General features: G+C 38.1%; 19 protein-coding genes across 22 annotated transcripts; 8 read left to right on the forward strand and 11 right to left on the reverse strand.

Annotated features, from left to right (window-relative positions):
• Positions 1-6,090: 6,090 nt before the first annotated feature.
• On the reverse strand, positions 6,091-31,290 carry LOC146331754 (sodium- and chloride-dependent GABA transporter 2-like). The gene is made up of 14 exons (XM_084735258.1): positions 30,476-31,290; positions 29,649-29,783; positions 27,494-27,634; positions 27,187-27,274; positions 23,435-23,567; positions 18,784-18,918; positions 18,535-18,638; positions 18,016-18,140; positions 17,471-17,583; positions 17,206-17,343; positions 15,050-15,152; positions 13,911-14,011; positions 11,340-11,510; positions 6,091-7,890 (listed from the first exon to the last, which is right to left on the reverse strand). The coding sequence occupies exons 1-14, from the start codon at positions 30,666-30,668 to the stop codon at positions 7,741-7,743; spliced, it is 1,830 nt and encodes a 609-aa protein (XP_084591384.1). The 5' UTR covers positions 30,669-31,290; the 3' UTR covers positions 6,091-7,740.
• Positions 31,291-40,676: 9,386 nt separating this feature from the next.
• Positions 40,677-53,603, reverse strand: frs3 (fibroblast growth factor receptor substrate 3). Its single transcript, XM_084735043.1, has 7 exons — positions 53,080-53,603; positions 49,018-49,143; positions 47,952-48,040; positions 47,585-47,771; positions 44,971-45,132; positions 43,262-43,383; positions 40,677-42,957 (listed from the first exon to the last, which is right to left on the reverse strand). The coding sequence occupies exons 3-7, from the start codon at positions 48,015-48,017 to the stop codon at positions 41,635-41,637; spliced, it is 1,860 nt and encodes a 619-aa protein (XP_084591169.1). The 5' UTR covers positions 48,018-48,040; positions 49,018-49,143; positions 53,080-53,603; the 3' UTR covers positions 40,677-41,634.
• Positions 53,604-56,413: 2,810 nt separating this feature from the next.
• On the forward strand, positions 56,414-60,163 carry tspo (translocator protein). Its single transcript, XM_084735054.1, has 4 exons — positions 56,414-56,733; positions 59,376-59,551; positions 59,644-59,782; positions 59,915-60,163. The coding sequence occupies exons 2-4, from the start codon at positions 59,379-59,381 to the stop codon at positions 60,086-60,088; spliced, it is 486 nt and encodes a 161-aa protein (XP_084591180.1). The 5' UTR covers positions 56,414-56,733; positions 59,376-59,378; the 3' UTR covers positions 60,089-60,163.
• Positions 60,164-61,929: 1,766 nt separating this feature from the next.
• uqcc2 (ubiquinol-cytochrome c reductase complex assembly factor 2) lies at positions 61,930-64,023 on the reverse strand. The gene is made up of 4 exons (XM_084735078.1): positions 63,819-64,023; positions 62,464-62,538; positions 62,214-62,280; positions 61,930-62,127 (listed from the first exon to the last, which is right to left on the reverse strand). Exons 1-4 carry the CDS (start codon positions 63,954-63,956, stop codon positions 62,015-62,017), a joined length of 393 nt encoding a protein of 130 aa, XP_084591204.1. The 5' UTR covers positions 63,957-64,023; the 3' UTR covers positions 61,930-62,014.
• tomm6 (translocase of outer mitochondrial membrane 6 homolog (yeast)) lies at positions 63,991-65,494 on the forward strand. Its single transcript, XM_084735090.1, has 3 exons — positions 63,991-64,189; positions 65,043-65,177; positions 65,340-65,494. Exons 1-2 carry the CDS (start codon positions 64,092-64,094, stop codon positions 65,137-65,139), a joined length of 195 nt encoding a protein of 64 aa, XP_084591216.1. The 5' UTR covers positions 63,991-64,091; the 3' UTR covers positions 65,140-65,177; positions 65,340-65,494.
• A 108-nt stretch (positions 65,495-65,602) lies between these two features.
• Positions 65,603-66,500, forward strand: c2h1orf74 (chromosome 2 C1orf74 homolog). The gene has a single exon (XM_084735066.1). The coding sequence runs from the start codon at positions 65,603-65,605 to the stop codon at positions 66,419-66,421; it is 819 nt and encodes a 272-aa protein (XP_084591192.1). The 3' UTR covers positions 66,422-66,500.
• Positions 66,501-67,581: 1,081 nt separating this feature from the next.
• sirt4 (sirtuin 4) lies at positions 67,582-71,132 on the reverse strand. The gene is made up of 4 exons (XM_084735100.1): positions 70,965-71,132; positions 69,561-70,045; positions 68,511-68,805; positions 67,582-68,412 (listed from the first exon to the last, which is right to left on the reverse strand). The coding sequence occupies exons 2-4, from the start codon at positions 70,043-70,045 to the stop codon at positions 68,260-68,262; spliced, it is 933 nt and encodes a 310-aa protein (XP_084591226.1). The 5' UTR covers positions 70,965-71,132; the 3' UTR covers positions 67,582-68,259.
• Positions 71,133-72,498: 1,366 nt separating this feature from the next.
• sxph (saxiphilin) lies at positions 72,499-81,767 on the reverse strand. Its single transcript, XM_084735114.1, has 17 exons — positions 81,308-81,767; positions 80,779-80,942; positions 79,520-79,619; positions 78,607-78,783; positions 78,332-78,494; positions 78,157-78,221; positions 76,694-76,851; positions 76,409-76,595; positions 76,173-76,321; positions 75,982-76,072; positions 75,831-75,878; positions 75,565-75,747; positions 75,295-75,442; positions 74,009-74,091; positions 73,719-73,903; positions 72,912-73,098; positions 72,499-72,822 (listed from the first exon to the last, which is right to left on the reverse strand). The coding sequence occupies exons 1-17, from the start codon at positions 81,360-81,362 to the stop codon at positions 72,779-72,781; spliced, it is 2,187 nt and encodes a 728-aa protein (XP_084591240.1). The 5' UTR covers positions 81,363-81,767; the 3' UTR covers positions 72,499-72,778.
• A 15-nt stretch (positions 81,768-81,782) lies between these two features.
• sfi1 (SFI1 centrin binding protein) lies at positions 81,783-94,991 on the reverse strand. The gene is made up of 31 exons (XM_084735127.1): positions 94,344-94,991; positions 94,072-94,143; positions 93,517-93,627; positions 93,342-93,436; positions 93,116-93,233; positions 92,919-93,021; positions 92,204-92,360; positions 91,933-92,094; positions 91,725-91,795; positions 91,535-91,627; positions 91,334-91,431; positions 91,132-91,198; positions 90,485-90,615; positions 90,097-90,178; positions 89,822-90,000; positions 89,293-89,368; positions 88,578-88,673; positions 88,408-88,484; positions 88,169-88,271; positions 87,989-88,085; positions 86,904-87,064; positions 86,747-86,821; positions 85,353-85,427; positions 85,060-85,236; positions 84,439-84,644; positions 84,274-84,345; positions 83,482-83,725; positions 83,309-83,384; positions 83,095-83,227; positions 82,899-82,998; positions 81,783-82,052 (listed from the first exon to the last, which is right to left on the reverse strand). Exons 1-31 carry the CDS (start codon positions 94,505-94,507, stop codon positions 81,885-81,887), a joined length of 3,639 nt encoding a protein of 1,212 aa, XP_084591253.1. The 5' UTR covers positions 94,508-94,991; the 3' UTR covers positions 81,783-81,884.
• Positions 94,992-95,711: 720 nt separating this feature from the next.
• Positions 95,712-112,870, forward strand: eif4enif1 (eukaryotic translation initiation factor 4E nuclear import factor 1). Of its 2 annotated transcripts, none has more exons than XM_084735138.1 (19): positions 95,712-96,057; positions 97,095-97,243; positions 97,332-97,405; positions 99,508-99,635; positions 99,868-100,142; positions 100,816-101,014; positions 101,118-101,281; positions 102,027-102,165; positions 102,557-102,733; positions 104,175-104,446; positions 105,301-105,372; positions 106,703-106,889; positions 107,331-107,410; positions 109,254-109,387; positions 109,582-109,663; positions 109,784-109,907; positions 110,006-110,320; positions 110,436-110,606; positions 111,521-112,870. In XM_084735138.1, exons 2-19 carry the CDS (start codon positions 97,148-97,150, stop codon positions 111,706-111,708), a joined length of 2,877 nt encoding a protein of 958 aa, XP_084591264.1. In that variant the 5' UTR covers positions 95,712-96,057; positions 97,095-97,147; the 3' UTR covers positions 111,709-112,870. The 2 variants fall into 2 exon arrangements, with proteins under 2 accessions (XP_084591264.1, XP_084591271.1); XM_084735145.1 differs by having other exon boundaries at positions 101,121-101,281.
• A 1,638-nt stretch (positions 112,871-114,508) lies between these two features.
• patz1 (POZ/BTB and AT hook containing zinc finger 1) lies at positions 114,509-131,118 on the forward strand. 2 transcript variants are annotated; one of them, XM_084735164.1, is made up of 6 exons: positions 114,509-115,989; positions 118,582-118,645; positions 118,753-118,924; positions 121,636-121,794; positions 125,992-126,204; positions 127,491-131,118. In XM_084735164.1, the coding sequence occupies exons 1-6, from the start codon at positions 114,755-114,757 to the stop codon at positions 127,967-127,969; spliced, it is 2,322 nt and encodes a 773-aa protein (XP_084591290.1). In that variant the 5' UTR covers positions 114,509-114,754; the 3' UTR covers positions 127,970-131,118. The 2 variants fall into 2 exon arrangements, with proteins under 2 accessions (XP_084591290.1, XP_084591283.1); XM_084735157.1 differs by lacking the exons at positions 121,636-121,794; positions 125,992-126,204 and having other exon boundaries at positions 114,521-115,989.
• Positions 131,119-134,893: 3,775 nt separating this feature from the next.
• On the reverse strand, positions 134,894-144,058 carry LOC146331765 (solute carrier family 2, facilitated glucose transporter member 11-like). The gene is made up of 12 exons (XM_084743203.1): positions 144,044-144,058; positions 142,054-142,152; positions 141,514-141,674; positions 139,691-139,815; positions 139,458-139,587; positions 138,998-139,146; positions 137,643-137,830; positions 137,445-137,555; positions 135,643-135,744; positions 135,479-135,554; positions 135,271-135,398; positions 134,894-135,167 (listed from the first exon to the last, which is right to left on the reverse strand). The coding sequence occupies exons 1-12, from the start codon at positions 144,056-144,058 to the stop codon at positions 134,973-134,975; spliced, it is 1,479 nt and encodes a 492-aa protein (XP_084599329.1). The 3' UTR covers positions 134,894-134,972.
• A 3,770-nt stretch (positions 144,059-147,828) lies between these two features.
• On the reverse strand, positions 147,829-159,410 carry LOC146331766 (solute carrier family 2, facilitated glucose transporter member 11-like). The gene is made up of 12 exons (XM_084745071.1): positions 159,299-159,410; positions 157,086-157,184; positions 156,251-156,411; positions 153,550-153,674; positions 153,208-153,337; positions 152,965-153,113; positions 152,604-152,791; positions 151,905-152,015; positions 150,449-150,550; positions 149,740-149,815; positions 149,014-149,141; positions 147,829-148,393 (listed from the first exon to the last, which is right to left on the reverse strand). Exons 1-12 carry the CDS (start codon positions 159,320-159,322, stop codon positions 148,175-148,177), a joined length of 1,512 nt encoding a protein of 503 aa, XP_084601197.1. The 5' UTR covers positions 159,323-159,410; the 3' UTR covers positions 147,829-148,174.
• A 5,337-nt stretch (positions 159,411-164,747) lies between these two features.
• tgfa (transforming growth factor, alpha) lies at positions 164,748-174,157 on the forward strand. 2 transcript variants are annotated; one of them, XM_084735165.1, is made up of 8 exons: positions 164,748-164,923; positions 166,263-166,292; positions 166,410-166,592; positions 166,833-167,000; positions 170,040-170,154; positions 171,379-171,528; positions 171,653-171,744; positions 173,453-174,157. In XM_084735165.1, the coding sequence occupies exons 1-8, from the start codon at positions 164,881-164,883 to the stop codon at positions 173,458-173,460; spliced, it is 789 nt and encodes a 262-aa protein (XP_084591291.1). In that variant the 5' UTR covers positions 164,748-164,880; the 3' UTR covers positions 173,461-174,157. The 2 variants fall into 2 exon arrangements, with proteins under 2 accessions (XP_084591291.1, XP_084591292.1); XM_084735166.1 differs by lacking the exon at positions 166,263-166,292.
• Positions 174,158-179,339: 5,182 nt separating this feature from the next.
• On the reverse strand, positions 179,340-182,051 carry hdhd3 (haloacid dehalogenase-like hydrolase domain containing 3). Its single transcript, XM_084735169.1, has 3 exons — positions 182,030-182,051; positions 181,101-181,435; positions 179,340-179,847 (listed from the first exon to the last, which is right to left on the reverse strand). The coding sequence occupies exons 1-3, from the start codon at positions 182,049-182,051 to the stop codon at positions 179,452-179,454; spliced, it is 753 nt and encodes a 250-aa protein (XP_084591295.1). The 3' UTR covers positions 179,340-179,451.
• A 1,386-nt stretch (positions 182,052-183,437) lies between these two features.
• trub2 (TruB pseudouridine (psi) synthase family member 2) lies at positions 183,438-187,546 on the forward strand. Its single transcript, XM_084743213.1, has 8 exons — positions 183,438-183,672; positions 183,853-183,990; positions 185,640-185,714; positions 185,808-185,869; positions 185,965-186,046; positions 186,771-186,843; positions 186,998-187,134; positions 187,224-187,546. Exons 1-8 carry the CDS (start codon positions 183,555-183,557, stop codon positions 187,544-187,546), a joined length of 1,008 nt encoding a protein of 335 aa, XP_084599339.1. The 5' UTR covers positions 183,438-183,554.
• A 2,421-nt stretch (positions 187,547-189,967) lies between these two features.
• On the reverse strand, positions 189,968-212,022 carry rab44 (RAB44, member RAS oncogene family). The gene is made up of 12 exons (XM_084735196.1): positions 210,149-212,022; positions 209,180-209,383; positions 207,380-208,672; positions 199,307-206,851; positions 198,321-198,394; positions 195,615-195,703; positions 195,357-195,494; positions 195,192-195,273; positions 191,555-191,669; positions 190,915-191,013; positions 190,735-190,811; positions 189,968-190,601 (listed from the first exon to the last, which is right to left on the reverse strand). Exons 1-12 carry the CDS (start codon positions 212,012-212,014, stop codon positions 190,514-190,516), a joined length of 11,670 nt encoding a protein of 3,889 aa, XP_084591322.1. The 5' UTR covers positions 212,015-212,022; the 3' UTR covers positions 189,968-190,513.
• A 969-nt stretch (positions 212,023-212,991) lies between these two features.
• Positions 212,992-222,801, reverse strand: srsf3a (serine and arginine rich splicing factor 3a). The gene is made up of 7 exons (XM_084735182.1): positions 222,669-222,801; positions 221,951-222,006; positions 216,484-216,694; positions 216,253-216,387; positions 214,024-214,062; positions 213,843-213,929; positions 212,992-213,729 (listed from the first exon to the last, which is right to left on the reverse strand). Exons 2-7 carry the CDS (start codon positions 221,955-221,957, stop codon positions 213,702-213,704), a joined length of 507 nt encoding a protein of 168 aa, XP_084591308.1. The 5' UTR covers positions 221,958-222,006; positions 222,669-222,801; the 3' UTR covers positions 212,992-213,701.
• A 21,915-nt stretch (positions 222,802-244,716) lies between these two features.
• fkbp5 (FKBP prolyl isomerase 5) lies at positions 244,717-259,819 on the forward strand. The gene is made up of 10 exons (XM_084735212.1): positions 244,717-244,875; positions 245,050-245,194; positions 246,770-246,912; positions 250,314-250,428; positions 250,524-250,680; positions 255,942-256,032; positions 256,229-256,312; positions 256,737-256,922; positions 257,029-257,268; positions 259,003-259,819. Exons 1-10 carry the CDS (start codon positions 244,771-244,773, stop codon positions 259,102-259,104), a joined length of 1,368 nt encoding a protein of 455 aa, XP_084591338.1. The 5' UTR covers positions 244,717-244,770; the 3' UTR covers positions 259,105-259,819.
• The last annotated feature ends 7,521 nt before the right edge of the window (positions 259,820-267,340 follow it).

Below are 267,340 nucleotides of genomic sequence, written 5' to 3' on the forward strand. Positions count from 1 at the left end.
GAGTCGCCTGTGTTTGTATTGTATTACGTATTCTGAACTCCCACCTATTAAAATTATAAAAGAAAAAACAAAACAAAAAACTAAAACTAATACTGGAACTAATATTATACTCCTAATAACATTTTTAAACAAAAACTGAATTGAAATGGCCAAACCCACTCTGGAAGCTAACTGAAATTAAACTGAATTGAAAACAAAAATGAGTAATTAAATAAAAATAAAAACTAATGAAAAATGTAAAACTGTAACTCTCTATTAGGCTCAAGCTAAATATTTAAATTCTCCTTTAGGATACTCTTTTTTTTTTTAAGGCAATAGTTCGATCTACAGCCGGAACGATTACTTGATTAATCAATTAGGTGTCAGCTAATAAGTTAATTGCCAGCTGTTCTGATGATTGTTTTTTTTTTTTTAAGAAAAGAAGGCCAAATTCTAAGATTTCATCATCTCCAACGTGAATATCTTCTGGTTGCTTTACTCCTGTGTGACAGTTGTTATGGCTTTCTCCACATCAAACATAATACATACACAAGGAGAGAAGTTTACTGCATTAAAGTTTATTGAAATAAGTGGATGAACTGAAAAGAAAAACAGATACTTACCACCACAAAGGTGCTGCTGCAGCTGGATCGAGAGAGAGAGGAAGAGAGAGAGAGAGAGAGAGAGAGAGAGAGAGAGAGAGAGAGCTGAACAAAAGGGCCAGCTTAAATAGACTCAGACCCATAGTCAGCATAAGTGTGTGTCAATCAGGTGATCAGCCTAGAAGGATCAACAACAAGATCAAAAGGAAACACCAGAATAAAACATTTACATCAAAATTTTAAGATTTAACACTAAATGTAACGCAGTTAACTGAATAACTTTGGGTTGTGGACAAAACAAGACATCTGGTGACATCAGCTTGGGCTTTAGGAAACAGCATCAACATATTTTCATCATTTTCTGACATTTTGTGGACCAAAGAACTAAGCAGTCAATCAAGAAAATTATCGACAGATTACTCAGTAATGAAAATAATCGTTAGTTACATCCCTATTTCAAGCTTCAAGGTCTTCCTCAGGCAAAATGACAAAGAGAAAAACAGGCGTTTCTTGTAGATGCAGTAGAGCTGCACAATTAATAATAAAAACAATCTCATATTCATACATCTATGTGACCTCATTTCTAAATGATAACGTTTCACTTATTGTGATGGGACAAACAAACCACCTCACAAAATTCCAGCTGCCAGACCACATAAACCTTAAAAAAACGCAAATGTTATACAGTGCATTGCCATTCTATATATTTTTTTTATGTTCATAGGCATTGAAGTTAATCACTTTGATGAAATTTTCTAAAGTAAAAGAGAATTTTAGGTTTAAGCCCAGCACTTTCATGTATGTTATGCCATCTGTTTAAAAGCCCCGTCTAGACATCAAGCATCTCAGATTCATTTTGTTTACTTAAGTGTCTAAGAGTGCAAATTTAGCTGAAAAAAATGAGAATTGCTTGAGAGAATCGTGATCTCAATTATTAGGAGGAAAATTCATGATTCACGTTTTAACCAGAATTATGCAGCCCTAAGGGGTAGTGCCACAATTTGCCTGAGGAAGATCTTGTAGATAGGAAGATGGCCTTTAAAAACAATTTCCTAAAGGAGAATTAAAATGTATATTTGGAGCCTAACAATGTGCAGACGTTTCTTCTTTGTACCATCAGTGATATTTTTTGTCTTGCACCTGAATGTTTTTGTCTAGATGTGTGCACATATGGTCCCTCTTCTGAAGTTTTTAGGAAAGGGGGCAATAATTTCTAAATGCTGATTATATGCTGTTTTTTATGTGTATTACCTGTTTGTATTGCTTTCCATTTGTCTCTCCTCTCAAAACTTGATCTTAAAGTCCAAATATCAAATTTCCTTTAAGTACAGTGCTTTTAACATTAAAGACTCATACACTGTTTATTTTCAGGGGGAGATTGCCATATGATTTTAAACTTTTTGCACGTCAAGATTGCTTTTGTATGCGATGTTCATGGATCATAATACAAAGTTATGACCCGAACTGAGAGACACACAAACGGTTATATGTAATAGAAGTGTTTCCCAGAATATACATCAACCCAAGTAGCTTAACATTTGTCAGAAAGACAGCAGGGGCTCTGCAAGATGAATGGCAAGCAGCCAGTATACCCAAGGCAAAACTAATTTAAACCAGTCCAAATTGTGAGGAATTTGTGTGAACTGTTGTAATTACAGTATGACTGAATGACAGGTGTAAAATTTGCTGTGTACAGCCATGAAAATCAATAATGAGTACATATTTTTCACATTCACTATACAATTTTCCACGTGAATTGCTGTCATTTTATTTATGCTTACATGTACATGTCCTCTCTGAACTGTACTTGTCTAAGACCAAGTATAACGTTGGCTGTAAGTATATGTGCTTACAGTATATTAGCTTTTTATTTAATGCAGTTGCCCTTGTGCAAAATTACTGCATGGCTGTCCACCTTTGTGAACCTCAAGGGTTATTTCCATGCAGCTCAGTATTTCAAGGCCACAGCAGGGGGCTCTTTGGTCCTTTGAACGCAATGACACTTCAAGCAGCTTAATATAGCTTGGTGGTTGCTAATGGGGGCTTTTCAACTTTCACACAAGAGCATTCACTCTCTCCAGCCAGATCACTTAGATATACTCAATCACCAGTGTCAGAAGAACGGTGCATCATTTACCTGTGTCAAAGTAGTAATACCACTCTATGAAAATTACTCTAATAGCTGGTATATAAAGGTCAAGTCATTGTTTTGCAAGTCACAAGTGAGTCTCAAGTCTTAGGTCCAAGTAGGGTTGCCACCTTCAGTACAGAAAAAATAAGAGGCACCTTGCCAGCAATCCCTGGCATGCAGGCACAAATCAGGCAGGGGGTCCAGGGTCCTCCACCATGAGATTTTGAGCATCAGACAATTTATTTCCTGCATTCTGGTAAATTTTTTTGCACCAGTTTCAAAGTCCTCTGCTACTCTAAACATGAATGTAAAGGAAATAAAGAATCAATAAAAGTAAAGCACAGTTGCATCAGTTATATTAAGGATTCAAACATAACTCCTCTCTGGGTCTCTGGCCTTGTGCTTGCTCCAGGTCAGACAGTCTTACCATAGGCGACAGAAAATACTTGACAGGCCTGACTGACAGGACCGATGCACTTCTGGTCTGTCTGCCATTTAGATCTGTATTCAGACAGCCTCTCTTTTTACAGGTGGACTTGAGCTAAAGGTATTTGCTGGCATTAAAACAAAAATTAAAAATTAAAAATGTGTGTCTGAGGCTTCATAACCAGGGCAGCAATGATGTTGAGCGAAAAGATAACCTGTCTGTTATTCTGATTTAATCCCACTGTGTTGAAAGAAACTGTTTTGGCTTAATTATTAAGGTCATTACAAGTATGTGAAAACGTGGTGTTATCTGTTGCATGAAAATAAGGGAGACATTGCATCCTGTGTCGGTTCAGTAAGGCGCATTCAGTGCATTTTACTTTTTAATAAGGGACAGTCCTTATTATACAGGACAGGTGGCAACCGTAGGTCCAAGTCATAAAGTTTCAAGTCTTAAACAAGTCATAATTAGGGCTACCCCGATAGGGACAGCCTTAGTCATAATCCACTCCTTACCAAATGGGGGGATTCATTGATGTAATCAACATCATTGATTACGGCAGAGAACAAGATTTGCCACAATCATTTAAAGTGTGGGAGTATTTTAGATAGAGGTGCAACAGTTTGGCTCTCTTAAGCTCCATAAACATGATTTATCACAGCAGGACAAACTGTTCCACACGAGTGCTGAAAGTTAAGGACTGAGCGACACGTCTTCCTCCTGCAGCAGCAGCATCGCCCTGTCTGTCTTCTGTCAGCACTCAAACACAATATCAACACATGGAACATGTTTCCGTTAGTAGTAGTCACTTAAGATACATTTTCTAGATGTTTCTTCTTCCTCTTCACCCTTGTGTTAAAGGTTATGTCTGCACCGCTGCTGTTAACTTTACACCATGAGCCATCTAACAGGGTTTTGTACTTTCTGTTCAATTTATCAGCCACATATGAGACAGAAATGGCTAAAACTTACATTTTAGAATGTCTGTAATGAATTTCAGTCAGCAGAAAAATGACGAAAAATAAGTGCTTCTTTGTCTATCTGAAAGTCAGTTTCAGTCGTCGTCTCATTAAAGTAATGTCCAGTCTAGGACAAAACACAATACAGATAATGCGAAGTGAATTTAAATATAGACTTTATTATACAGTATGAAACGAATTAAAAATCATCACAATATGAAACTGATTTAGAGCATGGATATAATTTGACAAAAAATGTTTGCATTGCAAGTCCACTGACCCTGTAAAAGTACACTTTCGTGATTTAACTGTGGTGGGAGCAGCATTAAATGTTACATTCTAAAATAAGTCAATAAAAGTTAAAAAAAAAAAAAAAAAAAAAAAAAACGCTGTCAAATGTAGACAAGAAGATAAGCAGAGCTATAAAAAGCAGACCTGAAGGAAATCATCTTACAGCCTATAAACTTAGTGACATTATTTGAACTTAAGTTTAGAAACCAGCAGTTATGGCAGTTTTGACATTTGTACTGCAGTGTGCAGTGTGGTTACAACATTTAAGGCTTAATTTCTTAATCTCTCATAGCACATCTTATGTCTGAGAATATTGTTATTTCAGTAGCTTTAGAAAATCACCTTTCACTCTCCTGTCACTAAATCTTTGACATTGTCAAAATTCAGTCAGTTTTCCAACAATCAGCTGTCATGGATCTTTACAACATGAATGAAACAACTACAGTGGGGTCCAAAAGTCAGAATTGACTACCTTAATTTGTGCATGTATGACATTCAAATATATCTGAATAACTTGTTTGGACAGCTGAAGACCTATCAAACATCTGTCAAATAATATATTGATGATAAATCCTGTGTGGAGAGCTGGAGCTGGCTCCAGAAAACTTTCTCCATTTTAAATTCCTATTTTTTTAATAACTATTTTTAAAAACATAAGTTCAATATTCCAATGAATATTCATATTGCTGCAAGTACTACACTTCTCATGAGCCATCAGCAGCCGTTGCTGTGGAGAAGAGGCCAGAAAGAGGCTTCAATCAGAACTGTAACAAGCTTCACATACTTTGTTGTGCGGAATGAGTCCTAAAACCTGAAAAAGAGTTGGCATATTGGCATCTCCAGTTCCCTTGTTTGGAAGATGATGGAGTTTTTTAAATGGATTTTTGGTTAAATGCCTGAAATAATGTCTGTGGTTAACATAAGCTTGTGAGATACTAAGATGTTGTTTTATGACATAAAATGTCAGTAAATTGCCCCCACTTGGACTTTTTAAGCTCTTAAGCTCTGAGTCTTAAAAGAGACTGTTGCTAACAAGTGTCTAAATGAGATTCCAGATGTTGTTGGGGGCATTAAACATAATCACTTAGTGGTGGTGTGGTTTGTTTGTAGCTTCATGTTAGCTTTTTACTTCTTTTCATAAAAGTCTTGTTCATTTATGAAGACTATCTTGCTGAACAAAATATCTAAGTGTCAAACCGAACTGAAAACAAATCTGATTTTCTAGTTTAACATCCAGAGGAAAAATCCGGAGGAAACCAAAGTAATGCTAACTTCCAGGTTGGCCTACAAAAAGATGTCATCCCTGCAGAGTGTTTTGTAGTAGTAGACTTGTCACTAGAATTTTTCATGAACACACACTTTTACTTTTGAGTTTATACACTTCACTTTATTGTGACTAGAGATGCACCGATTTCAATTTTCTTGGCCGATTCTGATTTTTTTAAGGGCCTGACCTGCTGATTCCAATTCTGGCTGATTCCGATTTTCAGTCTTTCTAAGAACTGTAATTGACAGCATTCACAAACATTTTTGCAACTTTTCTTGTAAAAATTAAATTGGATGTTCATAATAAGACACTGATATTCATTCACAAATATTCATTAAATACTAATAAAATTTTCTCCAAAGTCCTTTACAGCCAGGCCTTATTATAGTTTTATATTAAGATTATGAATAGGGGGAATGGGTTCTAAAGGCACACGATTTCATGTGATCTCCTGTGGAAGCAGATGTAAACCGGAGACAGACACGGTGCAACAGTTTGCTGCAGTAAAATTTTGCCGTGAGACAAACAGACGCAGAAGATAAACAAGTCTAGATGAGAAAATGTTGTAGGAGACACATCAACACAGGTTGTTTATTCTTCAGCCAGGACAGGAGGAAAGATTTTAACTGTCCCTCTGTGAACAGCAGTCTGCCTCTGGTTAACATTAGCCTGAAGAGCTACAAAGTTTATGGCTGTTCTGCAACATTGTCAGCTGTCTCTGTCTTGTTGTAGACTGTCTGTCTTCTCTTCATCCTGTTCTTGCAATCTGTCACTAACACGAAGTTCACACAAACATGTGTCTGAGTGTGTAGCTGTGATCAGCACTGTGGTGGGTGTGATATCACAGTCAGTTTGGCCGGTCGATCGGTGCATCCCTAATCGTGACCTTCAAACTGAAAAATTTCATGCCAGTATAAGTCTTAGAAGTGCTTCAGTTGGCAGTCACCTTATATTTTTTATGTATAAAATAGATAAGACTTTTACTTCTGGAACCCTGGATGCTTAAAATTAATCTCGCTGTGATACATTTCAACTTGGCAGTAAAAACCTGCTAAGCAGAGCTAGCATTCATCAGTGGGTAAAAATCTCAGTGCCATATCAGAACTTAGGTGGCCAAAAGCAGTGAAACTGCAGTTAAGGCTTGTGTTAATTTAGGCACTCAAACATTTCTCCATACCTTAAACTGTGAGTTATGTAAATAAACCACATCACTCAGTGGGACAGTGAGCATAGTGTGCTGGGAATCAATTTACACAGCAAAGCTAAATGTAGACTGTACTGGCAGAAACAGATTATTTGTTGGTAGCAGACTTTTGGTCCCCACAGTATTGTATCAAATGATAGGCGCATATATAAAAGATATGTAAATACAAGTAACACCATAAATATATAACCTAGATAGCTAATAGTGTAGATAATATTAGTACTTATATTTAAATCTGTCCTGCACTGGAACATATACTAGGCAAACCATTTCAAATATATTAAGCTTAATATATCAAAGAATAAAAAGGAAGCATTTACCCTTTACATAGGGGTGTAACTATACATCAATCTTTGATGCATCTACGTAAATTCCTTGTAAAGACACTCTGCATTGTCTAAATACATGAGCTGCCACTACCTTTTGACTCCTACTTAAATGTATTTATATATTTATTTGTTTGGTCATTTTTGGGGGGGTGAGAGTGCCTAATAATCTGTCGTGACAGTGGATCTTAATGGGCAGTGATAATCAAGATTGGCATCTCCTGATCCTCTATGGAAGTTGCATACTGAAATATGAAAACAACACATTGAAGGTTTGCTTTAACTGAAAAAAACCAAAACCCTAAAATCTTTCTATTGTCAATACTGTATGTGTACCATCAGTGCAGGTCTACAGCAGAGACTTTTTACAATGACACAAGGCTCACTGCTTATTGTGCAGGTTGCAGACCTGATATGGAAAACAAGTCGAGGTGGAAGTTGTCAGGATATATTGTTCATTATAATTTCTTAAAAATGCTATTTAACAACCTTAAAAACCTCAAAAAGTTTCAAATAAAAACATGTTTAAAACAGTATCAAAAATATGCACTTTCTTACACTTGCATCTCCATCTCAGCTCCACCACTCGCCTTGTATTCATTGGCAACAGGAGTAAGAGAGTTGTCTGGGTTTAAAGGGCATTGCTCAGGTTGCTTTGCTGTGCTGTGCATCTTGCTTTCAGGGCGACAAAGCTGTCTGAGGTTCTGCAGAAACAGGGTAGTGATATAACTGTTAACATTACAATGAATCTGCAACACACTGCACAAATGTTATGAATACATGCAGCAATCATTTAACATACAGAGGAACATGATGGGAGGAATATTGCAATCTTGTACTTCATTCCCTGACTTTGTTCAACCACCACCACGAAGGTCACATTTGTGGTTTTTGGTGAACTGTCTCCATCAGATGGACTGTTATGACATATATTAATATCCCCCTCAGGGTGAACTGTAATAACTTTGTTGATCCCCTGACTTTTCATTATCATCACATTTTGCAGAAAGATGCTGTCTGAAATAAGTGATTTTTGGCAGTCCTGGTCATGCCAGCATATTAAAGTTCAGCGTAATCTACCAGGACTTTGCACTTATTAGAGTGGTCAGGGCAGTGTGTTGCTGGATGATGTTGAATTTAAATTTTTTACCAAAAGTTGAGTTGGTATCAGGGGTCGCGTTAACCGAATATTTTCCGTCGTTGACCGTTTTTTTAAAACGGTGACGGAAAAAGCTGAAGGTCATCTGTCATTTTGACAGGTTGCAATTCACACTCCTGACCACTTGGTGGCGAGTGAGCATATTAATTAGCTATTAGGTTCGTTCGAGATGAACTGCGCCTCGCCTGGAGATTAGACGAGATCAGGCGGCCACAGCAGGAGGTGGAGACAAAAAGCTGCAGTCAAGTCGGACAGTTTTCAACAGACTTACGAGAGAGTAGAGGAAGAGACGCGAACATCCTGTTAGATCACCTGTAGGTTACCTGTAGTCTGCAGGTCATGATCATAGCTGAAGAAATAAAGTGTGTGCTTGATCATTGATTGAAGTTAAAATAGATCTCCTGAGGTTATTGTTGCCCACATGTGCAAGTCGGGATCAAGTCGGACACAAATCTCACGCATGCACTATGCGGCGATCACCGCTGATCAATTCTGCGCAGGCCTGGCTCATCTCGAATGCACCTAGTGTCACGGCAGCTGAGTGTCAGCAGCTGAAGTTTCTTCAAAAAGCCCAATAACGATGATGGTGTTGATAAAAGAGGTATGATGTGGATTCTCTGTTCAGCGTGTTCGGACTGAATATTAATTAAAAATGAATCAAAATTAAATGCTATTGAATATGTAATTATTATCATTTTAAAAATTATAGTGACAGGTAAAAATAGATTATGACGGGATTTTTATGACCCTGTCAGTCAAAATGACAGACAATGAACAAGTCTAGCGCAACCTCTGGTTGGTATGTCTGTTCCCCCAATGGTCGCACTGAAATAATGAGAAGGCTGAGGGTTTTGTTGCTTTAAATGCACTGAGAACAAAACTACAACATTCTCTGAGATAGTATTGTATAGTACGAATATCTAATTAGAAGAAAAGAAATTTTACACAATTATTTATTTTCACTGAAAAACATTTAAATGATTATGGTGTGGTTTGTGGAGATCTGTACCAAACAGGGATCTTTTCTTAAGTTTGTAGAATATAATGTGCAGGCCAGAACATCCCTGCATTTGATTTAAAATTAGATTTTGACAAACATTTTGCCATCAGGAAACATTGTGCCTCTTGTGGTTTGAAAATTTTGGTAGGCCATATTCCAACTATGTATAAAATTTCGATTAACTGGTCAGCCTAAGCCTAGTATTATTTCTAAATTGTTTTAATAGAGTTGAAGTGATTTGTACTTGTACATTAGTGCAATTGAAAAAATTGGCAACTATTGTGACAACTGATTAAAAGTTTAAGTAATTTTTATCCCATCCACTTACATTTTAAGATCTGCTGCTTTTCTTTGTCTTACATGCAGGGTGCAAAATTTACTTTTTCGCCTACCGGCCAAATGGTTTTTACATGTTCAATTTCTAATAGCCAAGCAATAGATTTGGATTATTTTAGCTGGTGAGTGTAACAAATCTACCACGTACCTGCATATTTTACCATCATTTGGCTGACACTAATTTTGAGCCCTGATTACAGGATAGAAAAGTGAATATCTCTGGGGTTTTCGACTGTTGGTCAAACAGAACAAAAGTGATCTAAATACTATTAGTGACTGAGAAAATAATATTCAGTTTAACTGATAATAAAAATAATTTCTAGTGACTGTTAGCAGACTTGGATAAAATGGTGGGAAACATATGAGCCTGTATGAAGCACTCAGCCGCATACAGGCACAAATGTAGAGCCTACATAGAGAAGCCTCGTCTCTCATCTCTAATTTTGTACATTTTTAGGCATCATTAGTGTCAAGTTAAGCATTTTTGTCAAGCATGGTGGCATGTGCAGCTGCTTGTACTTGACCAGCATGTCTGGCTAGAGGGCCTCTTTGATATACTGCTGTTCCTTTCTAAAGCTGAAAGTATGTTACTAGACTAGTACTTGTTGTACTACAGCACCTGTGATTCTGGCAGTATTTTACTATACACAGGCCACCACACAGTCTAATGTCTAAGTAATAATTATGATAAGCGAGAATGAGAGCTATAAAATGAAGCTTTGACGCACACTTATAAATTATTACTAAAATGATAATAAAATAAAACTATTAGACATGAAACATAAAGTTGAAAGTGCAAACCATCAAAATTCTCTCAGCACAACTGAGAAGTTGTGCTTAAAAGTACAATATGTAAGTTCTGCCAATAGAGGTCTCTCTCACATTAAAACAAAAGATTTAGTTTGATGACAACATGAAGTCATGTGGGATTATGGGAGTTATTATTTTCACTGGACGAGGTAATGTATTAGAGTTTTGTTGACGTTACATTTAGTCACGTTTGCCTGCCTCCTTCCTCCCTCTCTCGCGTATTTTTTGTTTTAAAGAGCAACTAGCAGCTTGTAGGAAACGCACCTTTACCTTGAATAAATTATGGATTTCTCAGGGTTCACTCATTGTTGGAAACTTGTGGAATATTAGAAGTACACAACTCAACAAAATATATGAAATATTTTATTGTTTTCATATATTTTAATACAGATAAGGCCTAAATTACAATAGCTTTATGTGCCAAAGGCTTGCATATGAATATAGTGATCTAATACTGTAATGATTAAATTAGGGCTGCAACTAACAATTATTTTCATCGATTAGTCTGTTGACTAATTTCTAAATTAATCGCTTGGTGTACATAAAATGTGTGAAAATAGAAAAAAATGCCCCCGATAAAGTCGCAGAGCTTAAACTGACATAATTAAATTGTGTTTTTTGTCCAAGGACCAGTCCAAAACCTAAACATATTCAGTTTATCATCACAAAAGACAAGAAAACACATTCACATTTGAGGAGCTGGAACAGGTCACTTCTTGGGAATTTTAGTTTAACTGATAAATCAATGATCAGTAAAGTTACCAATTAATTTTCTGTCAATTGAATAATTGTTTCAGCTCTAGATCACACAGTACTCACAGTAGTCTTTTTCTTGAGATAGTACATACCTGCCATACTGTCCCTTTCATCTGAGTCACTTTAAAGATGATCCACAGGGGAACCAGGAGAACACAAAACAGTCCAAGGGACCAGCCCAGAGCATAAGCCCAAGTGGGGTAGATGTAGGTTTTGTTGAATTTAAGAGGGTTGTACTTCACCACTGAAAAGATGAAAGTACCCTGCGAGGAAAAAAAAAGTAAGTATTTTCATACAGTATCAGTGAAAACTGTAACCTGTTTGACAACATTTTTACTAAAACCTCTAACTGGAATACTGACTTTTACCAGTGGTCCACTGATGTCTGCTCAGGTCTTAATGTAGTTTATGGAAGTGTTCTGAATAAATGTAACACACATATTCATTGGTCTGTTGTGGTGTCTGTTAATTCACATGGCTCACATGGTATGGCGAAAACTATTTGGACACCAATGTCAACATGCTTTTGTGTACTTTTGGTCTGGGCAGGTTTTTCTTCATGGTTCTGCTATTCTGTTTAATTCTAATTAAGCAGAATCTAAATTTCATCAAGTACACAATCATATTTTAGATAATAGTTGTTTTTTTGGCCAAAGTTTGGGAAATGCTTTTTCCTGTTTCAACATGACAGTTCCTTTAGGGCAAAGTTTGTCTTTGTCCACATAGAAATAGTTTTCTGATTTATGTATGAAAGTGCTTGACTGGCCTGATAAGACGTGGGTGGTGATAGTGTTACCTGGAGGGGCGTGATTGGGAGGAAAGGCCTCCCCGATCTGAATCCGAGTGGTGTTTTGTTATTAGACTTCTGTGCTAGTCACAGTTTGTCCATAACGAACACCATGTTCAAGCATAAGGGTGTCCATCAGTGCAAGTGGCACTGGGACGCCCTAGGTTGAAGGTCAATGATCGACTTTGTGGTCGTGTCATTTGACCTTTGGCCGTATGTCTTGGTCACTCAGGTGAAGAGAGGGGCTGAGCTGTCAACTGATCACCACCTGGCGGTGAGTTGGATCCTCAGGCAGAGGAGAAAGCTGGACAGTCTCGGCAGGCCCAAACGTATTGTGAGGGTCTGTTTGAAATGTCTGGTGGAACCCTCATTGAGTCCGAATGGACCATGTTCTCCACCTCTATTGTTGACATGGCCATTCGGAGTTGTGGCCGTAAGGTCTCCGGCACCTGCCACAGTGGCAATCCCCGAATCCAGTGGTGGACACTGGAGGTAAGGGATGCCATCAGGCTGAAGAAGGAGTCTTATCGAGCTTGGTTTGCTTGTGGGACTCCTGAGGCAGCTGACAGGTACCAGCAGGCCAAGTGTGCTGTGGCCTGGGCAGTTGCAGAAGCAAAAACTCGTGTATGGGAAAAGTTCAGGGAGGCCATGGAGGAGGTCTACCGGTCAGCCTTGAGGAGATTCTGGCAAACCGTCCGGCGCCTCAGAAGGGGGAAGCAGTGCCCTGCCAACACTGTTTACAGTGGTGGTGGGGAGCTGCTGACTTCGACTAGGGATATTGTCGGGCGGTGGAAGGAATACTTCGAGGATCTCCTCAATCCCACTGATGTGCCTTCTGTAGAGAAAACAGAGGCTGGGGACCCAGAGGTTGATTCATTCATCACCCAAGCTGAAGTCACTGAGGTAGTTCGGAAGCTCTACGGTAGGAAGGCTCTGGGGGTGGATGAGATCCGCCCTGAGTACCTCAAGTCTCTGGATGTTGTAGGGCTGTCTTGGTTGACACGCCTCTGCAATGTCACGTAGCAGTTGGGGACAGTGCCTCTGGACTGGCAGATCGGGGTGGTGGTCCCTCTATTTAAGAAGGGGAACCGGAGGGTGTGCTCCAACTATAAGGGGAGCTGAGGTAGCTCGGGTATCTATATCAGATGCCTCCATGACACCTCCCTGAGGAGGAGTTCTGGGCATGCCCCACTGGGAGGAGGCTGGCCTGGGAACGCCTTGGGATCCTCCCGGAAGACCTGGAGGAAGTGTCCGGGGAGAGGGAAGTCTGGACATCACTGCTTAGGCTGCTGCCCCCGCGACCCAGCCCCGGACAAGCGGAAGAAGATGGATGGATGGATGGAGACAGTGATTGATAAAGGTGTAAAGGATTCCATAACAATATAGGTTGGTACTGTTGAAGCCTCTGACACTCACAGTACAGAAGGCAATATTTTTTCTGTTAAATACCCTTGTTTTTTACCCTTAGTAACAAAGATAACAGTGTTCCTAGTCCTTCAAACAGAGACCTCTCAGATCTAACCCATTTGTCCAAATGCAATTTAAGAAACTTTATTGACTTCATATATTTAAAATTCTGTCAGCCCTTTAAAAAAACAGCACAAGATGATGACCTTTGAGGATAGAGGAAGACAAGTGGTAACCAACAAAAACGTCAGGTTGATGACCAGAATGAATTTAAATTTTCATTTATTCTGGCTTACAGGCTCTGCCATTTGGATTATGCACAAATATACATTATACATCATTAGCATGTATAATTAATTAGCATTATACATCAAAATACTTGTTTGTCTGCTTTGTTTTGTTTTGTTTTGTTTTTTCTTTTCTTTTTTTTTACTATTGATGGGAATTAAAGATATTCTGTTTCACTCACCATACAAACAGTGGGGGTGATGTAAAGCCAGCAATATTTCATCAGTGGCCACGGACGATAACCTATCATGTCTTCAATGTTGTCATAGAGACTATCTGCACCTGATAATCAAAAGGAAAATAAACAGCCAGTTTTAACTTCAAATCTGTAGAAAATGAAAGGCATTCTGAACAGTAACCCACAATACTATGGTACTATCCATACAAAGTTTTGTATTTTAGTCAGATTTGAGCATCATGATTAAAAAACAACTGAAAATTAAACATACAATTAGCAAAATATATGGTATATAGAGTCAGTCTTTGCATACAAGATGAAAACTGTGGAAGTAATAATTTCTTTTTTTTAATTATACTCACTCTGGGATATAATAACTAAATATTCAGACCAAAAAGTAAATGGGAAGGAGTGTGAGATTAGTGTTGCATGTTGGTGCAAGTGTTGGAGTTATAATTTCTTCACCATGTCACATATCTTTCTCACCCTAACCACAAACCCCTAGCTGAAGCAGTATTTAAATCCCTCTTGAGAAGGGGGCAGTGCGAAGGTGGTGCGTATAGAGTTCTCTTAGATCTTTTGTATTCATTCACAGTCAAAGAAAGAGTGCCTAAGAGACTACAGGGTGCCTACCCCCCCTCACTCCACCCCAAAAAGGATCAAATGTCTATCAGGCTTAAAAAGGAGAGATGGAGGGAACAAAGGAGGCCAAATATCAAGTCAATCAACTGATCTTGTACACAAACAGATGTCTACAGATGACTGATAACTGACACTTACCACGTCCAATTTCAAATTTGAAATTATTCTTTTTGGGACATCTGAACTTTGCCTGAGTTTTTTTTTCTCTTAGTACTCTTCATTTCAAAAACACAACAAACCACAGAATAAAGGCTTTTTAATCTTTTGTCATAAGGAGCACATGCCGTTTTTATTATTCTTGTTGTTGTTGTTGTTATTATTATTAGTAGTAGTACTATATTTTTTTCATCAAATGTTTTTTTTAACTATGACCAAACCTTTTAAAACCTTTTAAAACTTAAAATAATTTTGTAGAATGAAGACCATTTCAGCAGGCATAAAACAATGAAAGCTGTATCAAATATTTTGTTGATTAATATAGGACAACCATAATGACTCACCGTATATCCATCCAATTGCTATGGACTGACACACTGAGAGAAGGAGAAGATTGTTGCCACTGCAAACATAGTGGTCAAAGAGTTGAAGGAAATACAAGCCTCCCTGCAGGACGATATGGGTCAGTTGTTACTGCACATCAACACAAATACAACACACATTCTTGCTTGATTTCAGTGTGCTATAGGTGAGGACTGCACATTCTTCAAACCCAAATAGTCCCACTGGACCTAAAGCCCATTTGCCCGATGGCCTGTTGATCTGAAAACAAATGCCTATTGCGCCAAAAATGTACACTCTCCCTTAGGGCTGCAAGACATAGTAAAAAAGTCATATTGCAATATTCTGACTTAAACTGCAATTGTGATATGATTAGTAGGAATGATCATTTTTGCTTTACAGTTTTCATTTTACTGAGGAAAAAATTGTGATGATGCGATATTTGTTGGGGTCTGTACCAAACAAACATGTTTTCTTAAATCTTGAGAACAAGGTTTTTAGGCCAGGGCATCAGGGCCTCTCTGCAGCACTACAGTACTTCTTTATTTCTTTTTCAAAAACTTGCAATTCGGTTCTGATTCTGCGATTTGGCACTTGGCCTTTTTGTGATTTTGAGAGTTAGACCCCAAAACAAACACCCATTTCTCAGTAACAGACTAACCCTAACCCCTAACCTAATGGTGAGTGTTTATTTTCAGAGCAATGGCATTTTGTTTCCAGACAACAGGCCGTTGGGCAAATGGGATATCAGTGCAATGTAACATTTTTCTGACTGATGGGGTTTTGGAATAATGGGTTGTCAGAGCAATGGCATAGCATCCTACAGGTCCAGGACAGACTGTAAGAAGGCAAAAACAAGACTAGATCAAAACCTAGTCCATAGGGCTTGACCATGTACAGTATGAAAAGAAAGTAGGATTTCAATATGAAACAAGGGCTTTTGACTTTAAACGAATACAGGAAGTGGCAGCGTCCATTTTCAGCACAGAGGGTGGACTGTCTCAACCAGGCTGTAAAGATAAGTTCATGATTATGTTAGTACAGTGTCCCCAGGGTGAGGGTGTGCACACTAAAATTAACTTCATTGTGCCTCGTGCGTCAAGCATTAACCCTGTGGAAAAATTCAGGACTGGTTGTGCCCGTTCATATTAAAAGACTGGTGGCAAAACTTCACCAACTAATGGTGTAACTTCATCACTTACTCTGTATGTCAGCCCCTAGACTCACAAGTCAGTCCCTAAATGTTTTGCTCAATAGAGAGAAAATCTCCCAGCTTTCTTTGTAAAACAAATAAGCATTCAGATTCATCACAATTTCTGGTTCCCTATCCTTCCTGCAAAGGCAAGAATCACAAAAGGAGAACAGTAAGATTTTATCAGCCTTCAGAGTACAGTAATTGTTACTACTGATGGAGAGCTAATGTTATTTTGAGAGGGAGGCTGCTGAAGTTCAAATGTGACAGTACAGTAGAGTCTGACTGTTGTCTCTAACTAAAACTCAGCCTAGCCTAGATCAACAGTTGTCTATTGATGGGTTTTGTTACTTACAGACAAGATTAAGCCTAACAATACCTTGGTAATCCATTTTTAGGAGTGTCTGGCCACTGTGTTTGCTCATCGATTCACTTGGACAGGGGGAAGGCTAAGGGAACATAACAGCTGACGGATTAACCTTAATAATGCAAAGATATTGCAAACGCTCTGGTTCAGGTATGGTCACAGAATAATTCTTAGACATATCTATAAAACAAAGGTTTGTTTAACTTGACATGAATTCATACCAAACTTGTCAAAATTGTAACTCAGAATGACAAAAAGTTATCTATGGAATCCCTGGTTTTCTGTCTCTCAAAAGGGGGCACAGCCTGACGTTTTGGCGAAATACCCATATGGGCCATTTTGATGTATTGTTTCTGTTAAGGCGTGTAAGGGGCGTAGATTTGTTAGAGGTTCTCAATGCTATTGTTCAGGCAACTATTTTACATATAGAAATCTCCAGATGATTGGTAGGCGGTGAGATCTCAGGTGGTCCAAGAGCATAGTGGATTAATCAGTATTGGTCTGATTTGGACAGTACACGGGTTAGTTTTTATTTATTGTTCATTGTGAACAGATCACACCCATGAAAAGTTCTGTGAGAGACCAAGTAGAGTTCTCACCTCAGTGACAAGAAGGAGGCCGAGAAAGAAGCAAACGGAGCAGAGACAAAGCAGCAACAGTTCTCGACGATAAGCTCGTCGAAACACGGTGGGGAACATATCTGTCACTGACGTCATCAGGCACTCCAGACTCACAAACTGCCACAGACACAGACCAGTCAGTAAACTGAAATACTTTCATGTAGAACAAACAAAACTATTGTCTTCAATTAACAAAGTTTAATCAATAAAACTAAACAGAGAATTTAGTATGTTTTTAACTCACCTGTGTATCAGCACCCAACAAAATGACCATGATGAAGAAACATATTGCCCATAACTGAGGTAGAGGCATCATGGCCACTGCTCGTGGATACGCAATAAATGCCAAGCCAGGTCCTGTATTTGAAAGCGTAATCAATTTTTAAATGATACAATTTAGATTTTAATTTTAAGTGACAATATGCATCTTTTTCTGATCATGTGACAAAAATAGTAATACACTCAGTTGCCACTGCATTCCAGCTACAACAAATGACCCCTTTTTGGCTTTAAGTTCCCTAAATTCTCTGAAGTACAGATTCAGTCAATTGCTGCAGACAAGAACTATTGACCTATGAACCCTCTCCTCTTGACCTCTATCACCCCTCTGTACACGACCCACATCCCATCTTTCTAAATTCCTGTTGCAGATCCAAAATAAAATACTTTTATGCTGAACATATTGTGTGGTTTTAGTTTCCATTTAAAATCAGGCAGACATTGTAAAACCACAGTAATACACATTTGTTTCAGCCTTAGGTACAGTCACAGTTATTTGGACGGTCTTACCAGAGGCAGCCACTTCTGATATTGGCAGTCCTTGTTCGTACGACATGAAACCCAAAACTGAAAAGATTGCAAACCCTGCCACAAAGCTTGACCCGCCATTCACCAAACACAGAACAAATGTGTCCCTGAGGAAACAAACAAACAAAATGCATTCATGGTCATTTTATTTAATATTTTAAAAACTGATTGAATTGTGTAAAACCTATACAACAAGAAGGAAACAAAGATGCATGATGAGAGAGTCTGGTAAGCAAATTGTGATGAGCATTTTCTGTTTTACATTTTATGGAGTAAATGATTAATTGTAAAAATAATTGGCAGATAAATCCATAATGAAAATAATCATTAGTTGCCAATCAAGTCAATATGTTTAGCATATCAACCAATAATGAAAATTATTGTCAGTTACTAATCAAGTCATTAATATATTTGTGAAAACAAGAGAAAAACTATTAAGGCCAATCTACACATGATTTTGTGATGCATTTAAATGAAAAAAGACAAAGCTAGAGCACTTACTTGTAACAATCATTGTTATACTGATTGTAACTGCCCAGAGCTGTCAAACTCCCCTGACAAATCCCAAAAGAGAAAAGAACTTGTGCACCTGCATCCATCCAAACCTAAGCAGATGCCAAAACATAAATATTAGTGAAGTTTCACCACCTAAACTTCTGTAAGAGTGGAGACTTTGAGCCTCTTCTGGAAGACTATTGAGCTGGCAGCTTATCTTGGTGTTTATGTTGAATGTTTGACTTTATTACTTACTTGAGGGTCCACCAACCTTGTCGGGTCAGGATAGAGGTAGAAAGATAAGCCGTCCATCGCTCCTGGTAAAGTGAGTCCACGAGCCAACAGAACCACCAGCATCACATAGGGGAAAGTGGCTGTAAAGTAAACTACCTGTCGAGACAAAGGCAGGTTTATGCTGTTAATGTTATTTTAAGACACTGTTGATTATTGGAATATGACAAGAGGCTGCAGCTAACACTTTATAATAACCATCATTAATAAATGGATAATTAAACTTTAGTCACTAGTTATTTATTTTTCTTTTATTTATTTTTTATTACGTTCAAATAATGTTTATATGTGCTTTATAAACCATTTATTAACCATTTACAAAGTATTATATCAGTTGTGGGACTTTCAAAAGGCACAAAAACTACATGAGCAGATTTAGGAAAAGATCATGGTTTGGCTTAAATTAAGTATGCAAGTTAATTTACATAAGATATGTGAAAGAGTTACATAAAAGAATAACTACGTAAATATCAAGAGGGCTTGCTGAACACTAAATATTAACTAAGAGCCTGTTTGCACCTGGTATTAACATCTGTCTTGTGTGATCTGATCACAAGTGGACAGCTCTAATTACGTCACTTCACACCTGGTGCCACAATGTGGCTCAAATGACCACTTGTTATCGGATCTCACTTCCCCATTGTTTTTGCACATAAACACCTGCATCATTTCTGTGTGCAAAGACAAAATATGTAGTTTCTAACTGAATTGAATGAATTTACTGTTTATCAGACCACAAAGAAGACAATAATCAGGTTGGAAAATGCTTTACTGGGGTAAGTAAAATGCCACACCAGGCTATTAAATCTAGTAACAATTAAACTGAATTATAATCGATCAGTCGTCAGTAATGTTTCATGCAAAAAAAAAATACAGAGATTTTTTTTTTACTTATTTTCATATTTAAGTGAATATCTTTGGGTCTTGGACTTAATGTTGAACCCCTGCACATCAGCGTTCATAGTATAAATGGCACAAATATAGCACCAGTCTCACAGCAGATGCTGGTACAAAATGCAAGTGGGAGATAGATTTGCCTCACCTACCAATCAAAAAAAAGTTATCTATTGAGTGCCTGGTAATACTGTCATTCATATTCACTAGCCATTTGGCCATTGGACAAAAAAAGTTAATTTTGCACCCTGACTACAAAAGCTGTGGTCAAATGCATCCCGCCTTGGCAAGTGGTTTGAGTGATGAGATCACATTGCGTTTTGTTTACACTTGTATTTAGCACTGTCCACTTGTAATTCTGTCACCCATGGTGTTGACTGGCTTATATATACTGCAGTTTTCAAAGTTGGATACCAAACCATGATAATTCCTTGGTGTGGTTATCTATATAGTCAAAGATATAAAGTCAAAGATGACAACACAGCTAGTTGTAATGTCTGTAAAAGAGTGGAAACACCAACAGTATGCTGAAACATCTTTCTACATCAGCATGGAAAAATGAAGAAATGGCATATATTGGACACACTACACACCCACTGGTGTTAGGGTTGGGCAATTGGACGAATATATCATCTATCAACGATGGGCTGAATCCCAGATCGCTTTTTTTGGCCGATTTTTAGGGCAGTATTTGTCATTTTATTTTGCTACTGTAATAGTCTGCAGAGTGACAGCCTCTGCTCTGCACCGCGCTCTCATCCACCCACTCAGCCGACCACGACTGCGCTGAGCTGGGTGACAAGTGAGAGGAAAACAGCCTGCAGTCAGACTCTTTGCACTGTTTTCATGCAGTGAAATAAGGATTCATTTCGACCAAACCAGAGTTGGTGATTGTTGGAAGAGTGGACAGACTAACAAAGATGGTTTTGGTGAATTTTTACATGTTTTTCTGTCGAGTTTGAATTAAGTGTGTCTTCCGAGGAGTTAACGAGCCAATTAAGCTTGTCTGAGTTCAGTAAAAGAGAGAAACTTGAATTCACAAAGTGGGCGGTTGTTCACTGTGTGAATGGAAAATATAAAATAAGTGTGAGAACTTTTTTTTTTGTAATTTCTAGACACTTTGTGAATTTATTTTGTCTACTGGATGTAGTGAATGTATGCAGCATGGGTAACATTGTGAATTTGCTGCTCGCGCACATGTCCCAGCTGAGACTGGAGAGGACAAGAGGAGGTGGGAGGGGGACGAAGATTGCCAGTTGCCGATTGATGGGCTGACAACGATTGTTTGGAAAATTTTAATATATTGCCCAACTCTAACTGGTATGAATAAAATCAATTATCATCCCAGTCATACACATGCAAGCACACATTCCTGATAGATTACTTAAAATGAATGAAGTGTTTCTAAAGTGTTTCTTATAAGATAATAGTGATAACTTTCCATCCTGTCTGTATTACAAACTGTTGTGCAGTGTTTTGGCAACTGTCGAGCCTTTGAAAGCTGTCTCCGCTCTAAATGCCTGTTAACATAAGCTACTGTACAATATTCCAGTCCCTCCAGGATTTCACAGGCTTTTTGGGGATTGCTGCAGCTTCAAATGCCTGATTTCATGGCAGCTTTTCTGAAAGACTGTGAGGCATGTTGTAACGTTTTTAGGCATTTTTGCAATGAAATTTTTGGAGGAAGTTCACAGAACATGTCAATAATAAATGTCAATAACAATGACAAACCTGTGTTCTTTTCTGTACTTGTGATAAAATAATTTAAAATGCTGAGGTGGTTCATTGAGATGCACATGTACACAGGGACTGTAAAGCTCATACAAACACATGGGAAGCTACGATGATCTGTAAAATTTGTGAAAAAGTTGCAGTCAGAATTGCAAGGTAATCCACAATTCACATGGATTGGCTGAATTTATGTTAATTGTTACAATCACAGAAGCGCAGTTTCCTAGGGGGACTGGTATTCTCTCGTCCATCTCTGTGACTGTCATATCCCCTGACCACCTCCCATCTAAGTAATGGACCATTTTGCTTTAGAAAGACATTTTCTAAGCATCTAACATCACAGAAAACCACTCACTCATTATTTCTGTTACAGAACGGCGCTGCTCTGATGACATCATGGGCAGCTGTGTTTATATTTTCATTGTTCTGTGTCCCCTAACACACTTTTGACTCTGCTAAATGTTTTTTTTGTTTTCATCTGCTGATTTATAACAGCAGGACACAAAGGTCTCATGGGCAGCTGTGTTAATATTTTCCAATTGCTTCGTACCTCCTAACATGTCTGACTCTGCTAAATCGGTTTTGTTTTTGTCTGCAAAAATATTCTTGCATGAGGTCCATTTTTCCACAACGCCTCATCAGAAATGCTACCTTCCAGTAATGCATAGAATAGAGACAAATTCGAGGTAAAACTGGAATAAATGAGAAATACAATGAATACTGATTACTCTATATACAGCATAATGCAATTAAGCAATACTAGTATAGATATGTATAAAAATGCAGGGCAGATCCAATCCACCTTGATTTTGGATTAACATGGCAAGAGGAAAATGAACTTTGAAAAAGAGTTCATATTCAGTCTGACAGACACAGTCAGGGCTGCTGCAATAAGTGCAGTTTTAAAATACTGCACCCTATTGACACGCCAACAGCAGGGGATGGCAGGCAGCTCCAAAAAACACTGTGCTCATGTTCTGTTTTGTTTTCTGTTTTTCCATCTTGTTTTACACTTAAGTGTGTGTTACATGAATGAACAAATGCTTCAGCAACTTTCACAAGCACTAGGAGGGCCAGTAACACTCAAGCTTAAGGATGGATTGACACTGGTTGTCATGACCCGAATTTGAACTTGAAAAGCTGTTATGTCATGAATCTTCATGAAAGATTATGAATTGATGCAGAAAAGTCAATAATTGGAAATTTAAGAACCAACTGTCAACATTATGATTGCCTATAACAATTTTGTATAATTGTAGCCCTCTGAATCGGAATCAAATTGAATTGTGCTAAGAGATTCCTACCTCTTATGTTAAGTGGCTGATGTGGTTACTGCCACATATTGGATTGATGTTAAACAAATCTTGCAATATTGAGAGGCAGACAAGAGAAACTGTGGTTTACGAATGTTAAGCCTCATTTAAAGTCAATTCAATAATGAGGTTAATAGGTAACTGTTTTTTCATGTTGCTTCGTGTGGAAGTTTATAATGCAGCAGCATTAACTGTTGGAAGGAATCTTGCATCCCTAATAGACATGTCCTGAAGCTAAAGATATAGCTATGTGCGAAAAAGAAATGATTAAACTGCAGCCATTCATTTGCATTTTTGTGTAACTATGACTACTGCACAGCAGCTAGCTTGCTCAGGACAAGTTGCTCATTTGGCAGTGAATGGAGATCTGCTGAAAACATTACACTTATCATTACTACTGTATCATAAATGAAGTAATTTGCAAAAACAAACAAAATAGTGGCACTAATACTGCTTGCCGCAATGTTGAACCAATCCAAATAACCGCAGGGGGAAGTCTGTGAACAGCAACGTCGCAAATGCAATCCCAAAATGTTTTAGTAGATTTCCTTTTCAGATATTATAATGAAAGGAACACATACACACACACACACACACACACACACACACACACACACACACACACACACACACACACAAACAAAATCCATTGGTTTATTCCAAAGAAAGACTTCTACCTTCCCAGTGGATCTCACTCCCTTCCAAACACAGAAGTAGCACAGGATCCACGCCAGTAAGAGGCACAAGGCCAGCTCCCACCTCAGGCTACCAATCTCCTCAATTCCTTGAGATATACCCAGTACTCGCCTCCTGAGAAGAAACAAGCCATATTGTCATAACAGGGTCAGTAAAACCGTTGGGAGACAAAAACACTGGGAACTTTGTTCAAGACTATTAATAATTACCCTGAAATAATAAAGAAAGTTATTGAGACAGTGAAGAATGACTGATCAGTGTGGCTGATAACATGGTATTACAGCTTTTATCCATTGCTTACGTACTACAAGTGAATGCTACATCAAAACCTCGAATTTTTGTAACAAAGGCACCAATAGTACAAATACTTTTTCTGCTTTCTGCACTTTTTTTTTTTTTTGCAATTCTGCAATACACTTATTGCAAATCACTACACTGTTTCTGACATCAGACACTTGGTTGAAAAGTGAAATGTCTTGCTATCACTGGGGAAACACTTGTATTCAAAATGCAAAACACACCTGAAATTTGGAAGTAGAGGAAGTAGAGAGGAGAATGAGGACAACAACAAAGAACAGGACCAGGCAATGGATGGAGACATATCTCCAACAACATTAGATGATGAGGGAGGTTTGGCAGTCCAGTTTAATCTGAGGCTCTACACTGTGGCACCCAGAATACAGACCCTTAGACTGGAGAACAGGTGTGTATTCAATTTTCTACATCTTGACTCATCATTCTGCATCACAGTAAATTGTCGTCCTACAGTAAGTCTGTACTCCTCAGTGAACAACAACAAAAAAGTAGGTAGCTTATAGTGCTGTGAAGTACATGTAATACAGTTGGTGTAAAAAAAGGAACCTAACCAATGACATTATGTGTTTTCATTTTCTACAGAACTGACAGTTGACCTCCAGAGGGTGGAAGGTAACCTCTACCAATGAACAGGAACTGGACATTGTTGTCAGTATTTTTCCTTTCATGTCACTGTAATGTTACTACAACTATTTTTCTTTCTGTGTTTACAGTAACATATTGCATCGATTACCGTTTTGTAATTCTTTTTGTGTGTGTGTGTGTGTGTGTGTGTGTGTGTGTGTTGTTTGTGCAATGATAAACATATACATGAGTTGTGTTTTTTTCTGAAGCCTTTCTGTTTTTGTTTTCTTTGAAATATAAGTAGATTTACTGTATTAGAAAAATCTTTTGCAGATGAGAAAATTAAATATGTGTACAAAGTACTAAAAACAGCAGTGTTTTTATACAGGACATCAGTGTATTGTTGCTGCTTTGAGGAAATAATTAAAATGGTGCATGTTTACATCATTTTGTTGCACAAATCCCATTTTGAAAGGGATGTTTGGTTTTGATTGTGGTTTTATTTTGACATAGAAGTGAGATGTTTCTGTCCAAGTGCTGTGACTTATTTGGCTTGTCTGTAGAGTTTTGAGCCAAATTCTGCAACAAGGGTATGAGGAGTGGGTAAAAACTGTTAAAAGTGGAAATGAGTAACACTTGAACAGAGTAATGTATTCAAAACTAAGCGCCAATTACAATACTTAAAATCAGCCCTGCATACATATCAACCCTATATAACCAAATTAATAAATGATTAGTTTGATTTTGTATCGTTTCTGGATCTTAGCATATGACATGGAATAAATATGACTCATTTCTTTTTAGCTTGCCAACAAGTGTAGAGTATTAAATCCAAGTCATAATCAGTATCACTTAACTAAAGTCAACTGTGGTTTAGTGGCTAAATGGCTTAAGGAAAGGAAATCCTCCAGCTGAGCCACAAGTTGTCTCAGTGGTTTATTTTTCCAACACATCCTAAAATTAGATCAACTGTGCAGAAGAATGTGTTTTTAGGTCAAAATGTCTTAACTGTGTTCACAGTGCACTGAATTTTCTTCATGTTATCTGCTGAGACAGATTGACCATGATTCATCAATGTCGAAAAACTTTCACACCCTGTTTTTATGGCTTTGCTGCCAAATGTATTTGTTTGTAACGGCCAAGTAGAGTGTTGTGTAGAATTAAGATTCTGTCGACAGGCCATGGCAGATATATTCCAGAGAATACAGTGAGGTTTGGCACTGTGGAACTTTGTACAAAGACATTCTTAGAAAAACTAAAAATGGGAGCCAAAATGATTTCCTTGAAAACATGAACCATATTTTTTCACCAGTCTTGACTCAAAGGAAGTTGACTGGCTTTTTTAAAATGTCTACCACCTACCAGGGATGTTCCTGGCAACTAATTTCCCTGTCGAATAAATGCAAAATTTAATTCAGACTAGTCAACTAGTCTAACAGTAAACACTCAGAAAGCAGTTAATGTTGAGCACAGTGTATTAACTGATCGCGTTAAAACACTGTCTAAAAAAATATTATGTGTATTAAGAGCCATTTGAAGTGATAATCATGGTCTACATTCGCCAAATCATATTTTACGTTGGGGTTGTGTGGGCCATCAGGGCCTACATGCTGGATGAGAGGGGCTGCCGTCTGATGGGGCCACAGCCCTGATTAGTGGTTCGTGGCTGCGTAACACCTTAGCGGCAACAGTTAACTTGCATCGTACATGAATAAAATATCGATAAATAGTGTAACCGACAAGTACTTCTAGTGCCGACTAGCAAGGGTGGTGACGTATAATCATGTTATCGAGTAGTTGCACACATCCCTACTAGCTACTGACAGATAAATATACAAACTTCAACAATCACTCAATATTAAGTCATTATTTTATGTATGAAATCTACTAGCCACATTAATATTTTACCAGCATTTGGCTGGTGGCTGGTGCTAATTTCCCAAACATGTTCACAACATTGAAATAAAGATGGACGTCATGTCCTCACTTCCTCCCACTGTGCAACAATGAAGCCAAAATATCTTGAATATGGGTCCTGCCATCTTGCTCTGGTGACATCATTTGGAGCCAGAGTCTGCACAGTAGTGATCAGGGTTGGATTGTGCTTTTGAGGTCCCGCCCACGGCTCAATTGTAAGCGTGTAAACCCTATTTTTTAGTATCAAGAAATTAATTTAAACCAAACTTATCAGAAAAAAGGAACATGAGTGAAACTACGTTAGAGATTTTTTTTTTTTTTAACATATATAAGTCCATGTCTGCTAACATGGAGTGGGTGGGGTTTATGACCTATACTGCAGCCAGCCTCAAGGTGGCACTAAAGATGTTTTGGCCTAACTTTTGTTTTTGTTACTGGTTCACAATTATAATTTAGTGTGTTAGCATGTTAACATTTGCTATTTAGAAATGAACACAGTGTACAGCCAAAGCTAACAAGAATGTCATTAGCTTTGCAAGTATTTAGCCATTAGGCAAATGCAAAAAAGAATTTGACCTATTGATGCCGCTAGAAGAGGAAAAGTCTCGGGATCACCAAAACTTTCTTTGGAAGACATAATTGTCTGAACCAAATAGAAATCCATCCCATATTTGTGAAGATATTTCTTGCAAAACCACAAATTTGAACCTCATGGTGGTGCTTAGGGAAAAATTTTAAATACCGAAGTGTTAAAGATTTATTGTCAGCTGTTGAGCTATTGAGATATGTTGAGATATTTCAGTTTGGACAAAGTAGTGGACCCTGTGAGAGACTGATACTGCCATTCTTAAAGCCCTTGCTGTACAGAGGGTGCCAGTGTTCTTTTAGTGTCAAGCCTCTTACAAAATGAGCTGTAAAGTGAGTAAATTACACTTACTCCCAGAATTCTGTTGCAGGCGTTGTTGCATTTACAGCTGCTGTCCAATTGGATGATGCATTCTTTTTATCAAATTCAACACAAGACTCTGTGAATAAAACAAGGACATATTTTAATTGAACAAAACGTAGCTGAATATTTGAAAACAGAATGACATGATACTGTACAGTTCCATATACTTATCAAATACAAAATAATCCTCAATCATTTTATATTAATTTGCTGTGTGAAGGACTGGGCTTTGTGTTCCCAATGTTTGTCCATTTCCCAAGAAGTCTGAGTGAAATGGGCCTGTCTGCATTTGTACCTGTGTTCCAGCTGTTCCTGCAGCTGGCCCATGGAACCTCAGCGCTAAAGGACGAGAACAGATAGAAGAATGCCCATGCCTGGATGACGATGTATGACACAGCAGCATATGCAATCACAACCTGGGTTGCATAACCAATCCCTGAGGAGACAGACAAGGTGTGGTACATAGATTACATAGATAGATTACATAGATTAGTGATAGTTATTAGGAAAATAATACCAATACTGATAATAAGTATTCTCAAAGCTGCGACAAGACACTCTGGAGAAAGATAGTTGATTGTTGGGTTTGTTGGTTGGTCGTGTGACCACTCAATTCACTATTTCATTGGACCATACACATAAAATAAGGGCATGTTCAGTTTGAACTCAGTGTGCACCATTACGGCTTCTAGATTGTACAACCTGAGCGAGGGATGGTGTGTGTCAGAGGTGTTAACCAATCTGTGTATAAAACCACAGGCGTATCAAAAGGCAGTGCAATGCACTGGTGCACACAACAGGGTGTTCAACACAGTACCACTTCTCTTTAACGTTTTCTCACGGCTGAATGCAGCCCAGATGGAAGCAGGTGGGTTAGCTGAGAACAGGCATGGTTGCTCAGGCTGTGGCATGAATGGATAAACTTTTGACACCAGGTTTTTTTCCCACTCTGAGATGTTTAACTATTTGATCTTGTTGACACATGGCAAGGAAAACATTTCGGGAAAAAGAAATTGAGTAAGACCTGTGCCACAGAGACAAACACCGCCAGTCTGTCTCTAGCCTTCCAGATGGATTTGTTCTGGCTCCACACCAGTGACAGGTGTGGCCAGAGGCATTATGCTTTCTGGTTGTCCGTCCTTCTAATTCTTGTGAACATGGCATTTCACACTCACCTGGTGGGAACTCTTAAAATTTTGCACAAATGGGCCTGTATCCCTAATGTGAAAGCCTCCTTTGATAGAGTTGACCTTATGATTTTAACTGAATGCCTTAAGTAGGGGGTTGGCATATAAGATCATTCCTGTCTTTCTAATAGGAAACTCTGTGTGACCATTGTTGACTTCATATGCTCCACTTCCCATTTCTCCTGTGTAGTGTCTAAAGACTCAGTCCTAGGCCCTTTATTATTCTCCATTTATATGTTAGCTGTATGTCAAATCTTTTATCAACATCAGTTTCCACTTTTATATGGACGACTCCCAGATGTATTTCTCATTTGACTCTGCTGTAACTACTGCACCACTGAACACACTTGTAGAAAGTAGTTGTAGAGAGGAAGAGGCTGTAGTATAAGTGGTATTGGTTGCAAAAAGAGTCAAATTTCAAAGTATTTTTAGTATGTTGAATATGTTTTAAACATTCTTTCCACTGACTTAAATCACTGAACATTCCAATGTTTTAATGGCTTCTGTAGCTGAAAGTATGCAGAAGTAGTAGTTGGCTGAAAAATGTAATGAGGAAGAATAAGACGTCATAATAATAATGATAGTAAGAGAGGCAATTTCTCAAAAAAAAAAAACTGCTGTGTAAATGTTGGATGTCGAAAAGCTGACACAATACTGCATTGTTGACTTCAAAAGTTGAACAACCGGATTTGCTGAGGCATCCTGGTATTTTTGGCACACTGCATTTGACTGTGTATTGAAAAATATAAATATTATTCGTCCAAATTGTAAGCTTGCAAATCAATTGCATTGCTCTACTAAGGGCAGGGAGCCAAACCACATTGCTTTGATAATGGCTGGGTGCTAAACCACATTGCTGGTTAAACTTTGTATGAAGAAGCCGCTTATTTTAATGCTTTCAGCATTTTCACCTAAAAAGAATACAAGAATGAGTATAATAGTGTAAATTCTGGGTCAGCATCCACACTAATCAAACCTCTTAAAACTTAGGGTAGCATATTTATTATGTATTAATGGGATAGAGCTCAATTTTTGAAAAAAAAAAAAACCAACTTATTTATGTTTGTGTCACAAAATTATGCCTGTTAGTGTTTAAATGATAAGATATATATCTATAAATTAAATGAGATGTCATGTACATGCCCATCCAGCATTTGTATATATTTTGGAGAGGGTTAGCCTTGAAAGGGTGACACATTTCCTCATTTTCTGTCTACGTTACTCCTGCTAGTTACATGTTACAGTTCTGTTTAACACACTTACCTTCAAACAAGGGGCAGAAGTGCCTCCAGCAGGTGATGCACCCTTGAGATGTGAACTGTCCCATGGCCGTCTCCAGGAGGAACATCGGGATACCACAGGCGAGCAAAAACAAGACGTATGGAACCAAAAATGCACCTAAGAGAAATGTGATGAGAGTGACAAGCATGCAAAAATACCATTGTTCTCTCATGGAAAATCTGACGATGAGGCACAGTGCATATGACCTGGCCTGTTTGTTCCTGTTTTCTTGTTTTTCTGCACTGAGGATTCATTTACCCGTGAAAAAGGCTATCCGACACTTTACAAGAGTTTTGGCCATTGCACTTTTGGTTTTGTGTATTGCGTGGCAACATCTGGATACGGTATTAGTCCTACATGGGTTCTTATAGTATTCACAAGATACACAGATTTTACTTTAAACTTGTTGTATAAAATTCTACAGAACTAGTCCAAAAATCTAGTCACACACTGTGGACTTAAAAACACCAAAAACTGAAGTGACCACAGAGTTTAATGAGGCATACCTCAAATCTCAAACCAATGTAAATTACATAGTTTTTTTTAATAACTAACTTCCAAATTAGGCACTAACAATGGTCTCTTTGTCCCTTGAGTTTAATTTCATCACACATGGGAAAAAATCTTTAACAACAAAGAGAGGCTTTGTGCTTCACAAACAACTTCCTTATCATTAAAATCTTTTTGACCCAAGGTTATTTTTTTACACATTTGTTGACATTACATTTAGACTCAGTGCAGTTGCTTGACTCTGAAGACTCAGAAGTGGAAATGTAGAAGCGTAGGATTTTTATGGGAATCCTGCTTACCTCCCCCATTTTTGTAGCACAAATAAGGGAACCTCCAGAGGTTTCCCAGTCCAACCAGAGTTCCTGCCACAGCCAGCAAGAACTCCAACTTGTTCGCCCACTGGCCACGGTCCAAAAGCTGGGTCTTCTTTACTAGATTATTATCTTGACCAGATGTCTCGAGGCTGTTTCCTTTGAGAAATTCCCTTGGCATTGTCGGAAACAGTAGTAAATTACTTACAGATACAGAGAAATCTGACCTGAAATGTCGTTCCACCTCCTCCACATTTATAGGACAATGGCTGTCAAACCCTTTGCAGCTCTGGGTTATGCACAGAGACAAAACTACTCAGCTGATTGTTTGGCAGTGTTCATAAGCTTTATTTCTTTATTTGTTGAACTTAAGCTGCCAGGATTACCAGGAATGGAAACTTTTCACTGGCAAGTGTTTGTCAGAAAGCTGCACTTGTTAGTGCACATTTTTAAAGCAATGCATCTAACAGCCCAGTGTGTAAAACAAAAACATAGTGAGGTACTTACCCCTCCATCACAAAGCCCCCTCCCACAAGAGTTGCTTACAGCAAACTGATCAGTATTCCTCTCAGCTGGGTGTACCGCAGGATCTCTACACAAACAACATGTCATGAGCAGAGCCAGAGTGAGAAACAAAGTAGCTATGGTTTCCTTTGGCTTCTCTATGACCTAATTATGGTCGGATTGGTCTGCACACCATACCGGCTGAGTTGAAAAACTCTTTCTCTGCTCTGATAAAGAGCCAAGGTAGCCTATACCACTTCCCTGCTGTATTTTTCCACTGAGACAGGAGCTGCTTGAGTCATTGAGATTAGCTCAGTTGCTAACAACTAAACCCAATCAGCTGAGCCGCCTCTGTTATGTCAGTGGCTGTACACAGACATCTGCCAATTGGGACTTTGCAGCTTTGGTCATAAATCATTCAAAAAAACAAAAGCAATAGGAATTTTTTGTATGCAAGCAATCATCTGGTTTGAACAATTTAGCATTATAATTTGGATAGATTTGTCTGATTTGCAATACTTGACCAATTTAAGCTGCACTGCATTTTACTACTGTAATACAGTTACATGAAAGTACTGCTTCATCATGTATACCTGCAGGGCTTTCATTTATTATTTATCTCCATGACCTCTGACTATGCTGTCTGTATTACTTATTTACTACAAGTATTGGACCTTAATCCTAATGTTCATTCCTAGCTTACTTTTAGTTTTTACATTTCACTGACGCCACTCTTGTAGTTTTTATGATCATGATCAACTTTATTCTCCTGTGTCATTGAGATAGTGAGGCACTTAAATTTACTGCTGTGGCACAAATAAAATGAATCTTATCTTAGTGTTGTATATAGCCCCTGATGTGAAGTCTGGGCCACTACCATCAGCCTCAGCTTCACTTTATGTTCAGTAATTAGCAAATGGTAGCACGCTAACACGCTAAACTAAGGTCACTGTGATCCTGATAACATGCTGACATTAGCCTTTTTAATGTAAAACACCAATGAGACTAACTACAGCCTCGTGAAGCCAGCAACATGGCCAGAGACTGTCGTAGTCTCATTCATTCATCGCAGGTTTTTCTCAAGGGGTTGGCTTTTGACAGAATCAGAAATGAAAGGAACAGAAACAAAAATTGATCCCCAAGTTCAGAGTTCACCAGGCACTTAAAAGTGAAACCATGTCGAACTATTTGGGGATATGAGCAGGTGCTGGCAATTGCTATTTCAGTCCAAAAGTGAACTGCTGAATTTGAAGAACTTGTAGTTATCTTTGAACTCTTGGTGGTTTGAAATTCTTGCCAACTTAGTTTAAAAGCCCAGTGTGTAAGATTTAGGTGGATTAATTGGCAGAATATCGCAGAAATGGAATATAATTCATAAGTGTGTTTTCATAAGTGTATGATCACCTGATAATAAGAGTTGTTGTGTTTTTGTTACCTTAGAAAGAGCCATTTATTTCTACAGAGGATGCAGGTCCTGCCTCGTTACACAGCTACGAGTTTCACAGTCACAGTACGTTTGTCATACAAGCTTGGAAGGGGAGTGTGAGGCGAGTGTTATTCAGTTGGCTGGAATTTACAACCTCACTGCTAGATGTCACTAAATCCTGTTCACTGGTCCTTTAAACCTACAATAACTTTTTTGCCGCTTGGGGGAAACAGAAACAAGTTGTAAGCACAACACCGATTAAAGTTGCTTATTTATACATCCAGCAGTTACAGAGAAAACTGTCATTCAGTTGGAGTCACATTTCAGTCTAATAGTCTAATACAAGTCTAATACACTCTTTTTTTATTTCCACCAGGCACAGGCGTGGAGGGGATCACGCATACAAATGTACAAATGTCAACTTGGACTCAAGAAAAACTACTTCGGTTTTGGTGGTCAGAGGTTAGAGGTCAATGTGACCTCCCAAACATGTTTTTGGCCATAACTCAAGAATTCAAACACTAATTACATCACAATTTCACTCAAATGTCTAATAGAATACTAGCAGCGCTACTTACATATAACTAGCTCTTCTTTTCAGGTTGCCAGTCTTCCACTCTTCTAGTTAGCTTTGTTGGCCAATATCTGACAGCTGCCTCTGCTGCAGTCGAAAACAAAGCCATGAGCGTGATGAGAGTGAACCAAAACAGGAAAGTTTCAGGATGGATATCTAAACAACTTGTTATAAAGCTCTGAGCTGCTGGAGGAGAGGAGCTGCTGATTATACGAGCGATTTCCTTTACATAATAAAAACATGCATAACACAGCTACCTTAAAACAATTATTTGTTGAGGTTATTGTTTGTTCTATAGTCACATACTTGTAGCAATGCATGGCAGGGATTTTAACCCACAAATAACTCTTGCAAGATGGAGATCATCAATAGTTATATTTGACTCGTTGCAAGAATTTACATTTCAGCTAGATGTTTTTCTTTCTCAAATCTCTTTTCCTTTAAATGTGCAGCCTGGCCACAACTTCCTGTCACGTGTTCGCACCCATCTCCGCCTCTGTTTGTTACACAGTGCAGTGTTTGTAGTGAAAACTCCACCCGGAAACTGGAAATTTCAGATGATCATATTTCAGGTACATTTGGTGTTCGGACAGAAATCCTACACTCAAATGACAAACATGAGAGCGACTTTCATGACTCCATGTGCAGGCATCGTCTGCCTACCTGTGTTCAGTTACAACAAAATGAATTAGTGAGTGCTGTCGTTAAATTAAAACCTTTCAGACTTAACATTAGTGACGCCAAGTAGAGTAGAAACAATAAAAGCTCTGCTTTATTTGTGAGGCTCCTCTTTTGATACAATTATTCAGTAACCATAAAACAAGACAGACATACGAACACAAGACAAGACAGCGACTATTTAAGGCATATATTTACAGTTTGCTGTAAATCTCTAGAGCTAACAAGGACCATGCTCTCTGTACATCAAATTATTAAAATTGTTTACACACTGGCAGACACTAAGTACATGCTCAAAAGAAGTTAATATTCAGCTGCAAAAAACAATTGTTGAATAAAATCACAATTTAATTTCTGGTTTAAGCAAAAATGGGAAACATGATTATGTCCACTTAGATAATAAGTAACATATCCTGGGCAGGTTGTTGAGCTACAGACAGTTGTACATGTCCTTAACAAAAAGGCAAACTACTCTGAATGGTGTTCACAAAGTTAATGTAATTTCTCTTGTCTGTGTAGAGACATCTGTCACACGGTGCAGCTTTTCTCAGCTGCTGGGCTGGAGGATGAATGATTTGAGTATTGTATTACACACATTTTAAGAGGTCCGTTTCATGTCTGTCTTCAATGTTTTTCTTAGAAAATAATAAAAAGAGCAGAGCAAACAAAGCATTTTGCCTCCAAGAGTGATCAGGTTTGATCATCAACAGCCCAAACAGGTTCGGTGTTCACATGTTGACTTGACTCGTTTCTCTCTCTCTTAAAAAAAGATATTTTTTTTAATAGATCTTGTACTGTTCTGATTGTTGAGCAGCCTGTTCTGGTACATTTTTATAAAAATATTATAGAAATACCTTAAAAAATATCTTGTAAATGTTGTAATGTTAAAAATTTTACATGTTATGAACTGAAGAGGCACATGATCTTGCAGGGAAAATGCTCTGTTTGCTCAACGACATTTATTGATTTGTTGAGACGGTAAAGGATTTGTGACTTAAAAGAAAAAAAAAATAGACACTGTTTAGTGCGCAATTAGATATTTTCATAGCTTCATTTTAATATTAGAATTACATTTACTTTTACATTTTGGACAAATCCACACTCTATAATTGATAAAATTCAGGGTAAAATTCACCAAATGTCAGGCTCACTTTGTTTTGGGACATGGTGGGATGAAGAGGAGGTCAGATAACATACAACACATTTCTGTGTGGAATGATTTAAGAATGAAAATGACCCAAATGTTTCTTTTTGACAGTCCAAACAAATGAAGCAAATCAGCTTTTTATATTCACCTCTAATGGCAGCATGATAAGACCATCACTGCATACTCATTTATAAGCCATGAATGGACACAGAAACATACAACAAATATTTGAAGAAATTTTTCCAAACTGACAAAAAACATAAAGAAGTTTTTTTTTCCCCTCTTTCAGCAAAAATATTTAGCATGGTTAAACCTTCGGCTGTGCATTCATATCACAAGTAGAGAGTCTACAACAGCAGTGAGTCACTCAAGTCTCACTCGATGAGTCAGAGAGTACCTGCAGTTCCTCGTAGGTCCCGGATTTTGTCATGCTCAAGCATATTTGGCACTCAGTCGATTCATAAATTGATAGAATAGTCACAAAGTTAGGCCAATGCAACCTGTATGTAAACACACAAATCTGTCACAAAAATGTACAGCTCAGACCCGTACATGTACATCACCCTCTGGTGGTGATTACACCCTCGTACCAGACAAAAACAAACCAGATAATTAAATTAAAAACAAAACAAAACATAACACAATAATAATAAGAGATATTACAGTTTTCTGATACTTTCAGTATTTTGACAGATCTATCTCACAGGAGTTTGAGGTTTTACAATATGATGTTCTGTGTGAGATTTTTTTTTTTGAAGATGATGTACAGAATCACTTAAGAGATGATGATGAAAACCACTGATGATGAAGATGACGTGTAGCACTATGGTGCACACCTTGTTGCTGGCCTTTCTGTCTGTTCTTACTATGTATTCTTGTAATCTTTTAACTGGAAAGGTACACAAAAAAACAGAAATCTCTGAAAGGATTTTTATTTTCACATTCTTGAACACAGATGAGAAGAAATGGCAGCTGATGAGAAATCAGATGGAGTGCACCATAGCCACATGACATTTAAATGACAAACACATTGTAATCTTTACTCATAATTAACATTATATGCTACAGAACATACTAGTCATGATTCAACACCTTTTCAGTCACACTGAGTTTGGCTGTTTTCACTGCATCTCCTAAACCACTCAATACATTATTAAGATTATGTCTCACGTAATCTCAACAAATGGTAATTCATTCAAAAACTCCTACAATCTGAAAGAAACAGTTTAACATTACAGGAAATACGCCCTTATCACATTCTTGCCAAACATTAGATGGAGAGATTGATACCACTCTCAATCCAAATGAGAATGAATGAAAATAATTTATGTACCCAACTATTTACTGGCCGGAGGCAGTGAATTCCTGGAGTTTCTGCTGGTTGCCTGGCAACTGCTGTCACCAAACACTCCCATAAAATCACAAACATGTCATTTTTACCCAAGGATTTTGTATGACTTAAAACAGGGAGACAAAACATGTTAATTTGTGAGGTTTAGAGTTGTTGGTGTACTCATTTTGAGTCAGGCTACACTAACCATCTGCTAGCTGTAGTCTTATATTTAGCATTAGAGTTGTTACAATACCAGAATTTTAAACTTTGATATAATACTAGAATTAAAAAATTCTGCTCAATACTGATAGCTAATGTTATCATCTGATAAAAGCAACAAAACAAAACATCTGTGGTACACTTTATCTAAAAATGGTGCACCCCGTTGCGCCGTTTAATCCGCAAACTGTAGCAAGTTTCCTCAACACGGTGTGCAAGAGGCTTTGAGATGTTTTCTCTTGTTGGGTGGGCGTGCCACAGATGTTACGCAGGCAGCAGCAATGTGTATTTAAACATTGCCGTATTAAAAAGGCCTTGCAGTGCAATATGCTTAACGCAACACCAGGTCTGTTCAAATAAACATTTTGCCATGTTTTGTTGGGGATAAATACGCCCCTGATAGCTAACGTTTGCTTAGGGTTAGGGAAAGATCCTGGTTTGGCTTAAAACAATAACTCTTGCAAGGTCAAAGTCTAAGGTTCCCTTCTAGACATGAACCCTAAATTTGCTATATGTTGTAACTAGATGCCTAACCTTTGATGTAATTACCTAGCTTGTTAGCTATCATTTTGCTAACATGAGCTAACTTGACGTGTGACTTATGTGGCTTTTACAGGTCCCACAGCATCACTCTTTTAACCATCTTCAAACTGGCTTTTCTTTTTAATACAGACAAGCCTAATATGTAGCATATCTATGTACAGGAAACAGGAAAGGAGAAAATTATCAGAGGTTCCAAGAAGGGGCGGGACTTAGGATGGGCCAGTTAATACTTTCGTCAACCTTAACGTAGATACATGACAGTGGCATCAATCTTTGCCAAAATGCGCATTTCCCAAAATATTAAAACATTCCTTGAAACGGACATAATTTTAAAATACAGTATGGTGTAAAACAATCAGGAGTTGGCACTTTTTTCAAACACAACTTTCAAGTATGACATACAAGGAAGTGTGAAACCAGTTTGATTTAAGACCCTTTCAACGTCACCACCGTCAGACTTCAAACTTCAAACGGGCGGTGATTTAACTGTACAACAGGCCCCCTTCATAAACCGCAGTGAAGAATGTTGCTCCAGGTTGAATATGAAAGGCACAGTGAGAAATTTATTCAAAATGGACTTCAAGATACGTGTTCATGTTTGTACAGTAAACACAGAGCAAAGCCCTTTTGTTAAACAACCCACACAATAAATTCCATTTGGGGAACTAAATGACAGGAGTTGTTATCTCGACTTATAGCTCCCTGCCCTGCAGATAATATCAGCAGAGCAAATCAATGAGCAATGAGCAGCGCTTAATGATTTCACAGACACCTGTGTAAATTACGCCTTGAGCATAAATACAGAGCATTATGAAAATGAAATGCTTGAGATAGCATCAGCCAATCACAATGACTTATGAGGTGGGAACTTGCACTTCTTTTGAACTCAGGTGCAATTACATCACATGAGTGACATTTTTTTGTGCGGAACAATTTAAAACAATTATTTAACGTATCTATTTATTTCGATTATTAATCCGTAAACACAGGAGCATGGGTGGTGGTGAGGTTAATGCGTTATAACAAAGATAGTTAACATATTTCAACATGGATTTTTTTTTTTTATATGACCATAAAACCACATGTAACAATATTCTGAGAAACTGGATGAAACACTTTCTGGTTCCTGTATGAAACATCGCCACTGGTTTGAAAAGTTTTGTACAATAAAATTTAATTTAAGTACTGGCAATGGTCACCTACTGTATGGTACTGGTAATGTGAGTTCAAGCAAACACATTGTCTGACAATCAAGAAAACAGGCTTTTTTTTTTTTTTTTTTTTGAACTGTCAGAGCTAAAATCGAACTATGAAGACTGTAAAATAAACATTGTAGCTGAAATAAAAATAAGACTGCTGATTCACAAAAGAATAGGCGATTAAATACATAAAGCCCACAGCTCTATAGACTACTATTTAAATTTCACACTTCACACATTGGTCTGATTTAGATCGACAAAACAATAATTCACCTATTATTGCAAAAATGTAAACATCCTTCCAATGTATCATGACAATATCTTTGCAAATACAGTCAGAAACGTGAGCTAAAAGTTGGCATTTTTGTCATAGAAGAGAGAATTTTTTAAAATGCCATACCAACGTATGACAATCAAACAAAAAAACAAACTGTCAACTTTTGATTTGGGGTTATTTAAGGCTTCTGTGTTGGGAATGTTCATCACAAACTAGTGAGGGTGGCAGAAAAAAAAATGACACAGCATAGCATTGCAATGTTTTGTGAAGTAATATTGTATCGATGCGCAGATGATGGAGTATTTTTCTTTTATTATACAAAAAAAAATAGTGCAAATGAGCAGTAATACAATACAAATTATTTTTTGTGTCCTACAGTAATAAAATCAGTTGCTTTTTCAGTCCACTAGATCGAGCTGTTTAGTATGTCTGCTTGATAATTCCATTTTGCTGCATTAAAAATGATTGAAGTGAGATGAACCAACTAAAAACTTTATACTATATTAAATTTTCCTTTGGGGACATTAATTTTCAGTTGACAAAAGGTACTAAATCGCAAGTATTGATATAGCAAAACTCGAGAGAAAAAAAAATGCTCATCTCACTTTTCACATTAACAATATTAACAATTGGTTAGATGATTAATTAATTACTCACTCATCAAGTAAAACTGCCAAAGTTTCTTTTGCATCATTATAAACTGAATATGGACTGTTGAACAGTAAAAAACAAGCAGTTTGCAGACATCGCTTTAGGTTGTTTGATATTTCTGTCTATGTTGTTTTGTGGGCTGGTCTCTGGGATCGGTGCTCAGATCACCATTTTCCTATAACTTGATTTGTATCTCATGTTACACGGAAGCCAAAAAACCCTCCTCATCACAAGTTGAGAATTTGTGTTTGTCTCTTATATTTATCTCTTGAATGATCCGTTACAAAAAACGATCAACCTCAGCTAAATGCCATAACACATTTGCATTTGAAGGCCCATTCACGCGGTGTAAATCTCGTACATTTGGCCTTCCTACGTCTGAAGACGCCAACTTGATAATATGAGCGCTCAACAAAAAGATGACAGCATCAGTGGGCCTGTGCTTCTGTTTCTTCACCTTCTTCACCAGACAGCCAGTTTGTCAAGAAAACAAATGAAATATTGGCCAAATGAAACATTCTCTGAAATGGTACATTATATTTTCTACTGCTCAGAAATGATTTCAGAAGAACACAACAATGCTACTTCTATTAGCAATTAACAACATGGTAAAAGGTCTGACATCGCATAGATTCAAACACATATGTTTTCATTTTGACACGTACCTGTAGCTGACACAGGCTACTGTTAGTATGTACATGTAGCAGCATAAAACCACCCCAAACTGTGATTATCAGACTACAAGATTACCATTCTCATATCTCGCTCCGAAATGGCTGTCAATGTGGAATGAGGTGGAATGTACAGTTTTTGTCATTTTAATTCCTATTTATCCGTAAAAAGTTGGACTCTGCTTTTTTTTTTTTTTTAAGTTTGCCTCCTGACCGTTATCACCTGATGCCTTTCTGTCCTATATTGTTTTTTTTTTACAAATCCTATTGGCACGTTTGATTTTATTCATCGTACAGTTTGCAATTAAGATTTTGGCACTTAAAATATAAATACAGTCTTTCCTTTTTTTTCAAAATATAATTAAGCACAGTTATAACAGTAATACACCGGTTTCCAGTGATAATTTGAGGTGAAACTTTGGTCTCCATATTACCAACTGGATTACAAAAACGCTGGTCATCACATGGAAAACAAAAATTATTACAATTGTTTTTTTAAAAGAATGAATAAATAATGAAATAAATAAATAAATATCTAAGTAGCCTCACAAAAATCTTCACTGCATGACTTTTTGCGACATACTTGATTTACCCTTTATAACACAGACCATTCACACCTGATAACTAACAAATTATAGATTCAGCACATTTTATGTGAGGTTATAGCTTAATGCCACTATTTGAGGTTGTTGATGTCTAGATCAAAACATGTAAATAAATCCTATCTACAATGCTGACTGCAAGAATGAAATATTTGGCCCCCTGCTTTTGGTAAAAGGACACGGTCGTCGAACCTGTGGCTCCAGTGGAGTGGGAGTATATAGAGACAAAGAGCGCTTCAGTGGCCCCAGGGTCAAAAAGTGCAATGTGACAAGCGTAAACCACGTGGACCCCCTGCAGATCTGGAATGATATGCAGGAGGTGTGATCAAAGATGATATGCTACTTTTTCATTTTGCTGCATGTGGACAGGAGGGAGCCAAAAGCTCGTTTTAATCCATATGTGCTACTTTTACCATCATTCGGTTTCATATAATTCTCTAAATATCACCATCTCTTCCGTTCAGTTAATTTTTTTTTGGATTGGACAACACCATTCCTAAAATATGACAAAATACAATTCCATAGGATTGTGTGCAAAATGCTCTATAGGCATATAATAATAACAAATAATGGTCTCTTCTACCAGCCACAATATTAGACTTAAGATGCTTGTGATGAGGTATGAATATTGGCCAGCATCTTGGAGGAACCATTAACCTTCCTTCATGCCAACAACTGCTCCACTTTTTCTGTAACGAGAGTCACAGTTTTGACTCTTGACGTATTTAAAGGTATAGTTCAGATTATTTGAAGTGGGGTTGTATGAGGTACTTATCGATGGTCAGTGTATTAGCTCCAATAAATGAAGGTCTGCACACACAATCCAAACTATCCCTTTAAGAAGAAAAAAAAACATAATGGATGTAGAATAGGTGAATGAGAGGAACAATATTTGTGAGTGGAGATGGGTTCATGAATTAAAATTTGCTAATACAGTATGACAATCACTGCTTCCACTGAGGTCATAGCTAAGCATAAAACCATACATAGCTAAGCATAAAACCATACATATAAATGGTTTTATGCTTATATAAATATCCATATATCCTGCAAACAGTATTTGCAGTAAAAACTGCCAATTTCTCCAGTGAGCTTCACACCACGTCTAATAAATAACACAGAATAAAATGGCAAATTCTCCTCAGAGATTTCTCATTTCCTTTTATATGCACAGATAGGTTTCAGTAAGTTTCTAATTAGGTACCTGTACTGTATTAGTCAGCCCGACAGTTGAATGGATGGATGACAGTGAAGGGTCCAGTGTGCTAAGATGAGGATAAGCCTTCATCTGTCTTCATCGCTCCTCTTCAGTTCGAACACCATTTACAGAGGCAGGTCTGTGCTGTTGTGGCGAGTCTTTCTAGAAGTCCCATCATCCCTGGGCAGAGCTTTCTGCAGGTTAGACATGGCAGCGGTCTTCTTTAGGTCGATGACGGCGTAGCATTCGCTGCGCCGGGGTGCCTGCGGGCCACATTTTTTGGGTGGTAGGCGCTGGTGCTGTGGCTGGCTCTGGGCACCCCCGCCGCTGAGGGCTTGGCAGGGAGGTTCTCCCTCTAGGTCCACCTGGATGTAGTTCAGCTGCCGCGATGGAGGCATGTGACTGTGCTCACAGCCTCCGACCCCTGACCTCGATCGTCTGCGGAAATCAAAGCTAAATATTCGCCCCCCTCGGTCTGGCTGGCATGGCCGTGGGTGCGGGGGACAGGCGTGTCGGAGCCGAGGTGGCTGTACCTGCTCTGTGTTGACATAGTTCTGCAGGGCATCTCTGTGGATGCCCCGACCGTCCTGGTGGTACCCGTTGGGCGTCCCAGGGCCTTCTGAGAACTCGTACTCATCAAAATCTTCCTCCTCTTCCTCATATTCCTCCTCATCCTGCTCATCATCCTCCTCCTCCTGGTCGTCATCCCGCTGCAGGGCGCTGTACTCCCACACTGGCGGCAGGGAGGGCAAGTTCTCGTAGTTGAGCAGAGCTGTCCGACGGTGACCCCCGCCCAAGCCCCTCTCGCAGGGGTAGCCCTGTGGGGGTAGAGACGATGGGCCGTGGGGATGCGAGTGCAGGAGGGAGTGGGAGTGGCTGTCCCCGGTGCTGCTGCTGCTGCTGGATCCCACAGACTGCGACACGCTGCTGGGACTCAGCCGCTGCTTCCGGCCGCTCCTCAGACCGTTGATGTTCTCGTAGGTGAGCTCGCCGCTCTGGCAGCTGTCCGGGTGCTCGAGGCCCGGGTGGCGATGAGAGTGGTGATGGAAATGGTGATAGGAGTGAGAGTTGCAGAGGTGCATGGAGGGCTCGTCTCCCTCCGTCTCTGAGCCTGTAGCACCCTCTACTGGCTGAAGACTGAGAGGATTGTGCCCGTGCCTCTCTCTGTCCCTCTCCCGTTCCCTCTCCAGCAGATGGCGCTGTGCCGGAGTGGGGCCCAGCATGAATTTGACCTCCTGCGAGGACGGCTGTAGGAACACCTGAGGATCGTTATGCTCCTCCAGGGGACAGCACCGCAGGTTGGACTGCGGATTTCCTTGACCCCCAACAGGCATGGCTCCCCGTGTTGTTTCAGGGAAAGTGCTGGGCCGCACCTCTGGCAGAGAGTGCACACAGTGACGCATAGAGAGGTCCCCCTCCATACTAACAGTATTTACATAGGTGTGGGTCTGTGAGGGGAAATAAAAAGTGGGTCAAACTGTGAACTGTATAATAGTTAAATAAAGCTAAAGTAAAAATACAACTAACTAACACTTAATCTGAACTTCTTAAATCTTCCCATGACAAATACTCCCCATATTATAATAAAAAATAACTAATACCAAAACTAAGCCTGAAGTAAAACTAAACATTTCTAATACTAAAAACTAACTGAAATGAAACTAAACTGAAAACAAAAATTAAGAACAAATTTAATGCATAAATTAAAAAAACTATAATAACTCTGATATAAATAAGAAGGGTTAGTCTTACCTGGTCTTCCAAACCCATGAGGCTATGTCCATGATCATCAGCAAGAGAAGGTTGGGAGGAATCACCTCTGATTGGATAACCAGGGTATCCATTGGGAAAAGCCTGGACAGGGAACGCTGGAGCTGCAAACACATTTTATGTGGCAATAATAAGACACAGAAAAGCAAGGTGGCAGTTCTGATCAAGTGGCGCCCTGATTCAGCGAGCTAAACATACGCAAAGCAAACATCCAAACCCAGAGAAAATTAGGTTATGAATAATATCATAGCTTGAGAAGAGAATAAAAATCATGCAAACAACATTTCATACTATGCCACGCAATCCTGTACTTACAAAAACATTTAAAATACGAGTTTCTGTTTCTATGTTTATGTCTGTTAAATGGTAAACTGCACAGTGTACTGTAAACAAGAATACGATGCCAAATAAAAAAAGATGGATCCGCACTGGTGAACTCTGCATTAGCTTTACGTTGTCACGACACACTCCCCAGCTGTGTGTTTGGCTTTGTTTGTCAACCCACTATTTTGTCCACCAAATAACACTTGTTGCTGTGATCTTGTCTTCCAAAAAGTTTGTTTTTCTCTCTTGGTCCAAGGCTATTCCTGACTAAACATTCATGTGTGCTTCATTATACAAGGGAAAAGCATTGATTGTCTGGTGCCACCAATTTCAAGTAAATTTGAGATTTATAGATTGTACGTGTATAAGTTTTTCATGCTCAGAATCTTTTATGAAATGAACATAAGCACGCCGCCTGAAATGCTGTTAAAACTAAGTTCAAATATAAATCTGAGAACAATCGTGTACATGAGGCCCCAGCTCTACTGAAAAAGGTGCTGCCTGCTAATGAGCCAAGCATGCAAAGCCGAGCTCTAACACTGACACCAACTTGCTTTATTCTTATAGTGCATTTTAAAAATACAAAAGCCAGATGATATGAGGATGTTACATCAAGGTACAATATTGACTATTCAATTGAGAGCAATATATCATTTGTTGACTCTAACATCTGGAGGGGATTTCACTCTTTTATTGAGTTCTTATTTGACTAAAAAACACTTTTTCTAGGGTTATTTGTTTATCATGATCATATTTACTTGGTCCAGCCATGTTTCAGGGGTAATATTGGTAGAGGTATTACCACAGCATTATCTCAATAGAAATAAGCTATGAAAGCCACTTACCTATTCAAAATTACACGATAAAACCAAACATTCATGCTTTTATTTAAATAAATAATCACACTGGAGTCTGGTGTTTTGCTCAACCCACAATTAAACTTACTATTCATGTAAACAAATGATATATATAACCCACAATAGCTCAATATATGGGTTTTGTCACAATAAACTCTTAATAATGATATTATAGACATGATAGTAACTTTTCACCCAGCTCTAACTGGCTGTATGAAGTGAAATAATAGTGACAGTTAAGTTCATGCCTGCAGGCTGCATCTGTGCTTCTCTTGCTGTTATTTGGATACCTTTGTACCTGTGACTCACTATTTAACCTCTGCCTATTAATAGCTTACAAATTCTGCTAATTTTACTGCTGTATTCCTGCATCCAAGTTCTACAATTAGTCTTAAGTGTATAATTAGCCGGACTCCTTCTTTCCCTCTGTGTGTGTGTGTGTGTGTGTGTGTGTGTGTGTGTGTGTGTGTGTGTGTGTGTGTGTGTGTGTGTGTGTGTGATGTGACTCACTGTTGGGAGTCTGTGGTGTGCGAGACATGTCCATCTCTGGTGTGTGACCACTGCGACTCATGATCATTGACTCTTCCACCACATTGATGCTGTTACATTGCATCAGCTCCTGAAGCAGATTGAAGATCTCTTCTGCCCGGGAACACTTAAATGCAAAGATTCCTGATCAAACAAGCAAAATAACAACATTGTGAGGACACAATGACATGACAAAGTACTCCATGGCTGACAATTTGGCTTTAGATTTACAAAGTTAGATTTTGTACCCCACAAAAGATTCTTGTGACTATATATTTGCTATCTTTTATTGCTTCAGTAAATTGATTAAAACTGGCAAAAAAATATAATGGTTACCAGCACACAAGGGATGCCTCTTATCCAGTAACACTAAGTGTTACACTACGTGAACACAAGTAATGCAAATGTTTCTTTTTCTTTCCTAGTCAATAAAAACAAGTTGTTGAGGGTGTGCACAATGTACATACTGTATATGAGCACAGGGTGATGTCGCACCCCCAGGTGTGATTAATTTAGTATTGTGCTCCTTTTCTTTGAAATGAACCATCATTCCTCTTTCTCTCCCCCATGTTTAAAAAGGGTGAGTAGACTCTGTCAGAACTGCTTGTCGGACTGTTAAATAGCTTTGGAAACCTCCTCTGTAACTTTTTGTGAAGTGAAAAAAAATCAGACGTTCACACCCACTTCATAGTGACTGGCCAACTGTGCGTAGGTGAGAAAGGAGTAGTGATAGACCTATGCCTGCTCTCTCGAGGCTGACAAACAAACTGTGTCTGTAGACACACATCTGCAGTCAACCTTGTCAGTGTGGCTGCTCGGGAACAATGTTGGCGAGCCCCCTTGTGAGTTTTGGTGGTGAAAAGGTGTCCAGCCCTGTACTGTAAGTCTCACGCAACCTCCTAAAAATGATTGCCTAAATGTCCTCAGTCATGTTAACCATTTTCTCCATCCTAAAGGACAGCAACTCTAATCTCAGGCCATTACAGCTGGTGTGTAATACTATATGTATTTTGTTATAATGTATAGAATAATGCAGTGCAATGGTGCATCTGACATGCTGTACCCTGCTCTCCCTTAAATAACAGTCACGTTCTGAAATCTACAGCATGACCCAATGATTTTTTTTCTATTTCATTAATTAATAAAACATCGACATGTCACTGGCTGAGGTAACCATGCATATTAGATTGTACTGGGCATGGAATAATAAAATTTTACATGATTTTTCTTTGTTTTGTTATCAACCATTGAAAAACCCAAATCAGTTGAGCACCTTCTCCCTTCTCTCTCCTCTCCCAAGCTCTCTTCTTGTATTTTTCACTATATCTTTCAGCGATGTGAACAACCAAGTGCAACACTATGAATGTCTTCCAGGAGAGACTGTATGGAAATGTGCGCCGTATTTAAATTATATCGGGTCTCTCCCCCTTTACGTCAGCAGGCTTTTCACTCGCCTTCAAGCGTGGCCATTCAGAACAACACATCTGACAAACAAGCTCTAAACAAGCATGACTCGACTGTTACAGTTGTACATAAAAGACCTCTTTGTGCTCCTGTGTGTCAACGTTTCAGAACACAATGTAGAAGTGGTCAAAAAAGTCGAGAGAAGGTTAAAAATTCTGATATTGTAGTCTTTTTGTCGGGAGGCTATGAGGCATCCCAGACACTGTGCAGTGTGTCTTTCACTTTGCCAAACAGGGCTGAGGTAGGCCTGGGCGATAAAATGATAGTGATATCTATCGGCGATAGACCTGCCATCAATAGCAATAAGAAAGTAATTTGATAAAATGTTTGATAATCTCACTTAAATGCAACCTACCATGAAAGCACATAAGAATACAACCAAAAACTCAAAAGCTGCATATCATATCCCTTTATAATGGATCGAGCTACGAGTGACACACAAATAGTGACAGTGACATGTGACATGTCAGAAAACAGCGTGCAAAATGTCTGCAGATAAAACAAGGCAGCTCTGCTCGGAGGTGCAGCAGTTTTTAGGATTTTTTTTAAGTCGCAGAAGAACTATTGCCATTATCTGGCAGATATTGTGCAGTCTGAAGCAGCCTGAGAAAAAAACTAGATTTCTACTCTTTCTCTTGGCTTTCTTTTCACACTTTTGAAAATCTAGCTCATGATGGGAGACTCTGGCCAATCACGGGTCAGTAAAATAAATGACTGTTGAGTCTTTGGGGTAATGGTTTGGTCCGATGTTTGACAACCTGGGAGTGAGACTCAACGATCAACTCTGTTCCTCGAGAACGACTTACTGCGCCTTTAACAAGTGCTTTATTTTATTCAAGTGCCCTAGTGAGTTATGACAATGAGCCAGCATGTACATTAACAGCACCCTGAAACTGAAGCAGCTAAATGGAACTCAGCCATCATTAATCTTATTACTTTTACCTGGGTTTTTCCTACTGTGACAAACTGTCATCAGTGAAAAAAAGCCTAGTAAGTTATTTAACCATAAAAAGGTTAAATAATCAAAACAGAAATAGAAAACATGAATAGACGATAACACATATCAAAAATAATATTACTACCTTACAACTGTGTTACTGAAACGAAGCCATAAAGAGAAAATGTTGTTTACCCTGCCCTGTCTGACAGCGACGACCGCTCTCAAAAGAGAACAGGTTGGAGTCGTAGCCGTAGCGACGCAGGCAGAGATATGGCCACCGGATGGCATCCCTCTTCCGTGTGTGAAGAATGAGCTCAGTCTGGGTGAGCTCCATGATCCCAGAGCCCAGCTCGTTGCCCTCATCGTCCACATTGGTGACCTGGTGCAGGCAGAAGAAATATATGAGATGTAACATGAGGACTATTTTAGTACATAGTTAAAAACACGAGTACAGCTCAGCGTAACGGTACATGGAAACAAACAGGAATAACAAACAAGTGGTGATGTCATACAGGTGGTTAACTGACAAAAATGTGAAAGTTATTTTGGTATTACTGACCTTAAATTTGGTGAGATGGTTGTCTCGGATGGGGTCTCTGTACAGACAGCTCCAACAGCTCCCCATAGCTTCAGCAGGCCAGCTGAAACCTGTCAGAGGAATGAACATCGTCACCCACTGCCACTGAAAACATCAGCAAGTATGGCGGCAAATGACAGTTATTTTCATTATCAATTAATCTGCAAACTATTTTCAAGATTAATCGTTTAGTCCAGTGTCCCCAGCCTTTTTTCCTTCAAGCCCCCCCACTTGTATCCAAGGAAAGCTGAGCCCCTCCAGCCCACACACACACACACACCAAAAGAATAAGTGGTTCATTCCAAAGCTTTACTGTCCAAAATAAACATAAATTAAGTTGTTTTCATTCTTCAAACCTTTACCATTTTCCCTTTTAACAGTCCGACAGAGTGGCTTATACACACTCATCCTCACCAAAAGAATAATAATGATTCATGATTACAGAGCTTGAGAGGTCACAGAGATGAGGCCTACCAAGTAACCTACTATTTTTTATTGAGAACAAAGAAGTGTTTTTTTTTAAATAGTTTTGTACAAAGACTTTTGCATGAATTGTGATTATAATTAGTGTTAAAATCTAATTTTGATTACCTCAGAGCAGAAAAACTCTTCTCAACGTGTGATTTCTAGCACCACTCTACAGGGGGCCCGGACCCCAGGTTGAAAACCAATGGTTTAGTCAATAAAATGTCAAGAAATTGTGAAAAAAAAATGCTCGTAATTTCCCAGAGACAAAAGTGGTGTCTTCGAATTGCTTCTTTTGTCCAACCAACAGTCTAAAACCAGATCCTCCTCATTTACTATCATAAATAACAAAGACAAGCAGGTAAGCTCACATTTAACAAGCAGTAACCAGTACATGTTTGACGTTTTTGCTTGAAAAATGACTGAAATGACTCGTCAATTATCAAAATAGTTAGCAACTTCTGTTTGATCGGCTAATCGATCAATCGTCTAATTGTTGCAGCTCTAATATGCCAAGTATCAAACTCAGACAAAACAACACTGAACATCCACTTCAGGGACCAGACACACACAAACGTCTTACTCAGTCCAGGCCATCAGTGTAAAGGGATTCACGTCTCAATCCCAGGATCTTCGACTGGGCATCGGCGTCACAAGCCAGATGGTTTGTTGGGCTGACATCTTCAAGAGAAGCATGATGTTCTCCCCCCTGTAACGGTGAACAATATTCAGTTAGACACAAAACTTATCAATGCATAAACCTCACCTGCATACAAATATATTAAATATAAATTGAGCCAATTTTAGCGGAAATATATTTGACCCCGGGATGTAAGAAGTTGAACCTGTTGCATGTCATCCCTCCTCTTTCATCCTTAATTCTCCTGTCATCTTTCTGCTAACCCCTGTCAAAAGCCTTCAACTTAACTATGATTAAGAATATTTAAAATCATAATTATAAAACATTTGAAAATGTTTTTAGTGACAGTTTCATTGATAATTGATTGTTTTCGAGCTTATTCCTGTCAACATATATCCTATGTGTGACTAAAAGATGGAGTAAATATCTTCATCCTCTGTGCACCAATTCCATGTGCCAAATTATCAACAGCAGTCACATACATTTCTTTGTCAGTTTTATAATAGGGATGCATGATATTAGGATTTCTGCTGATACCTGATATGCCCGATATATGCACATATTTTTTTTTCCACCTAATTGCAGAGAACATGAAGTTCCTCCTGTAGTAGATTTAACATATTACTATGCCTGCTCTTATCGTGATGGTCCACTGGCAGAGGCAGATATGAAATACAAAATGTACAAAAAGCTTTTTTTCCAGCGGTGCCTGTTTCTCCTTGTTCTTCAAAAGTTTGTCTTCATGATCGGGATGATTACTCTTAAGATGCATTAAATTTGTGGCGTTAAAAGAATGCGAATTAGCTGAGCAGTAATTGCAAATAGAAGTTTTACTCTCTGTTTCAGACACAAAAAAACTTCACACCACATGCATCATGTGTGCACTGAAACATCATTTTATCAGCAGAAATTTTAATTTTGGGCCAATATAATATTTCATTATAAGGCCGTTATTGGCTGATACTGATGACCTACCAACATGACCATGCATCCTTATTTTATTCTAAAACTAATCACTTTATTCTTTCCTTCACAGAGAGCTGCAAACTTTGTTTTAGTCCTACAACAATCTCCATGTTGCTAAAAATAAAAATGATCCAAATGGTGTCCAGAGTTCAGAGGTGGGAAGTAATGTAGTACAAATACTTCATTACTGTATTTAAGTAGAGTTTTCAGGTATTTGTTCTTTGCATGAGTATTTATTTATCTGACCACTTGTTACTTTTACTCCCTACATTTTAACAATATCTGTATTTTCTACACCTTTTTCAAAATAGGCTTGTTACTTTAGTTTGAATGCGTTCAAGGGGAATTAAGGATTATTTTTATTTTGCATCATTGCACACTGACTTCCCAACATCAAGACTGATTTCAACTTAAGTCGATACGACTGTAACACATGGAAGACAGTTCCTTGTGTAACAGGACAAAACAGTCAAGAGAGGGAGGATTGACTGCAGAGAAAAGGTGAGGTAAAGACTCCAATAAATGTGACATGATGACATGACTTTAATAATTTTTTTCAAAAATGAAAACAGTGATGCAAAAATTGTTCATACCCACTAATCATATCAGAATTGCAATGTCTCAAAATTATCGCAATGATTTTTTTTTAACACATCGTGCAGTCCTATTTTAAAGTGAGCAGCGGTGTTGACAGATAACCTGAGGTGAGGTATCTCCACAAAGAAAAAAACTAATCTGTGCATCCCCAGTTGAAAAGCCTGTAAGTGGACCTTTGAGTTGAGATTATTTGTTCACACATCTCCTATGCAAAATCACAAACAAACCAGGCAAAAAACCCAGACTACAAATTATTAGTATACTAATTTTTAGAAAGTGCAGTGAGTTTCCTGTAAAGGTATTGCTGGAAATCACAACCTAAACATTAGTAGTTGTGCACAGCTGTGCATCTTAAAATCACAAGAGGAAGAAAACACTGAACAAATATACTTTGGATGAAAGGATAATTTGTTTCATGATAAACCATGACACACATCGGAACAATGAGTGTTATCGTTAAATTATTGTAATTACCATGTTTGATTAATGCACTTTGGAAAAACTCATGGTAAATACAGCATTAACCAAAGTTAGCAACGTTGGTTTGTTTTGCATCAATGAAGACACTGACATCACAAAGGACATGATGGCGAATCATGTTCTTGAGAAGTTTTTTAACTAAATTAAACTTGGCCAAATGTTTTCAGTGTGCATTTTCAGCACAGTTTGACAATACTGTGATGAATTTGGTCACAATATTCAGGATATTAATATTAAATTGTCATACTGTTTCATCTCCAGCTGGTATAAAAAAAGTCACTGAGCACTGTCTGGTTTTGCTGCAAGCTACATTTCAAGCTAAACAATTAAGACTGAACTGAAGTCTTGAATGGCCACTTGGATCATTTTTTTAATAGCTTATATACTAGCACTACTTTAACGGATTTTGTATTATTTTACACATATCATAGTATTGAAAAAGTATTTATTAAATTATGTAGATTTCCATTAGCCACTACCAAGGTAGCAACTACTCTTCCTGGGGTCCACACAAGTAAACATTACAGTATAATGTAAAACAATGCAAAAGGAGACTAAAATAACACAAAAAACTACAATAACCAATTAACAATAAAAATCAACACCAATAAGACCAACAATGATTACAATAATGGCATTACATTACATCTAAAAATAGTCAGTAAGCCATTTCATTCCTCTCAAAGTGATAATAATAGCACTAAAACATCATATAACTGTCGAGAAAGAGTTACAAAAAAAAAAAAACAACCCATGACCAGGAAAGTTCATCATTAGTCCAATACTACATAGCAAAGCATGTCCTATTTGAAAGTGTGGCTGTTGTTCTGTGCCTGTAAATATTTCTTTATATTTTTAGATACTGTATTGATTGTCAAAAACAATGTACTGTCATACTGTGATACAAGAAAAGATTTAAGGCAGTGGTTCATTTGAGACAGCTGTTTTGTTATCTATTGTTATTGTTCTGATTGCATAAAAAAGTAAAGTAATTTTATGCATATGGTGGTGTGTTCTTTAAATTATGACTGCTTTTCTACAATTAGATTACAAAATAGCAAAATATCACCATGCTTACAATCAAAATATATCCCAATCATTGAATTGTAACTCCTGTATCATGATACGTATCATATTGCCAGCTTCTAGCCAACACACAGCCCAAACATCTCCCATGCATAATTACAAATAACTTAATGACAATCACTATTACAGTAGTCAGTTTTCTGTAAAGTTAACAGGAAATCACAAACTAAATTTCAATACAGGCCCTCTGTGCATCTTAGACACCAAACAAATATCCAAAACAACCTTACACATCTATGATGGGAGCTCCAGACTAAATGTAGCACAAAACAGGACAAAAATATCTGCTGTTTTCTTGTGCTCACATCTGTAACAGTGCTCCTGCTGTGATTTCTGCTCCCTGTCACCCTCACACTGCCTCCACACACACAGATCTCACATCAACACCGCCGCATTATGTGTGCTCTAACCTGGGCCTCCACATCTGACTGCTGGAGATGCCAGGCTGGACTCACACTCACACACACACAACACACTCACACACACCACATCCACACAGCTATACCTCCAGTCAGGCTAAAAGAGCTCGGCTACACTTGTCACACAGCCAAAGATTGAATGGGCTTTCCCCCTCCATCTGTGCTATTTACAGAAGAAAATCCACACAGCCTCTCTTTTTTTTTTTTTTTTTTTTTTGCTCAATTAGCCAAAGCCGACGCAGCAGAGCCCCAAAAACAAGCCGACAGCGAGGCTTCATCTGCCCCATCAGTGTGCAGAGACCTCCGCTCAGTTCAGCCATGCTACCATCAAAACCAGCACACTGACACTAAATGCACAACCACACGGCTCAATGACCATTTGTTCTCATTGGTGTGAGGATACAATAGCAGTGAACGGGTGAGAAGTGGAGAACGACAGCGATGGTTTGCTACTCACATGTCTGGCACGGATTTTTTTTTTTTTTTTTTTTAATATTCGCTCTAATGCGAGACAAGCATTGAGGCTGCGATTAGTTATCGGCGGCGGCTGCTGCTGCTGCTGGTGGTAGCGGGATGTGGCACTTGCACGGCAGAGACGCGAGCAAAAGATGTAATGAGAAGCAGTAAAAAATGTTGTTATTTTTTTTCCTCCTATTACGCCCCCCTACTGCAGCACGGGCCTCTGCCTGTATATGACATTTCCCAAGCAGCTGGGGTGAGAGTTCACCGCCAGACAACGAGGCAGAGAGGAGCGACAAGAAGGTAAGAAACGCTGGAGGACCACAGAGGAAAGGTGTGCCTGCCTGACGGACACGGAGGAGGGGCGAAAAAACCCACCGAACTGGGAGGAAAGAGCACCTCTGCTGTGATCTGTGGATCTACTGCACGGATTTTACCGGATTTTTACTTTCGCTACTTTTTAGGAACATGTGAATGTGTGTATGACTTCTTTTAAATTTTTTTTTAGTATTAAATCCTTTTCCACTCAAAAATGTGCTTAGATTATTATTACTTCTCTTGGCTGTTTGACTTTAAAGGGACTGTTCACCCCCAAAATCAAATATGCATGGTTTTTTTTTTCTGCTTTTGGACATAGCCATGAAGATGTCTGCCTTCTCTTTAATATAATGGGACTATACTGCACTTGGCTTGTGGTGCTCAAAGTGACAAAAACATGCGTTTGAAAAATTCACCATCATTGTCTCTTTCCAGAAATCATTGTTCTGAGCAGTTTCATTTAGGCACTACTTTCTCTCTTCAGCGGAATGTGATGGAAGTACTTTTCAGCACAAATCCAATTTAAGAGTCAGTTAGTATCTCCTGAAAATCTGTTTTTTACTGACCTCCACTGTCAGGTGTGGTTATGGGTGCAACAAAGAAAGCCTCTGACACACCCAGTGGTTTTAAAATTGTTTTAATTGTTGGTGGAGTTTTGGATTACAGAGTTTCATAGTAGGTGCTGGCATTTCAAATACGCATAATACAGTGGTGATTGTAGCTGAAAAGTTCAACAATAGAATTAAGGGTCATGCACACCTACAGTTTCTTGTAGACGGGTGTGTAGAAGGAAAATCCATGGCCAAGAGGAGAGAGAAATGCACACTGTCCTTTACTTGCATTAAATAGGACAGTGTTCAGGAGTGCACACACTTTCTCAAAAGTTTAAACACGTTCTTATGGTTTCCATGTGTTCATGTGTGTTAACTTATTATTTCATGTATGTTTTATTAGGACCAATGTCACATATCACAGAATTTATACCCTAGCTTGCACTGCCAGTGGGCCTACACAAAACTCATTACATTTAAAACAGCTTAAAACACAATAATTTTGTGACTCTTTGAGTCATGTCCAATCGTTCTACACAATCGTGTGCAAGTTTGTGAATACATTTGGAAGTTATGTACCTTTTTGTGCCACTCCTATTATCACACACCCTTTTAACCAACTGACATGAACACAAACACAAACTTTAACACACACTTTTTGACCTCCATGCCAAATTTCTGCATCTTAGGGCAAATAACTGTGGCCACTAAAGGTTGTAGAAATTTTTGTGGACTGACAGACCAACAGAGGGAGCTAGAGCTGCTGGTCACAGCTAATCAATTGTGCCTGAACACATTTAAATCAATCACATTCATAATTCAGTAGCAAATTCCACATATTGACATATAGATGCACCAGACTCAGGCTGTCTGAAAGGCAGTGGTGGAAAAAAAATAATAAAATGAAAGGAGCACCAGCTGTGTGATGTGGGGCACCAGCATGGTAAAAGTTGTGATGTATTTATGTTGAAACAGATCTAATCCCTGGTTTATATATATATATATATATATATATATATATATATATATATATATATATATATATATATATATATATATACACACACACATATATATATATATAATGCAACTGTATATCATCTACATCTCTGTAAAAACAACACACAGGGAACTATTAACTTTATAACTATTTAGAAGCACGTGGAGGCCAAATAAGTTTTTTAGGGCATCCCATATGGCACTGCATTGCATTTTCTACTCTGGAAAGGCAACCTAGAGCAGAATTTCTTAATTTTTTTCTCAGCCAAGAAATATAAAAAATATACTGTGTCTCTTGGAGGGAGCCGGTTTCCTCCTTTAATTGGTAATGTGTTGGTGATGCGTGTTTGAATGGCAGGAGGAAGATTTAAAGGCCTACATATATTTATTTGAGTTATAGATTGTTAGATTAGAATATAATCTATGAATTATTTTAGATTTAAAAATATAATTTGTTAATAAAGCGCTTGAAATGGCTTTAAATTGGTAATTACATTATTTTCATATTAAATTACTATCTAATAGTAATAGTTCCAAATAGTTCGCTTTTTAGAAGGAGAAATAAAATATCAAATCAAATCAAATTTTATGTATTTAGCCCAATATCACAAATTACACTTTGCCTCAGGGGGCTTTCAAATCTGTACAGTGTGTGATGCCCCTGTACTGTAGATCCCCAAAAGAATAAGAAACCCCCCACCTAAAACACATAAGTCAGATATTGGCTTAGCCAGGTTGTATAGGATGCCATATCTACTTACAGACAGATGACATTTTAAAACATGAATCTCTTTGCATTTTCCTTAAACAGCACCGTCTGTGCTGTATGTGTTCTTTTACTATGTTTTGTTGTACTGTATATGTTGCTATGTGTTATCTATTGTATAATTTTATACACGTTGGATCTCAGTAAGATAACAGAAATATTTGCTGCAGCTAATGGGAATCCTACTAAACTAAACTAAACTAAATTAAACTAAACTAAACTAAACTAAACACTTCTCTGATTTTGCTTGTCTATAGCACAATTGCATTAGATTTAATGTGATGAAGAACTAAATGCATTTTGAACATAATGTTGACATACAGTGCTGAAAGTGCATCTTGCAAATGCCTGGAAAATGTGTGAATTTGACTTTTGGAAAGGTGTAGGAACTCCGGCTAAACTATGAAGTATTTTCTTGGCTAAATAACTGTACTGTAAAAAAAAATGTCAAGTTTTAGATGCCAGATGACGCACATTGGTATTTTTCCAACACTAACCCCACAGCAGAGAAATGCCAGCTTTGAGACAGAGTGCGGGGGTGAACTATCTTGACCGTGTTTCATCTTTGCTGCCGTCTATCCAGTCAACTATACAGCTGTGTGTGTTTTGTAAGCATCGAGGAAATATGTAATAACTGGCCGAGCAGGAAGTGCTGAATGGTTGGCGAGTGTCTTTGGTGGCCTTTGTACTTTAAGGAGCACAGCGGCGTTATACAACACATTTATGCTAGCTAGCTACCAAAAACCGTCAGTCCACTCCGACTTCGTCCTGGCGACCAATCGTTGCTAACCACGCTGCGACGTCAGTGTTTGTCTGTAGCGCAGGGAGTGTCTGTGGAGAGAGTGTGACTGAGCAGCCTGATAAGAAATAAAGACTGGCCTGCCCGGTCTGTTAACTTATATCACAATACAGCAGCACGCCTGAGTTTAGGTGAGGTGTGCAGCGTTAGTCCGACACAACCACAGACAGGCGGTACATATACTGTTACTGTGCGGAGGAGCTGACAGCAGACTGAGGGGTGAGTGACATGTTTGACCTTATGTTACCTCCTGTAGGATAGTCGCAGTAAAATTAGCTTTAGTGATAACTTCACATGGTCTGTGGAAACTTTGACCGAGCTGGTTTTAAGTGTTGAGTGAGTGCGTCAGACTGTCTTCCCGTATAAACCGAAATAATTAGCTTGAAATTAGCATGTTGCGACCGTTATTGTGTAACGTCAAACCGCACGTCATGTGACTGTAAAGTTTTGCTAAACGATCATAAAACGGGTCATAAAAGGTTCTTCAGTGTGCTTGAAAAAAAAAAGTAAAGTGAAAACAGTAAAAGTAAATCTACAGTCGAAGTACGGTTACTTTACTGAGAATTTTTACTTTAGTAATTTATAGTTGTTCGTTTAATAGAACTGCCTTCTCTTCTCTTTTGTATATCAGCATTGTTCTCAAATAAAGCAAAAGTAATGTGATAGAAAAAAAATGCAGAACGCAAGATTTCTTATCTGATTACTTGATTAATCGCCAGAATAATCGATAGATTATGCTTTAATTTTACTGGTCCGACCCACTTGAGATCAAATTGGGCTGTATGTGGCCCCTGAATCAAAGTGAGTTTCACACCCCTGCTGTACACTCATTGGCCACTTTAGTAGGTACACCTGTTCAACTGCTTGTTAACGCAAATATCTAATCAGCCAATCATATGGCAGCAACTCAATACATTGAGGCATGTAGACATTGTCAAGACGACCTGCTGAAGTTCAAACCAAGCATCAGAATGGGGAAGAAAGGTGACTGAAGTGACTTGAACGTGGCATGGTTGTTGGCGCCAGACGGGCTGGTCTGAGTATTTCAGAAACTGCTGATCTAGTGGTATTTTCATGCACAACCATCTCTAGGGTTTACAGAGAATGGTCAGAAAAAGAGAAAATATCCAGTGAGCGGCAGTTCTCTGGGCGAAAATGCCTCGTTGATGCTAGAGGAGAATGGCCAGACTGGTTCGAGATGATAAAAAGGCAACAGTAACTCATATAACTACTTATTACAACCAGAGTATGCAGAAGACGCTGCATGTCGAACCTTGAAGCAGATGGACTGCAGCAGCAGAGGACCACACCGGGTGCCACTCCTGTCAGCTAAGAACAGGAAACTGAGGCTACAATTCACACAGGCTCACCAAAATTAGATAATAGACGATTGGAGAAATGTTGCCTGGTTTGATGAGTCTCTGTTTCTGCTGCGACATTCAGATTGAAGGGTCAGACGTGAAAGCGTGGATCCATCCTGCCTTGTATCAACAGTACAGGCTGGTGGCAGTGGTGTAATGGTGTGCGGGAAATTTTCTTGGCACACTTTGGGCCCCCTAGTACCAACTGAGCATCGTTTAAATGCCCCAGCCTACCTGAGTATTGTTGCTGACCATGTCGATTCCTTTATGACCACAGCGTACCCAACCTCTGATGGCTACTTCCAGCAGGGAAACGCAACATGTCACAAAGCTCAAATCATCTCAAACTGGTTTCTTGAACATGGCGATGAGTTCACTGTACTCCAATGACCTCCACAGTCACCAGATCTCAATCCAATAGAGAGCACTGTTGGGATGTGGTGGAACGGGAGATTTATATCATGGATGTGTAGCCGACAAATCTGCAGCAACTGTGTGATGCTTTTATGTCAGTATGGACCAAAATCACAGAGGAATGTTTCCAGCATCTTGTTGAATCTATGCCAAAAAGAATTAAGGCAGTTCTGAAGGCAAAAGGGGATCCAACCTGGTACTAGCAAGGTTTACCTAATGAAGTAGTGTATATTAGTGCATGTGTATATATGGCAATATTTTTATTTATTTTTTTCTCATTATTATCGCTCTGTTTTATTACTAGCTATTCTGTTACTTATTTACTGTTATTTTTTAAAAATCCCAGTCAGTCTGCACTTTCACTTGAATTACCATTTATCATTAACTGACTAAAACTGGAGTAACATTAGACCTTAACTGTCCTAAAATAGCTCTCTCAAATAAAGCTGGACCACAACTTTGGTTCACTCTCACTGTTCTTGTCTTTTTTTATTTTGCAGCCTCAGCAGGCATCCTTTTTTAGTGAAAAAGCACTAAAACATAATGGTACTGTAACTGCTCAGCACTAGACCAAGTTTGTCGTGCTTGATAGCTGTCAATACTCAGTGCTATGTAGTGATAGACTGATTAATTGTCTGGCCGATTATTAAGTATTTTGAGATAATCATCATCGGCCGTCTTGTCAGTGTGGCTGTTGTGGAACAATGTTACCGCTCCCTCTTGTGAGTTCTGGGAAGGTGGTGAGAAAGGTTTGAGTCAGTCATGTCCCGAAATCTGCAGAATAACCCAGTGTAGTTTTCTGTTTCGTTAATTAACTAAAAATCCATTCAAAACAAAGTGTTACTGGCTAAGATAACCATGTGATATTAGATTGTAATGTGCATGAAATAATGGAAATATACATGACTTTTCTTTGTTGTGATATTGAGGGCTCTGCTCTCTAAATATCAGAACCAGCAATTAAAAACCTGTACCGGTCAACCACCACTGTGACACATTTTGATCATACCTGAAAAAGTATTGAGGATTGATAATCCAGCCTTAGCAGAGGTTAATCAGCTGTGCTGTCTCCTGCTCTTATCTCAGAACATGTGGCTGCCTATGATTGGAATGACCGCCCTGCCACACTTGGGAGGGTGGTATGGTGGTTATATCACACGCAAAGAAGTGAAGACCTGGTACCTAACCCTGCAGAAACCATCATGGCGCCCACCAAATGCAGCATTCCCCGTGGTCTGGACCTGTCTGTACACAGGCATGGGGTAAGAATCATCTTGATTCGATCTTACAGTATTTATTCTCTGCGATGCAACCTGCAGATCCACATTATCCTGTTTTAAATGCTGTTATGCAGGTACGGCTCGTACCTGGTGTGGAAAGAGCTGGGAGGTTTCACTGAGGATGCACTGGTTCCACTGGGACTTTATGGACTGCAGCTAGCTCTGAACTGGGCCTGGACACCTATCTTTTTTGGTGCACACAAACTGAAATGGGTAAGTTTGATACAGACATTAATCTAATATTCCTTTTAATTGAGACACCAAAGATTATAGGGGGTATAATAAATGTGACAGCTCAATATCCTTCATTTGTGTCCATTGACGCCTTTTCTCTGCTAATTTTAGGCTCTCATCGAGATTGTGTTTCTCACTGGAACTGTTGGAGCTACCATGGTGTCTTGGTATTCCATCAGCCGCACCGCCACACTGCTGATGGCGCCCTACCTGTCCTGGCTGTGCCTCGCCACCTCTCTCAGCTACTGCATATGGAGAGACAACCCTGAGAAAAAAGAGGAGTAGGAGACAGTTCTCTGTCCTTAAATCTACTTAGATTTTGAATCATTTGAATTTGAATGTCTAACTGATATCGCTGAGGGTTGACCTTGTAATAGCCGATAGTCAAAGACCAATCAACATCTTCAAATATGCTGACTAATGTACAATTTAAAAAAAAATGTGTTGGCATTGTTTATAGTCATCTGCAGCACTTGACATATGGCAGCATTTTGCATCTGAGCAGATCTGTTAGTCTGTCTGATCAGGTTTAAACAACCTGCCTCTGATTTATCTTCTCCCTAACCTGCTTACCAACTAGATCCCTTTGAAAAAGTGAAAAAGTGCATTCATTCAGAACCCTTAAAAATGCCAGTATAACATTGCAGTCCTTGTTATTGGTGTGTTCTTAAAATAAAATGTTAAACATTTATTTGCTTTTTTATAGATTATATTCCATGTGTGCATTTATGATGGACTGTTTTGTATTAGTTACTGCAAAAACTCAATTAAAATAAAGATTTCTATTCAGTGTATCACCACAGTGAAATGTATTCAGTCAGTCACAGCCATGCCACCAACTTTCAAAGCCACAGTACACCTTGTATAAAAATGATTCTAATAAGTAAAGTACAGGGAAGTATACAGATTATATATTTGTGATAAAGAGAACGCTGGTCTCGGATCAGCAAATACCCCGAGTTAAAGCTGGGGTAGGCAGTTTATTTTTGACTCCATTGGTAAAACTTGAATAATAACCTTTCAGCATATTATTCAAGTGGTCGGTGAGAAAACTACACTTCTGTTCCTCCTCTTAGAAAATCTAGCCTGTGATGGGAGACTTTTGCCAAACACAGGTCAGTAATATAATGGACTGTCGAGTCTCATTTCCAGGTAGTGAAATAGTGATGCTCTGGGTCTGAGCCACCAACCAGAAGCATTGTTATTTGACTACTGAAGAGTGAGACTTATCTTTCTGCAGAATTGCTTCCTGTACCTTTAAGGTATCAGGATTAATATTGCGGGGAGAGACAGTGGACTGGTGCATCTTTAAAATTCAGAAAATATAGATCATAGGCTTTTGCCTGCAGTATTAAAAGCTTTCAGAAAAGGCTGCAGTAGGTACAGTGTACTGTGGCACCAGTATGTAACGAAGAGTGCTTGAATGGAAACACTGCACAACCCACTAACTGTTTTCTAATAACAGAAAATTTGACGGTGAATCTGGATCCACATCAAAATAAACCATTTTAGACAGTTTTGGGTAAACAGCAATTTTTTTTTCCATTTTTGTAGTTCATTCGAAAATTAAAATATATAAAAAGCATTCAATTATGTATAGAAAAGAACTAAAACATTTAGTGCTTGGCCCATAGCTTAGGTTTCCACCAAAGTGAAGTGAAAACATACTTGAGACTCCCTAACTAACAAAGAAACAAATATGTTCAATGAAAATCTGTTTATTCAATGTATTTTAGTCTAATTCAGGGGTTCACAAACTATTTCATGTGAAGGACCTCCACAACAGATGCACATTAGACCACCGACCCCAAATTTGAGAGGATTTTGTACTGAAGAGTCTCCTCTGAGTATTTTTTTTCTAGCTTTGAAGATAAAATCTTTTTAGACTATGATCACAATAAATGTTGTTCCAATTTCCACAAAAATGTGATAAAAGTTGAAATATTTTATTCTTCCTTTCGCTTGGGACCCCCTACAACCCACTTTAGGACCCCAGTTGGTCCCCAGACCCCAGTTTGCAAACCACTAGTCTAATTTATGTTTGTGGAGTGAATTCCTCTCCAGTCACGCTTCTAATTCTTAATGGTGTCCATTACAATAGATCACAGGAATAACACAGCAGTCCATAAAGATACCAACAATAACCTTTATTTCTATACATGTAATGAGAAGAGAAAGGAAAAAAGAAACAATGAGAGAGAGATAGAAATGTTATTTTTCAGGAGCTTTTTCTTTCTCTGGAACATCTTCTGGTGATTTGGAGAACCTCTCCATTAACGTCTTCCACAAACCCTTTTTTTCTTCGTCCATCTGTTGCACGCTCCCTGTACAACGAAAGAGATTAACTGTAACAAAACCATGTTTCAGGAACAGTCATGAACTGAATTTGTGATCGATTGTGGGTTTGTACCTGACAAAAGTAGTCTACACTCTTCCACCGTAACTCCAGTAAAACTTGTGTCTCTTACACGAGGAAACTGTAAACAGACACAAAGACATATTTACATTAAAGACGATAAAGTGTTACACTCATTAAATAGCTGAATAAAACATTGTTTAGAGGTTTGGAGTGTATGTTATAATGAATGTTATCTTTTAATGCAACAGATATAGCAGATGCAGTCACAGAAACATGAGACGTGAACTTATACTGCACTTACTCGTTGTCTGTATACGTTGCCATTAATTCGGGCCAAACTTTCATACATCTGGTCACATTTCTCTGGATCTGAGATCTGAAATATTTTGATTGGACAAATATCAAAAGTTACCAACATATACTCTCATTGAGAAAAAAATTAAACACTGTTATGGCTGCACAGTTACTGAAGATACTATCAAAAATCAAAATATGGCCAAGTGCAATATACGAATTGGACAAGCTGCATTTTTTTTCTCTAGATGCAAAAAAAAAAAAAAAAAAAAAACAAATAAAAAAACATGTTGTTTGGTGCATACTCCAATTGTCATGTCATCATGATTTTAATTTTTTTCAGCAATAATGAAAATTTGGATGAAAAAAATTATCATTCCAACTAACTGTGAATCATATCACAATATATGTCAAAGTAAAAACAAGATTTTTTTTTTTTTTTACCATATTGTACAACTCTATCGGCTAGCATAACAAAACTGATAACATATACAAACGACTTAAGACCTAAACCTGAAATTTGATTAAAAAATAGAGAAGAAAAAAAATATAAAATGTGCAATTAAAACAGAAAACTAAAAATCGAGACACTACCATAAAAAAAATGCAGCACATTGGAATTTTTAACAAGAAAAATGTGCCACATTTGCCAAATATTAAAAAACATAACAATGAGCCGACCAGCACATTGGCAGCGCAATTTAATCAGCTCATTTTAGCTTGTTACCACCATATTTATACAGATAAGCTGGTCGATAAATACAAGAAATTTCGGTACAATAAAGTACATTTAAAGGTATATTGTTATATTTGAGTTATCAATTTGTTGAAAAAGAAAAAAAAAAGAATATCTGAAACTATCATCTTTAAAAAAAACTCAATTTTGGTATTAGTCATACAGTATAACAGTACAACATGCAGTACAACAACCCTGAAAATTAATTTAGTGAAAAAATGTTTAAAAACAAAAATGTTCCAATATGTAATTAGGTATAAAGTAGCAGTAAAAATAAACTGTTGGTGTGCAAGTACCTCAAAATTGTACTTAGAAATTCGCACTCTGCCTCTTTTGAAACATTGTTTACATGATGAAAAATTTGGTTCCAACTGTGTTTCTAGTGTTTATCGTGTGGTAAAGGACATTAGCATAGGTACTGACATTAGCATTAGCTCCTCTAAAGCTGCACTCATATTGTTTGTTTTATACTGTTCATAATAAAGGTGGTTAACAGGTATCAATCATCGGCCAGGGCACACAAGGTCGACGGCTGTTAGCCTTCTTACAGTTATCCACTTAGCCTAGCTTTAGCCCGGTGTGTTGTGTTAGCAGAGCACGGCTGTCTGTTGCTGTGTCGGTTGTACCTGTGTGTTTTCACCCTCGCGGAAGGCTAACGCTACTCTCTGCCGCAGAAACGTCCCCAGATCTCGGCCCTTCTTGTACTCGTCCTTCGGCCATTCCTCACACAGTTTCAGGAACCGACGGTACCTGGTGGCAGACATATTAGCAATCGAGTTGTGTAAGAACGTCTGAAGTTCGGGCTTTATCGGACACCGTACTAGTGTTACTGCTAAAGTCTTCCCCCTCTGATGCGTTCTCCTCGTTGCTGCTGTTGCACCACCGCACGTTAGCACACGATGACCGGATCAAACGCTAAAAAGGGTTCTTCCTCCGGTGTGATGGACTGGATCACTTCAGCCTGTCGGTTTGCAGCAGACAGAAACGACTTCAGAAGGTGAGATAATGTGTAGGAAATAATGTCAAAGTGTTTGAACTGTGTGGTCGTTAGCCCCGTTGCTAACGCTAGCTCACGCTGCGTCAGAGAAATTTGTCCTTGTCTCGTCAGTCTCTCACATTTCTGGACTAGCTTGCCAAAACTCTTTATCAAGGTTGAATACAATTAACCATGTTTACGCATGCGGGGAGTTCTCAAGAGTAAGGTCTAATTTGGATGATAATGTAAGTTTATTGGTCAAAAATATTTTGAAAGGCAGGACCATATTTTCTATGCCTGTAATTTTGTTAAACTTCTGTGGGAGAGAATATGAGTGACAGATATGAAAAAAAAGTATTACTTGTTTTTGAATACGATGTAGTCAAGTTCAGCGTTTCTGCCAAGCAAAGATGGTGGATTTTTGTGTGTAACAATGATATTACCTGATTGTTCAGCTATTTTAAGATGTAAGATGCAAAGTGAGCTGCTGCCCAGGGCTCCCACAACTCTAGGGGCCCCTGAAAGCTCCAGGATCACTGTATGTCAACTGGTAGTTGAGCTGATAACTTGTAATTCATTCAATGCATTATAATTCAATTTTTAGGGATATGAATTTTTTTTAGGTCCTGCTTTATTACTTGGGTCCCGGCTTGGGAAAAGTTTATAATTTTTATTTTTATACTTTTTATTGCACTACATTTACCAGGGTGTAATACATGGAGCAAGCCCCGAACTTACCTTTATACCTTTTAATGCTCTACATGTACCCTCATTGTATAAATATAACACCAGCCCAGTAGACTTTACACTTAATGTTCTTCCAGATCATGATCAAATTATTGTGAATCACCTCATATATTACTTTGTTTTTCAGGAATCTTCTGGTCAATCTGGGCCTGTTTGCAGCTGGTGTTTGGGTTGCAAGAAATCTCTCAGATTTTGACCTGATGTCTCCTCAGCCTGTGACATAACCTGCTCAAAATACGTCAGCCCCAAAACCAGGATGACGGTGAGGTCATATTTTTTACCAATACCAGAGGCTGGTGCATTTACACTGAATTTACACGATTATGGGAACAACTTTATTTATCATGAATACATTTTCAGATTTATGCCAAAATTTAAAAATGATTTCTTAAAGTAATTAACATGATCACTTTGTTCTTTGTAGGTATCTTGGACCAACAAAGAAGAAACAAGGGACATGAATTAATGATCATGAAACTTTTATGACTTGTTACTTTTTGAAAACAATTCATTTTGTTGACCATATATTCATTTTTGTGTAGAATATCTTATTTCTTGTCATTATACAGTATGCAGCCTGAGGATAAATGTTGTTGTTGTTGACCCATATAATAGCTTTAATTTAATTTTTAGGTCCTCGAAACGTGTCTGATCACTGAAGTAAATTGTTTTGCTACGTTTGTCCATATGACTGGTGTGATTTGTGGAGCTATGTCCACTCAGGAGCTCTTTGTTGCTGCAGCTCGTACATGTCTATCTGCTGGTAGAAAGTCTCTGTCTGTCCCTCAGAGTCTGGACCTGGCTGCTCAGGTCTCGGCTGTTGATTTGGGATTGAAACCGGCGTTGCTGTATGACAGCAACAGTGCCAGTGCTGATCAGGTGCAGCAGTATTTGAGCTCTCTGCAGTCTGCTGAGCTTGTGTCTGAATCACTTTTGACACTGGATTTAAATGGAAACACTCTGATTGTTAACCCCAGTACAGTCAGATCAAATGTAGATCAGCTGTTTCATGATGGCAGTGTGGCCGTGATCAATGTCTGCCACACGCTGGAGAAGCCCTCCATCACTGACCCGCTCAGAGAGGAGCTGAAGAGCATGACACGCGATTTATGGCTCCTCCTGAGAGAGTTTGAGCACCTGGAGGAGGCTGAGAAGAAACCTCATCATGTCGGAGAGAAGTCAGAGGACTGGAACCTGTGCACAGTGTTTGGTCTTTTACTGGGTTACCCCGTCACTTACTGGTTTGATCAAACTGAGAGCTTTGAAAACTGTCTGTCCATGACTCCCCTGATGGTAACAACAGCTTCAGCAACATGGTGGGCAGACTCCACACGTCACAGATGTGTTCTGTACTCCTTCAGCGTCCCAGCTGTCCTGCTCCAAGAGGTGCAGTCCAACCTGGAAAACTGGAGGCTTCGTTTACAAGAAAGATTTCAGCAGCAAAATGTCCTGAAGGATCTTACAGTTTGTCAGTCCACAGTCACTCTGCCCTCAATCTGTTTGTGATCTTACTGTTTGTCTTTACAACAAACTGTTATACTACATGTGGGTTTACTTTGTCACTCCATTAAAGTGTGTCAAAACAGCTGTTCGTTTTGCATTGTGTAGTGGTATTCAGAGCCTGGAAGACAGTGAACACATAAAACACACATAATCTACAATTTCACAAGTAACCCATGAAAGGGAAAAACAAAATTTCAAAAATTTAAATGTTATTTTTGTCAGATCACATGATTAATATCAAAGGAGAACAATGATCCCACAGCCATTTTCAAATTCTGCTATAAAAAATCTTGCCTTGTTTTTCCCCTGGCAGTTGTTGCTTGTGGCCCCTACCTGCTGTCAGCAGTGGGTATAGATTATATATAGGTTTTAAATAGTTTTTAAATTGTGACTCACTCCAATCATGAGAGGTCTTGAGCATACAGTCATGAAAATGCACAAAATTGTTTGACTAATCCAGTAGTATGTAAGTTTAGCTGTGGACAAAGTCCAGCTCCAGGGGTCACTCACACACTGTGACTACATTTCATGTAACATCACATGTTAATTTTGTCAGATCATGTGATTAATAAACTGAGAACAAACTGATGATTTGGCAACCATTTACACAATCTACAAATGAATTATTACTATTGTGGTTCAAGTACTGTATGAGGATGAACCTGATAAGAACACTTAAGTCTGAGAGGGAAATTATATTTTTTTATTTAAAATCAAAGAACAAAACTTTAATTTTCAAACATCCTATTTGAAATTTAGTCTGAATAAAACTCAATATTTGCTCAGTGAGTTTCAGATGTCCACCATGACAAGCTGATGTATAAAGTGCTGTAATTATTGATTTTAAAATTGTGTAAAACAGATAAAAACATTTTTTATCATGACATTTCAAATATCAACATTTGCATCAGTTGTTGGTATAATAAGATCCACTCACTGACAACAGTTTGTAGTGTCAAGGCTCTTGCTTGTACAGTTTAATAGTTAAAACAAATTGGGAAAAGGTCCATTCTTTTGACTGTTAGCATTTAAAATGTGAACTAACAATCTATAGCTTTATATTAAAACATGAGACTAATCCACCACAGGATGGCAAAGAGCACATACAGCTGATTACACTTTGTTTTGTATAATTTCTTGAGCTAGTTTCCAAACCTCACCTCTCTATTATGTCTTACCAACCACATGATTTTTACCTTAATAAAACAGCTTGTACTTACATAAATATCTTGGAGTCTTGTTTCACAAAAAAGAAGATAGCTTAACTGATTTATCAATACAGTAGTGTGCCTCATAACTGCTTTAATTTAAATAAAAGTACCATGAGTGTATAAAAGTGAACAAAGACTGCTCATCCCAGCTTCTCAGCTGTCATTTCAGTCTCCAACTTTTAGCTGAGGGCCTTCAGACGGTCCATTATCTATTGCATGTATTTTATGATAAAACTCCCAGAGGTAAGGCCAAATACGGAACAGGTTTAGTCTTTCTGTTTGTCCTGGCAAAGTAGATGTCTCTGGTTTGGTTGGACCAAGATACTGATCCCCTGACATCAATTTGTTGTGTGCAGAGAAGATGAACTTTCAAGACAGGCACACTTTTTTTTAACTATGGAGGACAATTATTTCAACACATTTTAACATTCAGCTCTTCTGCATAAAGTAAGTAAATGTAACTATCTTAGTTTTTGCCCCACTTTGATAACAGCAGCAAATTCTCCTGGCAGAGAGGTGTAAATGCTCCAGCTGAGGCAGTCGTCCTGAAGTTTGTCGTTTACCTGTTTCAATCTGAGGTAGTTTTTGATCAGTTAAACACAGAATATCCAAACTGCAGGTCCGTGACAGTCAGACAGGTTCAATGACTGACAGCACTTCACCACAGCGGCCGCTCACTTTCAGCTCAGCCAGGTGGTCTGCTCTCGTGGGCCCAATGTTCAGGATGGCGACCGGCATTTTCCGATCACCCGCTGCAAGTAAAAACCTATATCCTGAGTAAACCTGGGGAATAACAGAAAGGGACACGATTAAATACAAACATCCAGAAGAACTGTGCTGTAAACTCCAATGTTCACTTCATACAATTTTCTCATACCTACCTGTAACGACGAGCCCACCACTAGCACCGCATCAGACTCCGTCAGTCTATCGTGCACAAACTGTACTGTAGCTTTGTTCACCGTGTCCCCAAAAAATGTGACCTCAGGCTTCAGTATCCCTCCGCAGGCCTCACAGGAGGGAACTCTGAAGTGGAGGACCTGCTCGTCCTCGATGAAGACGTCACCGTCCGGAGCCACGCCGCCCACCTGAGCTCTCCAGTCCGGGTTTAGTGCTACAAATCGCTTCTGGAGCTCCTCCCTCGCTGTGATGGCACCACAGCCCAGACACATCACCCTGAGGACACAAACATCAACTCTAATATTTCATCTTTAAACATATAATAGAAGACAGGCATGTGGATGGCAACTTAAAGGGTCAGTTCACCCAAATGACATAACATACCCTAGTGGTGCTGATAGTTGCAGATAGTTTTGGTTTTATTTGTACAGGGTTTTGAAATACAATGAGGGTAAATAAATTGATTTTGTGTCTTGAATGGAATATTTGTATTCACATCATAATAACTTACTTAAGAAGACTTCAGTGTGAATGGATTTCTTCGTAATGAGTTAATATGAAACTGCTGAAACTATGGAAACTGTTGACAGTGAGGTCTGTGGATTATCCAGAGTAACATGACGCTCTCTCTTTGAAAGTCTCTTTGTGACCAGAGCTGCAATGATTAATCAATTAATCAGTGAGCTGGTCGAAAGAAAATTAATTGCCAATTTTTGATAATCGATCAATCATTTCAGTCATTTTTCAAGTAAAAAATGTCGAACATTTGCTGGTTCCAGCTTCTTACATGTAAGAATTAAGGTTATAAGGTTAATCCTAAAATTAGATATGGAGCTTAATCCCAGATAAAATGTACCTTGAAAGGCCTTAATTATCGTCTTCTGTGATCATAAAGCTATGTTAAATGTATATATATTTGTTTCTCATCTTAATATTTGTCTTGTCTGTGAAATAAATCTGAAGACGAGAATCTTGACAACTACCAGGACACTGACAGACTGATGTGTCAGTGTCAGATGATGTTTTGTCACCTGTGGGAACAGCCGTGCAGCTCAGTCAGACCCTTCTGTCCTGCCTTTGAATGGAGAGCGTCCACATTCTGTGTAACCAGCCAGTGCAGCTTTCCGCTCTCCTCCCACCGCCGCAGGGCCTCGTGTGCAGAGTTCGGCTGATGGGAGGAGAACTGTGGCCACCCCACAAAGTTTCTGGCCCAGTAGCGCTGACGGGACTTTGCACTGCGGACAAACTCTGCATGTTGCATAGGTCGTCTGTCAGTGCGTGCGTACAGCCCAACACCCTCTGAGCGGTAATCAGGGATCCCTGACTCTGTGGACAGTCCTGCGCCAGTGATGACAAACAGGCGTCTCGCTCTGGACACAAAGTCCTGCAGCAGCTCCAGGGAGTGGGTGTCTGTGGTGCTGCAGGCAGGGACAAAGCTTGACACATTAGCAGGGACGGAGGATGACCTCCTTACAGGTGGTATGTGAAGTGTGAGGATCCGCTGTGGCAGTCTCATCTACAAGAAGACAGATACACTACTGTCAGTGGTGGAATGTACCCAAGTACTTCTACTCAAGTACTGTACTTAAGCACAGATTAGAGGTACTTGAACTTGACTTGAGTATTTCCATTTTATGCATCTTTATACTTCTAATCCACTACATCCCAGAGGCAAATATTGTGATTTTACTTAAATAACAAAACTTAGGGGGATCAAATATAGGCCTAGTAAAATGCCTATAAAACAAAAAATTACAAAAGTAAACAAAAGCCATCAACACTATGTATTGTGACAAAAAACATCGGACAACATATCTGTTGGTACAGATCGATATAACTGTGAAAAGCCAATATTGGGCCGATAGTATGCCGACCGATATATCTGTCTGACCCTAAAAGGCATCAGACATAATAATAAAACACTGACAGGGGACATTTTTCTGCAGAATGAGAACTTTTACATTAGACAATTTAATTATATTTTGTTGAAAATACTTAAACACTTTACAAGTAAAGTTTTGAATGCAGGACGTTTACCTGTGGTGGAGTTTTCTCATAATGTAGTGCAGTATTTGTACTCTGACTTAAAGTAAACGATCTGAATACTTTCACACATTTCTTTTACCCCACCGGCAACAGTTCATTGCAATAATGAACGCTAACAGTCGTGCAGCTAAGAAGCCTCACTATGACATGCTATGACATTTACATACTGTGCAATTTTTCATTACATTATAATGTTCTTCTTGGCGTTCAAGCCAACAAAGCTTCAATATATGAAATTAAAACATTAAAACGGAGCAAGACAGACGTGAAATGGTCACTGGGCAAATTTCCATGAGTGCACGTTTTAACCGGTGACCGACAGCTGTGCTGGCTAACGTGTCGGTTACAGTGTTTTCTACCGGGCTAACAGCGTCAGTTAACTACTTTACCTTAGTGACGTTCAGCTGTAGTTACACTTCAACGCTACTGTAGTAACAGACTGTCAGCAGATACAAAGTCTTGGTTGAACAAGAAGACAAACCATAACAAGCTGATATAACACGGGAACCTCTGTCGGACTGTTGTGCTGACAAAAACAGGAAATACCAGGTTTTATGTAACACCAAACACAGTCGCGCTGTACTCTGGGAGTTGTAGTCAAAGACTTTAAAGCTCAAGCTCGCCATGCACAGTGTTCAGTTTCATTTGATCAAATTTCCGTTTTTTTCTAAAAGAAAGGGAAAAAAGGCCAAATTAAAATAACTATATATATTTACTGATACTGTGCAGCCATATACAATCCATATTTTTCTTGACAACAAATTGTAGCCCAGTGTTATCAATTTCTTTAAATTATTTGTTAAATTTAAAAATGACACACCATCATGCCCCAATTCACAATAGGCCTTATCAACAAGTCTTGGGAAGAGTTTGTTTGTTTACTGCCATTCACACATTACCTTATATTATCTTGATAGGAGTTATTAAAAACAATTGCACATTTAATACTTTATAAATGGGAAATAAATGCATTTTTAGCTGAGTTAACAGTTATTATCATTTTTTATACTTTCTCTTATCAGGAAAACAATGTAGAACATTTTAGCCTCTTTCATAAATGAGACAAAATAAGTGCAAGTTCTCATTTTTTCCTCTAATCCATAAAGTGTGCTAAATAATGTAAAATGTGCTAAATAATGTAAGTTGTGCTGAAAGTGTGCTAAATAATATTAAGTGTGCTAAATAATATTAAGTGTGCTTAAATAAATCTTGCAGTTTCTTCCATAGTCTTATTTATTTGGTGTCTCAAATAAAATCTTCTGTGACTCAGCTGTGTGTCATAACCCAGTCTCTGGGACTGACTGCTCTAGCAGACCATATACCTCTATCGTCCTCCTAATGAAGGTGAAATTTAGACGTTGGTCCAGATAATCTAAGTAATACAAACTGTGTTACATAATATGTACAATAAAAGAAGTTTTACTCAGCTGTATTAAGTTTTCTTCCTGTGATCAACAAAAAGTGTGGATATCTTTATTTAGCTATAATCATTCTGTAAACAGGTGTGTAAAATGTGTAGCCTCCAGGTTAAGGTAACATCATAGCTGCTTTAAGACTAATTAACAATAGTTATAACCATTGCTTTTAAAATAGCACCCCTAATGTGTCTTATGGTTCCCAGTCTCAGACTCTTTTTGAGATTTATTAACAAATACAGTAATATGTAATTGGTGCATGTAAAAACAATTGAGGCCAAACTTTGATCATTTACACATAGTTACATTTGTGTATTCTACACACACTGATTTTACACCCAACTATTTACAAGTGCAGTCATGTCTTTAGGTATTTACCTCAGTGCTAAATGTCATCTCAGCTTATTTGTGTGAGGCTTTAAGTTGGCACTTTGCAGTGGCAATGGAAGGAATTTCTTTAAAAATACAAAACAGATGTGTTTTGTATTTCTGAAAGACACACAGATCATACACAATATTTGAAGTTTTAATGGCATCTGAAAGTTGCTGAAGACTTATGAAACAAGACTTGATGAAAACATGAAAGCAACAGTAATGACTGAAGAAAAATGTGACAGGTGTTGTAAGATCAGTCACTTTAGTTTGTAGTAGACTTAAATCTCTGCTGTGAACAGGATGATAGCAGTGATGGTCTTCAGATTCAGATGAAACAAGTCTGTGGATGTAGAGTTGGACCACGATCACAGGTAGTATCTCAGGAAGAGGTAACATTTCCGTCTGTGTGTCCGTTAAAATATGCTGCAAACGTCCTGATTACAAAACTCCAAGATATCTGTTGTAAAGAAAACAACATTATCAACATATGTGATGGTTTAATTGTTAGTTTGACAATGAAGCAGGTGCATTTGAGTATAGTCATACCAGAGTGTGTGCAGTTGAAGACAGTTTCTGCGTGTCTGATAAACTCGTGTCCAAGGATGGAGCGGTAGTCCATGTGGCTCGTGTGGACGAAACACTGAGTTACATCTTTGAACAGCAGATCACTTTCTCCGTACTGCTGAGACTCAAAGAGCTTGAATTCTGTGTTTGGGCTGGCTGACAAAGTTTCCTATATGGTTAAAACCAAGAAAATGTTAAAGAGTAAAGACCTACTGAAACACTCCACATTTCCTTTCTGCAGGGACAAACATAATTTAACTGTCTGTCCTGAAGAACAAAACAAAAAACACACCAAAATGGTTGATGCTGGCAATATATAACTGACGTTTTAATGCACCAAATGACGCAATAACACAAACAAAGGTGGTAAAGTTATTGATTTCACCAGTGGAGTCTGGTTGAGTGTGAGAGACAGAGTGATATTTAACTTTTTTAGATGGTCCTTTTTTAAGCGTCTAAAATATGTTTTGCTGCAGACCATGTCCACAGCACTTCATCGCTTAGCTTCCCTGTTGGTTCTCCTGCTGCTCCTCCAAAATGGGGGCGTTTCGACCGGTAGGTAATACCCTGATTATGGATAAATACTTCAAACAACCCCACTTCAAATAATCTGAGCTATCCCTTTGAAGGTTTACTTCAAGCGGCAGAGGCGCTGCTGAGCCACTGAGTAAAATATCTTGAAACACATTATTCTTGATGAATTTAAGAGTCAGCAGAGTCCAATGTTTTTGGTACTAAAACACATTGAAACACTGTGTTCATTAGAATAATCTGTTGCCATAAACTGACCTGTGACTTCATGAGGAAGTCGTACACTCGTGCTGTGAGCACCGGCCGTGTCATGACAGTGTTTGGTGGGATGACTCCGAGGTTACAGCTCTCCCACTCTGACAGCGGGGCCCGACGACCATCACCACACAGCAGCTCAAAGTCTGATGACGTCCACCCGTCTGCCCAACCCGTGGAACTCAAACCTGAGGTTCAAAAGTACAACATGACATTCAGTATATTTTTACTTCAGTGTGTAGGAGAGTGTGTGTTCATGTCAAAACAATATAATAACTCATATAATATCTCACTGAGGATGTTGGAAAGAAGGTTGTGCTGCTCGAGGAAGGCCACATCACCGTAGCTTTTACCACTGGGGTCTCCAACCAGACACCTGCAAATCAGGAGTAAACAAGCATCAAGCCACATGGGTAGTTCTGATTATATTTCCCCAAATGTTGAGAAATTGGTCTTAAAATACAATGGAGGTGGAGCCAGAGCAAGCAGTAGAACTTCTTTCCACCAAAAATGAATCCCTATGACAGCGGTCACAGTGTATTTTGCAGATTATACATAATAATGGAGACACTGTATCTGGAAAGAGTGTTGCTGTTGTTTTTTCTTTAAGTAGCTTTACTCTTTATATTCACAATAAGTCAAATGACTTCTTGTGTGTCCCACAGAGAAGCACTTGAAAATGCAATCATCACTATTATGCGTGGCCCTGATCAGACAGAGGACAGTTTTTGCTGTGACACTTGTCTTTTTCCAGTTGTTTTCTTTTTGATGCGGACTCGCAGCCACAGCACTGAGAAAGAAACAGAGAGAAACAGAGAGAGAGAGAGAGAGAGAGAGAGAGAGAGAGAGAGAGAGAGAGCACTCACTGACTAAAGACTAAGTAATATTCTCAAGATGATGAAACTACTCATATAGAGAGATACAAGCAAAGTAATTACTGGAGATTAGTTATATAAACAAAAATGTGTCAGTATTGCGTTTACAGCTGCCCATAGGTGGCCAGAAAAATCTGTTAATTAACTGTCGTGACAGCATGTGGCTGGTTTTAGTTTTTTCCTCCCTGTGTGTGTGTGTGTGTGTGTGTGTGTGTGTGTGTCATCATGGCAAAATGTGGTCTTGGAGACATTAACTACACCAGAAGCTTTGAGCACTTTGTCAGGTGTTTACATGTCTGAGAACAAATTGTGTCAATGTAAAGCACCACAATGATGCGAGATGCAGTCACAAAACTTCACGAATGCAGTTGAGATCAAAATGAAGGCGAAGTTCGAAGATGTGAGTAGTGGGTGTACTCTAGATTGGGATGACAACATGTTGATGGACCACATGGCTGGTGTGATCCCATAACGTGATGACCTCTAGTTCATGTTTACATAAATTTTTCAAAATGCTGTAAACATCATTAAGTCAATTCCATTTACATTGATTGTTTTGTTGGGGCGACAAATCTGAAAGACAAATATCTTAAAAACAGAACAAATACAAGAAAAACTTCTTAAAGGCTGGATATCACATCAGATAACTGAGAAAATGTTATATAAACTACAATATGATTTTCATAAAAAGCTTTGCTTCATACCTTAAAGCCCCCATGTTGCCATAGTAACGCTCATTGTGGTTGTCAGCACAGCGTTTGGTGGCAGCCTCCCCGGTGCCTCCCATACACACTTTACACAGATTCCCCTGAGAGCCGGGAAGACAACCTTTCCAAAACACCTCGTTGTACACTGAATAAACACAGAGTGGATTACTGCAGATGTACAGCGCACAGAGAGAAGATATAACATGATATTCTGATAACAGGAGGACTGACGGTGTAAATATAAATGTGCAGGACTGAGATCAGCACCTTGGTTTGGGTCACAGGGGGAGCTGCTGTTGTGCTCCAGGCTCAGTGTGTATCTGTAGGGCAGCAGCCAGCCTGCGGGGCTGTACATGTGACCATGACAGGAGCGACGGCCTCCGAGGTTCCCGATGAAAATGTTCCTGCTGGAGCGCTTTGCCACCGCTAGACCCACCACTGAGGGCAGCACTGAGGACAGAGACAGTGGTGCGGGTTCAGCGTAAAGACAATAATAACATGATCAGCTACATGTTGATCATTCAGTGTCTTACCATCTGTCTCTAAGTGCGTCGACCCTTCAGCAGGAACACATTCTCTTCCTGAAAGTCCAGCAAAAACCCAGCAGGAACAGATGAACATTTTCTCAAAGAACTGGATTGTCACACAGACTTTTGAGGGAATGTAATTTAAATCGAGTCTTACCATAGTATTCTGTGACTACAGGGACGAGACCACATTTTCCTGCTATGAAAGCATGAGTTGCATCCAGCGAGACAGCGTCCACCTCGTCCCTCTGAAGCATCAGTGTCAGGGATGATTGGAGGCAAAACAGGTGAATTATAGCTGGTTTTCAAGTGTGCTAAAAGTTTAATATACACAATAACACAACTTACCTTAATTTTCTCGATGCAGTCGCGGGTTGAAACTGCTCTGACACACACCAGTGGGTCTGACTTTATACTGAGAGCCCACTGCTCACATTTCTTCTGCTCTGCATGGCTGATACAGCACCACCGCACCACACTGTCCTCAAGTGAACTGCCTGCACACAAACACATCCGGTGGGTCATAAAATCACAGCAGGTTTGCTTTTAATATAACAATCAATGACTACAGGCTTTATGAGCACCTTCATGTCCAAGACCTTTGAGGAGAGCCACATAATCCAGCCCCAGCACCTGACTGACATCCATGTCATCTGGTAGAACAGCCAATTTATCTGTCACATCTTTGAAAAGAAGGTCATACTCTCCAAAAGAAGATGAGTTGAAGAGGTGGAAGCGCTGCCGCTCTCGTCCTCGTTGGCCAAACAGCATCTAAATAACAATAAACAATAATCATGAATCTTTGGAAGTAGTGACAAAGTAATATTTGTGGGATGAAGTTGGGAAAAACAGCTGTATCAGATAAATACCTGCATTGTCACAAGGAACTTGCGAGCGACCTTGCGAAAGTTAAATCTGGTGACCATGCCACCTCCAGGACCTCGTCCCAGATTACAGTTTTTGTAGTTGCTGAGAGGAGCTTGTGTGCCATCTGTACACAATAACCTGAACTCGTCTCTGTCACTGTCTGAGACAACAAACAGAAGAAGAAAATTAAATTTCATTCAAATCATTATTTGTCCCAAGTAGGCAAGTTGTGCTGCATCAACTATAAAAACACAAAGAAAGACATAATAAACATAGAACATAGAAACATACAGCAGCTGACATAGACACAAGCACAGGATGGATTATAACTAGGCACAGCAAGTTTTTAAAGCTCCTCTGGAGCAGGCTGTAAGTGTCCACTGTAACCCCACAGGGCCTAAAAATAAAATGATGAACAGTGAATACTGTCAACATCACATAGCAACATAATCATCATCAATGTAATACACCGTTCATCATTATCAACAAAACATGACTCATGTCCATAATTCTGGACACTGGCATCAATATTACAAATATATATATATATACAATATTTGGATATATAGTCCACAGTATACAGTATAAATCATAATTTTTACTTTATCAAATTAGACGAACTACTCCACAATCTTTCTAAGTACCTCCTGGTATATGTATACTCCTATTTGGGAATTACTTGTGTAACTAATTGTAGTTTTGGGGGCATTTTTACCTTTCACAGTAGACAGACAGTAGAGAGTTAACAGGAAATAAAAGAGTGATATGAAGTAGAATTTGCTACAGGAATCCCTGGCTGGACTAAAACTGGGGACACTGCAGTGACATGGTCAGTATCTTCAACCTCTTGAAGATACGCCTCAGAAAACTTAATTGGAAGTCATTAAGGTAGGATAACACTTTATATGAAGGTCATGTCTTTAATGAATCAGAAACATATATATAAGACATTACAATGTAGTTATAAGGCTTTACAAAACACATAATAAATGTTTAGAATTATGAGAAACTTATAACAAGCTTTAAAAAGTATTATAAGTGTTGGACATAATAAATATGTTCAGCATTCATAATGATTTATACATAAATGCCAAAGTGACAAAAGTGTTTCTAAATTTCTGAAATGAAATAATGTCGTAAACAACAATAATATGCCATAGCATGCCCCTGTGAACTTTAAGTGAAGTTACAGCACTGTAGAAGGTTATAAGCAATTATATGATGTTTATAAGACATTATTCCAATTTCCAAACTTCAAACTTTATAGAATTTATAATCTGTTATTATATATAGTTCTCTATTTGTCCTTATAACTGGCTCCACTTTCATAAACCTTGTTATAGGTTGTCATGCATGATTATAAATATTTATAAAGAGTTTTATAAAGCCTAATCAATGCAATATAATGTCTTATCAATAGGCTTACAGTGCATTATAGACATGACCTTCATCGAGGATATTTTACCTTCAATGCTTTCAAGAGCTAAATGGTCCACAAATGCAACATCTCCTCCTCCACTCCTGAGACATCTGTGACCGAGAAAAGAGACAACAGAAAGACTTAATGTCTCTGCTGTTTTCACTGTCTACATGTTTGAAATACAAAAAATGATAAGTTCAGAGCTTGTTGACTTTTTGACCTGAGGGCTCCCTGGTTGTTGTAGAAGGGTTCACTGTGAGATGTTTCACAGTGGTAATTCCTCTGGCGTATGTAGGACTTCTGGCCCTGGCACAGAGCGCACAGAGGTGGTGCCATGGCAGCAGCTCCAGGAATGCAGCTGGCGCTGAAGAAGGTGCTGACGTCTGCTCGAGAGGAGAAAAACAAGTGAGGGCATCGAAAAAACAGATGACCAGAAATGACAAAATAGAAAACAGAAAGACTTGAACACTGCACAGCTGACTGTAATCTGATTACCCTGACTGAGCGGCTGCTCCTTTGACCAGCTCAGGTAGTTGCGGGACAGCAGGAAGCCGAGTGGAAGACTCCATCCAGCCGTCCATCGGACCCCACTGTGACAGCTCCTGACACCCTGCAGGGACCGTATGTCCAAACTGCTGTTCCTCACCACAGCCACAGACAGAATACAGCCTCCTGCACACACATGGACATACACAGACAGGCATACTGACTCAGACACTTATGATTAAAGTTAAAAGTAGGCCTAGTAAACCAAGAACTGAGGAGAATAATCCAAGGTCATGGTAGTCAAGTCAAAGTTTAATTAAAATATAACCTGTGGTGCTATTCTCCACTCTTAGATGGTTAAATTATATTAGAAATAGGCCTACCAGTAGCACCAGTTTAATTTCTGGCCTATTCAAAGAAGGCCATTTAATTTACAATATACATATCAGTTCACCTTGTATAAGATTTGTCCTTTAAATAACTTTTTTCAAATGAGGACTCTCATAATTGAGGTCAATATAGTGTATCATAAGCAAGTTAAGAGAATATTTCAATCCTGTATGCACAACTTGCTAACACTGTTTAAGAATGGCTGAAACTAATATTTATATGTGGCTTATAATGAAGGCAGTCAACTGGGATAACTTGGATCAAGTATTTTTGCATAACGTAAATGTGCATGTGGTGAGATTTCAAACTGTGCAAATGTAAACACATATGAGAGATTATAATTAATTAGTGACTATCCCAGTAACCACTACATATTCATATGTACAGCTGTTGGCTTAATTATTTGTAAGAAAAAAAATCTAAAAATGCATGAGAGGCATGGATCATGAGAGGAAAGGGGCCCACAGAGACTGCTGGTGTATAGGGTCCAGACTTTTGTGCTACACTCGTGCTGAACATTTAGTAAACATACCGTCAATGTATATCTCCTTGGCGATGACAACGAGGCCAAACTGCTTCACAGCAGAATAAACTTCTCCTGCATCTAATGTCACTAAATCAGCACGGTTACCCTGAAACAAAGATTAACAGAACAAATGTGTGATAGTGGTGCTCCACCAGGGTTCATGCACTTGAATACTATTTGTGCATGTTAATTTTAATTTGATTAAATGCACTGTAAATATATTTGTATTTTTTATTTTTTTTTTAATTTGCCATTAAAGTCCATTTGAATTTGAATATTTCATCATCTAAGTATTCAAAGATTTGGAGGTGATGCACCATTCATTAAAAAAAGATTTATATTTTACTGAAATACTGTCATACAACACATTTGCAGATATACAATTTACAGTACCTGTCAATGACTTTAACCCTTCCTGGTTTTGATATTTTTCACTGATTGCACACACCACATTGGCTGGGTACCAGTATATATGGTGGCTAATAAATTTGTAGTACAAGATGCCAAAGAGAGCACCGACAAGTTTTTTTATTTATTTATTTTACTTTAAAACATTTTGTTAAGTCCATAACTTTGTCATAATTCTTTAATAACAAACTGACCCAACAGCTTCATATTGAAAAAATTACATTGGCTGATATTTTCTATTTAAATTCTCAAATGTTGATATTGGCCTCTAAAATCCAGTATTGGTTGAACTCATTCATTGTTGTCCTGATCTTCCCTACAGAAAAAGTCATCTGTGAAACTTTATATTACAAGTTTGTGTTTAATATCTTGATAACACTGGAGAGCAGAAATCCACTTGAGTATTTAAAAACACTTCAATATGTTTTCTATAGTCTTTTTTTTTTTTTATTCTTTATTTTAGGACAGCAGTTTATATTACAAGGCATATCAGGACAGGGTCAGTATCATTTCCTCTGCCATCCACAGATTTTTACAAAATGTAAGAATTTGTACATTTTGAGTAAAAAACATTACAGGGTCATTCATGCAACACCTCCACACAATCTGGCCGTAAGAGCTTTACATATTTTTGACCCACTTGTTTTAGAATTTAACACATTATTCTTGAGGAAAAGGGAAAAAGTAACCTTTAATATTCATCTGTATATTTATCATAATGCTTTACTCTATGAATTTAATAAATTGCATAAAACATATGAACATAACTTTATATAACTGTTATTTGCTACAGTCATATTTTGTCCTTTTAACACCTTTTTCTAAACTCCTGACATGTGAGGTGAAGGATAGCTCACCCTGATCCTGTCGATGCAGTCAGTCGTGCTTGATGCTCGGATACATGACAGTTTGGCGAAAGCTGCCACAGTAGCTGGCGGCAGCACCGCCACCAGAGCTTTAGCCAATTCTGCACACTTCCTCTGCTCAGGGTCTGACACTGTGCACCACCGCATCTTCTTAGCTGACATGCATGGGACAGTACACACAAGTTCATCAGAAGATAATATAGATTTTGTACAGAATTTATTTGTCAACTTTTAGTGAGATGCAAGTATTTAACGAGTTTCTTTTCGCAGTCATGAATTATGAAAATCTAAAGCCAAAATTGCATTTGTTTAAACTGTGAAAGGATTCTGCAACTTTATTTAAATCAGTTTTAATAATGTACACAAAAACAACAGAACAGAGATCAACAATCTTGCCATCGACAACCAAAAACTGCTGTGTACAAAAAAAATACACTTTCAACAACACAATGAGACTTGAAATGAACATAAAATAACTTCACAATGCATGTGAATGAACTTGTTAAGTAACAAAACTCACCCCTGCTGCAGCCGACAAAGATGGAAAAAAGTAAAATGGCACAAAGTCGTCTCATTTTGCCCCGTTACGGCTGATATTTGTCTTATGTCGTCTGCAGAGCTCAACAGACAGCTGTCCTTTCTGTTAGTCTCAAATCCTGGATATTCCTGCATAGATTTTGAACAGTATTACAGGCACTGGTACTAACGGATAAATAGAAAACCTATTGCGCAAGGCAGCTCCTCTGAAACCAGTAAAGTCACTTTTTTTCACACATATGGAAAATATTTAGCACCATCTGTCACAAGGACGACCCCTAGCCAACGTTTTTGTAGATTTTAAGTGTTGATGTAGATGTGAAAGCTGATGTAAGGAACTTGGCCTTAATGCTTTGGGATATGCTCAGTCAATTTACATGATATTTAACAAGAATATATAGCAATTCTTGGACATTAAGATATCCAGGTTTCCTCACAGGCTGAGTGCACATAGCTCATAGCAAAATACAGTATTTATCAGCTGGTGAACAGTTTTCTTAATCAATTCTCGTGCCAGTAGAAGAAATGCGATCCAAGCAGATGAGCAACAGTTCAAACTATCAGCAGGTGTTGTCATTTCTGTAGAGTGTGAGCATTTTTCCAGTCATGTTGTAAACAGAGTGATCCCTGAGGACAGTCTGTAAACGCTGGATCCTCTCTGCATGCAGCAACATCGTTGGTTTCCGTGTTGCCAGCTCAGTGGACAGTCTGTCGATGCGCTCCTCCAACTGTCAACATCAACAAACAAACTGTGAAGCAGGTATTAACAGTGATTTCCAGGGTGAAAATCATCCTTATCATCCTCATCTCCTCCATCCTGCCAACACTACTGTGGGTGCAGGAAACAGAATTTGTAAGTGTTTCTGAAGTTTGAAGTGTGCAAAATTACACACGGTATATCCAACCAGCTCTGTCAGAAGAACACATACCTTCTTGTCTCTGGGTTGGGCCGGTCTTACGCAGTCTTATGCACTCTGCTCTTTAAAAATGGCATCTCAGCCGAATTGAGTCGTCACACATTTGTTTCAATTTTAAACTGTCTCGCAATGCATCGTTACATCCCTACTCATGTCCCATCTGACAACCTGTAGGAGGCAGGATTTACAACCTGTACTGCAGCCAGCCACCAGGTGGAGATAGAGATACTGTAGCTTTACTTTCGGAGAGCTGTCATGTTGTTGATATTTATATATCAGAGGGATGAGCTAATTTTAACTACTTTACATACTGTTGGTTTCATCTCCGGCAATGCATCTTATTATATAAGATCATCATATGTTTGTAGCCTTGCTGTCCTGTGAGAACCATGCATCTCTGAAAAGTCAACTTTTCATGGTGTCAGAAAAATATCACATTTTAAAGTTTGTGCAATTTCAAGCTAATCAAAAGGGATTTAAATAGTTTATGTAGCTTGAAAATACTCAAGTAAAGTACAAGTACTTCAAATTTGTATTTAAATACTGAACTTTTTTGTTAAAGTAAATGCGCTTAGTTCCATACCATCGCGTTTGCAACATTTCTTAGTGTTTTTTTTTGTTGTTTAACATAAAATAAGGACATAGTTATGTTATTACCTCCTTTAACTCTTGACAAACAGAATTTTTTTCCATTTCTTCGTCCTTTCCGCTGGTCTGCAGCCAGCTCTGTAACACCTCTTTGAGTTTCTGCCAAGCCCTGAGTGAACACAGAGTCAAACACAAGTTACTATGTAGACAGTGTGTTCAGCAACTCAACAGGAATGTAAACACTGCTCTAACACAGATTTCTTACCGGAGCTGCTTCCTGTCCTGTTGGTATGTCCTCATGTCCAGCTGGATGTCGAGCAGCTCTCTGGTCAGAGCTGAGGATGGATCCGTCGCTGGGTCCTCTACAGTTTCTCCGCTGCAGGCTCTCAGATGAATGTCTTAAAGAAACACAACAAAATCATGTTATTTTATGATGAATTAAAAGAATAATCTAGAGAAGAAAACCACAGATGTCATACCTGGATAAACTGATGAGTGTTTAAAAGGAGGAACAAGTGGAGCATCTGCATGACCTGAGCTGCTGGTCTTCCCCAACTTAAAAAAAGGGCAGAAGATATAAGATATAAGAAGTCTTTTTATTTAGCACTAAATGCATGCTGGTGTCTGTCTAAGACATGCAGGTGATTATTACTGTCTCTTTGGTTCCGCTGGTCATGAAAGCAGAGGGGGGTAAAAGAACATCTTGGGTGTCCTGAGCAGAGTTCACGGTGGACACGCACGGCTCAGAGGGTGACACAGCAGACATGATGCTGCTCTGATGTGAGGAGGTGACAGGGACTTTAGCAGGTTGGAGGCAGGACAACACAGTAGGACAACTGAGCTGTGAGGGCTCCAGAGCTGCTCTGGTGCCAGTGACAGCTGGCTGCCTTTGGGTGCTAAAAAACATGAGGAAAAACTTTTGTCAGAAAGTGAGAAAATCAGAAAGTGTCTTTTAATTATGTCTGACCTGTAAAGTTATTCATTTAAATGTGTAAAACAGTGCACCTTTTTAATTTTTTCCCCCCACTTTATTCTTTTCACAATTAGAAAAGAAACGTACAAAAGCACAGGACAGAAACAACTTTTGCATCATCTTATTCTCAGGTGATTATACACTAATGAAAACATACTTATACATACTGAGAAAGCAGGTGAAAAAACTAGTTTTTATGTCAGCATCATATTTTTTCAGTGTTTGTTGTTCTAATTCTCTTTTTGGCCACAACAGGCAGAAGTGCATCACTAACACAGGTTCAAAACGAGACTGAAAGGATTCATGCTCTCCCGCAGGTGAGTTTTAATTTAGAGTGTATTAAGTATAAGCAAGCTATGCAATGCAGTTATGTCTTTCTTTTGGCAAGATTTCTATTTGATTTTTTTTCTCACTTGTCTCTCAGGGTTTCTATGGACGTGTGTTAATTATGAAGGTAAAAAATGGTGTTACTTTATTTTCATTGGAGACTCAAACAGTTCCTCACGGCGCCGTGGCTGACGTCGAGATGTCTGGTTAAGCAGTCTGCAAAAAAAAAAAAAAGCGATAAAAAGCGAGGAGTAAGACTGAGTCCACATGTTGAACACAGACTCACAGCCTGTCAGGGCTCAGACTCACAGCTTGCGCAGCTCTTCATCTTCAGCCTCCTGCTCCACTGAGTCAGATGGACGAACACTATTCACTGCAGGTGGATTCAAACAAAAGGTCACGCTCTTTTTCTGCGGTTGTCCTTTGACCTCTTGCTCTCTTCGTGGTTTACACAGCGCACGCTGCTTCCACCGCATGGCACAGCGCTTCACCACTCTCTGAAGATGGCGTGATCTCTGCAGGACACAGGCAGACTTGTAAAGTCTTATCAAAAACGCTCTCACCAACTCCACTGGAAAAATCAGTAATTATACCTGACAGAACACGGGAGTTGCTGGTCTCCATATGCCTCCAGCTGTTAGTTTGATTGTGTTATTGTGTGACATCTGTGAATCTAAACCATCCTTTTAAAACATCATACTTACACAATAACTCAAACAAACTAACAGATCAAGGCAGTGGTAGTCCTACAACTCCTGCATTCTGCAAAGTAATATAACTTATTTTGCCAATGGAGTTTGGAGAGAGAAATATTTGGCTTATATTCTAGCCGTTTCCCATCAGAAAAGGCTGAAAAAACTTAAAATAATATGAATTTTCCTTTTTTGGTGAAGTGATACAAACTAAACACACACATGAACAGACGCCCACCTGCTCTTGGCTGTGTTGCGTTAGGCTTGTTGTGAGGTCGCTCATGTGAGCAGCATAGGTGAGGATAGACGTGACGCCCTCCCTCAGCAACTGGTCTCTGTAGACCTGTGCAGCTCGGGCCGCCTGCTCCTGCTTCCTGCGCTGCTCTGTGACCCACAGCCTCCACGCACACAGCACCTGCAGCGCATTCGCAAAACATCAAGGCACATTAAACCACGTGAGCAGCAGTTCTACAAATTCAGCACTCAGTTCAGTAAGTAACAGTAAGAGAAGAATGTGAAGGCAGGTGTTACCTTGGCCTGAAGAGTGAGGGACCAGTGCCAGAGCGCTCGCTCCGTCTGCTTTGCTTCTCTGCGTCTGTGCTGCAGCTGTCAGCAGGAAGGAAACCAGAGTCACGGCCAGATTAAAAAAAGCACCAAATCAAAACACATACATCATCAGTTTGACTGTCTGAGTTCCATAAATGTTATCTGATTTCTGATATCAAAGCAACAGTTCAAGCCAAAAAAAAACCCCACTGGATCCTATCAGTTCAATAATGCATCAGGGTTTTCTCAATGTTTATAAAGCTCCTCCAAAGCCAGATTGGTCATTAAACAGCTATTTTCAGCGGCTGAATAGAGCTCTTCATGACAATAAAGTGATCTTTATAAAATCAGTGGTGTTTATAGGGTAACTTGGGATTTTTCAACCTGGACTCTATTTATTCTAAATTTTTGTGTCTAAGTGACTAATGCAGATGACATTTTTTAACTGGTGCTGTATTTAGGGAGAGTGCTGCAGCTGGCAGAAGTTAAACTAAGCTCCACAGTGATCCTTAAGGGCTATTGCAAACCATCAAGTCTGCTAAAAGTGCTTGTTTTTGCCATTGACAGGCTCAGATTGTTATTCCAAGTATCTGACAGGATTATGGAGACCATTTTGTTAAAAGAGTAATATCCCTTTTTTAACCAGAAAATGGTGGTTTATTGCTCTTGCTAAACTAAACAGACTCCATTTTCAAAACTGTAATTTTTAATCAAAAAAACACACTTAATTTAAACTCGACAGAAACAAAATAAAGCTCACCACAAACACCTTGGTTCATCTTTCCACCGCTCCGAAAATCATCAACTCTGATTTGGTTGAAATAAACTGTTAATTCACCGTGTCAGACGTGAAAATATTTAAAGAGGAGCAAGAGGTAGAGGTCGGACATCAGAGAAGCAGCGCAGAGAAATGGCCTGTAAAACCAGAATATCTTCACATCTAACGTAGTGAATTAATGGTTTATTTTGAGTTGGTGACTACTGTAACAATGGAAAGACAACCCATAACATTTATGGCAAGTTTTATTTTGTTTCTGTCAAGTTTGGATGAAATGTGTTTTAAGATGATAAAATTCCTGTTTCTGTAAATAGTTATGTTAAAGAAAACCGATCTTACTCTTTAACAAAAGATTCATCTCTGTAGTGATTCTTTCCATAACGTTGTCAGACACTTTGACTACCAATCTGAGCATGTCTGTAAAGAATAAGCAACTTTTACTGGATGTACTTTCAAGGTTCAGATTACAGCTGCAGCGCTCTCCCTCAGTACTTCAAGAACTGTTATCCCCATTAGTTACTCAGTCACTAAAACATGGGGAAATATGGTCCAGACCATTTAAGCAGCTTGAGTATTTGTGTGCAAAAGAATATAAACAAACCTTTATTTTCCACTGTTCAAAGTATGTCTGGTACATCTTCAACCTGAGCAGGAGAAGTCCCTGACGTTTCATTACCTGAGAAATAATCACATTTTTAAAAAGTCATGTGACAGTTTTAAGTCAACAGTGTGGCTTTACATAACAGTTAAGCTATAACCTTATTTTTCTGAAACTGGTTGTGGTGCTCTTTCCATGCTCTCAGTGCTTTAGAGACGAGTTTGGACTCATGGTGCCGTCTGGCTTTTTCCATGCAGATCCTCTCTCTGCGAGCCTCCCTGGTCTGCTTCCTCCATCGTCTGAAAGACCGCAGCAGCTGCACTAAACACAGGAAACATCAAGTTTGGTACACATGCCTTAATCTTAATAGTAGAATTCTGGCACAATATTAACTTAACAGTTGTCAAATCTGTGGGAGTATATTATGCAAACAGTGATCCCATAGTTCCCATCTGTCTTGGACTTTAGAGAGGATATCTATTTTTTTTAGAAGAAAATCAGTATTTCCCATAATGAATGTTTAAAAAAAACAATTCTTAATTTCCAACTAAAAGAGTGACAGAAATGTACAGGAAGGATGCAGATCAGCTGAAACAGCGACTGTGGTTCAAACATAGCTAGAGATGATTTCCATGGAGGGAGCTGCATCTAACTAAATGCTTACCATCCCCAGAATCTTGAGATATATTTCTGAAGCAACAGACACTTGTCCTCATTGATTACTCTGCTGGATAGAAAGCTTGACATACACTTACTTTGTTTAGTTTATCCTTTAGATCCTCGTCTTATTAAGCTGCACAGTCCCTCCATTTTTTAGTTTATTATTTTTATTTTGTCATTTCAATGGCAGTTCCCTTTGAAAGAAATGTTAGTTAAATCCAATTAAAGTTCCAGTAAAAAACACAACTTCAGGTCTCAAACACAATTTGTAAAACACTGCAGGAAAGAAAATCATTGTTTTTTTGGTCTTTATCATCTGTGTTTGTTGTGTGATGGTTGCTCGTCATTACAGCCTGTTACTGTGTGAAATCTTAGAAAATCTAGCCAATAAGTGGCCAGCAATAAGAGAAACAGACAATAAAATTGCATTAAATAAAGACTTCTAACTATCAGGCTGCCGGGGTAAGACATTCACATTACCAGCAAAATATTTTGCAGAGAAGTGACACTCACATGTGTCTGTTAACAAGAAATAAATATTAAAACTTTACTACATGAGGTGACTGAGTGGAGTTCTGTTCTCACCTTGATTCATGGACCTCTGAGCCTTGATGGCTGCTTCCCTCTGCTGGTGGCACTTTGACACTGCACATGTTGTTACTTCTCTCCAGGCAAGAAACACCTGAACAGATTTAATACAAAGAAAGCTGACAGCAGGCGCTCCAACAGAGGTACAACTATGGTAGTTTGAGACTGCTTTCTAACCTTAAGCTGAAGGAGATGCTGAAAACGATTCTGTGCTCGTTGCTCCATCAGCCTGAGTTCTGTCAGCAGCACTGCGTTCTCCCTCCAAACAGACAGAACCCTCCTAAACAGAGACATTTTTGAGACTGAGAACATGAAGCTGACATTTATCATTCAAATGGAGTCTTTTAGTAATCACACACCAGTGTTGTTTTTTTTTACTTCAGATGTGAATATACATAAATACTTGCGTTGAATACCTGAGAAATTTCTGTTCTTGTTTTGTGTAAAGTTCCTCTGCATTGTTGTAGATCTGACACGTTTGTAGGTGGTGTTTCTGTGAATAAAGCAGGCGACGGTGTATCAGCTTTAACATCATCTTTATTTCTCCAACCTTAAGAGATCATGTGATCACAAAATGTTGACGTACCTTCCAGGCCACAAACGTGCATTTGAGAAGTTTAAATTCATGGTAACGCTCCATCTGCTTCAGTCGCCTTTTCTTCACTTGCTGGTTCTGTACAAACTGACCAAACACACAAGGGACACTAACACACACAGACCTGAAACTGTGCAACTAATTTCCATTGGTAAGGTTCAAGTTTATTGTCATACACTTAAATATACCATTCAAATGCAATAAAAAGGATGTGCCCTCGCTCTCTCAGCCCTGAAAACTATATATAAATTAAGAAATAATAAATAACAATCAAAAAGAAATCAGAAATTCCACAAAATATACTGTGGGTTATGTAAAGTGCCTACTGTTCATTATTCTGACCTCCTTGATGCATAACTCGAAATCTGCATGAACATGAACATAAAAAATTGATTTATAACACACAGGAGCAGTGCTGGAGTCCAATGATGAGCTCCTAAATGAGACGCATATGTAGGTCTTGTAATACTGATCAAATTAAGAAGAGGGGAATGGTGTCTCTGGGAAATGACATACTGACACTTAAGTGTCTGGGTCTCATTGAGACATTATGGAAGCCACCAGAGATGTTAACAGAACCACTTTCCAGTTTCCAGACCTAAACAGGTCAGTTTCTGTCTTTTATTTACCTTGAGCCTTAAGATATTATCATTACCAGATATGTGAACAGATGCTATGCAGACTGGACAGAGCAAATATTAGTCACCTTTTTCCATTTTTCTACAGCCCATCTCATGCAGCACAGGTCGCCCTGATGACAGGCCTGCTGTTCCAGATTTCTCCTGACATGGAAACAAATGTGTTAAAACTGTGAGTTAGCCAGCACACCAGCAAGTTCACTTCTCTGCTCAAACATTTCAGTAGCACTAAGTTTACTTCAAGGAAACTAAAAAAGAAGGAAGGGTAATTACATCACAAACCAACTGTCTATGCTCTGTTTGGTGTCAGACTTTGGTGCATATGGGAGATACATGGAGAAGCACAGTAAAACATATTTACATCCAATGACTTTTGATGAAAAAATCCATGCATCAATCCATCCATCCATTCTATCCGTACTAACAGATTTTTCCAAATATTCACTTTCATTTATTTGCTGTTGGTCTTCATATAGCATGATTGACATTGCATCTCCCATAAGCTTCAACAGGAACTAAACTGGCACCAAAGTCTGGAGCACTGAATGTTTGTTAATGATGTAATAACCCTTGTTTTTTTTTTCTAGTTTGCTTCACCTGTCTCTTATCTCTGTGCTGTTGTCCTTCCACTGTGTCATCATGTTGCGCAGCAGTCTGTGTCGGTACAAACGCTCTGAAGCCTCTTCTTTCTCCTCCTCATTGATCCGCTCCTCTGTCCGCTGCCTCCATCGACCCCACGCTCTCTGCAAATGGCACCGCTCCTCATGGAGAATGGCCTGATAACAGTGAGTTATCTTCAGAATCTGAGACACAGTCGCGCTCTTAATCAACAGCATGCAGTAGACTGTGTTTCCATTTACAGCTGAACATACCATCCGCTCAGAGAGCATCTGCTCCTTGTGCTTCTCCGATCGTCCCCACCAGGTGTAAAACACCCACGTGTACTGACGCTGCCTGAAAAAAAAGCGATCAAAGATGTCACAACAGTCACATAAACTCTGCTTCATTTGGAAATTTATTACAGCACAAGTGCATTTTTCTCACATGTTAAGTATTTTTGGAAAGGAGTGGGCCATTTAGTTAGGGATTCTGGGTCTGAAATCTGATTCCTGTTTTACCTTTTTGAATCTTAGAAATTTTCCTAAAGGTCTCAGTAATGGTGACACAGCTTTTGATGATTTTTTGGTGCGCAAGTTAAATAACTACTACAAAATAGTGGCTACGATACAAGTATTAAAGTAAATTGCAGTGCAAACTCACTGATTATAAACTTCTGCCTTGTGTTTCCTCTGTTCGCGGAGTCTTCTCTGCAGAGTAAACTCAACCCATGAGTTGAAACACCGCGGTAGCATGTGTTCAGCAAACCAAACGTCTGCACAATGCTCCATTTCCTGCAGAAAAAAATCATGTTTTTGAGTTTGCAAGTCAATTATACAGGGTCACACAGATATCCATCATGAAATGAATATTTGTCAATATGTAAATATTTTATGGATATTTCAGATTATGTTTAATGCATAACAATAAAAGTACAGAACAACTGACAAATAACCCAAACATGGAACACAAAAACTGCAGTAAGTGTGTGTAAAACAAGCGATTTTCATTAACTCTGAGCAGATTATTTCCTGTGAATATTGTATTAGAGATTAGTTGTACTGATATGTTTAGAAAGTTTTTACAATTCACGTCTTAAACAATAATTTAAACTTAATAAATAAAAGATTTCTTTTGTTTTCTTCACAGAAATGAATAATGCTGAGGTATACGCCTACTGTATGTCTTAATGTTTTCTTACACCCCTGAAAATCAAGTAGGCCTTGCAACCCCTGTGATGATTTGGTGACCCCTAGTGAGCATCAGGACTATCACGTTAGGAACTAATGATGTATTGAATCTAAAAATACCTGCATGTGTTGTTGTTCAGCAAGTTTCTTTCTCCAGAGGTGAAAACAGCTGCTCAACAGGGATGTGCTGTAAAGAGAAAAACTATTCCAGTACGATTTAAAGTATGCAACATGTTTGTAGCTTGGATGCTACAACATCTTTTCATTCTAGGTTGAACATGGCTACAAGTTTTTTGAGATTGGGAAATGTAAGTAAAAGCACCTGTGCTGAGTCAAAGCCTTTTCTCTGAGGGGTTGGAAACTCTTGTCTTCAGCTTCCTCCAGACGGTCCTGCCACAGCTTCCAATACTTACTTGTCATCTATGGAAAGTGCAAATATTAAACATTTAGAGGCTTTAAAGTCCCTACTTAAAGTATGTAACTGAGACTGTAGTATTTGGATGATGGACAGCTCGTCAGTTACAGTTTGACGATAATGTTGGACAGCCATGTTGTTGTTCAGTCGGTGTGTTTTGTTCCAGATGACGTTGAGAGAGAGTCCCTGCAGTCCAGCACGCTGCATCGAGAACACACAGTGATCAATATATTAAATGATCACACTCTCTACTTGTAAGCAGTGGCTTATTTATTAATTTATTTCTACTGGTTCTCACCAGTAGATGATGATGATGATATTGAATTGCAATCCAGGTTCTTTCAGCCTCTTCTCTGCACAACATCACATCTACTCAGGAGCTCAAGGAACAAACAGCTGCACTGATAATTATCATCTCTTACTATCCTACAGTGAACAACTTATACTAATACTGCAGTTGGTATGAAAATTGGAGGTACAGCATGTTTATTTTGTGTAAAGGATACAAGCTCTCCAGCGCTCCAGTGCTCTGCGCTGGGTGCTCTGTATGGCCAAATGCCCTGCAGCTTCCAAACGCTCCTCCTTGCTCTGTTTGCGCTGCAACTCACTGCTCCATTTACTCCAACACGCCATCACCAGATGGAGATGGTAGGCATGCTGAGCCACAGCTAAAACAAACAAAACAAAACATGCACTTGAATAATATACACAAGAGGTATAGAAAGAATGAGCTTGTGGTTTATATTAAGTGAAGAACAAAAGATAATTTCTAATGACCTTGTGACTTTTTCTTGGTTTGGAGACGAGATACATAAGTTTTCCAGCGATGTAGTGTTTTTCTTTTCAGTCTAAGGATAAAGTGAAGAGCAGCTTTGGATTCTTTCTTTCTCTGGTAACAAGCAGTTGTGTGCATTTCTCTCCACTGAACCCAAGCCTTTGACAAAAAAAAATATATATATACAAGTTCACACATCACCACACGAAATACAAAGGAAGGAAATCAGTGTGCATCCCACATAATGGTGATATATGATTTATAGGGTTGCAACTATCGATTATTTTCATTACTGATGAATCCGTTGTTTATTTTCACAATTAATCAATTAAAAATATTTTGTAAAAGTCATTGATAATGACCTGAAATTTGAGGCAAACTCTGATGCTTTTCCCAAGTGGGATAATAAAATGCCTGAACTGAACTAATTGTTGAACTAATCAGTGTTCAAAAATTGGGAAAAATCTTCCCATAGCCCAAAGTAATGTCTTCAAAATGCCTCTTTTTTTCTAACCAGCAGTCCAAAAATGAAACATTCTTTATTTACTATCATAAATGACAAGAAAAGCAGCAAATTCTTTCATTTAAGAAGAATGAGCAAATGCTTATCATTTCTGCTGGAAAACGATTAATTGATTGTCAACACAGCAGGAAACTATCAGTATCAGTTAATCGACCGTTGCAATGATTTATGGGTGTTTTGGATCGTGTCTTTACCCTTCTCTGTACAGTTAGCGCCCTCTGTTTCATGGCTTGATCCTCTAAAGTGTAAAAGTCTTGATGCTGCTGCAGCCTCATCTGCCACATGCTCCAAGCTGAACTGCACCGGTGCAAAAACACAACAGTGTTACGACCAATAGTCTGCTGAGCATTAGAATAAGTGTAAGTCTGATCTGTAAATACAATGTTCCTACTGCAGGGTTGTGAGTCTGTTCAGCTCGAGGGCAGATTCAAGCATTCTGTTCTTCATTCGTCTCATCTCTGTGAAAACCTCCCATCTGTCCCAAACCAGACGCATCCGCTGCCTGTCAGCTAGTTAAAGAAACAAAGTGACCAATGATAAAACAGCTGCCTCGTGAGATCTAACTAAATATATTAGGGATACTAGATACATTCTCACTATATGTGCCAAAATCGTACCAAACGATTGAGCATTTTGGATTTTGCTCTTCTTTTCCTTCTGCAATGAAACAAACATTCGCCAGCGATGGAACGCCAAGTTATACAGATAATACCTGGAACACAAAATGCATCATTAGCAGACACACAACCACTGTGACTGGCTGCCTAAGGTACAACATTATATCAGATGTACCTGTAGTGACACTCTGCTCGCATTGTAAGACTCCACTCCCTCCTAGACGTCCACCACTCGTCTCTCCATCCTTCAAAGGCTCGTCTTAAGACCACACTATTATAGTGGGACCTGTAACATGCGATATTCCCTTAGAATAGAGGACTCAGGCTCAGTGTGTGTTTACATGCACAGCACTTTCCTAGTTTTTTTGAGTATCCTGGTTATGCACATGTAAACAGCTTATCTTGGTTTTGAGGAACTAGAAATGCTACTATGAGTAACCAGAATACTGTGGCATGTTAACACCTCATCCAGGATTCTGAACCATTTCATAGTGGCCTGGATGGAGAGAAATGAAGACACATAATCATGAGTACTGGGATATGAATAATCAGGTTTTTCATGTACGATGTAAATGCCATATCCAAAATATAATCAAAAGCAGGGTACTAATACACATGGAAACACTCCCTGACAGTCGTGGCAAACATACTGTAGCTTTAAAGATACAATTATTTAGAATTGTCTTATTTCAACAATTCTAGTCTGCAATATGAGTGTAAATTCTGTTACTTGGCTTTATGTGGAAGAATTCGGCCGAAGGTATTCAGAATCCATATCTTCAGGAACTTCCTTGCCAAGTGCCTGCAGAGGTTGAAAAAGTTGATCTAAGTTATAAATGATAAGATAAAATAAAATAAGATCATTCTTATTAGCCCCACAACAGGTAAATCTGTGATGTTACAGAAGCAGAGGAGATAGCATAATAGATGGAATGAATCATGAATATGATATTGCAGAGTCGTTATAAGTTGTAAGCAGAAATACAGAAAATTCGTCAGTACCTTATTCTCAGCTCCTTCAGTCTTCCTCCTCTGTTCCAGCTATATCCAACTCTGTAAGGAACCTTTCTGATGTGAACTTTGCGGACTTGTTTTGTCTCATCACTAAATCTGACACTGCTTGGTCGGTGTTTCACCGGATCTGACTTTCTGCTGTTACTTTGCATTATATTAAAACACACCAGTATATTACAGCAGCACTGTAGAATCACAACACTGCGTTGGAAATTAAAGCAACAAAGACCAACACGTTACCACCGTTTTAGCCCTTTTTCTTCATCATCGACGTGAAGTTTGGGTAACTAAGTGCCGCGCGTTTGTTTTTCCTTGTCACGTGACCGCGGGTGTGACACCGGGGTCTGTTCCGGACGCAGTTGTCAATGACAACAGGCGCGCCGGTGCCCTGCGCCGTAATAACGGATTTGAATTGTGAACACTGATGTATCTCTGTGGCGTTCTCACACTGTTTAATAATCTTTTCAAGCTGAAACTGAGGCGACGCTTCTAAAATGTTATCCTGTTTACAAGAGATTCAGTTTTGACATAATTAATCTCGCTGCGCAGTGTAGAGTATGAGGAACGTACCCAGGGTCCTTTCAGGGTAACGACTACTTGCAATGTAACACCGGGCAGCCCGTGAGATCGGGGCCTAACGTTCACACAAAGAAGCGCCGCAAGATAGTTGTGGCTTTTTTTTTTTATTTTATTTTAGAAACTACAATTAGGTATGCAACAAAACTGTCCATATCAGAGTTACATTAAGCTACAAGAAATTAAAAATGAAAGAGAGGGGAAAAAAGTCAATTAACAGTAAAACAGATTCAAAACAATGCGTCATCATTTCATAAGAATCTAGAATCTAAGTAACTGCACAAGAATAAATAAATATGTATCTCTCTGCTGTCCCTCCCTATATATATGTATATATATAATGCATGTATATATAATGCAAACAAATGACAGATTGTTTCTTCTTCCAGTTCACAGAAACTGCAATTATTATTATTATTATTATTATTATTATTATTATTATTATTATGAATAGCAATTTTCTCTTTTAAATCTCTTTTATTTTATTACTTCGACAAAATTTAAACCGAAGCCCAAAAACTCCTCCTCGGAGGTGGCTATAACAGAGTGACAAATCGAGTAAACCCCACGACAATTTATAGCTGCCCCATGTATTGCCTGTTAAATGTTGTACGCTTAGTGTAAGTCAGCCCCCTACAGAGTATATTATATTTTTTCGTTGATTTAGATAGTTCTATATTATGGTTCTTTGTTATGGTTTTACTATTAAAATGCGACAAAACCGACACCCACGATACTATTTTAAATTCTCCACAGGCGCGATGGGCACATTGTAATCTTTCCTAGGACCTTCTTAAAGCGGTGATCAGAGGAAAATTGCTGCTACGACTTAAAAAACAGAGAAAGAGCTGACAATTATTTGAGATTACACAGACTCCGTGTGAATTAATTTGTTATTTGGACCTGTGTTATTGTGTTTAGTTACCCCAGTACACTGTGTATCTGCTGAAATCACTGCAACAACTGAACCGGCTTGAGATTTGGTACTTGCTGGGTGGGCATTATCCCCATTCCCCAGCTAGTTAGCTAGCTAGCTAAAGGTGCTAGGTTTGCTAGCTAGCTAACTAACGTGAACTGCCGCTGCTTGGCCGCTAGCAGCTAGTGTCCCACGCAACATTCAGACTGAGTAAGTTGACCGTTTGTGTGTGTGTTTTCTAACAATACAAGCTAGCCAATTGTTTGTAGAAATTTTACACTAGGATCAAGGTTTACAGTTGAATGTATATGATTGGGTGCTAACTTAGCTAATCCCCCACCAATAGTAGGGCTAATTGTTAGCGTGTATTTTTTGAAACTCTTTAAAGGAACGGTTTATTTGGTCAGAGACTGGTTAATTCACGTAACGTTCTGTTTATTTTCTTCGAAAGACCTTCGTTCACAGGCTAGACGCGAAAGGCAATGTGTCAATTAACGTTAACGCCAAGTTAATTACTCTAATTGGTAAGTCTCGTTTCGTGTCAGCGGTCTCTGGCATTTGTCAATTAACTAGCTAATTAGCTAGTAGCGTTAGCTAAGTTCTCCCCATGTAAGTTAGCTCGACGTTAGGCCGAATTTGTTTTTTTATTTGATTATTTTATAGGCTGTGCTTTTTGCTCATGTTTATGGCCAAGCCAGTTATCTTATGTTTTGTTTTTCCCTTTAAAGTTTAAAATATATTTTCTCTATCATCTTTTTTTTAAATTGATTTTATTGAATATAAAGGCAGACGAAGTACAAAAAGGCACACAAATGCAACATATCACAATAACTTAAAGATTAGAGGTGCAGACACAGCTGGAAGAAAATATTCTAGGTCAACAATGCTCTTCCTACAAAGGTCTAATTCATAGCACCAGCCTTAGTCAAAGATGTTCTAATATTTGTCTAAAAGTAACCTATAATAGGATGGTCTTAATTGCATAAGTTGACCTGCACATCCATCGTTCATTCTTAAATGGGAGAGAAAAGTTTAGAACTATAGAATTTACAAGTTCCAAATGTAACCGGCATTAAAATGACATGGTGTTGCTTCAACTTTTAAAAAATACTCTCATTAACAACACCAGTGATCAATTGGTCATCATCAACAGAAGCGGTTACTTGACAAGATCAAATTGTAAAAGTCAGTGGAGCAGCCATTGTCATGTTTGATTAACTTAGAAACTTAACCTTTGTTTTCAACAGGAGCAGAGTGATTGTTGGGCTAGAAGCTGTTTGTTCTGTGTCTGAAACCAGTCATGGAGAACGATGCTTGTGTAGAGCAGAAGAATGGCGATGCTGCTGTGGAACCAGTTAAACAACCAGTGGCCACAGCTCCTTTCAGATACACCAAGGTGACAAGAAATGACCAACAATGTGATAATTTAGAGGACATACAGAGATCTTCCTAACACAGATTAATAATTATCAATTATTATTCAGGAGGAGCTTCTGGAAATTAAAGAACTACCAGTCTCCAATGAAAGACCAGAGTGTCTCTCTGACAAGTATGACAGGTAAGATTTTATTTTCTCTGTTGTAAAGATCTCCACCATACATAATCCAAGCAATACTCAGATTTTATCCAAATACTATGTAGGTTAACTACGGACACAAGGGTAATTAGACAGCTTGGATATATTGCGTTGAGAAGGTTTTTTTGGCTTCTCTTTGACAGTAATTTATTAATTAGGTGTCTGGTCACTGGTATTTCTTTCCTTGAGTTTTCCCTGTCTTTCTCATGAGCTGATTAGAATGAAAAAGCTTAAGCATTTACTCTGAGGCTTTCAATGGCCATTCTTAAATGGAAGGTTGGAACACTATATTGATGATGACTTTTGTAATGAGAATTTATTAAAAATCTCAGATTCCATGATAGAATTTTCCTGGGGAAAAGACATGAAAAAGCAAGAATTGTGTTTGAGCTCACCATACAGACTAACAAAAAAAAAAACATGTCCTCACATGCCTCTGAAGTTGAGACCACATCTCAGTCAGCATAGAGATCAAAGTAGGTTTGTTTCAAGACCTTTTCTTTTATGTGCTGCTGGAATTGTGTGAACTGTATAGGGTCTAATGTTTGTATTTAAAAGGTACTTTGAATTAATCCGATTATGAAGAAGTGCCTAATAGGCTAATAAAATGTGTGCACTGCTTTTTGGTTTATTTCGCACCCATTGTCACATTTATACACACATTTATATTCCAGAGGAAATATTAACCACTTAAGCTACATTCAGATTGCTGGCAGAACTGGTCCAAATTTGTATTTTTTTTTGCAATGCAACCAATTCATGTGACTTCTATGTCACTTGCTCTCCTGAAGTGTCTTATAGAGAGGCACTGAAAGCTGCCCTTGATATCCTGAAATTTTGGATGAAATCTGCTTCTGTGAGGCTGTTCACATCACGATCTCACCACTCCTGGCTCTGACACCACATACACCTCCTTCACAGAAGAAGCAGCCATAAAAAGCCATAATTAAAAATTTGGCTGTTTCTCATCATCTGCTCATGAATTTGCTGGCATCCACTGCACATCAACTTAAAAAACTTATAAACACTAACTTCAGTGGCCTCCATTTTTACTTAATATGACAGCGTGCTGCATGTGACATTTGTATTGACCTTTTGTGCGTTTGGGTCAGTTCAGGACTGTGACCAGTTTGCACTGGAATCTGATATTGGCTACATGTATAAGATAATGTGAACAGCCAAACAAACAAAAACAGATCTGAGCAATTCATCAAATTGAGCACTATGGCGTGCAATGTGAACATGGCTATGGAGTGCTGAAAGCAGCTGGACAAAGATGGGCTCTAGTGTTGGATGGTTGGCCAGCTTTTTTAATTATAGCCTGTAAAGTGTAGAGGTTGGCTTGAGCCACAGACTAGTGGCTCTTCAGTAATGCAAAAAGTGGACACTTTCAGGGATCTCTTTACAAAACTTTGGGAGAAGCAATGGCTTTCTTGATTTAATGACTTGACAAAAATAAGTTTGTTTGTTTTTTAAATTCTGTATTGATTGCTTTCAGATTTGCAATATGACTGAATGACATCCAATTTCAGGACGTCTGTTGAAAAATCAAATATTTTGATGTTTGTTTGAACCTTTCACGATTATCCAAGACCAGCTGCTTAAATGCTATACAAACCTGTGCTTATGTGGGAGGCTTTTTTTTCCTCTCGTCGCACTTAGTGCATCGCGAATCTTTTGCGTGTTTTTTATTTGAGTGTTAATTCTGCAGAGCTATGCTGTTTTTCATTGCTGATATATAACCAGGGAGTGATTTTAAGACATTGGATAACTGAATACAATGAAAAATAGGTTGAAATCTAGGGCTGTAGTTGGTTTTTAAAATGTTGGCCATGCTTTGAGCATTAGGAAGACAAATCATCACACTATATTTAGCAAAAGCAGAGACATAAAGAAATTTCATTATTGTGAGTTGTACAATGTACATTGTAAGCTGAGTCCTGTATATATCTTTGAGTGTTTGTTATGTAAAACATTGTGCTCAGTTGATGTTTTTATCATTTTAGCCAATTGGTTGACTATTTGGTCTGTAAACTAGTTGAGTATGTCTTTTAATTGTGCATTCACATGGTGTTTTAATACAGTGATGGTGTCTGGGACCCTGAGAAGTGGCATGCCTCACTGTATCCCACTTCTGAGCGTAGCTCTCCGGTGGAAGGTTTTAAGAAGGACTATGTGGATGATAGAGTACCTTTGAAAAGAAGAATCCCAGGTAAATGTCATAAAAATTGATTTTAGTGTCCATAGGAGGATATTTGTCATTGAGGAATACAAATATTATCTAGAAGAGGTTTCTGTAATTAGATAAAATGAGACTACTTGTGAGAATTGAAAGATCACCTTTAAACTAGACTTACTTTTTTGTTTTTATTTTTTGTTTGTTCATCATGTGACTGTGGATGTTTTTATGCATTCAAAACATCTATTTTGTGCCTTGTATTCAGACCCTCGTGAGCGGTTAAAGGAGGATGATCTGGATGTCATACTGAGCCCACAGCGACGCAGCTTTGGAGGTGGATGTCAAGGCAACGCTGCACTTGCACCACATGCTCGTCGCCCAATCAGCCCCCTGGAAAATAAGGAGAATGAAAGTCTTCGTCTGGGAGCCGCACGCAGAATTGGCAGTGGCCGCATAATTTCTGCTCGAGCCTTTGAGAGAGAAGCTCGTGTGGAGAAAGAGAGGGAACGTGAGAGAGACTTTAAGGATAAAAGATTCAGGGTTGGTATTCATTGGTTTCAGTCTATCCATAATGTGTTTCCCTTAGTGTTGAATTGCCAAGGCATTCAATGTATTGAAGTTGGCATTTCTTTGCAGTGCTAATCAAAGTGACTGCTAAGAAATTTTTTGAAAATCAGATGCATTTTCCCCTCAGTTTCTCACAAAACTACATGTGAAGATGAGTTTATTTTACAGGATAAAATAAGCTGAAAAGAGAAATGTTCAGGTGAAATAAAGCCTTAAGTAATTTCACTGTTGTGAAAGTTTTGAAAGTTTGACTATTACTTGACTCAGTAAAGTGAGAGATTTGGAGGAAAGCAGTGTTTTCATTAAACGCTCTCAGTAAAGTGCCCTTGAAACCTATAACTACAGGTACCTAAATACTAGAGCTGCTTTGCATTGCCACAAATGGTATTAAATGTACATGGAGTTCAGTGGGTCCCCTAGGATGACAGCTTTGACCTCATGGTTCTATTGATACTGTTTGCAACATTTGCCAATGAAAACACAGAAATAACTAAGTGAACTGGTTTGCTAGGTGGAAATGGAAATTAAAGAATCCTGCTTGATCAGTGCAGTTTCACACTCATTGCTCTCCCATCCATTTACTGTAAAGTTTAGCAGCATGTAAAGAACAAAAGTGATTTTGCTTGTCTTCTTTCAACCTTTGCAGAGAGATTTTGGTGACAAACGTGTGTTTAGTGAAAGGAGGAGGAATGACTCTTATGCAGAGGAGGAACCAGAGTGGTTCTCTGGTGGTCCCACCAGCCAGTCTGAGACAATTGAACTCATCGGATTTGATGACAAAATCCTGGAAGATGATAAGCGCAAGTCGAAGCGGTCAAGGAAGCGGACAGAGTCTTTAAAAGAAGGCATGTCAAAGCCTTATTCTTCAGAATTACAGTATCATAATGCAGTTTAGAATTTTTTTGTTTGTTTTTTAAATCAGACTTTTGTTGTCACATTTATGTGCAGCAGTGGAGTGTAATGGTGGACAAGCCGGAGAGCAAGATGTGGTATTACAGTCTACTGCTGATCAGGAAGTTCCCCACCCTGATGTTCTGCCTGAGCAGTCGACTGGAGACTTTGACTTCAATGAATTCTTCAACCTGGAGAAAACCATGCCAGGACTGGCCTCTGTAAGTACTGGGGTGCACTGTGTGATGATGTTGGTGTTTAAAAGGCGTGAACATCACAGATGGGATGGTACTTATAACTCCTTTTGTCTTTTATGTAGTATTCTACTTCAAGCTTAACAGTAGAGGTTTTCAAGTGTATCTGTACCTCTCCCTCAAACTGGGCCTGCCTTTTTTGATATGTTTTCATAATGATAAAGCACATTAGAGGCTTCACTGAAACAAGAGTTTTGATCTAACAAATGGCATAGTCAACTCATGAAATTCAGGTTTAAAAAAAATTTTTTAAAGCCACATACTAGGTTTGCAGATCCTTGTGTGAGCTCAAGATCACCTCTGCTGCACTGGCTTGATCTCACTAAACCTGCTCTGTGGTGATGGGTAGGTCACTGAATGGTGTACTTTCTAAATCATTTTGTCAGTGGGCTACTGCATGGGGTTAAAAAAAAGTTATCAACAATCCAAATTTATGCCCATCATTATAGCTACATTAGACCTGCAACTAATTAGAGAATGAAGTCTGCAGAGACTAAATAAGAAAGTTGTGTACTGACTGATTTGTGGCATTAAATGAACACACTGACAAACAGCAGTACATTCACTGACACTGCCCTCAGTCTCGTAGCACATTTGGTGCTAAATCGATGGAAAACACCCTTAATGTAAGTGCCACTTTTGTCTTCATATTCTTTGGCCTGACAGTTTTTGTTTCTCTCCACTCTAACAGGCACCTGTTTGTGTCTTGCAGATGATAGAGGATGTCTTGGGTGAGGGTCCTGTATCGGCTAGCCGCTTCAGTCAGTGGTTCTCCAGTAACATGAGCCCCTCGGGCAGCCAGTCCAGCAGTCTGAGGTCCACTCCCCATGAGGAGCTGGAAAAACTAGCAGGTAAATTATCTGATTTCATGTAACTATGTAGCTTAAAACCAGCCATAGCACTCTTTTGGTGAAGCTGTGTTTTGGTTTGTATAAACACCTCAACATGAGAGGCCTGTTCTTTAAAAGTGTTAAATGTATCAGGTTAACTTCCATGTTCAAGATTTCAGGAGGCTGGTTATCTAGATAATTTAAGAAATCTGCTTCACAGAGCAATCCCCTGGAATTTTAGCTTGTTAAAAGAACATTCAAGCAAGAAGCCAAACTATTGCTATACTATATCACACTCCAATTCTGGCTAGCATTTTACATTCTTGCTTCCTAATGTCCAGGCACTGAAACACTGTTTTTGTTCATTTCTGTGATGGATGTCTAAATCTTGGACTGTTTTGCTCCTCTGAAGGACTTGAGCCGCATTGCACGTCCCCTGGCCACGGCCCTGCCCCATACTTCACACCTATTCAATCATCGGAGGGTAAGGAGAAGGTGGACATCTTGGAGCTGCTGCACAAGGCCAAAATAGACCTGAAGCCTCTTCTTTCCACCCTGTCAGTCAACAAGGCTCGGTTACGGGAAAGCAGTGAGTGCTGGTTCACTAAAACAGTTGCAGCTGCACCATGACACAATGGGAATATACTGTGTAGTAACTTGATGTATGGTTGGGCAATATGGATAAAATTTGAGTATGGTACATACATATACGCAGTGCATGTTTTGATTGTAGTGTGCTTCATGAAAACTTATATATGGAATAAGCAGATGGGGAATGTTTTTGGGCAACCCCGTGAAATACATATCTGATTAAATGAAGTACTTCAAACTTTAAATCGAATATTGCCATGCACATATCCTGCTCCCTGACTTGCAACATTGCCTTCAGCTTTCGGATACATTGACAGGATGGCTACCTCTAGAAATGGCCTAGCAAAGTCAGTTGACAAATCCTTTGGTACCCTGGAAGGTTCAGCAATATGTCAACAGAAGTGAGACAAAGATCATTATAATTACAAAACAGAAAAGAACATTCACCTTTAAGCTGTTCAAGAGATAAAAGTTTCAGTCTAAGAGTGTGTTCATGGCTTTGAAGGCCACTCCTGACAGTTTTGTTGTTCCAGACATTGTTGACATCCTTTTTGCTGTGTCCAGCATCCAGCTACCAGGTTACTAATGCGCTCTAAATGAGAGTGACATTTAAGTGTCTTTCTACTGTTTTTATAACTTTCATGATGCTCTGATTTATTTAACTCCATATGAGCCTTATCATTGCATTAGGTCCTCTGTCTCTGTCCTTGTTCCCAATCTTGCCTTAATCCTAAGGCTGTGATCAGACCGATATTAGCCCTATTTTAAAAAAAATGCAAACTTCTCATATTTGCTGTCACTCATTGTCACTGCCCTATATGCCTGCAACCTGGCACAGAAAGCTCCAGCAAAAGAAAAATGCAGGCTCATTTGTCCAAAGCGTTGAGCTTGGCTCAGCTTTTGTCAGTGTTACGCCATTTCATCTGGCCACGCCCTGCATTAACCAATCAAATACATGCAAGTGTTCATTTTTGGTATATAACTTTGTAACATGAATGCTGTATCTCTAATTGCTTGATTGAGACAACAGATGAAATGATTGTCCCCATAATTACTTGACTGAGTTTTTACAGCCTGTCAACGGTATCATGAATTTCTGTGGAGTGTTTGGATGTCTGAGGAATAGATCCATGCATTTGATGGCTTATGAAGTGGGACTTTCTGAGTTTGATTTCATAGCCTCTCCAGTGCCTGTAGTAACAAGCTGAAAACAGGTGCAGCCCCTCAAGTATCTGAACACCTGCTAAGGTTCAGGCATCTGAGCTTAGATATCCTGCCTGTGGGTCTCAAGTATGCAGAGTCATTGTCCTATTATAAATCTCCTCGAAACTGTTAAATCTTATGGAGTAATTTTGACAGTTTTTATGTGGCATTTCATTTTACTTGTGAAGCACCAACAGTGCTACATAAATGCTAATTATGTATAAATCTGTTCCTAGCTAACTGTGGAGCGGTGCGCTCGCTGGAGGAGGTAGAAGGAGAGATGAAGGGGATGAAGCTGGGCTCAGAACCACAGGTGCGGAAGGTGGCACCTCCACAGAGGGGAAATGGTACGCCGTTCATGGCTGAACATTTAGAGGAGGCTTTAACTGGTGGCTCCAGCACTCGGCCACACTCCCGTGACTCTGACATGTCGGCGTTTAATAAACTGGTCAGCAGCATGAAGGCAAGTGGAACTCTGCCAACTCTGCCCAAAACCAACACAAACAATGTAAGTATGTTTGAATATTTTTATTTATGTTGACCCAGACTTGCACTGGATAAGTAACAACATTGTGCATGTTGCAGTGAAACGGGTAACTGTTCATACAAATCTGCTCCTCTGTGATGCTGCATGCAAGCTTTTAAAACTCGGCATAGATAAGTCGCTTATTGAAAATTTCATGAACAGATTAGAAAGTGATGGGCATAAATTTGTTTAACTGTTTTGAAGGGTTGTTGTGCCCAGGGTACAAAATTAACACCAGCCATCAGCCAAATGCTGGTAAAATATGCAAGAGCCTGATAGATTTGCTCCACTCACCAGCCAAAAAAAACAAAAACAAAAAACAATGATATTGTATTGAGTGGCTGGTAGAATTTGAATTATTCACTAGCAATTTGGCTGGTGGACAAAAGTTACATTTGCAGCCTGGTTTGCAATATATTGGAGATGCATGTGTCCTTTTTATGCGAGTCAGTTTCTGAATTGATGATTTAATTTATTTCTATACTGAAACACAAACTGTTACATAGGTCATTGGATGATAAGATACCATTAGTCATCCAAAGCCTTAACTGACTTGCATGAGGGACATTTTGAGACTCACATGTACAGATCCATCTCAGTGGGTTTGCAGTGTTGCAGTTTGAGTTTTACCAAATTCTATATTTGATAAATGTCCAAATTTTATATCAGGTGATCACTGATACTTTGAGGCCCGATTGTGTACAATTTCTGTTTTGACACACTTGAAAATGTCTTCCACACACTCTACATTACTTACTGGGATGGATTTTTACACACAAATATTGGCAGGTACCATGCAACCAAAACAACTAATTCCTTTCCTGTGCACAATGCAGCAACCTTCAGATCCAGCTGTGGTGACTGTGTCTGAAGCTCCGGTGCCTCAGCAGCAGAAAAACATATTTCAGGTGTGTATGCTGACTATCCTCTCAGATTAATGTTTAGTATTAGGTAGAGGTCTTCACAGGACTTGCACAGGTGGTACAGCATATTTTATCCAGTCTGACTTTGGGTCCTGTTGTACTGCAGGTCTCTGGTTTGTGATCAAGTGGTGGCTCATAATTATTGCAGGACAAAAAAATATCTTTTGCAGCAAATGGAGGTTGCAAACTGAAGAGCAGGGGGAAAATTATGTCTTTTATTGCTCTTTTCAACAGCAGCTGCTCATTAATTTGTGGCACCTTAATTTAGTTGCCTCGGTTGGTGTTCTCTTTGTATTTTTGTGCTGACTGCGTTTGGGTCCTTGGGTCAATTTCCAGCCTGTTCTAACTGTCTTGTGGTCCCTTTTTAGATCAGGTCTTAAAAACATATTAATGAGGTTGAGTGGTGTTCTCAGCATGGTGGCAACATTACCAGATAGCATGAGGTTTTAGAATTCTATGGTTTATTTTGTTTGTTTTTTAAATTGGCACCAGCCAAATGCTCGTAGAAGTTTGCCAGCCATTCAAAAGCTTTCACTGAACGGCTGGTGAGTGAAGCAGATCTAAACTTCATTAGCCAATTGGCTGGACAGAAAAGTGAATTTTGCACCCTGTCAGGAGGTTTGAATTCTGACATAGGCTACTTAAATGTCAATTTAAGGCTTGTTGTGCTGTTGAAGGATTGCATCTCTCCTGCTGTATGACCATATGCAATGCTGAAGCAGAAATCGTTCTCTCAGCTCTTCTCCATAAACATTCAGTCTGATCCAGCATTGATCAGAAGAAAAGCCAAGGCAAACTTGTCTAATGGGCAAACTTGTCTAATGGGCAAATGGGGCAATCACCTATTTTTAGTGGGTTTACTGATGTTTCTGAAACCTGCATATATGCACTAATTTTGGTGTAAAAATGGTGTGAGTAAACTTGGCCAGTCCTCTGTCTGGTATGGACTAGAGATTTTTGCCAAAGATTTTATAGAAACTGTATATGTACTGGTTAAAACTTAACAGCTTAAATTGCTTTTTAGGGGCAGCTTAGGTGTTAAAACACCAAAACATAAAGATTAAATGTCTGAGAAGACTGCCAGATACAGCACACACACACACACACACACACACACACACATGCACACACATGCACACAAGGTTAGTGTTTCTTCCTAAGAGCTGTTGAGAAAGGTTGGTGGGTCCCAAATTGGCAAATTGCCAGAGTGAACTTAATGGAGTGAAAAAAATACTCCATCTCACATTTTATGAGCAGTAGTATTGCACCTAAATGTAACTGCCAGACCAATATCATTTGTCTTTTTGTATTGTAGGAGCTTTTGGGAGGTCCTGCTCGTAGTAGCTCCCCTACACTACTTGGCAACCTGTTGGGTAGCTCAGAGGGTCCAGCAGCCTCTGCCCCTCTACATGGCCTACTACACAAGGGCCCCTCGCCCCCCCTCTTTCCACAGAGAGCACCTTCACCCGACTACTTCAGCAGTCGTTTGCCACCTTCAGCAGGTAAGTTCATTTTAATTCCTTTAATGGAACATTAATGTTAATTACGCTTTGAATTGGAAAGAAAGCACGTATGCACTGAATCGTTAGGCTTTATCCAAATATTTCATGATCCTGTCATTAGAAATGAGCCCAGATTTTTTTTTTTTTTTTTGTCCTCAGTACTGCCTAAAAAATTGTTGATGAGACTGGATCTAAGAACATTTAATGATTATCAGCACACAGTGGAAAGCTTTAAATTTGAAGCAAGAGGAGGAAGTGTTTGTCATTGTTAAGCTACTGTCAAAAGTAAATTACAGCTCTGATCGCATGGGACTGAAACCATCTGTGAGCAACTAAAGAACATTGTACTGGGGCTGAAGCCTCATCATTCTACATCTCTTTTTGGTTAGATTCTTGTCAGACAAGCTAGGTCATTAATAGTTTTTCTGTCTCATTCTTCAGGTTTTCCTCAGTCCATGCTCCCTGAACAGTTTGCTGATGTACACAGGTCTATCAGCCCAGGGTCTGCTGCACAGCAACAGGTAACTTAAATGTTTGGATATGGCTCAGATATGAATAGATGATTACACTTTAAATGTGAATTTGTAAAGCATGTAACAAGTCTCACCTTTTCCACGTAGCACATATACAGTGCTTAACAAATTTATTAGACCACCTGTCATAAAAACAAGAAAACAAATATTTAAAATCTTTCAAAAACTTGTTTGAAACTAAAAATGGTATTTATTTGGCAAGTAACAAACTAAAACAACTAAATTATTTTTTGTCACACATAATAACCAAAAAACTTCCTTCTTTGGCATTCTTTGGCACAGCTTGCATTCTTGCTGGCATTGTTTTTATGTACTTTTTGACAGTCTCTTTTGTTATGGAGTTCCAAATAGTTTCTAGCTGTTCCCACAGACTTGCTTTAGATGAAACTTTTGGAAAGTCAATCTTTGAACCTACTAAATCCCAAATTTGTTCAATAGGATTCAAATCTGGACTTTGACTTGGCCTGTCCATCAGTTCCAGCCCTCCAGATTCCTTTTTTTTTTGGTCAAATAGTCTCTGCACAGCTTTGAAGTGTGCTTGGGGTCATTGTTTTGTTGGTATATGAACCCACAACCAATCAGATTCAGTCCAGAAGGGATTCCATGATGCACTAAGATGTGGTAGACATTCTTGTTCATGATGCTGTCGATTTTTACTAATTTGCCCATACCGTTTCCACAAACCTCATACCATAATGGAATCTCTACCGTGTTTCACTGTGGGTGCAATGCATCTGGCATCAAAACGTTCTCCAGCTTTTCTGTGGACATAGACACGACAATGCTGACCGAAGAGTTCAAACTTGGACTCGTCCGTCCAGAGTACCTTCTTCCAGTCATCAACATTCCAGTGTTTTTGCTCCCTGGCAAATCTGAGGCGTTTCTGGATGTTTGCAGGCCTCAATAATGGCTTCTTAGCAGCTAGTCTTCCTTTTAAGCCTTGTTTCATTAGTTGTCTGCTTATGGTCATTCTGGAGTGTCACACTCTGATCTAGAAACATTTATCTCTGCCTGAAGATCAGCAGTGGTCGTCCTTCTGTCTCTAGTACTAAAAACCTTGAGGTGTCTGACATCTGCTTCAGTTAGCTTTCGTTTCCTGCCTCTTCCTTGGCGCATTTTGAAAGTACCAGTCTCAGCAATTGACTCCAAACCATACTTGACCACACTGTGAGAACACTTTGTCTTTCCCTGTTTGTCTCAGAGACCATCCAGCATCATGAAGTGCTTTAATGCAGGCTTTTTCATTGTCAGTGAGCTCTCAAGATTTTACCATTTTGAACAGGAATGAGGAATTTCAAACTAAATTCACCTTTTTAGTTAATCAAGTATAACATTCAGCCACTAAAACTAATTTTTCTGTTCAGGAATGCAAGTAAATAACTATAATTAGACATCTTAATCAAGAAATAATAGTGCTTTACTATTTTTTTCTGTTTTCTGTAAAACAGTAAATTTGAAAATTCATGGATAACAATAATATATTTTAGCATTAAAAATATAATTTCAGTTGAAGAGGTTCTACATACTGGTGTATTAACTATTACAGAAACATAAATGATTTTGGTAAATACCAATGCTGTTAATTTAGGGCAGCTGTGACATAAACCTTACATTGGGTGGTGGCCTAATAAATTTGTTAAGCACTGTAAGTTTCATTGTTACTTTTCTTAAAGAGCATACTGTGTAGTAAAGATAAAAACATTACTATGAATCTTAAAACTAGAATTAAGATTATTCTAACATAGATTGGGTAATTTATGCAACTTGTGTTCCACTCATCACCTTAAGACATCAGTCTGAGGTCTCAGTTGTATGTGTTCTGTTTGTCCAGATGAGGGCGCTCTCCATGCCAGTGAATCAGGTGGACCTGGAAGCCCTGGCATTCCAACAGGACCTTGCTCTACATGCCCACCACTCATTCCAGCCCGGCTACAAACCACCACAGGACAAATCTTTTCGAAATAGGTTAGTTTTTCAAAATTTATTTTAATGCTAGTAAAAATGTAACTAGTAACAAAAATCTCTTGACAATTATGAAAAATATCTTGCTATGTATTTGTATACATCTGTGTAGTGAATGTATGCCCCAAAACAAGAAAACAATAACGGTTGTTTAGCATTTGATAGTAACATATGGCTGATGTGCTTGTGATCTACAGACTGCAGCGTACAAATCGCTCCCCTGGTCCAGGCCCTCAGCCTGCTGGAAGAAACTCTCCAGGCAATGCTGTCACCAGCATGGTGAGTATAAACTGAACTCACCCAGCTGTCATTATTCTGTAAACTTTGACTCTAAACTTTTTTGTTGGTATTTGGTATTGCAAATGTTTGTTTTTTTTGTATTCTTTTAACTTGCTACAGTTGTCACCGTCATTTACACCCACATCTGTGATCCGCAAAATGTACGCAACAAAAGATAAAAGCAGAGATGAGCCATCGAGTCGTTCAGAGACCAAGGATGAGGCAGCAGGACACTCTCAAGACGGTATAGGGCATTGATTTACTCATAACTTCCTGATTTGAATTTTTTTATCTAAGCACTACAGCACTGTGACTTTGGGATCTGGGGTTGTGTGATTACAGACAGCAGCTCCCCAAATCTGTACCTGGAGGTCATGGATGGAAATGTGGCCCAGTCTGGGGGAGTAAAGGGAGGCTCGCAGAACTTGCCAAGCAAGGACCAGGAGCGTCTAAGGCCTGGCTCTGCTGGTCACCATGCACCCTCTATGGCACCTCCAGGACCCTCCTCATCTTTCCCTCGTCCCATCTATCCTGTACCGCTGCTATCCCATGTACCTATGGTGCGTCCTCCTCCCCAGCTCCACCCTAATGTGGTTCAGCGAATGCTGGCACAGGGTATCCAGCCCCAGCAACTGGGACCTGCTCTGGTACAAGCAGGTTAGTGTTAGCTTTTTTCATAAGTGTTTTCATTTTTTGAAAAATGACTTTGTATTTGAAATTAATGATTTAAATGTAATGGCTTTTTTGCACAATTGTCTCTTTTATACACCAGGTATATTTCCACCACATGTTGACCTTGCACAACTTCAAGGCTTGCCTCCTGCCCTGCTTGGACAACCGCTGTACCCTCTAAGTGCAACAGGGCATCCACTTCTACCTCCCAGAGCCAATACTCAGATGCAGTTAGCAGTAATGCAGCAGCAACTTCAGCAACAGAGACCAAGTGAGTAGAAATAATGTTAAATATTATGACTCCATGCAGGCATGTGCTAGTGGCATTATTATATCCATTCACTGGCTTATGGATTATCTAAAAGTTTACAATTTGGAGTGGCAAAGTACATGAAACTCCATATGTGTAAGATATTTTCTATAGATATGTATAGAGAGGGTTATTTGTGAAAATACTACACTGTTCTCAAACAGCTTGTTCAAGGCAGGACTGTTGGTGCCTTTATTCTGCGTCACCATCTATATAAGTTATGGAGAAACTTATTAACAGCCGCAACGCAGCCAAAGCCGTGTGTATAAACGGGTGATTATAAGGCAATCCTTTCAATTTGTTAAAGAAGAAACAATACCATTTATCCAGTAACGAATAAAAAGCTCTACATTTTGAATTCATGAGGTTATCAGCTCTGAGATTAGAAACAAGCAGAGGAGCAGAATCACTTGTTGACTGGTGTCAAATGTATGTAGGATCAATAACAGCAGTTATAGCGGCTGCAAGGAACTTTAATATTGTGTACATTTAAGGAACCAGTGAATAAAAATAGTAGTGTTTCTACAGACAGAAATAATCAAATAAAGTCAAAATAAAATTATCTAAGTAAAAAATCTCCTCCTGCCTCTTTGTCTAACCTACTACTTACTGTAGCCTTGCCAAGAAAAATGTAAATGTAGCCTCTTCTGTCCGCATGGCGTAAAGTACTTTATCTGATTCAAGGAGAATCCAACCAAGGTATTACGAGTAACTACAGAAACAGCAGATCCTCTAACTGATGGTCTTGTTTGCTTATGTAGGTCATATAGAAGCCTCTGTTTTAAAGTGACTGTTTCATAACTATTTAAAGATTTTTTTTTATTATTATTTTCTCAACTATCTGATTTAAACTATATTTTTGTCTTTTCTTGCAGTACATCCAAGTGTCCCAGGCCCTCAGTCACAGAGCCAAGGCCCTCACCGGACCAATGGCTCCCAGCGACATGGGGGCAGCCCCCCTCTAGGCCTCGCCAAGTGGTTTGGATCAGACGTGCTAGAACAGCCGCTCCCCTCCATGCCGGCCAAGGTCATAAGTGTTGATGAGTTGGAGTTTCGGCCATAATAAAATGAACAGTGCTGGATAGCAAGATTTTTTTTTTTTCTTATTTGCCCATCTCCTCCTCATAACCATAAAAATGTGAACTTTAATTTGAAAGACAGTGCACAGACCTGGACAGTCGAACCATGCCATGCTTTGTCTTCAACCTTGAAGTCACTGCTTTTGAAGAGGCTTATCAGCAGAAATGGGAAGACAAGTGATGGCAATAAGTTTTGCCGGCGGAGTGAATTTATTTTTTTTTTTCTTTTTTATTTGTATTAGGCTCTGCACAGTAAATAATGTATAGGCCCAATTGTACAGACCTTGGGAAAGAATCTTATTCTCCCTGTGTATATAGCTATTTTTTCTTTTTCTTGGTATGGGGAAAGGTGAAACTATTCTGCAGTTCAACTGAAGGCTGTGAGAGACAAAGTCACCAAGAGCTGGTAGCATTCCTTTGTCTTGTCCAACTTTAATTTCTCCCCTGAAGTTCACAGAGAAAGGGCTACTGCTAGTGATGTTGGCTTCATTAGTAACTGAAGTGTATACTCTACCCTTCCCTTGTGGCTAGTGGCCCTTTTCTGTAGATGTGACTGGCTGGAGCATTTCAAGACGAGTCCTGGGGATGCAGCTAGCGCTGGTTGTGCCTTTTTTTTTGTTTTTGTTTTGTTTTTTCCTTCCTTTTAAACTGTATCCTCTCCAATCCAACCTGTCACTAGGGGGGCAGCACTGCTCACATTTTCAATTTTTGGAGGGTGGTTGGGATTCAGTTTATGTGCTATTAAGTTATAAAAAGCACAAACAGAATTAATAAATAAAATCTTGAGTAAAACACATTTTGTTTAATTGCTTTTAAATGGTTTTCTATGTCCTACATGCACTTAATATGTTACTGCCTTTGATTAGATACACCTGTATAGAAGTTGATTCAAATAAGTGCTACTGTGGTCATACTTTGTGGTGGTGGTGCACTGTGGACTGCATTATATTGACAGATTTTGCTAATGTTTTGCCCACTCATTTACATATTAGACATGCTTTTCAGTAAAAACTAGTCTAGTGCAACACCACAAATTATGACCTCAGTAATAAAAACTTGAATTGTATTTATGGCAGAACTGCAGTCATGGATTGCATTACATTGTACTGTCCAGGTGTATCTAATAAAGTGACCACTTAATCACAACTCTGTATGAACTTTGAGTGAGAGGGGTCCATTTTTTTGTGTGTGTGTTTGTTGTATTTGACAGGAGGGACACTGAAGAAATCGCAGCCACCAATTACGTAAACTGTATGTACTATGCACTTATCATTGTGCTGCTTGAGAAATTAAACTGAGATACCTGTGTCATCGTTGGAAGTCTACAGTGCAATGTGGAGAGGCAGACTAAGTGGTGCAGAAACTATTCTGGAGAAAAATTGCTGAGGCTTCATTCCCTGGTTGTCAAATACTTGTTCTGGGACTGAAACTCAATCAACTATCTTACCATCCTCTGATTGGCCACAGTGTCCAAGATTTTCTAAAGCCTAAAAGCCAAGAGGTAAAGTAGTGTTGTTTTAAAGTTTAGCCTTACTTGTTGATCATGACTTAGGTTTTGCCTGATGATCCAACAAATAAACTGCAAATTCTAGGGGGAATTTGCTTAGCCAAAATATATATGCCTTTCCCACCGTTGTACATATTATGGCACTGGCAGAGGTTGACAACTGACATGTCATTGCAGAAACGTTTGAGGTCTTAAAGAAACATCCACTATTTACAATTTTTAATATGCACATCTTTGTCACAATTCTTTAACAAACGCATTTAAGGGATTCTCCGTTTTTAAAATGATCAGTTTTTGATCTGTAGTTTGATCACTATTGATCAGGCTCTAGGACTAGAGTCTAGTCCAGTGCATTGGGCTGCAATAGATTTCATTTAGCTTGTAATGTGTAGTATTTGTTTAACTGTGGTGTTTGAACAGATTTTATTAAAAATTTATAATATTCTGCCCCATAATGTAAATGAGAGGATAAATTATGCCAACTGTATCTAAGGTTTAATAATATAAAGGCTGATTATTAAATGAAATTTATCACTCCGCATCTTGTTCAAAAAAAGCTAAACATCGTCATCCATTCTCTCCAAACGGCTTTTATACCGTTAAATTATTTCTGTAGATATTAAAATTAGATATTTTTAATAATACAGGGTTATACTGATTTGCGTCTTCTCTCGTTTGATTTCATTTGCATTTAATTTTCCTGGCACTTCTTCTTTATTATGTTTTAGTCGATCCGCAACTTACCTTGAGTGACTTGAACAGTATAATGCTATACATGTGTGTTGAATGGGCTTACAGACAGCGCTCATACAGAGGAAAAGGGGTTGTTCGTGTTTGTGGTTGGATGGTTGGGGGAGGGGTTTTACAAACAGACCAGGCAGGAAGAGACCTGCGTGTTCACATTTTGGCATACAGACATGAAGGACCCCTGCGGTGCTGGAGCTCTACTCCTCGAAGTGACTGCCATGACAATGAGAGAATCATTAAAAATCATATACACGTTCAATATCAGACCTAAGAGAAACATGTTTTACAAAACAAGAGCGACCCCCACCCCTCAAGAAACCAGGGTCAAAGTTCACAGGAAGCTGGGGGGCTGCCATTTTTCCCTACTGCTGCTACTGGATCGTGCCTAGAAGGGAACCACAGACCTCCGAAAGATCTCGCGAGAGGGAACATTTTAACCCAAAACAAGATCCTTCCATGACTCTAGCTAAGTGTTTGAACCTTAGACTTACCCAGATTGATTTGTGATAGCGCTGCCACAGGTCAGTTTTTGACAAAATGCACAGTGAAGAAATAAAGCGCACAGATCTCGCGAGATTTTCGCAAACTAAGGGTTATCTTCTGGACGCGACCCTGCTACTGCTAACGTTAAACGTTAGATGCTAAAACGACGGGGAGGGGCGGTTGGTTTTGGATTCTGTCGCTAGCTGGTATCAACGGCTCGATATCGTAACACAAAAATCCGTCATTTCTCCGACCGTTGACGCTAACAACCATTGTTATTGGATGAATTCGGCATGGAGAAGGTAGCGGAGCCGTCTTGGACTTCTTCGTACACCTACCAGGTGAGCAAGCACAGTGCGGAGATGCTACACAACCTCAACGTTCAGAGGAAAGATGGAGGCAGGTTCTGCGATGTGATCTTACGCGTCGGCGAGGAGAGCTTCCCCGCTCACAAAGCTGTGCTGGCGGCGTGCAGCGAGTATTTCGAGTCGGTGTTCAGCCGCCAGACGGAGGGCGACGGCGACGCCAAGGAGCTGGAGATGCACACCATCAGCCCCAAAGTTTTTAAAGACGTCCTGGACTTCGCCTACACGTCCAGGATTGTGGTGCGACTGGAGTGCTTCCCGGAGTTAATGACAGCTGCCAAGTTTCTGCTGATGCGGTCGGTAATTGAGATCTGTCAGGAGGTGATCAAGCAGTCCAACGTACAGATCCTTGTACCCACCTCCCGCGGAGGAGACGCCAGTCTGTTCCAGGCCACGGGGGCCACGGAGCTGGGCTTCTCGGTGGCACAGCAGCAGGAGCTGGTGAACGGAACGGGAATGCTGGTGAACGGTCAAAGCTTTGCTAACAATGCACAGATGCATGTGGATGGGGGTGAAGACACCACCGCCGTGTTACTGGAGGACGGCGGTGAGTCATCGGTGCCCATGTTGGAGCCTGTGGAAGGGCTGTCCGGGTCCCCATCAGCGGAGATGCCCGGCTTTCAACACGACACTGGCTCCCCGGGCTCGAAAAAGAGCAGGGGGAGACCAAAGAAAGAGCCTCTACACTTTAATCACAGTAGCACCCAGAAAGACAATGGGCTGTTTCCATGCGGGACTTGCGGTAAAGCATTCACAGAGGCTTCCCGCTTGAAGAACCACGAAGCGCAACACGGAGCCCACAGCGGCGGCGGTGTAAACAACGCCGGTGACAGCCTGTCAGCTGCGGGCGGCATGTCTGTAATGTCTCAGCCCGGTCTGATGGAGAATGGAGTGCAGCTACACGGAGGGCTATCAGTGGATAACGGGCGCAAACGGGAGAGGACCAGGCGGCATGTGGGCTGTGACATTTGCGGTAAAGTTTTCCGCGACGTTTACCACCTGAATCGACACAAGCTCTCCCACTCCGGGGAGAAGCCGTACGCTTGCCATGTGTGCGGGCTGCGGTTCAAACGCAAGGACAGGATGTCATACCATGTTCGGTCCCATGACGGCTCAGTCGGCAAACCTTATGTGTGCCAAAGCTGTGGTAAAGGGTTTTCAAGGTGAGTTGACCCACTGACAGTGTGTCCTGTGTTTTAGAGTTGTACGAAAACAATGCTATGACTGTGCCTCAATGTCTGGGACTGTCAAATCATCCATGGCACCCTGCTCAGTTTGCAGTATTTATCCCCACGATGATTCAACACAGATGTGTACACAAATAAACATATATAGTTTAAGCATATTAAGATGCACAGTTAATTTAGAGACTCACATTAAGCATTTTCACAAGTAAGAAAGGTACTTACAAGTGTAATAATAAGCACATAAGTACAGTCATTTAAAAATGTTCAAATGAAGTATGTAGTAAGACATTGCAATTTCAAATTTTTGGATATCATTCAATTCATATGTAGCATAGTATTTTAAACCACTTTGATAAGGTGAATGTGTACAAGAGGTGCAGTTATTAGGGCTGTGTATTAGCAAGAATGTGGTGATAAGATACATACCACAATACAGGGCTTGTAATTCAGTATATTGTGATTTATTGTGATACTGTAGGCAACGTGATATATTGCTTTTTTAAATCTAATTTTGGGAAAACTCATAGTTTAAAGAACAAATCATTTGCATAAAATTTGAGTTAAAGTTTAGCTTTTATGCAATCAGAACAGTAACACTAGATAAGAGTGCTGCTATCTGGCAATTTAAACACAATACAAAATGAACCACTGCAACAAACCAATGCATGTATCATGATACAGTTTCTGAGAATTGATACAATATCATAAACAAAATCACAATACTCCAGTGTATCAATGTTTTCCTACACCCCTAACAACTAATATTTATACATCATTTGAGCTGACAGCAGAGGTAACCAGGTACTTTTTTAGTAGTGTTTCATAAATAAACAATATGTAGTGCTGCTTCTTTTCTGTTTATTAAGGGGACCATTCCGCCTTTTCATGAGATACACTGATGTCTTATATAAGATATGACATCTGAAGGACAGTGACTGCAGGTATTAAGTGAGTATTCACAATCAGTCACATAATTGTGAACCCACAGTTTAGCAGCAAAGGAGGAACTGACAGAAGCAGTTCATATCAGCCCTGCTGTTCATGTTCAGAAAGCTTTTTTTCAGCTTTAGAGATATATAGACACAGACATAATGTAGTCAGCTACTTCATCACTAGCTGTCTGAAGTCTGGATCCAATTCATAAACACTGAAATTAGTTAAATTCTTTCTTGTGAGTTGGTACCAATTAACAGAGATAAGACAGATTTAAAATCTTTCCTGACACACTCTTACATGTTAGCATATACAAATCCTTCAGCTTCTGTCGTTAAAAATTGCAGAACTGTTACTGAGTGACTTGTCATCTGTCTAATTTGGCTTCAGACACACAAACCTGTTTACTAGGCTCAGTGTTCTCAGGCCCCGTTTTCAAACTCACTGTCACCACCTACTGCTGTGGAGGTTGAAATACATGCAGATAGTAAATGAATAGAAGTCACAAGTAGCTGAAAGGTAACTGATAAAAAAAAAATGTGATCAGGGAGAGGGTGGAAGTTTGTAACAGAGCCTTCACCAAATTTGTGGTGAAAGGATGCCGTGGTTGAGTCCCCTCAGGTTTGATATATCTGAGAAAAAGGTGACTACAGAGACAGTTTTACATAATTTGGAATGGTTACAGCACATGCCACATAACCACAACATCCACAGTTTGATTCTGGTCTTAGACAGACATTGCATGACATATTTGAGTGTAGATTCATTCTATTTTATTTTTTTCTATTTTTTTTATTACTTTTGACAAATTCAGAATATCAGTCAGACTCTGCTATTTTATAAGAGGATGTATTGCAACATTTAAACATTAAGATAATGTGGCCATAACTTCACACTTACAAAGAGTGATGAATGAATGATTTTATTTGATGATCATAAAACTGCACTGCAGCAGTTATGTATGATAAAACGCCATAAAGCCTGAAGACTTATTTTCATTTTTGTCCTCTAGAATAACACTTAATGCATCACAAGATAAAGCAAAACAACAACAAGACAGCAAGTGAAAACCATACAATTGACATGTAAATAATTAGCAGGTCAGCAGCTATGTCAGCACAATCTTGTTTTCCATGTTGTTAAAAGCTAAAAAAATGAATGATGATCTTTAAATGTTCTTTGTGAATCACTCAATTATTCGACTGTACTGCAGCACTGTGTGAAAAAGTGTTTTCATCCATTAGGCTATTGAATCAAAAAGCTTTTAAATCTGTCATGCTGCCTCTTGTAAAGCAGCTGTTATTGACTCTTAAAAGTGAAAAATAATGAAGTACTTTGGCACATAATAATTAATAACCATGTGCTCATAATAGACAGTTATTTCATGTTTATTTGCGCATGAAGGTCAAGACCCACCTGGATAGTACCTGCTTATGTCTTTGTTGCTAGTTTTCAGTAAGTGAAGACGAATAAAAGTGACTGTCCTTCACAACAAAGTTGAAGCAACAGCAAAGAGATTTTCTCATAGTTTTAAGGAGAGATATTAATGATAAGAAAAGTCATCTTTAGCAGCGTGAAAATGTGTTTGAGATTAGTCATAGATGGACATGACAAATATTCCTTTTTTCTTTTCAGACCAGACCACCTGAATGGACATATCAAACAGGTTCACACAACAGAGAGACCCCACAAGTGCCAGGTAATATTTAGGATCTATTTATTACACTTTATATCCCACTGCCCAGTTAATGATGATTTTGAACCTTATGTGAGAAAGGTGTTGACATGTTTCTTTCTGTATTGCAGATTTGTAATGCCTCTTTTGCTACAAGAGATCGCCTCCGGTCACACCTTGCATGCCATGAGGACAAAATCCCCTGCAAAGTCTGTGGCAAGTTTCTGCGAGCTGCCTACATGACGGACCATCTCAAGAAACACAGTGAAGGAACGCATAACTACTGTGGCATTTGCAACAAAGGTAATTGTTTAAATACCTCAGCATGCACCACACTGTTACAGACAAAATACATAGTTGGCACTGAAGTCCTGGCCATTCAGAGGATAAAGACTTACCGTAACCTGATTTTGGTATTTGGTTTGCTCTGCTGTGCATTCTTAGAGAAGTAAAGAACGTCATTGCAATGAATGGTTGTTTGTTGTTGTTGTTTTTTTGTTTTTTTTTTGACCTGATGTTAATGTCAGTCCAAACATGACATTGGTCACCTGCTACAGTTTTTGTTCTTCAGTCTCTAAAATGCGTGATAAAATGTCTTCAGTAAACACTCAAGTGTTCTCCATGTGTTTTTTTCCCTTCTTGGACACAGGAGGAATCACAAACACTCCTAGCATTTCTCAAAGCCTTATGCAATATGTGTGTTGTTGCTTTTCAGTGTCATTTGCTTCCCGTTTTGATGGTGCTATTCAGACACAGTTTTTGTAAACTCAGTGCCTTTGGGTGCTTTCACATCTAACCTGTTTGGTTGGTGAAAGTTGTTGATCAACCCCTGGTGTGGACCAAACAACTGGACCGAGACTGCTTGAAAAGGGTGGTTTCAGTCCGATTTCAAGGGTACTTTAGAGTGGTTCATTTGTGGCGTCAAATGAACCAACAACAGGATTTTTTAATAGCAGATATGTGATGTTGGCATGATTTCAAAAGTTAAGCTACTAATAAATCCATCTGCTGATTGTGAAATCTGTTCAGGAAACGATAGTACAATTGATTTGTGTAAAATCACTGGATCGGTTATCTGTATTAGGGTTAGATTATGTTGACCAAAATTGCATATGATGATGATGATAATGATGATAATGATGATGATGTCCATATTGAAACATTGCAATGGACAACGGTATCGTTGATATCGTTTTTATATATGTATGTATGTTGGATATTAATTATTATTATTAATATTAATTGGGCAGTATTTTATGATGTTTTACCTTGTAAAAAGGTACCATAATAATAATTCCTTGCTTAATTTTTATGCTCTCTGGCTGACACTCTTTAATTTACATATTCATCAGTTCTAAGCCACTAAATCACAATGTTACATTGGTAAAGGCTCATTGGTCGATGGATGATGCTATCATCCAGCCAACCCTAATCCATTATTCACTTCAGCCTATGAATTTTCCCTAAATAATAGGTCAAAAAAGTGTGAGGCAGCAATCCCACAGTAAGTTAAATAGCTAAATAAGCATGTCAGTAGCATTAAAGTGCTGTATGAATTTGTGTCAGTCAGTTGAATTTGGTTTCCAGGATCCTGATAATGTGCTGAAGATACAGGCTGACAACTGAGTTACATGTTGGTCTCTCTAACTTCATGTTTATGCCTCTTGGTTTGTTTATAAAAATCATTGTGAGCAGAAACTAAACGTGAACTTCAATGCAACAATGTATAATTTTTACCCTGTTCTGGAACAAATGAATTGAACTAACTAACTAATTGCCCTGTGAAAAAAACCTTAAAAGAGTGCCTCTTCCATGTGAGGATAAAAGCTATATTTTGGTTCAAATCATACCATCTTTACAATGCATGGTGTCTTTCAGGGACAAGTTGCATGGAGTTGTACAAAATATTTAGAATTCTTTTTTTCTTTCCAGGGCCTGTTTGGTCTGTAGCCAAGATGAAATTTTCATACTGAATGGGACAAATATGTCTAAAAGTTGGCCTTCACCTTGTACATTAAGTCTTTGTGCTACTAGCTGAAAACTTTTTTTAGGTATCCATTTATTTTGGTGCCCACAGAGCACAAACATAGAGTCCTGCTTTGGCCAAACCAGTTGAGCTCATAGATGTCACAGCCTCCTTTTTTTCATTAATTCAATCTTGATCTATGCAGGGAGGTGATATAAGTTTTGTATCACATTTGGAGTGTGCTTTATACACGAGACAATAGTAATGTCACATTTACAAATACATAATACAATAAGAGAAGAGAAACATGAAATGATGAAATGTAATGCAACAATGAAATGCAAAAACAAAGTTGCTAATGAATTAACAGATAACAAAGCATCAAACCAGCAATAAAAAAATTAAATTCAAGACAGTGGAGAAAATCTGAGTTAAACAAAATGCTTCAGACAATCTTAAAAATCTTGAATTCTTCCTTTTGAGGTGAGATAAGTCCCAACCATGAAAATGGCTTTTGTGTTCCTGCAGATACATCCGTTGATAATCAGAGATTGCAACAAGGGCAAAAGCACCGTGATTAGTTCTTAAAGAACATCACAATGTACATCACACTTGGTTTGTTCTGGACAGGAATTTAGATTTATTTATTTATTTATTTATTTATTGCCTCTTGTCTATAATACAGTGATACTCCTCACTGTTCAGAGATAATATTCAAAGAGAATATTAATTTGAAGGAGCAATATGTAAGACCCTAGAGTACAAAAAAGAGTACTGCAGTCTGAGTAGCAAGTTGTATATTAAATAATTAATTTAAACTAATTAATGTGAAACAGCCAAACAAAAATATTCTTCACTGGAGTGGACATTTCAAAGGAGAACATGGTGGCTGCAGCATTATTGTCAGAGAAGCCGATATTATAATTTAGCATGTTTCCTTAATCTCTGACATATATAGGCTGTCACTGTGTAACAGGACGCCCCTCCTCAGAGTCCAAGGCCTCGAGTGTGTCAAACAACTGCCTTGTTCTTTGTTCTTCTGGTCCAGGTTTCTCCACTGCGTCCTACCTTAAGGTGCATATAAAGACACACCATGGCTCTCCACTGCCCCCCACTGCCACAGTGCACACCTTCCCTGAGCCAAGGGGGGAACTGCAGATGCACAACGGCAACCCTTACCACATGGGACGCCAGTGCTCAGTGGAAGGCAAGCAGCCGCCCGCCCCATCCCAAACTTTCATGTTTCTGGCTTTTCATTTGTTCTTCTGCTTTTTGGAGAAACATGCTGCTGCATCTTTGTGTATGTTTGAAACACAAGCATTCATCAACCTCTGCTGCCAAGCTTTTTGCTCAAACATTTGCTGTTGTGCAATTTCACGTGCTGGTTGTCTCTCTTTTAGCTAAATTTTGTTATCTTTTATTCAAGGGGGGTTATGCATAGAGAACCTTTCTGTGGTAATTGGGTAGATTGAAAAGAGCTGGAAATACTGCACATCTCTTTGTTTTTTTAATTATTCTCTAACAATCACACTATTTTTAGTCAGTAGTGCCACATAAAGAGCTGGAGAAGTGTTGGAAATACCTGTGTTCTCAGAAGTTTCACTTATTCAAATCAAAGATCAGAATGGCAGAAATGGCTGGAGGAAACCTTTTTACGTTGTACCTTCGAGCAGTGTATCTTTTACTATGCAAGTCAATAGGCAGACGAGTCAGTTGCTGGCGTACATTCTACAAAATTACATTACAGTGGAAATCATTACCTTTTTAGTGGTGTGGTAAGTAGGAGCAGCTGATATGTGCACCTATGCTAATTAAACCCTAGATTGTTGTCCAGGCTTTGTTCAGACTGCAGGCAAATCAGATTTGTTCCTCAAGTCCAATCTATAAGACAGTCTGTTCACACTGTTACTTGCAAGTGATAAGATTGAATTTGTGTGTCCAGACATCACTAACCTATCTGTGTGGGTTGCTGTGGCAACAACGTCACAAAGGCATCAATAACTATGTACGCTGGTGACGTAGTTTTCCAATTTGCACTAGCAGCCTGAACTAAGTTTCTAAGTGAAGACATAGTACTTTATTATGCTGAACATTGGTAAAATAATATAGACAAATTTTAGTTTTCTATCAGCACATATGGTAAATAAACATGTAGAAGAATTTGGAGTGCTGACTCCCATTTGCCTTTTTTATGTCTGTCCAGCATGGCCATAGCATGGTATGGTTAACAGTGTCTGTTTTCTGCTTGGCTGATCCATCAGCAGTTGTTCAACAATGCAGTGTTGCATGATAGTCCTAATGTGTCCTCCATTTGCCCTGGATTCATTGAAGCTTTTGTAGTTGTGCCATTCTTCTGGGAGAAGCAGTAGCATAGTGACAGTGCAAAGTAAACTGTGAGCCACAACCATGATTGGCAAAAAATAACACGGAAGTCAGTGTTTACATCTGTTAGTTGTACTTGTAACTGACTTTCTTCAATTTTATGAATAATCAGAGGAAGTTGAAAAGTATACTATTTGGCTAATTGCCAAACTAAGGTTAGCCATCCAAATGATTGATTATAATGAGAGCTGCATTTGCTTCAAGAATTGATATAAGGTGAAAGCATTAGTTACTTATAAATCATTAATATTGATCATGCCCTGTCATTTTGTCTAGCATAATGGTAGGTGTTTTGCTGCAGATGCTCTTAAACACGTGTTATCCTCTGTAGGCATTTGCCATTGTCCTTTTGTGAACAAGAGTTATTTTGAGAAATTGTACAAGCCTTTTTTAATGAGTGATATTATCAGTGTCAACACCACAAATAGGAATTCATTAGCACCATATTGACCTTTATAATTTCTAGCCTAGCTGAGCAAAAGCTTCCTGCTTTGGCAAGTGGAGACTCGACAAGCTTATTGGAAGTTAGTAAGTTCACAGTCTCCTTTGAGGTGAATCCAAGATGTTAGAATCAATTTTGATTGTCATAGCGATTGCCAGCAAGTTTGTGACAAGAACAACATGTCACACTACGCAATGACTCACAGATATGCGTAGTCAAAATGTTCATGATTTGTGATGCTTTTACATGTGTCTTGCTCAGGTTATGCTCTTATGTAAGTTTGTCTGTTTTCTGCTTATTTCCAAGATGAAGAGGATGACAGGATGTGTAGTAATTGGTGTTGGAGTCATTCTGAGGTGTCACTAAATGATCAGACTTTTTGATATAGTATAAATGTGTTTCAACACTGTGGACAGCAGTTTTTATTTGTGCAAGACTGACAGTCACATGGCAGATAGATTTCATCTAAGCAGCTACCAAAGTGCTAAAAGTAAGAGGCTGGAGTTTTTCCTTATTTGAATCAAGGGTCTAATGATTTAGGCTGTTGTGCAGTGAGCAGATGGCATAGCCTCATGAGGCAAATTTGTGTAATTGAACTATATAAACGGAATTGACTTGACTGTGAATATTTGAATAAACAGTAATTAGCAACAGGTTAGCTGAGAACTCAAAGCATTTGGCTTCAGTAACTTAATTCTAAATGACAAATTTTATCAGATATGTTAGCAGAAAAAATAATTAAGTCTTGGAAATGGCCATGGTCAAAAGTGTGTACTGTCGCTATATTTACTGCAGTTTTCACTGTAGTCTTCATTTAGTGTCATGCCATTTGTGAGACCAACACATTGTGTGTGTGTGTGAACATTATACTTGGTTATACACAGTATGGGCTTTTCTCACAGGGATTTTCTGACATGTTACAACCAGGCACACAGGTGTAACTACTAACGTTAATGTTGGCTCTCTGTGCTTGTTGGTGTGTCAGTGAGCCAGCATGCACAATAGCAGGGTCTGGGCATTGTTCCACCTGTATTAAATGTGTTTATTTTAATTTTTTTTATTACACGTGTTTAAAGTCATACTATGCAGGATTTTCCTAAAAACAGTGTGTAGACTCATAAAAAAAAACCTTGAGTCGTCATTATGACAATCTAGAATTGTGTGGTGAGAAAATAAGAAATTTCAGGCATAGGGTAGGGTGTCTGCATCTGCAGAGACCCTGTCCTATGCCTGAAATTTCTTATTTTCTCATTATTTAGGTGTGTTTAAGAAAGGGTTTTCAGTTGCAGCTTCAGCTTTCCATTGTCCGACACCCATTAACCGGCAACTAACCAGTTGATTTTCAAGAAAAAATGTAAAATGATGTGAAATTAAAAAAGGGGCTTCTTGTCCCCATGTCGCACAAGTCAGCTCCTCCTCTGGTAGTCAGAGAGGCTCTGAGTTAGGAGCAAACTGGGCTTGTGAGAGCTGTCTAGGAGTCATAGTAGCTCTCGATGACATCACGTAATTCAAGTTTGCCCTTTACCACACCACTCAGCTGTGTATTAAACTCAAATCAGTTGGCACACCAACTGAGTGAGGGCTTCAGACCGGACAGCATCACACTTTCTCTCCCCAGTTAGTAGTGATGTGACAACAACCAGGTGCTTGATCTTAATGTGATATAGCATAGTGCTAGTACTACTACTAAACTGAAGAGTAGCATCATACAACTTACATTTGACTTTATTTCTTTTCTCAAACAGTTCAACTGTTAGCGGAGTGTGTGTATGCAAATTAACCTATAGACCATCATATGTAACGAGTCATAGGTATCCTTGGTGGTTTATTGGTTAACTGTTGACATTACTAGCTCGACACTTTTCTGGGCATCAGCCTTTGGTTAGTGGTGTGTAGCCCCTAGCAACACTGTGTAGGTTGTAAGGTTGAGAATCTATAAAAATGTAGTGACCTCTGTCCTCAGCTCGCTGTCTGTGAAAGCTGCAGAGAGAAATACACACATATATATACACACAGCTGAAGCAGACTGAGGACACAGCAACAGGATGACGGTTCACTTAAGCTGTATTCACACAAAATCCAGCATGGTGCAGAGCTGTTGGTGTGTTATTTGTGCTTTTGCTACTGTCTGTCTCTGTATCTAATTTGTTGAGCTGGGGAGGAGTGACCAGTTTTGAATGGTGCATTTACACATGGCAACTGGTAAATCTTGCATAGTATATTTTTTTAGTTAAACCTTTAAAAGTTAAAATGTCCACTGTGAGAAAGGTCTGTACTCAAATGGAGCACAATATATGTGATTTTTATTTGATAAAAGTAGCACGAATATCAGCTGTTTTAGTCAATAATTTTTATAATTTACATCATAGATTTGGTATTTCTATTAGAGAGAAAAAGGTAATTAATTCATCAATCAACAAAGATTCACTCAAACTAGTAAACCTGTCTAGCTTGCTTTGTTTACAGACAGCATTTCAAATTCTAGTGATGAAATGAAGGTAATTTTGTCCGTATGGTTTCCGCCGGCCTGTTATGTCTGCCCCCCTCCCCTTCCTTTCTCCCTGGCCGGGTGTTGTGTAGACCTGTGTGTCAGTCGCCAGCTGCTTCTCACCTCGTCTGAGGCAGAGGGTCGCTTTCATGGGCTTTCTGGACACCCAGTTCTTCCCCAGCCCGGCCCTCCAGCTTTGGGCCTGCAGCCTGAGCTGCTCATGGGGAAGGCAGGTGGGGCTCCATATTTCTGGGAGTGTCGCTCTGGCGGGTTGCCTGGCTTCCCCGTCCATGGGCCTGTGGCAGGTCAGTACAGTCCAGCAGGAGGTTGGGTGGGGGCATGGTGCTAGCACTGCCCACTGGTTGGATGAGCACAGCAGAACTGTCAGTGGAAACTGGGCAAATGGACTGAAATAAATTGTATAGTTTAATGCTGTAGTCACATTGAAGAAACTGTCAGTTTCTTTTTTACTATATTTAGTTATTGATTTGTAAAATTAATTACCACCCTTTGTGGTAACTTTATTTCAAGGGTTGTGCAAAGACTGTCATGGCAGTGTCATAATAATGTCATGAACATGAAGGAGTCTTTATGCATTTTCATGATTGTTGTAAGTAAGTGTCATTTGGTCAATTATGTAATTTTTCCTGAAAACTTGGCATTATTGAAGATGTCTTTGTCAACTTGATATTAACCAAGAGAACATAAGCTGTCAATGTCTTTGTAATGACAACTTGGCATCAATCAAACTTAAATAATCTGTTTAGCATTATTTTGTAAATTTATGTTATGCTGTCATATGTGGTTGGTTTTGATATTGTGACATTGGCTGTCATAAGACCATAATGCATGAGCAAAGTGGTACGTTTTGGTCTTGCCATGAAACTGTCATTAAGTTTTATTACATTGTCCAACAACAAAGGTGGTTTTCAAGTCAAGAGAATTATTCAGGACATTGTTTTTAAAGGCTGTCATAAAAATTAATCTTTAGTCCAAGTCCAAAATGTACCACTTTATTTAAGGTCAAGGAAAATATAATGGGTTCACTACACCATGTGTCAAAACCAACCACATATGACTGTTTAATGTTAAAACATAAGGTTAACGCTTTCTTTAAGTTTGATCATGTCAAGTTGTCACGACAAAGACAGTGACAGGTTATTTTGTCTTGGTTAATGTCAAGTTGTTATAACAGTGACATCTTAAACAATGTCAACTTAGCACTGACTTGGTCACTTGACTGACAACTGACCACATTACACTTCATGACAACAGTCATAAGCATTCCTAAAGACCCCTTCATGTTCATGACAGATATTAGGACATGGTTATGATAGTGTCATGACAGTCTTACGCATACCCTTCAAATAAAGTGTCATCTAATTTGTTCTACTTGCTGGTGCCTTCTCACTAAAGTTCCCTAGTGAAATTTGCAGGTGCCAACCAGCTACTGGATTGAAACTGTATTTGACAAAATATATCCTTTAGTCAATTTGTTCTAACTCATGTCCTCCTTTTCCCCCCATTTCCCTTTTCTCTCTCTGTCTCTGTTTGACTCTCCCCCTCCCCATCCATGCTGTGTTTACCACAGACGGGCAGGAAAACGCTGGGAAATGTCCTCATCTGGAATCAGAAGAATCAGATCCATCATTCGGGGAGTTGCCTAATGGTGATGAGCTTAAGTCCCCACACAAACCCGACGGGCCAGAGCTTGAGATGCCCTCTTTAGCCTGCAACGGAGCCTCTGCAGGGTCCTTGGGTTCTCCGGAGGGATCTAAAGCCAAGACGGACCCTGAGAAGAAGTTTACCTGCGGCATCTGCGGCCAGGCCTTCCGCACCAAGTCCTACCTCAACAAGCACCAGCACAGAGTTCACAAAGCCCAGAAGGCCCAGGGGATTTCGGGGTCGGGCTTAAGCGAGTTGGCCCCCTCCCTGACCTCTCCCTTCTCCCCTCAACAAAACATGTCTCTGCTGGAGTCGTTCGGCTTTCAGATAGTCCAGTCTGCGTTCGCCTCTTCACTGGTGGATGCCGAGGCAGGTCAGAGCGGAATGGACTTTGGAGGGAAGTGACATATTTAATAAGTTCTTGCAAAGCCTCTTGTTCTTAGGACAAAGCCGGGTCGCCCACAGAAGATGCTCTGTATTTGGGAATAACTTTGCCTCAAGACTACTTTTTCTGTTCATGACATTACTTAATGTGTATCTGATATTTTTGTCACAGACTGCCATACGATTCCTACTTTTTCTACTTTTTCAGAGTATGAAAAGTGCGTGTACGGTGTTAAAATTTTCTTTATAAAGAAACGACATGAAGGTTTTATGTCCTTTATCTTTGATGTGGATCCGTTGAAGTTATGTTCGGTATGCTTTCATTTGTTTTTGGCTTGTGTGTTATTGAGCTTTCTTAGCCGCACAAATGTTTCTTGACATGAGAGGAATTATTTACTGCAAGCTTAAAACAAGTAATTACTTATTGTCTTTTTGTGAATTCTGTATTTATGTTGTTTCTCTGCGTCTTTTTAAGAAGGATTTTGTTTTTCTTAAGGACAGGGATTTAAATTGGCCTCAATTTTGATAGCAGGTTTTCTTTGAATCTGTTAATTATTATTCCAAGAAGCATTCCTAACAGGCCTGAAGGCATATTTCGTGACACATTTATTATAAGCAATTTTCTTCTGAGTCATATAGAAAGTGTCATTTTACAGGCCAGTGAGCACTGCTGATAGCTGTCAAGGACCTTATTGAATCACCATTGACAGGATTACTTTTAAAACATTTATCAATAAAACTTAAAATTTGAATTGTTATGGCATGCATCTGGCACTGTAAATTTATAATTCAAGCAAAATCAAAAATAAATAATTAAGCTACCTCATAGAAGAAAATACCACCCTATTGCTTTGTGTGTTATAGCAGAGTTAAATTTTGTGCTAATGTCATTAGATTTTAAGTCATAACAAATTTACAAATAAGAGCCAACCATTCATCCTGTCAGACGTCAGAAAAAAATGTATTTAAAGCTCCAATAGCACCATAGCTCTCATTTTTAGTTTTGTTTCTTACCCATGTCTTTAAAAAAGCCTGCAGTTTGATTGGTAGAACTACCCAGAGTTGGTTCACTGATAGCTGGAGGGATGCGCTCTTAATGAAGCCGATCTGCTGGCAGCTCATTTGAATGTGAAAAGCCCTTTATCAGTTTTTGATTTGATGATTTCGAAAATGAAATATTCATATGAAAACCTGCAGAAGTAAGGAGAAGAAAGCCATTCTTATTACGATTTATACTGTGCACAGTAGTGCCTGAATAGTGTCCCGGGATGAAACATTTTTAACCTGTAAAATTTGTCTTGAAACACGCCTTGAGCTTGTTAGGAATGATTTTTGTATCCCCCCCTACAATAACAAGGTTTCCGAGTCTTGTTTGCTAGGTATTAAATTTGTTGTGTACATTAAACAGGGACCAAGGTCAGGTATATTTTCAGTATATATTTTGAAAAAATGTAGATTATATTTTATTAACTTATTCATGCCCTCTGTTTTGTGTACAGTTTTTTTTAATTGTCAAATGAAAATCTTGTGATTTGCTCATTTTGATAATGGTTCACTCTAAATTATGTTAAATGGAGAGATGTGTGGTTATATGTATGTTAGAAGAAGGAGTCACACCCTGATCCACCAGCCTCTGGACCGACCAAACGTAATGCAACTTTTACAGAATCATGTAATTAAGCTCACTTTAACTCCTGGTGTCTCCACCCTGTTCTTGTGTTGCTCGCCCACCTCCTGTCTTGATTGGCTTGTGCTGTTAGAAGATGACATGTCTTGTGTTTGTGCTAATGGTCACTAGGTTAAAGGTCCAGTGTGTAAGATTTATGAGGCTGTATCAGCAGAATATGGCGGAAACGGAATATAATATCATAAGATTCACAGATATGTTTTCATTAGTATGTAATCACCTTATGTAAGAATCATTTTTTCATCACCTTAAAATGAGGGGTTTATATCTGCCATGTTGCACCACCGCGTTTCTACAGTAGCCCAAAACGAACCAAACAAACACTGACTCTAGACATGGCCTTTCAGATTTTTCACAAGCTTTGAAGCCACCGTAGGTTCTCCTACACTTTTGGAGGGGCAGAGTGACATGAGGTGTTTCCAATCTGCAAGCTCACTGCTAGATGTCATTAAATCCTGCACACTGGTCTTTTTAAGGCACAAACTATCCATCTGGTAGGGCTTTTCTACCAACATGCATCCAGCCCCGTTCCAGTTCATGTATCTTATTTTGAAACAGTCTAAGAATTTCCATCAAAAATAAATTGGTCCAGAACCCGAAAAGTAGGTTCCTGGCTGGACCAAAAAATGGCAGGTTTACCTTGAGAACCAAAGTGGACATATCATATTCTACAAGTCATGTTGTTGATGATGATCATTGATTACAATTGTTCCACTCAAAAGAAGTGGAAACTTGGGCTGGCTCGCACACGGGTTGCTAGATAGCACTAAGGTTCCAAGAATATTGAACAGAACCAGTTAAAGCACCAGAGTTTATATGGTGGGAAAGAGCCTCACAGTGTCTTATAGTGAAAATGTGTTTAATCTTGAATCTGAGACATTCCTGTTCCTTAAATCAACATGTAACAGGAGCCTCACGTCCACGTTTCTGCTTTGCTTTTTTGGATTTGAAAACTCTATTATGGTCACTGTAGAAAGAATGGCATTAATTATAAGAAACTGTATGTAAAAAAAAATCTATTCCTGTGACTAAATTTTAATTTTGGTTTTGGATCACTGTCAGTGAGGAGTTAGAGAAAATTGGTGGCAAAACGCTGCTGGTATTTGTGAAGAATCTTGACTTCTTATCAGAGGAGAAATATGTAGACCTCTAGCATTAAAAGTGAGCACTGCAGTCCAAATAGTGAGTTGGAACTATCCCCAGACTGTGTATTAAATAAGTTGAAACCCTATTTAATATACGGTCTATGGTTGAAGCGAGTTGTTTCCCCCTCACCCTCACCTCCCCAGACTCAAAGCTCAGGCAGGTTGTGTGCAGGCTGCAGAGACACTAACCTACAGAGTGTAGAATGAGCACAACATTGTACTTTGACAAGCGGTGACCAGTACTACACTGTAAGTTTATCACCTGTTTATAAATGTTACTTGCCAGTCAATGTAAAGCAAAAGCACACTGCTGTGAAAATATACACTCTGGAGTCCGAGTTCAGTGACTCCCTGTCTCACTGCCTGTCACACTCCAATAATATATTGCTCAGTTTAACTGTAATAAACATCATCTCTCAAAAAGATAATCAATGATTTCTTACAACTCAAAACAGATACCAGCTCATTCAGTGAATATTCAAATAACTGGAATTGACATAAAATGGGCAAACAAATAGTTATTCCCTCTGGGAATGAAAATTTCAAAGGAGATTATGCTGGCCATAGCATTGTACTTTGAGAAGTCAGTATTTCAACTTGGCATTTGTCCTTAATCTCTGATGACAAGTCATGGTCATTTTATGATTTAGTATAGCAAATAGATTACATATTTCTCTTTTAAGGTTGTCATAAGTATTGATACTTTTAATTGTGTGTTCAAAATAATTTCAGTTAATTCAGTTAAAAGGCCATTCAATTGCTCATTCAAGACTGCCTGAAATTTGTCTCGCAGCAAAGCCAGACAGTGTTCGGTCTAATTTCTTTACTGGTTGTAAAAACAAGAAAGGAAAAAAATGATCTAATTTTGTGTGCCTAGGTTTTTCACTTTTTGCAGTCGTACTGAAAGAAATATCAAGTATGGTTTTTATTACAAGTATATAACAAAGTTCAAAATTCTAGTATCGTGACAACTCTACTCCTCATACAAAAGTTGATTTTCTTGTGTATCATGATGCAAATCAAACGCAGTCCAACAGTGAAGGGGCTTAGCAGTGTGTGTGTGTGCGTGTGTGTGTGTGAGGTGATGGCTCTGTATATGTGTGCCTGTTTCTGTGTTTGATCTGTGTTTCCTGCTTTCTGTTTTAATTATTTGTGAGTAATTTAGTCTGTTAAATTCAGTACATTCCTATATTATTTATGGTTATGTTGTGATTGTAACAAGTGTATATACCATTCATATACACACTCTATAAATATATATATAAATATATATGAACCAACCAGTATGATCAGTGTTTGTCAATGGTGGTCCTGTACATATATAGATTTTTTTTGTTCTTGTCTATCATGTGGAGGGATGTTTAAGTTATGGCCATTTGATTGATTGAAAGTGTAAACTGCATGTTCTGGCATGCGAGCTGACCTGGGGACTGAATGTCGATCACTGGTTGGTGGCAGTCGAAGTTTCACTGTTCGCCGTACTGTTGCTCTGCTCTGGTAGCGCTCACACTGCCAGCTGCACGACTCATGTCTTTGACCAAGTTTTTTGTCCTTTTTTGATCCACTCTGCACTAGTATTTACTCCTTTTGAAAGGTAATAAGGGTTGTTTTTGTTAATCGATAATTTGAAAACAAAGTGGAAGATGCTGTAAGGAAAATGATGTTCCTTTGTTTGAGTATTTTTCTTCACTGGGATGTATGGTTTTGTTTTTGCTCATGCTGGTACTCAAGTGTAAAAGATGATTTTCCAAGGGTTATTAAGGCTTAAATGTTTTACTTTCTGTTTTTGGTCTGTTGCAAAGTGCCTTCCAAATACTGATTGTGCACAGCAGTGGATTAAAAAAGGTCCTCTTTTCTAAAGGTTAAGAATTGTACAGAGTGACTTGCATTGACACTTTTGTATAAAAACACACAGAAAATGTACAATATGTTAACTTGGTATTTTATCATCGTACTCAACAAAATTGCTCTTAAAACATGTGAGCTACATGTTTTGTTATAACGTCTTTGGACATATTTCAATATAAGCATACTTTTCTATAGATATTTGTTTTTGTACTCTGTTGAGTCTCATCTCTCTTGTTGGTACAGAGATGAGCGTCAAATAAATTGCAATTGAAAAAGATCCTAACTTTTCTCTTGTAATTATTACTGGTAGATAATGAGACAGTCAGTACTTCCAGGTCCGGACTGGACATCGTCAGATAGAGATCTGAAGAAATGCCAAGTGCAGAACAAACACTCTAACAGTGCCCTAATTATCAAAGTGTCATTGGCTAACTTTTGTAAGAGGAGACACTTGACTGTTAAAAACTAAAAGAAATGTTACTGGCATGAACTGTAAACAAACAAACAAACAAAATAGTCCAGTCTGGCCTTGAATTCATCCTCTAAAGCTGATAATGTTTGTTTACTTAATGTAATAAGTTGATTGAAATCTGTGCAGTTCATTCATTGAGAAAAGCTCATGTTTGAGTTCTAAAGTAAAATAAATAAATGAAAATAAACAGAAAAGTTTAATTAACTTGAAAGGTTAAAGCTTGTATATTTATGTAAGGTTAATGATAAAAGATTAGTTCATTCCACTAAATTCCTGTTTGCTTTTTTTTTTTACAGTAAAATTCTTATTAGAGGACCAAGGAGCAGAGATTTTGCTGGTAATTCTTCTGTACTTCTTGAAAGCAAGAATTTGACTTGCAGTGGAGTAATCTTACCCCGAGGTGTTGCTTTTTTTGTGTAAGTAAAACATCTGAATACTTCTTTACCATTGCTTATGTGATTTGTGTATAATTATGAGCAGACTATAAGTTCAAAGCAAACTGAAATGAAAGTATCATAATACAAGAAAAATGAAAGAAGGCAAGAGGATTTATATAAAGACAAACAGGATTTCAACTGACATTTTAGATGTCAGGCCATAATGTTCTGGGTATGCAGAAAGTACTGAAGTTTCTGTTACATAGATCTTCTGCTCGTGATATATTCACTAGTTAATCTCACCAGTCAGGGTAGATAACTGTCTGCCCAGGAAGCCACAAAGGCCTCAGGCTCAGCAGCAGCACATCGACTGCACAAAGGTTCACATGTTTTTAGACTGCTGAAGGGAAGAGGTGCAGTGTGAAGATATGCTTTCTAAGGGTCTGTGTGATGTTACTTAATCAAGCACACACTTTTCTTCTTGTACTAAAATTCCAAATATTTATGTCTACATGTCCACAGTCAACCAGAATAATAAATCCATGTGGTTTTGATTAGGCTTCATGTTGGTTAATATGATGTTCAAAGTGCTCACATTATATTAGTTAAATACCAAGAAATATAGTAAATAACTTTACAACAAGAGACGGTATTCAGATTTTATTATAAATGTTTTATTTTCCATGTTAATATATTTACAAACTCCACTGTCAGCAGTCACTGAGTTCATGGTCTGGTCTTAACGTTTCTAATAATCTATTAGATCATTATACTAAATGGTAAAAAATACATTTACATTTGTTGAATGATATACAATTCGTTTACATATATATACAGCTCTGGAAAAAATTAAGAGACCACTGCAAAATGATCAGTTTCTCTGGTTTTTGTATTATAGGTATGTGTTTGAGTAAAATGAACAGTTTTGTTTTATTCTATAAACTGCTGATAAAATTTCTCTCAAATTTGAAATTAAAATATTGCCATTTAGTGCATTTATTAGTAGAAAATGACAACTGGTCAAAATAACAAAAAAGATGCCGTGTTTACGGACCTTGAATAATGCAAAGAAAACACATAGTTTTTAAACAACACAACACTAATATTTTAACTTAGGAAGAGTTTAGAAATCAATATTGGTGGGATAATCTCCATCTTTAATCACAGGAGTGGTTTTTATAATCTTCCTCATAAAATAAGATTTGATTCAGGTGATCACCTAATCAGTGTCTCATTAAGTAGAATGAGGAGGCTTGTGTTGGACACTGGAACGGACTGGCTGCCATATATGTAGAGATGCTGATTTAAGAAACTTGAGAAATTTGTGAGAGTGGTTTTTCCTGAGCTTTATATACACAAATAGTTGAAAAAAAAAAATGCTATAAAATTAAATTGATATACAACAAAATGTTTTTCTTCAAATTTAACTGAGAAATTAAAGAAAGTAAAGATTTGTGCAAAAATGTCAAACTGATAAATAAACCATAAAGATATACTAAAATTTAGTTGCGAGATCAATGTCAGTCGTCTCAACGTCAGCACTCCTGTTCTTGTAATTCAGTTTGTTGAAGTCCTCCATAATCTCCACCATCGTCTTTCCTTTGGTCTCTGGGACAAAATATAGCAGAAATCCCGCGCTGAGAACGGAGTACGCCACGAAAATCAGGAAGCAGAACTGGCCGAGTCCGTCCTGTACGGACACACGTGAAATCAGATTGTGTTAGACAAAATAACTGACATGATATGAAGATATAGATATGATGTATGTGGATTATGTAGGTAACATATCTCACCACAATGTAGCCGAACAACATCCCCACCAGGAACATGCCCAGCCAGTTGATCGTCCCACTGATCACATAAGCAGAAGGACGCCAGGCCTGTAGGAAGAGATCGGCAGGGAGAGCCATGGACACTCCAGCTGAAAGAAGAGAAAACAATTTTTAAAAAATGTCAGTGGAATATTTCACTTTTGAGATGAACAATCAACAGAAAACTCACAAGGTCCAAGTCCATAAATGCAGATGACACAGAAGATCAGGGCGATGTTCACGTACGGGATCCACGAATTCAGATCCTGAATAAACGACAAACATTTATGATTTGTCCTCTACAACACAGGATAGAGAAGGAAAGGTGCGCTGGTGTTGTTGGAGAGTATTTACCTTGATGGAGAGCATGACAGTGAGTATAGACATGGTGACACCCATCATCAGATAGCCGTAGCCCATCAGCTTCTTTCGGCCGGCACGATCTATCAAGAAAGACTGAGACACAACAGCGATTAACAGATGGGTCAGATAAACTACTTATTTACTTCTTCATCACACAGAACCCAACAACTTCAGCAATTTATCTGACCACTCAACAATCATCTGTTTTTACCCTTTTCTGTTCCTTTTTTTTAATGAATTAATTCATATATTTGCTAACTCGTTTACAAAAGTAGTATCCCAACATAGGCCAACAGGCAAAATGAAAGCCATCTTCACCTAGTTTCCATTATAGGTCACTGTTATTTAACTCAGTCCTTTCACCCATCTTTTTTGTCTTAATTTTGGGCTGATTCTGAATTTTATTGCCTCACTGATACTGTGTGATTTTAAATTGATCTTTTTATTGCTGTTTTTGTGTCAACCACAAGAAGGCTAGCAGTCACTTAGTGGAAGCTAATGTTGAAATATGTCCAAATAAAGAATAAAGAATAATAATGGATCTTTCCACATGCAACAATACATGAAGGACCAATGTGTAGGAGTTAGTGGTATCTAGCAGTGAGCTTGCAGACTGCAAACACTTTGTCTCACTCTACTGTTTGAAGCACGTAAGAGAACTCGTGCAAAACGAGGACATCTATATCTAGAGCCAGTGTCTGGTTTGGGCTACTGCACTTCCGTCATGGAAGAGGACACAGTAGTTCTTATATTCAGGTGATTATGCATTAATGAAAATATGCTGATTACTATTGTATTCCTTTTCTGCCATATTCTGCCAATAAATCCCCATAGATCTTACACACTTTGACTAAAAATAAGCCCATAAGGGGCACTACAACTCACAAGAATTTTTTATCCCAGTGACCATGGGCAAATAAAACATAATGGTGTCCATATTGTCATAAAATCTTTATGCGTTTATACCACATATTTATGAGGTTTGTATTTCTGTTTCACTGCTGCACAACCAGTGGCCTTTAAATGGTTAAAATGATTGATTTTGAAAGCATTCCTGATTTCCTCCAGGTGAGGTTGTAATAGCGATGCACTTCAGCCTCTTGTGGTCGATAAGTAAATAAATAAACAAACAGGCTGAAGTACAATACTATTGAAATTCACTGGGAGGAAAACATGAATGCTTTTAGTCTTATTTAGAGCATTGGATAGCGGTGCATTTCAGCCTCCTGTGGCCAAAATGAGTATTACAACAACAAACACAGCACCCCAAAATATGGTGTCTTAATATTAGCAGTTTTTTATGTTATTTATATCACATATATATATGTGATTTGCATTTCTGTTTCACTGCTGGGCAACCAATGACCCTTTGAGGACAAATGAAATGATTTATTGTGAATAGTCAAGAATACATTTATTAAAGCTGTTATTTATTTTAAAGAAGAAGAAATATACCACTTATGAAAGAAAACATGGGGCTTATTGAGCCTTTATGTGTGTAATTTTTCCCTCTGCCAGTCTTTTCTGTGCCTCTCATTACCTTAATTTTGTTAAAAGAAAGACCTTGTAGCACTGACTATCTTCCCAACTGTAGTACAGAATATTTTTTTTTTTCCATGATTACCCTGTTAAATCATAGGAAAGTTCTTAAACCAAACTCTGTGATTTAAATTTATGTGCATCTGTACTCAAAACTCAGACTCCTTCACCAGTCTTTTCAAGTTGTTTTGAACAGCATTGTTATTGTTAGTAATTTCATGATCAGTTTTTTGCTACTTTGAAGGAATACTTACACACAGTGCTACAGTGATGAGCTCTGTTGCTCCGATACCGATGGACAAGTAATGCATCTTGTCCTCTGGCACTCCTGACTCACGGAAGATATCAAAGGCGTAGAAATACAGCTGGAGGAGAGAATGGAATATAAATTGTCGAGTGAATGTACATACGGTATATTTGTGTTTTGAAGTTTAAAGGTGAGCTGAATGTACCGCGTTGATGCCGCAGAACTGAACTCCAGCACAGGGGATGGCCAGAGTCAGCAGCTGCCATCTGACACAGCGAGAGGTGAGGACGTCCTTCACTGTCTTGGCCTTCTCTCCCTGCGTGCTCTCCCTCTCCTTCTGCATGTCCTCCAGCTCCAGCTTCAGGTTGTCCTCCTGCCACAGCCACTGCAAAGCTGTCACACACACACACACACACACACACACACACACACACACACACACATTACAAAGAAATGATAAACCACTGAAACTGATCACATCATTACACATTCACTCAAGTATAGTACAAAATTGATGTACTTGTGCTTGAGTATTTCCATTTTATGCAATTTCATGCTTCTACTCCACTATCTCAGAAGTAAATACTCATGAAAAGTTGACTTTTTAGTGACACATGCTTCTCACAGGACAGACATGCTGCAAACATATGATGATCTTATAGACTATGATGCATTGCTGTAGATTAAACCACCCAACAGTATATAAAGTAATTACAGTGAGCCCAACCTTAATCATCTACAGCAGTAAAATGCAACCTACACATCAATGCAACAGTAATACTGATCCAAAAACACCATCTACTTCTACTGAAGTAAATAAATAAATAAATACTTATTCCACCACTGGAAGCAGCTAACCTTGGATTTTTGTATTTATTCGTGACCATTTATTTTACATATGCTTCCAGATTAATTTGTAATTGTTTTCATATGTATATTGAATTATACTCTATGTAACTCTCTGTGTTAGTATGAATGTATGAATGTACTCTCTGTACACTGTTGTCTTGTTTCAGATTGAACCGTAACCAGATAGGGATAAACACTAATATTTTTGAGCTATGGTCCCACAGCCACCAAGCCCTTACATTTGGTGGTTAAACTAGATTTTTGGTGGGCCAGATGTAAACCTATCGATACAAAATCAATACAAAAAAGGCTATTTTAACACAGTCTTCCTTAATTCTGACACTTCCACCTAGTGACTGTGACACTAGGTGCTGACAAAGGCTGCTAAATTAACATTGCGGGGAGCTAGCAGTACAGCGTGTGGATCTTTTGTCTCATTTTTGACTCTGACGCTTGACTATGAATTGTGCTTTTTTTCTGATGAAAAACAAGATGAGAAAAAGTTGAAAGTGGCAACACACACTGCAGTGCTTATTTCCATTCACTCCTAAATATTGTTGCTATTTTTTTTTTCCATATCTGCCTTTTGTGTTTCTGGTAAGGATTGCACCTGTTTGAGTAGGCTTAGTAAAATTGGAGATAATGATTTAAAACTATAAATTTAATGATCCAGTGTGATATGCAGATACAAGGTCTGCTGTGTCTCCTTACCCTTTCTGGATCCTTCAATGTCTCCTTTGTCGATGTAAAGGTATCGAGGAGCCTCAGGGAATAAAAGCAGCGTCACAAACTGCAGCAGGGCAGGAATACCACTGACAGCTAATAGATATGGCCACATTTCTTCTGTACCCATCATCTCCCTAAACACAGTGTAAAACAAAGACAATGAATCAGCAAAGAAGCAGGGAGAAGCGGAGACACTGTAGATCAGTAATTAAGATTGCTTAATACATCATCCAGGGACATCCACATTGTGCTCATTAGTGAGACAAGGTCTTGTACTTTAGTCAGGAACAAGCAAAAGTCTTTAATCACAACAGGAAAGAACTAACCTAAATGGACAAATGCCAAAGTTGATACTGTTTGTGCCCAGAGAAGAGCAACTTGGCCTTTTTAACGAGTTAATGACTAAGATGTTGTTTTTCTGTCCTGTTTGTCAGGCAGCTCTTACTTGATGCCAATTATTTGACCCATGACTTTTCCAAATCCGATGAAGATTGAGCCTGTTAGAGTCAGGAAGCCTCTGAGTTTCTTTGGAGAGCTCTCCCCGAGGTACATGAGGTGAACACTCAGGCCCAGACCTGTGGAGAAACACAAGATGAAGAGATGAACATACAAACAAACAAAACAGTCTGAAAGAAAAGGTGACATACAACACACACATTAGACATTGTCAGAACATACCAACATTATATCCATAGAGAAATCGTCCCAATAAGATCATCTCAAAAGATCTGGCCATGCGACTGAAGAGCATGACAAGAGCAGCAACCATCGCCACAGCGTTGTTGAACAGGAGAGCATTTTTCCTGCAAAGTCAAAAGAAATCAAATAGGATGCAAAGTTATAACATTACACATACTTAATCTATGAACACATGCTATTAAGTTTTGTAAATGACCTTTTATGTTGTACCCACTTTACACCGGCAACATCTACTTCTATCAGAATAATAGTTTGACTTTTTGGGAAATACACATCTCTAACCATGAATCAGATGGGAGGGTGGATCCCATCTCGCATGTATTTTTGTTAAAATTAAAGCTACCATCAGCAGCCAGTTAGCTTAGCTTAGCGCAAAGACTGGAAACATGGGGAAACAGCTATCTTGCCTCTCTCCAAAGTCAACAAAAATCGACTTGCACTTCTGAAGCACACTAATTTACATGTTATATCACATTTGTTTAATTTGTACAAAAACAAAATGTAGAAATGACAAGTTTAAGTTACATGCCGGACTGTTTCTCGGCCAGTTGTTGGTTGGTTTTAAATTTCCTTTATCTGAAAGTATTTTTCCAGTATGCTTCGAGAACATACCTGAACTTGTTCCAGCTAGAAAATTAAAGTCTTTTCTCAACATTTTCGATCCAGCCTCATGGCCTAACATAAAATAGACCTGCCGCTGTGATCCACTTTATTATACTGTGTGAAAAGTACATGTATTGTATGAAGGTCCACACAGTATAAATAACATAATAAAAAGAGCAGTATGAAACAGGTTTGGTTCCTGTGTGAGGCCAATAGTCAGTGTTTGTTTTAAGGAAGTACATATCTGAACCCAAACGTAGTTTTGTTGAATAAAACTAACCAAACTCACCTGAAATGTTTCTCAGCAAACTTTGAAAGTCTAACTGGATGTTGTAGAGGTTTCTGTATTATTGCTAAATTGACCGTGGAATGAGATCAGATGTACTTTTCATGCCTGTGACACTGTCACATGGACAGGTGGGTCTATGATATGCTTTTGGGAGATACTGAGTTGTCATATTCAGTAGAAATTTATTTTATGGTTACAAATAGTAGTTTTATTTTTGATGCAAAGTGGAACAGCATTTGTTGTCCTGGTTATTTTGGCTCCAAATCATAAAGAAACAGATGTCAGCAAGTAATTGTTGAGCATTTGCTATTAATCAACAACTCTATCTCAACCCACAGATGTATCCTTAGATAGTGTGACCATGATGTGTGTGTGTGTGTGTGTGTGTGTGTGTGTGTGTGTGTGTGTGTGTGTGTGTGTGTGTGTGTGTGTGTTCCCTGTACAAGCTGCTCAGACTAGCATCAGTGTTATTTCACATTTGGGTCAGAGTATAAATTGGCACAAATAAAAAATAGGCTACTTATGTCTGTGATTCGTCATTCTCATTGTAACACATCCAATTATATTGTGCTATAGAGACTATTTCTGGATCTTTCCTCAGTTTTATGCAACATGCCAGTAGATATGCATAATTTATGACAAAAGGACAAACAAAAGGACTTCACTATCTCTATTGGCAGAGGTAATAGGTGTCTGAGTTAACCACTGCTTTGTTTTCATCTGTCTTGTCTTTCCTCACAGTTCATTCAAACATTTATCAATGAGACATTCCTGGAGCGCTGGGACATCCAGCTGGAGGACTACCAGGTGACTCTGGTCTGGACAATTATTGTCTCCATCTTCTCATTGGGGGGATTTGCAGGGGCTCTTATCGCAGGACCCATGACCATTCGTCTGTTCATTTACTTACCGGCCATAAGTGACAGGAAGGCTGCCGCTGTGAACAGCTCCGGCCCAGGCTCCAAGACTCAACACAGCCACGATGAAGGACCAGATGAGCTGGTTGGTGGCGTCATCCACTGGAGCTCCATACCTCGACATCCAGGTGTCATTCACAAAACTCTGAATGTGCTGCAGAGAGGTCAGAGTGGTCAAAGGACAAGTTAAAGCTGTGGCACCCGGTGACAACTCAAAATATGCTGGATATGCTGCTAAGTGTTCTTTATTAGCAATAAAAAAAACATAATTCTAGTTCTGTCTTGCTGCAGCAAAACAGGAATCTGACACAATAACTTAAGACATAATATTGACTTTTTAATATTGTCTTGCGCAGACAATTTTCAAGCCTATTGTTCGAGTGGCAGCACATTAAATGTCTTTATCCACACTGACTGAATAATGAAGAAGGAAAACATATTGTATCAAGTGATGGCTGTTTAAATTCTTTTTTTTTTTGTAGCAAACTTTAACTTTTCATGCATACTTTGCATCTGACTAACAGAAATCTTACCACTGCTGGAGAAGCGATGACAGAAACTTGAATCCCATATTGAAACGATCCCCCAATTCCCAACACCAGCGTCAGCAGATAAAGCCTCCAGTACTGCAGCTGAAATGTAAAGTGGAAGTCAGGAACCAGACAGTTTATTTGCATAACTAAATTAGACACTTTGCTTTTGATCAGGGGCAGCTTGTCAACAATATCCAGACTTTTTTTTGGCAAGTGGCAGATGAGGGCTAAAAACAGTGTGACTCTTGCTTAATAAATTCAGTCTGACCAGAAGCAGGGATAGCATGTAAATAAATAAATAAATAAATAAATAAATAAAGAATGATCACAGGGGGAATATCAAAAGCAGAGATGGGGAAATACTCCCCAGCCCCCTCAGTAATTCACACCCAGGTGATATGTAACAAGGGGGGAAGTGTCATTGCGTTAATGTTTAATATATAATCACAGAATAGTTACCCAGTAGTTTTAAAATAACTAAAGCATGAATTTTCTCCTAATTCATCACAAACGTCCAGATAATTGCTCACTAGATAATAACAGAAGAGTCACCCAGCAGTTAAAAAGACCCATATTGTTACCCCCTTATTCCATCATGTTACCCAGTACTTATAAGTATTGGTAAAATGTTATTTTAAACAAATTACACCATAACTCCAGAGTAATTCCGCAGAACATTGTGGGCTGTAATCTCAAGCTTCTCTACTGACCACAGTTTTCACTGGGACTATATTTTTGAGTTGAACATAGTGAAAACAAGACTTTAATGATAGTAAAATGGTATCTCTAGATGCATGCTATAAATCCTCAGTGATCTACCTTTTAAATATATATATATATATTTGTTTATTTATTTTAATGGTTCTATTAGAGTTTCTTTTTTAATTCTCTTCTACAGTAGTCTCAAAATGCTCTATATTTACATATGTACTGTCTTAGCAGTTTGTCAGTCATCTTTGGAGGCACCGACCCACATAAACGTGCTATACAAATAAAGTTTGATACAGTTATTGATATCAACAATTTCTACAGAATTAATATGGATATAAATGTGACTTAGTTTAGCTTATGTATAGAAATCAAAACCTTTGAAATTCATTATAACCATTATGAAATTATAATAAAGTTATCATAAAGTATGACATGTCCAATGTGCTGCAATCCAAAAACACATAAGAAAACTGACAAAATTTCAGAATTTGATACACTTTAAATCTAGAAATGCACATAAAATACATAAAATATATTTCGTATTTCAGCTTTCTGTATTTAGCATGTCTAAATGTTGACAAATGATAAATATGTTATATTTATGTTTATAAGTTTGTATTTGCTTGTGCCCTCTCAACACCAAAGTCTTCCCTAAACTGTGTATTAGATACCTGGCTGTTTTTTGAGTCTGCAGTATTCATAGAAAAAAAACAAAATCAGAAAAACTAAGACCATAAACAGAGCTGTAATGTAATAATGTTCACCCACCTTACTTGATTTACCATCCATGTTTTTGCGCTGTTTCTCTGGAGGCTGGCTGCAGAAGGAGCAGAGGAGCCACATATATGAAGGATGCCCCCTTAAGTTACACATCAATAGACTTTAGTTGTCCATTCATGTTGTTAGAGCAAGATCGTCATGTCTTGACGCGTGCGACAGAGATGACCAGATACAGCACTAGATTAAACCTGGTCTGTCTGGTTAATTCCTGATGTTATTACATGCATGCCAGTATAGCCTGCTTACTGATTAGACACCACAGGGAGGGAGGTGTTAAAAAAACAAAACAAAACACAGACACCGGCTGAAGATCACAGGTTTTACACCCAAAACACCCATAAAAACTACAAGACCACAAGATTCAAGAGAAAAGAGAAAACAAAGACATGCAGTCGCTCCATATTTAATCTCACGTGGAGCTTGTACATTTAAATTAGTAAGCCTGTGTAAATACAGTGTATGCATTATGGTATATCACTGCATATTTAAGCTCTCTCACCTGGAGCTTGCACATTGTACCTAATTAGTAATCCTATAAAAGTAGTTTGTGCACATATTAAAAAGATACTCTACTGATTTTACTCACAGATATGTTACTCATTGAGGGAAATATACCACTCATCCTGTAAAATAAAAGTTGCATAATATCCATGTGGCTCTGGAGGAGCTTTGACAAACGTGGGGAAATATCCCTAATGATATAACAATGATGTTATCCAGGTTATCCAAGTTTAGGCGAAGAACCTTTAAACATATAACACAAAGCCTGCGTCACAGACCGGGGCTGTGGTGTTTGAAAGACGCGGGTGTTCACGGGATCCAACATCTTTAGAACTTGAGGGATTAGACCGTATAAAAGAAGAGGACGTAGATTCCACTCCTGAAAACTGAAGCCCATTTGATGCAGGTCAGTTGATGTTCTCATCTTGCACTGCAGGCAACATTTGAAATGAAACACCAAATAACCAGCAGTGTTTTGGGAAAAGGTCGCTTTTTATTTGTATCTCTGTAGTGCTATTATCACTGATGATTTATTTCTTTAATAGAATATTGTCCTCTTGGGGGGAAGAATGTTTTTCATTTCCTTTTTTTTTTTTTGCACTACACTAAACAGCAAACTTGAACACCAGCATACACCAAGGAGGTGAAGAAGGGAAGACACCGACTGGACAGTTCATCATAGTTTATAATGCAGCACAATGACAGATGTTTCATAGAGGAGAGAAGAATGTGTATAATGCAGATCTGTATGTCACTGTTAACAGAGACTCTGGTCTGCAGTGTTGACTGATAAATCACAGGTTCATGGTTCATGTTAACACTTCAGTCCATATGAGCACATTCCCTCTCCCTCACTCCGTCCATCCTCCAATCTCTGCTGCAAATCCCTCTTATTTTTACCCTGGTTTTAGGTGGTGCCCACCAAAGCATTCACTTCTCATGTCCATGCTTTTTATTTGTTTATTTTTTTAATTCCTTTTAGCTCTCTCAAAACAGGTACCATATGGCTGCAGAAGAAAAACTTTGGTTCTCACGTGAAGCTCCAAAACACAACTGCTCCAAGGTCAGAGTAGACACGTCCTGGCAGTTTAATGTGCCTCTTAAGGCTTTTAGTGCATGTTTGGCCATTTACAAAAATAAGTGTACTTCAAAACGTGAGCGCCCCGATGCTTGGGCCTTTTAAGCTGCATTCTTCTGAATGGCCAGCAGGGGGCGACTCCACTGGTTGCAAAAATTGCTTTGTTGTAACTTAAAAAGTTAGTGTCTGGGTTGCCTTAAAATTTTAAGTTGACTAAATTTTGTAATGACTCAAAGCAAACTTTTTTTTACCCAAATAAACTTGATAGTAATTCAGTCATACTGGAAAAGACAGGCCCAATGAACTGAAGATATTAAGTTGAACCAACGACTCTTCAGTGATGCTGATGAACATTACAAACAAATTTCATTTACATTTACATTTTCTCAGTTTAAAAAGTCAGTTCTTCATTATACACAAAGATCCTACGCTGCAGCTGCTCCTGTAGGAGCTATTTTGTCCCAGCACTGGCACAAAGACAATATGTGAAATTCCACCCAGTGAGTTTATCAGTGAATTCAAGACTAACCTTCATCATGGTGTTTTCATTATTGTGAATAAAAGCAACTATGACTTATCTTAAAGTGTTTTCTTCAAACTATACAAAAAAGGGTCTAAGCTTAAACTCTTAAACGATGCATCCTGGGAAGTCTGCTAATATGCTGATTATGTTTATTTAGAAATGTAATTTAGTGTGTTGATTGAACTCTATACAGTACATTCATTCAACTCATCATTTCAAGTCAAAAGACTTTTGTTTATAAACTATTGTTTATAAGTTCTGAAGTATTCTGAAAGTAAATAACTTGAACAAATTCAGCTGTCTTGATTTCAGCCGTCAACATTTGACACAATTGTGACAGTGACTTGCAAGAGTGTTTTTGTCACTATAAATGATGTTTATCTGTTATTCTTTAATTCTGATCTATCCCCTGCTAATGTTACAACTCACCTCACATAGTGGGTTTAGGTTGTAAAAACGGGGCTCTTTGTATTTGACATTAAATAAAATTATCTGTGATTGTGTAGTAGAAGTCCAAGCGAGTTATATGTATCAGACAAGTATGGATACTGTTTATCAGAGAATGAGAGATGTAGCATGAACAACCACTAAGTAACTGATGAAAAATTGTTATTACCATCCTCTGTATGCACATATTGCACATATTCCACTCATGTACAAACAGCAGATTTCAGTCATTACTAAAATTGTGAATGCTCAACATCATGATACCTTTTTTTAATGAATGAGGTGTGCACAGTCACAAATATAGTTCAAATTTAATAAAGTGCAAATTAACTCTTTATTTCTATATAAATTAGTTTTCTGTAATGTGGTTCACACAGCAAAGACTTCAGCACTGACCTTTGCCTTCATGAACGAGCAAGGACACAGTATGAGTGGTGGAAAGTAATGAAATACATTTACTCAAGTACTGACAGCTAGTGTTATAATAAAACATATGATCAATTCATAAAATATGATATTAAACTATCCAGCTGTGTATAACGTAGTTAAAATGTGCTCCACCTCAACCAGCTGTAATATTAAAATGCTGTATTAGTCTTAAAGCACCGGCATATTCCAATAATATGGTATATGTATATATAGTATTAAAACTCTCTGAAATGGACCATTCGAACCAACAAGTGCTTTACTTTACTTTACTTTAATACTTAATACTACCTAATACTAAGTATATATATTTTTTAATACAATTGTTTCTTGGGATACAAAGGTGAAAATTCTGCACACTGTTATGCTCCAACTAAATCATTCATCCTCAAATATTGAACAATTTTGAGGTATTCTTGCATCTTGTAGATCAAACGTTACCTTAAAAGATAATTAAATCATTAAATTATTTGATGCCTAACAATGTGCAGACTGTCTTATTTGTAACTCTACAGTGATATTTTTTGTCTCGGACCTGAATATTTTTGCCTGGATTTGTGCACACTTGGTCCATCTCCTGAACATTATTGTACTTTCCCTTAAGTGAACTCTTGAATGTAGGACTTTTACTTGTCACAGTGTATTTTTAAAGAGAGGTATTGCTACTTTTAGATATAAATATTTGATACTGAGAGATACAGTATACATACACAAGCAAGTATCACAGCGTCTGTAGTGAATGCTAATTTGCAAATTAGTGGTAGTCTTACCTCACTGATTAATATAGTAATGAATAATTCTGCTCTAACATGGATGACAACTGTATTCTTTGTCCCTGTTAAACTAGAAATAACTGTGATAAAAGCCATACTGTTTATGTGCTAAAACAGGGGTTCCAAACCTTTTTCTCCCACAATAGATGCACATTAGATCACTGACCTCCAGTTTTAGAGGTTTTGTCTTAAGGAATCCCCATTGGGTCGTTTTTTAAAATTTCTTTTCAGGTTTTGAGATAATAAAGTCTTCATAGTTGATCCAAAATCAAACTTAAGATCACTGTAAGTTACAATAAATCCAAACAGTCAACCCTATATCTTCCATTATTGTTCAAACTTCCAAAAAATGTGATAGAAGTTAAAATATTGCAATCCTCCTTTTGCTAAGGACCCCCTACAACCCACTCAAGGATCCCTGTTGGTCCCTGTGCCCCAGCTTGAAACCACTGCGCTAAACCATCTTTATAAATAAACATATTTTCAATGTTCTTTTCAGAAATGGTGACACAACTGCTCAGAATAACTATCCTAACTAACTATTATTTTTTAATTAATTCCAAACAACCTCAGTTTCTTCCTAAGTAGCAGATGATTTGTTTCCTGCCACGTCAAGCTGAATATACAACAGTTACGTTAGCAAAACATAAGTTTATACATGTGAAGATGTCAAAGATACTTCCTTTAAATTCTCTCCATAGAAAACACACTCCAGATAAAGGAGTTATAGTAGATCTAAGCTGTTTTCTGTGATATAAAAGTGAAGATTTTTCCTCCCGTTCCTGTCAGGCGGCGCAGGACTTCTTCCAGCTTGAGCAGGTCAGGTAAAAGTGAGAGGCTACAGCGGATGTGACACATGTATTTCAGGAGAAAAACGTCTGTCTACAAGGCCGTGGAGTGACACACTTCACCCAGCTGATACTGAGCTTGTGTGTTTGATTCACACATTTTGTCCTGGCCTTTGAAGTTCATCTTGTGGAATTCGCTGGTGATGGCGGACAGAGACTTGCCCTTGGTCTCAGGCAGAAACAGGCCGATGTACAGAGCAGACAACAGACAGACGGCTCCGAAGGGCACGAAGCAGTACTCGCTCAACTCGCTCTATAAAAGAAAGGCAGCAGAAAGCAGTCAGACTAATGTAAGATGTGATATAAATGACTAATGAAAATGTCTAGTGGTGTGCGTGTGTGTAGTCTGAACCAACTCCAATCCTGTCTGTGTGTTTCCAAAACTTCTGTATGTAAACATATACAGATGAAAAACATCAGAGCTGGTAAACTATTGGCTGATAAAGGTAAATTTATATTATTATTATTATTATTATTATTATTATTATTATTATTATTATTATTATTATTATTATCATTACATAGTTATATTTATTGTCTGGCTTTTACTATAGCCAATAAATATCTGAACTCTGGTGGATGGCAGCCAGAAATATATATATATAAGTATTTTATTCTGCAAAGTTGCCTGTTTGCTTGTAGTCATCTAATGAATTATTTTAAGTCTCATGTGAGGTAGTTGAAAGATGTTATTTTTCATTTAAAACTAAAAGAAATAATTACCATCCAAAAACCTCAATATATTATTTTATAGCAAACCACTCTATCAATATCTATGCTTGATTATTGTCACTGCAGGTTTGTTAAATGAATGAATGGATGTGTATATATAGACAGATGTTGACAGCTGGATGGATGTAATGGCAGACTGACCACCAGAAAAGGGAAGATCATTCCAATGATGAACAGGTTGAGCCACATCATGGAGCCAGCGATCATGTAGGCGGCCGGCCGAGCGGTCTGATTGAAGATCTCTGTGGGCAGAACGCCAGTCACTCCAGCTGAAATACAAAACACACTGATCAGAGTTGGCTTCATCATCAGATCTTTATAGACGTATAGTGACAGGTGTTCCTATTAAATAATACAGTTCAACAGCAGCATGAACTACGTCCTCAGTTGAATAAACACCTCCCTAAAACAGTTTTCACAGACCTGAACATTATAACCTTCATGAGTTTATTGCAGGACTGTTATATCGAACTGCATTAGTTTTAGCTGATAAACTGGCAACAGAAAATGTTTCGCCTGAAATGTGCTGTGAGGAGACGATTTGAGTTTTTATGCAAATGAACACAGCTGTTGAGATGTGCGGTGAGCAGTTGTGTTTATGGCTCATTTGGATGTGAAACGGCCCTCAACATCCAAATGAATGTTTCTGAGTTACATTTAGCATTTAAATAGTCGCAGTAAAGACTTCAGGGTGAGAAGATGACTGAAACTGCATTGAGGATTATGTTGGCAGAATGAACCGTGCATATTATTTATTAAGTATTTAACCGGTGCACCTTGATGAGGCTGTGTTTGTCATTTCAGTAATGTGTCTTGAAATGACATTTTGTCAGTCTGTTTGATGTGAGACCCTCATTAAGAACTGACCTGGCCCCATGCCAAAGCTGAGGATGTAGGTGAAGATGCAGGCCATGCTCAGGTACGGCATCCAGGAGATATAGTGCTGTTTGCATGTGGGGAAGAAAGTCAATAAAGATATCCAAAGTGAGCAACTCACAGCAAAGAAGAAAAGAAACCAGCTCCTATATTCTGACATATTTCACAGATTGCCCAAAGATTTGTGATAAATCATAGATTAGTGTAACTAATATATATATTATAAAACCCTCATCCTCCAAATCTTGCAGAGAAAATCCAGTGAAATTGCTCAAAGCATCATCCTTTTACTTCTATTCTCAATCTATTGTATTTTTCCCCCATTCAAACATTGTCTGTTGCCTAAATGTTGATTTATGATGCCTCCTAGTGGACTGACTAAAGCACTAAAATGTGGATTTCACTGGACTTCACTGTTCTCACACTCAACATATTCCTCCACACAACAGCTCTGTTTTCACGTTCATACATTGTGAGTTTGAAACACAAACACAAGTGACAGAACCTACTAGTGTGATTTTTTTTACACATTGAGTCAGTCTGTCAAAATCTCTTGCCTTTAATAACTAAGTTTTTGAAAACTTGCATAATAATCACATATATTAACTGATTTTCATCGTTAACTTGAAAATGGAAGATACATGCATGATTTGTCACTGGAAATGTTATTTATGTAGGTCATATAAGTGATTTATAATACCTCAAATGACAGAGCAATTGTGAAGACAACAGCCCAGATGGTCATGAGGATGAACCCTCCCATCAGCATAAACCTCCGGCCTTTACGCTCTATCAGCAGGTTCTAAAAACATCAAAATATGTACATCACACTCTGTTTTTGCTGAATATTGAACACTGAATTATATATATGACTTTTCAGTAAAGTCCATAGCAGTAACCACTGAACAAATACAAATGAGAAACTTTCTGCTGATGAACAGTTAATATTAAAGGTGGGGTTAGTGATTCAGGAGAAAGGTAGTTGACTGTACAGTCTCATTCCCAGGTCGTCAAATACTGATGCTGTGTCGATGTCTCAACAAAACCCAATATGTATGTGTGTGTATTTCCATTAAAACACTACTTGTCAAGTGGGAAACTTGATGCTCTACTTTGCCTGCTAGGAACACAAAAATAGTAACTATATTATTGTGTTTTGCCATATAGGACCTGATATAAATCAGAAAGTGTCTGGTTGTAAGATTGACAGATATCATGAATCTAATCATTACGTACAACACTTTTAAAGGAATAGTTTGACATGTTGGGAAATATGCTTGTTTGTTTTCTTGCAGAAAGTTAAATGAGAAGGTCAGCTCCAGTTTTTAGACCATATATCAATTAGTAGGTGGAACCTCTGGGTCTAAAAAGTGAAGACGATGCAGAAGAACCTGCATTCTTTCTAATGGGCCAGCAGGGGGCAACTCCACTGGTTGCAAAAAGATGTCAAATTGGACTCTTACGAGAAAGTGGCCCTACTTCTCAGTTGATTTATGACCTCATGAAACAGGTGCAATCTGGATTCCGATCAAACCACAGCACTGAAACTGCTCTCCTTAAAATTACTAATGACCTCCTTTTCTCCTCTGATGCCGGAAACCTCCACATCCTCCTCATCCTCCTCGACCTCAGCGCTGCCTTTGACACCATCGATCAATCCATCCTTCTCAGCTGACTTGAAACCGTCTTTAACATCACTGACACTGCCCTAAACTCTTCAACAGACTTCAATTTCCTCATCCCTTATTTGTTCTTTTTTTTTTTTTTTTACCATACAGACATGTGCTATCAATCTTCTCGTCTAAGTCTTGGCAAGAATGTGAATAAGTGTATTTCCCAAAAATGTCAAAATCTACCTTAAACATATTTTTTTCAAGCTACTTGTTTCTGTAATTAGCAGTTAACTCCAGATCTGTTCCTTTCTCATATAGCTTCTCAGGAATTTGTTATTGTAAAGTGTCTGTATGTCATTATGTAACAACATGTAACCTACCCAAGTGATCTCAACAGTGAAATGAAATGTAAAACTTATTGTTGCAAGTTCAGTGCATGGGGCTGTTTTCAGTCTGTCTTAAAGCTTTAAGAGGAATGCAAACAACAGCCTCTCTTTGCCTCTTGCCGGTTACATAACACGTGTTTTAATGACGGATACTTACACACATTATGCAGGCTGTGAATTCACATGTACCGGTGCCAATTGTGACATACTGGACTTTTTCTGGAGCTATTCCAGCCTCTTTGAATACATATGATGCATAGAAGTAAATCTGAAAGAAAAAGAATATGAGAAGATATTAGAGTGCTGCAGAGCATCATTACAAATGCTTCAACTGCCCCTAAGCTGATTAAGCCAGCATTTGGTACAAAGAGTAACTATGTTAATACCCTCTCCCCTCCCTAAAACTGCCAAACATGTGGTTTAAAGCCTTTAAACACAGGAGTATTTAGTCAGCGTTTTCTGATGAGAAGGCAACTTGTTGCAGCTCTGAAAGCCAGTTTAGATGTGTTATTAATGCTCATATATACACAGAGGGAAAATGACTTTCAGTACATACAATGCACATTTTTAACACTGAGCTCCGACTTTTCCCACATCACTCACTACACATTACAACAAGTTCTGCTGCTTTAACACCAGCATTAATTATTTATACGACCTCTAAGAACGTAAAGAAACCCCGACACGACACAATCCACCGATGGATCATCTCAAATTTCTAATCAACCTTCTGACAGAGCGGCAGATTATGTTACTGTAGCTCGGTATCGGTTAACACTGACCCGCACTGCTTGTATGACAATATCTTCAATATCTTTATTTCTTTGACACTGACGGTGACGCCGGCTCTTCTTACCGAGTCGTTGCCGCAGAGCTGCATGGCACTGCTGATGACCATGACAGTGATGAGCTGCCAGCGCACTGAGCGGTCAGTGAAGAGCTCCCAGGGTCGGCTCGGCCTCATGCCTTTGGTTTCGGCCTGTTCCTGCAGGATCTCATCGAGCTCGCCGCTGTGGACCTCACAACCTCGCAGACGTCTCAAAGCTGACCAAGAAAAATAGCACAACTTAAATGACTGAGAAATGGTTACGTTACTCTCTCTGGCTCATAATTACATATATATATATATTTATTTATTTTATATTAAGGATACACTAAAGTCAAATACAAGCATATTAATTACTTTCCACCACCGGATGACATATTACTGTACACACCGTCAATACAGGCCTCTTTGTCCCCCCTGTCGATGAGCAGGTATCTGGGGCTCTCTGGGAACCACGGGAGGGTGAGGAGCTGAATGAAGCCAGGAATGGCATTACTGGCAAGAAGATACTGCCAACACGACTCACTGCCCAAAATCTCTCTATAAATAAATAATCCAGAGTGTTACTGTGCATGTCTAATCTACAGTACATGTTTTTCTTACAGTAAAAGATTAGCCTAGACAGTGTCCATACCTGATTCCAACCACCTGTCCCAACACAACACCAAATGCTGTGAAAACAGCAGATGACAAAGAAATAGCTCCTCTTAAGTGCTTTGGCGCACTTTCTCCAAAATACATGGGCTGCACGTTCATGCTGATCCCTGCAAAACCCACAGTGAAGTTTCTGTTGTTTATTTTTCCTGCCTATTTTGTTTCCATTGCATTATTATCACCTAAATGTCTCAGTTTATTTCAATTTTCATGTCAGTCTGCTTCATGCATTATGAATACACAGTAGCTGAGGGGAAACTGTGACAGTATGACAGGTATTTAAAGGGCAAACATAAATATTTACTGACACAAAATGACTCACCGGCGTTTATTCCAACCAGGACACGTGAGATGATGATCATCTCAAAAGACTTGGCAGCCCTGCTTGTCACAGCTAAGAGTGCACCAGTCATGAGGAAAATGTTGTTCAATAACAAGCATTTCTTCCTTTGAAAGGGAAAAAGAGGACAAAATTAATAGGTTCCAAACAATGTGGGGTCAATGAGAGTTTAAATCTTAAGAAATACGGGCTCATGGACCTTCTGTTTGGCCGTCTGGAAGGAACACCATGTGGGTATATTTACTGTGTGAAAATCCCCAAACCAACAATGAACAGATCTGACCTACAAGCTTTTATCTGTGTAGTTTAAGCCTGACATATGTTACTCCTCTATGCCATACAGCTCCATTAAAAACATTACAACATGTTGCAGTGGATGACATTTCATTTATTTTGATGGACACAGGCACTGTCGTTTACTCTGAGTCAATTTCACATACAGTACAACGTCGTGCCGCTGTAAAAACTCACAAATGTAAGGGTTTCTGCAGGTTTCAAAATGTTAAATGTAAGACTTCTTAGGATCCTTTTTCAGGCCATTATAAATGCAATTAAAGACATATTTATGTCCATACTAGCAAAAAAGTATATGCTTTATTTAGCTACTGTGAGTAAAGTCCAGAATACGTCTACTTTTAACGTGGTACAGATCCTAATACTGTCAGGAGGTTGCATATTGGAGTTGCAGGAGTTAATGTTGTTAGTGCAGAGTGGGTCACATTGGGATCAGACTTTGGTGCACAGTTTGTATTAGTGTTTATTGGTTCAGTGTTGTTTTTGTTGTTGTTTTTTTGAAACATTTAAAAGCAAGATTGAAAAATGCAACTTCATGGAGACCACACATACATATTTTTGAGTTGTCCAGAAATCAAGCTATACTGGGATGTGGTTTGTAATGTTCTGAACGAGGCTCTTCGTTATGAAATACCATGGAGTGGTACAGTATTGTCTCCTGGTAATCTGGTGGAGAAAACAGTACTAAAGGAAGATAAGTACTTGGTTACAGTTTTACTGGCTGCTAGTAAGAAAGCTATTACTAGGAAACGGTATAGAGAAGACTCCCCTATACAACGACATGCAGTTAAAGAAATACCAGTGATGGAGAAACTCAAAACATTATCTCAACAATACAAGAAGGTCAATATCAGAAGAAATGGGAAAAATGGTCTCTTTTCAGATCCTGAAGAAATGTAAGCATAAGATGTATAAACTCCAACAGGGGTGTCATTTCATTTATTTTAAAGTTGTTGTTATATGTTTTGTTAGGTGAATGAGAAAATGCAATCAAAGTGTCAAAAAAGAAAAATGCAGATGAACATAAGACGAGATAAATGGGTATTTATCCGCAACTGATAGTCCCTAAGAAATGCAAATGTTACCTGTTTAAAAACTATGTATTCAGCTGTTTCAGGAAATTATTTAACCTTTAAAAAATAAATAAATATTGTTTTTGTGACCTGTTTTTAAAGATATGCACCTTCAGTAGGATTAAATGGCCTTGGGTCTGAGTGCAACAGAAAAGTGTAAAAAGTCAGAAAATATGGAAACAGGCTTTGGTTTCGGTATTTTCATGAGATTTGTTTACAGTAAGAAAAAATGGAGGAACCTCAGCCTAATGCTTTAAGGTTACTTACAGTAATATAACGTGCCGTCGCTGTTGGGTGGAAACCTTGTATGTCTGAAACTATCACTTTGCAGGAAATTAACAAACCCCTCTGTTTTAAAAATAATGAAAATATTCATCAAGAGACTCGCTAAAAACTTGGTATTTCACTTGGGGGTGGTGCCTTATGTCTTATCTCATCACTTCTTGGATAAGCTAGCAAAGCCAGAACCTAAAAAGTTGCTGATTAACTCAATGTTTGCCTAAACCCCAAGATTAAATATACATCATGATCAACTGGAGGTACAAACAGAGGTGTTTTTTTCCTTTTTTTGTGATCGCCAATTTACGTAGATATACCTAGCTAGACCAAATATAGAAATTACAGGAAAATGTGATTAGTATATTCTGTACGCCTTGTGACAGTCCTTGGCCTCAAGACTCATTTCCAGTTTGGTTGCTGGGATCTGGGGAGTGGCTCACGGGGAGTGATGGACTGAACAGAATCACCTGAACAGAATCACACATCTACACACTACAAACATTACTGATAAACTGACTAACATACATACTTCATTTAGTTTTGTTAAATAAATCATGTGTGGCCTCTATATTTTGTCCTTCCTTTGAAGTTGACGGTGATGGAGCTCGCTGAGGCGTGCACTACTACATCCTGCAAAAACCACATCCATTCAGATGAAATACCATGTTTTTTAGGAAGTCCTGTGTTGTTCAGGTTGGTTGCTCTTTTTAATACTGTTCACTGGTTAAATATCTGTACAACCCAGAGATGGATGTAAAGGGTGACCACGATTCATGAAAAAGAAATGAGAGATTTGCGGTACAAGACGCAAGTGTGATCGGTGCATATGTGTTTCTTTGAGAAGGAAAACTCTGTCACGGGCATTTGAATGTCTACACATTATCAAGAAAAGTAAATGAACAATCTCTTTGTTCAATCATACTGTATGTTTACAAATCGACAGGCTGATCATTCACTCTACATGTGGCAATGAAAATTGCAACTTGTTATCTACAGCACACGAGCAAACAGTGACATGATGCAGCAACTTATTTTACCTCCCGAAGCGTATGGTCATGGGTCCTGCAATAAGAGCTCCTGCAAATCCCCCCAACGAGAAGATGGAGACAATAATTGTCCAGACCAGAGTCACCTGGTAGTCCTCCAGCTGGATGTCCCAGCGCTCCAGGAATGTCTCATTGACAAATGTTTGAATGAACTGTGAGGGAAGACAAGACAGATGTAAACAAAGCAGTGGTTAACGCGGACGTCTATAACCTCTGCCAATAAAGATAGTGAAGTCCTTTTGTTTGTCTTTTTGTCATAAATGATGCATATCTACTGGCATGTTGCAGAATTGTTTGTTTCAAACAGATATCTGTGCTCTCTATTTTTCAGTTCAACTGCTTTGGCTTAATAAAACTCTGAGGAAAGATCCAGAAATAGTCTCAACAGCACAATATAATTGGATGTGTTACAATGAGAATGACGAATCACAGACATAAGTAGCCTATTTTTTGTTTGTGCCAATTTATACTCTGACCCAAATGTGAAATAACACTGATGCTAGTCTGAGCAGCTTGTACAGGGAACACACACACACACACACACACACACACACACACACACACACACACACAAAACACACTTACAGATAAGCGTCATACACATCATTATGCATTTAAGTATCATCAGCATTAATTTACCACAATACAAATGTTAATGTATCATAAGTTCACACTGTCAGACACAACTGTTCGAACACTCATCCTGCAGAGCCTTATCAGCTCTGTCAATGGCCTACTTATGAATATGAATAAATGAATAATTAATACTTAGTTACACCAGCAAATGTACACAGTAGACACACGCAGTTTGGCAGCAAAGACTTACGGCTGTGGGAGCGTTCATGATTGCAAGGTTGTATCCATATTGAAGAGTTCCTCCAATGGCTGCAGAAGCAACCATGAGCACCAACGTCAGAGAACTGCTCTGTTAATGCAAACAGATGGATGGATGAATGGATGGATGGATAGATATATATATATAATATTATCATTATTCATTAGACATTAAGTTAAACTGTTATACTCTAAACTATTCTGTGATTAGAAACCACTTATAATGGCCTAAAATATACTATACTTAGACACACTCATACCAAATTATACTCAAATTAGAAAAAGCGTAAGACTCGTACAGGGGATTTTGAGACACACACAATTAGCAGACAAGCGAAGACTTTTTAAAAAAGTTTAATTCTCTACAGTTATTATCTGCCTACAGTAGGGATACACGCTAATATTGGCACATTATCAGCATGGGCCAATAAAGACTTTAAAATGAAAAATCAGTATCAGCTTGAAATGAACATTTCTTCCAGGATGAAAGGCTGTTGAGATGATGCTTCAACTGACACTTTTGCAGTCTCTGTCAGCTTTTTCCTTTCTTGGTTATGCACTGGCCTCATGTTGGGGGGAGAAAAAAGCTAGCAAGATAATCTAGGCTAAATCAATAGTTAGCAAGATAATTAGTTTTTTTTTTTGTTTTTGCTTCGAAGCAAAACCTCCAACAACATCTTTTAACTGTCTTCAAAATTAGGTTTTCTTTTCAACACAGACCAGTCTAGTAAATAGCATCTATAAGAACAGGAAACAGGAAAAAAGAAAGGTAATCCAGGTCCTATTATTGTAGCACAGGGCAAAAAGGAGTGGGACTTATGTGCATGTGACACAATGTCTGCAGTGTGGACGGCTGAAATGTATAATAACGTTTCTGTTTGCAATGATTGCTGAGCCTCGGTCATGCAAGGAAAAGCCAAATTGCAATCCTTCAATTCTACAAATTTACTTGGTAGATCTGGTCTAAATGTTGCTTTTAAATTGGTAATATAGCACATACGTAATGTCACATTAGTTTAGAGTACAGTTATGTTGTAAAAGTCCCTCTAAGAGTATCTAACAGTGGGAAATAATGATGCATTATCATGTATCAGCTTCCATAGCCCAGTGTTACTGGGTGGTACATGGTCTGATGTTTTAACTGGTATGGGAACAGATCGTCAGGGAAGCATGTATTACAAACTCTACGGGACTCCTGAGAACATGCAGGCAGCAGCAGCGTTGCATAACTGAGTCATGTTGTGAGCGCTGTGTTTCTCCCTTCATGGGAGTGAAATATTAGTTTCACAGTTTGAGCATGATGTTTTTACATGGCCAGGTTGAGCAACATGCACCAATGTGTTATTATACAAATGTTTTATTAACAGCTTAGTTGTTTAACAGGGGAAAAGATGGTATCACATTGGTATCAGTAGATAGTCAATGTTGGAGTATTAGTTCCTAATTAAAGCATCATGAAGGTGTCTGATGTCTAATTAAGGTAAAACGATATTTGTTTACTGTAGAGCTGAAATGATTAGTTGATTAATCAAGTTGATCAATTTGTTTTTCAACTATTAAATGAATTACCAAGTACTTTGATGATCAATCGATTGTTTTGAGTCATTTTCTAGGATTTCAGCTTCTTAAATGTGAATATTTCATAGTTTCTTTACTCCTTTATGACAGTGAACTGAATGTAAATTGGTTTGGGGCATCTTTGGCTTTGGGAATCACTGATTGACATTTTTCATCATTTTATGGACCAAACAACAAATTGATGACTCCATAATGAAAATAATCATGAGTTGCAGCCCTAGTTCACAGAATCACAGAATCTCCTCTAAATGATCAGCTTGTTTCTTCACTGACTGTAAATCTATAATATATTTAAAGCAACATGCAGCTGGAGAGAATATAAGAATTAAACCTGCAATATATCAGAATATGACACCTGCAGAGAGTGCAGTCTAATATTTCTTCTCAAAGTTTAGGCTGCATATTCTGCTGTTTTCTACAGCTTCATATTTGTTTTATTGTACAACAAGAGCTCTTCTAACAGCACTGCACCTCTTAGGTTATTTTCCACACAGCCACCGAAATAATTCAGCTTCTCTACAAGACTTTTCTGCATACTGCTACAGGAATCTACAAATCAAACAAGGGAATTAAACCCCACAATATTTTTTTTACTGTATAACCTATAAGTATAATCTAATAATTTACCTTCTGTGCAGCAGCAGGCGACATTGTTAATCGAAGGTGGTGGTAAAAAGGTAAAAAGTGAGTTGATAAACTCCGACAGAGAACCGCACAGGTCAGATCACCTTATAACACCCCTCAAGTGCTCAAGCTCGAGCACGCGCCTGAAGCGTGTGCATGTGACGGCGTCTACAGGCCTCTTCTGATTGGCTGCAGTTGGGCAGCCACAAGTACCTAAATAGTGAGCTGATGAGTGACCAGAAGCCTTGTAATAAGACGACAATGATTGACTGGGTTGGGTTGCTCTGTTGCCCGTGTTTTCTTAGGTGTGAAGTTTTCCACCGCCGAGGAGCGACGTTCAGGTTTAAGGAAGTGACGCTGACACGTGGGGTCTCACTTAATAAATAAATAGATGCGCACAAGTGCAACACCTGCAAACTACACTTGAAGTTCATACATGTTTTACTCCTACATGAACAGCATAGATCTCCGTCATTAAAATAACAATCAGGTATGTAGTTTCTAATATGAAAGCATTAGATTCACTAAGACATGTTCAAAATAAAAATGCATGCATTCACGTTTTTTTGTTTTCTAATTTAGCCTAAGTAATAATAATAATAATAATAATAATAATAATAATAATAATAATAATAATTCATTTCAATGCAAGAAGTCATACTGCCAGTCCTTTAGTGGGGTCAATAGTGTTTGAGGGCTACTGTAAAACTGAAAAAAACAAGTCATAACCCATTATATCTGAAATAAGAGCAAACCTCAAAATAGTCACATTAATGCTGTAGTATCTAATAATGTTACGCACATTTTTGTATGTGGTTGAAACTCTTAAATGTTGGGCATTTTATGTATTCAAAGCAAAAGTCTGTTTCTGTTTTTGTAGATATAAGCAATAAGTGGTAACTAGATTTTAATTATTTGATTTGAGTTAAAAGTAATTTTACATTTAAGTGAAATATGTAATTTTATAACAGAAAGCCATGTCAACACAGACAGAAACAAGGCACTTACAGCAGGCTGATCTTGCAGACATCAATAAATTACGTATGTCAGCCAGTTGTTCATCCTCATTTTAAACAAATAACCTAGAGTTAAACTGATGTAAGTTTGTATGTCCAGTCATCTAAACTATAGATGAAAAAATATTTTACATCTGAAAAGTAACTTTCATACCTCAAAATCATTTTTTTGTTGAAAACATCTGTGGACGTGAACTGATTAACTGTAATCACTATAACTATAGGAGAAATTGAGCGTGTTACAATTATCACCTGTTACAATTGCCCCCTGTGTCCCCTACTTGGCCCTAAGGTTTCTGTGTCAGTTTGTAGTATTTTTGATTAAACACAACTTTATTTGCAATATGCACTGTGTGAGCATAATATAAAACTAAAATAATAAAGATCATATCCAGATTCAGACACAGGACCCTCTGCAGGAGATAATAATGCAAGACCCAACTTTATTACATGCGCTTAATATTCCTTCAACAACTACACAGTTAATCAAATGACCAAAACCCACTGACCTGCAGTGAAGCTGAAGATTTTGGGACAACTTGCATCCATTTTATGTTTAAGAGAGTAAACTCTATTGCTGGTATTATAATGTCTGAATTATTGTATATTTGTTGATTCTCTTTTTCTGAGACAGTAAGTTATTATCGTCACATCTCAAGGAAACATGATTGTTTATGTCCAGCAGATGGAGCTGTTTTTAAACGTTGCTCTCTGTTCCTCCGTGTCTGCTGTTCAGGTTCTCAATGTTCTCTCCCATTCTATCCCCAAACAAGTCACTGAACTGGATGAGAGAGGTTGTAGGTACTCTAATCAGAGGGTAGTTTAATATTAAAATGAAAGAAATTGATGTATACTTTATCTCCTTTTTAGTAAAGGAGATTTTCCTCATCTTTGAAGAATCGGTCAGCAGTTTCAGTTGCACGCTCACTTCAGATGACCTCTGGATGACTTCATCACATCCCCCCTGATACTTTTTAAAAAAAGCAAACACATTTACTTTTTGCTGCAGCACATAATTGTCAGCCGAGTGTTTAAAAAATAAGATAAGAATGAAGTAAAGAGGACGTTTTAGCTGAATTTATCTCACCAACAGGACACAGATAAAAGTGGGAAAAGAGACACATTTAGGAATGACTGGTGTTACTGAAAGCAAGAAACACAGTGTGCATAATTTCCTGTTTATGTGTGTCTGAAGCATTTCACTGGTGCGCTCTTCTGGAAAGTCTGGCATGAACCTGATAAAAGGCATCGTGGCACTGTTGACAAAAGGTCAGAAACACCAACAACAGCGCATGAATATCCACTCCACACTTCATGGGAATCTGGCCAGTATGTAGTTGTCGATAATATCTTGCTGCTCTAGACCAAACTGTTGGACAGATGAATGAACAGACGGAGCAACGGAGCTATTCTTAGGCCAATCTGCTGTAAAGGAAAAAAAATGAAACTTTTATTATTTTTAACCACAGCAGTAAAGAAAGACATCTAAACCAGTTAACCTTTTGTCAGGAGAATAAATCAAGTCATTTATAACGATAAAGGATTCTGCAGTGTGTACAACACACAATACATATATCAAATAACTGACAAAATACCAAAACACGAAGGAGATTTACATACTGTACATGTTCTTTTATTTCAAACATACCACAAGGAGTTTTTAATTGATAATGAAACAGACTCAATCAAATATGGATACCTCTATATGAACTGCATAATGAAATGAGACCATCAGTGAGAAGTTTGGCACTTTTCATGGATGTGGATGTCCAGTCAGTGTTGATGGTAAATGTAGTCAGTCGAAGCAATAAATTCAGTGTGTGCTGTACTGACCAAGAAGGCTGAGTTCTCCATTCATTCATTCATTCTTCATTGTATGCAAGCCTCTGATGCCCTGTTGTCCTGTATCAACACCCTACCCTATTGCTATTACTTTGTTGGCCAAAACATAGTGTTAAGTGACAAAATACTGATCAAGCTGCCCCCTGGCTACTCAAAGGTGGAAACTAAAAATCCAAGCTAGACATCACTGGATGCAGGAAGAACAACAGAACTCAGCATTCTGGGTCAATATGGCACACACTGAGGAATTTATTACTTAAACTGCCAAAATTACTACAACACTAATTGGACATCCACATAAAAAGTGCTGAATTTTCTCTTTAATGCCAGCCAGTGGGTCAGGATCCCCTTGAAATCAGGTGAAATGATTTTTCAGATTGGATGAGCCTGTTCACATTTCCTAGGTAAAGTTATGTTAGCCAGATAAAAAGAAGCAGGAGGAGACTTTTGTTTAATAATAATTTTACTTTTGATGTTATATTTTATAATTGACGATGGTGGAAACATTACAGCTTTGTCCACAGTGGCCTCCAGAATCAACACAATATGAAAATTCCTTTAGTAGCTTCATATAAATTGTACTTAAAATAATTTAGTCTGTTGCAGGATGAATATAAATAAAAAATAAATAAGTAAATTAATTAATTAATGGAGCAGGACCAGTGGTGGAATGTAACTAAGATGTACTCAAGTAGTGTTTTTATGTACATATTTGTGGTACTTGTACTTTGAGTGTTTCCATTTTGACCACTTCATACGTCTACACCACTACAATAAAGAGAGAAATACTGTATTATTTAGTCCACTACAATTGTCTGACAGCTTTAGTTACTCTTCAGATTGCAGTTCCTGTCATTCCTGTCCAGAGAAAACCATGTATCTCCAAATGTATTGAGTGAATGTATTGAATGTTTATGATAAACTGAAGGATGAAGTGTTTCCTTTATGGGCGGAGAAGAGTCCACTTCTTTTAAAGCAAAGTAAACTATTTAAAAACCCTCTTGGATTTGCTGAAAAATATCAGGAAGATGAAAATAGAGCTTTTTTTCCTGACACCATGAAAAGTTGACTTTTTAGAGATTTGTGGTTCAAACAGATGTTGAACTTATAGAATATGATACATTGCTGTACATTAACTACACGACAGTAAATAAAACAGTTAAAACTCACATCGACATATACATTAAAGGCCCAGTGTGTGTGATTTAGTGCATGCTAGTAGCATCTAGTGTTGAGCTTGCAGATTGCTAACACCTCTCATCAGGAGGGTGACCGGATCCCAACAAACCAAATGTAGGGCAAAGGGTGTGTTTGTGTGAGACAATGTTACAAATACTGAGAGGTAGTCTAAAATTTCAATATTATTTTTTGTCTGACTCTGCCCTAGCTCATAGGCTTAACATCTCTATGCTTCACCCTCTGGCCGATTCAGTATCACACAATAGACTGTGCAGGTTACAGGTTACCACAGTCTGCTGACCTGTATTACTGGGAGTGCTGCACAGTGTGGTATTTCAGATGCTGTTACCTTATCTGTCTGGCAGTTATCTCTTCCAGTTCCACGGCATTCTCATCCCATCGGCACATTTCTCTTTTGAGCTATATTTTTTGTGTGGTTCACACACACTGTGTTGCTTCAGGTCGTATTACCCCCAATCCAAACTAAAGTGGGACACCTGGTCATCCTAGCCAACACCACCTTTGAAATAATTCACACAAACACAACCAACTGCTGATGCTGATCACGTCTGTAGATTGTAACTAAAGTTTGTCCACTTTAAAGACCACACTTGAATATAAATAATTCACATAAACTGAGCTGACCTACCTTCTAATAATTTCTAATTCTTTTGGCTCGTGGTACATGTAAGAAGCACAAACTGCATCAAAACAGAGAGCTACTCCGCTCAGAAATGTCTACAACTGTAGAAACATGGCGGTGCAACATGGCGTGCTCCATGGAAGAGGACCCACTCCTCCTGTAGACAAAAATGGCTCAAAACGTACTTTAATACTTATGAATATTATACTCCATTTTTGCCATATTCTGCAAATAAATCCCAGTAAATCTTACACAGTGGGCCTTCAATGCAACTTTAATATTGACCAAAATTTGCATAAATATATATTATTTTTAATCATGATGTTTACTTTTACTTTTGAGACTTTATGTAATTTTTTTTTTAAACGCACTTTTACTTGTGGAGTATTTTCACAGTGTGACATTAAAGCATTTATTTAATTTCCCTGAAATTAAATAATGGAAATAATTTCAGACACCTAATACGTCCATGACAAACAGACTTAAAACAAAAGAAACGTTATATTGAGGTCATAACGAGACGATACCCTCCTCCTCCACCTCCTCTTCCTCCTCCTCCTCCTCCCTCTCTGTCTCTAATTGGTCAGCCTCTGACAGGATTACACGAGTTTCTTCAATTGAACACACTGAAGTTAAACGCTCGGACTTCCTGTCGCGGACTCTGGTGCTTCTGATTGAAAGAAAAAGCAGAAGAAAAAAAGAAAAGTAACCACAGTTAGTGTTCAAGGACTGTATGTGAAGTGACAGTAGATCAGATGTGTGTAAATGATCACGGGGTTATCAGTTTTGTGTGCTGCTGCTCCCTGCAGCCTCCTGCAGCACTAATGACTAATGTGGCTTTTCAACACGCCCGCGTTTCACTGAGGCTGTCCGTCAATTTACTTTAGTTTAGACCGAAAGTCGTCATGATGAGTCGGATTTTCTGGGATACAATTTTTCTCATAAGCGGTGAGTACATCATTTTGCAAGAAAATAAGCATTTATTTGTGTTGATGTCTCATTCTGACTTTTCATTTTGGGTTCAACATTGACATAAATGTAGTGATTAATAAATAAAATTAACAGAATGAATGAGAGATAGGATTCCTCAGTATTGACCCATATTGATTCTAGTATTTAATATTCATTCATTGGATTACTTTATGACTTGCAGTGAGAATGAGTACAATACGAAATTCCATTAATCCATTAATTTTGAGCCAGACTGATGTATTTGTTTGTTGATATTATTACCCCAATTTAAAATCTGTCTGTATCAGTGTATTTTTTACAGAACATAATGCAAATTCTTTTTATTTTTTAATTTTTATATTTTTTTTGTTTTTATACACAGCAGTTTAAGTATATTTGATTATATTTCTTAATAGAAGTTGTTCTATTACTTTACATACTTTCCTTTGACTCTTAACTGAGGATATTTTATTTATCCTCTCTGGTGTCACTGACATTTGACATTTCGCTGATATTTAAACTGAAGTCAAAATGTTATTTTGATGGATGTCTTTGTTACGTATTTATGATGAGGAATACAGTGGGGAAAAGTACTGTACTTTATATGTTTTCTATCCTCACACAGACCTGCTGTATTTATGGTGCTCTGGTCTCATCATTTTAGGTTAAATGTTCAGATAAATTTAGCGATTGATGATTAACAGAGAATAAATATGAGATATGTTTCCTCCATATTGATTCTGCCATTAAATATTAACTGGATTACTTTATGAGAATGTGAGAATCAATACAAAACTCCTGTCTAAATTTTAACTGTTTTATCTCTGACACTTTATTGAGCTCACTGCTCTTAATGGTATTTTGTATATCCTTGATGGTGTCACTTATTCTTACAATTTAAACAGAAGTGAGTGTGTTATTTTCAGTGATATCTGTGTTTTACATATTTGTGGTAAGAAAATTGATTAAAATGACCGTATTTCTGATATTTCTGTCAATTTGTTTACTAAAAACAACCTCTCTGTGTTTACAAGCTGTTTTTCTAGTCTCTGGTTGTGATTGCGTGTCTTCACATAGACATGCTGTATTTATAGTGCATTGGTCTCATCCTTTTAGTGCATGCTTGACCCTGTTACTATTGTTGGGTACTAGTTACTCAATGAAGCATCGATATCACATTGAAGACCAAGTCACGTGATCATAGCTGGTGTACAGGGGCAGATGGCTGGGACTAAGGTTCAGAACATATTTAAATAGTTGAATATGTGATGCCTGTTTTTCTATTTTGGGGGGAAAAATCACAATACAGTAATTTATATTTTTTATATTCCTATAGGTACTTTTAGTATGTCTGTGGTACTCAATGGTGAGTTTACAGTGAACTTTTTGGTATTTTTGTTATTAGGGAGTTGCTGTTATTTCTATATTTATTCCACATCAGGACTGTATTGTATGTAATAGAGATTCATTTTCCTCTCTGCAGGTTCCCTCTTTACGATTGGAGCTGGGCCGAGCAATTCAACAATCATTGAAGCGAGCATTTCCATTGATGCAAACTCCACTGCTGCTCCAAACACAACAACCAGCAGCTCTACAACAACCAGCAGCACAAGCACAACCACCACAACCATTGCAACGACTACAACTAACCTCCCTCCAGTTAAAAGTAAGTCTCAACACAGTCGTGTCATGTGAAAATGCACGTCATCTGAAGAGAAGAATAACTATATTTCATATGTCTACGCATTTAATATGCTCTCAAGACTGTGATCCTTGCTTCCACAGCAGGTGTTCTAAGATCTGATATTCTGATCTGATATTCCTGAAGTATTTGCTGTTATTTCTATATTTTTTCCACATGAAAACTGTATCGTATGTTAGCAGTGGTTTGTTTTCCTCTCTACAGGTTCCCTCTTTACATCAGGAACAGGGCCGAGCAATTCAACAATTATTGAAACCAACATTCCCATTGGTACAAACTCCACTGCCGCTCCAAACGCCTCAGCGAGCAGCTCTGCAGCAACGACCACAACTAGAGGAACTACTACAACGACTAACATCCCTCCAGTTAAAAGTAAGTTTAAAGCTGGTGAAGGCTGTTTATTTTTGGTGTTATTGGGCAAAAGTTTCATAAAGTTTCCATGACTTCAAATGCAATGTTTAAGTGTTTTCATTACGCTTTATGTCACCTCTACACTACTGTCTGGCCCAACAATGACAAAGAAGTCTTTTTGTAGGTATTCTCGGATATTGTAATTGTATTTCATAGTTTGTCCTTTTGTGGAAAATGATTTGAAGCTTTTAATGACTCATTCTGCACTTATGAGGCATAGTGTTACCAGATTTATTTCCAATTAAACTTTCTCGCTTATGACACAGTGGAGCATGGGAGGAGAATACATCCACTCACCAAAGCAGACTGGAGTGTTACTGGGAGCCTCAACGTACAAAGACACAACTTTATAACTATATTCACTGACAACTCTCTGTGATTTAATTAAAGTTACCTGTTAGCTGCCATTAGCAGGCATCAGAACTGGGCTCATATTCTTAAAAGCTTGACGCTATCTACTGAACCATAATCTTGTAATCCAGAATGCTGTCAACAGAGGACGATGCACAACAACCTTTAGAATATGACACGCCCACTTTGGCTTCCAAGTAAAACCTGCTATTTTTTTTTGTTAAAACTGGAAACCAACTTTTCGGGTTCCAAACCAGTTTCGTTTTTGTGTAAATGTGCATAACACTTCAAAACTAGGTGCTTGAACTGGAATGGGGCTGGTTTCATGTTGATGGTAAAGGCCTACCAGTGAACAGGCCTCTGAGACCAACGGGGAATGCAGTTCTGAGGTTTGAGCTAAGTGTTAACTGCCATTAACTCAGTTAGCCATGATTCAACCACAGAGTGATGGTCGCCAAGCCTGACAAGAAAACCACCTCCCTACTGTAGTCTTTTCCCTGTCGTCAAACTGGCCTCTGTTGGTCTCAGAGGCTGTGCTGGTCCCAGTCTGGCTGTGTTAACTGGGAGCTCTCAGTCCGAGGAGAGTCAGCTAATACGACCCGTCCTACCCCCGAGACTGTCTTAACTGTGTGGCTGGGGCGACGTAATGTACTGGCACTTTTGCCTGCTGTAAAAGACAATCAGTGTCTGCGACAAGTCCCACCCAAAGCCTGTTTTACGGGAAACGCATAACAAATGAACACTGCACTAGCTGTTTCATGAGAACTTTAAGCATAATGTATTTCAAGTGGTCTGAGAGAAAACTAGCCCATCCTCTTTGCTCTGTTTTCAGACTTTAGAAAATGTAACTCATGATGGGAGACTTTGGCCAATCACAGGTTGGTAAGATGGTTTATTGTTGAGTCACATTCCCAAAACGTCAATATTTCACAGACTGGGAATGAGACTCAACAATGAACCTTCTTAAAGCCACTAATCGCCTTAGTAATTTGATGACTTGGGAATGAGACTCAGCAATCAACCATCTTTCTCAAGAATCTGTTACTCTACCTTAAAGTACAGTCAGCCTATATCCAGATGAAGGTTCAGGCTCATTGCTGGGACATTTACAGTGAAAATTTATTGTATTCTCAGATAAAAGTGGCCAGTTGTCCTCATTGTGAGTCCTTGATCCACTCTCACTGCAGTGTTGCTTCCACAACACTGTAAAGCTTCCAGTCGAGCTGCAGTGCATCAACACATGCAGACAGTGTGGCGCTCATTGATAATTGATCCTCTTAGTGTGAGTGAGGGCAGCAACTTGGGTGAACTAAAGATTATGAGCAACATATATGAGCAGTGTAGTCATTCCTTTTCATAACAAGCTGCACCTACTGTATAGTATTGAATTATTATCTGAAAAACACCTTCCATGGCCTAAAGGCTGATTTCTGTCTCAATGTTTCTCTCGTTCAACTGCCAAAATCACATGGTAAGAGAGCAGGCTTGGTAGGCAGATGCCTCAGGGACAACAGAGGGCTTTCACAGAGTCTGAAAGAAGGAGACAATACATGTAGGCTGCAATCCAAAAGCCCATTTACCGTTGGAATGGAGTGTGTGACGAAGGCTGTAATGCAGCTATCTGTCTGGACGTTCATCCTCCTTCCCACCCTGAATTCCACACTGTGCATCTGTTTTGGCTGCTTGGGAAACACTGCTGTTTGTTTGACTTAGTTATGTAGGAATTTGTCTGACTGTACAGCTTATGCGTAAGAAATGTGCCATTTTGTCTGGACATTCATTTAATTTAATTAGATATTTTTGTCTGGAATGAAAACTGAGATGGTTCTTGCAGGGATGTGCTTCTTTCCTAGAGTCCTAGTGTGGGTTGATGGACAGACAGTTTTGTTTGCTAGCGTCTCACTGGGACTTTTCTTGACTCTAATTGTCCCTCCCAGGTACAGTGAGAGATGTAAGCCACTGCAAATCCACACGCAACCGGTAACAAAAGGCTTCGGTCTTCCGTTGGTGGCGTGGGTGTCAGCTTTAGGATTTAGTACATGCTGTTGTTTCAGGTCTCTGCAGGCTTAGGGTATTTTTAGATTTATGATATTCACCTGTGTCATGGTGTTTATTCTGACTAAATGCACTTATATTTGATATTGTAATTGAGGGTAGGGGATGTTTGTTTCAAGTAGACAGAGGTGTGGAATGAAACTTGCGTGATTTGGACTCACAAATTTGATGACTTCAGACTTGAACTGACAAAGTCAAAGAAGACACAACAACTTCCGACTTTATTCGACATTTAAAGTTGCACAAAGTCGAGGCTGATAGTTATGTTAGCTGAACGGCTAAGTAACTTTGTAAATCAGTGAGGCTGAAAACTCACTGTTACATTATGACTTAGGACTTGGGATTGACTTGGGCACAAAGACTTGAGACCTGCTTTTGGCTAGGAAACAGTACCTTGATCCCATCTCTGCAGGTAACCCACCTACTGTAAATATCAGTCGATGCGTCCTTGTACCCTGCTGGCCACCCAACTAACATAATTCGATTTGCACTGGTTTCAATGGGAAATATTAGTGATTTATGATCTGAGCCCAGGGAAAGCAAAAGCAGTATCCTGTCTCAGTGTCAACAATGTCTTGTCTTACAACCCCACAGAGTTTGTGGCGGCAGCTGTTCGGTCTCATTTTGACGACTGTCCAGATTCCCACCGCCATTTCTGCTTCCATGGCACGTGTCGCTTCCTGATATTGGAGGAGACACCTGCATGTGTGTAAGTTTAACCATCTTAAATATAAAATGCAAACATCATGTTCAGTTGACTGTTGTTCACTTGTTCACATGACAGCTGATAAAAAATGGACCAATAATTTTGGAATTGGTACAGTAAATTGTCTCAGTTGCCAGCCTACACACCCATCGAAGCACACCTGCTGAAGGTGTTTTAACACGTTAGTTCTGGTCTGAGCTGACATCTTAAAACGCCAAAGTCACACAATAACACAGACTAACTAAGTGAGGCAGTGGTAGACCAGCAACTGTGTTCTGTGAGGTAAAATTACTGATTTTGTCAAAGGAGTCTGGTAATTTTGAGGAGAGCGATATAATGTCTGTTTCTGATTAAATAAAAAGGGTCTTACTCCTTAACAAACAGGTCAGTCTCTGTGAAGAGCCTTTCTTCAATGTTGTCAGAGACTTAAAGAGCCTGTCAGTGGCAAAAACAAGCACTTTTAGTGGACTTACTTTGACGGGTGCTTTTGCCCCCTAAGGATTACGATGCAGCCAATTCTAAGACATGTTGTACCTATCAGTCATTTAGACCCTAATATATGCAAAAATAGAATTACCAACACTATGATTACCCTTTCACTCTATGAAACAACTCTGTTTACATTTTAAATTGCTTTGGTCATTCTGGTGTTTTAGTAATTTAAAGCACTTTGGCCTTCACTGTGGACTGGAATTAGCTGAACAGTGAGATCTAGAATATGCATCATTTTAGAGCAACATATTGCCATCCTTCAGAAGAGACATTAATGAAATATTAATACCTAAAGCTATTATGTGCTGTAACAAGTGCAAGAAGGCTAAAAAAATGGGAGGACTGTGGTCTCTGCAGTAGCCACAGATGAGAGAGAACAAATTAACATGGAAACCATCTTTTCACAATCAAGTCTTCAGTCTAATGAGATGAATCTAAGCAGTGACAGATTTATTTCATCAATTAATTTAATGCACATCTAGACACTAACAGTTACTTTGCAGTGTCTCTGACTGAAATTGTCTGTCTTGATTTTTTTCACTGCTAGAAGAACTGAACTTCTCAGATACATGACATCAACATGATTACACTGATGTTAGAAAGAATATAAAAATATGTTATATGAACAACCACTACACGTTTTGGGACTGAACTACTTATAAAATCCATTAACTGCTGTTTTTACCTTAAGTCTCATGCATGCATACCTGATGAGATTTTCCGTCCTTGTTGCAGGTGTCATCCGGGCTTTGTTGGGATGAGGTGTGAGCATGCAGACCTGCTGGCTGTAGTGGCGACTAATCACAGACAGCAGACTGTCGCCACAGTGCTGGTGTTGTGTGTGATCGGTTGTGTCCTCATCATGGTGTTGTGTACACTGTTGCAGTAAGTAATCTTCATTGCATATCTTATATTTCATGATGTTGTTTTCTCTTTTTTCATCTAAGGAATGAAGTGATGAACTTGACGTCAGAAGAATTTTTTACAACTAGTGTCTTTTCTGGTGCAGTTGCTGGTGGAGGCAGGACTGTCACAGGCGGAGACTCGCACATCACTACATCACAGAAAAGCATGGACCATCCTGCTATCCTTCTGAGAGTGGTACGTTACTTATTTCATGCATCAAAAACATTATTAAAGGTCACATTTCTATTTATTTATCAGCGGTTGAGGATGTAAATGACAGATAAATACATTTGAGAGCAGTGGGAGGAGTGTATAATGTACTGTAGATGTCCAGTAAACTCTACATGCTATACATTAGCTATATTAAAGGGAAACTTCACCAATTTTGGACGTGAAGATCAGCTCACTTGTGTTGATGTGATCTTGATTATCTATTTTGGCAGAAAGTCTGTTACAAACTGGGAATGTCCAGTTTGACAGACTTGGGCATTTATCAGACACAAAGGGTTGGATTGTGGGAAATGTAGGATCTAGTGCATCTTTGAGTGTGACTTATACTCTGGGCTACAAGTCTTGTCCTCTCCTGCTTTAATTTGGGCAACTTCTTTTGATCTGTCTCTCACAAAGTCATAAACCTATAGGAGGACAATGCTAATGCTGCCCTTCAAAGAGTATAGAACCCTTCTTTTGCAGGTCAATCATGCGATAGAGATGGGATCTCTTTGTCACTTTTCATATTTTTGAATGTCAGTGGTTGTAGATGAAAATAATATTTAACACATTAAATGATAAGACTTGGATTATTCTGTTTCTCTGGTATATCCTGTAAAAAACAAAGGCAAAATAAGCTAGTCCGTTTCTCAATACTTTCTGACCTCCCTGCTCTCAGTCTCAGCACAAGCTTTTTGTTCCTACTGAAGATATATTTTCATTTTCATTTTTCAAAAGTAGTTTCACTGTGCCAGCACTGGAGAAAGGTCTTAATGGGCTTAACCCATGATAAAAAAAACCTCTCTGCCTTATATTTATTTCTTTGAACCAGTTAGGCTTGTTTGTATTTCTTTGAATTAATCAGGCTTGATTGTATTTGTTTAAACCAATCACAATCGTCTTGGGTGGCACAAAGCCCAGAATGCAGTGATGGTGCTCCTGCAAAATAGGTTAGGATTAGGGTAATTTTTCATTTTCAGTGTATAGGTTGCTACCTCAGAGATGGTTGATGTTGTTTCACATAGCAACAGGACTTTAAACATGGTCACTCATAGCAGGAGGGGAGGATAATGCCAACTGAAATAGTTGGCCAGTGGCAGTCTTATTCCAACAGCCTGCTTCCTGTGAGTCTGATTATTGCAAACGTAACTCAGACAGGAAATGGTAAACAGTACATGTGTTGGGGACAATTTTTAGCTGTGGATTAATCCACATTGGGTGGACTAGTGAGTGTTTCCAGCAGCGTGTGTCCTTGGTAAAGAAGGAACATGTTACCCAGTCTAACAGTGACATTCTTAGTGGAATCAATTAATAATTTTGGCTTTTGGTGTTTTAATGGGATTTGTTGAACTCAATTAAAATATAAAATATTGTCAGCTTTCCATTTAAAAGTAGGGTTGTTCCGATACTGATACAGTATTGAAATGGCTCTGATAAAACTTAAAATGGTCTCTGCATCATCCTGTGTGTAGCAGTGCCCCATACACCAGTTTTTTTTTTAACTTGAGCCAGTCCATGCAACAATGATAGCAATTATATCACATCCACCCATGCCAGGTATTATCCAATATGAAAAGTTCAGGTATCACACTTGGTATCGGGAAGGAAAAATGGCACCGAAACATCTCCACTTGAAAGATTTTGTCATCCTTGCAGGGAAAAAAAATGCTTATGTTTATTATTTCCCTTTCAGTGGTTTGAGAAGACATCTCGCTGGAAGACGAGTTGTCTGCATCACAGTGTGTTTACTTTTTCTCATCTTGTCCGGCCCACAAAACCTCAGGATTGCATCCAAAGTGGTTTTCACATGTTCTGATCAAGCAGACCTGGCCAGAGGCACAGAAGCATTATCTTCAAGGTAGGCCTGCTGGATGTGGGAGGTTAAATGCTCCATGACATTTTTTTTTCCACTGACTGAGACGTTTGACCTGCCGCACCGCAGGAAAGTGTTTACTTCGCTCTTTGATTTTGTGGAAATACTCACAGAACTGTTTGAAGCTCTGAGGATGAAGCTGCTGCCAAATCTTCCATGAGAGGAGCTCCGTGTGTCCTGATTACTGTTTATGGCTGCCCTAGAGGACATGAGAAATGATCTACAAGGCCATTAATCATCCAGCGTGGATGTTGAATAGGAACAATGCTTATTTTGGGTTGCGGAACAACAACAATTCATTTACTCAAGTCAGAAGACCCCAATTCCTATTTTTGTCTTTTTAATAACTTTGCACACTTTTCATCAGAAGTCTACAAGCACAGAGGACATTTTTAAGAAATGATGGTGGGGGAAAACTGATGCTCTAAAGACGTTTTAGTGTCTGTTTTTAAAGAATGAACTCACTTCACCTGACAAGAGTAGGAATTGTTAAATGGACTGACTGCTAATGGATTAAAAACCCCTTCGGCTTCAACCTGTAATTATATACGAAGCTTGCAATTAAGGGGTCAGTTCGCCCCCAAACGCATAAATAAATATTTTTCCTCTGTAGTGCTACTCATCCATCTAGATTGTTTTAGTTTCAAAGTTTCTGAGATACTGGCCGTAGAAATACCTGCCCTCTCTTGAATATAATGGAAGTAGATGGCACTCTGCTCTTTCCAGAAATCACGACTTGGTTACTCAAGATTATCAACAGAACTTGTTGTGAGCAGTTTCATGTACGAACTATTTTCTTAAGGAGCAGATGCTGCCGCTGCACACTGAGGCTGTGATGACAGACAGGTAGTTCAGTGCCGCCAGAAACTCAGCATGGTGACATCTGAGTGGCAGAGGAAAAAAACTGAGCACCATCACGCCTCTACTGCTGTAGTCGAAAATGCTTCCCGTCTGCCACCTTCCATTTAAATTACTGCAGGTGATGAGTTACCAAGCAGCAGTGTCAAAACTATTATATTAATCATCAAGTCATTTTTTTAACAGAATAACAGCAAATACTTTGATTTCAGCTTTTCAAATGTGAAGATTTTCTGGTTTCTTTAGTCCTTCATGACAGTGAATTGAATATTATTCGATTGTGGACAAAACAAGGTATAAAAAGATGTCTCTTTGTGGCTTTGGGAAATAATGATCAACATTTTTCATAATTTTATGGCTTTTTTTTTTTTTTTTTTTTTTTTTTTTTGTTACAACAGATTAATTAATAATAAACATCATTTTTAGTTTCAGCCCTAGTAAATCTCACCTGGGCTTTAACCTCTTGTCCATAAGTAGATGCACACCTTCCTTCTGTGCAGTCATATAGTTGGCAGATGGTAGAAAGAAAATAGTTTCTACATGAAACTGCTCACAACAAGGTCTGTGGATTATCTTGAGGTCATGATTTCTGGAAAGTGATGTTGCTGTCGAGTTTTTCAAATGTACATTTTGGTGCTTTGAGCACCCCAAGCTGAGTGCTATTTAGTTCCATTATATTGGAGAGAGGGCAGGCATCTCCACGGCCGATAACTACAAAACTCTGCAACTCACATCAAAACTATCTGGATGGAGAAAGAACCCCACAGACCACAGGAAAAAAAAAAACATTTCTGATTTTGCGGTGAATTGTCCCTTTATATTTGTTCTAATATGGTTTTGAGAAAGAAATCATACAGGTGTTTTTTTTCAAATGATTTGACTCCAGTGTTGCTACTGAAGCTGAAATATTAGTCAGTTTTATATTTTATTCCTGAGCTGTACTTGAACTTATTTTCATGCGTCAGAGGTTTTTGATTTGCGAGCTATAACTGTAACCACACATGCACATTATTCCACGGTCCTGTTGTATTGTTGCACTTTTCTGCAAGCTTGCTCACTGTTCATAAAAACACTGCACTTACTGTACAATGTAGTCACTTGGAAAAAGTGTCCACATGACGAAAGATGCCAAATACACTCATTTCTAACTTTGCCTGAATGAGCACTGAAGGGAAGAGGTTTGTACACGTCCACCTAAGCATGCATGCACTTAAATCACAGCTTGTACTTTTAAAGACACTTTTCATTTCTCGACTGGTGTGTTATAGCATTGCCTCTGCTTTGAATTTAAACACTTTTAAACAGAGAAAAGCCTCTGAAGGTTAATTTAAAACAAAATATTTAAGATTTTCTTAATAATGATTGGTGAAGGAATACAAAATTATGATTAGAAACTGACTCCGGTATGAAATGTGTATGTGATTTGTGTGATAAAAGCATAAAAAAAACATGAATGTTATGGTATTTATATGCCAAAAGACTCTGAGGGGATGACTTGCTGTCTTTGTTTACAGTATGTGATGATATTTGCGTTCAGAACATATGTTACTGTTTATTGTTACAGCATTTTATGTGTAAATATCAAAACCACATGGAAATATTCAATGTGTATATTCGGTGTCAATACAGAATCACCTGAAAAGGGTGATTTTCTCATGCATTAACCATTTACTTTGTCTGATTTATGTTGTCATGATTGGAAAACATCTGTTATCTGCATTTGTTTTCCAATGAAATTAATTAAAAATGCAAGTGTGTGTGCATATATTTTTTATTCATGTGCGCATTAATTGCTACTCCGTCTCTGGAGTCTGTTACTCGATTCATCGCGTGACCTTCTTTTCACTTCTGAAGCTCTTTCCTTTTTTTCCCCCTCTCTCTTCAAATACCCCGATTTTCTGTGTCTCCGCTCTTCTATTTTTCTCTTCCACTGAATATTTCAAGACGCAGAAATGCCAACATGAAACCCTGAACCCCGGGCACAATTGAACAAAGAGCTGAACTCTTGAGTGCTTTTATAGCTGAAGGAAATGTTTCAGCCCTCTTCTATATTGCCATTAAGTTTTTTTATTTATTGTGTTTGTGAGTTAAGAGAATGTATAGCCATTCATGTTAAAGCATTCGTCCAGACTGTGCTGCATGCATCCTGTTTTATGTTTTTATTTCCATTGTATGTCATTGGGTTGACGTCTTCCCTCTTTAACGTGCTGCATCTCCTCTCCTCTTCCCTTTCGCTCCCTCTGCATGAGGAGCTTCGTTTTGTTTTGCAATCCCATTATGTCTGCAATTGGATTTCTGTGGAGCCCTTTAGAGCCGTCTGGCTGAGCTACTAAACCAGCTTTGAATTAAGCAGCTCTTGTGGGTGCTTCCCTAAAGATACACAAGACCCTTTAACATACAAAGGAGGGCGAGGGGAGACAAATGAGACTAAGAGAAAACAAGGCAAAAAGAAGGGAAAACAAGACTTAGTTAAAAACTGCGTGTTCATTCACATTTTTAGATGCAAAGTGGAAGGCTGTGTGTTGTCAGCATCAGGGAATTCTCTTGAACTCCATAAATCTGATTTGGACATGTGTCAATCCCTATTCCCCATAAGAGGCTGAAGCTCTGCTTTGAATTGCAATGCCATTCAGGCCTCTTTTTTTTTCTCCCTCTGCTTCCTGTTCTGGCCCTTTTGATCCTCAGCCCAACAATCCCAGTATCTGCCTCTGACCAGATGGTTTGAAATAAGAGTATTTACAAAGGTATTAGGGTTAAGCAACCCTGCCTTGTTCTCCTCACTGCTAAGCACAGAAACAAATCATTAGGAATGATGAAAGCTCAGAGCTTCTGTTTAAAGGGTCAGTTCACCTAAATCACATAAAAAGTAATGTAAATTTCCCCTGGTATGTGATCCTGATGAGTGCAGCTCACACCAACAAACATTTTATACAGCAATAATGCAATGATTTTTACATTTTAAACTAATGATGACTGAAGATTAAAGAGTGTTTACAGAGTTTGACATCCATTCTGTCATTCTTGACTTACCTCAATCCATCTGTCTTAAAGGGACAGTTCAGATTATTTGAAGTGGGGTTGTTTGAGGTACTTTGTGTATTCCCCACAGTAGATGGTGGTTGACGTGCAAGCAGAGAGGATGCACTGCATCAAATTCTATTTTAGCCACCTAAATAAAGGCTCAGTGTATTTTCACTGCTTCACTTTGCCATTGGTCAGGCTTTTCTGACAACATAGTGCTGGTATATAACCAAATATCGCCCAAAATCAACCAAACTTCATTTTACCTCAGAGAATACAAGAGTTGCTGGTCTAACGCTGCCTCAATCATTGACTTCGTATTAGTGAATTCTGGTGAGTCAAATGCCTGCATACATGTTGCGGCATCACCTCTGCCACAAAATAACTGAATCATCCACCAAAGCCTTTCTGCTGGAAAAAGCAGACAGATCTGCAACCACAGTCCCCTTTCAACTGCACCAACTGTCAATTATGGAGGGCTAGATAAACACAGATGGGTGACAAATTAAAAGAAGGTCTTGCTACATTTGGTAACCAGGTGGTTTAAAGGTGCATCATCCATGATTCAAGTCAGGAGAGCTGCATGTTGCATATCTTTCCCTAGCTTTCCCTCCTTCATTTCCTGTTACCTCTCTATCAACTCTATCATAAAGGTATAAAATGCCTCCAAAATACTCTGAGTCACATTAAAGGGTGACTCCTTCAGTGTTCTTTATCTGGTTTATCAAATGGAAACTCCCACTTAGGCGTTAGCAAAAAGCAGTGACGTAGGTTACAGCCCTGATGCCCTGTCCTCCCTCAGTCTGTGACGCCTGTACTGTATGTAGTAACATCCCGCAAGAATGACTCTCGTCCCATCCAAATTCCCATCAATCCACACTCCACACACATCATGCATGTCCAAAATAAAGAAAATATTATTCATATTAGAACTGCACATTTATGTATATAAAAACTGACCTATTGTTATAATCCTCCTCTCTCCTGTTGACTTTTTTCCTGTCCCATCCCAGCTCCGTGATGAATAATGAAATTGTCTACCATCCTGCAAAAATTTGTCAGCCTCTACAGGTCATGTGCAAAGAAAACCAGGAACATTTGATGCTTCAAACAAATGCACAAAATTTAGTTGTTTGAATTTGATTACATACTGTAAGGAACACAGTAAAAATCTAAAAAAAAAAAGCCTTAATTACAGGACAAACAAGTGCAAACAAATTTTTATGCAGTTTTTTGCAGAATATGGCAGAAATGGAGTACAATATTCTCAAGTATGTTTTCGTTTGTGTATAATCACCTGTCATTGTGTTTTCGTTACCTTAGAATGAGCTATTTATATCTACAGAAAGAGCAGGTCCCTTTCCATGGAGTCTGTCCTGTTGTACCTCCATGTTTCTATAGTAGTCCAGAATGGATAAACTAAAGACTGGGTCTAAATCAAGCCTTTTTGTGATTTTGTGAATTTTGGGGCCACCATAGCTTCTGCTGTACACTTGGTGAAACTGAAGTGAGCAGTATTCAGTTGGCTGCAATCTACAACCCCACCACTAGATATCACTAAATCCTACACACTGGTCCTTTAATTTGTCACCCATCTATATGTCCCCCAATTTTCCAGTGTTGTCATCATGATGTAATAAATTATATTTTTATTAATGATTTATAAAGCTTTCTATTAAATGTAGAATGTGTTAATTTCAGCTCAGACTCACAATTCATACATATTGCCCCCAATTTATTTACAGTAAAAACACATAATTACATAATGTTCATACAGTTTGTCTATAAATCTCAGGAGCATTGAATTTGTTAACTATGTAAAGAGCTCTAAAGTGGCTGAGCCCATTCAAGTCAACATGGCTAAATCACAGAAAGTAGTTCCTTAGCTGAGCCGAAGTGAGGCTGAGTAGCTTTGATCTTGAGCCGATGGCTGTCTGGAATTAGTCCACGTACTGCTGAAGTCGTGACGGCAGCTGCTCCAGCGAGCTGAGCCGATGCTCTCGAGGAACATCGGGTCGGTTCTGCTTGTTGTGTCTGTCTAATAAGAACCCATGGATTCCCACAGACCGAGAGGCGAGGTAATCGTTTACATAGTGGTCTCCAATGTGAGCAACACTAGCAGCTGGTACGCCACATTTCTGCAGGGCCTGCTCAAAGATGACTGGACTCGGCTTTGCTACACCTGCTTCCTCTGATGTTATCAAAAAGCTGAAGTGGGACAGCAGGCCGCAAACACGCAAAATCTCCTCTAGGCGGACATCAAAGTTTGATACCACACCCAGCTTTAGTCCTAGAGAAGAGCAACTCTCCAGGGCCTTTTGTGAGTCCGGGAATACCTAAAACAAAGAGACACCATACATTTACTTTGTAAAAAATAACTTCACATGTTTAATATTGAATAATCATCTGTAATGTGGAAGAGAAACACCAGGTGCATTTGTTTTTCTATTGTTCATGTGTCACCAGTTTCTGGATCAACACCCAAAATTAGTCACTCAGCATTTACTTTAAGCTTATACCTTTAAATATCATGTTGGGGCTTCTAAAAAAAATACAATACAATTATTCTGGTAAAATATTTACAAACCCCAATTCCAAAATAGTTGGAACACATAAATAACAACAGAATGCAATGATTTGCAAATCCTTTTTGACCTATAATCAATTGAATACATGAATACAATGAATTTGATACCTGCAACACATTCCAAAAAAGTTGGGACAGAGGCAACAAAAGACTAGGAAAACAGGTACACAGGTAAACAGGTAAATTGCTAACAGGTGATGGTATCATAATAAAGCAACAATAAATGTGTGTTCTGAGTTCATCACACCATAGAAACGTGTTATTAATCACCCAAATTAATAAAATATCTCTAAGTATATAAAATTAGGTTTCAAAATCATGAAAAAACAAACAGTTTTCTCTGCTCTGAAATGCAGGGGGCATGACTGCTCTGCTGTCTCAGAGTCAAACACCACTATGACCATCCTAACATCTGAATAAATGAGTTTATGAGAAAAAAAACTCTCTTTCCTTTACAGGGACTTTAAAGGGGCATCCTCGAAAGGCTCAGTTGTTCACAAGCAAGGATGAGGCAAGGCTCGCCACTTTGTGAAAACCTGTACACAAACAGTCCAACAGTTGAAGAAAAATGTTTCTCAACACAAAACTTTAACAATTTAGGGATTTCACCATCTACAACCCATGATACTATTAAATGATTCAGAGAATCCAGAGAAATCTTCCCAAATACTTACTGATTGTTGCTAAAAGAAAAAGTGATGTAACAAGGTGGTAAACATGCCCCTGTCCTTACTTTTTTAGAATGTGTTGTAGGTATCAAATTCAATATGAGTGTATATTTACCAAAAAAAAGAGTTTATAAGTTTGAATAATAAATATATTGTCTTTGTGCTCTATTCCACTGAATTCAGGTCAAAAAGGATCTGCAAATCATTGTATTATGTTTTTATTCACATTTTACACAATATCCCAACTTTTTTGGAATCAGGGTTGTAGCAAATAACTTTAGAAGCCAGTTTTATTCATTCTATGTGTAAACTATATGTGTCATCTGTCATTTACCTCCCAGTTCTCTGCACTGCAGAAGTTATGATAAAGGTTGTGAGCCACTGCATTAAGTAGGGCTGGATCCTCTACCCTGCACTGGGAGAAAGTGTCCCGTACCACCCCCATCCACCAGGACTGTCCATTCAGGCCCTGAGCGATGCCATAGTTTGGGTATCTGCATGAATGATTTCGATACGCCTGGATGAAAGCAGCTTCAACCTCCACAGGACTGAGGTTCAGGCCCATTCGTTCAGCCTCCTTGCAGTACTGCTCTCCCACAGATGTACGCACCTTCAGCAGGGTGTCTTTCACATCCCATAGCACCCAGCGCAGAGGAGCTCGCATTACACCTGCAGAGGTGACACCACAGACATAAGACAGATTAATGTATGAACAAGACCTGATACACGTGTTTTGTAAATGTTTCCTTGCCATGTTGTTTTGGATTGATTCTTTACATGAACCAGAAATGTGTCTAAAATTGTTGACTAGTCACTATATAGTGCATTATACTGCAACTGCCTTTTTGAAATGTCCAAATTTCTAGAGTGTACCAATTAATACATAGCAAAGTCAAATGTTTCCAGTGTAATTCAATGTAAAAAGTAGTGTAGAATTGTTTTTTTTAAAGCAGACATTTATGCACTGGTGTTACTTAAAACATTAATGATGGCACTGTTATATTCACCTGTCCCAGTAAGACATGACAGTGAGAAAGTGAGCCAGGATGAACAATACCAGGATCCTAGAACTGAAGCACCTAAATGGAATTGAGCCACCATTCATTTAATTGTTTTTTTTTCTGTCAAGAAGCCTGTGGTGTGACATTTGGTTTAGGGTAATTTTGTAAAACCAGTATGTGTGATTTTCCGAGCATGTAAGAGAAACTATGCAAAACTTGTGGGAGGCCCAATCTATCTGTTTGGTAGTGAAACATGACTCACTGTGTAGATGTAAACCGCTCATTCTAAGGAAACAAAACACAACTCTTATTTTCATAGAGATTATACAAAAACACCAACAGATCCCTATAAATCTTACACACTGGACCTTTAAATTGTGATATCTAATCAGATAGATTAAGTAAGTGAAAACACCTGTGTGGATGAACCATGGATTTTCTTCTTCTTTAACTGTAGCTCAGAGATATTCAGGTGTTCCAGTAAGCTGTGACAGTGAGCCAGCATTAACAATACCAGGACCCCGAAACTGAAGCAGTTAAATGGAATGCAGCCATTTAATTATTTACACCTGTGCGCTTCCTATCACCCCCCACAAAATAAAATGCTACTTTGGTTTACATGGCAATGTCTTGCTGTTAACGACATGTTATAGTAGCTAGATCAGGGTGACTGTAGCCACACTGAACCAGACAACCTTGTGCTATGCTAATGATACAGATTACCACTTGAAGGTTTATTTTTAAATCCCGCCTGACGCTCATTACATCACACACATTAGAAGTTCCTGGTAACTAACTACGTCACTCTACGGCCAACTACCGTTACTGTCGTCTTGGTTATGACTTCTAACCAATGTAAAGTTTAAATTAAATACCATTAGTTAAAGCTACCTGGCTACGTAAATGTCCTTGCCCTAGGTTAGCTACCATCATATTCGTCGTTTTTGTATTGTCAGCTACTTGTCAGCCCCTTTTCATGTTTGTAAGCTAGCTACCCCATCAAACACGCGTTACTACAAAGGTTATAACAAATTAAACATTACCGTTGTCAAAGCTTCAGAACTGTCAACGGTTGTAAACAAGTTCAGACTGGTCCTATCTACAAGGGAACCCTAGATTTATTGTAGAACCATCGCGAGATTTGTAATAAATATTTCTTCATTTAGCAACTTGAACACACTAATACTGTTTAATAGTGTGAAAATTGTGCGGTTAAGAGCTTCCTGGGTTTAGAGACAGAAATCACTTCGTTAGGGTTACGGAAAGAAAGATCATGGTTTGAGTTTAATACATCACTCTCGCGAGATCTTTCGCGGAGCTGTGGTTCCCTTGTTGACATGACCCACGACCCGGCTTCCGTCTTGTTCTTCTTCGCTGAGTGGTTTCAGGGCAGGTGTTGCCATCTTCTGGAATTTTAGGTCGTTCGACGTACATACCTCTGTACAATCTTTCTATTAACACTCCCGCAAATTGATCAACTATCTGCTGTCTCACATATTTCTAACCACACTTAATCCTGTTTTTTTTTTATTATTATTATGGTGTCTACTTTTATACAGTATACGACTTGTCATTGCCTGTAATACATCCAATCAGCAGGGGGCAGTATGTAGAGAAAGCAGTTACCAAAACCTCAATTGTCAGACATGTACGCATGCGCAAACGGACACATGCGTTAAAGTCAAGCGGAGCAAAAGCAGCCTGTTTCAGAAAACAAACCACTGTTATTACAGTAGATGTAAACTTATATAATTTTTCAAATATGAAATCGGGATGTTACTAACATAATGTCAACTGCAGCTATTCGTATGTTTCGGAGGTTTGAGGGTCTATTTTGTGTTTACAAACCCTCTGGTGTCCACTGGAAACTCGTACGGGACAGCATTGAGACTAATCTTCTGAAAGGTAAAGATAAAAAAAAATCCCTAAAAACTTATCCTGTGGTCCATCGAAGTCTATCACTGTTTACATATCTATGTCTGCTGACAGTGAGTCATGATATGTGCATATCAACAAGTCAGCCATCATTGTCTTTAACCTTGAACTCCAAATAAATCATAGTATCTTGTATGTGTCACTCTGAAGGTTTAAATGCTGCACCGTCCCAGCCACTTCCTCAGGAGGTCCGCTTTTTGGCACAACCAGCAGGCACTGAGACTGAAGCACCCAAGGGACTCATCCTGTCTGCAGTCTCTGTGCCAGCGCTGTCCAAGCACCCTCTGGGTATGTGTGTCCACCTCGCAGCATATAACTTCATCTTCATATTATTCATATATATCACTACTGCTTCACAAAAATGTTATCATGGTGCTCTTGAATAAAAGTTTTCATTCGTATCCTTAAAAACCTTGTGTATTGTGGTCTGCTCTGAGGACTTATTAACATAATGATAATTGTTTTTTGTAGTGCTCTTAAAATCATTGGCTATATTTATGTGTATAATTAATTCCATTTGTAACTTACACAAAGTATTCAACCCCAGTGGGTCTACAAGACACTAAAAATACAGTTCAGTAAATTTCTTAAATGAAGCTTGACAAATAAAGTCTGCTGCAAAAAAAATTCCCTTCCTAAACTAAAACTTGAGGTATTATTGTTCATCCAGCCTGAAGAGATCATTTTAGACATTTTAGTAAAAAGTACATCCGGTCAGCAGGTCATTATTGTGAAATAAATCCCGACAGGATGATGCAGGACACAGAATACATTTGGAACACATTTATGACACAAACTATTAATTTTAAAGTGATTTTATGGCTTTTTTTCACAATAGTGACCTGCCCACTGTGTTATCCTGATGGTTACATGGTTATGTAATAACCAATATTAGTTTTTAGAAGATTTTAGTGATTGAACAGTGATTTTATTGCTCCTCCAAAGTTTATGATCAGAACTGTGTCCATAGCAACGGTCTGTTCCTCATAACAACGGTCTGCTATACAGAAATAATAAAATTTCGAATGCTGCAGTAGACCAGCTATTGAGCAAAGCCATGTTATAATATGGTTTAGACTTCTGCTCCTCTTCTTGGCTCTGTTTTCAGGCATCAGAAAATCAAGCTTGTGACTTTGGCCAATCACAGGTCGATAAGATGCTTGATGGTGGAGTCTCATTCCCAGAATGTCAGATATTTGACGACTTGGGAACAACGAAATACCATAACTGTCCAGAATTGGTTACTGCACCTTTTAAGAAATCTATTTAGGGACTTGAAACCTTTTCTATTGGGTGGAACCCTCATATTTCTTTATTTTGTCATTTTTTAAAATTTATTTCATAAATGAATGCTGCTGGTCACCCCTTAAAATGTCTGTCTGTGGAAACAATTAACCAATGAAAAGTATTAAAAAGAGCTATTAACTTGAAAGATGCAGTGTTAAATTATTTTAAATACAAAGTTTTTTTGTTTTCTGAAAAGTAACCTTTTTAGGTTTCCATCTGACAGCGATGGCATGTTTCCCTTGTGGAAATAAAAATTAAACTTTTTCCAAACTCCATCCTTGTTACTCTAGAGTCTAGTGTGACACTAGAGAAAATAATGAATAATTTAGCAAAACGAGTAGTGTTGCTAAATTATTTGGATTGATAGACTATTTGACTTGTCATATCAGGTGGAACTATTATATAATTATTGTTGTAATATTATTAGTAGCATCCATCTTTGACAAGACAAAATGTCTTCTCTGAAAAAGTCTATTTATCTTAGATTTCACTACACATTTTCCTCCCTGGTTATATTAAAATAGACTATAAATGAAGTGACTGCAGAAGTGAGAGAATGACTGAATGATATTAAAATGATTTTGTTATGTCTGTGCACATTAAATACCGTACATGAGTGATTAAACTGTATATTTTTCTGTGTGTTTTAGTGACTGGACCTGAACGCCAGCATATTAGAGTTGGAGTGGGACATCGCCTGGATGCATCCTCCTCTGGTGTTCTTGGTATGATTGATTATTATGAGCTGATCACATGAGAAATCCATTTGTTTCAGACCATGTTATATTTAATTTTACACCTTTTTTTTTACACTTCAGTTCTTGCTGTTGGGAACGGAAACAGGGCCCTGAATGATCTCTACAGAACACGAGTCACAAGGGTAATTCATCATTTATGCTGGTTTGACATCAGATGTGCAGAGATTCGATGAAGAGACAGTATAACACAGGTTTGATGGTGTTTGATACGTTTCAGGATTACACACTGGAGGGTGAATTTGGGACTGCAACAGATGATTTCTCTCACACAGGCAGAGTTGTGGAAAGGTCCACCTATGGTAGGATACTTTTTTTTCCTGTATGTGTTCAGTTTCATCAGTTTACTCTCTTGATAACATAGTTTTAAGTCATTATATTTGAGAAGTAGTGTTACATCTAAAGATGATGCCTTTACATGAAATTAATGGTTACCACCGATATACGGTAATATTGTCTTAAAGCTATTCACTCTAATATTGTTACTTCTAATTTCATTGTTTGATTTCATATTCTGCAGTTGGTATCTGTATTTACTAGTATTTGTAACTAGGTGTGCCACAATAATTATGTTACTGACGTATTGTGTGATATATGGATGTGACTGCAATAATTTTTGCCAACTTTAGTATTGACCATTGTGTTTGGATGCACGTTCTTGACGCATTTTAACTAAGATAAACAGCAGGACTTTCTGTACAGTTATAAGTCCTGAGCCGAGTGACTAAGCTTTTTTTTTTTTTTCTTTCAATTTCATTGTCTGAATATTCTTAAGAATTAAAAGTTAATTGCACTTGGGTGTGCTTGCATTATTGTTATTATTTTATCACTGTCTGTGGCATAACATGGTCTTAAAGTGATAATAATATGGTTTATTGCCAATATTTACTGGGACAATATATCGTATCTGTGCCTTTGTACCAGACACGTCATGTATTCACTGGCCAAACAAAACTTAATCTCACTGCATCAGTCATTGTGCCTTTGACTGTATCTGACCCTAAAATATTGTTGTTTTTTCATCAGGTCACATCACACAGGATAAGCTGGACAGAGTCCTGGCGATGCTTCAGGGAGTCAATCAGAAGGCCTTGTTAATGTACGCTAACAGCATTTAATATCAGTTACTCTGACCCACTGTACATATAACACATCAGTCCACTAAGTGCTTTCAGCAACAGTAAAGTGCTAAGTGATTATCCTTAGTGCAACTTGATGATTGTTTATTTTTGTTTGTTTGTTTTTTAAAACAGGTATTCCAACGTAGACATGCGTTCACAGGAAGCATATGAGCTGGCTGCACAAGGTTTACTGGGTCCTGAAGGGAAATCACAGCCCATCTTGACAGGCTTGCGTTGCATTCACTTCCAGCCTCCCAACTTCACTTTAGGTAAATAAAGTTCAGCTGAAGGAAAGCTCATTTAAAATATTCACTTTCAGGACTCTTACAGCTCTTGTTTGGTATTTTTCTTCTTACAGAGGTGCAGTGTCTGAATGAAACTCAGAAATATTTGCGGAAGGTTGTGCATGAGATTGGACTGGAGCTACGCAGCACAGCGGTGTGTAAAGGAGTGAGACGGACCAGAGACGGACCCTTCACCCTGCAGGAAGCCCTGACACGTCACCACTGGACTGCTTCTGATGTCATGCAGGCCGTCAGACAATACCACTCCTCTAAAAAAAATAGAAAATATCCCCACACACAGATGAAGGACCCAGCATTACAACCAGCAGAAGAGAATACAACAACGGCCAGTCAACAAAAGGAAACCAGTGATGAAGCAGCAGAGCACAAGCAGTGAAATACAAGTCACTCTGGTAGGTGATCCAAAACATTGTCCAATAAACACAACTGCTCTACAGTGACCAGGGAAGCAAACATTTCAAATTGGACACAATTCATAAGACATTCAGGTTTTGTTTAATGTGCAAATGTCTCTCCATCTACAAAAACACTTGCTGCATCTAATTTGAATGTTCTTTCACCTTTATTAAATGTCATGCAGGTAATACTAACTTATTCTCCAAATCTTTATATGAAAGTGGTTTATTTTATTTTTAAATAAATTGAAAATATTTTTAAGAATTGCGTTGTTTGGTTGTACTACCAGTTGAAATTCTGAACATATTTCAGGGGCTATAAACTAGAGATGAAACGGTGCATTTGGACTAAATGGTCGGTGCCTCATGTAGAGGCTTTTGTATGACAAATGACTTTAAAGCAACACTCTTCAAGGTCTGTAGATGAGACGATGCACCTACACAGATGATCCCCCATGTGGCTAAAGGTTAAAGCTACTTTTTTTTCAGTTACTTATCTGATACTGTTTTGTGGTAATGTATAGACCAGGCCTATTCAACTGCCTTTTTTTTTTTAGATGGTCCAGATTTGAAAAAAGTCAAGTGCTAAGGTGCTGGATGTTTACATGTCCCATGTCTGACCGGTAAAGTTAGGCAACAATTCCCCTTTTAATTTTTTTTCCATCTTTATTTGTTTTTACGGTCAGAAAACCTCCAAAAAGCAAACAGAAACACCTAATGAATGGACTAATTACCCTACTAATAAAATGAGGATCTTTTAATAAAACAATGTAAACACCATAAACTTGGAATGTTAGCAGGTTATTAAAATAAAATTACAGCGATGTATTTGTTTTCATATCTATAAATGATCAAGGGGCTGGATTACAGACTCGTACGATACAGCCAGGTTTTCTGATGTCTGATGCTTAACAGAGTTACATTGTTTACGTGTTCCAGACTAAAACTGAATTATCTAAATAACCGAGGACAAGAGGAATAATTCTCCCAGTAAATTACAGCCAGTGAAGTCAGAGCCAAATCACTAATATCAGATTTGATGTCCCCTGATGATGTTGGAAGATGCTGTCTCAGTGTTTCTGTTTCCCACAAAAGCTCCTTTGGGATGTTATGAGGTTATTGCAGTGGTGCCATTGTTGTCATGCTCTTCATACCAGTGAATAACTTGTTGTTCCAGTGGGAACACTGTTTTCTTTGTCAGTCTGGAGACGCACAACTTCCACGAGGACACAAATGAACTTCAGCATCACGCAGTTGTCATTCTGGAGGTTTATTAAGTAGGAGACATGACATTAGAGCAGTTTGATTAAATGTATTCAGTGAAACAGGTTTTAGAGAAGTGCACAGAAAAATAATAATTAAAAAAACTATTTTACACGTACATTTAAAGCCTGTTAAGTATTTTACTACCTCTGTCTTTAATTATAGAGGCATGCAATTTATTTACGATGATCTGGCTGACTAGGCTGCTGTGTCACAACCGCAAGTAGGACAGAATAGAACAGAACAGAACAGATGGTAAATATACAAAATCATAATACACTTAATATAATTATTGAGTAACACTATGTGCATAACAGCTATTAAAAGATGCTCTTGTTCCCAGGAATATTGCACAAGTTACTTGTAAACACTGAAATGTGCTAGAACATAGGGCTGCAACCAAGGATTATTTTCACTATTGATTGTTTTTTCGATCAGTTGTTTTGTCTATAAAATGTGTGAAAAATGTCAATCATTGATTCACAAAGCCCAAGATGACATCCTCAAATGTCTTACTTTGTCCATGAACCAAAGATATTCAGTTTACTGTCTTAGAGGAGTAAAGAAACCAGAACAAATTCACATTTAAGAAGCTGGTATCAGACAATATAGACATTTTTTCTCTTTAAAAATTATCAAAATAGTTAGCAATTAATTGAATAATTGACAACTAACTGATTAATCACTGTGGCTCTTCTTTGAAAAAGTAATATTTATTATGTAAATATGCTCCAAATTTAGTAGAGCCTTGTTAATACGAGTTTGGTACCATGTTGTAACATCTGCGAGGTAAGTAAGCGTAAATGAAGCATAAAGTATAAACACTTTAGAGGAAATACTCATATGGAGGATTCTCTCTATGGAAACTGTTTTCTCTTTTTTAACTAAAGACCTGAGATTTATTTTTTTCTGAACTGAAAGTGCTAAAGTAATAAAACATTAGGCTACATTTACACATCACCTTTAACATGAAACAATAAATGCTAATTTCAGTGGCCTCCATAATTACTTATGTACAACAGTGTGCTGTGTGTTATTGTTCTTTTGCACATCTGGGGTCAGTTCAGGGCTGTTACCTGTTCACACCTGAATCTGGTTTTGGTCACATTTGTGAACAGCCAAACAAACAAACAAAAAAAAAAATCAAATCTGAGCAATAAATGTAAATAAAGCACTGGGTCTTAAAGTGTGAACGTAGCCTGAATTTCTCAGAGAGATTAGTTGACGTCTTCAAATGGACATATATCAGTCCAGGACAAGACTCTACAAATACTGACTTCATGTCATTGAAATTGCACAAGAGGAGGAAAGCATTCATATTCCAGAAGAAAAAAAATCAATAGTAAGATAAAACACAGTGCAAAATACTTAAAAATAAAAATCAAATAAAAAAAATACATTAAATATTCTTCTGTGGCTTCCTCTCACAGGGAAATATCTACACTCATTTGAAAATGCTCCATTTTAAACTTACTACAAGAGTATCTTACTCGTCATTTGTTCCCTATAATGTCATTAAAATCAATAAATTACTTGTAAAGCTTGCTATGAACAATAAACCAACTATTGTGAAAATGAATTTAACTTATATAAATCTCCATGAATAAATAAAATTTGCAATAAAATGGATTATAAGAACCAGTTATGTTGTGATGTGCAAACCAACAGTTTGACACACATGATGTTCAGCAACATCCTGATGATTTCTTCTGTTGGGGCTCTTTGCGTAACACCATGGTTTCCTCTCGTGTGTCAACTTTTTGACTCAACATCCTGGCAACAACACAACAACAACATTGTCATTCAACACCAAGAATATTAAATGGCACGATTGAAATACATCATGTGTTTGTGACAAATGGCACAAGATAAAAGGAAAGTCAGAGACAGAAGTGAAATGTGTTACCTGGCCACAGTTTCCAAAGACTGAATCACATTTTCACCTGTAGCAGCACTGCACTCCATGAATTCATAGTTGTACTCCTGTGGAAGTGAAACTGTGTGAGTGTTTGATTATCAGAACTCTTTTATTATACTCAGGCATCGCCAGATTGCGTGAGAGGGTGTACTGCTCACAGATCCGTACCTTTGCAAGACTTTCCCCCTCCTGAGTTTGAACCTGCCGTTCTGCACAATCACTTTTATTCCCAATAAGTAAAATGGTCACATTTTCTGCAGCCCCTTCCTGCAAAACATTGATTAGTACAATTATTATTTAGATCATCATTCAAACATCTTTCTATGAACCAATCTGATAAGAAAGTTCCATGTAAAATCTCTAAATCCTAGTTTTTATATTGAACTATATTAAACTAAAGTTTTAATATTAAACTTAAATACTTTTAGGCCACTGAGCCTTTTGTGTCTCAAGCAGCAGCAACAAATACTTAAGATTTGTTTGTTGTTTGACTTGTTGTTTGATCAAATATTTCCTAACTTAAACAACAACTTTGTTAAATCAACAGTGTTAGTTATTATGTTAATGAAGTTGTATGTCTGCTTTGTGATATGACATTAAATTGTGATCTGTTTGTGAAGTTTCATGTAAAAAAGTACTGTGTAGGTATTAAAAAATTATAACTGATGTACATTTCAACAGAAACAGAAATTATAATATGTATAAGCATGCTGTTGCAACTTTACAGCATATTTGTCCTTATTTGAAAATCTACAGTTTCAACATCTGTAAAAACGAAGCCAGAAGTGTGGTGATAAGTGCAACATACCTGAATACAGTTTGCCCAGTAACTGACAGCAGCAAAACTCTGAGAAGAAGTGATGTCATACATCAAGAGAAATGCCTGGGCCTTATGGAAGATCTGTCGTGTGATGCTGTGAAACCTTCGATGGAAAATACAGAATGAAATCAGAGATTTGACTTTACACGACATGACAATATAATTACTTCTCTGACAGCTGTTCAAAAGTGAACATCGCAAATCTGTGTTGCAAAATGGTGAGAAACGCTCGGCCCCGACTGAACATCCTCAAAGATATAATGTCTGCTTAGAATAGTCCAATGATACTGGTTAGTTGAGTTTGTCCCTCAAAGGTATTTTCAAGAGACACTTTCAATCTCTCAACACCGTGATTGCACAATCGTCTCTACGATGAAGTGGAGTGAATTATTACTTTCTAAATACACAAAGTCAATGTCAAATGTCTTCATATTTATTTATTATTATTTTAAACATACAAGCATAACAGAGTGCACTGAGTTTTCTCATGTCCCTCGTTCCTGCCCTCCACCTCCATACACCCAAGAAAACAAGCAAGCAAAAGAACAAATAAAGATGTAACAACAACAAACAGTACTTAAGTACTTTAAACTGTATTAAAAAGAACCAAAAGTGAATTAAAAGTAACAATAATTTACCAAAACAATTTTGTGATGTATATCCATAATGGCTCTAGGCCAGAAAAAGTCCAACTCCTTTACTGATCTCTGTGTCAAACATAAAGAAATAATGGGAACCAAAATTCTTGAAAAATATGTACCCAGTTTTTCAGATCAACTCTGAAACTACATCTGCTTCTAACAAAAAGGATGTGTGCACATCTCAGTGTTGACATTAAGGAGGCTCTCTCTCTGTGAACTTAATCGGGCCATTACTGAGCATCTGAGCTGCATACCCCTACAGCCTCTTTAACACGAATTTCAACCACACTGTTCTAAATATGTCAACATGCAACGTGTGGCGTATACACAGAGACATCTACACACTGTATGTTCCGTGTTGTGCTTGGAACAAATCTGGTCTTCTAATTCCAGTGTACAAAACAGTACCGAGTTGTGCCAAACCAGTTCTGAAACAGGTTTCAACGTGGCCTGGAGCAGATATTTGAACACGACGAGTGTTTTTGAGCAACATGTTCAGGGAAGCTGCTGCCTGTGGTATCTCATATTTACAATGTATTTGCCTACAATATCATGTACAAAGAGGATGTCAGTTATGTAACCATCGTCACACAAGCTCATCAGAAGTCTTGGCTGATTGCCGAGGTGTGAGTACTGCTGGAGGACACAGGATGTTGTCTTCAGATTGAGTGACAAGGAAGCCCTCCAGACAAAGAGACAAGCTGTTCTGGGACGCCACCACACACACAAAGTGCATTTCTGCACAGGAGCTCCAGCCCCACTTCCAGGAATAAAAACACACGGTGCATGTGACGCAACATTCAGGCCATCATAAACCACAAAATAACACCCTGCACCTTGATGATGACTGCTATAAATGATTACATACTGTTCCTACCCAAAGCAGACATCAGGGCGACCCACGTAAGGCTGCTGGACCACACAGTGGACCTCGTCATACAGTCGGGGAATGATCTGGTCAGTATTTAGATGCCCTTATCATCAGCTTGTGGCCTTCATTATCATTATCCAAATGCCAAAAAAAGTGGTTGTGTATCAACAACAACCAGCCTGCAGCAGCAGCACCAGTCCTCATGAAGTGCTTTAAGCTGCTTGTCATGAGGCGCACAAAGACAGCAAATTTATTTTTTTCTTCTTTTATGGCAGCTTCAAGATCAACTTAAAGTACTCCACCTCAACAGGGACAGATTGAGAGAGCTCAAAACATCTTAATAGTCATCATTATCATTAGTAAAATGTATGACATACAGACTGAACCTGATGCACTGATTTCTTATTAGTGCATTACAAAGTTTTACAAAGTTTCTCTTGCACTGCTGCATGACGCCCCTCGACCCTTATGCTCGGCATGTTAGCTGTAAAGAAGATAATTCTTAAGGAATGAAAGCCTACCAGCGCTCCTGGTTTCTCCAGATGGTTTTGGGGAATAAATGTATCTCAGGGACACATGTTGACATGCTTTGAAGCAACACACATGGTTTTCATGAAAAATCTGAGCACCCGATTGTTAGCTGATATCCCTATAGTGAGATATGCAGTTGTGCTATATCTTGTCATGTTTCATATTTTTCCTTTTTACCGATAAGTTGATATAGGCTGTTGTATTTATCTGTTTATCTGTTTATTCAGTGTGATTACTCATTTAAGTCAATGAAAATGAGATTCCTGTATTCTGCTACTACACTTTAAGTAAATGACCATCTGTTGCTGTTTTTGAATGCGGGGTGTGTGTGTTTGTTTGTTTGTTTGTTTGATGTTATTCTCTCTGTTTGAGTGATACAAATTAAACATAATGATAAAAAAAACCTTCCTCTTAGAAGTGGGTAGAATTTGTAATTCCTTTTACTGCTTTCTTGAACACATATACATAAATATTAGCAGAACTTTTACAATAATAATAAAATAAGATGAAAGGTGAGAGAAAATTTAATTATAGGGTTGTCACCTTAAGCTCTGATCACATCATATTACAACCCAAATTCCAAAACAGTAGAGAAATTGTGTAAAACATAAATCAATACCAGAATGCACTTATTTGCAAAAACTTTTTGACCTATATTCAGCTGAATACAGTACAAAGACACAATATTTAATTGTTCAAACTGATTAACTTGATTTTTTTTTTTTGGTAAATATACACTCATTCTGAATTTGATGCCTGCAACATAAGCATTTTTACCACTGTGATACATCAACTTTTCTTTTGACAACACTCAGTAAGTATTTGGAAACTGAGGACGCTAATTGTCGAAGTTTTGTAAGTGAAATTATTTCCCATTCTTCCTTGATCTCTGACTTCAGGTGCTCAACAGTTTGGGGTCCCTGTTGTCATATTTTGCGCTTCATAATGTACCACAAATTTTCAGTGGGAGACAGAGCTGGACTGCAGGCAGGTCAGTTTGGTACCTTTACTCTTTCACAAATGCCACTGAATGGCACCGACACAAGCAGGGACGTCTCTGAAAAAGATGTCATCTGAGTGGCAGCATGTGCTGCTCCAAAACCTGTATGTACCTTTCAGTATTAATGGGCCTTCACAGATGTGACAGTTAGCCATGATGCAACGGGCACTAACACACCCCCATACCATCACAGCTGCAGACTTTTGAATTTGAAATCTGAAATGTGGACTCGTCAGACCACAAGACACTTTCCTACTTTGTGTCAGTCCATCTGAGATGAGCTCGGGCCCAGAGGAGTCTATTTTATTTACGTTTTACACAACGCCCCGACTTTTTTGAAATTGGGGTTATACAATGCCCATTGTATCTTTGTTATCAAATTTCTTTGCGATTCTCTTTCATAAAATATACTAAAAGGAAATGATCTTATATCATATATCACATTATGTGCCTGAAGAGGAAAACAGTCATATTTATTCTCTGCAATACAAACTGCTTTCCTTTATAGTTCATATGTTTAATTACAACAGCAATAACTGGCACGTTTCATCAATGTATGGTGAAAGAAATCAGGAAACTTACCTTTCTTGACCTGCTGTGTCCCACAAATGAAGAACCACAGGTTTTCCATCCACCACTACAGTCCACTTGCAAGAATCAAGCCCTACAAAATGTATTTATGTTACATTATTCTGTATATTTTCACACATTTATGGGAATATAGTAGGATATAGATCAGGATCTTACCAACAGAGGCGGGTAAATCTAAAGAAAACTTCCCACTTTGAGCTCTTTTCATGAAGGAGGTTTTGCCCACACTGCTGTCTCCAATCATCATCACGTTGTAACTCTTTGATCTAAGAGGTGTTCCTCCAGAGCTACCTGCTGAAATAAACACAACACTTTATGATTACATAATATATTTCTGTTTCTCAGTATTTCACTCACGCTCATTATCACAATCAGCTACAATCTGCTGCGTGCAAGTATTAATGCTCTTTTTACCCAGAGAAAGCGTCCTTTGACTCTCTTGACCCAGGTGGATTTCAGCATAAGGTTGTTGAACTGGAGTCACTTGTTTAGGAGTCTTCTCACTGTCGACCAGACAACCAAACATAGTTAAAAAAACACTCGACATATACAGCGCTGATAGACCAACATTCAGAATTCTGCAAGTTTTTACTTCAGTAACCCATATTCTTTGCTTAATGCTTGCATTTCTTTAAGAGGTGAATCTGCTAAACTTTACAGAATATGATCATCACTTTGTATTTCAAGAAGAGATAAAAAAAAATAAAATTAACTACATTAAAGAAAAATCTGTTATTTGGTGTGTGCTATAGTTTAGGGGTTGATGATTATTGGCCTGTCCAGTTATCATTTTTATAATTATAAAAAAAATCTTATTTTTAAAATATGATTGCTGATTAAACCAAAATAAATTAATGAATGTGCTTCTTAGGCTCCAATGCAGCCACATCTCTCTGTCTGTAAGGAGTTTCAAAGATTAATCATATGACATTATTTGACAACTATTTTGAAAATTGATTAATCATTTCAGTCATTTTTCAAACAAAAATGTCAAACATGTCAAAATAGATTAAGCTAATCCTGAAAATAATCACAATTAATCAATAATGAAAAGAATCATAAGTAGCAGCCCTAATCTGTAGGCACCGGTTTGTAGTCTTGATCAGCCTCTTTCCTGCACTATTATCTGATTGATCACAAGTAATAGTCTTTCAACACTGACAGCTACTGTACTACAGACAGGCAAAGAGGAACACATTTGCAGACTGGAGCTGCTCCAGTGAGTGAAGTACAGCTATGTTTGAAAGGGACAGCAGCAAATGCAGAAAAGTTGGAATAAAAATTACAATCTTATGATCTATTTCTAAAATGACAAGCATGCCCAGTTTCTCAGTGGCACCACTGAAGATGCCCAACGTTATAGGCACAGAATTGAGAAGAACAGAAGCTGTCGGGCTGGAGAGCAAGCTGAACTCTGCTTTCTGCATCACAGTCTGGTGCTGAACTGGGACTACAGATGACAACTACCAATTTAACGTCTATTTATTTTTACTTGTTTTATATATTATTAATTTAAAAAAATTAATTAAGTTAATTTTAGAAATTACTGCTGGACTCCCTGCACTTTAAAAATGTTAAAAATAGCATTTAATTAAACATATGTGTAAAGGCATTTAAGCTTTTAAGTTTTCGTGTTAGAGTATGTGTTATTCTACTTAAATTCTAACACTTTTCATTTTAATTTTTACTGCAAACATATACTGGTTCCAGGTTGTCAGTCTCCTTTATTATTAATGATCAATATCATCATTTGCCCTGAGAAAAAAAACCTATATCGATGGACTCCTACTGTATATCTTAGAAGAATTTGTATCATTAATCTAAACTTTAGTAGAGGAGTGCAGGAATCTCATTTTTATCGACTAAAATGAATAATCACATTGAATAAATGTTATAACTCTTATTGTGATTCACTGTATGAATAGTTAGAAAAATACAGAAGACGGTCATGGTCAAGGTTGCTGTCACTGTCTCCAAAAAGAGAGAACTGTCTTCTATTATAGGAACTACTGCAAACAAGTAGACATGGCACATGTAGGAAACAGTAAAAAAATACTAGTATTCCTAAAACATACCTCCCCTGCCCCAGGAGAAACGTACTGTAATAATTTACACGCATATCAAGCACATCTCACTTAAAATACCTTCGATCAGACACACAATAACAACCATGCTACAGTTACCTCACTGCACCTTCCCCTTTTTTCTGCCCTTCACCAGATGCCTGTGAAAAAGTTAAGAACTGATAGAGAGATAAATGACTGTTTGTAACAACTGTTCTTGTATCTCGTCTTTTAAGATGTTTACTGAACACCAGAATAACTCTGCTGCAGCCACATCATCTATCATATTCATCTCTCTTGTCTGGCCAGCAGTGAACTCACCACAGACTGCTAATCAGCCCGATGGATGGATAACAAACCAACAATGTCACTGACGTCCTGGCGAGAAAAAAAAAAAACTGTTTATATGCTGTACATACTGTGTTTACTATACTATGCGCATGAAGATTAACGCAGACGTAAGGATTATATGAGTCAGAGGCTTAGCAGCTTGGTTGAGTCACACTGATGAGTGGCAAACCGTCTTTAGCAGTTCAATGGATAGTTTCATTTTGAACCGACATTAAAAGTCTTTGACCCAAATGTTAGATTTTTCAGATAAGCTAAATAAACTGATGCAGAATTGTTTGTGCAATATTAGAACAGGATTAAATGACAGTCTAACAAACCGTGCAATTTGTCTAAAAACTATGTGGAGGATATGTGAGTAGAAATCTGTCTGAGAGGCTGTCACATAACTCTTGATATAATCATTGTTTACCGATTTTGATTAGCAGTTACATATGAAATCAATCTCCAGCTCCTTCAGATTGCTGCAGCCAGAATTCTAACTGGTATTTATGCAGAGACCATATCACCCAACTCAGTAGGCACCAGAGAGGTTTAGAATTGATTTTAAGATTGTACTGATTACTTCTAGAGCACTAAAAGGTCTAGCCTTTATAGCTAATTTGCTGAACACAGCCTCGGATCCGCAGGCAAGGCTCTTTTGGTTGGCTAATTAGGTAGCTGGACAGCCTTGGGGGCCACAGTGTTAAACTTCAGTGTCAAAACTTACCTCACAGGCTTCGGAAGCTCTCCTGCATTTGAGGTGCTGATGCTGGATGATGGCTTCTTGTCACCTTCATCAACCTGCACAGACAAAAACATCTCAATCATGAGGTGGCACTAGAGATTCTACTTTGATTGCAGATTTAATCTTCATTCAATGACATTTTGATAAGCAGCATGCATATTGTTTCCTTTTTAGTTGAAATGATAAAAGGATCATCTTCATTTGTTTTATACTAAGCTCTTGAAAGTCAACAATTGCAGATCTACACTTTGTGTTTGACAGGTTTCCCAGGAATAATCCTCTGGAATACAGACAATGGGGTGTTTGCTTTGCATTATATGAGGATATTATCAGATTTTCAGGAATTTGTACTGTTTGTACTCCCACTGATATGTGATGTAACAACAGTGTAATACTGCAACCACAAAAATACATCAATTTAGAGAAAGGCAAAGTAATAGTGCTTTTGTATAAATGCCAGTGCATGTCAATAAGCTATTATTATATTATAAAATGAATGTACATTACAAGAAAAACATTTGTGCAAAGGTTAAGCATTGCATGACATGCTTCTTTTGCCATAGCTTCTTGACTGATTGTCATTTAGGCCACGTCACTGAATATCACCATCAAGTCAGATACTTGTTACTTGTTCTCCTTTTCACCGTGTGCAACATGTAGTGTAAGCCACATGTTCCGCCTTTTGGTTCCTTGTGTCATTTTGTTCTTCTTACAACAAACAGTTGATGTGCAAGAGGTGTTTTTTTATGCAAATAGGAAGTACAGCACATGGTATGAAATAACACTAAACATTGTCCAGTAATAAGCATCTACATCAGCCTAAAAGGCACCAAAATATAGTAAAGCTGCTCAATACTTAGAAAGTTCATTAAGGACTAGTCATAACTAATAAATTAACTGAAATTGTGTGCAAACAACTATCTGTTCATATGTGTATGTACAATGTGAAATAATCATAATTGGCTTACCTCTGATATTTTGTCCAGGCCCAAAGATTCTTCTTCAGTTGTCTTGACAGAACTTTCCTCCGTGACACACTCACTCACATGTTGTGTATCTGTGACTCTGTCCTCTCTTGTAGTTTGGTTTTCATTGTTTTGGTGGGCACGTGACTTACGATGAGATCCCATTTTTCTTCTTCTCCCACCAGCAGTTTCTGACATCACATCATGTTTGGGAGAAGTGGATAGTACTACAGGCACATAACTGGGAGTTAGTTGAGGCTCCATTTCTACTAGTTGGCCTTGAGAAGCAGGACTTTCTGCAAATGTCTGATGAGACGGAGGTTTGAAGAGAGTCTCGCCAGTGTGGCTGTACTCCACTGTTTCAGACACTTTTTCTTTTCCTTGCTCAGAGTCACCGTCTTTGTCCTCTATGTGAAGTTGTGGTTCTTCTTTTTCTTTGATGCTTGGGAAACTTTCAGTCTTTACATCTTCAACTTTTGTTGCTGCTTCTGTTGCCTCATTATCCACCTGCGGCTTTTGATGCAAGTCTTCCTCTTTTCTTCGTGATCCAAGACTCCTGCGGGAGGAGCCCATCTTTCTTCTTCTGTTGGGTGAATTTAAATTGGGACTTGCATTCTTCATCTCGACATTTTTACTGTGAGCTTCTTCATTCATGTTGGTCAGCTCTTGTATACCAGCCTGGGTATCTTTTTGCTCTTCTGCAGCTCCTCCTCTGGCTACAGATTTCACTATTTCCAAATCAGCCACAGCCACAACTGATGCCTCTGCTGATTTCAAAGCTTGGTCCTGTATTACGTTTGCACTCTCTGATCTATCCTCATCATTTTGCACATAGGTTATATCAACTTGTGATGGCTGTATGTTAATATCTACATTCTTCTCTCTATCCCCGATATCAGTTACCTGAACAAATGTAACATGATCAATAACATCTTCATTGTGGGAGGCAGATTGCCCAGGGAGGACAGCTGTCAAACCACCTATGACTGATGTCAAATGGCTCTGTATACTCTGCAGGTCAGATGATTTCACATTTTCATTCTGCAATACCTCTGCAGTTACAGTCACCGGTAACTCCTCCACTGCCTCCATTTTGTCAAAATCTTTCATGTCAGCTTCCATGTTTAAGTTGCTTTCTTTCATTTTATCTTCATTGTCCATTCCTTCCTCTGGTATCCTCTTGAGTCGAATCCGGCGAGTAGAGCCCATCTTTCTCCTCTTCTGTTTGGATTCTTCTGGTGAATTTTCACTGTCATCTAAATTAGTTTTTTCTTGCATCACTGCTGTAGATATTCCACTTTCCTCAAGCACATCCTCAGCTGGCTCTGCTCTGAAGTTTTCTTCGAGATGAATGTCAGATGGAGCAAAAGTATCAGTTTTGTTGTGTGCAGCAGAAAACAGTTCAGCATGTGTGATCTCCAGTGAAGCATCCATTCCTTGGGGGTCATGGTCTTTCTTTGCAGGATCTTCAGATTTTTCTCCAGCTTCATCCTGTCCAAAAACCTGTACATCCATTGAACACTCTGCTCCTGTATTATAGTCTTTGATCTTGATATCTCCTACAGTTTCTACTGCATCGTTTGTCTGTTGCATAATAATTTCTTGTCGCAGTGAGTCTTTGTCACAAGACAATGTGTCTGTATTTCGGACCTTATTAGCATCTTCTTGCTCAAGAAGCTCCGAAATGACGGACTTGGCGGTCGCTTTGTCATCATGAGATGAGATAGTCTGTATGTCTGAATCATCTTCTGGTGATTGTATCAAGTATGTTTTAACTGTGTCATGTCCTGTAAGATGACTGAAATTCTCAGGCTCTTTTGTGAGATTATTTTCTTCCTCATCAATGTCCTTATTGGATTTGATAAAGCCATCTTTTTCTGGGCTGGAAGTAATGTCTGTTGTCACACTTGTATTACCATCTTCCTCTGGCACCTTTTCTGCGTCTTCTTCCTCGTTTACAGTTGATCTTTTTTTTCTTGTCTTCTGAGTGGCTTTGAGTTCTAGGTCGATTTGCGTTTTTAATTCTTCCTGCTTCATTGTCTCTGTTGTTGCTGTTTCAAGGACTTCATCACCCCTTGTATTTACTACAAATTCTTCTTCAGGTTTGTGGTATGTGTCGGTAACAGAGTCCTTGACATGCTGTCGTCCTTTATTTCTTCGGCTAGACCCCAGTTTTCTTCTGTTCCCAGTAGGATTGAAGCCTGGGTGGATTTTCTCCTCTTTTCTCGCAGAAGTGTCCAGAGGTTGAGAGTCCAACGGAGCATTCATTTCTGATTGCAGGGTTTGTAAAGAGGATTCACTCTCCTCTATGTAGGTCAATTTGTCAATTTGATGGGTTTCTTCAGTTTGTGTTGGCTTAACTGCCTCTTCATTTAAAACATGAAGTGATCCTCTGACTTGAGATAAGTTTACATGCTCTTTTTGTTCCTCATTTGAAGACCACTCCTCTTTTGGTGATGTAAATGCTGCTTGCTCACTGCTGTACTCAATGTCAGTATGTTCCGGGCTGCTTTTTTCTGTGGTTATCTCTGGGGTCATAGAAGACCCTATATCCAAATTGTAATCCTGTAAATTTCCATCCCTACTTAACAATTCTGTGTCCTCATCTCTTTCATTGCTTTCTTTTGCTGTTACAGAAGGCACATTGGGAAGTTCTTGTTCTGCCGTCTCTGTGATATTTGATTGGTGAACTATCTGGTGATCCACTGTTAAACTTGAATGTAAACTTGTAAACTCAGAGATGTCATCGAGTGTGCCAACATGTACGTTTTCTTTGATGTGTTCACTAACTTCTTCAGTTTGAGTAGTGTCACATGTCCCAATCCCTGTTGTCTCTATTGTTAATGACATTTTTGTTATTTCAAGAAGTTCATTATCCCTGGTATTTCCAACAACTTCTTCTGTAGGTTTGTGGCATGATTCACCAGAGTCTTTGGCATGCTGTCTTCCTTTATTTCTTCGGCTAGACCCCAATTTTCTTCTGTTCCCAATGGGGTTGATGTTGGTGTTGTTTTGCAGAGGTTGGGGGTCCAAAGGAGCATTAATTTCTGACTGCAGGGTTTGTAAAGGAAATTCACCCTCTTCCATATCAGAGAAGAGTCCTTGCTTCTCTTGAGGAACTGTTTGTTCAGTGCTGGGGTTTATATCATCCTCTACTTGGCCTTCAATCTCATATATCTGACCTAGTATAGTGTCTTTATTTTCTATGCCACTAGTCTCTTGTTTGTTGGTATCATACACATCATAATCCTCATTTGTCTGTTCCAAAGCCTTGAAATGGTCCTCTTTTGTCGAATCATCATCCCATTTGGCATCAGGATTTGAATCTTCTTGCTTGGTAGCAAAATCGTCAGTACTTTTCACAATCAACTCAGACTGATGTGTGTCACTGACTTCAGTTTGTTTTATCAGGTTTGCAGAAATTAATTCAGGGTTTTCTGTGACATCATGTGTCACACTTTCAGAGAAATGTTCCATTTCATGCTTTTGTGTTGGATTAATTTCCTGTTCATGCACTACAGCATCCTCTGAATGATGACCACCTATGACTTCTTGACTCTGAGGAGTGTTAGATTTGTTAATTCCTTCCAGCTCGGCTACCGATGATCTATCAGACACATCTACTTTAAAGTCAGTCTCTCTTTCATCACAGTCTTCTTGAAGTTTTTCACTTTTAGGATTTAAACTTTCCAGGACAGCCTCTGGATAGTTTGTTGAAGTGGGGTTCTGGACCTCAGAAGATTCAGGTATAATGGTTGAATGCAAAGAGCTATCATGTGTCACAGGTATGATGATATCATGCTCATGTTCTTGACTTAATTCTTCTTGACTAGTTTTCTCTATTGTCATTAACATGTCTGTTGATTCAAGGGTTTCATTACCTCTGGTACTTTCTAAAACATCTTTGTGTTCATGAGATGATTCAGCAACAGATCCCTTCAACTGCTGCCGTCCTTTATTTCTTCGGCTAGACCCCAGTTTTCTTCTGTTCCCAATGGGGTTGAAACCTGTGTGGATTTGTTCCTCTGTTCTTAGCGAATCAACCTGTGGCTGGAAGTCCAAAGGAGCATTTGTGTCTGATTGCAAGGTTTGTAAAGATGATTCACTCTCCTCCATTTCAGAAAAGATTCCTTCCTTGTCTTGATATCCTGTTCGTTCAGCACAAGGTTTTATATCATCCTCTCCTTGGCCTTCAATCTCATATACTTGACCTAGAGCAGTGTCTTCATTTTCTACACCACTGGTCTGTTGTTTCTTGGTATCAGATACATGATAATCCTCATTTGTCTGTTCCAGTGCTTTGAAATTGTCCTCTTTTGTGGAATCATCATCCTGTTTGGCATCAGGATTTGAATCTTCTTGCTTGGAAGCAAAATCATCAGTACTTTTCTCAACTATCTCAGATTGGTGTGTGTCACTGACTTCAGCTTGGTTTATCAGGTTTGCAGAAATTAATTCAGAGTTTTCTGTGACATCATGTGTTACACTTTCAGAGGGGTGACCAATTTCATGTATTTGTGTTGGATTAATCTCCTGTTCACGCACTTTGTTCACAAAACCCTCTGAATCCTGAGCACCTTTAACTTCAGGTAAGCTGAAATGCTCAATTTGCTCCTTACTTGAAGGCAGCTCCTCTTTTGGTGATGAACATATTGCTTGTCCAACACTGCATTCAGGTTGTGTATGCTCTGTGGAGCTTTGTCTTTCTGTGGTTATCTTCAGCGTGATAGAAGAGTCCATATCCTCTGATTTTAAATGTGACTCACTCACCAAGTTGTCGTCTTCTAAATTTCCATCCTTACTTAACAATTCTGAGTTCTCGTGTCTTTCATTGCTTTCTTTCACTGTTACAGAAGACACACTGGGAAGTTCTTGTTCTGTCATCTCTGTGGAATTTGGTTGGTCAATTAGTTGTTGATTTACTGTTAAACTTGAATGTAAGTTTGAAGCAGTAAGCTCAGAGATGCCACCAAGTGTGTCAACATGTGGAATTTCTTTGACTTGATCACTAACTTCTTCAGTCTGAGCAGTGCCATATGAATCCATTCCTTCCAGTGTGGTTTCCATTGAGTTTTCCTGCACTGCTGTCTCTATTGTTAACAACATTTTTATTGTTTCAAGGGGTTCATTTTCCTTGGCATTTCCAGAAGCTTCTTCTGTAGGTCTGTGGTATGATTCAACAACAGACTCTTTGGCATGTGGTCTTCTTTTATTTCTTCGGCTAGACCCCAATTTTCTTCTGTTCCCGATGGGGTTGAATTTTGTATCGTCTTGCTGAGGTTTGGAGTCCAAAGGAGCATTTGATTCTGATTGCAGGCTTTGTAAAGGAGAGTCATCCTGCTCTATTTCAGAGGAGAGTCCTTGCTTCTCTTGATGAACTGCTTGTTCTGCAGTAGGTTTTATATCATCCTCTACTTGGCCTTCAATCTCATATACCTGACTTACTTCAGTGTCTGCATTTTCTATGCCCCTGGTCGGTTGTTTCTTGGTATCATAAACATGATAATCTTCATTTGTGTGCTCTAAAGCCTCAGAGTTTTCTTTTGTAGGATGCTCATCCTGTTTGTCATCAAAATTTGAATCTTCCTGCCTGGTAGTAGAATCATCAGCACTTTTCACAATCAACTCAGATTGGTAAGTGTCAGTGTCATCAGCTTGACCTATCAGGTTTCCAGGAATTATTTCAGGATTTTCTGTGGCTTCATGTGTCACACTTTCAGGAGAGTGATCGATTTCATGCACTTGTGTTGTTTTTACCTCCTGTTCACACAATTTGTTCACAGCATCCTCTGAATATTGAGCATCTTTGGCTTCAGATGAGTTGAAATGCTCACTTTGTTCCTCATTTGTAGGCAACTCCTCTTGTGTTGATGAAAACATTGCTTGCTCAACACTGCATTCAGCTTGTGTATGCTCACTGATGCTGTGTTTTTCTGTAGATATCTCTGGTGTGACAGAAGACTCTATATCCTCTGATTTTAAATGTGAGTCATTCAATCCTTTCTCCTGATGAACTGTTTGTTCAGCACTAGGTTTCATATCATTCTCTACTCTGCCTTCAATCTCATCTACCTGACCTAGTGCTGCGTCTGCTCCTATTATGCCTCCAATCTGTAGTTTCTTGGTATCATGTACATGATAATCCTCATTTGTCTGTTCCAACACCTCAGAGTTGTTTTCTTCTGTAGGATGTTCATCCTGTTTGTCAAAAGGATTTGAATCTTTGTGCTTGGTAGCAGAATCATCAGTATCATCAGCATCATGTAACATGCTCTGAGAAGAGACAATTCCAGGCATTTCATGCATTTGTGTTGGATTAATCTCCTGTTCACGCACTTTGTTTACAAAATCCTCTGAATCCTGAGCACCTTTGACTTCAGGTAAGCTGAAATGCTCAATTTGCTCCTCACTTGAAGGCAGCTCCTCTTTTGGTGATGAACATATTGCTTGTCCAACACTGCATTCAGGTTGTGTATGCTCTGTGGAGCTTTGTCTTTCTGTGGTTATCTTCAGCGTGATAGAAGAGTCCATATCCTCTGATTTTAAATGTGACTCACTCACCAAGTTGTCACCTTCTAAATTTCCATCCTTACTTAACAATTCTGAGTCCTCGTGTCTTTCATTGCTTTCTTTCACTGTTACAGAAGACACACTGGGAAGTTCTTGTTCTGTCATCTCTGTGGAATTTGGTTGGTCAATTAGTTGTTGATTTACTGTTAAACTTGAATGTAAGTCTGAAGCAGTAAGCTCAGAGATGCCACCAAGTGTGTCAACATGTGGATTTTCTTTGACTTGATCACTAACTTCTTCAGTCTGAGCAGTGCCATATGAATCCATTCCTTCTAGCGTGGTTTCCATTGAGTTTTCCTGCACTGCTGTCTCTATTGTTAACAACATTTTTATTGTTTCAAGGGGTTCATTTTCCTTGGCATTTCCAGAAGCTTCTTCTGTAGGTCTGTGGTATGATTCAACAACAGACTCTTTGGCATGTGGTCTTCTTTTATTTCTTCGGCTAGACCCCAATTTTCTTCTGTTCCCGATGGGGTTGAATTTTGTATCGTCTTGCTGAGGTTTGGAGTCCAAAGGAGCATTTGATTCTGATTGCAGGCTTTGTAAAGGAGAGTCATCCTGCTCTATTTCAGAGGAGAGTCCTTGCTTCTCTTGATGAACTGCTTGTTCTGCAGTAGGTTTTATATCATCCTCTACTTGGCCTTCAATCTCATATACCTGACTTACTTCAGTGTCTGCATTTTCTATGCCCCTGGTCGGTTGTTTCTTGGTATCATAAACATGATAATCTTCATTTGTGTGCTCTAAAGCCTCAGAGTTTTCTTTTGTAGGATGCTCATCCTGTTTGTCATCAAAATTTGAATCTTCCTGCCTGGTAGTAGAATCATCAGCACTTTTCACAATCAACTCAGATTGGTAAGTGTCAGTGTCATCAGCTTGACCTATCAGGTTTCCAGGAATTATTTCAGGATTTTCTGTGGCTTCATGTGTCACACTTTCAGGAGAGTGATCGATTTCATGCACTTGTGTTGTTTTTACCTCCTGTTCACACAATTTGTTCACAGCATCCTCTGAATATTGAGCATCTTTGGCTTCAGATGAGTTGAAATGCTCACTTTGTTCCTCATTTGTAGGCAACTCCTCTTGTGTTGATGAAAACATTGCTTGCTCAACACTGCATTCAGCTTGTGTATGCTCACTGATGCTGTGTTTTTCTGTAGATATCTCTGGTGTGACAGAAGACTCTATATCCTCTGATTTTAAATGTGAGTCATTCAATCCTTTCTCCTGATGAACTGTTTGTTCAGCACTAGGTTTCATATCATTCTCTACTCTGCCTTCAATCTCATCTACCTGACCTAGTGCTGCGTCTGCTCCTATTATGCCTCCAATCTGTAGTTTCTTGGTATCATGTACATGATAATCCTCATTTGTCTGTTCCAACACCTCAGAGTTGTTTTCTTCTGTAGGATGTTCATCCTGTTTGTCAAAAGGATTTGAATCTTTGTGCTTGGTAGCAGAATCATCAGTATCATCAGCATCATGTAACATGCTCTGAGAAGAGACAATTCCAGGCATTTCATGCATTTGTGTTGGATTAATCTCCTGTTCACGCACTTTGTTTACAAAATCCTCTGAATCCTGAGCACCTTTGACTTCAGGTAAGCTGAAATGCTCAATTTGCTCCTCACTTGAAGGCAGCTCCTCTTTTGGTGATGAACATATTGCTTGTCCAACACTGCATTCAGGTTGTGTATGCTCTGTGGAGCTTTGTCTTTCTGTGGTTATCTTCAGCGTGATAGAAGAGTCCATATCCTCTGATTTTAAATGTGACTCACTCACCAAGTTGTCACCTTCTAAATTTCCATCCTTACTTAACAATTCTGAGTCCTCGTGTCTTTCATTGCTTTCTTTCACTGTTACAGAAGACACACTGGGAAGTTCTTGTTCTGTCATCTCTGTGGAATTTGGTTGGTCAATTAGTTGTTGATTTACTGTTAAACTTGAATGTAAGTCTGAAGCAGTAAGCTCAGAGATGCCACCAAGTGTGTCAACATGTGGATTTTCTTTGACTTGATCACTAACTTCTTCAGTCTGAGCAGTGCCATATGAATCCATTCCTTCTAGCGTGGTTTCCATTGAGTTTTCCTGCACTGCTGTCTCTATTGTTAACAACATTTTTATTGTTTCAAGGGGTTCATTTTCCTTGGCATTTCCAGAAGCTTCTTCTGTAGGTCTGTGGTATGATTCAACAACAGACTCTTTGGCATGTGGTCTTCTTTTATTTCTTCGGCTAGACCCCAATTTTCTTCTGTTCCCGATGGGGTTGAATTTTGTATCGTCTTGCTGAGGTTTGGAGTCCAAAGGAGCATTTGATTCTGATTGCAGGCTTTGTAAAGGAGAGTCATCCTGCTCTATTTCAGAGGAGAGTCCTTGCTTCTCTTGATGAACTGCTTGTTCTGCAGTAGGTTTTATATCATCCTCTACTTGGCCTTCAATCTCATATACCTGACTTACTTCAGTGTCTGCATTTTCTATGCCCCTGGTCGGTTGTTTCTTGGTATCATAAACATGATAATCTTCATTTGTGTGCTCTAAAGCCTCAGAGTTTTCTTTTGTAGGATGCTCATCCTGTTTGTCATCAAAATTTGAATCTTCCTGCCTGGTAGTAGAATCATCAGTACTTTTCACAATCAACTCAGATTGGTAAGTGTCAGTGTCATCAGCTTGACCTATCAGGTTTCCAGGAATTATTTCAGGATTTTCTGTGGCTTCATGTGTCACACTTTCAGGAGAGTGATCGATTTCATGCACTTGTGTTGTTTTTACCTCCTGTTCACACACTTTGTTCACAGCATCCTCTGAATATTGAGCATCTTTGGCTTCAGATGAGTTGAAATGCTCACTTTGTTCCTCATTTGTAGGCAACTCCTCTTCAGCTTGTGTATGCTCACTGATGCTGTGTTTTTCTGTAGATATCTCTGGTGTGATAGAAGACTCTATATCCTCTGATTCCTCTGATATCCTCCTCAGTCCTTTCTCCTGATGAACTGTTTGTTCAGCACTAGGTTTCATATCATTCTCTACTCTGCCTTCAATCTCATCTACCTGACCTAGTGCTGCGTCTGCTCCTATTATGCCTCCAATCTGTAGTTTCTTGGTATCATGTACTTGATAATCCTCATTTGTCTGTTCCAACACCTCAGAGTTGTTTTCTTCTGTAGGATGTTCATCCTGTTTGTCAAAAGGATTTGAATCTTCGTGCTTGGTAGCAGAATCATCAGTATCATCAGCATCATGTAACATGCTCTGAGAAGAGACAATTCCAGGCATTTCATGCATTTGTGTTGGATTATCCTGCTCAGCATCCTCTGAATGATGAGCACCTCTGACTTCTTGACTCTGAAGAGTTTCAGATTTGCCAATTCTTTCGACTTCCACTGATTCATCAAACACCTCTACTTTAAAGTCAGTCTCTGTTTGATCATATTCTTCTTGAAGATTTTCACTTTTATGGATCAAATCTTCCAGGTCAGTCTCTGAATAGGTCGGTATAGTGGGATTCAGGACCTCAAAAGAATCAGGTATGTTTGAATAGAAAGAGCTGTCATGTGTTGCAGACATAACACTATGCTCACCCTCTTGACTTAATTCTTTTTGACCCTCTATTGTCACTAACATTTGAGTTGTTTCAAGGGGTTCATTATACCCTGCACTTTCTAAAACCTCTTTTTTGTGATCATGGTATGATGCAACAACAGATTCCTTTACTTGCTGTCGTACTTTATTTCTACAGCTGGACCCCAGTTTTCTTGTGTCATTTTGCTCCTCTATTCTCACAGAATTGTCCAGAGGTTGGGAGTCCAGAGGAGCATTTGCTTCTGATTGTAGGGTTTGTAAAGAGGATTCACTCTCCATTTCATAAAAGGTTTCTTCGTTCTCCTCATCATGTGTTTGTTCTGCACTGGATTTTATATCATCAACATGATAATCATTTTTATACTCTAAGGCCTCCAAGTTGTTTTCTTTTGAAGGATGGTCATCCTGTTTGTCATCAGGATTTGAATCGTCCTGCCTGGTTGCAGAATCATCAGTCCTTTTCATGACCAGCTCAGATTGGTATGTATCACTGACTTCAGCTTGCTCTATCAGGTTTTCAGAAATAATTTCAGAATTTTCTGTGGCATCATTTGTCACACTTTCAGAGGGGCGATCAGTATCATGTGTTGGATTAACCTCCTGTCCATGCACTTTGTTTACAGCACCTAATACTTCTTGAAGAGTGCCAGATTCATCCATTCCTTCTGATGTAACTCCCACTGATTTATCAGACACCACCATTTTAAAGTCATGATCATCATGATCTTGAAGACTGCTGTCATGTGTGGCAGGCATGATAACATCACGCTCACTCCCTTGACTTAATTCTTCCTGACTTGTTCTTTCTATTGCCACTGACATTTCTGTTGTTTCAAGGGCTTCGTTACCTGTGGTACTTTCTTTGTGGTCATGGTATGACTCACCAGCTGGTTCCTTGAAATGCTGTCTTCCTTTATTTCTTCGGCTGGACCCCAGTTTTCTTCTGTTCCCAAATGTGTTGAAGCCTGTGTCATTTTGCTGAGGTTGGGAGTCCAAAGAAGCATTTGTTTCTGCTTGCTCAGTTTGCAAAGAAGTGTTGCTTTCCTCCATTTCAGAGAAAAGCCCTTGCTTCTCCCGATGAACTGTTTGTTTAGCACTGGATTTTCTATCATCCCCTTCTTGGCCGTCATCTTCATACACCCGATTTTGTGCAGTGTCACCTCTTTCTATGCCACTGCTCTGTAGTTTCTTGGTATCATATACATGATAGTCCTCATTTGTGTGCTCTAAAGCCCCAAAGTTGTTTTCTTTTGCTGGATGGCCATCCTGTCTGTCATCAGAATTTGAATCCTCCTGCTTGGTAGTAGAATCATCATTACTTTTCACAACCAACTCTGATTGGGATGCGTCACTAACCTCAGCTTGGTCTATCAGGTTTCCAGAAATTATTTCAGACTTTTCTGCAGCATCATGTGTCACACTTTCAGAGGAGTGATCAATTTCATGCCTTTCTGTTTGGTTAACCTCCTGTTCATGCATTTTGTTTACAGCATCCTCTGATTTGACTTCAGATAAACTGAACTGCTCATGTTGTTCCTCATCTTTGGGCAACTCCTTGTTTGGTGTTAAAAATGTTGCTTGCTCAACGATGTATTCAAGTTTGGTATTTTCTCTTGGGCTGCTTTTATCTGTGGTTTTCTCTGGTGTGGCAGAAAACTGTGCAACTACTGATTTCGCATGTGACTCACTCACCAAATAGTTGTCCTGTAAGTTTCCATTCTGCTTTGACAGCTCTGTGTCCTTGTCTCTTTCCTTGCTTTCTTCTTCTGTCACAGAATAGACACACTCAAGTTCTTCTGGTATCTTTCTCGACTCTGATTGGTCAATCAGCTGTTGATCTACTGTTGGACACGGAAGTACACTTAAACTAGTTAACTCAGAAGTGCCAACAAGATCTGCGTTTTCTTCGAGTTCCTCACTCTGAAGGGTGTCAGATTTTGTAGTTCCTACCAGCACTGTTTCCAGTAATTTACAAGAATCAGACTCTATTTTATTTTCATCATTTTCATCTTGGTCTGCTTGCAGATTTTCACTTTTGGGAATAAAACTTTCTTGGTCAGTATCTGGATAGTTTGTTTTAGAGTACTGAACCTCAGAAGAGTAATCAGGTGTAATGGCTGAATATAAAGAGCTGTCATGTGCAAGAGACATGATATCATGCTCTCTCCCTTGACTTAATTCTTCCTGCCTCTGAGATTGCATTGCCAGTGACATTTGTGTTGTGTGAGGGGTTTCATCATCCCTCGTCTTTTCCTCACTAGGTTTGTGGTATGATTCAGTTGCTGAGTCCTTGACACGCTGTCCTCCCTTATTTCTTCGACTGGACCCCAGTTTTCTTCGGTTTGTTGTGAGTTCTGGTGATGGTGGGTTTGGGGTTTCAGATTGTAAATGGTCAGGATCAGCCAATACATTTAATGATTCAGTGTTTTCTTCTGGTGTGTAGGGTTCTGCTACGGAGACACTGTCTGGTATGTGGAACTCATCAGCATTAGTTGTCTTATTTTGGTTTGGTACCCGGCGTCGTGAACCAATTCTTTTTTTCTTTGCACTTTGAGCCGACATGACTTCTAATCTTTTCTCCTAAAGCATGAAACATTCAACGCAATGAGTCAGCACATCAACTTTAAATCTACCACAAGGCAGCATCAGATAAAACTGTATCTCAAGAGTAGCATGCATGTGCTAGCAGCAGTTTGTCTCCATTAACTAATGAGAAACAATGAAAACAATAATTTCAGTCTCCTATAACACACAAACACAAAACAGTGAGATGTATACAGATTATTGATTCTTACTGTTTCTACTATACAGCCAAGTTAAAACTGTTCAATCATTATTTTTAAAAGGTTACATTGCACCAGATACACTCCTCAGGAAATAAAACTGGTTTTAGATACAAATACATTTAAAACATGATTTCAGGCCTTCTACATGATTGTTACGACACCACATGTACTTACCAGCTCAATGTAGCACCTCTGTCATCTCACAACATGAGCTGCATTGCAATGCCATCAGCCTCGGCTGAACAGTTACATTTCACACATGGGGGGTTGAACCTTTACTGCAACTATGACTGATAGCTTCCTGTGTGGGTTACGCTTGCAGCCTAAGAGCAACAACACTCAGCACTTCCTGAATTGAATCAGGCTTAATTTTCCATATTTACTTTGAATTTGCTAATTGTACATGGTGAGTTTTTACATGATAATTAATGGCAGAAGTTTTTCAAAGTGGGAGGTAGGCCTCTAAGCAGAATGCATAACTGTGTATTTGGGTTAAAGAGAGTTCAGAGCTGCAATACTGGGATTTTTGTTTATCACACTTTCCAGTCACAAACTAATTAACATCAATATTAGACTCTTGTTTCAATTGTTGAGTGTCTATTGGTTGAAATAACATGATCAGATCACATTAACATCCAGGAATTAAGCAAAACTAAGCACGTAAACAGTCTTAGAAGAGGTGCAGTCTCAGACTTTGAAAACCCCTGCTCTATGGAACTATTCATACACAAAGGCAGGACAACAAGGAGATAGTCACCTTGGAAAAACATTTATTGAACAAGATGTTTAACTGCATCAGCACAAAGTGTCAGAGCTCAGAGAATCAGGCAAAACTGAATAGAGCATACCCCTCCTTTTGCAAAAGTGACATACAGTAGGTTAAATACAGAATAACAGATGATGTTTTCGGCTTCAAAGATAGCCTGCATGTTACAGCACCAGTATTTACAACATTTGTTGCCAGTCTTTCTGTCACTGGTATAAAGTATGCTTGGCGATGCAGCTCACAGTAACCCACTGCCAGTAATTTAAGAGTCAGCCAACAATTAAATATAAAAACCCAAACATAAACAAAAACAGTATGTGATTTAATTAAACAGTTAAAAAAACAGGATGGTAATGTAAAACTAAACCCAGTATTCCATTTGAAACATGCAGGGTGAGACAGAATTAGTTTTACACTTTATAGTGTAAAATATTTAGGTAAAATGGGTAAATCTTGCCTTGAGAACCTACCAAAAACAAAACAAAACAAAACAAAAAAAACAAAAAAAACAAAAAACAAAAAAAAAACACCCCAGGTCCTTTGTTGTTAAGTCAAAAGACTGCTATTCCCCAATATGCAACATGGCAAACCTCAGGCTGTCTTGAGCAGGCAAACACAATCTAAAAAGAAAAACGTGTCTATAAAAATTTGTATTTCACAACCATAGCACGATCCGATGAACCATCATTCAGGGTCTTCATTTCCTCTCGTTAGACCGGGATCGGCTGTAACACAAACAAACTACTGAATGAGTGCAAAATGACTGATTAAGATATTCAACTGATAAGAGTAAGTCTTAGAGTACAGTATGATAATAATCAATGATTTGTAAACTGACCTCCTTGACCGTGAGAAGGATCTTGAGCGCTTATGATTCTTGTCTCTGGAGAGAGACCGATACCTGCGTCTGTCTCTTGAAGGAGTCCTGGTGAACAATGTCCAAAAACGATCAAAATGAATTTTATCATTAATTTTCAATCAACACACAGTTTAAATAAAAACAGCTGTCACAAGCTTACCTGCTGCGACTGCGGCTGAGGCTCCTCCTCTTTGGTGATCTACAGCGTAGGTCAAGTAAAAAAAAAAATGAAACAAACAAAAAAAAAACATTAGGAAAGAAAAATTTAACCCTTCCTATCACTAATGCAACCTTTGGTATTCGTGATCCTTAAAGAGATATGGGTTATACGTGGAAACGTGGCTACACATATTTCCTTGTCTGTTAACAGGAGATCATCTGCATCCATAAAGTGAATCAAGATCATTAAAAGGAAACTGTCCAATGAGCACCAATCATGGAGCCAGATTTCAAAATACAGAACAAAATCACGGCTCGACATTAAGCCTTGCCTGGGACAAACACCAAGTAAAATATGTCACAACTTAATAGTTATAAAAAAAAAGTGAGCAAAACATATTCTTGAATCATCTGTCTACTGCATCGCTGCTATTCAACTTTTTTTAAGCAACACTAGACACAATGTTGTGTACAGTGATCTACTCAAAGTGCCTGATAAAAGTAAGCTGCTTGGAGCTGATCAAAAACAGTGATGGTGGATGTCTTTACTTTGAGGTCAAACAAACCTCGATGTAGGACATATCACAAAAGGTCACTTAAAGGTCATGTGACTACAGCAGCAAAATCACTGATGTGTCAGCTCTAAAGATAAAATATCAAAAACAAATTACACATTTTTGCCATTGATATCACTCAAGATGACTTAATGTCGAGCCATGAAAATGCACTCAGCAGCACAATTACATTGAGAACTGATCAATTTTTACAATTAAAAATTTAAGACTGATGGCAAAGTTCCTTGACCACAACTTTTGATCTTAAGATTTTTGCAGCTCTGCACTGAAATTGCTCTTAATTACATAATTGCTGTGGGAAAACTGTCCAGCAGGTTTGAAAGCTAGATTAAGCATAAAAAACTACAAAGAGCAGGATAAAAACAACTTACTATTTTGGGGGATTTGGACAAGATAGAAATGACGCAAGGAAGCCAGACTGATGGTGAGGGAGGTCGAATTGCAGAGAGGATTTGCCACATGATGCAAATGTTGGAGATATGAAGTTGCTTGGTGGCTGGTTGGAAGGGGTAGTTGTAGATTTTCCCTGCCTTTTTTGGGGGAAAGGATGGGAAGGGATGTAAAGCCAAGGGCTGTTCCCGTTGAAACAGTAGTAGTAGTGGAGAATAGAAAGAGTAAAGACGCTGATTGGTTGATAATGTGAAGTGGACCGCTGTCGATTGGGTTAAGGTTGGAGGAAGAAGAGGAAGATGCTGGGAACTGCATGCTCAGGAACCAAAAGGTTGGTGGAACCTGACGACTGGCGGTGCGCCTGGGTCATGTGACAACACCAGCCAAGCTGATTGGGGCTCGCTGGTCAGCAGTCACATGATGCTGAAAGAAGACTAGTTGACTGACTCAGATGGTGAGAAGCGTGGTGGTGACTCTGCAACGGGGTTCAGTTTTATTAATAGATGGCAACTGAACTCAGAAAGAAAACAAAGTTTACACCTGCAGAAAGTAATTCTAGAAAGTAGCTATAAAAATGTTTGATGGTTGATGAAGTGCTAACTGTACCTCTTAAGATATCCCCATATAGAAATATCACTTTGGTAGAGCTTGGTCTTTTACAGACATACGGTTATGAGAGTTCATAAATAGTCAAGTGCTGACATAAGTTGTCTTTAGAATTGGCTGTCAAAATTAGCAACATTGGCACAGATAAAAATACCCTTGAAATGATGAAATAAGTTAGTTCAGAAAGTATCACTCCACTTAATGTTGAATTAGATTTTTTAAACACATTGAGGGGGGGAGTGACATTAATATATCAAATCCTGAATCAGCCACATCCACATATGATCTATTGATGAACCCATTTTGCATCTGTGCCAATAATAATAAGTTTAGTTCACCGACATGATCTAAAGCAGTAAGTGTACTAACAATTAAATGCAGGCCAGAGCGACGACAGTCAGAAACTTTACCTCCTACTTGGCTTTGGCTTTAATAGGCCTGACTTCTAAAGATATGAGGTTTTCTGCCAGTGTGGGAGGTTGTTAGATTTAAACAGCTTTGCCAAACTAACAAACATCTGGAGGGAGTGAAAAACAAAAACAAAACAAAAAAAAACTACTGCTTAGTGTGTGGGGAATTTAAATCTGCTTTGTCATTTGTGCTTTTAAAAACACTGTAAATAAAACAGTAAAACTAATTTTCAAGTAGGAAATTCATACCTGCGTCTGACTGGAGGACTACGTCTCCTAAAATCTTCCCTAGGGCGTCTATTCCAGGATGGAGGAGGGCCACGGCTCCTGGTGCGCTTTTCCCCAGTGGACAACTCGACGCGCACTCGACAGCCACACATGTTCCTAAACAACAGGCATTACATGAGGGGGAAAGCACTTAAACAATGAAAAGAAAAACAAGACTACATAAAGAGGTAAAACATGTTCTGAAGGAGTTACCTTCCATCCAGGTCTCTCACAGCATCAGATGCATCTCTAGGATCTTCAAATTCTACAAAAGCGAAGCCTGGGGGATTCCTGGCAACCCAAACACTTCTTAAAGGACCATAGTACCCGAAAGCTCTTTCTAACTCTGTCTTGTTTCCGTTGTTTCCTAGATTCCCTACATAGACCTTGCAGTCAAGAGGACAGTCTCTATGAAGAGCAGGGTCTGCAAGAAAGAGAGACAAGCATTGGAGGACATGATGAATGCATTATTGCAACTTATTCTGCATCATCCATTAGACTTGTGAGGTAAATGTACACAGAAGGAGTGTCCATTAATAATGAGGGTTACAAAATTAAAAACTACAATAATATGTACATTGTTTAATTGAACTAAGGCTTGTTGTGCAAAATTTGTTTCTGATATTGGGGTTGAATGCTAAGATAAGGGACGTAGCTATTAAGTCTTTTTTTTTGGCCCTGATCCCAGTCTAAGTCCTTTAACAATGGGTATTTGCCAAGTCCAAGTCCAGTCTGATGCTTACTGTATATTCACTGTTGATTTACAAAAGAACAAAACAAAACAAATAACCATATTTTGCATAAGCTATATCACCGTGATTTTGTGCTAACAATAGCAGCCAAATTAAATTTGTGTTGATCACTGTAGTAATTCAAGGAAAATATGTCACCAATTCTGTACATACGTTACTTCAAGTCAGTGACACCCTGTTAGCCATGCAGTAATTATACTAATGCTTCAAATTAGGGATTCAAATTAGGGAGGCATCTAGTCAAATAAATGTCACCACCCCTGCTAGTTGGTGCCAGAAACACTGGTCAGTTAAATTATTTATTAATATTTTATCCATGTACAATGGCAGTTAACTGTTGCCTCGAAGATGTTATGCAACTGCCTCCCACTAGACAGCACTGTAGGCCTGGAAAATGGCAGCCCCTCTCCCGTATGCCCATATGGTCCAGATGCTGTAATCAGCAAAGTGGGACAGAAGGCAGCTGATAAAATATGGCAGTATTTTGATCTAGAGAATGAAGACAGGGTTGTATGAAGGCTGTGTAAGAATAAACTTGACATTTAACCACTCGACCAGAGCAATATGTAACAACATTCAGCACAGGCATGTGGTTGTTAACCTGCAAGGAGAGCAGGCTGCTGGTAACGCTGCTAACATTACACTGCATTGCAGCAAACGTCAGCTCCGGGTAAATGATGGCATTTAGCCACAGACTCTAACCCATTTAGTCAGTTGTCACGTTTTGTAGAATAATCTGTAATGTCCATAATGAACAGCACAAAAAGTACACATTCCAGCAGCATTCATGATACAATCTGGTTATTGAAGAATTTTATTATCTTCAAATGGCTTTTAATAAATGCAATATTTTTCAGACAATGTTGTAAGGTTGGACAATTTTACTGAGAAGCACAAACTCTTGGCAAACAGTTAATATGTTGATATAGTTAACATCTATGGCATTGATGGACCTAATAGAAGAAATAAAAACTTGTATAGATAATAAACAATATGCACTGCGTGTATTTATTTAAAAAAAAAAGCATTTGATACCACTGATCATGACTTATTAATCAATAAACTGTAAATGTTTGGCATCAAAGGGGTTGTGTTGAACTGGCTGAAGAGCTATATACTAGAGATGCACTGATTTCAATTTTCTTGGCCAATTCTGATTTTTTTAGGGGTCTGACCAGCCGAGTCAGATTCTGGCCATTTGTAATTTTCAGTCTTTCTAAGACCTATTATTGACCTATTATTGGCTTTTTTTTTTGCAACTTTTCTTCTAAAAATTAAATTAGATGTTCATAATAAAACACTGACTATTACATTTAAATTAAATACTATTTTACATTTTCTCCAAAGTCCTCCAGGTTACACAGAGGCCTTATTATATTTTCATATTAAAATTTCTGAATAGGGGGAACGTGATCTCACGAGATCATTGGAATGCAACAGTTTGCTGCAATAAAACTGTGCTGTGAGAAAAAGAGGTTAGTTAAATTGTCTGCATGAGAAAATGTTTGAGGAGACGCATCAACACAGGTTGTTTATTCTTCAGCCAAAATAGGAGGTGAACAGGAGGTGAGATTTAACTGTCCCTTTGTGAACAGCAGTTTGCTGCTGGCTAACATTAGCCTGAAGAGCTACAAAGTTTATAGCTGTTCTGTCTCCTAGTAGGCTGTCACTGTGTCAGTGTGTGTAGCTAGGATCAGCGCTGTGGTGGATATCATGGTCAGTTTGTCTGCTGTGCGCATGATGTGACCATTGTGCAGAACACGTGTGAATGTGGTCACGCTGAAAACTGGCCCGTTCCGGTCTCTAACCAGTCCACCGGTGCATCCCTACTATATACGTAACGGTAAACAGTTCGTGCAGATTGGTGAATATAAATCTCAATGTTTGGACATTACTTGCAGAGTCCCCCCCGGGTCAGTATTAAGGCCAAATAATAATAAAATTAAATTTGCTTTATTTGCAGATGATACAAATACACTGATCAGGCATAACGTTATGACCACCTGCCTAATATTGTGTTGGTCCCCCTTTTGCTGCCAAAACCCGTCGTCAAGGCATGGACTCCATTAGACTACTGAAGGTGTGCTGTGGTATCTGGCACAAAGATGTTAGCAGCAGGGGCCTCCATGGATTGGACTTGTTTGTCCAGCACATTCCACAGATGCTTGATTGGATTAAGATTTGGGGAATTTGGAGGCCAAGTCAACACCTCAAACTCGTTGTTGTGCTCCTCAAACCATTCCTGAACCATTTTTGCTTTATGGCATGGCGCATTATCCTGCTGAAGGAGGCCACAGCCATCAGGGAATACAGTTTCCATGAAAGAGTGTACATGGTCTGCAACAATGCTTAGGTAGGTGGTGTCAAAGTAAAATCCACATGGATGGCAGGACCCAAGGTTTCCCAGCAGAAATTTGCTCTAAGCATCACACTGCCTCTGCTGGCTTGCCTTCTTCTCATAGTGCATCCTGGTGCCATGTGTTCCCCAGGTAAGCGATGCATACGCACCCGGCAATTCACATGATGTAAAAGAAAACCTGATTCATCAGAGCAGGCCACCTTCTTCCATTGCTCCGTGGTCCAATTCTGATGCTCATGTGCCCATTGCACTTTCAGCGGAGCACAGGGGTCAGCATGGGCAACCTGACTGGTCTGCGGCTATGCAAACCCATACGCAACAAACTGCGATGCACTGTGTATTCTGACACCGTTCTATCAGCATTAACTTCTTCGTCAATTTGAGCAACAGTAGCTCGTCTGTTGGATCGGGCATGGGACACGGGTCAGCCTTCGCTCCCCACGTGCTCTAACCAAGTCTAGCCATCACAATTTGGTCCTTGTCAGACTTGCTCAGATCCTTACACTTGACCATTTTTCCTGCTTCTAACACACAAACTTTGAGGACAAAATGTTCACTTTCTGCCTAATATATCCCACCCACTAACAGGTGCCATGATGAAATATTATTCACTTCACCTGTCAGTGGTCATAATGTTATGCCTGATTGGTGTATTTTCTGCGTTGGGGACAATTTACAGCAGCTTTTGGAGGTGGTCACATCAGAAATCAGCAAATTAAAGATGTGGTTTGACTCAAACAAATTATCATTTAATTTGAACAAAGCCAAACTCATGTTGTTTGGAAATTGAAAAATAAATACACAAACACTGGGTGAACAAATTAAACAAAGCACAGATATCAGACAGTTTTAAAAGCCATAGTGGTGTAAATGTGGGGTTGAGCAATGGGGGAGGAGACTAAATTTATGAAATAGATTTGTTATTGCTGGATTTGTATAGATTTGGAATGGGGGTAGGACAAGACATCAAATGTTAATTTATGTTTCTCATTGTCAGTCTGTTCATTATTTATTACTTGTTTCTACTTTGTATTATTTTCTTTCAACATAAATAGATTTTTTTAATGTTCAAACTAAATAAATAAAACATAATCAATCAGTAGACTGTGCTCAATATTTACTGTTTTCTGAATGTTTTCTTACTTTTAGACTCATGGATTAGTCTAAATTGAAATTTCTGTTTAATTGACAGGGAAATTAGTTGCCAGGAAGATCTCTACTTCAAATACTGTGGATTCTAGAGATGTGCCAACACTCAAAATCACTGGATTAGGTATTGGACCGCAAAAGTATAATCTAATACAATCCATTAGTCTAATGCCTTGGCCACACTACGTGACTTTTTAAGTCCTCAGATCACTGAGAATGTGTTGCTGTTCTCACAACACATTCTCTGCCTTGTAATTTAAAGTCTTTAAATTGTTGTGCATGAGTGAAACCTGTCAGAAGTTCTGGCATCGTGTCAGTGGTGGAGTTATTTTAAACTCCAGGAAGAAAAAAGCAAAACAGCTCCCAGCAACTTAAACATTTATGCAATCTATTTGAATTTCATTTTGAACATCTGAATGTTGCTGACCAATAAAATGCTGCTAAAAGTTCATTGTCTGAAAAAGTTTAAATAAAAAGAAGCCGCAATTTTGCATCACTGAATAATTTTGTAAGTCACTGGTAAAGAATGCTTGTTTGTTGTTTGTTTGAGTATGATGTTTTTAGATAGCTAAATGAAGCCAAGTGCATCCATATAAATGTGTTATTAACAACTTAGTTGTTTAAGAGAGGGAGAGAAACTGTATCTGAAAGGTATTGGTATTAGCTGATTCTAATGCTGTACAATTAATTGAAATATTGTCGAAATTGCAATATGGCCAAGTGCAATGTCCAAATCACAGAAACTGCAATCTTTTGATAAAGGTTAACATGTGTTACAAAACATCATTAATATGTAGAAGTGTAGAGATGAAAAGATGCCCTGGCCTATGCATTTTGTTTTAAAGATTTAAGAACACTTTTCTTTAGTTTGTTAAGTACAGACCCCAACAAATGACACATCATCAGATTTTTTGTCAGGGAAAATATAAAATTGTGATGCCAAAATTATTGTGAATTATTGTGAATCATTTTGCAATTGCAATATTTGTCAAAATAACTGCAATACTATATTGTGCAGCCCAGACTGTCATGATTGTGCTGTTGGACAAGAAAAAGGTGAAACGAGACATCTCTTCTAGAGCAGCAGACATTTCCCGCTGTTTTGTGGAGAGATTGGCAACCTTGCATTAAAAAAGGCCTACCTCCTCTAACTCACAAAGAAATACCATACTTTGAAATAAAATATCAACTTTTGCTGGAAAATTACGGACGCTGTATCACACAGCAAATGCCAAACGGTTAATGTGACTTCTGTTTTGGCTGTCCTCTATAAACAAGATTACGTGTCAAGATCTGAGTACACGTACCAAGATCTGAGTGGCTTACCACCTCCACCAACAATTCCCCGGGGAAAACCCTGTAAGGGTTTCGAATTGTAGGGAAAAGTACCATCAGGAAGTAACAAGTCATCATAACTTACCTCCCATTTCACCAGTTTCAAATATCTTCTTGCCAGATTCCTACAATCAGATGTGCCTGAATGGAAAGAAAAAAAGTCAGAAACTATTACAGCCTGTAGATATAATGGTTAACATCTGTCACAATTTTACATCATCAGATTTAAGAGTCCACATAGGAAACTCTGTTTTGGGTACAACGATAACTTGTCAAGCTTCAATGTTGTCCTCTGCAGAGCTTCTTCAAATCAAATGAGTGCTGTTCATGGTCACATATAAAGCTACTGGTCTTACTGCCATCAAAGTCATACCTTTAAGCTTGTTTTGACCACATATTCTACTTTAATGTTGACAGCTTTAACATTGTATTACCAAGGCATCGCTAACGAGCTAACAAAAGTAGTTAGAATTCGTTAGCTTGTGCGCAACAGCAGCGTTGGACATCATATTCATACCATTTATTATTTCAGGACATACATTGGCTGATTTACACACATTCACTACAAACAAACTGCACCATTTGTATCTGACTTTTCTACCAAATATCGACGTTGCTAGACCCCTAAACAGCCATGCAAACATTAACGTTATGTTAGCTAGAAAATAATGTGCTAGATTAGCTAACAAATTTAGCATTTATCACGACGTGACGGTTTCCACCAGCAAATTAATCAATATTATATGAAACAACGCGTGTGGAGAGAACTAGGCAGGTCAATACGTTTAATGACTGTATCTCACCTTTTTGTAGCTGCAGTTCGATAAAAATGTTAGCAGCAGAGCAGAATTCACACCGTCCGATACAGCTACTAGCTAGTTATTAGCACAGATAGCGCTGCAGAAGAAGAGACACAACATCGCGACGCTCTTCTTCTTCGTGTGGCGAATAGCAAACCAACGTTAATATGCCACCTACTGCACCGGAGTGGAGCCTGTCTGTCTGCAGTCTGTCATAATAATAATAATAATAATAATAATAATAATAATCATGATAATAACAACAACAACAACAACAACAACAATAATAATAATAATAATAATAATAATAATAGTAAACTTTATTCATGTATCACCTTTCTTAACATAAAAAGACAGCATGAACATAAAAAACAGGGTAGAACACAATAATTAATGTAAAATAAGATGAAAAGTAAAACCCATTAGTGAAAATGATGAAAATAGAATACATGGAATGCAAATTCATGTGGACAAAACCCACTTGATAATACTAGTAAAAAATATTGCAAAAAATAAAATAAAATAAAATAAAATAAATACGTTGCATCATCCATATATTTTCCTGTCCAACTTTGTTAAAACAGAAATATTACATCAGACGTTTTTTTTGAAAAAAAGCTTCACAGAGAGTTTCTTTTCAAACAAGCATGTTTATTTATTATTTATTATTATTATTCTTAAAAAATAAATTAAAGTGTCTATACATTCTGTAAGTAAGTAGTAAATTTTACTATGGGAAATCGACAGCCCACTACATTAGAGAACAGAGTTTCTGCAGGTCCTTAAAAAGTAAAATCCAGAAATTTCAATAGGCAGCAGAAATGGATTGGATTATGAAGTTAATGCTTTTTTAAAATCATGTTACATTAACTTCAGTCTTGTTTAATGCACTTTGGGCAAAATTGTATTGTATTGATCAAATTAAATTGACATCGAACCACTAATAACTTTTATATTCTCTATTGTTTATATCTAATATATTTTTTATTGCATAATATTTGACATAGTGTGCACATTTTGCTTTACATGTGCACTAAGAGTGAAAAACACTCTTGATTTGTGTATGTGTATGTCATGGGTATTCTCTGTATAATGTCTAATATCTTTATAATACATTTCATCAGTGTTGTTCTTTCAGATGTAGAATAGTCCTTTGTAGTCCTTCTAATCCTGCATGGACAGTAATAATCATTCAGCCAACACCATCTGTGCTCCCCTGAAAGTGAACCACTTCAGTTTTCCAGCTGCATTTTCTCCCCTCTCCATCATCATCTCCATCCACTACACTGTGTTGATAGATAGGTAAGTAGATAGACAGAGTACTTCATTAACCCCACTGGGAAGTTGTAGTGTTACATAAATCACAAAACAGAGGACATGAAAACAAAATAAAAAAAGAGCCTAAAAAAAATAAACAATCAACTCGAGTAAAATAAAGTTTTGGACGGAAGCTGAACTAAAAGCTAAGACTGTACTCTAACGGTACGTGTTGAACGTACATTATACAGTCATGAATAAAGGTGCTCACTACAACCATAAAGGGTTCTTTGGCATGTCCCCAAAGGAGAACCCTTTTCAGCTCCTGGTAGATCATTTCACAAAGCTTCCATCTGGAATCCTTTCAGGGGATTCTACCAAGAACCCAACATAAAGGGTTATACCTACATCCATTTGTGAAATGTTCCACCCAGAACCCCTTGAAGAGGTTCTACAGAGAACCCTCTCTGGGGGTTACCCAGAACCTTTCCATCTTCTAAGGCCACTAACCCAGTGGTTCTACCAAGAACCCTTCAATATTCCAAGGCTTGCATCTAGAACTCATCCTGGGGGTTCTACAGAGAACCCTTTTATATAACAAGGGTTTCCTATTTGTATTTCAAGGGTTTCATATAGAACCCACTCATAAGGTTTTGTCAAGAACACACATACATGCCACAGTACCATACTTTACATTAGTGCAAGTAGGCAGTATTACAATGTGCTATTACTGAGACAGAAATTTAGATTTATTGAGAAATGTCATCCTCTTTCTTTTAGTATTTTCTCTGTCCTCTAATTGATGACTCAAACCCTGTCTGTGCTTGAGGGATAGACATTTTATATTAACGGCTGTTCTCATCTCTGTGTTCTTCAGTCTGGGTGTGCTCTCTCTCTGCAAATACTAGATTTACACTGTGTGGAGACATGTGACTGCTCTCCCTCAAAAATCATCCACTCCTCTTCTGCATCACGTTGCAAAATGTTTTAAAACACAAAATGGCAACATGCATATTTTACTGTAACCCACTGTCCAAATGAAAAACAAATTCAAGAGTGTTGTTCAAGAGTGACACAGGTACAACAGAAAAGAAACAGGGAAAAAATGTGTTTGGTACAATTTTGAGATACTTTACTTGAGCATTTCCATTTTGTGCATCTTGATATTTCTACTCCACTATAATTTAGACTGAGATATTGCACTTTACTTTATATTTATTTTCTTTGTATAATTCCATTCAGCTTTTTGTCAGTGTTGCAGCAAGAGTAGAGACACATAACAAAACACAAAAATATACAACACTGAAACATACAGCAGTTGACATAAACATGTGGCTTACATGCACAGCAAGTCATTTAAGCCCCTCTGGAGCAGGCTATAAATGTCCAACGTAACCCCACAGGGCCTCTAAATAATATAATGAACAGTGAATACTGTTAACATCACCTAGCAACATAACAATCATCAATGTAATATACATCATCACCATCAACAAAACATGACTCATCTCTATATTCTGGACATCAGCCTCACCACTCAAGGCCAACACTACAAATATGATACCCTTACTCTGAGACTAAAATATTACTTAAAAACATATGATGGGTATCTAACATACAATACGTTTCCTTTATCAAAAAACATCATTTAGTTTAGTGCCTTTGTTACGTTTCAGGCATTGAGTTGTGTGCATCTCCACCAGAAAGAGATTCTCCTAATAAACTTTTAAGGTTCAAAGAGGGAAAACTCTCTAATAGAGATAAATCTGACAAATTAATCCAAGTTTAATTCACAGAGCTGTTGTTTTTCTTCTTTCCTCTCCCATTAATCACCGCAGATTCATCTTGTGGTCCCTTGTGAGGGGCTTTTTTTTTCTTTTTTTGCTGTTAAGTAACCACTAGATTAAACTACCTAACTGTGTATTAAGTATCTAAAACTAGTTCTACCTTTGGTATTATTGTAATAATGTTATTTATCACATCAGTCACAAGAGACTGGTTTTCTGCAAAAAAAAAAGAACTTTTAATACTCTAATATGCTAATTTAGCTGGAAGACAGGATTTATCATTTTAAATTGGGGACTTTTATTGTGAGTATTTTTGCTTTGCTGTATTGGCACATTTACTTAAAGGACTAGTGCATAGGATTTAGCTGCATCTAGCAGTGAGCTTGCAGTTTGCAAAAAACATTGTCTCACTCTCCCCTAGAAGAACCTACAGGGTTTTTTTGTGAAACTTATGAAATCTGACTGTTCTGAATTACTGAAACGTAGCAGTGCGGCATGGTGGCCTCTACAGGACAGCTGACTATTTGAAAATCACTAATCAAAACTGTGTATTACTGTAGAGTAATCGTTTAAATAAACAGAAGTTAAGGTATTTAGAGAAGGAAAGGCTCCCACTATCCCTTCAAGAACGCAGTGGTGTTGTTATCTCCAGCTCAGACAAGCTTGCTGGGGATTTACTTCAATCAGATTGTAGCTGATTTGTAACCAGCCTCTACGAGCCAATCAAGGACTCTACTATCTCACCTCTCCCCAGGTTGGTTCAACCCACATTAGTTAACCATTTACTGGTTGTATTTGCAACCTTTTTTTAGACAATAATTATTCATTGTTATTGGGTGAAAAAATATGACTTATCTCCTGAGACCAGTTAACAACTTTTTGAGAGTAGCTGATGACTACTGAAATGCAGTAGTTGTGAAACAACTGTGAAATAAGGTTTGCAGAATAGAATCAGCAAACTCTTGTTTGTTTATTTCCCCCACATAGATCATATTCTGTCAACTTTGTTTCACTCTTACTCTCTTGATCTTCTGTAGTCTTCTGATCCTATAATCATTGTGATTTGACTATAAATATCCTGTCACTATTATTATGTACAAGAAACAATCCATTGCCTAAATAGCGAGCCTGAGAAAATCTGCCAAATTTATGTCATGTTACATCAAATGTATTGCTCTTGCATAAACAGACAGTATGTAAGCTGTTATGTTTCAAGCTGACAGGAAACACAAACTTTATTTGTGCAGTTTGACCTTAAAAACAGAAAACTGTTGCAGCCTGTCACTTAGTGATTACTGTGCAGGGAAGTAAATCAACAGAGCAGGAAGGTTGTTGCTCAACACGAGAAAAAAACCACAAACGACCCCTTGTAAGGGTCCAGGTGGGTGGTTAGATACTGTATGTACACTTCCTGTAGGGTTACAAGAAGCAGTGTTGAGTGTCGAGGAAGAAGTGTGAGTAACAGATGTCTTTGTATCCTCTCTGACCCTGAGACGAACCTTTTCACTTCTCACATCGCAAAACACGAGACAAGGAAAAATCCTTATTTAATCTGTCTAGATTCCACGCCAGAAATAGAAGTCGCCTTGTGGTTAATAGTTAATGGTGTGTTTCACCTGTTAATTACCATATTACGTTACCACACCAGCCCTAATTGTAGTCTTTGACACATTTTGGTGTCAAGTGCAGCTGACTTTGTTTTGAAGCGTCCTCTTTTGTAAACCAGACTGTCACATTTCTTGTTTGTAGTAATTTTCACTGCCTAATATGTTTGGATAGAACTCTGACTGCCATTGTGAGACGTCAAATTAGTTAAAAAGCATTTACTCACACATGACTCGAGCTTTGATTAATGATCGCCTGACGTGACAGATGAAATTGCTATCCTTGTAACTGGTGCCAGATAATGTAATGAAGAATAACTGCCCTCATTAGAGGTTTGGTGAAGGGCTACCCCAGGAAGGAGAGTGTTGTTTCATTTTCAACTTTAGCCCTCGAGTGTTGTTGATGTTTGCTGTACTTTCTCATTGTTTCATTTCCTCGTGTGTGTGTAAAAAAACCCACAAACTTTCAAAATCACTCACTTTCTTCATTTAAATATATTTTATTTACTGCATTTCTGACTTCACTGAAACCCACAATGGAGGTGGTAACTTTTCCATTGGCCAGAAACTGTTTACAAATCAGATGAAGGTGATGAAATGTGGAAAAACCATAAAACGTTTTCATTACACCAAATAAGGAGATATGCGTCATATTTTATGTGCTATATGGGCTATAGACACTCAGGTGCCAGTTTATTAGGTACACGTACCGCAGTCAAACACAACAATCTTGCTGTAAATCCTCCCTTCATGAATGTTATAATGTTTAGTTTTTGTTGAAGCTATTTTAGAGAGGTGTTGATTCAACTCAATGGTCATTTTTGATGATGTAGTTTGTGGTACTGTTGAACTGTATTCATTACACTGGACCAAATAACAGAAACACCTCATTATTTAGATCCAAATAGATTTATTTGTGATTTTTGGGGGGGTTAGTGCCATGCAAAAAGCAGTGTCAACACCAATCACAGATACAGAGAACATGAAAATCCTGTGTTTCATAATGTTTTACAGAGTCTCTGACATCATGAATGGAAATAATGCATCATTTTCTTTAGCAGACTTATGAAATATATCATGAGCTTTTTCTGGGAAAAATCGTGAGGAAATCTGGGAAAAGTCATGAAGTTGATTCAGTTGTTAAACAGGGTTTCTAAACCAAACATTAGGGATACATTTCTTTGTCTTTTTATTTGTAACAAAAAGCAGTGATGACATAATGTTTCTTTTAGGACCAGAATATAAACTGACAAAATGTCAGAGAGCAAACATAAAAGCATCAGAACAAAGGGAGCCACACATCTGGAAATCTTGCAGTCTTTTAAAAAAGCACCCAAAATTTGGATATAAATTATACGTAAAAATAAAAACAGGCATTTTATACCCAAAAAGCCTCCCTCAGCCAACCTTTTTACTTTTCCAAAGCATGTATGTGTGGTTCAGCCACAGTCTGTGGTGAATTTTTAAGCCTCTTGTAGCCTGTTTCACTTTACTTGGGTCCTCTTTTTTTGCCAACAAGAGTTTTATTGGTCATTTTCACCATTATACAAAACAAACATTTCGCAAGAGACATTCATAAGACAACAATCACTACTTGAGTACATAAATTTTCTGCCGCTTCAGACTCCTACTTACATTTCAGGAGGAAATTTTGTGCTTTTTACCCACTGCATTCATCTGAAAGCATACAAAACTTGATAAGTAACTTATTAGATACAATGCAATGTTACCCAGCAGTACATATTCATAAATATTAGCTACACCTTGACTAGATACAACATTACAATGCTCCTTACATTTAAAAACAATCCAATACTATAAGGCACAATTAAGAACTGTTATGAATGATTTATAAAGTGTTAACAACCAAATTAATGGGGTGCTCCTTTTATGATACCTTTGAGCACATAATACGTTTGTACTTTCCCTTTTAAAATTTTAATATGCAACTTTTTATTTGCAATGCAGCATTTTTACACGGAATTTAACTTCAGTAAACTATCCTTCATATACTTAGTAAACTCCAGGTATTTCTATGAATGGGCTATTATCAGCCATCATAACTGATTACCTACAGAAATAAAATAAGATTAAAACAAGAATAAAGTACAGTCATTTTAAGTTCAAGTTGAAATGAAAAAAATACTGAATAAACAAATTAATACAGATGAATTATTCCCTTGAGTGCATAATATATCTGTACTTTCCCCTTGAAATTTTGAATATGTGACTTTACATATATTTTAATATGCAGTATAATTATAATGCACTACACTGTTGTATTGTGACTTAAACTTCACTAAACTACTGTTACAGATTATTAATGATTTAGTAAATGAATGTTTAATAAATGAATGAATGCAGACATTTCAATGGGAAATATGATGATTTTTACCCCGTTGTGTTCACCTAAATGACATTCAAAACAGATGATTAATTTATTATATAGGGTACCATGCATTGGTATAGATTAAACAATGCAACAATACGTATTCAGTTTGAAATTAGCTCCACCTTGACTAGTTACAACATCGAAATGCTTCTTACACTTAATAATCCAATAATAACCCAATACTATAATGTATAACAAGTTATTGTAACACTGACAGGAGCCATTCCACCTGTATAATGAATACTTTCACTTTACTTTAACTACATATTTATAAAACTTTGAAATTTTGAATTTCTGATGTTTACTTTCATGCAATAGTTTTACACTATTCTGAAATTAACTTCAGTAAAGTATCTTTCCAACTTTATGTATTTAGTAAACTCCAGTCATGTATTTTATAATCCTGACATGAAAGCTGATTTTAAAGCAACCATCATAACTGATTATTTAAGGAAATTAAATGAGATTCAAAGCAAAGTCATTCAAAGTTCAAGTTGAAATGAAACAAGATTGCTCCTGTTTGTCAGTGTCACACTGTGTTTGTATTCATCAGCAGCAGCAGCAGCCAGCGAGGAATCATTTATTTAGGGTCCTTGGCAGACACAGCCATAAAGAACTCTTGCTTCAGGGGGCAAAAGTTCAGGGATAAAAGGGATCACTCAGGAGATTACTCCCATGTACGTAACACGGATGCCTAGAACACAAACAAAGAGCATTATGTTGCTCAGCTTTATTTTAGTCGCAGCGTGCATGTTTGTGTGTGAGAGCGAGTCAGTGTTATCCTGCACTAGATATCACCAAATGAAGAGTTAAGCTCAGTTTGTTTTCTTTGTACATGTCCCCCCTGCTGCCATAGGATTCTCCTTTTAGCTGTTTAAATGAAACATCTTTTTTTTTTTTTTTTGTGGCTCCACTCAGGGCAGTGTGTTTTTCAATCAGATTAGTACAGCACATTCTGTTCTGTTTCACTTCCTGATGACTGTGCAGCCTGTATCCCTGAATGAACTCACCCGCCGCGTGCTTCTGGTTACACCAAGACACTCATTCAGACAGACGTATTCTCGCAAATGCTTGTCAGGTTTTAGTGCTTCGTGAAATATTTAGTAAATATGTTAGCTAATTATCAAGGGTCATTGAATTACTTTAACAAAGAATAGACTTTTTTAGTGACTACTGAGCTATTTTTCTTTCTTACCCAGAGCAATTAAAGGGTCTAAATCTAAAAAATATGAGCCAAATCCATACAAATATGTTTTTTATACTCAAATTAAAGAGCTACAAACTGTTTATTGAACTTTTGACAGTCTGATTTTCCTGTTTCCTACCAGGCTGCTGCTTTCACCAGAACAGAAACAAGATGTTCACAATGTTTCAGGAAGGAAGACAACGTCTTAGGCAGTGTGTGTGTCAATATAGAAATCTATTCATGCATTTCGGTTCAGCTCAGGTCAGTTGAGTTCATTTTTGACCTCCACTTAAGCATACAGTACAAGACGAATGGGGAAGTGCCAACAAAGCTACCAGGACACCGCAGTTCAGGCGAGAGTTTGGGAAAACAAACAAATCTCTGCCTGAGCTGCAGTCAGCTGCCTCGATGAGCTTTTGAAAAGGATCTAAGTGTATTTATTGTTAATTACTTCAGGTGGGTGGTTGTGTTATTACACTGGAAAAAATCATACAGGAATTTAGTGGAATCAACTATTTTTTTCTCATAAATTTAACATAAATATACAAGTTTGATTTACTCAAGTTAATCAAACTTAAAATTTCTAGCATTTTTATTTTCAGAACACTTCACAACTCGTAAACTATAAGTCTTTTAACTTGAAAAGATGAGATGAATGAATGCATTGTGCAGAATTCAATCAACTCATTACATTAAGAAACATGATTGGCATATCAGAAAAATTCCCAGCATGCATTGTTTGAGCAACACATCATTGTACCTGCAAAACAGAATTGGTTGATTGCCAGTTACTCCCAAAACAACACATATTACCGGACCTTAACTATGTTATGTAAGTCACATGACATTGCACACACGTGGTTTACGTAGTAAAGTTTAGCCTTGTTAAAATGGCTTACCTGTAGCTCTACCACTTCCTTCATTTCAAGGATTCATGAATATGCAAATACACCCCATTATCATTACAAAATTACCTCAACTTTTTTTTTCAAAATCAGTCAACTCAAAATTTTACGGCAACACGGACACTAACTTTTTAAAGTTAAAACAAACAGGTTATTTTTACAGTGTGGATCACGAGTACACTGCCGTTCTGTTTCTGTACTGCTGTTTGTGAATAAGATGTACCAGTTCGAGACTGTGTCAAACCTACTTTCTTCCTCTAACTGATTGCTCAGAAGATTACTCAGCCGGCTGACAACATCCCTGTGGGTTTGCAGAATCAGGTTCACTTGTGTTATGTCACCTTTATAATTAACAGGATCATCATGTTCCCTTCAATAGCTGCCTGGCTGTCTGCCAGCACTGTGTGGTTGGACAGTGTCCTCACCACCTCTGACTGTGGGATTCACCCACCAGGAACCTGCAATAAACTTTTAACTCTCTGAGTCTCAGTTGAAACAATAAAGAGGAGCGTCTCAACAAATGTTCTTGGGTCACTTATTGTGAGAGATGTGCTCACAAAAAGAACTGATGCCATATCTGGAAGTTTTTAAACATTTTAATGCAAAAACATGATGAACAATAATACAAGCAAGCAGCAGTAGACATAAAACACTGTACTGCAAACATATGGACATAATATTACAGCAGCATTCTCTGACCTCAAAAGAAGAGAAGCAAAGCCATAAAAATCTTTTATGACTGTCATGGGAATTTCAGCAGCTCTTGTAACCCCCCCCCCAACTCTGTATGCAAACATTGACAAAACAATTGTTATTTAAACAGATAAATAGCCAGATTAAAGTTCACTTTTTCATGCCTAATATTGCATATCTTTATATTCATGATGACAAGATTGAAAACAAGATTCCATCTGCATTTGGTCTTCCCACTGGCTGTCCAAATAGTTAAAATACAAAGAAAGGTTTTGGGAATCAGAGTTAATGCATTGGATTCACTTGTAGCATATTGGTCAGATCTTGAAAGCTCGGATCCCTGAACACTGCACCACTATCAAAAATAATGTAACATCTATTCCATTAGCTGCACATTTTTCCAAAGCAAAATATCTCCAAAACACCTCCACTCTCAGATATGTGGGGATTGAAGCTTTAAACACCCACACAGAGGGGGAGACACTGACTCTTTGCTCCTAAAATGTGAACTAGTCTGGTTACATACACTGGACACTTGACGAGGACTTTGACATTGGACTGTTTTTGTGAACGCATATCCTCTGTGCCAGCTCTTGAACTACAGTATTACCTCACCGTATGTCCTACTGTCTTCTGGGAGTGTTCAATTTTTACATTATTACATCCTTTCACGATAACATCATAGTTATATTTCTACAAATAGACAGAGGCACATCTAATAGTTTCTATAATGGCTGTCACAATACCACATTTTACTACATTATTATTGTGGCCAAAGTAATTTGTTTTAAAGATATTATTGTGATATATATAGAGAGAATTTTGCAAAAATAATATCAGTCAATTTTAAACTTTGCTTACTGTACATTTTGTCTCACATTCCACCAAATTAATTACACTTAAAACATGAGTGTAGGGAGGTGGAGAGCGAGTCTGTTACCGTAAGTGTGCAAAAGCAAACAAAAAGTGCAGTTATACTTAATGAATACTGACAAGGCAACCAGACGAACTGATGAACAAAAGAAAAGAAACAGAAACAGAAAGGATTTAAGAGCATAAAGTATGCTTTTAAGAGGTGCTAGGTTGTTTATACGATATTATTTTATGTGTGCCATGAACAAGACATCAATATTTCATTCTTTAAATATAACATTTATCGTCTATACTGGTTTATTGCAACACCTTTTGTTAGATTGGATGAGTCCGTTATAAAATATGTAAAGTGACAATTACGAGGTTTGTTATAGCTTCACTGACGTCAGCTGTCCTACACCTAGTTATGTCATGTAGTTTGTGAACTGTGAGTCTTCAAGGTGGCGACCCTCCGTATCAGAAGCAGACTGAGGAAGAGCACTGTACTTAAAACGTCATGCACAGTAACTAAATGTCTGTTAAAGTGGGGCTTTCTGTCATGTGAAATTCTATCATATCTGAACACCCACATATATTGTAAAACTTGATGAGTGTGTGAAGCTTGGTTGCTTATATACACGGCCTTTTATGAATTTCCATGCATATAACTGATGGTCGAATATACAAATCACAACCAGCACAATTACTGTTGGTCTGTGATGCAATGTGAAATACCATTTTTTTTTTTCTCAGAATGTGGTTAAAAACAAGTATTTTGCCAAATGCAGATTTTTTTTTGAAACTGTTGAAATGATAACTCCCACAACTGTAAACTACTCTGTTCTGTTCCTCTCCCATGCTTTTCTCTATACCTCCTTTGTCTTTTTGAAGTCTCTACTTCATGTGTTAACTACACTGGCATGTTGTCAGTACATACCAGTGTAGTTAATAGATAAATAAGCAGATTTATATTTAAGCAGAGCCTCCGCGCATACTAGGCAATTTTAAAATATGCTGCTGGTGGATCTAAACTGGAAAAGTCCAATATTTTCAATTTGGGATTTACAGAATAATAAAGCTTCCATTACATTACTTATATGCTTTAAGACAATAAAACAGGGGTTGTCTTTTGGGGAAACTGTGATAGAATACTGGTTAAAGACAGCCTTAGTGTTAGTTAGTAAGTATTTAAACATATTTACTCAGGTGCTTTATTTAAGCAGTTTTGAGAGAATGGTTCTTAAATATTTCCAGTACATTTTAGATAAAAGTATTGTAGGCCATACTAAGTAGCATTTCCCTGATAAGTGTACTCTTTACAGATTAATATTTGACTTCTAAAACAAGAGCACATAAAATATGATGCATTACATGAAGTAAGTACAAAACCTGGACCAGGTTTATAACTTAGCAACTATCCTTATTATCCTTCACAGTGAGTAGTTTGGTCTAATGCTTTCATTTAACACTTGCTTTATGGGTCACATGGGAAACCCCATTAGGCTACAGTAACAAGAAAGGTTAGGCTACTACATTTCAGAGGAAATTATTACTGCAGAAAACCTGCACTATTTTCTTTGCAGATTAACATTTGACTTGCACAACAATGAGAGCTCATAAAATTCGAAGTATTACGCTACTTCTCAACATTACAAGAAATGATTACACATATCAACACCTGGATCAGGTTTTATTAGGCTACTTTAACTTGTCATCACTTTGACAGTGAATAGTTTTGATTTCAGTGTTTACTTATGCTTAAATACAGATAAGATGAAAAGCCTAAATAGGCTACTGAAACAGGTTTAGTAAGAACTATTGAAAGATTCAATTATTGTATATTTTAGCGGTCAAAACAGAAGCACATAAGAAATGATGCATTATACTACATGAGCCAGGTTTATAAGTTTTCATTTCACACTTTGGCAGTTCCTAGTTTCCTTCCAGGAAAAGCCCCAAAAGGTTCCCATTTGCATTTTTTGCAGCCTTTAAAGAATGTCCTAGGAATGTTCCCTTTCAATATTATTATAGTTCTAGGAAAGTTTCCTGAAGGTTCAAAGGCATTCATTCTTGAAAAAAGTACATGGAGAAATCTCAGAAAGGTGCAGTGCTGTTCGCACAGTCTTGCAAGTAGAGCGAGCTGCCAACAGCTGTTAGAGCGAGTCAGTACTGCATCCTGGCCCCTGACATGCTGTTGTTAAGTCAATTTATAGGTAATTACTGAAAAGTCATACTCTCACAAGAAGTTTGACTTTAAGAAATTCTCACATTATCAACTTTATAGCTTAACATCTTTACAAAACGCTTGCTGTGATTAAATAGATAAGAGCTAACTAGCACTTGTTATTGCTAGCTAATGTTAATCATCACCTAATAGCTAAGTAAAGATGACGATTTCTTATTATTTTACATGAACGCTAGTTAATGTTAATGTCAAAATAGTGTACAAAGCATGAAATTTGTATTTATGCTATATGTATCCGATAGCCAAACAATAAAGCTGATGTCATGTCTTGGAGCAGTAAACAGGTAGTGCGCTGCTTTGCTTGACAATAGCATGACGCAGCCATTGGAAATAATGGGTTTCAGAGCGCAGTGGTGTTGTGCTGTGCCTGAAAAACCCATAAGCAATAGTTTAGCTAATAGCTGACGTATTTTTCTTTTTTTAAGAGGTAGCTTAAATGACTTCAGGTGTCATATGATGGAGTTTAGCTAACAGCTAACGTGATCAATTCTGGACATCAGTCGGTCACTTTAGCCAAGTTACAGAGGCAGTTACAGAGGTATGTAAAACTTTGTCCTAAAAATTGCCATCCTGGCCAATTTTGAATGAAATGAGACCCCTTGTTTTATTTGCATAGCCTACTTAGCATTTGCTGTTTGTATATACAATGACACTAGCTAACAAGTGTTCATTAGAGATTATGCATCTCTCGCAAACAAACAAGAAAAGTTTATAATGGAAACTTTCTTTCACCGTGATGGATGAACACAATAAACACACACTTTTGTTTCCAGTGACAGTCACCCTCCACCAAATGTCTACTATTTGGCACCACAGCGTAGAGATGTGGTCGTAATGCTGGGGTCTTAATACTGTAGTGATATAGTAATACTGGGAGCTGTCCCTGTGTCCACTGTTCCCTCTACTGCCTCTGCACGTGCAGCCCCAGCCTTTTGAGACAAAGAAGTCAACGTGAATGTCCCTGTTCAGTCAGGAGAAAGTTCCCAGAACCTGCTTGTAGGCTACTTTAATACTGAGAAGATGGAAAACTTAATTAGGTTACAGTAATAGTTTAGGAACTAAGTAACCAAGTATACTTAGTTACAGTTTGAAACGTCTACTGCAAAACAGCTGTGACATGCAAAACAAGAGCTCATAAAATATTTACATACCAACCAAAAAATTAAAAATTATTAATAATAATTACAAATATGAAATAATTACACATATTTTGAATCCTTAAATGTATTTCAAGTTTTCTTACATATAACTTATATTTATGGTATTTTTCATGATAGTGTTAGATAAGACATTTGAAATACTTCACCACCAAACACTTGTTGTTTGGGAAAACATGACAAATGATCTCCACCCAGTTAAAGCCACAATAAAGGAAAAAAAATATATAGCACACACTTCAGCGTATTTGTCAAAATCCCTACCTTTAAATAAGTTAGACAAACGTTACAGCAACTGCACTGAAAGCATTTAAAAACAAACAAACAAAAAAAAATCTCCGGTAAACAAAAATAAAGAAGCGGGTTTTTTACCGTCTCTTTTAGAAACAGTAATCCGTCTCACCGCGCGTCTTACCGGGAAGTATCATGGTGTGCTTTTATTTCGGTGCTTACACATCCCGTCTGTCTGTCTGTACACACACACACACACACACACACACACACACACACACACACACGCGCGCGCGCGCGCACACACAGCTCTAGTGTGTTGATGATATGTGTTGTCAGCTGAGCGCAGAGAGAGAACAGCCTGCTGCGGTACAGGCTGTTCTCTCCCGGCCGGCCTGGCTCGGCACGGAACGGGTTACAGGTCAGGGTGTCTATTGGAACACAGTGTTCTCATCAGCAGCGGCAGCAGGCAGGCAGGCAGCGGTACAGCTACAGTACAGCCGGAACATTGTGTTACTTTGTGGCTGCTTTCCAAGACCTGCCCCTTAATTTTACACTAAACGCCCTCCCACAACTCTCCGCTCTGTTCTACCTCCCTCCCTCCCTCCCTCTCCGTCTCTCTGTGTGTGCCTGTCTCCCTCATTGCTAGTGTCATTTTGAAGTCAGGATCCATGTGGCTGCTTCACCGGCACGTTTTAGTTCAGAGTGAGGGATAAAGAGAGGAGAACGGAGCGCGCAGAAATATAGAACCCGCATGACAGAACATTTAGTACCCTGGACATGAGATAAGAGGGGCGGACTGAAAAATCTACCGACAGAAAAATCCAGCGCTTGTTTTTTTTGGGGGGAGAAGACACTGCAAAAAAAAAAAAAGAAAAAAAAAAGAAGAGGGACCGCAAGAAAATGTGAGTATTTAAATGTATGCATCTTTATTCTGCTGCTGAAACACTTCATTTTGGAGTTAATTAATTAAAATATACGGTTTACCGGCTTTCCAGTGCTTTCTGCTCAAGCCTGCTTGAGTTAAAGGGACACTTGTTATATTAATCATAAATATTTGATCAAAATGAGTCTGATAAACGTTTAATCCTCATAGAAATAAAAACAGACTTGCAGTTGATATTGTGTCATTAGAAGATGTCCCAGGATGGATGAATTTGTCACACGTGTTGGGGCATTTGAGGTTACATCCAAGTCAGTCAGTGTGCTCTGGAAAATAAGGGCTGATAAGACACCCTCTGTGTGTGTGTGTTTATAGGCAAGTGTGCGTGTTCGTGTGTGTGTGTGTGTGTGTGTGTGTGTGTGTGTGTGTGTATGTGTGGCAGTTGGCTGTAGTCCCAGTGGAGGTAGATGAGGACAACAGTTTACATCTAGGATCCCTCCAGGCTTAGGTGTATTTTCACAAATTACAGGTTGTCTAACCCAATTTCTGAGAATTAGTAACATTAGGCAAAGTGGAGTTCAATTCTGTGCTGATTCCCAGTCATTTTGGATCAAGAACAGTGCATTACAGGGCATATAATGGTAGAGTCTGGATAACTTCAAATGTATGGGTGTTATCATATATGTATTTGGGTTAGATAGAGGCAGAGTTGGCCTGCTGACATGTACACGGGTTGAGGCAAAGTCCCACGGATGAATCAGACCGCCTTAGGGAGATATTAAATGAAGACAAATAACTTCTTGTCCAAAGAAACACTGACATGAAATTATATGTTACCATCGCTGTATAAAAACATTAAAAAAAAAAAGATGTTTTCTGTTATTCAACTGTCAAAGTACTCACACCACAAATCTGTGCCACTGTAGCAGCATTTCCAAAAAGTGATGTCCTTGAACACAACTTTACAAGCTTCATTTTAAACTCCCTGACCGAGATGGATTTGGTTAAAAAAGACAGCCAGACAATTGTCAGACAATGCTCTGCCTCAGGATGTCTCAGTCTATAGGTCTGCTATGCACAGTGTGTGCTCACTCACACGATCATATATGAATCAGCAGTGGAGTACGGATGTGAGACAGAATGTACAGATACACGGTGTGCGCCAGTGGATGTGGTCTTTGCCTCATTGTCTACTGTTCCTGCATTCCTGTGCAGGGAATCAGAGTTAGTAGTCAGAGGATGTATAGTCTATATATGCCATTTTATCCCTATCTTAAACTATGTGCACTTGGTTTTCCTGCTCATTGTTTCATTAAAAACAGCATTTTTTTATATAGTGGAAAAGCAAAAAGTTAAATGGAATGAATAACTTAATTATCTGAATGCGCTGATGATGCTAATCCATAACACTGCTACTATTAATTAACAGTAATCACTAATAATTTAAATTTAAGGTATGGTCAATTTGGATAATTAACATCTGTTTATTTTCATTTAAAAATTGGAGCTGGGTTGAACGTGAGGGGGTCTCAGATTGGTGAGCACCATCAGGCTTTGCCAGCGGGGATCTGTGAATAGAAGGAACATTGTGTTCAGACACACACACATGCACTCTCATACACACATGCACACACACATGCACATGCAAACACACACTCATGCACGTACCTACCAGTTACATCTAAAATGAAACCCATGAAATTTAAAAGACACATGCAGGACCAGGTGTTGCTACAGAAGATACGGACATTTTGTGCTGCGCTTGTGTTGAAGAGTTCAATATACAAAACACTTGATGTTTTGAGAGTGACACAAAATAAAAGAAGCAGGATAAATTGTGCAGATATCAGTAGGACAGATCTTTATGGTTTTTACCCTGTAGTTCCACATACAGGGGTTGCTCCAAGGCTCTTTCTCATACTTCTAAGAAAATGAGCGCTGATCGTTGTCTTGATCAATACAGAGCGCTTAATGCCAAGTTGGTGCATCTCAGGCCAAACAGTGTTGCTTCATTTTCATACACTCTTTACAAACTTAGTCACCACAGCTGGATATCCAAATATTTGCACATGCTCAATCAGCAGCATCCGGGAAGTCCTGAAAGTGAGGACAGGACAACTGGTGGAAAATCTAGAAAGCTGATGCAGGGGCTGGAGAGAGCTGCGATTCCTTTATCTCAAAATCCACTGCCCTAGACAAAAAATTAAAGCCTTAAAGGGATAGTTTGGCTTATTCAAAGTGAGGCTGATTGTCAGTGTATTAGCTGCAGTAGATGCAGGTCAGCTCGCCCCCAGCTTGGAGAAGCAGAGAGGAGCACCAGCATGGAAGCAAAGCAATGTACTGCTGTGGATAAGCTCAACAACAAAAGGTATTTTAGCCACTTACACAAAAGGTCAGACTAAAAAAAATCTATATCAATTTAAGTGCTCGCTATTTTTTCAGTATTTTCACCACTTTACTTTGCTGTCAGATTGCTGTAATACAAGCCAAATATTGCTCTCTCCAAACCATTGGTGAAATGAGTAATTTTACCTTGGAGAACACGAGAGTCACCAATCTACCACTGCCTTGATCACTATGTGTTCTTGTGTGACTTTGGTGAATCTGAACTATCCTTTTTAAGCAAAGAAGTCGCACAATAAAACAGAAAAACTAACAGATTGAAGCAGTGACAGACCAGAAACTCCTGTGCTGGTTTCTCGCTGGAAAAGGACTGTTTGATGGCAAAGTAAACTGGTGAAAATATTCGAAATAACACTGAAACTGTTTTTTTAGGTGGATCTTTTTTAAGTGGCTAAAATACCTTGTGTTGCTGACCTTGTCAGCAGTTCATCGTTAAGCTTACAGTACTCCTCTTTGCTTTCCCAACCGGGGTGTGTGCTGACCAATATCTATTGTAGGTACATAGTGCCTATTGATAAGTACCCTACATCAAATAATCTGAACTGTGCCTTTAAAACATCTCTGCGGAATTATTTAATGACCACAAGAGTGCTTCGTGATCAGTAAAGTGGATAAACCATCATTCATATTACTGTCTGGGGGCTTTTCAGTAAATATGAACTTGACTTTACTCAGATTGACAAGTTAAATATGCTTGATTATTGCCCTAATGTCACATGGCATCCGGTGCAGGATGTTGAGATGATGGCTGACAGTTACACTAAGGTGTGATGCGATAAAATTATTCAGGCAAGAGTGTTGACTGCAACATTAGTGCGATAACCTCTTATCTTTATTTATATAGTAGCACAGAGACAACACAAACAAACTAGCGTCATCATAAGATTCAAGTTTCAAAACTGGAAATGTGTCTTTCACATGAGAATAGAATACATATAAAATCATAAAATGCTCATGTTACATGTAATAAAAGTTCAAAAATAAGTAAAATATGTAAAATGATGTGTACTAACAGGAGTAGGAGTTGAAAGTTAAGTTAATAGTTGACCTGTGGCAGTTTAAACTAAATACTAAGTATGAATTACTAAATATAAAGTGCTGTATGTCGGCACAGTTTAATGAGTCCTTAAGGTTTTACATTTTCTTAACTCTGCCCAAAAGTCCTGGCATTTGTAACATCCCAGCACAAACCCAGAACAGCTGTGATCTGATGCTACTCGAGCAAGTGTTAACGTCTCAGCTGTTGCATGTGATAATAATTGCCAAATAGTGTTTGCCAAAATGCTTAACATAGCTAACTAGCCTTTTCATTGTCTTCAAACAATGTCACGACTATTCTGCTGTGCAGGGCAGACTGAAAAAATGCCTTCAGCCATATGTGTGTATTGAGGTAGTAACAATGGCTGTCGACAACGATCGCTCCTGTGATGAGAGAAGCAACATTTAGCAGCTGTAACACCAACAGGTCATTACAATTTTATTGCTCTGGCAAAGCTGCTCATGTCTTTTTGCCACATGGAGGTGTGAGACAGCAGCAGCAGTGATCTATCTATCTATCTATCTATCTATCTATCTATCTATCTATCTATCTATCTATCTATCTATCTATCTGTACTGACATCAAATGTTTTGGTGGCAAAAGTACACACATTCTTTACTTAAGCAGAAGCATAGACATTTAAAAAGACTGACTGTCAAAAAGATTTGACTTCTTTACTCAAGTAATAAGGGACGAAAGTACAGACTCTGAAATGTACTCACAGTATAAAACTAAAAAGTAGAACACTCACAGTACCTGTTTCTGTGCAGAGCTAACTGAACTTCACCTTTTCTTCACGGTCAAGTTGCCTGTCTTTTTGCTTTTCGTCTTGTTACATCCTTTACATATTTTTTGTCCTATGTCTTTCCTGATACCAGAGGGAATAATCTTTTCTATGTATTATTGTCTCACCCTTTTAGGTTGAAATTGCTTTTAGAGTTAAAAAGGTGATGTGCAATAATGTAAAATAAAATAATTAATAAATCCTTTCAAATGCATTAAACATAAAATAATGAGCTTGTTTTGAAAATGTAAGGAGTAAAAGCACAGATATTTGTGTTAAGTTGTAGGGCGTAAATGTAAAAACTTGTCAGAAAAAGAAACACTCAAGTAAAGTACCGATCCCTGAAACGACTTAAGTACAGTAATTTTTATACTTCCCATCTATGGGTCTGATGCATCTATTTATCTCTGTAAAACAGTGTTCAAGGTTGTTTTATTATATCACAGTTTTGAAGTAAGAGAAAAATGAGAATCTGGTGCTACGAAATAGAAAAAAGTTCTAGAAAACATATCCAAAATGTTTTTGACAGAATACTTGGATAGGTGAAACACTGATTTGATATACTTAACCATATCTGGGATGAGAATTGTGTTATCAAAAGAAAGAAATTTTAAGAAGAGATCAGTAGTTATGATGCCCATGCAAGTGGTGGTCAAATGCAGCCTGAAAGACCCAAAAGAGACAACTATATCATAAACCAGACAGTATGTTGCCTCATAATCTCATAAGTTATTATATCACATATAAATTGTATAAAAATGTTTTTACAGAACACTTTGATATTGATAAGGTGAGAGAATACTGCTCTTAACCGTATTTAGGATGAGAACTGGCACGACCAAAAGAAGACATCAGGAGTTATGCCGATATGATGGCCATGCAGGTAGAAGTCAAATACTATTTAAGAGTAACACAGCGTGGTAGACCCAAATAAGATATTTCACATCATCACCTGTCAAAACAGCAGAGTCGAAGCCAGGCTCTTTTTGTTGCTCACATACAGGTGGCTCTTTCTCTGGATATTTCTGTTATACTGTGCTTGTTCTTTTTGCACGAGTGAAACAGAGTCTCAATAAGAAAATTAAAAATGTAAGTCTCCTTCAAAAACAATCCAAAGCACACTGTAGGGTTTGTGTAACATTAAATGCTTTTATTTTACATGGCAAAATGTATTCAAAATGACAAACATGAAGGATGTTTTTACTGAGACTGTGTTTCACCCATGCAATGAGCCCTTCACAAGAAGAAAAATATATCACCTCTGAGTTCAATTTTGAGATCAATAAGATGACAACGTATTGTACTTTACCATATTTGGGATGAGAACTGGTGCTATAAAAATAAAGAAAATCTTAAGAGGCCATTAGTAGTTACGTGAGTATGATGTCTGTGCAGGTAGAAGTCTAATACTGTTTAAAAAACACATTACTTAACCTGAAATACTGTAAAAAGATGACCATACTTTGGTAAGATATTATGTAGAAATGCAACAGTTAGTCAGTCAGTCTATTAGTCAATTAAAAGAAAATGAATTGCCAACTTCTTTGATAATCGATTAATTGTTTCAGTCATTTTTCAAGCAAACATGTCAGACATTTGCTGGTTCCAGCTTCTTAAATGTCTGGATTTGCTGGATTTGTCATTTAGGATAGTAAGTGAAGAGTCTTTAGGTTTTTGACTGCTGTTTGGACAAAAGAAGCAATATGAAGACAGTCAGTAGTTACGTTGATATAATGGCCATGCAGTAAGAGGCCTAATATTGTTTAAAAAACACCATCAGCTGTCAAAACCACACAGTATGTCCCCTGATATTCTGATAAGGTATTGAATTAGTTGAAGAGGTTGAGAATCGTGATTAAATTGAAGATTTGTATGTGCCTCATCACGCTCACTGAGAGAGATAACACGACTGTATTTGTAATGGTGCAGCTCTAAGAACAGAGAGTAGTTGAGCCCACACTTTTCCTGTGCATACGAGGAAGAGGACACTCTCTTCTCACTCTCATTGCAAAATTAACAGTGAGAATATCTAAACGAAGCTCTGATGTGCTGCAGGTTTAATTCTGGTGTCCATAAGATATGTGTGGACATAATTTATAGACTGACAAAGAGCACAAAGGGCCATAAACTAATGGCCTGGAACATACTGTTCTGTACTTTGGTGAGTGCAGCGTGCGTTACAAAATAAAATGACTGAAGTAAGCAACATGCTGCTGCTGCCTTTAACATATTTATAGTCATGTAATTGCTTCATCTGTGGGGGATCAGACAAGGTGCGGTACATGAGTGATGTCACAACCGCAGTGCAAAGTAATGCTCCTCATACAGCTCAGATCAATGTTAGTGTGGCTTTTGCAGTAAAACTGTAAATATATCTCTGGTACAGTACATGGCTTCAGAACATGGGCCCTTAAATAGCTCTGAGTTATATAATGTGGAGGAAAAAATTCAAGTTTCCTGTGTGGATTATGGAGATTGTGTATTGATATTTTTTGTCAGAGATTGTGATTTTCCAGCCCGGCTCCACAAATTAAATTTATTTTTTTTCCTGTGACATTTTCCTTGCTGCAAGTTTGTCCCAAAGTGAAGACATGAGACACGAGGACATGTTATTTATGGTGTTCAGATTGCTGATACGTAGGCTTGTTTGTCTCTGCAGTGTTACTGGGTGATGCCCACACGCAGAAATGACCACTGATCAGGATCTGCCTATGGATGGCCAGTCGGCCACGATTGTGTTTGCTGCAAAGGGCACTGATATAACACCTACTAAAGACCAAGGAGTTATCAAGGTATTTATCATCATTGCTTTTTTTTTTTTTTACTTTTTGTTGTAGGCATTGAGGCAAAAGTAGGACTCTTTGTTTCATTATATTTCATGGTCATGATTTTTGTCCGTTCTGTCTGCTCTTTCTGGTCCTCACAAAGTGTTTCTCAATTGAACTGTTTGTCTTTCCCATCTGTAGGTTGTGAAACGTCCAGGTCTAGATGGAGACCGGCCAATGATTGGGGACAGAGTGACTGTCCACTACACTGGGAAGCTGCTCAGCGGAAAGAAATTTGACTGCAGTCGAGATCGCAAAGAACCTTTTTGCTTCAATGTGGGCAAAGGTACGTGACTTTATTGATTACTGTTCAAACGATGATGGTGCTTTAGTGTTGTGTCTTACTTAAAGGCATAGTTTGGATTTTTTGGGAGTGTGGTTGCATGAGGGACTTATCAGTAGTCAGTGTATTACCAAGAGTAGATGGAGGTTGGCATACCCCCAGTTTGGAGAAGCAGTGGGAGCTGCAATGATGCTGGACAGGGTCAGCAGCAACATGTATTCTAGCCACCTGAAAAAGACAGTAATAGTTTAAGTGTACACTACATTTAGAATAATTTCCGCCTTACTTTGCCGCCAGACATCCTTTTTCCGATGGGAAACTGCCATTACACAAGTCAAATATCACTCTCTCCATATCAACCAAACTGCGTAGGCAAAATCAATCATTTTACCTCATAAAAGCGTGGGAGTTGCTGGTCTACCACTGCCTCGATTGATTAGTTTCTTTGTGTTACTGTATGACTTTAGAGTTTTAAAAGGTACCCCTCTCTGCTTCTCCATGCTGGGAGCGTGTAGACTGGCATCTTCTGCAGGTGTTTCGCGTACTATAAATATGTATGCCAAATTTCCCAAATCTTAAACTATCTATTTAAAGGAAAAAATTGATCATTTGGAAAATATGCTTAATTTCTCATTTGCTGAGAGTTAGATGAGCAGATTTCTATTTTAGCTTAGCTTGAAGACAGAAACATGGAGCCCACCCTCTGGCATCATTAAAACCCACCGATTGACATGTTTATATCTTGTTTCTTTAATTCATACAAAAAAAACAAAGTGTTGAAACAAGCTGTGTTTTTTGGGGGGCGATTGTGTGGATATTTGCTGGACTCTTTTTCTGTCTGGGGGCAGTAACTTCCTGGAGTCTCTGCTGGTTGCTTAGAGCAAAGCAATACTCCCCCTCGTGAAACCACAGCTGGTCATTCTTACATCGTCACTTTTCAAAGGATTAAAAAAATAGATATAACATATTAATTAATGAGCTGTAGAGGTACAGGTGGCAGGTTTTGTGACCTTTAGACAGAGCCAGGATAACTGTATTCTTATGCTTCCATTCAGTGTTTCTCAGACTTTTTGTACCATGTACCACCTCAGACAATATTGAGCTATCCAAGCACCACCTTACTGGTTTACACTGTTTGGTGCGAGCATTAGCTTGTGACACTTCATTGGTGCTTCATTAACAGTTGTGCTCAGTTTACTGTCATGTTGATTTTCAACACAGCTGCTTAAAATATTCTCCTCCTGATCTGCACCTCTCTTTGTAATATTTCACATTTGGAGAGACCATTGTAGTTTTTTTGAAACATTCTTAGTCTCTACATTGTGCCTTTGCTTATTATCTTGCTGTGTAGTTTGACTTGTAACTACTGGTAGTCATGGATAATGTATGTGTGCGCTACGTGCATAATGTGTGACACTTATTTTCAGAAAAATAAGTGAATAAGTGCATTCCTCAAAATGTCAAACTATTCCTTTAAATTTACATCCTTGAAAGAAATCATGACATAATTTTTGAGCCAGTTTTATGAACCAGCGTCATCTCTCCTCATAGTTTTTTATTTGCTTCACCCACTCACAGGACAAGTCCTCAAGGCCTGGGACATTGGTGTGTTGTCCATGCAGAGAGGTGAGGTGTGTACCTTACTGTGTAAACCGGAGTACGCTTATGGAATAGCTGGAAATCCTGACAAAATTCCTCCCAGCTCTTCAGTAGTGTTCGAGGTAGGTGTGCCACGTCAGTGCTGCCATTTGTGTCGTGCATTATTTCTGCATCTCACCAAGGGACCCTGGTAATTTAGGAGCATGTGTCAGTCTCTGCACATGGAGTTCTCCGGTCATAAAATTAACTGGTTTGTCTATTTTAATCCCTCTCAGTCAAACAGCCAGAGTAGTTCAGCTGCCACTCTTCACACCAGTCTGTTTGGAGCTCGGTGGCGATGCGGTTCAGGCTTCCTCTGTCCTCTGTAATCAATGATAATTATGATTCAGTTCTGAGAAAAATCAAGAGATTTAGCCAGTGGCTCTGCTTTACAAGTTACCCCCCATGGCTACATTTCAGTCAGAAAAATTAATATTCTACTCCCGATAAAATCTCTTTTGTCAATACTCCACTTCATCATTATCATTTCATGTGTCAGGTGTGACCAAGTGCCATTTAATCAGGTGTTTAATACTAAATTCTTAAGTGATGGACAAGGATATTGAATTCTGAGTAACACTTAACTTTGAGTCCCACTAATTAGCAGTATATTAACAGTTAATAAGTGGTTTATTACACACTATAATGTAGTTTTGAGCAGATATAAGTGTTAATTAAGGTATTTGTCTTTAACTACATTCATCCTGGGGGCTCCCATAAGTGGAGGCTGGTCTTTCTCCTTGCCAGTGAGAAAAACTAATTTAAAAATGTAGTACTTTGGCTCTGATGCAGCTGGCGCTCTCTCTTTATTCAATTTATAAAACTTTGGGGAGCTGATTTGTTTATTTATTTATTCAAACTTTCAATTATCTTTAAGAAATGCTGCTGGCAGCTTACCTCTATTTTTTGTTATCACATAATGTTGTAAAAGTCTGTTTTAATTAAACATATGCTTAAATGCATTTTAGCAAAGTTTTATGTTGCCATTTGTGTTGTTCTAAATTTTGAAACCAAGATTTTCATTTTTACTGCAAATGTGCACTTCAAATGTTGATTATTGGTTTCCTTCATTATTGATTATTAATAATTGGTTATTGGTATCAGCCCTGAAAAAAACATACAGTATCAGTCAACCCTCTTTTAATAACATGAAATGTCTTCATCAGAGAAGTTGTACTTACATAAACACTTAAAGATGGCTCCCAATCTTTTTAGAGCTACGTTATAATGTGTTATAAACCATTTATTGATACACTGCTTATAAATGGTCAATAGGGGGACTTAAACTAAAGTGTTACTGAATTCTGTTAGCATGTACTGTCAACCCTGATGACCTACTGATGGGATGGTCATTACAAACTCATGCTTTGCAGTCAAATGTTGTTTAAAACCAGGCAACCTCATTTTAAACTTAGAGGAGCGTTCAGGCAGCACAAACCTCCTCCGAGGCCGATACTCCACTGCATTATGATACGCAAATCTGCAAACGCAAAACTCATTACATCACTATTAATGCTCGTTCTTGTGAAGCATGAAGTAGTAATTGTTTTCCTTGCCGTCTCTTGTGGAGTTAATTGTAGACAGTTCACATTTACATGTGAGTAAGAGTATAATAAGTTGTATGATATGTGTCTATTTACACTTCCATTGCCACACTCTAGTGTGAGAAAAAAGAAAGTTTCAGTTGTAGTGGTTCCGTCCCCGAGTGCTCCATAAAGACTGTGCAGGCTACCCCAGACGGTCATTGGTACCCATGAATGTAGATCGTAATTGCATTGCTGCAATTTGCTGTGTTGTCACTTCTGAACTTTACTACCGTGTACTGGATTTGAATATGCATGCATTTATTCCGCCAAGGTAAAATTCCCTGTCACGCAGTGTTAACAAAAGTAATTTGTGTATTCGCCCTGTGTTTTGTATCCGCTTTACAATTAATTATGTTCTTCCTTGGTCTGTTTGACAGCCTTCTGCCAACTTTCATTAAAATCGGGCTAGCGTATACTATATTTAGAATGTTTACTTTGCTGTCAGACTTTTTCCTTTTTGTATAACTGCCGTTATATAAGCCAAATATCACTGTCTCCAAACCGAACAAACTCCATAGGCGAAATCAGTAATTTTACTTCGCAAAAGTTGTTGGTTTACTGCTGCCACAGTTGGTTAGTTTCTTTGTGACTTATGTCTTTTAAAAGAAGGTTAGTTTGGATTCTCAGGAGTTACACAATAATACAAGCAAAACGACAGATCAGAGCAGTGGTGGACCAGCGACCAGACAGGGATATTTGAATTCTGTAAAAATAATTTCCTGTTGGAAAAGACGTTACACTGCATTGACATTTTTAGGTTGACCTTTTTAAGTGGCTAAAATACATTTTGTTGCTGACCCTGTCCACATTAGTACATTGCTTTGCTGTTGAACACTGTTACTACTGGATTTAAGATGTATGCCATTTACTCCACCAAGGCCGAATTCCTTATCTTGCAATGTTAACAAAAGTGAAAAAGAGTTTGTGTGTTCGTCCCATGAGTCAGACTCACTCCACAACTGATTTAGTTTTTTCTTGATATGTATTATAGCTTTCCACCAATGGCTCTGAAAATGTAACCTCCCCATGATCCCCAAGTTTCCAAAGATAAACATTTAAGAATACAAACTGGTTTGCTACAGCAATTTAAAATACCCCGTCATATACAATAGAAATAAAAACCCAATTCAATGCATGACAAAAGCACAGACAAATCTGACAGCTAGCCATTTTCATCATGGGTATTAAATACCAATATTAAGTGACACAAGAGTTGCTGAGGTTATGTCCAATGCACGGCTAACCAAAAAAATGTTTAGAAACGGTTGTTTGCATTTTTTGTGAAGTGTGAGTAAAATATGTTAGCAATGGAAATAAAACAGTTAACTTTCAGAAAAACAAAACAAAAAACAAACAAACAAACAAACAAAACATCTGTACACAAAAAAAAATTGGGGGAGAATGTGTATAATATGATACAAAAGACATTAAAATAGTTCCATTTTATGGTATTGTACAACTAAAAAAAGTCTGCAACAGTATCTATAGATGTACTGTCTAGACAGAGCAGATAATTCAAGATCATCAATAAGATCATTTGTCAAACCTAAAGCTACCAAGGAAGAGAGGATGGGGAAGAGGATGTTAAGGGATTATGTAGCTGAGAGGGATTTGTTTGTCCTACCTGGCTGATTCATCGTGTTTGTCTTGTCCTTACAAAGGTATGAAGTATATACATACACAGTCTACCTGAACTTTATCTCCACTGGTCATTATTTCTTTCTCGTCTTTTTTATTTTTTTTTATTTCCCTGACTTATGTGCTGACTCCTACTTGTTTTTCGTCATGTATTTGTTTTTCTCCTCCCACACCTACACAGAGTTAAGCAGAGCTGTAATTTTATATTCTGCTGTGCGCTTGTTTGTGTAGCTCAATGATTAAATAAACGTTTAAAACAGATGGAGCTGCTCAAGTTTGAAGGAGAGATGCTCACAGACGACGGCGGCATCTTAAGAAGAATAAAGGTCAAAGGGGACGGCTACACAAATCCCAACGATGGAGCAAGTGTTGACGGTAAATCTCTCCTCTTTTCCTCATGGATCAAGTTACGTGAACACATGAATTGGTTTCATCAGAGGTTAAATTGTGGCGTAATTCACCTCCCACAGTGCACCTGGAGGGAAGCTGCAATGGCAGGCTGTTTGACTGTCGGGACGTCAGCTTTATTGTTGGGGAGGCTGAAGATAAAGGTGTTCCTCTCGGAGTGGACCGAGCCATGGACAAGATGCAGAAAGGAGAGTGCTGCGTACTTTACTTAAAACCAAAGTAAGTTAATGAAAAAACCTGAAAATGTGATCATTGTCCCGTCTTTTGTTCTGGCTATACAGTTACACTGAGCTGTCTACAGTATTTATGTAGGATCGCTCCAGTAATCATCTCTGCTGTGCTCCTTCATTACACCAATTCAGACTAAATACAACAATTATGTCCCCAGGAACTTCACTGTACGTTCATTTTGCTATTTTAATTTTGAAGGCCGATACCGTATTTTGAAAAATCCCTAAATTTACAAACATCAAATATTTCAGTAGAATCAGCTTTATATGTGTTATAGGGTGATCTGGTGAAATTTCAGGGCACATGAGTTGCTTGTGAGCCTGTCAGAAGGATTGAGACATGTAGAATAATTTACATTAACATCAGACTGTAACTGATCATCTGTTATCAATAGGATGAAGATCAGTAACAGATTCTGAGCATGATATGAAGCACAGTGTCTTGGCACAGGTGACAGGTGTGTAACAGTCATTTTAAACATCTTTTCAGCAGATAAGATTGTCATAAAGCTGCAGGAGCTACAAATACATTTTTAAGATGTTTTTTTTCATGGTAAATTCCTCTGACGGCGACAACTGTACTCTCTGTCGTTTGGTTTAAAATCAGGGTAATTAACATCAACATTCTGTTATTTATGACAGCCAATCATCGCCATATACAAGTGAAAACACATCAATAATACTTATACTACTTACAGTAATGAACAGGACATTTTTAAAAACTAAAAGCAGGAGGAATAGCTGATTTCACAGATTAATATATTGTTCATAATTGTTCACTGTAACAATTAATTTTCTAGACAAACAGGACAGAATTCATGATTTGGGACAGCTGCTTGTAATTCAGGACTGTCCTGAACTTTTCTGGACATCTAGTCACCCCAATGTGTGCACATACAAGGAATCTGAGTCCGGTTTTAAGTACCTCTCAGTGTTAGACATAGTTCCAAGAACAATTTACCGGACAAAAAGACATACAACTAAAAATAAAGACAATAAAGCTGAATAAAGAAATGTATAAATAAACACTGAGCCATTATGTACATACAAGTAGGTGGAAAAAAGGGAGCAATGACTAAGAATCTCAATGTCTATATCAGGGATTAGCATGAAAGTGTCTTTTCACTTGCTCAAGTAGATGTTTCACCCACTTGCACATAGACAATTTTTACTTGCCCCAACACAAAGTGTTTTATTTATCAGTGGTTATCAAAAAAGAAAGACTGAAGTTAACACAGTTAATCTTTATTTAAATAAATTGATCAGAACAAGTGTGTCATAGATGCAAAGTAAAGAACATCCTTGGATATCAGATATGGTATGATAAAGTCCCCTCCTTCTCCCCAGAGATAGACTGATGATGTGTTTGATTCTTTTTAGTTATTGCTGGATTTATTAGCCTGACGTGGCATTTTACTTGCAAGTGTGCAATCCTTATTATACAAGTCAAGTGTTAGATAACTTTGTGATTACGTATGTTATGTGGTTATGGTTTGTTGTTATGTACAGTATAATGCCTTTATACACCTTTTTATACCATTTATACAGCACTTCACAAAAAAGTTACAAAGCAGTTTACATACATTTAAAAAAGATATTATGCAAACAGGCAATTAAATATTATGGAAAAATATAACGAACAGTAAAATGAATAAAAAGCAACAAGTGGTGAGGTTTTAAAAGTGACTTAAGAAGACAATATGCTAGTGTTGCTGATTCCCTCAGGCCCGCTCACCTTTAATTTTAAGGTTTAATTGAGGACTGCAGGGCCAGGAATGACCTACCAGTAGATCTCAGGTTGCATTTAGGCTTGTTGGAGGTCAGCTATATATTCTGGACCCTATAACCCTCTGATCATTCAAACTTTAAAACTATTCTAAGATAGACTGGGAGCCAGTGAAGTGATTTTAGAACTGGTAGATGTTTTCTCTCCTGTTAGACCTGGTTATGAGTTTGGCAGAATCAGTTGAAGTTTATGAAAGATTTGTTGTGCGAGGCAAGAGAAGAGTATACAGAATTTATATCTGACAGTGATGTACATGTTAAATCGCACTGTGATTTTAAACCGTAAGCATACAGAATAGTTCATAATTTGTTGGTAAGTGCATGTTTAAGTGTTTTACAGGGCAGGATTATTGACACTATGACTTATTTCACTGTTCATCATAGTGATGTCCTGTGGAAACAAACTGTTCTTGTATCAATGCTGTTACTGATACTACAGTATTAATAGCACATAATTTGTACATACATGTGTGGAGTCAGAAGTCATGTGGTCCTCAACACCTCTCCATTAGTTTTGAGTGTGAGTGAGTCACTGACAGGAATCTGAGCGCTAATGAAAGGCTAACATTTGCTTGTTATAGTTTGGATATGGGACTGACATTGGTAAAATGAAATGTACGTAATGTAAAGTGCAGAGGAAACTTATTCAAATGACCTTGTCTGTCCAGGTCAAATCGATCACTGTATGCATATTGTTATTATGACTGAATTGTTTTCTTTTTCACTATTCCTCATGCAGATTAGCATCTAATTGACATTTGTATAATTATTACATGAATATGAAGTAGTGAAGCGGACAGCTTTGCTATTGACTGAATTTTATTGACTGTTTCAAAACACATTACAGCTGTTTCAAACACTTTTCAAATTACTGTACAAATTAAATGGCTGTACTGTGTATAATTCAAATATACTAATACAGTACAGTACTGTATATAAAATATGGCTCACTGTAGTTTTGTTGCTGCAGCTCGTTGGCTCATTTTTGGCAGTTTGTCAGAAGATTTGAGGAGAGAAAAAGACTTTCTTTTTACTGTGATTCTGTCCCAACTCTTTGATCTATACTTGTTGTGATTTTCAGAGTAATTTGAGAAATTTTAATGTCTTAACTGTCAAAAATGTAAAAAGTTTAAGAGCCGTCAATCTCTTGATCGTAGAGCCTGAAGAGTGAGAGAGAGGGAGACGTGGTCTTCAAATACTCACCAAGAAGTCAGTCACTCAAAAAATAAAATAAAATTCATATTATTTTTAATAGCATGTTCTTCTCATTTGATCGCACAAAAGCAGATTCATTTGCTGTTCTCCGTGAGCTTGAGCCAGCTCTCTTTATTTATAAACAACATAGACAAAAATAAGAGAGGACAAATACATACCGCGCAGCCCAAAACCGCAGCATATCTTACCCCTAATAACAAAAAAAAGAGCATAAACAAAATAAACAGAAATAAGAAGGAACTATAAAAATAAATAGAACACATTGTACTACCCAAACCACAAAATATCATTGCTTTAACCCCGCCTGCACCAACCCTCCCTATTATACCCTCAGGCTAAAGCAATACAAAGTACTGGTGTTAAGTACTTGGAATTCAAAGCACATGAACAATTCATAGTACTGAGAGTTCATGCCAGCAAGTAGTCAACTAACACAGAACAAGTGAATTACTCTTCTTAGAAATCAGAACTATCCCAGTTCTGCTAATATAAGTAATTTCCCTTTAAGAATCAGTTTACAGTGAGGGTACATGAGTTATCATAAATTCATGCATGCAATCATACATGAAAACGCATCAGACCATTCATGTAGTACTTCATGAACTATCAGGAATGTACAAGAATTAACAGTCTCTCATGCATGACTTAATGCAACAGCTTAGATATTTCAATCATGATATCTGAGTTATTACTTATGTCCATGTCTTTTTCATAGTTGAGTCTGCAGTTAAAGGGACAGGCCAAAAAAAAACTGACCGGTCACAGCAGTGCATTCTGTTGAATTTCAACTGTTGGAATCATAATTAACTAAGCATTACTTCTTGTTTCATGTTTGTGGCCCTTCAAATCAAGTGGTCACCTGTCCATCTTTAACACTGATAAATTACATGTATGATTAATTATGTCATATTAATTGTGAAATCACATGTATTAACCATGATGCATACGTGATGCATACACAAGATACAGATTTACTTTCTCTAGTTAGAGTTATGATCCGATTTGCATTTGCATTTTTTTCAAAATACATAATCCCTAAACACACAAAAAGACCGATTATATTTAAAAGACCACAAAAATGATGAAGTAATAATAAGGATTACAACACTTGAAATACGAAATATAATTTATAATTCAGAAATGATCATGATTCAAATGCCTTAGTTGTTGCATTTATTTAACATATTGTTCTAGCATTAATGCATGGATGAGATACTGTTAATTCTTGTACATTCCTGATAGGTCAGGGTTTTAAGTACTATATCAATAAATTCATGCTTTTTCATGCATGAAGTCATGTAGGAATTCACGATAATTCATGTTCCCTAACCATAAAGTGTTACAAGAAACTCTACTACGTTTCCTTAAATACATCTTGTTTATTTTGTAATCTGAATGTACATTTTTCTATTGTCATCTCCTCAATCCATGTACATACAGATCTTTTTTCCCCCATAGTTAGGAGCTATCAATATCTGTGGTTGCAAAATACACTGTTTTATATGAAAAGCCACAGGGTATGGATTCATAATAAGTAGGTTATAAAGGGAGGTGTACTGAAACAAACTGTTCTACTTCTTTTCTAAAATTCCTCACCAACCTACATTCTCATAAGCAGCTTAGACAAGTTTTCCTTTTACACCATTATGATTTAAGCAATTGTCTGGAATGTTACAATAAAATGTATTGATTTTGACAGGTATGACATGCAGGGAACTTTGACCAGTGTCAGGTTTTATATTTTCTAACAGATGTGGTTTCTCACCATGTAGTTTAAATGTCAGATGACTTGAGTTGACTCTTAACAGCTGATACCATTAAGAGCCGCCAAGATAAGCTGAATAATAAAATTTATCTACTATTTTGAAAAATGTATTAATCATTTTAGAAGAAAAAATGTCCCAGTTCTCTGATTTCAGCTTCTCAAATGTGAATTCTGTTTTTATTTACTCCTGTATGACAGTAAACTGAATATCTTTGGTTTGTGGGCAAAACAAGACATTTAAGGGCTTTACAAAACAGTTATCAACATTTTCTGACATTTTAATTGAGAAAATGATTGAACTGTAAAAAAAGCTAAAATTAATTGTTAGTGGCAGCTCTAGATGATCTTTGTACGGAGTTTGGCTGTTTAATATGTAGGAGTGAGGTGTTTGAAGGTCTAACAGTTATTTCTCATTTCTCATTGTTCTTTTGAACAGTGTTATCAACAGTCTCATGCTTTGTCATGTTTTTTCTTTTTTTTCACAGGTATGGCTTTGGCAGTGAAGGTAAACCAGAGTACAAAATTGGACCAGACAAAGACATCGTGTATGAAGTTACCCTCAAAGAATTTCAAAGGGTGAGCCGCGCTTTCTGCTTTTTATATCTAAAGAAATAAACACTCGGATTGGTAAAGAGTGTGGTTTCAAATTCGAACACACTTTGAGAAAAGTTCAGCAAGTCCTACATAGTTATGTGGATCATTTCAGCTGACAACCTCAAACAACAAAAGCCAATGTTTACTCAATTTCTGTGACGTTAACTGTTTCCACAAGGCGAAAGAATCCTGGGAAATGGACTTAAATGAAAAGCTGGATTTGGCTGCTGGAGTGAAGCATAAAGGGAATCAATACTTTAAGGTACAGTACCCATGTTGATTTTTTTTATCCTAACAAATAATTAATTTTAATGTTAAAGCTTCTGTTATGTTGATTTTGGAGACCCTTTGGACAAAAGCAGCAGTAATTCCACCGCCATAACCACAAAATATACTGTCAAAAATAAAAATTATCCAATAAGAAATCTCTTCCTGTTTCCCTTTAACAGGCTAATGTACCACTCATAGTAACATTACCTGGAAAAAACATACTTCTCTGCATACAATAAATTGTTTCATTGGATTTCGAGGAGAATCCGACCTGATGGCAGGCATCATGAATAACTATAAAGAAATAGTCGGTCTTCTTGGTTTGTTTGCGTATCATTATTACATTGAGACAGTTTCATAAGCAGTTAAAAACTCCTAGTAGTACATTTATCATGTTTATTATCTTTCTGTATTAGGCAGGACGGCACCACCAGGCAGTCATCCAGTACCAGCGCATTATTTCCTGGCTAGAAATGGAGTGTGGTACTGGGGCAGATCAGCAGAAGAGGATACAGGACTTTATTGTGACAGCACACCTCAATTTAGCATTGTGTTTCCTGCGGATAAAAGACTTCTCACAAGCAGTGGAGAACTGCAATAAGGTGAGCTGCAAGACCCTGATGATGCTCCATGTTAAAACCTCTCTGTATCGGCTGAACGTTCTGGATATATTCTTGAGTAATTGCTCTCTGTTTGTGTGTGTATAAGGTGATTGAGATCGACGAGAACAACGAGAAAGCTTTGTACCGTCGTGGGGACGCGCGTCTCCTTCGTAACGAGTTCAGCCTGGCCATGGCAGACTTTCAGAAAGTGCTTCAAGTCAACCCCTCAAATCGAGCAGCTCGTGCTCAGATTTCCATCTGCCAGAGCAAGATTAAGGAACATCACGAGCAGGACAAGAAGACCTACGCCAACATGTTCCAGAAATTTGCTGAACGGGATGCCAAGGTCTGTAAACTCACTGTTCTTGGCTGAAAGTAGACAAACAGTCAGCCTGACTTGTTGTTTCTTTTCTTTTCTCTTCTCTTCTCTTCTTTTCATTTTTTTTCTTTTTATTATTTTCATTCTTTTTTCTTTTCTGTTCTTTTTATTCTTTTCTCTTTTCTCTTGTTTTTTTCTGTTCTTTCGTTTCTTTCCTTTTCTTTATTTCTTTTCATTTCTTTTATTTTTATCATTTTCTTTTCTTTCTTTTCTCTTCTTTTCTTCAGCTAAGTGAATTAAATATTAATAATTCTAAGCAAGTAGAAACAGTTACAACTCCAACAATTACATCATTTGCACACACACTTGTCCCTCTCTCTCTCTCTCTCTCTCTCTCTCTCTCTCTCTCTCTCTCTCTCTCTCTCTCTCTCTCTCTCTCTCTCACAGACACACACACACACACACACACATTCACTGACACACACACACACAGATGGAACTGATATTGTCACTCCTTTTTAAAAAGCGCTCACAGGTGTACAGGTGTTTCCTTGAAAAACTTGATTCATGTAGGACTGTAAAACCATGTTTTTAAGACTTTACAAAGGAAAAAGTTAAGCAAAACAAATCAGCACCACAAAAACAGCGCTTAATTCTCAATTTTTCACCAATGCCACAATTAGGACTAATTTAATTTATCCTTAGATACGTAGAATTCAAATGACAAACAGTTTAGGCACTTTACTTCACAGTTGTTGAATTTCAGCTCTGTAAATCAACATTTTAGGCATCTATCTCTCATACAATTGTTAAATTAGTTTACCTGGTCGGGGGACTTTATTTAATGGTCAGCCATTTTATTTATCATAGTAAGAATTATTGATTAAATTGATGGAGATCAATCACCCCCCCACTACCAGCCAAATGGCCAGTAAAATGTTAAAATATCAGTGACAGGAGCACTTCATTTTACATATATGTGTACATATTTATGTATATATACTGTACATGTATACGCTGCATCGTCCTCCTGTGTGTGATTGTATTGTGCATTCTTTAGTGTTATGCTGACCTCTAGTGTTCGTTCATGGATTTGTTGATTTTCTTATCTATTAACATGATGTCCTGTTAAAAAAGGAGAAACTATCTGAACATAAAATGTTCATTAATTTTTTTTTTTTAATTTCATATTAATAACACAGCTTTGTTAGTTTTTTTTACATTTTTTTTAGAACTTCAGCTGTATATAACTTTTATGAATATCATATTTGAACATTTAATAAGAATAATATATACAAGCCCATAGGAAAATAAAAATAATAGTAAATGTCCGCTCCAAGGTACAATAGGACAAGTAAAAATACAGGTGCACAATTTATTCAAGAGAAAATGACATGTGATTTGTGATGTGATTTGTTTTTGGAACCTTAATGAATATGTAATTTGTTCCATTTGGTAAATGTCCCAAACTTTTTGGATCCATGTATCAGTCGACCTGAGCTGGGATATGTTGGGCTCATTTTAGTGATTATTACTGCTGCTCTGAAAATAATCTCGTGATTATTTTTCATTCCAATGTTTTGTATAGTTCTCTTATAATCCAATTTTTAACTGATTTTTAGTTCTTATATAGGGAGGACATGTAGAGTGTATGATCTTTTGAATTTTTAGAATTATGTTCATCACTCTAACGACTTGCCTTGTCCACAATGGTTTATTTTAGACTGTTGTAGTCACTTGTGCTTCATCTCTCCTCAACAGACTGGGAAGATGAAGAGGAGGCGGGATGAGAGCATTCGCAGCGTGATGAACGGTGAAGTGGGCATTAAACGGCGGCGGAGGAGTCAGGACTGTTTGTCGTAATAGAGACATTTGAAAGGGAGAAAAAGAATGACATGCCTCTCTTTGCTTTCGGAGCCCTGGGAGTGGAGGCAGGAACAAAGTCGCATAAAGGCCTCTAATCCAAACCTTTTCATCCCAAAATCCAATGATACCATTCCTGCATATAAAGCAGAGTGTTAGCAGGGACGTTTGCAAGCCGAGCAGCAATTTCCCCTGTCATCACACGGACTGTGCAACTGCCAGAAAGCACCTTCTAGTGGAGTTCGGACTGCAGAATCAGTGAGTTAAGATTTCTAGCCTTCTAGCCCCTACTTTTATTTTGAAAAATTATAATTTATTTCTTTAAAGATGCAGAGAATTTTCCAATTTCCATTTTATTTGTCATTAGGCAACTGTGTACAGTTGAGATGTGCCTCCACAGTGTGTTTCTGATTCCAAAACTGAACTCTGACTTGTATTTGGTATTAAGCCTTTTCTTGGGCAGCTGCATGCATGTATCATGAGGTGTTTGGGATTCACACTTGAAACCTTGCTTTTTTTTAATGTGCAATATGTACTTTGGATAAAAAAAATGTCCTGTTAGCTAAGTGGTATTTTAAACTAAAAAACAATTGATTCTACTTTTCTGTGCAAAAGGAAGAAAAGAAAATTGCCCATAACTTAGTCTTGGTTCATAAAAAAATAATTATGGTAGGAAAGCTTGCTTTCATTCGTTAATGTTCGGGGAAAGTCAAAATACAGAAAAACTAAAATACTACAAATCTAGGATTCACAAAAAAACCCTTTCCTCCAAACATGAATTGAGTTTCCAATCGGCATACACTTGAGGCAGAGCTGAATCTGAAGAAAGCACAAACAGACACTAAATTATACCAAAACATAAGTTTTTAATTCTGGCATGCTTGCCAATCCACTATTTACTGTATATGTTCATTGCCAGTAGCAGCTGAATTAATATGAAATTTAATTTGTTACATTAAGATACTACCTATGAAGCCAAATCAGTGCATCTTTTAAAGCCTTTAACAGAACCTTAATTGTGGTGCATAGAGATTATTTTAAGAAATACCGATTAAATGTAGCCCCTTGTTATGGGCAAAGATGAGGAATTGTTTTACTAAGATGGGTAAGACCACAGTCGTGCACTAAAATAATTTATTCATACATGTTGACATGCATAAGTCATTTTTAATTTTGGAATTCTTGCTGATGATAGGCATCTGTGGGAGTCATGCCAGATGATAGCATAGTTTTTATGGAATGATTACAATTGAATCTGGTGGCAGCTTCAAAAAATAAATAAAATGCAAAATGCAAAAGTTGGATTTCTGTTGAATCCATGCTTGGGATGGATGTTATTTGATCGGTCTTAATTGGTCTTAAAAAATAACTCCTTACTTAAAAACTTGAACTATGTGGGGAGAGAAAATAGTGAGTATCACAGAGAGATCAGGAGTATTCAAAAAGGCGAGTAACTGAAATGTAATGGTGCACTCTGATGTGGAAAACAGGTTGTTGCTCGTTAGCAGAGACAAAGTTACTGAGCCTGGAGACAAGCTGCTCTGTGTAATGACACTATCTCCAAGGACCTCCAGAACTTTAGTTAGTAGTTAAGTTACACACGATTATCTTGAAAGACTTGAAGGAAAAGTTGTCAGTGTTGAAATGTGAGCTTAACCAGGAGTTATCCGAGGCTCTGGCAACACTCCAAGCTCAAGGCCAGGCTATAACCTTCACCAGGGACAGCTCATTATTCCGAAAACCCAGTAGTCTGAAAAATGTCCCATTGGACCGAAAGCTCATTTTTCCAACAGCGCCTTATTCCAAAAATAAACACATGTTGCTCCCAAGGCCCATGGCTCTGAAAATAAACACTCTAACCACAGTTGCTAACCCTAATCCTAACCCATCTAACAATATTCTGACATTGGAAATTTGTCGCTTGAAACGTCATTTGGTGGACGGCCAGAAAGATAACCCGTTAAAAGGCTAACCCTCCACTGGTTCAGCACCATGGCCAGGGCCCGAACTAACGACTAACCAGGCCTCGAAAACTACATGGAGAAGGCCACATGGGTGCAGGGGGCGTGGGGATTTCAGGTGACTACCACTAAAGAGGAGCCAGACTCCAGAATAGAAGAACATACTGAAGGCGTTTCCAGGGCAACAAGCAGACACCAGGGACAGAGGAAAACAAATGAATGATATGAATGAGAGAAAAGCTTCAGGAGCTCAGGAGACCAGCCTAATGTTAACAGAGTTGAAACCACACAGAGCAATAAATGAAGGGAGGCACCTTATGTCCTCTTTTCTTTACTGGAAACCACTGATTGATCAGCATTGTGGTTTATGTAAGGACGTATTTTTGGGGATATGGAATGTACCTGCAGGTTGGTCATTCCACCATTAAGGAGGGTCCGTTTTGGGGGCGGTCTTCTCCCTCCACCCTCCAGCAGAGAGATTAGGGTTCCTTTATTCTGGGAAGTCTCTGTACTTGTTCTGAAGATCTTGAGTGTGTGTGACTGTTTTGTGTTAGAAGTAGGGAAGATCTATTTTTGTATTTTTCAGTGTAAGAAATCTGTATCTGTGGAGGGTATCAGCTTATACAATACAGCACTGAAACTTTGAGTATAGGCACCGCATGGTTAATGTAATTTCTCTAAATGCTAATGAACTTCTCAGCACAGTCAAACAGAACAAAATTCTTACAACATTAAAAAGATAAAACATACAGTAGATACTCTATTCCTATAATAAACCCACATGATGAGAACAGAGCATGAAAACTTAAAAGACAAGGATTTAAGTATGTATTTTCCTTTTTAAATGGATCAAAAACAGACAGTGGGTTGTTATACCAGTTAATGTATATCTACTATTGAGGACAGAGAAGGCAGATTCGTACTGACTAAGGGAAAAGTTGATAGAAATTTGTTTACCCTCTATATTCTTCCCAGCTCAGAGTCATATTTTTACATACAGATACTGGACAGGATTGCAACAGAAGCACAAGAGACTCTATGTGGGGGCGATTTTGATACAACTCTGAAGCCTCACCTTGACTCATCAGAAATGAGAATATTTCAATCCAAAAAAATAAGAGAGAGAAAAACCTCAGTAATGTCAGAGATAGGACTGATTGGTGTTTGAAGACATCTGAAACCATCTGCTAAAGACAAAAGTTTTCTTTCATCTCCACATTCAGCATACTCAAGAATCGATTATTTCTTACTGTTTGGAACGGATAGCATCAGGGTGCAAAACTGTCATGTTGGAGCGATGAATCTCTGCTGATTGTTAAGCAGAATGTTCCTCAGTTCTTCTGTACTTCAGCGCAAAAGACCAACTACTCCAATCAGACTGTCTTGCAGATTTATTTTGATTTAAAAATCATGGACATTGGTGATCTAGAAGAGTGTCACTGTGTAAAGCAAGATAAATACTTGTTGAGGGTGTTGTTAGCGACATGCAAAAAGGCTTTGACCAGAAAATGGACATACCAATCATAAATGAGTGGATCAACTTAGTTTACAATACACAATGGACAGAATTACATTTAAACTAATCACCTAGATTGATAAAATTAGGTCAAAATGAATCGACATGTGTCAACAATAAGGCCTTCTTTAGTATAGCAGTAATATACTTACATAAAGGGCATATCTTCCAATTTAAAATAATTTTCTTTTCCTCAAAGTGCAGAAACATTATGGGTTGATATGAATGTGTACGTATATGGATATGCACATTTATGTGTGTGTATACGTATGTGTATATATGCGTACATATATGTATATATGTATGCGTATGTATGTGTGTGCGTATGTATGTATATACTGTATATATATATATATATGTAGATTTTGTTGTTTTATTTAAGAGATGGATCCTCTCCTTGTTTATTTTATTTTTACTTCTTTTTTCTAAGTGTGTGTGTTATGTCCGGTTGGCACATACAGTATGTATCACTTTTGTTTATCTATGTTCTTTTAAAGAAAACCTAATAAAAACAAAACAACAACTTCGAACTCCCCACAAAAGGAGGCATTTGATGCTAAAATTACCCCATTCTGATGTTTGTGTTTGACAGAGCAGATGCACTAGTACTGACTTGGTGAGTGCAAGTGGGAGAGGGACACGCAAACTGCAATTTAGCTTTAAAATCAGTCAGAACCACAGTTTTCTTTCAATCTTTCACAAGTTTCATGAATTTTTCAAGTCTGCCAATGTGATGAACTGCCTAACTCAATATTTGTGTAGTTCTTTTTGCCTCAGCCCCGAAACAGGTGTCTCTTTATTTCACTGTATCTATTTTATTTTATTTTATTTTATTTTTTTAATGTGTGAATGTTAGCAGTTAGTGGACAATGATGCACTTTGGTGACTGTCAAGCCAACACTGTTATCCTTTTTTCATGACCTGTCGGGATGAAATCTTGACAATAATCTTGAGATGTTTTATAAACATTGGTTGGTTCAGAATGAAAACCATAGCTGTCTTAAAATATTTTGTGAAAAACAAACAAACAAACAAAAAAACAGTGTGTGTGTGTGTGTGTGTGTGTGTGTGTGTGTGTGTGTGTGTGTGTGTGTGTGTGTGTGTGTGTTAATATATACTGTTGTATGTTAGCAAAGTTTTTAAAAAGCTTATTGCTACATGTTTTCAAGTATTGCTGGCTCTAAACATTCAAACATTTTGTACAGTGGAAATGAGCATGAAGTACTTTTTTCTAGCAACTATAAATTGTATTTAAGAATATTTATCCCCCACTGTCCAAAAAAAAAAAAAAAAAAAGAAAAAAAATTAGGCCTCTTAGGGCTACACTCATCATCAATAACTGAAAATTACAGGAGTGATATGGACATAAACAAACATGATAAAATGCCGCTGCGGAACAGCTGACGTGAGATTGATTTTATCAGGAATCTGAAGTGTAATGTCATCCAAATGTTTACATGTATTCAAATGATTTTCACCATGTAAAGCAAAATGTGGTCAATGTTTTAAACAGACATTAATGCAGAATATTTTCAGACAAAAAAAACTACATAAGGTACCTTTGTTCATGTCTTTATATTTTTTTATTTTGTTTTTTTGCACTTTAAAAGCATTAAATAAATCCAAAAGTTGCATTTAAAGAATGATGTCATTCTTAAAGTTATAGGTCAATATTTTACAGTGGAATAACATTTTCATAAAATGGTTAAAAGGGAAAATTATGGAGAGGTTTTAATTTTTCTAATATAATATTTTAAACAGTTTGAGGACACATCACACTTAATTCTCTGAATCTCATTAATAACAACAACAGATTTCATGAATTTTAGCTTTGTATTCTGTCAACACTGTATTTTAGGAGATAAATATCCATAGGATATTTTTGGCTTTGCAAATCATAACTGTGAATCAAAACTATTAATTTATACAGTTATATATTGTTATATATATTCACACTTTAGCCAGTTAGTTCTCTCCTGACGTGCATATAAGCAGATCTAAGCTCATGGCAGGCAGCTATACATCACATTTACCACATTAGTTTGAATCTATATATAAATATAATAAAAGTAACTGATATTTGTTTGGCCTCTTGTGAGCAGCAGAAACAAATTGTGAACACAACATTGGTATAAGCTGATATGGTGAACAACATAATACTTAATTTACAGTCATGATTGTGTCCATACGATGAATTTAAGTCCAATATTCACTCTACTTTAGCTCTGTTTTTTGTCTGCACCGACTCCTGAGGGAAATATCTGGCTTTTCAGTTGCTAAATGCTTCACTGTGTGTCTGGGTCTGACAGCTGAACAATAAGCTGAAACTCACTACACATATAGTGAACTGCAGATTCAGATGCGAGCTGCCTTTCAGTGTCACACTGTTGTAAAAATATCCATTATAACCACTTTATTTTGTGGTAAAGTTGGTCATTCATTTGAGATTCACAGTTCATTCATGGCCTTGGAAACAGCACTTGAGAAATCAATGTCACAATTCACAAATTGTGAGATCATTCTCTCACCTGCTATTTATAAGGTCAGGAATGGAAACTGAATGTCACCTTCCAAGTCGACATGGACGAGAGCACCTGGAAAATCGAAGATCTATTCAGTGACAACTGGACAAAATCCATCTGCTGAGGAAAACGATGTGATCTGATCAAACTACTAAATTGATTTTTTTCCCCCAAGTTATTGATTTGTGGCGTTGCAGCTTTGTAGGACGTGATGTGAAAACTTTCTTGTGTTGGTGCATTCAAGGACACAACAGTTTATGCAGTATGACTCCTTTAATGGGCTGTAGCATTCACAAAACAAATATTTTTTTCAATTAACAGTTTCAGTTAACAGTTTTATTTTAGAAACAGCTGATTTTCATGGTTTACATGGTCTAAAAAAATATCAAAGTATTATCATGAAACATCTTTTATCTCAAACGACAACAAACTTGTAACAAGTCATTACTGCAGGTTTGTAAGTGATTACTAGATTGCTTTAACTTGAATACAACATTATTTTATTCAAACTGAATCATGTTCTAACCGTAACAGAGTTTTAACTTAAATTAAAAGTTAATTAGTACTGATTCTTTCTCACCATTTTGATTTAAGTCAGTTTGGTCAAATAATGAGGTGAAAAAAAAAAAAAGTACCTATTAATACTTCACATTAATACCCGATTGCCACATTTATTTATATGAAAAAGCACATTGTATATAATAATATTACATTTGTAAAATGATGAAATTAACTTATTATATGCCAGTCATTGTTATCATTGTTATAAAAATAATTTGAGTTTATCTGCTATCATTTCCATTAATAAAACATTAGTTAACAGGTTGTTCATGATGTTTTTACTGATAACAATCCATGCTGTTAAACATCAATTTAAACATGAATTCACACAATTTCTGTCACAGATATATTTTCAGAAACAGACATTTTCTTTTAATAAGCAAATGTTGATTAATCCTTAAATGTGACAAATGTCATATTACAGCATTTCTGTGATAGAAAAGGAACTATTATCACCAATTTAAATGATATACAAAAAAGTATACAAAACGATATAAACATGAACAAAATTGACTAATGGGCATTCCATATACAAACTACAATTCAACAAGCTTAAAATTGAGACTACAGTAAAAATATAATCTATAAGACATTTAAAAATATCCTTTTTTTTTAATTCTGACTGTTACAGCCAAGAGGTTTGCACAGTGTTTCTGTTTTATGTTTGGTGTCTCGATCAGTCAAATACAACTCACTGGCATTAATGTATCTAACACCAAACACAAACTTGTAAATGCTGAATTGTTCCCCATCTACGCGAGCAGTACACGCGTATCTTCACAACAACAGAGCTCTTTACAGGTCAGAAACACGTTACTGTTGGGACAGCATGGCAGCTCAGTCGACTAAGGTGCACACGGTGTCCAGCGTTTGACTTTTATGTCTTAATGCTAGATTGTTCTATGTCACTGCTTTACCTTTACTGACAACTTGAAATTTAATTTATGTCACACACAGTGACCAAAACATGACTCAAGTATTCAGACTGTATGGCTTATTTGGCAAGTATTTTTCAGCGTTACTTTCCTCCAAATAGTTAAAGGTGCAATATACGACATTCAGCCTCACTAAGTGTTTGCAAACAAAGATTTACAATGCAAAGATATAATGGAGTGATGGTGTCTGGAACAGAGAATGAACTCACTCTCCCTGTGTGTGTGTGTTGTAATTGGAGCTTCTCTGCTTGTCTGGGCCGTTCATGTTTGTGCAAATTCATGTGAGTGACACTTAAAGCCTAGTGAATAACTTTCTAGTGAATAACTAGTGAACAATTTTCTAATATTACAGTTATATTACAGTTATGACAGTTTCTAATATTACAGTTAAACAGGCACTTAAATATATTTCTGAAAACATTTTAAGCAAGAAATAGGAAATGTAGTAACAAGATCTTGATCTATATTTGATCAGCACTTCCTAGTTTGACGGTTTTATGGCTGCTGCCTGTTCACAATCTTTCTCATATCAAAGATCAGAATAATGGAATCATGGCAGTTTGACAGGTTGATTTAGTTTTGTGAGTAGTGTGTCCAGCTAATAGAGTAAATGAAGCGTGCATGTATTCAGATCTGAAATTTTGGTGGTTAAGTGCGACCTCTACAGGGCAGTGAATGTCACTTACAGCACCTTCAACAACCTGGTCTAAACTAAACAAAACAATACAACAAAACAAAAAA

This window comes from Lutjanus erythropterus, chromosome 2, assembly GCF_056507025.1.
Source record: "Lutjanus erythropterus isolate fLutEry1 chromosome 2, fLutEry1.hap2, whole genome shotgun sequence".
Lineage (NCBI taxonomy): Eukaryota > Metazoa > Chordata > Actinopteri > Lutjaniformes > Lutjanidae > Lutjanus > Lutjanus erythropterus.

Coding starts and splice junctions, on each gene's coding strand:
- trub2 (XM_084743213.1), top strand. CDS start 183,555: ATGTCAACTGCAGCTATTCGTATGTTTCGGAGGTTTGAGGGTCTATTT. Junction 186,047..186,770: donor TGTGGAAAGGTCCACCTATG/GTAGGATACTTT, acceptor TTTTTTCATCAG/GTCACATCACACAGGATAAG. Junction 187,135..187,223: donor GCCTCCCAACTTCACTTTAG/GTAAATAAAGTT, acceptor TTCTTCTTACAG/AGGTGCAGTGTCTGAATGAA.
- uqcc2 (XM_084735078.1), bottom strand. CDS start 63,956: ATGTCTGCCACCAGGTACCGTCGGTTCCTGAAACTGTGTGAGGAATGG. Junction 62,281..62,463: donor GCAACGTATACAGACAACGA/GTAAGTGCAGTA, acceptor GTCTGTTTACAG/TTTCCTCGTGTAAGAGACAC. Junction 62,128..62,213: donor GTGTAGACTACTTTTGTCAG/GTACAAACCCAC, acceptor TTCGTTGTACAG/GGAGCGTGCAACAGATGGAC.
- tspo (XM_084735054.1), top strand. CDS start 59,379: ATGTGGCTGCCTATGATTGGAATGACCGCCCTGCCACACTTGGGAGGG. Junction 59,552..59,643: donor TGTCTGTACACAGGCATGGG/GTAAGAATCATC, acceptor GCTGTTATGCAG/GTACGGCTCGTACCTGGTGT. Junction 59,783..59,914: donor GTGCACACAAACTGAAATGG/GTAAGTTTGATA, acceptor TGCTAATTTTAG/GCTCTCATCGAGATTGTGTT.
- LOC146331754 (XM_084735258.1), bottom strand. CDS start 30,668: ATGCCAAGGGAATTTCTCAAAGGAAACAGCCTCGAGACATCTGGTCAA. Junction 27,635..29,648: donor CTTCTGCCCCTTGTTTGAAG/GTAAGTGTGTTA, acceptor CTGTCTCCTCAG/GGATTGGTTATGCAACCCAG. Junction 27,275..27,493: donor CAGGAACAGCTGGAACACAG/GTACAAATGCAG, acceptor TTTTATTCACAG/AGTCTTGTGTTGAATTTGAT.
- eif4enif1 (XM_084735138.1), top strand. CDS start 97,148: ATGGAGAACGATGCTTGTGTAGAGCAGAAGAATGGCGATGCTGCTGTG. Junction 99,636..99,867: donor TTTGAAAAGAAGAATCCCAG/GTAAATGTCATA, acceptor CCTTGTATTCAG/ACCCTCGTGAGCGGTTAAAG. Junction 100,143..100,815: donor TTAAGGATAAAAGATTCAGG/GTTGGTATTCAT, acceptor CAACCTTTGCAG/AGAGATTTTGGTGACAAACG.
- srsf3a (XM_084735182.1), bottom strand. Junction 213,930..214,023: donor CTCAGCCGCAGTCGCAGCAG/GTAAGCTTGTGA, acceptor ATTGTTCACCAG/GACTCCTTCAAGAGACAGAC. Junction 213,730..213,842: donor TCCTTCTCACGGTCAAGGAG/GTCAGTTTACAA, acceptor TTTGTGTTACAG/CCGATCCCGGTCTAACGAGA.
- rab44 (XM_084735196.1), bottom strand. CDS start 212,014: ATGTCGGCTCAAAGTGCAAAGAAAAAAAGAATTGGTTCACGACGCCGG. Junction 209,384..210,148: donor ATCATGACTTTAAAATGGTG/GTGTCTGATAAA, acceptor GATTCTTTTGAG/GTCCTGAATCCCACTATACC. Junction 208,673..209,179: donor GTGCTCATCATTCAGAGGAT/GCTGAGCAGGAT, acceptor CAATATTCAGAG/GATGCTGTGAACAAAGTGTG.
- sxph (XM_084735114.1), bottom strand. CDS start 81,362: ATGAGACGACTTTGTGCCATTTTACTTTTTTCCATCTTTGTCGGCTGC. Junction 73,904..74,008: donor CCTTCTTTCCAACATCCTCA/GTGAGATATTAT, acceptor TTTGAACCTCAG/GTTTGAGTTCCACGGGTTGG. Junction 73,099..73,718: donor ACTTCCTCATGAAGTCACAG/GTCAGTTTATGG, acceptor TTAACCATATAG/GAAACTTTGTCAGCCAGCCC.
- LOC146331766 (XM_084745071.1), bottom strand. CDS start 159,322: ATGTCGCCTGCTGCTGCACAGAAG. Junction 153,675..156,250: donor ATGACCATACGCTTCGGGAG/GTAAAATAAGTT, acceptor TCCCTTTCAAAG/GAAGAAATGCTTGTTATTGA. Junction 149,142..149,739: donor CAGCTTTGGCATGGGGCCAG/GTCAGTTCTTAA, acceptor TTTGTATTTCAG/CTGGAGTGACTGGCGTTCTG.
- LOC146331765 (XM_084743203.1), bottom strand. Junction 139,816..141,513: donor CTTCCTGTCACTTATGGCCG/GTAAGTAAATGA, acceptor TTGACTTTGCAG/GAAAAATGCTCTCCTGTTCA. Junction 137,556..137,642: donor AGTTCTGCGGCATCAACGCG/GTACATTCAGCT, acceptor TCTCTCCTCCAG/CTGTATTTCTACGCCTTTGA.
- c2h1orf74 (XM_084735066.1), top strand. CDS start 65,603: ATGACTGGTGTGATTTGTGGAGCTATGTCCACTCAGGAGCTCTTTGTT.
- frs3 (XM_084735043.1), bottom strand. CDS start 48,017: ATGGGGAGCTGTTGGAGCTGTCTGTACAGAGACCCCATCCGAGACAAC. Junction 45,133..47,584: donor TCGCTGTCAGACAGGGCAGG/GTAAACAACATT, acceptor TTGTTTGATCAG/GAATCTTTGCATTTAAGTGT. Junction 43,384..44,970: donor CACACCACAGACTCCCAACA/GTGAGTCACATC, acceptor ATGTGTTTGCAG/CTCCAGCGTTCCCTGTCCAG.
- hdhd3 (XM_084735169.1), bottom strand. CDS start 182,051: ATGAGCGGTTTACATCTACACA. Junction 181,436..182,029: donor GAGCGGTTTACATCTACACA/GTGAGTCATGTT, acceptor TCACCTCTGCAG/GTGTAATGCGAGCTCCTCTG. Junction 179,848..181,100: donor GCAGTGCAGAGAACTGGGAG/GTAAATGACAGA, acceptor TCTTTGTTTTAG/GTATTCCCGGACTCACAAAA.
- fkbp5 (XM_084735212.1), top strand. CDS start 244,771: ATGACCACTGATCAGGATCTGCCTATGGATGGCCAGTCGGCCACGATT. Junction 245,195..246,769: donor TTGCTTCAATGTGGGCAAAG/GTACGTGACTTT, acceptor ACCCACTCACAG/GACAAGTCCTCAAGGCCTGG. Junction 256,033..256,228: donor CCCTCAAAGAATTTCAAAGG/GTGAGCCGCGCT, acceptor TGTTTCCACAAG/GCGAAAGAATCCTGGGAAAT.
- tomm6 (XM_084735090.1), top strand. CDS start 64,092: ATGACCGGATCAAACGCTAAAAAGGGTTCTTCCTCCGGTGTGATGGAC. Junction 64,190..65,042: donor GACAGAAACGACTTCAGAAG/GTGAGATAATGT, acceptor TTTGTTTTTCAG/GAATCTTCTGGTCAATCTGG.
- sirt4 (XM_084735100.1), bottom strand. CDS start 70,045: ATGAGACTGCCACAGCGGATCCTCACACTTCACATACCACCTGTAAGG. Junction 68,806..69,560: donor CTGCACGGCTGTTCCCACAG/GTGACAAAACAT, acceptor TTGTGTCCTCAG/GGTGATGTGTCTGGGCTGTG. Junction 68,413..68,510: donor TGGTGGGCTCGTCGTTACAG/GTAGGTATGAGA, acceptor GTTATTCCCCAG/GTTTACTCAGGATATAGGTT.
- patz1 (XM_084735164.1), top strand. CDS start 114,755: ATGGAGAAGGTAGCGGAGCCGTCTTGGACTTCTTCGTACACCTACCAG. Junction 115,990..118,581: donor TGTGGTAAAGGGTTTTCAAG/GTGAGTTGACCC, acceptor TTTTCTTTTCAG/ACCAGACCACCTGAATGGAC. Junction 121,795..125,991: donor ACGCCAGTGCTCAGTGGAAG/GCAAGCAGCCGC, acceptor GGTGTTGTGTAG/ACCTGTGTGTCAGTCGCCAG.
- tgfa (XM_084735165.1), top strand. CDS start 164,881: ATGATGAGTCGGATTTTCTGGGATACAATTTTTCTCATAAGCG. Junction 166,593..166,832: donor TAACCTCCCTCCAGTTAAAA/GTAAGTCTCAAC, acceptor TCCTCTCTACAG/GTTCCCTCTTTACATCAGGA. Junction 170,155..171,378: donor GAGGAGACACCTGCATGTGT/GTAAGTTTAACC, acceptor TCCTTGTTGCAG/GTGTCATCCGGGCTTTGTTG.
- sfi1 (XM_084735127.1), bottom strand. CDS start 94,507: ATGCAAAGTAACAGCAGAAAGTCAGATCCGGTGAAACACCGACCAAGC. Junction 93,628..94,071: donor ATTCTTCCACATAAAGCCAA/GTAACAGAATTT, acceptor CGCATGTTACAG/GTCCCACTATAATAGTGTGG. Junction 85,428..86,746: donor TTGAACAGTGGAAAATAAAG/GTTTGTTTATAT, acceptor TCCTGCTGACAG/CTGCAGCACAGACGCAGAGA.